This window comes from Amyelois transitella, chromosome 22, assembly GCF_032362555.1.
Source record: "Amyelois transitella isolate CPQ chromosome 22, ilAmyTran1.1, whole genome shotgun sequence".
Classification (NCBI taxonomy): Eukaryota; Metazoa; Arthropoda; class Insecta; order Lepidoptera; family Pyralidae; genus Amyelois; species Amyelois transitella.
Genome location: NC_083525.1, coordinates 2,634,026 through 2,893,863, shown reverse-complemented (window position 1 = coordinate 2,893,863; position 259,838 = coordinate 2,634,026). Strand labels below are relative to the sequence as shown.

General features: G+C 35.3%; 21 protein-coding genes across 27 annotated transcripts; 8 read left to right on the top strand and 13 right to left on the bottom strand.

Moving 5' to 3' along the window:
- The first annotated feature begins 718 nt into the window (after positions 1-718).
- On the top strand, positions 719-2,953 carry LOC106137078 (uncharacterized). Its single transcript, XM_013337831.2, has 2 exons — positions 719-1,040; positions 1,604-2,953. The coding sequence occupies exons 1-2, from the start codon at positions 865-867 to the stop codon at positions 2,871-2,873; spliced, it is 1,446 nt and encodes a 481-aa protein (XP_013193285.2). The 5' UTR covers positions 719-864; the 3' UTR covers positions 2,874-2,953.
- Positions 2,954-4,451: 1,498 nt separating this feature from the next.
- On the bottom strand, positions 4,452-19,311 carry LOC106137096 (histone deacetylase 3). Its single transcript, XM_013337857.2, has 9 exons — positions 18,795-19,311; positions 18,171-18,359; positions 16,518-16,671; positions 15,960-16,080; positions 14,810-14,997; positions 13,916-14,056; positions 7,564-7,673; positions 6,024-6,154; positions 4,452-4,875 (listed from the first exon to the last, which is right to left on the bottom strand). The coding sequence occupies exons 1-9, from the start codon at positions 19,033-19,035 to the stop codon at positions 4,858-4,860; spliced, it is 1,293 nt and encodes a 430-aa protein (XP_013193311.1). The 5' UTR covers positions 19,036-19,311; the 3' UTR covers positions 4,452-4,857.
- Positions 19,312-19,944: 633 nt separating this feature from the next.
- On the top strand, positions 19,945-33,491 carry LOC106137095 (protein D3). 3 transcript variants are annotated; one of them, XM_013337856.2, is made up of 6 exons: positions 19,945-20,091; positions 22,697-22,793; positions 28,508-28,631; positions 30,692-30,822; positions 32,023-32,105; positions 32,706-33,491. In XM_013337856.2, the coding sequence occupies exons 2-6, from the start codon at positions 22,713-22,715 to the stop codon at positions 32,845-32,847; spliced, it is 561 nt and encodes a 186-aa protein (XP_013193310.2). In that variant the 5' UTR covers positions 19,945-20,091; positions 22,697-22,712; the 3' UTR covers positions 32,848-33,491. The 3 variants fall into 3 exon arrangements, with proteins under 3 accessions (XP_013193310.2, XP_013193309.2, XP_013193307.2); XM_013337855.2 differs by having other exon boundaries at positions 22,675-22,793; XM_013337853.2 differs by lacking the exon at positions 19,945-20,091 and having other exon boundaries at positions 22,620-22,793.
- A 1,625-nt stretch (positions 33,492-35,116) lies between these two features.
- LOC106137083 (protein D2) lies at positions 35,117-37,407 on the top strand. Its single transcript, XM_013337837.2, has 4 exons — positions 35,117-35,514; positions 36,050-36,173; positions 36,591-36,798; positions 37,280-37,407. Exons 1-4 carry the CDS (start codon positions 35,347-35,349, stop codon positions 37,389-37,391), a joined length of 612 nt encoding a protein of 203 aa, XP_013193291.2. The 5' UTR covers positions 35,117-35,346; the 3' UTR covers positions 37,392-37,407.
- Positions 37,408-37,821: 414 nt separating this feature from the next.
- LOC106137085 (uncharacterized) lies at positions 37,822-39,711 on the bottom strand. Its single transcript, XM_060950782.1, has 4 exons — positions 39,539-39,711; positions 39,137-39,198; positions 38,555-38,708; positions 37,822-37,939 (listed from the first exon to the last, which is right to left on the bottom strand). The coding sequence occupies exons 1-4, from the start codon at positions 39,630-39,632 to the stop codon at positions 37,860-37,862; spliced, it is 390 nt and encodes a 129-aa protein (XP_060806765.1). The 5' UTR covers positions 39,633-39,711; the 3' UTR covers positions 37,822-37,859.
- A 1,260-nt stretch (positions 39,712-40,971) lies between these two features.
- On the bottom strand, positions 40,972-42,557 carry LOC106137066 (putative uncharacterized protein DDB_G0281733). Its single transcript, XM_013337817.2, has 3 exons — positions 42,523-42,557; positions 41,738-41,939; positions 40,972-41,305 (listed from the first exon to the last, which is right to left on the bottom strand). The coding sequence occupies exons 2-3, from the start codon at positions 41,890-41,892 to the stop codon at positions 40,972-40,974; spliced, it is 489 nt and encodes a 162-aa protein (XP_013193271.2). The 5' UTR covers positions 41,893-41,939; positions 42,523-42,557.
- A 940-nt stretch (positions 42,558-43,497) lies between these two features.
- LOC106137065 (uncharacterized) lies at positions 43,498-55,067 on the bottom strand. Its single transcript, XM_060950841.1, has 11 exons — positions 54,980-55,067; positions 53,819-54,064; positions 50,543-50,728; positions 49,766-49,956; positions 49,198-49,342; positions 48,681-48,836; positions 48,131-48,244; positions 47,229-47,411; positions 46,900-46,997; positions 44,171-44,335; positions 43,498-43,689 (listed from the first exon to the last, which is right to left on the bottom strand). The coding sequence occupies exons 1-11, from the start codon at positions 55,065-55,067 to the stop codon at positions 43,621-43,623; spliced, it is 1,641 nt and encodes a 546-aa protein (XP_060806824.1). The 3' UTR covers positions 43,498-43,620.
- Positions 55,068-105,826: 50,759 nt separating this feature from the next.
- LOC106137064 (gustatory receptor for sugar taste 43a) lies at positions 105,827-111,305 on the bottom strand. Its single transcript, XM_060950840.1, has 9 exons — positions 111,240-111,305; positions 110,734-110,848; positions 110,055-110,248; positions 108,757-108,904; positions 107,807-107,965; positions 107,070-107,252; positions 106,548-106,663; positions 106,061-106,222; positions 105,827-105,889 (listed from the first exon to the last, which is right to left on the bottom strand). Exons 1-9 carry the CDS (start codon positions 111,303-111,305, stop codon positions 105,827-105,829), a joined length of 1,206 nt encoding a protein of 401 aa, XP_060806823.1.
- Positions 111,306-113,240: 1,935 nt separating this feature from the next.
- On the bottom strand, positions 113,241-116,577 carry LOC106137075 (protein D3). Its single transcript, XM_013337829.2, has 5 exons — positions 116,470-116,577; positions 115,874-115,959; positions 115,373-115,496; positions 114,355-114,568; positions 113,241-113,459 (listed from the first exon to the last, which is right to left on the bottom strand). The coding sequence occupies exons 2-5, from the start codon at positions 115,952-115,954 to the stop codon at positions 113,321-113,323; spliced, it is 558 nt and encodes a 185-aa protein (XP_013193283.2). The 5' UTR covers positions 115,955-115,959; positions 116,470-116,577; the 3' UTR covers positions 113,241-113,320.
- Positions 116,578-117,663: 1,086 nt separating this feature from the next.
- Positions 117,664-187,883, bottom strand: LOC106137100 (uncharacterized). 2 transcript variants are annotated; one of them, XM_013337862.2, is made up of 3 exons: positions 187,535-187,883; positions 129,758-130,734; positions 117,664-120,078 (listed from the first exon to the last, which is right to left on the bottom strand). In XM_013337862.2, exons 2-3 carry the CDS (start codon positions 130,725-130,727, stop codon positions 119,483-119,485), a joined length of 1,566 nt encoding a protein of 521 aa, XP_013193316.2. In that variant the 5' UTR covers positions 130,728-130,734; positions 187,535-187,883; the 3' UTR covers positions 117,664-119,482. The 2 variants fall into 2 exon arrangements, with proteins under 2 accessions (XP_013193316.2, XP_060806675.1); XM_060950692.1 differs by lacking the exon at positions 187,535-187,883 and adding an exon at positions 144,875-144,947.
- A 1,718-nt stretch (positions 187,884-189,601) lies between these two features.
- LOC106137074 (solute carrier family 35 member G1) lies at positions 189,602-192,815 on the top strand. The gene is made up of 2 exons (XM_013337828.2): positions 189,602-189,744; positions 189,819-192,815. The coding sequence occupies exon 2, from the start codon at positions 189,837-189,839 to the stop codon at positions 190,875-190,877; it is 1,041 nt and encodes a 346-aa protein (XP_013193282.1). The 5' UTR covers positions 189,602-189,744; positions 189,819-189,836; the 3' UTR covers positions 190,878-192,815.
- A 490-nt stretch (positions 192,816-193,305) lies between these two features.
- On the bottom strand, positions 193,306-197,690 carry LOC106137079 (uncharacterized). Of its 4 annotated transcripts, none has more exons than XM_060950547.1 (5): positions 197,671-197,690; positions 194,841-194,924; positions 194,322-194,564; positions 193,681-194,115; positions 193,306-193,441 (listed from the first exon to the last, which is right to left on the bottom strand). In XM_060950547.1, exons 2-5 carry the CDS (start codon positions 194,895-194,897, stop codon positions 193,397-193,399), a joined length of 780 nt encoding a protein of 259 aa, XP_060806530.1. In that variant the 5' UTR covers positions 194,898-194,924; positions 197,671-197,690; the 3' UTR covers positions 193,306-193,396. The 4 variants fall into 4 exon arrangements, with proteins under 4 accessions (XP_060806530.1, XP_013193287.1, XP_060806529.1 ...); XM_013337833.2 differs by lacking the exon at positions 197,671-197,690 and adding an exon at positions 195,422-195,794; XM_060950546.1 differs by lacking the exon at positions 197,671-197,690 and adding an exon at positions 195,013-195,415.
- On the top strand, positions 195,995-197,604 carry LOC106137081 (mediator of RNA polymerase II transcription subunit 21). Its single transcript, XM_013337835.2, has 3 exons — positions 195,995-196,205; positions 196,356-196,634; positions 197,316-197,604. Exons 1-3 carry the CDS (start codon positions 196,164-196,166, stop codon positions 197,439-197,441), a joined length of 447 nt encoding a protein of 148 aa, XP_013193289.1. The 5' UTR covers positions 195,995-196,163; the 3' UTR covers positions 197,442-197,604.
- A 922-nt stretch (positions 197,691-198,612) lies between the features above and the next one.
- LOC106137087 (cell cycle checkpoint protein RAD1) lies at positions 198,613-202,345 on the top strand. Its single transcript, XM_013337842.2, has 6 exons — positions 198,613-198,839; positions 198,995-199,132; positions 199,681-199,784; positions 200,753-200,984; positions 201,595-201,726; positions 202,110-202,345. The coding sequence occupies exons 1-6, from the start codon at positions 198,747-198,749 to the stop codon at positions 202,224-202,226; spliced, it is 816 nt and encodes a 271-aa protein (XP_013193296.1). The 5' UTR covers positions 198,613-198,746; the 3' UTR covers positions 202,227-202,345.
- Positions 202,346-205,571: 3,226 nt separating this feature from the next.
- LOC106137086 (SH2B adapter protein 1) lies at positions 205,572-213,562 on the bottom strand. Its single transcript, XM_013337841.2, has 5 exons — positions 212,671-213,562; positions 211,129-211,360; positions 210,266-210,456; positions 209,398-209,586; positions 205,572-206,441 (listed from the first exon to the last, which is right to left on the bottom strand). Exons 1-5 carry the CDS (start codon positions 213,358-213,360, stop codon positions 206,322-206,324), a joined length of 1,422 nt encoding a protein of 473 aa, XP_013193295.1. The 5' UTR covers positions 213,361-213,562; the 3' UTR covers positions 205,572-206,321.
- Positions 213,563-215,871: 2,309 nt separating this feature from the next.
- LOC106137094 (asparagine--tRNA ligase, cytoplasmic) lies at positions 215,872-224,102 on the top strand. The gene is made up of 10 exons (XM_013337852.2): positions 215,872-216,027; positions 216,111-216,458; positions 217,862-218,082; positions 219,136-219,254; positions 219,868-220,041; positions 220,627-220,755; positions 221,252-221,396; positions 221,922-222,026; positions 222,370-222,580; positions 223,341-224,102. Exons 1-10 carry the CDS (start codon positions 215,997-215,999, stop codon positions 223,523-223,525), a joined length of 1,668 nt encoding a protein of 555 aa, XP_013193306.2. The 5' UTR covers positions 215,872-215,996; the 3' UTR covers positions 223,526-224,102.
- On the bottom strand, positions 224,092-243,898 carry LOC106137093 (fatty acid synthase). Its single transcript, XM_060950839.1, has 36 exons — positions 243,826-243,898; positions 242,984-243,100; positions 242,518-242,696; positions 242,095-242,237; positions 241,647-241,850; positions 241,106-241,292; positions 240,659-240,818; positions 240,157-240,326; positions 239,201-239,352; positions 238,225-238,408; positions 237,649-237,797; positions 237,242-237,423; positions 236,494-236,613; positions 235,953-236,062; positions 235,168-235,358; positions 234,370-234,527; positions 233,909-234,157; positions 233,716-233,833; positions 233,357-233,596; positions 232,868-233,284; positions 232,627-232,776; positions 232,265-232,365; positions 231,861-232,011; positions 231,122-231,293; positions 230,871-230,983; positions 230,244-230,408; positions 229,779-229,957; positions 229,281-229,430; positions 228,655-228,867; positions 228,183-228,288; positions 227,599-227,770; positions 227,199-227,349; positions 226,521-226,668; positions 225,677-225,853; positions 224,898-225,000; positions 224,092-224,724 (listed from the first exon to the last, which is right to left on the bottom strand). Exons 2-36 carry the CDS (start codon positions 243,094-243,096, stop codon positions 224,153-224,155), a joined length of 6,249 nt encoding a protein of 2,082 aa, XP_060806822.1. The 5' UTR covers positions 243,097-243,100; positions 243,826-243,898; the 3' UTR covers positions 224,092-224,152.
- A 252-nt stretch (positions 243,899-244,150) lies between these two features.
- LOC132903203 (fatty acid synthase-like) lies at positions 244,151-245,885 on the bottom strand. Its single transcript, XM_060950838.1, has 4 exons — positions 245,751-245,885; positions 245,048-245,246; positions 244,607-244,718; positions 244,151-244,157 (listed from the first exon to the last, which is right to left on the bottom strand). Exons 1-4 carry the CDS (start codon positions 245,883-245,885, stop codon positions 244,151-244,153), a joined length of 453 nt encoding a protein of 150 aa, XP_060806821.1.
- A 1,048-nt stretch (positions 245,886-246,933) lies between these two features.
- LOC106141576 (uncharacterized) lies at positions 246,934-250,216 on the bottom strand. The gene is made up of 4 exons (XM_060950837.1): positions 250,184-250,216; positions 249,679-249,729; positions 248,280-248,348; positions 246,934-247,404 (listed from the first exon to the last, which is right to left on the bottom strand). The coding sequence occupies exons 1-4, from the start codon at positions 250,214-250,216 to the stop codon at positions 246,934-246,936; spliced, it is 624 nt and encodes a 207-aa protein (XP_060806820.1).
- Positions 250,217-252,245: 2,029 nt separating this feature from the next.
- LOC106140617 (RNA-binding protein 12-like) lies at positions 252,246-253,293 on the bottom strand. The gene is made up of 2 exons (XM_060950836.1): positions 253,231-253,293; positions 252,246-252,887 (listed from the first exon to the last, which is right to left on the bottom strand). Exons 1-2 carry the CDS (start codon positions 253,291-253,293, stop codon positions 252,246-252,248), a joined length of 705 nt encoding a protein of 234 aa, XP_060806819.1.
- Positions 253,294-255,572: 2,279 nt separating this feature from the next.
- On the top strand, positions 255,573-257,346 carry LOC132903202 (uncharacterized). Its single transcript, XM_060950835.1, has 5 exons — positions 255,573-255,665; positions 256,096-256,145; positions 256,223-256,251; positions 256,415-256,541; positions 256,743-257,346. The coding sequence occupies exons 1-5, from the start codon at positions 255,573-255,575 to the stop codon at positions 257,344-257,346; spliced, it is 903 nt and encodes a 300-aa protein (XP_060806818.1).
- The last annotated feature ends 2,492 nt before the right edge of the window (positions 257,347-259,838 follow it).

Genomic DNA, 259,838 nt, shown 5'->3' with positions numbered 1-259,838 from the left:
ACATAAGAAGATACCTTCTGCAATAACTTAAATAAAAAATAAGCCTACATGCTTTACGATATTCTAATGGCTTCTAAATTTAACCATTATTTTTGACCACTGATTAATTATCTGACACTATCTGATACACTGATTAAATAACCACCCTTCTCCGACGTTTTTAAATGTCTATATATTAATAAACTATAATAAAAAAATATGTCATTTTCATGACATTTTATTTATTTTCTTAAATTTTCACGTTTCAACGAGAATTCATATCTATAACCGAATGGAGCTATTGGCTATTTAGCTAATAAATTATTTTTGTGAAGCGCCATCTTTAAGCGAAAATGGGAAAAACATTTCATTAAATAGTTCCACTATCCACTACCATATGTCACTAGTATCACAAAAGTAGCAATAATAATGTGAAATCCGTTAATAATTAAAATATAGTTTATTTCACTCGTCAATAAATGGCGCTTTACATAATTTTGAATATCTTCATTTTCGGAACCATGATAATTTCATACTGCACTAACTGTTGCTTGAACTGTGCTGCGCCCACTCACTGAAGTAAATTAAATAAAGAGTGGCGGCCCTCATTATGCCAAAAATGCTGTTAGGCCGCTGGCTGGAGGATGTCTATGCGTTCAACAATTTTGTGATTATTTTCTTGTCATTGTCAACATTCGCCACTCGAAGTGTCAATGTCACATTCATTTCATTGATTTTATCAAACAAAACATTCACAACAGTGAGAATAACAAAGAATTTGTCTTATACGAAAAAGATTAGTTAAATTGTCGTCTTAAATACTCCTTATGTATGTATTCGAGTACAAATAAATAAATTAGATACCTATTGGTTCGAATAACGAAGATGTCGCCTCGTAGGCAGCCCTGTAGTTTATACAAATTGTGTGTAAAAAGTTGTATTTGTTTGATAAATTCAGCTTGTTATGTTATTGAAAAGAGTTGTCCCGAGCCTTCGTTTCGAGAATGCGAGAGACAAGCGTTTGAACTTAAGTCGTATCTATCATCGATGCTACCAGTCAGGTAAAAAAATTCCATTCCAACTAATAATTGTGTAATTTTTGTACATTTGTTATAAGTATAAACTAACAAATGTTCGTAACTTCACGCATTATCTAATTAATTTTCTATTTGAAATTTTGCACACAACCCTAATACAATAAATGCTAAAGTAACTCTGTCTGTTACACTTTCACGCCTATATCTTATTTTGAAATTTGGTACAGATAGATTTGATTCTGATGAAGAACAAAGGCTACTTTTTATTGCATAAAAAGGGGTAGAAGGGGTTAAAAGGAAAATTTGTCACAATTTTTTTTGGCGAACGAGGAGGGGGCAAAAGCTAGTTAACTATAAAGGCTATGCAGCAAATCTAGTAATGATAAAAACTTAAATCATGTACATACTGTTTTTTCCTGACATTTTGACTGGGTTGCAGCAACTGTGGTCACTTTAATTTCTGTTTGCATACCATGCAATGCGAAAGTTTAAAAGTATAATATATATATGTATCAAACCCTTTTTCTGGAAATTTTTTTGACAATCAATATTTACAAAATTCTCATCAGATTTAATTTATTTTACAGGTTATTTGATGTCCTCTGTTCAGAACGAACATGCTGCCAATACCCCGGCGACCCCCGTGTCCAGCTCCATGTCTTAACACACCCAAACATGTCAGTTTTTCGCAAATGCGACCTCGATAATGGATTCCCTCAGCTATTCTGGATAGAAACTCTTGCAAACCTTCAACGTTTAGTTGTACTCGACCTAAAATTCATTTGCACCGATGAAATACTTCATGTCATTGGCTTAAATTGCCTGTTACTCGAAGAATTAAACATAGTATCCAGAGTTGATATTCGTAGGTCCCTTTTCAATGCCTCAATGTTGATAAGGAATGTTTCAGATGCTGGTCTTTGCGCAATCTCTAATTTAAAACACTTACGTGTTCTAGCGATGGATCCACCAAGAAATGAAAGGGCAAATAGAGTTGGTCGTTGTGTTTCTCAGGCGGGTATTATTATGTTAGTTGCCAAGCTTCCTTATTTAGAAGAGTTACGAATTGAATCTTGTGATATTGGATCAACTTTGATCGCATCTCCCATGGATATTGGTCCTTTAAGTCTTCGTAAAATTAACTGCCATTTTGCTTCTGCAGATGGTATCAAGAGGTTGATTAAAATTTGTCCATTTCTTAAAGAGTTTTCTGTCACACACGTTTCTGAACACAACAAAGAAGCGATAATAGAACAAATTGCAGCAAGTGATTTAAGACTGAATAAATTAGATCTTTCCTTCTTCTCTTACACAGATACTATGCAACAACTATTAGCAGTTAAGGGTAGGTATTTAACACACTTCTCCCTATGGGAAATTGAGAATCTTTTAACTCTAGACGCAGTTTTAGCTATTGGCAACTATTGTCCTCACCTCAACTCATTGTGTTTGATGACTCAGTCAAGGCATTTCGTAATACCGAGACATTTTCGACGACCTAAGGGCTTGTTTTCTCAACTCAAAACTTTGACAATAGGCAACGAGAACTTCGACATCAATCGAACTCTCACATTCTTTCTGGAATGTTCACAGGATCTTGAACGATTGATGATAAAATACCAATCAAATACTAAAATCGATGAGACTTTAGTGAATTTATTAGAGAAGGGTAGTTTGCAGAATATTAATTATCTGTGGTTGGATTGCACTCTGGAAGTTTCTAAGGATGTTATCAAGAAGATTATAAAGAGTTGTGACAAACTACAAACATTCACAGTTGATTTTACGGGAGATACGAGTGACATACACAAGTTTATCATAGATAATAATTTAGATCTTAGGTTAGGAAGTTACTAATTTATCATTTTTAAATATTTAAGTATGTTAAGTTCTACCTAGTGTATGTATTATTTACGAATAAATATTTTATTCCATTTCCTTTGGCTGTAGTTTTATTGTAACACGTGTTTTCCCTGCAAAATGGAAACTGCCGCGCACACTGGCACCACCAAAAAAATCCCCTATAAATATTTATACAACTTACTACCTGATAACCCGCGAATTCTTTCGCGTTAAATCTCCATAAATTTTAACTTATTATATTATGCCAATGTCGTAGCCAAATTACTAGTTTCATAACAATCTGTTCAGTAGGTAGGTACTTGCGTGAGTAAGTAACAAACACTCATTCATACAAACTTTCACATTTTTAATATAAGTAGTATTAGGGTGTCTCTAATGAACCAATAAGATTGCAAGATTGAATGTTTGTCTGTCATTTTAGCTCAATAACTCTGTTAAAAACAAAAGGCTAATAAAAAATAAATCAAGTATGTAATATCATGTCAATTAACTTTATTCCTTATTCTCGAAATTCATGATCATATGTACAGTTTACAAAAATAGTCATTTTCACTCAATATTACGATATTTTCAAGTTATTATAGCCCAAATTATATAAAGCAGTTTATAAAATACTTTACAAATATTTTCGTTGTGCTAGCAAATTATAAAAAAGCCTTTGTCTATCTTCATGATGTTTATATCTGCTAATAATATAGTAATTGCTCGTTTGTGAATGTTAGCTCATGTATAAGCTATAACTTTCAGACGATTTTACATGTAAGAGAATCTACTCACAACATTTCATATACATAATTACTAGTTACGATAATTAAATAATAATAAACAATACATTCTTGACTTGGATTGTTTATACATTTAACATTATTAACTTTTACATGTGACATAGTGTGGTAACATAGCCCCCAAAAGAAATTGTATATAATAAAAAATACACATTACTAGCTTGATTGTAACTTAAAATCAAAATCAGTTTCAATATAATATGTATTGTATAAAAACAATAAATGCTATGTCAAATTGTAATTTTTTTACAGACACATAGCTCATTATAATTATAAGCAAATTTTTCCTAAACAAAATTATATAATTTACTTAAGTAATATAAAGAGCAATGCTAATAAACGATTCAGAATTTAAGTAAAAACTTATAAAAAACAAATAAATGTCAATAAAAAATTCTAGGTATTTAGGCTACAGTAAGTACATAACCATTTAATCTTACTCGTCAATGTAACTGCACATAAGTAATATTCACATCTTTCTTTGCTTTGAATAACTTACTTTTTACTTAATACAATCAAATTTTATTTAAAAAAATTGCCTACTTATTTAGCAATTAGGTTTCATGAAAACAGAAACTCAGTTGCCGGCTATGTATTGAAACACATTCATAAGTTAGATACCTACGCAGAAAAAAATATTGTATGGCGCGAAAATATTTGAGCTTATCAGAGTCCGCTATTGTATTATTTATGAGAGATATTGCATGAGGCATTTTGTTTCTGGATTTTAAGTGTAATGTACTTGTAATAAGGTAGTTATTTTAATGTCTTTGATGTCAATGAATATTGCCGATGCAACTCATAAAAGTTGTAGTAATGTAACTCTTATTAAGGCCCCTTGTCAAATCGCATTTAATTCCGTCCGATATTCATGCTTTCTTTAACGTCCGGCAAAAAAAACGCATATCAATTAAGTGCCACATAATCTCGAAACTACCAATCAAAGCGCTTCATTCTTTACAATAGTAACGCGATTGGTCAGTTTCTGCACCAACCAAAATCTAATATTATCAGTCTACGATAGTTTTTATATCACTTTTTAAACTCGCGAATCACTTTCACAGTTCACTTGACAACTTGTTCGTCACATTTTAACACCATGATTTAACGTTTTGTTTCTTTTATTTATTTTTTTCAAAATGTCACATTTTCAAGCTTCACACGGCCAAAGGGTCGGCGAGCTCGGTCGTATGCTATGGTTCCTTTATATCCTGGAATGGAAACGGGAATCGTTAACATATAAACATTATAATTGTGTGTCCCGGTACGAATAGAAAAAAAAAAGGACCACTCCATCTCTTTCCCATGGATGTCGTAAAAGGCGACTAAGGGGTAGGCTTATAAACTTGGGATTCTTCTTTTAGGCGATGGCCTAGCAACCTGTCACTATTTGAACCTCAATTCCATCTTAAAGCCAAACAGCTGAACGTGGCCTATTAGTCTTTACAAGACTGTTGGCTCTATCCACCCCGCAAGGGATATAGACGTGATTATATGTATGTATGTATGTAATTGTGTGTCATACGTTTTTCAAGGCTAAAAAAGCGTCAGTGGTCGAATCGGTAAGGTGCCTCGTCAAAACGCGGTTGCGCATAAAGGCACGGATTCGAATCCCACCGCGGCAAAGTACAAATGACTACTTATTTCGAAGTTATGTAAGTACATTAGTTAGATAACTAACCGATGCTCTCACGGTGAGGGAAAACATCGTGAGGAAACCTTTCAGTACATTCAGACAACTGGATAAGTAACATATGATCCAATACGATTGAGGTACATTTACGAACGGCCGGATATTTTGTTTCATTATTTCACCTGGATTGTGAGTCTATAGTGTTTAGTTTAATATACAAGCTCTGCAGTTTACTCTTTCTACAATACCAGTAAAAGCTTGCCAAGTTACAAGTTCCATTCCTAATAGACCAATGCACTTACAATTAGTTGGCACATTTTAAGAATCGGCTAGACAAACTTTAAAAATCTCCAATCATCAACATTAACACGCATCAGCTTAATGAGCTGCTAGTGTGTTTAAAGTATATAATAATAAAAAATAACATACATACATACATACATATGGTCACGTCTATACCCTTGCGGGGTAGACAAAGCCAACAGTCTTGAAAAGACTGAATGGCCACGTTCAGCTATTTGGCTTAATGATAGAATTGAGATTCAAATAGTGACAGGTTGCTAGCCCATCGCCTAAAAAAATAATTCCAAGTTTGTAAGCCTATCCCTTGGTCGCCTTTTACGCCATCCATAGGAAAGAGATGGAGTGGTCCTATTCTTTTTTGTATTGGTGCTGGGAACCACACGGCACGGCACAAAAAATAATAATGATGATATGAACATTTACCTTATCGTTGTCCTTCTCGTCATCATAGAACTCGTTCTTGGGCTCCACCATCATTTCCGCTTCCTCTTTACTGATCCTGACGTCCGGATCCGGTTCGTCTTTTATCTTGTACTCGTCGGGGAAGAAGTCGCCTGTCAATCATAAAATATAAGTATTTATGTATATAACATTGCTGACACATCTAGAATAAAGTAATCCGTGTGTTGCCGGGCGCGATCGCATGCAGTCGATGACGAAGACGACGTCACTCCGTAGCTCCGTAGATCTACCCTACTAATTTTTTTCATATTTAATATTCTATACCCTCTGTGTCGAGGCTATTGGTTTTATATTTATTTTGTATAAAATGCATGCCCATACTTATATATGTAAATATTGTTTTCTCAGTAAGTGATTTATTTTATGTAAATCTTATGAGAATAAAGTTATTCTAAACCTAAACCTAACATACATACATAAAATCACGCCTCTTTCCCGGAGGGGTAGGCAGAGACTACCTCTTTCTACTTGCCACGATCTCTGCATACTTCCTTCGATTCATCCACATTCATTACTCTCTTCATGCAAGCTCGGTGGTTTCGGGTACTTTTGACCTTTTTATGTATATAAAGATGTTTATTATCACTTATTTTGTTCGTAAATTCTTTTGTGTTACATAACAAACTTGTAGAAGAACATAGTATGACAAAAACAATAATGCACAACGGCGGACTTATCCCTAGAAAGGATATTTTCCTTATTTCTTTCTTTTTATGCCGTGTGGTTCCAATACAAAAAAGAATAGGACCACTCCATCTCTTTCCCATGGATGTCGTAAAAGGCGAGTAAGGGATAGGCTTACAAACTTGGCATTCTTTTTTTAAGCGATGGGTTAGCAACCTGTCACTATTTGAATCTCAATTCTATCATTAAGCCAAATAGCTGAACGTGGCCATTCAGTCTTTTCAAGACTATTGGCTCCGTCTACCCCGCAAGGGATATAGACGTGACCATATGTAGGTATGTATGTATGTTCTTTCTTTTTTAATATAACTATCTCTATCCCCCGCGTAGAATAAATAATCCCGCTTCGAAGTGCGGTACGCAGGCACAGCGAATTCCAACGACGAATCCACAGAGACCATACATTCAACTACTTTGTGCACTATTTTTATTAAATTTTATTTTTTTATTTAGTTAGTATCTAGTTTGTTTTATTTTTTTATAAAGTTAAACGTGTTCAAGAATAACTATGTCCTCAAAAATGAAACGGGATTTACCAGACACCCTGTACCTATATAATTTTTTTCTTTAGAATACTAACCTGGCCGTCGCCGTGTGGTTCACGGCACCAATAAAAAAGAATAGGTCACACCATCTCGTTCCCATGGATGTCGTGAAAGGCGACTAAGGGAAACCCTTATAAACTTGGGATTCTCCTTTTACACGATGGGCTAGCAACCTGTCACTATTTGCTAAACGTGGCCTGTCAGTCTTTTGAATACTGTTGGCTCCGTCTACCCCGGAAGGGATATAGACGTGATTATATGTATGTACTGACCCGGCACATGCGTCATCTGAACGGCGGGCGAGTGCTGGCACATCTTGAGATTGTCGTAAACGTGTTTCGCAATTGTTTCCAAGTACTGCTTGCTGTTCGCATTGTTGGTACTGAAAGTTATAAGTGGACATTGTAATATAACAGTCTTGTGTGCCGTGTGGTTCCCGGCAGTGCCGTGCGGTTGGCACCAATAAAATGAAAAGAATAGGACCACTCCATCTCGTTCCCATGGATGTCGTAGAAGGCTACTAAGGGATAGGCTTATAAACTTAGGCTTATAGGCGAGCAACCTGTCAGTCACTATTTGAATCTCAATTCTATTATTAAGCGAAACAGCTGAACGTATCATATCCGTCTTTACAAGACTGTTGGCTCTGTCTACACCCCAGGGGATAGGTATAGACGTTATTCTATGTATATATGTATGTTTGTATGTCTTGTGTTTAGATAACAACAAACTCTTTCTTCATTTTCTAATCATTAGAGTTATATCTAAAACTACGTTTTCGTAGTTGACGTTAAATTCGTAGATTTTCGTCAATGGCGCTAAATTCACACGGACGTATCTGCTAAAACTTAGTCTTGTACATCTACAGTCTTATTTTATTTGGTCAATCTTATTTTGTTTTTTATATATATATATATTTATATATATATATATATATATATATATATATATATATATATATATATATATATATATATATATATATATATATATATATATATATGTAATGAAATGACATTTCATCTTTTCAAATTTGCCGCGCTTCGCGCGTTTAGATAGTTTATCTGTGGCGTGGAGAGAATTGAAGGGGGATGTAATGGCGGATGATGTTAAGATTATTGTGTACATAAATGTTATAAAAAATTAGTTTTGGAAAGATAAACGAAAGGATATAGTTGAGGAATCGATATTAGTGAACTTTAAATGTCGTTTCTTTGTATTTTCAGGTGAGATATAAGTGTAATTGTCATAGGTAAACAATAATTATTGTGATATTATAAAAGCGTGTTAAAATAAAACAAAACTTTGTATTTTCAGAGAAACAATTTGTGGTTTATTTTGAAAATCCTCAATAATATATCTTATAAAACGACATTTTCGTTAACTAAAAGAAAATGGACCGGCTGCAATTTGAGTTTACGATGATAGCCTCCAATGATGGCAAAAGTAATGTATTAGCCATAACCTCAATATCTACGGAAGAGGGAAAATGTTATGTTTTACCTGATGAGCTGCAGCCGGTGATTCATCATACATATATTGTTAAAATGAACATATTTTCAAAAATAAAGAATAGCATAAAGAAAAGGCATCAAAGTAGAAAGATATGGATAAAATTGGATGAAGACCAAAAGAAAGCATACATAGACGAGGAAGGTAATATACAATTTCATGATCAATATTTGGAAGAAATGATTATAAAACAACCAAGAAACAAAGATGATAATTTGCAACAAATCTTGGAAAAATTAATAGAAAGTACAACAAAAAAAGAAAATCAACATAACTTAAAAAATATTTCAGAGAAATTCATTATTGAAAAATTCACAAGCAAGAATTCTAATGCAATGCAATGGATAGAGAAATTTGAAAAAGAGTGTGAACGCTTCAATATTTCAAAAGATGAAACAAAAATAGAAATATTGAGGTTGTTTATGGAAAAGTCTTGTTTGGATTGGTATAGCTCGATGGCCATGAAACTAACAATAAATTCAGAATGGAATGAATGGAAACATACATTTTTAGAAACTTTTAAGAATCAAGGATGGGACATGGTCACATATGCATTTGCATTCCGGTATAAAGAAGGACTGTTAATTGATTATGCTTTAAAAAAAGAACGGCTTATACTAGACATAAACAAATCGATAGACTCCAGAACAATGATAGATCTTATTGCAACAGGCTTACCTGGGTTTATCTTAAATAAGTTAAATAGGGACGAGCTCAACAACACAACTGATTTGTTCAACGAGATAAGAAAATATGAAAGTATGATGTACAAGAAGAACCCAACTACAATACGGAGTGGTACATTCCTTCAAAGAAATAAAACAAATGAAAAAAAGCCATGCAAGACTTGTGAATCTTTAGATAAAGGAATTAGATATCATCCAGAGGAGACATGCTGGTTCAAGAAAAATAAAATTGAATCTGAAAAGATTTTTAAAGCTAGAAATGTAAATAATAACTCGATTATTGAAGTAGATATGAATACTGATAAAAAAAACGAGTAAGTACACCATTAATCAAAATCAAGCTTTTATTAGAAAATAAACTAGAGGTGAGTGGCATTTATGATTCAGGCTCACAGATCTCTTTAATAAATTCAAGGCTGATCAAAGTAAAAGGAAAAAAAGATAACTTGAATATAGCATACATGAAAACGGTTAATGGTGTGAAGAAGACGGATGGCTTGATTACAATAAAAATAAAAATATTTGATTTGGAGGACGATGTGGATGTTTACATAGTAGAGAATGAAGATTTTGATGATTTTATAATCGGATTGGATATGATAAAGAAATTCAAACTTACTCAAAATGAGGACTTACAGATAGAACAAAAGAAAATAACAAATAATATAGACAGAATGTCTAAAGATAGCAAAAATGAAGAAAATAATGTAAAAACGTTTGCAATAAATTTCAATGAACACATAGAAACAGAAGAATTTGTAAGTATGACAGATCATTTGGATAATGAAAAGAAAATTGAAATAGAAAAAATTATACAGGAATATAAAACAATTTTCGCTAAGGACAAGTATGATATAGGGTCAGTTAAAAATTATGAAGCTCATATAGATTTATTAGTAAATAGATACTGTAGCAAAAGGCCATACAGATGCACAGTAAACGATAAATTAGAAATTGAAAAGCAAATATCCATGTTACTAAAGAATAATTTAATAGAAGAATCTTACAGTCCCTTCGCTGCTCCGGTAACGATGGCATTTAAAAGAGACGAAAATAAAAAATCCCGCTTGTGTATAGATTTCAGAGAATTAAACAAATTGGTTGTACCACAAGCTCAACCTTTCCCGTTGATAGATGATTTGATAGTTAAAACCAGAAATTGTAAATATTTTACTACACTGGATATAAATTCAGCATTTTGGGCAATACCACTACGGGTAGAAGATAAAAGTAAAACGGGATTTGTCACACAAGATGGCCACTTCCAGTGGACTTGCCTCCCTTTCGGTTTGAAAACATCACCAGCAATCTTCCAGAGAATTTTAAGTAATATTCTGAGAAAGCACGATCTTACAGGGTACTCTGTGAACTTTATCGATGATATTTTGATATACTCAGCCACTTTTGAGGAACATATAAGACACATAAGAAATGTATTAGAGGCAATAATAAAAGAAGGCTTTAGATTGAAGTTTCAGAAATGTACCTTTGCTTCAGACTCAGTAAAGTACCTAGGCCATGTAATTCAGAGTAATTCAGTAAGACCACTAAAAGATAATTTAATCTCAATAAAACATTTTCCAACTCCTAAGACGCAGAAGAATATAAGACAATTTTTGGGAAAAATTAACTTCTATCATGAATACATACCAAGAAGCGCAATTATATTAGATCCGTTACATAATTTATTAAGAAAAAACGAAAAGTTTGTCTGGTCAGAGAAGTGTGAAGAATCATTTAATGAAATAAAAAGATATTTATGTTCTCAACCTGTGCTGGAAATATTTGACAATAACTTACCAATAAAAATCTTTACAGATGCATCTTTGGAGGGTATCGGTGCAATATTAAAACAGACACAGCTAGACGGTACAGACAAACCGGTGGCATATTTTTCAAAAAAACTAAATGAGTCTCAAAAACGAAAAAAGGCTATATATTTGGAATGTCTTGCTATGAAAGAAGCTGTTAAATATTGGCAACATTGGCTTATTGGAAAAAAATTCACTATTTATTCAGACCACAAACCTCTAGAGAACATGAATATTAAATGCAGGACAGATGAAGAATTGGGTGACCTTACATATTACCTCTCTCAATATGACTTTACAGTAAAATATATACCTGGTAAAGAAAATGTAGAAGCTGACTGTTTGAGCCGCAATCCGGTATTAGAATCAGAAGATAACAAAGAGGAACTATTGAAAATAGTCAATTTGATACAATTAAAAGATATAGTGGAAGACCAAGAAAAAAATGAAAGTATAAAAGAAAAGAAACAAAATCTAATACACAAAAATAAAATCTATTATAAGAAAATAAAGAAAAATGAAAAGATTATCCTCTCAGAAGAATTTAGTAAAAAACTTATAAAAAAGGTGCATGAAGATTTATGCCATATTGGTATCAGACAATTGCAGAAAAAGATAAGTTCAGTATATACAGCTAAAAACCTAACAAAAAATATCTTAAATATTTGTAAAACATGTGAAATATGCATAAAAAATAAATCAAGATGTCAAGGAAAGTTTGGATTAATGTCACAACTAGGACCAGCAACAAAACCATTTGAGATAATGTCAATGGATACCATCGGCGGCTTTGGAGGATCTAGGTCAACAAAAAAGTACCTACACCTTTTAGTAGACCACTACACCAGATATGCATTTATTGCAACCTCAAAAACTCAGAATGCAAATGACTTCATAAAACTTACAAAGAAAGTACTAGAGACAAATGAGATTGGAATAATTCTGACAGATCAATATCCGGGCATCAATTCAAGAGAATTTAAGCAATATCTACAAGAGAATAACATTACGCTAATATTTACAGCTGTGAATACACCATTCTCGAACGGCCTGAATGAAAGATTGAATCAAACAATAGTAAATAAAATAAGATGTAAAATAAATGAAAAAAATAATAAGAGAACATGGACATCAGTAGCAAGAGAATGTATACAGAAATATAATGAAACAGAACACTCTGTTACAGGTTTTGCACCAAAATATTTACTGGATGGTACAAATGTCAGTATTCTACCGAATGAAATTAAAACAATACACAGCGAAGACAAGTGGATTTCTGATAGAAAATTAGCATTAGAAAATACAATCAAATCCCACAAGTACAATAAAAAAATATTTGATAGAAACAGAAAGATACTAGAATTAGAGATAGGAGACAGTGTATTTGTAGAAAATGGAAATAGACTAAATAGAAAAAAATTAGATGAATTAATAATAGGCCCTTTCGAGGTGGTAGAGAAAATATCAAACTCCATTTATAAGATTGACACTGGAAACAGAAAAACCGAATCAACTTTATTCCACATAACAAAATTACAACCTGTAACAACAGAAGCTGAGGAAGATGAAGAGGAGGAGGAAGAAAACGAATATGAAGAAGATTAGAGAACTTATTTATCTACTAGATATATTATTTAGAATTTTCTCTCTTGGGGGGGGAGATGTAATGAAATGACATTTCATCTTTTCAAATTTGCCGCGCTTCGCGCGTTTAGATAGTTTATCTGTGGCGTGGAGAGAATTGAAGGGGGATGTAATGGCGGATGATGTTAAGATTATTGTGTACATAAATGTTATAAAAAATTAGTTTTGGAAAGATAAACGAAAGGATATAGTTGAGGAATCGATATTAGTGAACTTTAAATGTCGTTTCTTTGTATTTTCAGGTGAGATATAAGTGTAATTGTCATAGGTAAACAATAATTATTGTGATATTATAAAAGCGTGTTAAAATAAAACAAAACTTTGTATTTTCAGAGAAACAATTTGTGGTTTATTTTGAAAATCCTCAATAATATATCTTATAAGATAGGTCTATAGGTCCGTCTTTACAAGACTGTTGGCTCTGTCTACACCCCAGGGGATAGGTATAGACGTTATTCTATGTATATATGTATGTTTGTATGTCTTGTGTTTAGATAACAACAAACTCTTTCTTCATTTTCTAATCATTAGAGTTATATCTAAAACTACGTTTTCGTAGTTGACGTTAAATTCGTAGATTTTCGTCAATGGCGCTAAATTCACACGGACGTATCTGCTAAAACTTAGTCTTGTACATCTACAGTCTTATTTTATTTGGTCAATCTTATTTTGTTTTTTATATATATATATATTTATATATATATATATATATATATATATATATATATATATATATATATATATATATATATATATATATATTAAATATATATGTATATATATATTTTTTAATCTTCATTTAAATAAAGGACTTTTGTCTTAAATACATGTCAGTCCCATTGTAAAAGATCTTAAATTTAACACAAGGTGCTAATACAATCGTAAATTACCGTTACATACAGGTTTGATACTTGTGTGGATAATTATCCAAACTCCAAATCGCTTGTATAACTGATCGATGTATTTTTCACCTGCTGATCTCCGGATGGAGCTGAAAGTCTGGCGCGAAGAACTCGAGGTACTCCGTGTAGGGGAGCTCGTTGGAAATGTTCTCGTCCACCAGCAGCGAGGTCTCGTACGTCCAACACCGCGCTACGTTTCTCAGCGTGTAACTGTTAAAGAGAATTTTTTTTTTTTTTTCTATTTTATAGGCAACAATAATGATGGATTTGAAATCTATAGATACTAATAATGTGCCGTGTGGTTGCCAGCACCAATAAAAAAAAAAGAATAGTACCACTCCATCTCGTTTCCATGGATGTCGTAAAAGGCTACTAAAGAATAGGCTTATAAACTTGAGATTCTCCTTTTAGGCGATGGGCTAGCAACCTGTTACTATTTGAATCTCAATTCCATCATAAAGCCAAACAGCTGAACGTGGCCTATCAGTCTTTTCAAGACTGTTGGCTCTGTCTACCCCGCAAGGGATATAGATATTTATGTATGTATGTATGTACTAATAATATAAAGCTGAAGAGTTTGTTTGAACGCGCTAATATCAGGAACTACTGGTTCGGATTGAAAAAATCTTTTTGTGTTGAATAGAACGTTTATCGAGGAGGGCTTTAGGCTATATAACATCACACTGCAACTATTAGGAGCGAAGAAATAATGGAGAATGTGAAAAAAAACGGGGAAAATTATTCATTCTTGAGGGCTTTAATGATGCCCAAAATAACTATTCCACGCGGACGAAGTCGCGGGCATAACTAGTATAAATATATACGGAACAAATAACCCTCCTCCTCCTGCGGTTAAATATGTTTGTACTTCATAATATACAAATGTTTAAAAAAAATATAAAACATTAGTTGTTTTACTTTGTAAAGATCAAATTAAGTATCTAATAATTAAATAGTACGTACCCCCCTCCCCCCACTACCAACGTGGGCACATTGAGGTTCTTGACGAACTTGACGCACTCCCCGTGCCCACGCGTGGACAAAGAGAAGCACCCCAGCCGGTCTCCGGCGAGGGAGTCCGCGCCGCATTGCAGCACTATAGCGGTGGGGCGGTAGAACTCCATCACGTTCGATATGACCGGTTTGAATACCTGGGAATTAATAATATACATACGTACATACATATGGTCACGTCTATATCCCTTGCGGGGTAGACAGAGCCAACAGTCTTGAAAAGAATGAATGGCCACGTTCAGCTATTTGGCTTAGTGATAGAATTGAGATTCAAATGGTGACAGGTTGCTAGCCCATCGCCTAAAAAAGAATCCCAAGTTTGTAAGCCTATCCCTTAGTCGCCTTTTACGACATCTATGGGAAAGAGATTGAGTGGTACTATTCTTTTTTGTATTCGTGCCGGGAACCACATGGCACGAATTAATAATATTATAAAATAAATTATTTTCAGATGTCAAGATCCATATCATGTGAGATTCGAAAAACAATATCGAGTATAAATGAAAGTAAGTATAAAAGAAAGATATGCTTTTAAATTTCGAATTATTTTGGACCATACGCTAGTCATAACTTATCTCTGATTGAAATTCCATAATTGGCCCATTGGCTCTGTGTACCCCGAAATTGTCCCAATAACTAATTTGACTTACACGTAATTAATTATATGTTGATTATAATAACAACACGACATATCTCGTATATCTTTGACGTACGAGAGACAAAGACAGAAATTACAAATGTATAAATTTGACAGTTGTCATTCTAATCAATTTTATTTCCTAGCATTTCGTCCGTCGTAAAACTAAATCTGACAAAAATTTTAACCCCTGTTTTACCCTTACTTGATAGACAAAACACCCCTTAGATGATAGACAAAAAATTATCCCCCCACCCCTCTATCCGTAAAAAACCTTATTCAAATCGGAGCACTAGTTTTTGCGAAAACAAATAAACAGAAAATCTAAAAATCCGAATTTTTGGCTTCTACAAGTCATATAAAGACCACCCATATCGATTTTTTGTCAATATCTTCCATGTACATAAATCGTTCAGTAACAATTTTATGTATGGCTACTAGTGGGGTATAAATGATGATTACCTGAACATAGCTCTGGTCATCTATCCCCTCCTTCAGGGGCACATTGACAGAGTAGTACCTCCCGCTCTCAGCACCGATTTCATACATATCACCAGTTCCGGGGAAAAAGTAGTTACCATACCTATAAACAATTAAAAAAAAAAGTATGTACTTCATTTTAAGAACCATAAATCGAAAAGTTAGGTATACTGATGTATATCTTTCTAGAAACTTGAGACTATAACTCACGCAGTCCACCACCCGTTTGGACTTTTGGATCCACAGGCGCAAAACAATGTACACGAAATAAAATAGAGCTGAATGAAAACTGATGATACCTTTAGGTTGTAACATATCAAAAAACCAGATGTCTAGAGATGATCCAATAATATTGGTGAGAAAGACCTTTTGCCAACAAAAAATTAAAAAGAAAATTACCCAAAAGTAATATGGTCTTTGGTCTTTTAAAGTTTCCTAGGAGACTGGCATATTCGTACCAAGTGATTAAAACCTATTTATTGTTTGAGGACAAAAATTGAGGATATAACCGAGATTAATGATAATTAATAAAATGATTACTTGTGAAAGCTGACAGTCATGACCCGATCGGTGAGGTAGAAAGCCTCTTGCACGCCGTCCCCGTGGTGGACATCGATGTCGATGTACAGCACCCGAGGGTTGTACTTCAGCAGCTCCAGAATAGCAATAACAATGTCGTTGACATAGCAGAAGCCTGGAGAAAAAATAATCCAGTGTCTTTTATTTAAATATTATTTATTTACTAGCTGACCCGCGCAACTTCGTTTGCGTGTATCCCGCTACTTCGACAAATACAGTCAACGCACCAACACATATTGGATACTAATTTTCAATTCACAATAACTTCTCTTTCCCTTAACCGCGTTTAAAATATTAAAATGTTTTTTGGTTTCTGTGACTCTTCTTTGATCGCCCCCCCTATCAGTTTTTGGAAAAAATATTTAAGTAATGTACAGATTTTTTTTTGTCTTATATGTATAGATCAAAGTCGTAGTACCTACTTTTTAATATTATTTATTTTTTATGTACCGTTTTTTTATATTTTTTGTTTTTTTTTTTATGTACTTACCTACTTTTGTTATATACATCTAACTATTATTTTCTTGCTGCCGCCGACGCGCTATTTATAGGGACGCTGCCCCCGCCGCCGCGGCCGGCCCGTACCGTGCCGCAATACTAATATCGTGATATCTCCTAAACTATATGTCTAAATAACACACTGTAAACTGCAAAAATAATCTAAATTAAATGCTCGTGATGATGAACTTACTTATTTTGATAAGGATATATGTATTATTGGTTATATCACCAGTTAAACATCACCCAACGAATTAAATGTTTTTTTAATACAGAAAAGTAGTTTTTGTGACTTAAATAAAAAAGCTGGATATATGTCATCGCGGACTTTTTTGTAGAACTAATAAAGACCAATGTTTTTGCTATACATTGTTCTTACTTGTATCCAACGGTATAAGCGGCGCACGCACAAATGCAATCTTCAATTAGATTTTTTTTCTGACTTCTTGGACATAAATCGCTATAACTCAGCTAATATAGTTTCAATGTATTTCAATTATATATAAAAACCTGTCGGAGAAAATACTCTTTCTATTAGTGAAAACCGCATCGAAATCCGTTGCGTAGTTTTAAAGTTTTATGCATACGAAGGGACTACAGACAAAATGGGCGACTTTGTTTTATACTATGTAGTGATGTAGATCAAAAAAAAAATACAACTAGACTTAGGAGAAACATAGTACAAGGGCACTTCTTATGTCTAAAGAAATTTCTTTCAGTGGCCTACATATTTAAATATGGGAAATCGCAATTTAACTTGGTAGGTTTATAGACTAGATAGTTAATTTGATCTTCTAAATGATGTCACTGCTTGAAAGATCCTGGCAAAAAGTCGATAGATATTGATTCCCCACTATTATATACAACAAAAACAAGTCAAATAAATGGTTCTTATTATTCCTGTATGAATAAATGTTCATATTTAAAAAATAAAAGCGTAGTAAAAAATCTGCCACCACCTCTCGAAAGGGCCATACAGGGGGTCAGCTTTTTTAGTGAACTTTTACGGCTAACAAAGTCAAAGCCAATAGTTAGTCTTCTAATAAAAAAAAAGTGTTGTGCAGTACAGCTTTGTATCAAAAAATTATTCCTACTATGCATCATTTAACCACTTACCGGAAGGTTCAAACTTCTTTGCGTGATGCAAGCCCCCTGACCAGTTGATGGCTATGTCGCACGCATTGTTGTTAAGTTTCATGGCGCCTTCGAGCGACGCACCAGTGTACATCGAACAAAAGTCAAAGAGACCCTCGAAGACTGGACAGTCATCACCAACATTGTAGTGAAGCAGGTCTTTGGAGTAACCTGGTGGAGATATTTTAATAATTAAAAAGTAATTGAAGTTATATGTTTATTCAGACTAATAAATTTGGGATTTAAGGTGATGGGTTAGCAACTTGTCATTATTGGTATATCAAATGTATGTTAAACAGAGAAACCTAGACCTGTATTGGACTATTAGTACACATTCAAATATAACTCTTTATTTAGTCAAATACAATGTAGAAACATTTGTTTTCTTTATTAGGTAAATACATGGTTCTATTTGTTAATAACAAACATTTCTAGTAAGAACTTCAAATATTTTGTAGTGTTACATTCTGCAAGAACTAAATTAATACACCTATTTCTTTATCATATTGTCAAATACTGTTGAGAATATTAATTTAGTTTCATAATATAAGTGGCGCCATTGTAATTAAAAACCAGAACAGTCTATTAAGAAGTAAAATATCTTACTTTGAATATTTTGTGGTGTTACGTTCTGCAAGAACTCAATGTAGTCCTCACTGTGGAATCGACACATGTCATGAGCGCTCGCTCTGTAAGGCTTGTAAATTTGCATCTTTTTATGAAGTCCATAATTTAGGACCAAGCTATGAGTGACCGACAGACGATGCGGCTTCATAGGGTGGCCTGGCCCATAGTGGAAGTTACCCACATCCGCGTTGTAGAAATACGCAACCCTATGTTGAGTCATATTGGATAGACAAACACGTACTCCTTTAAAATGTAAATAATGCTAAGGACCAAAGCTATAACAAGCAAACGCTTGGTGAGCTGGATATCGCCTAACATAATGCTTTAGAATCCATCATTGATGCATCCATTTACAATTTCTTTGATGATTCAGTTTTTAATTGGGTTTTATTTAATATTTCGAAACCACTGCACATGATATGAATACAAAATATAATGAAATTGTATTTTATTCTTGAAGAGCTTGCGTTTTGTATTTGTAGAACAAACTTCAAGCAAGACTGTCTGACAAGCAGTGTCAACGTCAGTCACTGTCAGTCAGTTTTAATTCAATATGGCAAAAGGTTGCGCATAACACAACGAAACGCATCAAACGGTCTCATAACGTTGTCGAAATCGTCTATTTTTAAAACGATCTATTTGACAACCAACGCCGTACTTTAGAATAGGACCTATCTATCTCTTATCCAAGAGAGTCATAAAAGGTGACCAAGGGATAAGTAAAATTACTTGGAATTCTTCTTTTACACGTCTCTTCAATCATTTTAAGACCGTTGACTCTGTTTACCCAGCAAGGTATAAAGACGTTATTATAAATAATCCTTCATATCATACTTTACCCAAGCTTAATGCCCAGCGGCAGCGATAGAGATGTTTATTCCTTTCTTTTGCTGTCGTTGTTTATGTTTTCACTTCTCTGCAAACGATATCACGACGGAAGACAACATTGAATTTGACGTTGTAAAAATAGATCGTTATCAAATTCGGCTACAGCGCTGTCGTTGTCGAGTAGACGCACGTCGTGCAAAAGATCTTATGGTGATTTTACTTTTACGCATTTGCGTAGTTGTAAAAATAAATTGTTGTCGAAGTCGCCCAAATCGTTTGCGTTATCAACAAAGGTTTGCAAACGATCTATGAAATATAACGCCCACTTGATCCAACACTATCTTTGACATTTTATTTGTTTGTGTTGTATGTGTGCCATTAATCTCATTGCTCAATATTTTCAACTTTTAAATACTTATTAAACTCTTTCATTTTGTGGATTATTATCGTAAGTACTAAGATTGATGTATAAATATTTCTGTGCCCATTGTTTTCAAATTGAATCTATAGTTGATAGAATTATCATAAAAATCTATTGCACATTTCCCTTACATGATCACATGTTTTCATTACCTATTCATCGGTAGCCGGCATTTGTTACGTAAGAATTAAAGTTTATTTATCTACATAGGTACCTAAAACTTGAATAAACAAGTCAAAGATGGACGTCTATATCTCACATTTTTACAGCTCTTTATGTAGAGGGTAGATAAAGATAGGTAGGTATTTTTATTCAGTGGTCCACAATATTTGAGAATTTTGAGACTGGATACTTTGGTCATTATGTACTCACGTAGGTATATAAAAGTAAGGCAAAGGTCAACAAACAAACTGATAAACTTTTACTTTTAAACAGATAATTAATTGTTTTTTTTCATAATGTTACTATCAAAATACTATTACTTAGGTAAAAAAATAATTTGCCAATGAATGACCGCAATTTTCCAATCGTTGTATCGATCATTTCATAACTTTATTTGATATGAAAAATATTTAAAGTTTTCTAATATTCTTTAATTTTATGTCTTTGATAAGAGTATTCTTGATTGATTTTACACTATAAAAAGAAAATGAAATTGTTTTTTCAGTCATACAAATTAAAAGTGAGTCACATGTGAAATTACACACATTGCTCTTTTAAGCTGAAATATTTTGATTGATTAATATGAATGTTCATGGTTTTATTAAAACACCAAAATGAGTTACCTACATACATGTGTGTAGATACTAGGTCCCTTATAGTACATTTTTTGGTACTGAATTTAAGATAAACAATCTTGACATGTTTAATTACATACATACATAGACCTAATCATGTCTATTACCATTGTGAAATGAAAAAACAGATGTTGTACATAAAAAATCCTTTTGTTATTGACTATAATTTAATTAAAATGTGTATTTTTTGGATACCAAGACATTTCAAGATTGTTTACCTTTTTTCTAAAGATTTTAGTACCCAATAAAATTGACTATTGTTATGTACTAATACATAACTCAGAAAAGAGTGGTAAGAAAATAGCTTTGGTAGGGTTTGAACCTTTTTATTTTTGTTGCTTCACCTAAACTGTGTGATGACGAATTTCTTCAGGAGGAGTGTAAAATGATAGTATATAGTACAATAACATGCATTATACACATGAAACAGTATGCCTATAGAAACTAGTAGGTTAAATGCCGTAACTACTCAGGCAGTCATATATTTGTGGCTTTGTGATAATGGTGTCAGTCCACAATGGTGTTTATTACAAACTTACTGCTACCCAGACAATGCTTTGAATTGAATTGATACCTAATTCACAGTGTTGGTGCACTAAAGTACAGTCACTGATAAAAAAATATTGTTCATCAATTTCTGTGAGAATATTCCATCACAGTTGAACCATTTCAATGGTTGGCGTACCTTTTGCATCTATCGCTGAAGTTGAATCTCTATAATGAAGGGAATGACGACTGGCATATCGACACAGCGCTTAATCCATTGAAATAACTAATAAGCTGATGCAGCTGAAATACGCAAAGAATTTGAGTTAAACTTTGCGTTGTTATATTTGTCGCTCCCTGTCACCACTACGATTCTGTCTTATCATTTTAATTATTTGTCACTCAGATCTTATTACCAATGAATTAAAAAATAACGAGTAAAATCAACGAGTCTCCCGGCGATTGGGTCCTCGGTCGGCGGAAGACTCATTGTCGATTCACCCACCTTACACCAACAATGTCCGCCAACTTGCACACTAAAATGATACATTAGCGAATAGACTACAACTCTAATATGATATAAGTCGTCCAAGTCGTTCTAGTTTCAATTCAGGGGTATACGGGTTTCTCTTGAGTCGCGAGGGTATTTAATAACTACGAGTATAAGCTTTTTCACTCATTTCGGTAATCGCTGCACCTATTTATTTATGTGTATTGTTTATTTATTGTAGTTTTTATGTATGTATGTTATAATTATTTTATTTTATAGTTATTTTGGGCATCATTGAAGCCCTCAAGGATGAATAATTTACTCCGTTTTTTTTCACATTTTCCATTATTTCTTCGCACCTAATAGTTGAGATTTTGTGTAGGTTAATATACTTATTTAGTTTGACCACACATAAAGTTCTCTGTCAGACCCAATGGTTGACTGGTAGATAATGCTTCCAGCATTAAGTCTGCCAATTGTGCTATACATTTGTATTTTGTGCAATGAAGTTTGAATAAATAAATAATATATGGAGAAAAAAATTAAAGCCGTGTGCCAAGTGCGCAAGTGACGTGTGGTTCACGGCACCAATAAAAAAAAGAATAGGACCACTAAAATTTATATTTGTATAAAAAAATATTCGTCTGACTGTACTCGTATTACATAAAAGGCTTATAACATCTCGCCTCGCGTGAAACCAGTTAGTAGGTATCACGCAAACGGGCAGAACACTCTTATAATTTTTTTTCTTAAAACTTGACACGTGAATAATTTTTTTTTGTCTTTATTGAGCCAATATGGGTGCGTTACTAAAGGTTACGATTGTCTTGTTAACAGTTACCACTATGGTCAATTTTAGGGTGTTCGCAAGGAAGATGTCGAAGGTTGCGCAGTCGTTCGCCTCCCACGGTGTGGTACCTGATGTGGTGCCTGTTGCACCTGCCGCCTTGGCCGAGGTAAGAATTTTTTGTTTTCTTTTTTTTTATTTCTCAGTGGCCATCAATATTTATACTAGTTAAAACTATACTATTTATATTAATTAAAACTCTTCATCTATCTTAAAAGGTTAATAATCTACTCAATTGTTTTTCTCCTAATTATGGATTGGAAAGAATAGGATCACTCCATCTCTTTCCCATGGTTGTTTTAAAAGGCGACTTTAGGCGACAGGCTAGCAACCTGCCACTATAAATGAATCTCAATTCTCACATTAGCCAAACAGCTGAACGTGGCCTATCAGTATTTTCAAGACTGTTCTCTGTCTACCTCACAAGGGATATAAACTTGATTATATGTATGTATGTGTATGGATTGGTTGATTTCAAACTATTATGAAATATCATATCAGAGGTTGCAGATCAAGATTGCTCAATAAACATGTCAATAGACACCGATCTGTAAAACCTGTTACCCGATAACGGTAATACAAGCCGAGATTATATTTTTAATTCAGAATGATCGACCCCAAGATAGACTTCTTTCTCTTAGAATAATGTAAGTCTCAATTTTCATCTTTTGAAGCCGTTTAACCTCGTGGTTCTTACACGTTCCTAACGGGATAGTAAGAAATGCATATTCTGTTACTTTTTTTAATAGGAAACAATTTTTTTTAGTGGATTTCACACAATTTCTTAAGATACTTTTTCCCTCACGGCACCACTTCGGAAACCTGCCTTTTCGGCCTTTATTGATCACCATCAAATACATTTTTTCTCTCAACTGACCCCAGGACCTGAATCATTGATGTGGAGGGTGCAACAGGCAGGGTACACGCAAAGATGAGAGAGAGAGAGAGAGAGAGAGACGGCAATTCCTCTCAGATGCCTGCTCTAAATCGTCACTATCTTTTTCTTGTTTTTTAAGGTATAATCCTTTCGGCACGAAATATTGTTGGCCATGTTATATGTAAAGGCGCGAAGATCAGGTTTGCATAAAAAATGGCCTTCGCTTGATGCGCGTTAACAATTTTTTAGGCTAATTTAGCCGATTTATAAACATTACTCATGTCTTGGCTTGTTTAAAAAAAATACTAGACACAGCGGCACCCATTAAAACACAATAATAAAATCGCTAACAAGCAAAAACTAACGGTTTCTATGCAAGATTTTGAAACCTTGTGCAATTGTAATAAGACTTGCTTTTGTATGCTTGATTACCAAATGAATCATCCTTCTGGCGTTTTGTCTTCACTAGGAAGCGCAATAAAAATAACAAAGACATTTAACCCAATCTTACTCTATCGTTATTATGAAGAAAGTATGCAGAGTTCGGAGTGGAAAGATGAAGTCTACGCCTACCTGTCCGGGAAAGTGGCTTTATTTTATGTATGTAGCATATATCCAGTTAAACATGGTTACTCAATCTGCTGAATGTTCAATTACCTTACGAAGTTTTCTCGTACTGGAAATCAACGTAAGAAATGAATCATTGGCTTTAGTATATCACATTGGATTTCGAACCCGTTCCGAATTTAATATCTAAATCACTCTGGTCTCTTCAAACATTTGTATTTTTAACCGGAGGAGGAACCGAAAAAAGTAGGAGGTTCTCAATTCGACCTTAGCGGTCACCAGCTCCAAATTTGTGCAGATAGGTTAGGTACCAACCCACTAACCACCTAGGATTCTATCTACGAAGTATTATTATTTTAATTTTCAATTAATTATTTTTATCTTTTAAGTGTTTTTCGAAGTCTGTTTGTCGGTTCTCACTCCAGAGTTGATATCACAATTTTCTACTTTATTAAGTAATCAAAATCCACGGTAGTAATTTTATTCCATCATCAAATACCTGATTAAATGTTTGATTATATACCTACAGAAAAAAAATCTACCAAAGGTAGGTACTAATCTAATACGACTGCTCTATCATTAGAGTATAAAGTATCCAATTAGAACCATTCGCGTCATTACTAAAATTGAACCTTTGTTCGTAAGTTTGTTAATACAATAGAACTGAGGATTTACATACATACATACATACATAAAATCACGCCTCTTTCCCGGAGGGGTAGGCAGAGACTACCTCTTTCCACTTGCCACGATCTCTGCATACTTCTTTCGCTTCGTCCACATTCATAACTCTCTTCATACAAGCTCGGCGGTTTCGGGTACTTTTGACCTGACCCTTTACCAGGACGTCCTTAATTTGATCAAGATACGTTCGTCTAGGTCTTCCCACTCCGACCTTTCCCTCCACACTCTCCTTGTATATCTGCTTAGTCAACCTGCTTTCATTCATCCTCTCCACATGACCGAACCATCTTAACATACCCTTTTCTATTCCTGTAACTACATCTTCTTTCACATCACAACATTCCCTTATCACGCTGTTCCTTATCCTGTCACTCAATTTCACACCCATCATACTCCTTAACGCTCTCATTTCCACTGCATTTATTCTGCTTTCATGCTTCTTTTGCCATACCCAACTTTCACTCCCATACATTAATGTCGGGACCAACACGCCCCTGTGCACAGCCAGTCGAGCCTTTTTGGATAGTTTCTGACTGCTCATAAAGGCATGCAAAGCTCCATTCACCATGTTCCCCGCGTTCACTCTCCTTTCAATATCACTATCATACTTGCCATCTGATGTAAACTTTGATCCTAGATATACAAACTCTTTCACTTGCTCCACTTTTTCTCCTCCAATCAAAATATTACATGCTGTCATTTCTTTCTCCATTTCAAAAACCAGTGTTTTAGTTTTACTTACGTTCACTTTCATTCCTTTCTCTTTTAAAGCTTCATGCATACAGTTTACCATCTCCTGTAACTCCTCCGCTGATGACGCCAGTATAACCTGATCGTCGGCATAGAGCAGACATTTGACGAGTAACTCATTCATCCTTAATCCACTTTTAGACTCTTTCAAATCTGTCAAACAGCTATCCATAAATAGGTTGAACAGCCACGGTGACGCAACACATCCTTGCCTAACGCCTTTCTCAATCTTAAACCACTCAGTGTGCGCTCCGTTTATCCTGACACAAGCACTCGAATCCTCATATAAGGATTTCAGTGCTCGTATTAAGAGACTGCTCACCCCATGCATAGAAAGTGCTGACCACAATTCATTCCTCTCAACTCTGTCATAGGCCTTTTCCAGATCTACGAATGTGCAATAGACTTTTTGACTCTTGGCCAAAAACTTTTCGGCTATGCACCGCAAGGAAAAGACCTGATCAGTACATCCCATTCCGACACTTAGACTGAGCAGACTTATACCACGATAATTTTTGCAGTCCAGCTGTGACCCTTTTCCTTTGTAAAGTGGCACGATAACAGCCTTACACCAATCTTTTGGTACTCGGCCGCTTCTCCAACACAAATTGAAAAGGCAGTACAACTGACTAGCTACTACGCCTTTTCCTGCTTTAAGCATCTCGACCGACACTCTATCACACCCAGCAGCCTTTCCCGCTTTCATACTCTTAAGTGCTTCCACAATTTCGAGCATTTCAATTTCGCCTTCCATCTCATTCTCTTTTTCTTCGCTATAGCAGAAATCTTTCTTATTTCCTTCCTTTTTTTCAAATAAACTTTCAAAATAGTCCTTCCATATCTTTAGTACACATTCTTCTCCTTTCACAACGCTACCATCCTGGCATCTGATCCTAGTCAGCTCTCTGGTTATAGTATTTCCTCGGGCTGACCTTACGGATTTCCAGAATACTTTCAGATTTGACTGAAAGTCTTCTGATAGCCTTTTATCAAAATCCTCTTTATACTCTTCTTTCTTTCTAATCACAGCTTTCTTAACCAAATCTTTCATTTTCTTATATTCCTTACGTGCTTCATTCACATCTTCATCTATAACCTCTTGCATTCTTAAGTTAGCTTTTGCTGCTAACAAATCCAGCCATGCTTTCTTCTTTAATCGCACAAGTTCTTGCACATCTTTACTCATCCACGCATTTTTGTGATTTTTTCCTTTCCTTCTTCTACTTACACCACACACTTCAACAGCTACTTTCACAATTCTTTCTTTAAATTCCTTCCATCCATCTTCAATATCGCTCATTTCCTCTAAATCTTCAAATTCATCCTTCAGTCTATTAATATACTTCTTACCTACATCCATATCTTGCAAATTTTCTACTTTTACTCTTTCCAAAGCGCTGGTTTGCTCCCTTACCCTGTGCCGCCAGCGATTGAAGATACCCCTTATCCGGGATATCACCAGTAAATGGTCCGAGTCAATGCCAGCACCGCGATATGCACGGGTATCCAGCACTTTGTTCTTCAATCTTTCATCTACAATCACAAAGTCTATCATACTTTTTAAAATACCTTCCACTCTTGTGTAGGTGTGGATCTCTTTATGTTGAAACATTGAGTTCGACACAAAAAGATCCCACTCTAGACAAATTTCTAATACACTTCTTCCATTATCATTCACCTTTTCGTCACCAAACGCACCAAGCACCTTTTCATATCCATCACGCTTTACACCCACCCATCCATTAAAATCACCTAACATAATAATCTTCTCATTTGGCTTGGTAACTTTCAATACTTCTCTTACACTATTCCAGAACTCCTCGTTTTCGCTTTTTGCTGATGTTGTACCCCTCGAACCCACATCCCAAGGTGCATAAACACCTAGAACGAAGATCCGAGTGATTCCAACTTTCAGCCTAATCCATAGAAGACGAGGGCTGACACACTCATACTCATTCACGCACTCAGCCATTCGTGCAGAAAGAATTAGACCGACCCCTTGACAGCCTCGGCTGGTACTGGAAATTCCAGACCAATACGCCGTGTAAGGGCCGTGCTGCGTCGCGTCGCATCCTTTCCGCTTCGTTTCATTCACGCACAACACATCCAAACGTCTTTCATCCATCATCTGGCATACTTCCTCAATCTTATCCTTCATTCCTCCTCTTACATTCATCGTCGCAAAGCGGCTTTCAGCAGACCGCATACCGCTCCCGCCGGGAACGAGACGTGATGGGGTGCGGACACCATCGCCGCCATTTATATGCTTTTTAAGGTTCATAATGCGATTCCCACGAGACGCTAGGGAAAAATTTTGTCCGCCCCAGCAGAGCCCCGCATGCCAGGGTAAGGCTAGCCATTACCTGGGGGTCGCCCAACCCCATGGCGGAAGTGGCACGCTCGAGACTAGGCTCGCCCCTAGCCATGCATCCATCGGCGCGGCAGACCTTAGATTGGCAGGGATTTACATTAAAGAGGAATCCCAAGTCTATCCCTTAGTCGGCTCTTACGACATCCGTGGGAAAGAGATGGAGTGGTCCTATTCTTTTGTAATGGTGCCGGGAACCACACTTAAATCAGTACTTATTAAAGTTGTGCTCAGTAAATTTACAAGGATTTAACTGACTTTTTTTAATGACTACTCATAATGTGTATGATTTAAACAGGGATAGGATCTCACACATACGACCACGGCTATCCTTAAAACATATCTCTATCAATAGGTATGACTTATAAAAATACGTTAAAATATAAAACGTGTAAATATACTTAAATAATTAAATATAAAACTTACATAATAAATACATTACATAGTAAAAATGATAGAATTGAGATTCTAATAGTGACAGATTGCTAGCCTATCGCCCAAAAACGAATCCCAAGTTTGTAAGCCCTTATCCCTTAATCGCCTTTTACAACATCCATACTGATTACTGAAATTTCAGGTGAAATACCCATCTGGCGTGCAGGCTCAAGAAGGCAATGAGCTGACTCCGACCCAGGTTAAAAACCAGCCCACAGTTTCATGGTTTGCTGATCCCAACTCCTACTACACTCTGGCTATGACTGGTAAGAATACAATAGCATTCAGTCTTCTTTATAGTTTCCTCACGAGCTCCTGTTATCTCTCGCTGTTAGCAGACTGTCTGGCGTATTCTGAAACGTGGTTTCCATACATACGTCACGTCTACATACCTTGACAGTAGACAGAACAAACAGTCCCAATATAACTGAAAAGCCACGCTCTGATGTAAACGGCTAAATGATTTAATTGAGATACAAATAGTAACTGATTGTTAGCCCATCGCTTACTAGAAGAATCCCAAGTTTATGAGTCATTTCCTTAGTCGCATTTTCCCACATTCATTGGAAAGATATGGAATGGTCCTATTATTTTTTATATTGGTGCCGGGAACCACACGGCTTTATTCCTCAGGAGGAATTTATTCCATTAGTTTGCTGGACCTTACAAATACCTTTTACATATATTATAATTATAATTTACCTTCTATACATTTTATATACCTACCTAATTGCAAGATAAGATTGATATTTTTTTGACTGATTTTAATAAACTATCGCCTTAAGAGATCTGCCGGCATCTGCTGTTATATATATATATATACATATATATATAACAGCAGATGCCGGCAGCATATATATATATATATATAATATATAATTCAAGTATTTTATTAAATATACTAGCTTTCCGCCCGCGGCTTCACCCACGTGTAATTCGGTTATATATAGCGTTTTTTAATGATCTTGACAGGGCTTTTTCTTCCACAGGCTGAAATCTTGTTACAACTGGAATTAAATATAGCCTGTGTTACTCAGGGATGATGTAGCTTTCTAATGGTGAATGTTTGAAATCGATTCAGTAGTTTCGGAGTTTATCGATTAGGTACATGTGTAAACAAACAAACATATAAAAAAATAGATTGTTCCTCTTTATAATATTAGTATACATACAAATCTATATAGAAAAAGTAAAGCGAGACAAAATCATCGTCTCAAAAGAAAAAAAAAACAGGATTTATAGGACGAAGAGGCCTTACAGGATTTCCTTCTGTTTAAGTATTTGCGTCTGATAGTCATCATCCCATGTGAATGAGCTGATGATGGAAGGTACAACTCCTCAACGGTTAGGAGTTGAAAGAAAATTCTTACGAAGTTATACGTACATGTGAGGCTATTAGGTTGAGCTGATAATAAAAAGTAAATCTCATTAACGTTAAGAATTTAGGTGAAAATGGATGCGGACAAATTTCGTCAGTGCTGTTTGTATGGGTAGTGTTAACACAAAATAGGGATTTAAAGGCGTGATGTTATTAATGTTATGCATGTATGTACATAATTATGTATGTTATTATGTAGGTATGTTAAAGAGACGACTGAAAGTTGTCATACAAAGTCTTTTTTTTTAAGGATGGGAAATCATCAAATGACCTCTCCCGCTCTGGGTGGAACGGAAGGGAGTGTCAGACTTTTACTGACTAAAACCCACCTCGTTCCTTCAGTTGCCCTTTGCGTTCCGGGGCCACGGTATCTCGTTAGAACTTTCCCGCAGCCCCGGCTCAGTTTATCCCGTTTCCCCCCCTTGGGGGTTGACATTTCAAAAATCCCTTCTTAGTGCTCACTTATGTTACTAAAGGAACCTCTGTTCAAAATCTCAGACTCCTATACCGAGCGGTTTCGGCTGTGCGTTAATAAATCAGTCACCCAATCGCACCCCCTAAATCACGATTGGAGGGTAGTTTGAAAAAACTTATAATGTCAAACATATTTACTCGCCTATGTACGTGTTCATGCCAAGTTTCAAGTTTATAAACCCAAGGAATAAGATTTTTCATAGAAACGTTTTTACCCCTTTTCCCCCCCTTGGGGGTTGAATTTCCAAAAATCCTTTCTTAGTGCTCCCCTACATATCCCAAGGAACCTACATTCCAAATTTCAGCTGTCTACGACCAGTAGTTTCGACTGTGCGTTGTCTGTCAGTCAGTCACTCAGTAACGGAAGAGTTTTATATATATAGATATATATATATATATTATAATTCAATATTAGATTAGGCGTTTGGCACCTGATGGCAAATGTAAAATCATTCCTATACACCTACTTTTCAGATCCCGACGCGCCTTCCCGCGCCGAGCCCACGTTCCGCGAGTGGCACCACTGGCTGGTGGGGAACATCCCCGGGGACAACGTCGCCGCGGGGGACACACTCTCCGCCTACGTCGGCTCTGGACCTCCGCAGGTATACCCGCTGTACCAACCCGTGGGTACTCCAACATTACATTACATATGGTCACGTCTATATCCCTTGCGTGGTAGACAGAGCTAAGAGTCTTGAAAAGACTGATTGGCCACGTTCAGCTGTTTGGTTTAATGATAGAATTGAGATTCAAATAGTGACAGGTTGCTAGCCCATCGCCTATAAAAGAATCCCAAGTTTGTAAGCCTATCCCTTAGTCGCCTTGTACGACATCCATGGGAAAGAGATGGAGTGGTCCTATTCTTTTTTGTATTGGTGCCGGGAACCACACGGCAAACGGGTACTCCAAACGTATGGTTTGTTACGAGCCGGATCCAACACAGGTTTGTTTGTATAGGAGGATTTCGTGGTGAGAGGGGTTCTAGTCAAGGGTGGGGGGAGGAGTACTAATATTCATCCACGTATATACATATAATCACGACTATGTCCCTTGCGGGGTAGACATAGCCAGCAGTCTTGAAAGACTGGTAGGCCACGTTCGGCTGTTAGGCTTACGGTTGGCATTGAGATTCAAACAGCTAATCCATCGCTTAAAAGAAGAATCCCAAGTTTATAAGCCTATCCCTCTCCCCTCCACTCTCCGATTACGGCACTTGGCCCCCCAAAGGTATATCATCCTCTGACGAGCCGAAACTACCACAGGTATAATACAAATATCACGTTTAAATTAATCAGCGTAGTCGGCGGCAGATAATGCTGACTCTGTGGAATTGGTATACCTATACACGGATGGGTGACCGTTGGTTTAGAGATCCATCCAGATGTGACCAGGAAACGTCATAAGCCATGGACATAACCCTGGAATAACTCCCCCTGGACTGGACCCTCTCGGCTGAATCCCCACAGGTATTATTTCTCCGCCAACCTGTTATAAAAGTCTACTTGGTAATAAGAGCCGAATCCACCGCACTTTGACAGTGGTTTATTTGGTTAGGGGATTTCTCATTAAAATTAATTTGAATTTAAATGTAATAGGACTCGAGTGCCGTGTTGTTCCCGGCACCAATAGAAAAATGAATAGGACCACTCCATCTGTCTCCGATGGATTGATACAAGACTGTGTTGGCTCTGTCTACCCCGCAAGGGATATATACGTGATTATATGTATGTATGTAGGACTCGAATGGGAGCCTCGTTAAAATAATAATTTTAACTTTTAACCAGCATTTTCCATCTCCACAGGGCACCGGCCTCCACCGCTACGTGTTTTTGGTGTACAAGCAGCCGAGCAAGCTGAACTTCGATGAGCCCCGGCTAACTAACACGTGAGTTTCTATACGTTATACTAATATTATAAAGCTGAAGAGTTTGTTTGTTTGTTTTAACGCGGTTATCACAGGAACTACTGGTCCGAAATAAAAAATTAGTTTGTGTTGAATATACCATTTATCGAGGAAGGCTTAAGGATATATAACATCACGCTGCATTTATTATAATATAAGCGAAGAAATAATGGAAAATGTGAAAAAAAAAACGGGGAATATTATTCATCCTTGAGGGCTTCAATGGTGCCCAAAATAACTATTCCACGCGGACGAAGTCGTAGGCACATTTTTATATGGCTGATAAATAGTACTTAATGTCTTGACGAAATTTTAGTAACAGGACCATTCCATTTCTATCAAAATAGATGTCTATAATATACTTTTTTTATTGGCTCCAGAGCTTAAAGTTTGCTGAACATATCATTTAAGGAATCATTTGCATGCAATGGTTGACTGTTAGATAATGCTATTAGCATAAATTCCGCCTATTGTACTTTACAAATTGTATTTGTTGCAATAAAAAATACATAAATATATGACCGACTGATATCAAATTAGACTGGTCAATTTCATAGTAATTTTTATTTTTATCTTTTACAGCTCGGACGCCAATCGGGGCAAGTTTTCTATTGCCAAGTTCGCGGCCAAATACAAGTTGGGCGACCCGATCGCGGGCAATTTGTATCAGGCACAATACGACGACTATGTGCCGCTGTTGTACAAGCAATTAGGCGCCGCTTAAATAAAAAAAAAATTAAGAATAATTAGAGGTTCCTGGACTTACTTTAGATCGCTATCTAATGTATTTTATTAACTTTTGTTCAGGAGGTGTATATTGAGCTTGATTTGGATTATAATCTTTCTCTTTCCGTCTCGTTGGTTAACTGTAATGTTAAAGAGGGAGATGATAAGGCATGACTTGTCAATGTTCATGAATGAGGGGATTGAACCTTAGTGAACCAGAATTATCAATATCATCAATTGTACGTAGATAAATAAAAAAAAAAATGGAAATTTATCCACTTAATCTACAAAGGGAACGACTGAATATATTTTTTAATAATTGTTTCCTATAAAGATTTCTCGAACTCCCGCGGGAACGGGAATAAATATATATTGCGCACGAGTTCGTAAGCTATTGATATTTTATATTTCCAAAAAATCTGGAAAAAATGCCTGGAACCTCTAATTTGATATATAAAAGTAATTGCATTTTAAAAATGAAACGTGAGCATTCGCGCTTCCGAAACATTATTAAATTTGTTGTAATTTTTGTAAGACACTTTTGTGTAATGAAACGCAATATGGCCATGTAATGGCATAGTCACCTTGTGGCGATCTTAAGATATAAGTGAAGTTATGTCAAATAAAGACATTTGTAACTGATTTTGTTGTTTTAGTTTTATTCGCAGCTTCGCCCGCGCTAATTGTGAGCTACCTAATATGCGCGAATTAATCGCTACCTACAAAAGATTTACTGGTTTTTTGAGATTCCCACGGGAAATGGTTTTTGCCGGGACGAAAAGTATCCTATATTCTTTTCGAGACTCTTAATTATAAGAGAGTTTGACGTGTGATTCCCGGCACCAATAGAAAAAAGAATTAGGACCACTCCATCTCTTTCCCATGGATGTCGTAAAAGGCAACTAAGGAATAGGCTTATAAACTTGGGATTTTTTTATGCGATGGGCTAGCAACCTATCACTGTTTGAATCTCAATTCTATCTTAAAGCCAAATAGCTGTATGTGACCTATCAGTTTTTTCAAGACTTGGCTCTGTCTACCCCGCAAGGGGTATATATGTGATTATATGTGCTAAATTCGTCGTTTTTGTAGGTGGCGTTTAATTAGATAAATTTTGTATCTTGTGCTAATTTCGCCGTTTTTTTTTTGTAGATAATAAATAAACGCGGGCGAAGCTGCGTGTAGAAGCTAGTTAATTATATGTATCGTAAACTAACGTTAAGTCAGGTCGTTAATCATTAACTGTTATTATCTTGTCACAGGTAATTTAACTTGAAATAATAATACCAATGCTTGTGACATATTTTCGTCACAATTTTTAGGGTTCTGTAAAAAGGATACATTTGCCAATTTAGGTTATAATTTTATCTCCACAACGAAATACCTAGCGTAAAAATAATAGTTTAAAAAAAACTAAAAAACTACGCTTTTATTGCTAATCGAACTAAAAAATAGAAAATAAAAATTAATGACAAAGAATTCTAAAACAGTAGTAGCAAGGTGAACAATCAGTTATAGTCAATTACCTCCGATTTAAATGATAACAAAATTAAATTTATAAACAAAACAATTTAAATCAGAGTAAAAAGCGTGGGGTGCATTTTACTTCATTTTCATAATTCTTGTCATAAATATATGCTAATAGAATGATTTAATATTTACTACATCAAGCACCCCACGCTTTTTACTCTGATTTAAATTGTTTTTTGTTTTTCACTGACACTAAGTTAATAGGTACATTCATACATATACTTCGGTCTATAACCTTTGTGGGGTAGACAGAACCAACAGTCTTGAAAAGACCGATAGGCCACGTTCAGCTATTTAGTTTAATGATGGAATTCAAATATTAACAGGTTACCAGCCCATCACCCAAAAGAATTAACCCAAGTTTATAAGCCTATCCCTTAGTCGCCTTTTACGACATCCACGGGAATGAAGTGGTTCTATTCTTTTTTTTTATTAGTGCCCGGAACCATATGGTATACTAGTGTTTAGTTTTTGGAAAGTGGAACAACTTTTCACCAACTCAAGTAGAAGATACGGAACCTGTTAGTGTAAATCTTATTTGTGCTTGACAAATTTAAACTTCAATAGGATCATGAACATTTATTTTTATATACGATTTATTTTAGATAGATATGTACGTCTGTCTTTATTGTACTGGTTGTGTTACTTTATAACTTCCAATTTTTAATCAGAATCCATAACCAAAGCCCAAGGGGTATTGATTTCTTTATTCAAATGGGACTGTATTTGCAAGTTCGTCACGTCACCGCTAAATTCTACAAAAAAAGTTGTGGTTAAAAATTAATCTCGCAAAGAATTTATCTCACTACAAGCGTAGTGCAAATTTAGACAAGGGTTTTCCAAACAATGCTATACTCTGAAGCACGTTACAGATAATCAAGACATAGGGAGATAATATCGGATAATTTATCTGATAAAATCTTAGCGTTATATATAAACCTATCTAAATTTTGTCATACAATACAAAATGTTACAGAAATCACCTATAGGTGTGTCAAAAATGTTTCTATTAGGAATTTTTTTATTGGTTTCCGTTTGTGGATCTCAAGCTGGATCAGAAAAGAGTTTGGAGTCTTTTTTAGTTCATGAGCTTGTGCCTGATATTCTGTCGCATCCACCGGCGTCGCTCCTCGCTGTAAGTATTTACTCACTTTAATGTAACCTAAGTGTTAAAATAATGCTGTTGGGTGCCGTGTGGTTCTCGTATCTTTAGAATAGACCACTTTATACTTTTAGATTCACTCTGTGGGTGCGTTAAGGGGGTAAGTATAGAATTTTCACCTAGTACAAGAACTGTGAACCAATTTGAGTTAGATTCCCTTAAAAGCAAGGTCTCTGAGGTCTAACTGTCCCTTTGTGTCTCAGTTACCTGAATTACCTATCACTACAGAGTCATGGTCAAAGGCGGTCATAGCGGTCCAAGATAAACGTTAGGAGAACGATGAACGATGACTTCAAAATCTATTATTGAACCTTGATGTTTTAACTGCATTCTTTACAATTTTCTTCAAATGTCAATATCAGCATACATTTGAGTATTTTATAGACTTAGTGTTATGAGATTTGGTAAATCTGACAAAGTTTATTCCCCCAGAATCACACAGCGCCAAATAGCAGTAGGTACCTAAACTAGTAAAGTTTGCATTCTCAATTAATTTACTTTTTTAAAGGTTAGTTTTCCAAGTGGAGTAGACGTATTAGAAGGCAATGAACTGACCATAGAAGAGGTAGAAGGACTTCCTCTGATGAACTGGGGGGCAGAAGAAGGGGTGTGTTATACCATCATAATGTGCGGTAAGTGTAGATAGGAAGATAAATTTAAACTTATTTGTATGATTTCTTTTTTGTCAAATCACAATCTTACCTTTAATTTGGAACTCACTGTGGCGAAATCTATACGCCACAAGTCACAAAAATAACATCACGCGACGCTATCAGTCGAAAACAGCGAAAAACCTAAATCGCGCAAGCAAAGATTTCAGGGATTGGAGCTATATATACAACCTCCACATGATCATCGCTCCCGCTACACTCCCCATAAAATTACTCCATTACCTGATCGCTCACTTTGTATGAAGGGATGTAAGAGGTGTTCTTTGGAAAGCTTTTCAGTTTCATGAACTCAATTCGCTAATAACATGTGGAAGTTTTTATTTGGGAATTGCATGATTCCCTATATTTTATAAAGAATTGCTTACGAAAAATTTACAGATGCCGATGCGCCCTCCCGGGCTGATCCTAGCGGCCGCTCATTCCTCCATTGGTTGGTGACGAACGCTCAACAAGATGACGTCAACAGCGGAGACACCCTGGTGGACATCCTCAACTCGCACCCTGGGCCCGGCACCGGCTTACATCGATATGTCTTTTTAGTGTATCGACAGGCGGGGAAATTGACGATAGAAGATTCTACGCCTAAGTAATAATTATTCATTATTGCCTATATCTAGATGACTCTATGGATCTCTGGACGTGTTTCTGCCATTTCATAACTAATCATCATCTACCTACATATCATCATCTACGGCCTTTATGGCGCAGCGCTCTTGTCTGTGTCACAGTTGGTCCTGGGTTGGAATTTCGGCCAGGGCATGATAAGAAACGAACTTTCTTTGATTGGCTTGGGTCTTGGATGTTTAGTGTTCATAAGTATTTAATATAAAATAAAGTATCGTTGAGTTAGTATCTCGTAACACAAGTTTCGAATATACTTCGAGGCCAACTTAATCGGTGTAATTTGTACCGTTTATATTAATTCGTTATTATTTACCCTGGGTCGTGATCAACTGCGTTACCCAGGGAAGAAATAACGAACAAACGCATTCATTTCATATCAGGTAACTAACCTACACTTTTTTTATTAATATTTTTTCAAGCTTTCTCTTAATTTTATATTCCAGTGCCACGTTCGAGGGTCGAGTCAACTTTTCTCCAGACGTTTTCGGTGCGAAATATAAACTGGGCGATCCCATCGCTGGGAATTTTTATCAGACTCAAAATTATGAGGAATAAAGATGTGAATGAAAAATTCGGTTATTTGTTTCATACCTCTTTTTCTTCCTTGCGTTAGTCCCGGTTATGTCCTTACCTTCCTTGGAGAGGAGCCCGGGATACTCCTTTGGCCATTATCCTGAATTGGTTTGTGACAAAGCGACTACCATTCCATCTGATTTTTCCAACTTTTTGCTCGGGAACCTAACTGATATTGTATCATTGTTACACGTCCAGATGATTGATTGTGCATGTTTACCCACGATGTTTTCCCCTAACCGCAAGAGAATCGGTTAGCACTCAAACTAATGTACATAACTCAGAAAAGTGTTTTTATATATTATTTAAAACATATCCTAAAAGATTTACAGCCAGTATACTTAGATGGTTTACATCTCTGTATTTATTTAAAATATACTAAGTATAAATAGTTCTTGCGTTGCGCAGACGTCGTTTATTTAGTCACTATTATTTTGAAGATCTTCCATTTTAAGCCCCATACTTCTTAATTTGATTTTGCGCTATACATTTCATGTACTGGTAAGCTCTGTCGCATTTGCACGTTTCCTCTGTAAAAATAATTAACAATTACTCAAATAAGTTACTTACTCGTATTGTTTTATTCCCAATTTACCGCAAAATTTCATTTGGTAAGATGATTTCTTTACGAAAAAGGTTTCTTACACATACATACATATAATTACGTCTATATTCCTTGCAGGGTAGACAGAGCCAACAGTCTTGAAAATACTGATAGGCCACGTTCAGCTGTTTGGCTTACTGATAGAATTGAGATTCATATAAAGCGACATGTTGCTAGCGCGTCGCCTAAAAGAGGAATCCCAAGTTTATAAGCCTATCTTATAGTTGCTTTTTACGACATCCATGGGAAAGTGATGGAGTGGTCTTATTCTTTTTTCTATTTGTGTCGGGAACCACACAAAAGATTTCTTGACTTTGATATGTATTCTTAATAAATATGTCCCACACCTGATTTAAGGCAATTTAATTATGTAATACTTAATTTAATTGCCTAAAATCTGGTTTGCGACATATTGGGATCCATAAAGTTTAATAACGTAATCACATTCATCTTTTTGTACATAATCTCGCATATATTGTCGTAATGCGAAAAGATGATAACTTAGTCAGGCACCCTACACAGTGAACAAGAGCTGACTTACTTCTATCATTGCACTGCTCAGCTATATCCTTAAAGCCGCTCTTATCCTGTTGGTTCATCCTGAACAGCTCCATAAATGACATCACCCGGGTGGGGTCGTACACCCCTTCTTCAGTTGCTGCTCCCACTTTCTCCATCACACAGCGGACGTAGCACTGATGATCAGAATTAATGAAAAATAACAAAATGCAAAAAAAATGGATATCCATAATAATAATGTAAAAAAAATGGTAAGTTTTACTTATTTGGTTTCTCAAAAATAATTGGACCGATTTATGTTTATTTGATGGTATTTGTAATAGACAAAACATTGAGTAGGATATTTTTTATAGAAATTCCCAAGAGCGAATCCTGCACAAAAGCAAGTAAGAGTATTTAAGTCGTTTCAAACAAAAAACACTGGTTGCTCATTCATTCTCAATTCTGAGGTTTATTTGACAGTTTTGCAACTGCGTCCGACGACAAATTATTCTTATACATAGTTCAGTTCAAAGTGCATACCAATTTGTATGCTGACGCTAGGAGGATATTATGAAAACTCTTCTCACTTTCTGTATCTTTTAAATAAAGCTACACAACTAACCTTAGGCGTTCGTTCAGTTTCGTCCGGGAAGCTGCCACTTTCATTCAGAGATTGTATGTATGCTGTAGAAAAAGTACTTATAAAAATGTATTGTTTTTTTTTTTTGGAAACTTACTAATTAAGACAAAAAAAAAGGAAACAAAATTCTTACTTAACTTAATAGTTCATCCTGCATATTTTATTTGATACATTATATCTAAACACACAAAAGAAACTCATTTAAGCATCTTTGAATAGGCGACTAAGGGAAAGCCCAATAAACTTGGGATTCCTCATGTAGGCGAACAGAGTTGCAACCTGTTACTATTTGAATGTCATACAGCTGAACGTGGACTCGAAGGCTGGTGACTATACGATTAACTTCAAATGTGTTCTAATTTTTAAAAAATTAAGAAATCTTACAATTATCAATCGGATACGTTTCATTGCACTCCGTCATCGCTTTCATCAATACCATTGCTGTATCTTCACCGTCTTTGCTTGAAGCTGAATCCATTTTATTCCCCTCATTTTGGTCCACGGCCGCTGAGGTAATCAGAGAAAATGTCAATGCCACTAGGGCCGCAATGGATATAGCTCTTGACATTGTATGCTGTTCTGGTAGTGACGGACGACAGTAATGAAGTCGCTTTTATTAGCGCAATGATTGATTATGCGCAGGAGTTGTAAACAATTTAAACTATCGTAAGGTACAGGTATACTCGTTCCTCGGTACACATTTAAATTGTTTGACTTATAAAATCTTTATAAATAAATAAATAATAAAAATATACAGGACAAATTACACAGATTGAGTTAGCCTCGAATTAAGTTCGAGACTTGTGTTACGAGGTTTTAACCTAACGATACTTTATTTAAAATACTAAAATAAATAAACATCCAAGACTCAGGACAAAGAGAAAAAGTTTGTTTCTCATCATACTCTGGTCATGTATCGAACCCGGGACCTTCGGTGTCACAGACAAGTGCACTACCTACGCGCTACGCCACAGAGGCCACCATGGGAAGGAACTGCTTCCCTTTGAAGTAACATGCATACTATGCTGTTGACTTCAAAGCTAGGGTCTTCTAAGAATAATTAAAAACTCACTATTAAATATTTATTTCAGAATAGGAATAAAGAATACCTAATGTTATGTGCGATAATGTTTGCTACGATAATTTAGATAATTTGTACATATGCGGAAAGCAATTATTCGAAATACTATGATTACAGGCTTAATACGATTTTCACATAATTGAACAAAATATCCCATTTAGTCATGATACCACCATGATACTAACGACCTTCGTAAATGCTGTGTAGTTTTCCTAACGCTTATAAAAGCAATTGGTTTATTATTTTCTAATGTGTAACGAACAGGTTGTACCTAAGTCAAGCACGCTATAGGATTTTAAAGAGATTTTTTAGGAGATGGGCTACCTACTTGTCAGTTATTTGAATCTCAATCCCATCATTAGGTAAGTATGTAATCTTGCTGAAGCTAAAGTCTTGTGACGATTAATCTCGAGAAATAAAGATGGGATACCTACCATGTGATAAAACTACATTAAGTACATTTGCCGCATCATTGAGTTGTAAGCCGGTTTTCAAAAAAGTTGAATGTAAGTGACAAAATATTTAGGTTCCCCTGTAATGGTTCACTTTCTTAACAACATCTGTCATAAAACACCGGATTCCTGTCCAAATAGGTAAGGACGCAAGGACGTTGATGATGATATATGTATATATACTTAATTAAAACCATAACTTTCAATTACAATGCTTATTTATTGTGATTGTCAATTTAATAGCATGCCATAATAGTGTTCTAATAATATTATACCATTGTAACTTAATCTCTATCATAGTTGAATGATGGTCCTTTCATTTCGTAATTATCCGCTTGATCTTTTCTGTCATTAGCATATTCAGCTCCCTTATCGCCATATCTATCTCCTTTATCATTAAGATCATTTTGCATATCATCAGCATCATCATTATTCTCAAAATCAGTCCTGTCCGGTTGATTGTTGTAATGTTCCTCGTTTGCTTCGTGGTGTGAGTGCATGTTGTCGGCGTTGTTGTTGTAAGACTCTTTCATTTCGTTGTTGTAAGCATCTTGTTGTTGTTCGTAGTGTTCTGTCTCACTGTCGTATCTGTCATGGGCTTCCTCTCTGTTTTGTTCTCTGCAAAAACAGTTAATGCCTAATTATCAATTCAAACCATCTTAATTTTTTATCTACTTATAAATCTTATACTACTTTCAACTCCATCTCTATCTCGTACTATTTTAGTTATTAGTTCACCTATATACATTATAGCTAAAATTTCTGGGTGTAGGAAGCTGAAATTTGTCTTTTTTGTTTAATATACCTACTTCTATACCGATAATATCACTTTATTTAATTCAAATGTTATTTTGTGTTTGATTCGTCATAACCATTCTAGCATTGGGCCGAGCAGCTCATGTTGGGGATCAAAGCCTGGCTTTGATTAAGATTATGAGGATCGTGTTCTCAATGACAATTAAATTTAAATAGTAAGTACCTACTTTACAAAAAAAAATATAAATCTAAATGGCGCGACTATTTATTGTCTTTGAAAAACCAATTACCTACCGATTTTCTCCAGCGTTTTCATATCTTTCTTCCTCCTTGTCCTTATATTTCTCTCTCTCTCCTTCCCAGTACTGCTCCTCCTCATCCCGCTTGTCGTTGAACTCCTCAGTTCTGTTGCCTCTGTTTGAAGAGTAGTCCGGGGTCTCGATTTCCATTTTGTCGGGTGATCTTGCAATCCGATGGCAAGTGGCCAGTTGGATGGCTAGAATATTAATTAGATTAGATTAAAAGAAAAAATTTGTATGATGACCAATATTTACACTTTTGTTAAAGTTATTGTTTGCGCCATCAAAATATGAACCGTCTATAATAACTATAAACAAAAGTATTATGTCATACCTAGAGGCCGCCCGCGACTTCGTCCGCATGGAAACCCTATCAATCCCGCGGGAACTCTGGGATAAAAAGTAGCCTATGTGTTATTCTGGGTCTTCAGCTACCTACATACCAAATTTCATGGTAATCGGTTCAGTAGTTTTTGCGTGAAAGAGTAACAAACATCCATACATCCATACAAACTTTCGCCTTTATAATAGTAGTAGGATTAAAAATAATAATAAAATAAGTAAGTACATTAACAAATCAGAATAATATGAGTTATGGGAGGGGTAAGTTCTGATGAATGCGACGTCGCAAGAAATCAATTCAATTCTTACTTTACAATTAAGTCGAATCCTAGATTCTCACATTTATATGACAGCTTTGAACTTTATAAATGTCTAATAACTTTATATACTTATTTATTTAATTTTCCAGTTTCTATGATAAATAAGTACAACACTTACCAAAAACTCCAAGGAGCAAAACAGTGCTGACTCTAATGCTGTACATTTTGTGATGTATGCTTTAAGCATTTCAGGTGTTCTTTATATAGGTGTTCTACTATATTATTAAATTAGATAAAAGTAACTCACAACCATTTAAAATGATTACGTGTCACGCAAGCGCAAGTTATTTAATATTTTTTCATGCTACATTTGTATGTATCTTATAATTCGTAATTACTTGTCTAGCTGTACTATTTGCTTACATATCATTAGTTCTGCAGTAAAACTATTGTGCAAAGAGTTACTCGTACATACTTGACTTAACATTGACAGAATATCAAATTAATAAAAGAAAGCGTTTCTTTATATCTAAATAAAATTATGTATTTTTTTCTTTTTAAATACAATACAATACAAATTGTCTTTATTGCCTACAAAAAATACAAACATAAAGAATATGTTGACCATAGGCTGACATATGGCTAAGCAATCCCTTCCAGCCAACCTTTGGGTAGTAGTGAAAGGTAAAACAGAAAGCGTGCGGGCAGCATACCTGACAGAAAAATGTATAATAAATAAACTACTTATGTGTCTATTAATACCCACTACATCTGTGTTTTGTTAATTTTGTTATAGTAAAAGAATTGAGAAATAAAAGCAACACAAGCGAAATTGGTAAGTCTATTGGGAAGAACAATCCCAGTTGTATGGACTACTCGGTAGAACTACTATTAAGGGAAAAATTTCTTAATTATTTTGTAGTGTTCACATCACACAGCAGTTAACTGCTGAGTAAAAAAACCAGAAAACAGGAAGAAGACCAACATATTGAGGTTGAAACTGTAAGCAGTTGCCTATCTCCAAATAATGAATAAACAAAATTTTGGGATGTAGATGTGTATTATTTAGATAAATTAGATATAATGTTCTCATTATTTAAATATGATATGAACGACTATAAAATAATATAAATAATGACTGAAAAGTAATAAAAGAAAAAACGAAAATGTCGCCTGGAAGAGGTCACAATTCCATAAAATTACATTATTATAAAAATATTTTATTTTTTATTTAATATGGTATTTATTTGCCGTCAATTGCAATAAAGTACTTAGCTTATTTCTTGCGAATATCGGTGTTGAACTGAATAAGTATGACTAAATAAGTTATAACAGAACCTATGACCTGAAAAGAAATAGAACTTTAGTTAAACATTTTTTTTTATTTATCTTTGGGAATGAATAGTTTTACAACGAGGGTTAATATTTGTAAATTTTTACAGAAATTACACTGATTAAAAATGTTTACTTTGAGTTATTTTAAATAAAAAGGGACGGGGAGTTTATACTTACATGGAAATAAAACCAACCTGATAACAAAACATATCACAATGAAAAAATTATTCAAAATGCCATTTAACTTTTTATCTGAGTGTTTCAAATTAGACCAATTAAAGAGACACAGATTTTTTTCTCGTTCCGCTTAAAAACACTAATCAGAAAGGGACGGAAGTTTATCGAAAAATTCGAAGGACATATTATCCAAAGTGAGTGCTTTTCACAGGTTGGTAACATTTCCATGGTTGGTACAATTTTTAAGGCTTTATTTTAAATAACTCAGTAAGAACTCATTATCCAAAAGGCGTGACGTATAAAAGTGATCTTACTGAAACGCAAACTGGTCTTGCCAGAGTACAAATTCCTAACGGTGAATACGTAGCTTTGGTCAGTCTGAGGCAGGAGGAAAACTTTCTCAATTCAGCTACCATAGGTCCAATGACTATGGCTCTTTCGGAGCTCAAATGGCTGATCAGAAGACGAGCGCGACCCAACTAGTAATAGAAAAAGATTTTATTAAAAACACTGCTCAATTCGACAGTAAAGGCAAAAAAACCCAAAAACAATATGGTACATTAGTTTGAGCACACATCACATCACCATCACCTCTCTATTTAAGAGGGGCAGGCAAAGACTAAACTTTTTGCATTATAGAGAGGAGGCATATCTACATATGTATTATCTACTCCTTTTATCTTTGGTTATCCGAAATAAAAGAACTCTTCTATGATTTCGGATATGTCTTATTAGCCCAAGAGCCCGTGAACGCCAGACATACCTTATTTTGTAAAAGCTGAAAGTTTCTGTAAATATGCCTCTAGTACAGGTAGGAACGATCCCCACCTATGGTACTCAGGCAGTGGTTGCTTTGGCAGGTAGCAGGTAATAAAGGTATACTTTTTTCAACCTGAAATTCGTTAATTTGTAAAGCTCAATTTTTTGATATTTTATCCGTAATAATACACAAACTCGCGTTACTCATTGCCAGACACGTACTATGGTTGCAACCCCTTGCCAGACACCCCTAAACTATAATATTTTGTAACTCTACTTACGTCATTTTGTAAAATCTGAATTTAATACATATTTTTTGGGGAATTATTCAAACAAAGTTTCTGAAGTAGCCAGACATTTTTGAAGGTTCTATTATCCTGCCAGACGCATTGGAGTGAGCAAAAGATGCAAGAGTGCGGAGTATATGTAGTAACTGGAGCGAGTGGGACAGTTTACTATGCGTATAAAACCGTCCGTTGAACAATACAAAATAAACTAGGGATGGCGATCTAAGATCGATTAATCGAAAAATCGATTATTTGGAGCGAAAAAATCGATCTTTTTAATCGATCGTATACATTGAATCGATCTCGTGAATCGATCTCAGACATTCTAAAATCGAGATACGATTTTTTCTGTTTTGGTTTAAACCATACAATTAATTGAAGGCCCGTATTACAAGAGTGCTGCCGGTTGATTACTCAAAACCTCGCAAGATGGCTGTATGTGTAGTCTCCTTCGCCTCACTTCTCATCAATAAACTTGTTACGTTTATAAATTATAATCATATTCTTTAACCTACCTATATGCGCCACCACCGTAATCTGCTGTGGCGCACATGTGGGCCGACCGTCCGAGACAACTTAAAACTCGATTTTAAGCTTAACATACATATCGTTATGGTTTAAAATTGTTTAATTTACATCCCAAACATACTTAGCAACCACAAACAACAGAAATTAATCTATTACTTTGAATAAAGGAATATGGGATTTCCACAAGTTGCTTGTCAAAAAGCAACTTTCTATGTATAATGCACTTGCACAGGAAACTTAGGGTTTAAATGACGAACTTAAACATTATTTATCACAGGCAGTCGTGGACCTGAAATATGATCCTATACATTACTGGCACGAGCTAAAAAACCATCAATAGCCATGACGTATATGACTATTGTGGCATCATCCGTTCCTTGTGAGCGCCTGTTTTCAGTTGCTGGAAACATAGCAAATGATGAGCGGAACCGCTTGGATCCCGGTAGACTTAACAGATTGTTGTTTTTAAAAAGGTAAGGTATTAATCATTGGGAACTTTAAGTCAAATTATCTTATTGTTTTTGATTAAAAAAGATTTGAAAATAAATGTTTTGTTTTCTACCTGATTTGTTAAAAGAATTTGATAAAAAGATCGTTAATTCTAACATTTGTCTTGTTTTTTATGAATTTGATTTATACTTACAGTGAAAAAAACATTTTGGAAAAATATCGAATTTTTGAGGATTGATTCATCAGGTCACATCCCTAAAATAAACGACAGCTGATGCGCAATGAAACGTCGCAAGAAACCGAACACTCTGTCCCACTCGCTCCAGTTACTACATATACTCCGCACTCTTGCATCTTTTGCTCACTCCAATGCGTCTGGCAGGATAATAGAACCTTCAAAACTGTCTGGCTACTTCAGAATCTTTGTTTGAATAATTCCCCAAAAAATATGTATTAAATTCAGATTTTACAAAATGACGTAAGTAGAGTTACAAAATATTATAGTTTAGGGGTGTCTGGCAAGGGGTTGCAACCATAGTACGTGTCTGGCAATGAGTAACGCTAGTTTGTGTATTATTACGGATAAAATATCAAAAAATTGAGCTTTACAAATTAACGAATTTCAGGTTGAAAAAAGTATACCTTTATTACCTGCTACCTGCCAAAGCAACCACTGCCTGAGTACCATAGGTGGGGATCGTTCCTACCTGTACTAGAGGCATATTTACATAAACTTTCAGCTTTTACAAAATAAGGTATGTCTGGCGTTCACGGGCTCTTGCTCTATATTACCTCTCTAGGTAAAAAAACATACGCTTTCTCAAAGTTAGTAAATGACGTTCGTTCATAACTAGAAACCAATATTATAGAACGCTAAAGAAGCATTATTTATTGTACTAATCTATGGTCGTTCAACAAAGCTATCACATTCCAATTATTTTAATAAACATATAATGCAAATGGTTTCATTTGTTTGTTGATGTTTCCCTAATTATTAGAGTAAATATAAATATAACTACTTCCTGTTGTGTCCAGTGGCACGGTTCCGTCAACAACAGCAGAGTGGCCAGTTGTTTCAAGCACCACGCTATTTGCATCGTTATTTGGGGCTTCGTGACTATAAAATAGAATGAATATGAATGAATATAGCTCTATATTAAGATTAAAAAAAAATTCATTCATTTATTTGTGCAAATTTATCGTTTTGTTTCTAAATTCTCCATAGGGTTTCACATAACACATACAGCACAAACAAAAAGGGGACAACTTATTTCTCCATCATGAGGTGTCCCATCAGTTACACCAATTTTTGCAATACCGAATCTCATAATAAACAAAAAATACCTACATATGGCTATAAATGTGTAGTACCACGTGATGACCAACTGAATAAGGTTGGTTGCAAGTACCATCAACACTATGCCTCCGAAGTATTTGTTAACTTCCTCTATTAAATCACAGATATCCAAGAACTTCAGTGTCAGAGACCGAATTGTATCATGAACAGACGTTTTTGTCGGCAATGAAACATCTGTAAACAATTACAAATTTATATAGATTTAAGAATTAAACACATTATTTTCATCTCAATTTACCTCAAACTGAGATTTACCTCTATTGAAAACAAAACCGATTCTCTACGGGACTAACAAAAGCTGAGAAAACCTGCATAATAAGGCAACTGGACTTATACCATGAAACATTATGGTTTAGTTGGTCCTGTAAGATTGCAAGGTCATATGAGTGTAGCTTCGCTTAAAACCTGACTCACTTCTCGGTCGAAATCTTTCTAGAGAGGTGAGAGACAACCCGTTAGTCCCGGTTCTATCCTCACCTCTCTAGAAAGCCAAGAGAATATTTAAAAGGAACATCATTTCGGACTAATTCACCACATCCCAAGTTTCTACCGGTATACATTCCGGTATACGAGCCAAACCATGGGAGAAGTGCGCTGCTTACGCGTTTGCTCTCAAACAGCGCAGCCTTTCTTTTCTCCCTACAAAATCTCTTATCCGTCCCATTTAGTTTTTTTAATACCTAGAACAAGGACTAGTAGGGCTGATAATACACGTAACGTCTCGCGTACATTTACACCGATAAACAATTGTTTCGCTTTTATGAGATAGGATTTCCCTGAATTGAAATTAGCAATTGTTTGTTTATTTGTATTGTCATGTTATGCGTCCCGTTTATGGAATCTTGTACCAAATCGACAGTCGTTTCACCGGTACGATTATGGAACGTACCTACCTGTGTTATTAGTCAATTGATCAATCTCGATATTCACTGATTTTATAGGCACAACGATGTGAAATAAAATATCATGTGTCGATTTTGTTAATCTATCTTGAATGCTATGGAACCCTGTAAGAACAAGTAACATTTTTGGTAGAAAAACATCATATGCAAGTTTTTTTTTTATCTTATCGTCGTAATCGTTAAGTTAATTAAGTCATGTGTTTGTATGTGACATGTAGCTGTGGCGACATCCCTACGCCACTCGTCACAACATCAAATCAAACAACTACTGTCAATCGTCGCGAAGTAATTGACACGCTCAACCAATAGCAGCGAAGAATCTAAATCGCGATATCAGAGATTTCACGGATTGGAGCTATATATACAACCTCCGACACAACATCGTCGGAGCCGCGGTTCCCCAGGCATAACACTTAGCCTGGCGGAAGATCTTCCCTTTGGTGGCGGTCGAGCCGAATCATCGCTCCCGCTACATAGCAATGTCGATGATTTCAAGCTAATATAAATGCTAAACCAAAAGTGACAATTTTGATATTACTACCTTTATTAATATTTCTATGGCACAAGCTTTCCAGATGGTCATTAATAGTTTTAAGAGCAGTTTGTAAAGAAAGGACATTTAGTCCGAATTGCAATATAATGAAGGCTGGACTCAAGTAAAACCAGTAGTGGCTTATGTAAAGAAAACCAATAATAGCTGAAATAAAAAAAATATATAATCAATAAGATTTAAAAAAAAACTTTTCCTTTGCAAAATAATATAGTTTTAATAAAAATGAATTAAAAAATGCAATCATGGTAAGAGACCGTAGTAATGAATGTTACAATATTTACTGGAAAGGTAAGTAGGTACTAATTAGAAAAACTTTGACGAAACTTGTTGCTGATGATATTGTATGTTATATATTAGACAAAGTTTGTTCTGGATATTAATAAAAATATTTTGACGAAGTCCGTTAGAGATAACCCGAATTTTTAATTTTGACAATATCTTTAATCAAATTTGAACTGATCTTCATATTCTATTTTAGTATAAATTAAATTACAAACAAACTTACTTTTTCTATAGTCGCCTCGAACCAGCATAAGTAATGAATAGCAGTCGTAAGCAGATAGCATTATCGCTAAGATAAGAATTATAAGCATGACTACAATGCATCTTCTTTCTATCCAAATAAAGTTATTGTTGATTTGCAAATTAATCTGTGGAGAACATACTATAAAAATTAAAGGCAAGGCTTACTATTAATATTACTTGCACGTGTAAATTTTATTGGAAGGGAAAATTGGATTTTACAAAATTTGAGGGATGATAAAATTAATTAACAATTATCTCTTTCCCTTATGGGATAGACAGAGCCAACAGCCTTAATTATAGAATTAAGATTTGGATGAATTTGATTAGCTAGCCTATCGCCTAGATAAAGAATCTCAAGTTTATTTCAATATACTTCACGGGAACAGACAATGTTTTTCTTCCCTTCCAGTTATTATAACTTCAAAGGCATACCCTGGCCTCCTCTCCAGAGAGGTAAAGATGCAACTGGGACAAAAAGCCAGGAGGAAGAAGAAGACCAGTTATTATAATTTATTAAAATATTTCATTGAATACTCGAGTCTTCTTACCTTTTGTACACGATTCATAAAGCCAATCATAGCTTTCATAGTAGTTGGTGCTTTTATGGCACTAATGGTAATAGCAAAAGCTGCGACGGAGAAGTTTATGCTCCAAATGATTGCCTTTGTCGAGGAATTTAAAAGGATCGCTCGTTCAGGGAACGTTATGTCCATATATATAGTTATTATTCCCGTTATGTCTAAAACAACACGTGCGTTTGAAGTGGAAAAAGTCGTAGAAGGTTATTAGAAAATTGCGGACGAGGTTTATGGTCAAGAATCTGTTTTTCATATTACGTCTTATTGCATTAAACAACATACAAAACAAATATTGCAACGGCGGATTTATTCCATGAAGAGGTATCTTTTAGAGTCAGCCGGCATACAAGAAAAAGAAAAAGGTAAATACGAAGACGAAATTTGTTGTTTGTGACAATAACAGGCTATTGTTGGAGTTAAGGTATCTTAAATACAGTCATTAGATGTTAACATTATTAAGTGAGTTAAGGTTAGTGAGCTATTTGATTTTATATAAAGACTAAGTCATTGTTGAATGTTTAAAGATTGATAATATTTTTTTATCAGTCTTTTTTATCAATTAGGACCTGTAATTAACCATTTTTTGCTTATATGTGTGGCAATTTTTTGTAAACGGTTGTTCGTCTTCCAAATAAATAAATAAAAATTGGACAAATGTGCAAGTGTACAATGTTTTTAGACATAATGATGTAAGAACATTTGTTTTCCCAAACATTATCTGTTAAATATTTTAAAAAGAAATCTTACTTAATGCGGTGATCAGAAATAAGCTATATAAATATGAAGATCCCGAGACTCGCATGGTCCAGCCTGAACCTTCTCTTTCGAAGGTCAGTGGAGCGAACCCCATTATTCTGCATATTTGGAGGGACCAAGCCCTGAATCCTGAAATTGTACAATGTGGAACAGCAAGCCACTTTGAATGCATGTGATCTGAAAGCAAAAATAAAAACAACTATTTGAAGTAAATATTTGGGAAGATCAGATGGATCAGCAATGGAATTTTTGGTGTTATAGCTGCAGATTTTTTAAACTACACAAAATTCGTTAATGATTTCCCAACGTTAACGAATTTAGAGTATAATATTTTCGTCCTCTCCATATTAATGCCAAAGCAAAAAAATACATATAACTGTTCAAAGCATAATTGTTTTTAAAAAGGGAAGATCACCGAAATACGTAATAAAATAATTATTTTGATGATAGTAAATGAAGTATAAAAGAAAATAAACCTAAATGATAACTATTGGTGAAGGGCATACCGCAAGAATTAACATAGGTATCCAAAGATGAAAATTTAAACATCTTCTTTTGCCTGAATGCTTTGATATTCCTGTTCCCTCTTATCAAAACTTTGAGAATTAAATATTTTGATTTTTCAATTCAACGAATAAACGTGGTCTTTACTAATTATTAATCCAGAGGTTGCATCGAAATTTACTATCAAGAAATGGTTGTCTCAAAACAATCGTTACAGTATCAGCAGGCATACTAGAGCTGTTTCTTCTCATTAATTTAAGTGCATATGTATGAAAATTGACTTCACATAAAACTTCAGCATAAAATAGAGTTATTATAATGTTACCTGTTAATTTGCGATAGTGAATTGTTAATATTGTGCCTTGTAATTTCCGGCACTTTAGAATAGAACCACTCTATATCTTTCCCATGGATGTCGTATAAGGCGGCTAAGGGATAGGATAATAAAATTGAGATTCCTCTAGTATGTAATGGGCTAGTAACGTCACTAATTTGAAACTCAATCCCATCATAAAGCCAAATGGCTGAACGTGACCCTTCAGTCTTTTCAAGAGTCTCTGTCTACCTAATTTAGATGTGACTGTATGTTATGCTGTTGTTGTTGAATGGTGAATTACCCAGACGTAAAGAACGATATCGGGGCATCTTTCAGAACCAAAGCCCGAGACCTATTATGATTGTTATATATCTAAATATTGAAAGGGTACAGTAGAATGGGAAGTTTTAAACGTAGATATCAAGAGTACCCTAAACTGAAGAAATTGCATGAAGAGAATAATGAACGTGGATGTAGCGAATGTGTACAGGAATCGTAGCAAGTAGAATGATGTAGCTATGTCCACCGCTCGATGAAAGAAGTATGGTTTTAATATATAAAAAAATACGAAGGACATTCCCAGACACAACAAATCAACAAACCTTTATGATTTTTATTATGTTTGTGCATATTGTTGTCACTCTCTTTTGTTTTTAAATGCTTATTTTTATTCGTATAATACGAAACTTATTTAACACACAAATAATGTTTTATGTTTATTTTAATAACACGCACTGTAACCAATCACTACTTAGAAAAATATCAAAGCAACTTTCCTTCCGTAAATCGATTAATAAAAGAAAAAATGGTTTTCTTAAACTAAACAAACGGGTCATGTTTATTTAATCGTGAAAAACGATATTTCTTACTATTCTGTTAGGAGTCCTTACAGCTATTCGACGACCTTCGTGGCATAGCGGTTAAAACGTCAGGCTGCTTCACCGGCACAAATGCGTGGAGTTATGATCATCCTGCGCTCGCGTAGCAAGGCACGCGCGACGCCGTTATAATCGCGCGAAAAACTATCGCTGTTTCGCTATTTATTATGACGTGAAAAGGGACAGCGACAGATTTTCGCGTGATATACCTAAACGGCGTCACGTGTGCTTTTCTACGGGGGATGACGTTCAATTTTAACAGAAATTCCCATTGTTCACGTTTCCGTAAGAATTATAAAAAAAAGTAACCTATGTCCTTTTACTAGTTGTTATATCGTCCATATTTATTCTTAATTTTATCAAAGTTGGTTCAGTGGACTGTTGATGCAACAAATGATAGTTGGTCAAACAAAGGCAAATTTCCTTTTAAAAATTTCAACAAGGCAACTCAAACAAAAATAAGTTTTATAAATTGTATGAACACAATCCACGTGCGGAAAAGTCAGGAATCAGAAACGATGGACCTCCGTTAACTTAACAGAGGAACCCTACCTAAAAGATCCATGTAAATTGATGAATAAAGATTTTTTAAATTTTAACATAGGCACAGAATAGACGATTTCTGATTGAAAACTAAGTCGACTCTTACGACATCAACGGCGGAAAGTAGTAAATATATAATATAATCTTACACAGGACAACAGCCAAACAAACTTACGAGTTATAATTTATGTAAATATTTATTTTAGCCGTCTATTTAGCTTAGATGTTTGTTGATAAAAAATAATATTTACAAAGGAGTTGTTTTTATTATTGATGGAATGAAGGTTTCGAAAAAAAGAAGGTAAATAACAATGTTGTGAAAAGTCATTCATTTTACTTACAACTACTGACAAGAGATTTGTCATCCGTCCGTGAAGAGATTTTAAAAGTTACGAGTAGAATAATGGTCGGCAATTTATATCTTGTTAGGATATTAATGGTTTTCTTAGACCAATCTCGGTCTCATACATACTTACATATAATCACGTCTTTATCCCTTACGGGTTAGACAGAACCAACGATCTTGAAAAGACAGATAGGCCATGTTCAACTGTTTGGCTTAATGATGATGAAATTGAAAATAAAATAGTGACAGGTTGCTAGCCTATACCCTCAAAGAAGAATCCTAAGTTAATACCACATAAAAATACCACACTAATAATAAAGAGAAGGATTTGTATTTTTGTATGTTTGTAACGAATAAATTCGAAAACTACTGGTCTGATTTTTACGAAATTTGGCACAGATATAGAGTAGACCTTCGGGAGTAACATAGGCTTTCTGGAATATCCCACGGGAGCGAAGCCGCAGAAGATATAGTATAAAAATAAAAACAAGAAATAATTGTAGACTATAATTTTATTGATATGTCTTTATTAAAAATTCACGTCTGTAAAATGTTGCTGTTTTATTTTATAATTATGTAGATACTTAAATTAAAAAAAAGAAAAACACATAATCATGTAGATAGTTACAATATGTATATTAAATTATAAAAAAAAAATCAATCGTTTTCCTGAATTTTACTTTGATCTTCTTTCTTCTCTTCAGGCACTATTTCAGCGTTGTTTGAAGTTAAACCTCCCAGCGGATTGCTCGCAGTCATTGGTCTTACAATAGCTTGAAATGTCCCAATCATCATCTGTGTATCACTTGAACCAATTTGCCTTTTTTCTCTCCGAAAATCTTGATTCATCAAAACTGAATCAGGCGCAGTTATAAAGTTTTCATTTATTACTGGCTGGTAATATAACAAGGAGTTTTTATCTTCATCTGCCACAAATAAATTTCCAATTTTGAATATCATGATTTCAATTGCGGACTGGTTAGTATCATAGTTTGATTTTAATACACAGTTGTTCGGCACAGGACTGGCACGTAGTTGATGGAAAATAAAAAAGAAAATTAAGTAATAATACATGCTCGACGCGGTTACGAACGAATTATGGGCGTTCTAAAACTGATGTATGAATATTTAAAAAAGCGATAATGGCTTTATCTTTGTAGGTAACAACTAGGATAAAAAAGGGTGCCATGTTCGCATAATATTGTTTCTTATAGCCTTTTTTACAGCTTGTAAAGTTAAGACATCTGGTGTTTATCCATAAATTCCTTGAAGAATAGGGTTCGTCAGCTCATATGTGATGTGTAGTTTTGATATGAACTTAAAAGTATAGTTAAGTGAGATTATATACCTATCTGGTTTTTTCCTCTTTTTAAATTGTATTCAATAGATACACTTTGATTTATTTGTCACCAAAGTTAAGCAGCCAGTCATGTACCTTTACTATATGTACCCGTATTCAGACATTTAAGGTTGTAAAACTGTATTGTGTGCCAATAAATAAATTTAAGGTGACTTAGAGTGAGTAGTATTATCTATCACTAGCTGTGCCCGCGACTCCGCCCGCGTGGAATAGTTATTTTGGGCATCAATAATTTTTCCCCGTTTTTTCACATTTGCCATTATTTCTTCGCTCCTAATAGTTGAAGCGTGATGTTATACTTATAGCCCACAAAAAAAATTTTGCAATTCGAACAAGTAGTTCCTGAGTTTAGCGCGTTCAAACAAAGAAACTCTTCAGCTTTATAATAATTAGATATGTATATAGTAAAGATTATTAACTTTGAATTGGATGCTGGAAAAAAAAGATTTGGTTGGATCTGGCATAATTAGGTATTCTGTACCGCTTACTATTCTTGGCTCCGCTTGATCCAATGAATCATCATCTTTCTGGTGTAAGTCCCTTCCTATCTGCAGAAACCCTATGACCATGATCCTGCCTATATTGCTAAATAATGAGTAAACATACTACTTACATAAACGGCCAATAACTAACATGAGGTATATTAACATAATTATTATGCAGTCTAGTTTTATGTACTAGTCGATAAAGAAGGAAAAATAATGCTGTTCACACTTCGGTATGTAAATAATTTTATTTTAGTTGGCGTAACTCTGGAATTGTAAAAGGATCACCAAGTAAGTGGTCACTGCTCCGAATACCTGAAAAAATAAAACGGAATGTCACCTTGCCGTGCCGTGTGGTTCCCGGCACCAATAAAAAAAAAGAATAGGACCACTCCATCTCGATCCCATGGATGTCGTAAGATGCAACTAAGGAACAGGCTTATAAACTAGGGATTCTTCATTTAGGCGATGGGTTAGCAATCTGTCACCATATGAATCATTGAGATTCATATGCTATTCTATTCTACCTATCTATTCTATCATTAAGCCAAAAAGCTGAACGTGGCCTTCCAGCCTTTTCGAGACTGTTGGCTCTGTCTACCCCGCAAGGGAAAAAGACGTAATTATATGTATGTATATATGGCAAGAGAACACGCCGCCGATCACCAACTCGCTGGACTGACCTGATCAAAAAAGCTACTGAGTCTACCATGGTCCAGTGTACTCGCAACGTCTGTAACCGGCAGAAATGGTAGCACATCACTGAGAGAACAGTCCTCGGGAGAGAACACGACCCGCCGAACACCTCTCCATGTACCTCATATGCGCAACCACGACCACTCTGACAAGAGTGTTTGACTAAGAACATATGTATGTATGTATGTAACTACTTACTGAAACAACGAGCGGCCGATCCAAAGTGCACGTGCCCATGGGTTTGTAAGTGACAGGATATAGCATCAGCTGACGACAAAACAGATCCAGACGAGATGCCAACGGGCCAGCAGTGGTACACTCCGTCATCATACGGCATACTAGCTGCTCGGTTTTCATACCCTGCATTCATTAAAAAAAAAAATAGAAAAAAAAAAAAAGAAATGAGCGGTTTTCATACACTGCATTCATTTAAAAAAAATAGAAAAAAAATTAAAAAAAAAAAATTGAGCTGTTTTCATACCCTGCATTAATAAAAAAAAAATTTTTTTTGAGGTTATCAGCCATATGTTTTTTTTTTTTTTGGTCCACTAGCTGACTGTACAACAGACCAGGTGAATAACATGCAAATTATGGCATGGTGGTTCTCGGAGCGAACACAGCATGCACATGTGATTTATGAGTGCCGTGTGGTGCCAATAGAAAAAAGAATAGGACCGCTCAATCTCGTTCCCATGGATGTCGTTAAAGGTGACTTAGGGATGGGCTTGTACTCGTACTTGGGATGCTTCGATTCAATTGTATCATTAAGCCAAACAGCTGAACGTGGCCTTTGAATTCAGTCAGTCTTTTGAAGACTGTTTGCTCTGTCTGCCCCGCAAGAGATTATAGACTTGATAATAAGTATGCACAGATTTCGAAATCATTAATAAAATCCACTAAGCTAGTTGTTAGGACTAGAGCACGAAGAATATTTCGAACGAAACGAGAGATATATTTCATAAAATTTTAATAAGTATAACCTTAAAAAAAAACAAACAAAAATTAACCACCTAAATTTTTCTCGTATTAAATAAGAAATTTATGAGTATAGATTGTTCACAAGGTTCTCACCATGTAGCGATGAAAGTTGAAGTTGTAGTTTAATAGATATATAATTTTTTTTTTCAGAAATTTTTGGTATTTCTGTGAGATAGTGTAGAGACTACAAATTTCTCAAAATTACCACGGGATTGAGTAAAACGGATTATTACGTGACCTATACTCATAACAATTTTGAACTGAATTTTAAAGTTCACCTCTTCAGCGGTATAATGGCACGGTTCCACCACCATGAATAGCCGGAGCAAGTGAAGTATAAACCACATAATTTCCATGAAATAATAATGGTAAAAACTGCCACCCTTTGTTCTGAAAGCTGGAACAGAGAAATATTCGATGAGTTATCTATACTAATACGAGTATTGTAAAGCTGAAGAGTTTGTTTGTTTGAACGCGCTAATTTCAGGAACTACTGGTACAAATTAAAAAAATATTTTGTTGAATAGACCATTTATCGAGGAAGGCTTTAGGCTATATAACATCACGCTGCAACTATTAGGAGCGGGGAAATAATGGAAAATGTGAAAAAAAAGGGGAAAATCATTCATCCTTGAGGGCTTCAATCATTGAAGCCCTCAAAATAACTATTCCACGCGGACGAAGTCGCGAGCACAGCTAGTGATCCAATATGGAATAGGTTGCTTGCAATGCTGATGGAGGTCAGACGGGATTCACTTCGTTTTAAACATGAACTCACCCGATCTAGGACCATGGACAATGGTGCACGACCTTATGCCTTCACTCCAGAGAAGCGAGTATAGAACCAGGACTAACGCCAGGAGGAACAAGATGGCATATTTTTACTATTTATTTGATTGATTAAAAAAATGGCGGGTATAGAAAAATTAACGCTTAGATGGGCATGTTGAGATGATGAATTATGCGGGTCAACTAAACTTCAGAGGTCCTACGAATTCAGCAGTGCACCCCTCTGTTCGCAGCCTACCATGTTATTATGATATCAGTAATAAAGGTTGTTTCCAAAATAAAATAAAACAGAGTCATCGTCAGGTGGAAGATGGTCATTTTGTAGAAAGTTTGAGTGAATTAACTATTAAAAATATGTGGTTAATTCCACTTGGATATGATCGTGGTTATATCGTCACCTCTCAAGAGATTCCCGGAGTGCGCCTAATACAAAAATTCTAGATTGGGTTAGTCTGGTGTTTAAACGAATCTGCTGGATAGTAAAACCAGATGACTATGCCTATTCCGTTTTCACCTTTTACGACATCAGTATGAAAGAGATGGAGAGATCTTATTCTAAAATGCCGCAGGAACCACCAGTTTACTTGTACAATTCATCTTCTTTCTTTGGACATCAACAACATTTTTCTTATCAACTAGCTGTATGATTACCCGCAGCTTCACCTCCATGACTTTTACCCGTTAAATTTACCGTTAAATGTTACCTAGAAAAAGCGACGAATTTAGTGCCACCTACAAAATAATACAGGTTTTTCGCAAATCTCACGGATTATATAGTACTCTATGCCATTCTGACTCTTAATTATATATATAGGGAGACTGGGGATACTTGATCCCCAGGGAGACTTGATCCCTTGTCAATAAATCGATAAGCACACGGTATTTTTATTTTTAAGACTGGCAATACTGTTGCTTTCACTCATTGTCTATGGCTGAACGTAAATTTGACGGTTCACAAATGACAACTTCAGAGAAGTGGTGCCATTTTGTTTTCGCCAGGTGAAAATATTTTTCTGTGAGTATTTAAATCATTATCTATAGTTATTATTAATTATAAATTAGTAACCACATTCTAAAGACTACAGAAGTTGTTAATTGAAGTTTGTATTGATGGGATTTTCATCTAATTACCGCTATATTTCTTTAACAAAAATTTGGTTTTTGAAAAAAATCAGTTCCGGGTACATTTGATCCCTGCGAGCGCGGGGAGAGTTGATCCCGGGATCAAGTGTTATTTGGTTAGATATAGATAGCTCAGTATTTTTACTTGTTTTAGATGGAAGAAAAATATTAACGTATATTACGTATAAAGAGGGCGCTAAGAAACCATAACCATAGACAAAACAAAACTTGAATTAGCGGTTAGAGATTTTGAAAGGAAATACTATCAAAGGAACTGCAAAACTTTATGATGTGCCTTTGATGACACTAAGAAGATACGCCAGGAAACAACAACGACAGCCAGATGTTAAATTTCCCTATAATGATGTAAATCATTGCGATAATAAAAATAAAACAAAAAGTTTTAGTAGGTACGCATTTAGTAAGGATTGTGATTATTAAGACTCAAATTATCTTTAAGTAAACACATAGAGGTCTAAAATAATATAACCATTGTAAGTGTTGATTTTTGTTATGTTTATATGATTAAATAAACAATTTTTATATTGTAAAATGCATTATTATTATTTTATAATGACGTAGGTACACGTGTTCCTCTATAATCAAATCTAACCTACACAGGGATCAAGTCTCCCAGCATAGGGGACACTTGATCCTTTTGTAATGTCGTAGTAAATTTAAAAAAAAAGTACTAATTATTAATTAATTCCATAATCTGATAATGTACAAAGTTAGATGAATAGTTTTTCTAGGTAGTCACCAAAATTTTTCTGAAAGCCATTACTATAGCCTAAGATATGAGCAATAAACTAAAATGGGGATCAAGTGTCCCCAGTCTCCCTACTTACGTGATATTTGAAGAAAAAAAATCAGTAGATAACCCATGAAGAGTTAACAAACAAACAAATAAATCGCATTTACAATATTAGTTGAGATTGAGATCACTTACAAAAATCCGTTATCGCGAAATACGGAGTGATGATCAGATGGAGCAGTGTAGTGACGAGTATGATCACCAAAGAAATGCTGTAGCTGTTCTCAACATGGCGTACCACCTCACACAAGGTGCCACGAAGAGAAGCTATCAGTTGCACGGCTTCAGTCGGTGATACCAGTAAACGCGGGTCGCCAGTCCCTAGAACACAAAATGCAATACATACATAAAATACCGTGTCTTTCTCAGAGGGGAAGGCTACATCTTTCGAGTTGCCAATAATAGGACCACTCCATCATGTTCCTATTGATGTCATAAAAGACGTCTGAGGGATAGGCTTATATACTTGGTATTCTTTTTTAAGGCTAGCAACCTGTCATTATTTGAATCTCAATTCTATCACTAAGCCAAACAACTAAACGTGGCATATCAGTCTTTTTAAGGCTCTGTCTTTCCCACAAGGTATGCAAACTCGGTTTTCGGTTTCAAATAGGTACGGAAATGGTTCGTAGAAATTTTAGTATCTACGGACTGTTCACCAGAAAGGTGGGGATGCAACAGGGACTAACCTCAACAGGATGAATAAAATATGTACTTTACAATACATATGCAATATTTAAAAACAGCTAGACTAGAATTACCCCAAGATAAATTAACATAATATGAAAACGACCTAGACGAACGTACCTTGATCAAATCAGAGACGTTTTAACAAAGGCTATGGTCAAGAGTACCCGAAACTTGCCTATCAGTCTTTTTAAGACTGTTGGCTCTGTCTAACCTATTTAAATTTACATTTTTCTATGTATATTTTACCTGATCTGGATATGAAGATTCCGTGTGGTTTATCAGCTCGTGACGCAGCTGGGGCCACTCGGATAGTGTAGAGTTTTAATGTGTTTGGGATATTCTTTTGTTGAACTGAAATTAGGAGATTATTAGCTAGTGAAACAAGTCAATCTCAATAATTTGATTAGATTCATTTGATTAAGTTTATAATGAGATAAATTACAGCAATGGAAGACGATAAATTGAAAATTTAACAAGAGCAAGGAAACTATCTTATGACAAACAAATCAAAACAAATAGTCATCATTAGAATAAACACATATAAATAGAAGTGATCAGCCTAGTTTAAGAATAACGAAGACACAGGCAAAAGTATATTCAGAATGATATGTCGTTTTAGTCCTTCATATGGTGAGGGTTAAAAACTTACCGCCCTTTATAGATACATGCTCGGCAATAAATCTTAATGCTTCATTTACAGCTCTGAAGCGCTCATGCACCAGCATAGCAGTGAACGTAAACTGTATCTCCAGAATCATGATCAGGTGCCATATGCTGTAGAACCCGAAGTAATTCACCACTATTGACCCTAAAATGTGACATTAAAAAGAGTAGAGTAATGCATAACATTGTTCATAATTTATTTTATGTGTCACATACACATAAAATAAATTATGAACAATGTTGTTTGTAATGAAGTATAGTCGCAAAGTAAGTTATGCACTACAGAAGTCGGAAGAAGAAAAGAGGAGAGAAATATCAAATTAAATATTCGACAATAAAATATAATCTCTGCCATTTTTTCCAAACTAAGAAACCAAGGTAACCAACCATTGCTATGGCGTACATAAAAAAGGTTGCATACATTGCAAATAAAAAAATTATCTATTATATTATCTATCTATCATAAGAGGGTATGTTAAGATGGTTTGGTTATGTGGAGAGGATAAATGAGAGTAGGTTGACTAAGCAGATATACAAGGTGAGTGTAGAGGGAAAGGTCGGAGTGGGAAGACCTAGACTAGACGAACGTATCTTGATCAAATTAAGGACGTCCTGGCAAGGGGTCAGGTCAAGAGTACCCGAAACCGCCGAGCTTGCATGACAAGAATTATGAATGGTGATGAAGCGAAGGAAATATGCAGAGATCGTGGCAAGTGGAAAGATATAGTCTCTGTCTACCCCTCCGAGAGAGAGGCGTGATTTTATGTATGTAGGTATGTATCATAAGAGTGTGCCTATTTCTGGAGTCACCATTTACGACTTCCGTGGTAAAGAGAGACGTGTGATTCTTGCTAAAGTGGCACAATATGGCATTTCTATTGTCTTATATATATGGAATCCAATAGTCACAACCCAACTCACATTGTCTATTCACAACTGAAGCTTGCGATACAGTGTACCACAAATCGTTGTTGATTACCAAGGTAGAAAGGCAAAACAAAATGACGACACCTATGCGCAGGCGACGTTCCCTTGTGTGCGAATACTGTTTGCCAACCATTTTGTCGACCTGAAAGTCACAAGTAATTTCGACGAAAATTCTCAAATAATTGAAAACTTTCACTAATATCTAAAATCAAGTAAAAATAAAAAAAGGTAAATCTCTTACGAATCGTCTGAGAACTTTGGAATAACAGGAGTTTTGATGAACATGTAAAAAATACATTTAAAGTAGATGGGTATATTAGTTTTTTTATTTAGATTCTTTTTTATTAATATTAAATACTTATGAGTCATTTGATAACCAATCTAGATATAAAACCTGTTACCGCTACCAAAGCGTAACTGAAGCAGAAACGGTGTAACAAACTACATTGCAGTATTTTCGACGAAATCCATTACTAATATAGTTATTTCAATAGGTTTTTATTATTTTACCCCTTAAAAGTTTATGTAACATTCAATAAATTAGATTAACCATGGCCCAATACGTGTTCGGTTGCGTTACGTGCAAGGATGGGAGTCACTTCGTGTAAAACCTGACTTACTCAAGCGAGGATCATGGTAGAAGGTGCACTCCGGGCTCGTCTCCAGAAAGGTTTTACCAGGGTTAACACTAGGAGGAAGAAAAAGATTATAATATCACTCGCAACTTTAAGAAATATGGTGTTACAGTCAAAACTGACTAACTACAATCCAGGCTCCATAGCCAACGGGCTCTTCTCCACTGTAATAAGAACATAACCAAGGCTAAACCCAGGAGGAAGAAGAATGATAACTTACTGAAGCTACTAAACCCAGGAGGAAGAAGAACGAAAAAAAACGAAAACTTACTGAAGCAATGACGTTCATAAATTTGATCATAGTCTTCATCCGAAAAGGGGCTCCGTAGACTCCTGCGCACCCTAAAATGGAGACCATTAAAGTGTCGCAGAATGCCATCGCCTGGGACAGGTGGGAAGTCATGTGGGCCAAAGGGCTGATCCCTAGTTTCAACTCTGATATTAAGCCATAGAAAGCTACCACCACTGTAAAAGAAAACAAAAATTTTACAAACATACATACATACATATAGTCACGTCTATATCCCTTGCGGGGTAGGCAGAGCCAACAATCTTGAAAAGACTGAATGGCCACGTTCAGCTATTTGGCTTAATGATAGAATTGAGATTCAAATAGTGACACGTTGCTAGCCCATCGCCTAAAGAAGAATCCCAAGTTTGTAAGCCTATTCCTTAGTCGCCTTTTACGACATCCATGGGAAAGAGATGGAGTGGTCCTATTCTTTTTTGTATTCGTGCCGGGAACCACACGGCACTACACGGTTGACACGGTAAAAGAAAACAAAAATTTTAACAGACCATTTTCGGTTTGATTCTGTCATTGGTTGGCATCTGACCTGTTCTTTTCTTTGGGTCTAGTCCCGGTTACATCCTCACCTCTCTGGAGACGAGCTCGGGGTATGCTTTTGACCATGGATCCTGGATTGGGTGAGTCAGGTTTTTACACGAAGCGACTCCCATCTGACCTCCGCAGCTTTTGCAGGTAAACCTAATCCGTATTGGATCCATGACCACACATCCAGTTTCCTGAATGTGCAAGTTTCCTCACGATGTTTTCCCTCACTATAAGAGCATCTGACTAGTTCTCATATTATAATTATGTTGGTTTTATTTTTTACTACATTATGTTCATGAAGAGAGTTATGAATGTGAATGAAGCGAAGGCTCGACTGGCTGTGCATAGGGGCGTGTTGGTACCGACATTAATGTATGGGAGTGAAAGTAGGGTATGGCAAAAAAAAGCATGAAAGCAGAATAAATGCCGTGGAAATGAGAGCGTTAAGGAGTATGTTGGGTGTGAAATTGAGTGACCGGATAAGGAACAGCGTGATAAGGGACTTTTGTGATGTGAAAGAGGATGTAGTTACAGGAATAGAAAAGGGTATGTTGAGGTGGTTCGGTCATGTGGAGAGGATGAATGAAAACAGGTTGACTAAGCAGATATACATGGAGGGTGTGGAGGGAAAGGTCGGAGTGGGAAGACCTAGACGAACGTATCTTGATCAAATTAAGGACGTCCTGGTAAAGGGTCAGGTCAAAAGTACCCGAAACCGCCGAGCTTGCATGAAGAGAGTTATGAATGTGGATGAAGCGAATATGCAGAGATCGTGGCAAGTGGAAAGAGGTAGTCTCTGCCTACCCCTCCGGGAAAGAGGCGTGATTTTATGTATGTTTGTACTCGTATGTATGAAGCGAAGGAAGTATGCAGAGATCGTGGCAAGTGGAAAGAGGTAGTCTCTGCCTACCCCTCCGGGAAAGAAGCGTGATTTTATGTATGTATGTATGTATATACATTATGTTCATGGTTTTCTTAGTCCTTTAATATGAAACGCATATAACTAGACATCCTGTATAATGATTTATTATATTGTTTCCTTTTATTTATTTATTTTTATATACACAAATGAACATGCAAATGCGTTTATACATAAATTGTAGTACAAAGGTGCTACTTATTTCAATAGAAATCTCTCTCAGTAGACCCGTGAGGGGAGAAATGAAATTGGATGAATATTGGAACAGTTTGGCTTGTGCAAAAAAATATGAAGAACTAAACGCACTTAAACTTTAGTTATTATAAGTTCCTTACCTAAAGCAGACATCAATAAATAACTGTATATACACATAGGGATAGACAGAGATACGATATAACCGTGTCTGTGTGGCTTGAAATGCAACGGAGCCATGCCAAAGTAACTGGATACCTGAAAAAGTTATAAAGCACCTCATTGTCATGGGGCTTTTGATGAAAATTAATAAGGCATATGTTTTATCTCTTCTCTCTTTTTATATCTTTGGTTTAAGGAATGAAAGAAAGAGATATGAAAAGACATGCCTTGTCAACTGACCTCCCAGAACGATGCTCTCATACAATTTTGAGAAATCCTCTCTGCGAAATTTCAGTTCGTAAACCACCAACTGTTCCTGCTTTGTTATGACAATAAATGAATAAAAATATAAAGAACAAATCACTTGTTTGTAAAATTGAGTTAGGCTCTAAATAGATTCGAGACTTGTGTTAGGTATACTATATTTTAAATACTTTTTTTCCATCATGACCTGGGCGGTGATCGAACCCGAAACCTCTTGGTTCAGAGGCGAGATTCCGACAACTGCGCAAAGCAGGCCGTCAATCAATCAGTCAGTCAGAGCCTTACCTTTAGACACTCTTTGAATGGACGGCCTCTGTGGCGCAGTGTCAGGGGTTCCGGGTTCGAATCCCGGCCAAGGCATGGTGAGAAACGAACTTTTTCAGATTGGCTCGGGTCTTGAATGTTTATCTATATACGTATTTATTAATTAGTAACACAACACATACATACCATCACGCCTGTTTCCCATTGGGGTAGACAGAGACTATGGAACACAAGTCTCGAACTTACTTTGAGGCTAACTTAATCTGTGTAATTCGTGCCTTATATATTTATTTATTACTAGCTGTGCCCGCGACTTCGTCTGCGTGGAATAGTTATTTTGAGCATCATTGAAGCCCTCAAATTTTACATTATTTTCGCTCCTAATAGTTGCAGCGTGATTTTATATAGCCTAAAGCCTTCTTCGATAAATGGTCTATTCAACAGCAAAAAAAATTTTTCAATTCGAAACAGTAGTACCTGAGATAAGCGCGTTCAAACAGACAAACTCTTCAGCTTTATAATATTAGTATAGATTATTTACTCACTCACCCTTAATATAAATGCGTGAACCCCGACAACAACACATTGTTCATCCATCATGGGGTTTTTGATTAATGGTGACATTGGTAGTAAGATACTTGTTAATTGCTTCTGAAAAGAAATTATTAATAAACATTTCATTCATTCATTCATATATTCACGTATATATCCCTTGAGGGGTAGACAGATCCAGCAAATTTGAAAGACTGACAGGCCACGTTCAACTGTTAGGTTGCTAGCCCATCGCCTAAAATAAGAATCCCAAGCTTATAAGCTTATCCCTAAGTCGCCTTATATGACACCCATGGGAAATAGAAGGAATTTTCTTTTTTTTTTATTGGTGCCGTGTGGTACACTATGTTTTTTCTTCGCTACCAGTCTAGCATGGACGCTTGCACTATGTAAATAATGAATATGCTCCTATTTGCATAGTCGCTTTTTACGACATCCGTGGGATAGAGATAAAGTGGTCCTTTTCTAAGAGTGTCGGAAACCATACGGCAATCTTTTTAGAAAACTACTATTCACACGTGCCGTAGTCGTAAATATAAGCATAAAAGTTAACAAAAATTACGTACCAGTATATTAAGAGGTCATGGCTTAATATTTCTTTAAGCTTACGTTTCATCGCCAAAGAAAATATCGTCCTGTTTTGACTGACTTGATCACTCACAAAAAAGGTTGAATCAATAAATCATAATCGAGTACAAAATAGAGACGTTAGCGATAGAATGTAATGCGTAGTTTCGAATTAGGACTTTTTACCGCCATTACGTTCAGACTACGAGTTTACGCCCGCGGCTCCGCCTGAGTGAAAAGAAAAATGATAGTAGGTACCCTTCTCGCGGAAAAATCTATACATATAACTGTAGACTGCTTATGTTGTACGTGGTCATATACATACATACATAAAATCATGCCTCTTTCCCTGAGGGGTAGGCAGGGACTACATCTTTCCACTTGCCACGTTATCTGCATACTTCCTTCGCTTCATCCTCATTCATAACTGTCTTCATGCAAGCTCGGCGGTTTCGGGTACTCTTGACCTGACCCTTTAAGACAGAACGTCCATAATTTGATCAATATACGTTCGTCTAGGTCTTCCCACTCCAACCTTTCCCTCCTCTGACGTGGTCATATTAAAGAAAAATAAGAGCTCTGACGGCATAAATAGAAGAAAAACAGATTATATTTTTAATTTTTGTGTGTCTGTCTGTAATGTATTTAGGTAAAATTTGACCTTAGTTTCTTGTACATCCGATAAGCCGCCTAGAACCTAAGATATTGGATAACAGTCGGTTACGCGCAGAAGAATTTTGCTTAAAACATACATAAGAATCTGCATACCAAATTTCAAATCTCTATTTAATCAGTCACTGCCGCAATTTAGATTTGTTATTAACATGAAACTGAAATATTTATTAAGGTAATCTATTGCCTATGTCTAAGTAGATGTATTCAAAGTTTAAGTAGGTAAATTAATACTACGTGTCCCTGTCATGAAAATTGATGACATTATAATAGAGAAAATTAAGGATAAGTACTTTGTCGATATTGTAATTTGGACACCAGTAGGTTATAGATTTACACCTAAAGTTACTTAGCAAATGATATTCATTCTAAATAAATTGCATTTTCATTCTAATATCCATCCATACATTTAACATAAATGTAACTAACCTATGTCTGTGGAGATCTATCTATGGAGATCTAAGTATATAAAAATCAACAGCATCCAAAAATGTGTGTTTTTTTTATTTCTATCTATCCGTCTGTCTGTTTATTTGTACCTACTCGAGTAATAAGTAAGAACATTTTGTACATACATACATACATACATTACATACTATCACGCCTCTTTGCAATTACTCGGGATAAATGTAGTACACGGGAACCAGGAATAACACACAAGTACTTCTCGGGTTCGATCAAAAAAATTACGAAAAAATACTCCTAGGTTTTGGAAGTTTATCTATTCAAAACAATACAAGTAATTTAATTTACAATAGGGGTTAAATTATAAATAAGACAATAATTATATAATTAAACTACGTAATTATAATAAAAGAAATTCATTAACTGCAAAGTAAAAAAGATATATTTAAACAACCCCATGGTAAGGTTTATCTATTTTAGTATTTATTATAAAATATAGTTTCGTTGAATAAGTATTCCTTAACATAAGGCAATATCAATCTATGTAATTGAATTGAATCTCAATTATATCATTAAGCCAAACAGCCGAGCGTGGCCTATCAGTCTTTTCAAGGCTCTGTCTACCCCGTTAGGGATATAGATGTGATTATTATATATATGTATGATTATGAAAGCGACAAAGAGAGAAAAAGAGAGAGAGAGAGGAAAAGAGATAGCAAGAGCAAGAATCATATCCAAATTTAGTTTAAAAATAATTTAATTTCATTTTTAGCTTACAATTGTTAAGATTCGTAATTTTGAAACTGTATTAGTATCACTAGATAGGTAGTTACTGCTCCAAATATCTGAAACAAAATTAAGTGTTTTAAAACCAAGTGAAGGGAAAATATTATACCTTTTTCAAATACCGTTCGGTTTTAAAACTGATTTTAAACTTTCGCGTTATAATTTATATAACTTTTATCATTTATAAATAATAGAGGCATTAAACGCGCACGTAACGTGCCTTTATTTTATCTCAGACCTTTCGCATCATGTCACAATGACTTGTGGCCACCCAACAACGTTTAATACCTGTATTTATAAAACATTTGGTGTTGTTACATAAAGAGAAAATTTCCACCATTTTGCTTTTGTGAATATAGGATATATAATAATAATAATTTCTTTATTCTGTGCAGTGTGTTTAGATCAAACATTTACAGGATGGATAACTTAGACTTAGTAGACTCTAATCTAAGCGAACAAACTTATATGACACGATTGAATACGGACGAAGTAAACTAAAGATATTTTTTGTAAAAACGAACCGCCTCTAATCGATATCCTCCTTTTTTAAATTCGGATAAATCTCTTAAGCTTTAATCTACTCCTAAGTTTAACAAATAATTTCCTGAAAACCGCATCAAAAAACATAACATATGCCACTTTCAGACTGTTTGGCTTAATGATAGAATTGAGATTACTACTAACTTACTTAATTTCTCTTCTTAACTCAAAGATTGACTGTTAGATAATGCATTTATTATTAACTACACGCATTGTATCAATATTGTTTGCACAATAAAATTTAATTCGTAGATATAATTTCAAGTAAAATTCGGCTTCTTTTTTGTTTAATTATTCCGATTGTCAATATTTCAGTATTTTTACTACTTACTGTAGCTATAAGGGGTCGATCCAAAGTGCAAGTTCCCATGGGCTTATAGGAGATGGGTTGCATCATGAGCTGACGAGAGAAAACCTCCAGACGGGCCGCCAAGGCTCCACTTGTAGGACATATAGCCATCATGCGACAAACAAGACGTTCAGTTTTTGTGCCCTGAATTACAGAAACTTTCTAAAGAGAGGTATGATATAAACAAAGGTTTTTTCAAAGCAATATTTGTACCTACGTGCAACACCTTAAGACTCATTTTTGCTTACCACCAGGCAGATTGAGGTCAAGCGCACTAATATAAACTTAAAAAAAAAACTGTATAAAAAGTCTTAAATTGTCTTCTTTCCTAAGCCGTGTGGTTCCCGGCACCAATAAAAAAAAAAAAAGAATAGGACTACCACTCCATCTCTTTCCCATGGATGTCGTAAAAGGCGACTAAGGGATATGCTTACAAACTTGGGATTCTTTTTTAGGCGATGGGCTAGCAACCTGTCACTATTTGAACCTCAATTCTATCATTAAGCCAAATAGCTGAACGTGGCCATTCAGTCTTTTCAAGACTGTTGGCTCTGTCTACTCCGCAAGGGACATAGACGTGACCATATGTATGTATGTATGTTCCTAATATATACATTAAATCTGTATCGTTTATATGTATCCCTTGCGGGGCAGACAGATCCATCAGTCATGACTAGACTAAAAGGCCACGTTCAGCGGTATGTGTTAATAATGGAATTGAGATTTAAATATTGACAGGTTACAACAAGCCCATCGCCTTAAAAAATAATCCCAAGTTAATTATTTCCCTTGATTGACTTTACAACCTTCTATACTTCTAATTGCAAATTCCCACACCATTATCAAGTTATCTAAAGTATCCTAATTCCGTCCCATCTAATATTATAAATATGATAATGAGTCGGTTTGTGTAATATCTACAACCACTCGACTTTTTTGATGAAGCTTGGGACAAATCACTATGATAAGTATAAACCGCTACTTTTTAGGGAGTACGGAGATAATCTCAATAGTGGGATAGGGTAGGGAAGAAGAGTAATTGAGTGAAGAATTATTAACCTCTTCAGCAGTGTAATGACACGGCTCAACCACAGTGAACAGCCTCAATACGTGCAGTAAGTTCCACATAGATTGCTGGAGCACAAAATGATAAATGTTGCCGGAACCTCTTATATCTGGAAAATAATAAACATACATACATACATATGATCACGTCTATATCCCTAGCAGGGTAGACAGAGCCACCAGTCTTTAAAAGACTGAAAGGCCACGCTCAGCTGTTTGGCTTAGTGATAGAATTGAGATTCAAATAGTGACAGGTTGCTAGCCCATTGCCTAAAAGAGGAATCCCAAGTTTATAAGCCTATCCCTTAGTCGCCTTTTACGACATCCGTGGGAACGAGATGCAGTGGTCCTATTCTTTTTTTTTATTGGTTCCGGGTACCACACGGCACGCCGTATGGTACCCGGCAATTAAAGAGTGGCAACTCTTTGACTTTCCATGAATGTTATGAAAGGCGACTAAAGGAATAGGCACAACATAGTGTGTGCCAGCCTATCATCCCGTGCAGATTGGCATAGCCTGTTGGTTCTGTCTATCCCGTAATGGATACAGATGTGATGCAAAATCGAGAGAGAGGAAGACCGTTAGGTACATACACATACATATAATCTCGTCTTGCGGGGTAGACAGAGCCATCAGTCTGACAAAACTGAAGGCCACGTTCAGCTTAATGATGGAATTAAAATTCAAATAGTGACAGGTTTAGCCTTTTACTATTTTCGGCAAACTCATAATACTCGTATGAATAAGCTTACCCCTCTCCAAAATTACGAAATACGGAGTGACAATGAGATGGAACAGTGTGGAAACTAGTATGATGACCAGGGAGATGCCGTAGCTACTTTCCAGGTCGTGGACCACATCGTACAAGGTGCCGCGAACCGAAGCTATGAGGTGCAAGCTATCACTGGCAGATGACAGCTGATGTGGGGCTGTCACTGGAATATGAACGAATTCCTGCTAAGATACGAATGATGATGATCATAATGTACTTACACTACTTACATACATACATATGGTCGCGTCTATATCCCTTACGGGGTAGACAGAGCCAACAGTCCTGAAAAGACTGAATGGCCACGTTCAGCTTCTCGGCTTAATGATGGAATTGATATCCAAACAGTGAAAGGTTACTAGCCCATCCCCTTAAAAAAGGATCGCAATTTTTAAAGCCTATCCTCTAGTCGCCTTTTACGACATCCATGGTAAAGTGATGGAGTGATCCTATTCTTTTTTTTATTGGTACCGAGAACCACACGGCACTACGCTATTATGTAAGTATATAAGTACATACATATAATCACGTCTCTATTCCCTGTGGAGTAGACTCACATAGTGACAGGTTGTCATCCTATCAACTAAAAGAAGCATTCTTGACTATCACTATTTGAATCTCAATTCTATCATTAAGCCAAACAGCTGAACGTCGTGGTCTATTTTCAAAATCATTGGCTCTGTCTACACCGCAAGGCATGTACTTGGATGGCCTTTTTGTCAACGTAATTAATAATTTTGTCATACCAGGTTTCTTTGCGAGAAATGTCTGTGGACTTCTTCCTGGTACATCAGTTGGTACCGCTCCATTGTTGATGACATTCAGTATGTCGGAGTTCGTTTCCTTTTGCACTAAAATAAAAAGATAGAAGTGTCATTGATACATCAACACGTTGTTATCATCTCATATGGATAAATCCGTAATTGTGTTGCTTCAAAAAGAATAGGACCACTCCATCTCTTTCCCATGGATGTCGTAAAAGGCGACTAAGGGATAGGCTTACAAACTTGAGAATATTTTTTTTAGGCGATGGGCTAGCAACCTGTCACTATTTGTATCTCAATTCTATTATTAAGCCAAATAGCTGAACGTGGCCTATCAGTCTTTTTAAGACTGTTGGCTCTGTCTAACCCGCAAGGGACATAGACGTGATTATATGTATGTGTTGCTTTAGAAGCCAGGGTCCTCCACCTAACCTTCAAGATATTACTGTACTGTCGTGTGACCACTGCAAACCAAGGAAAGAAAGAAAGAAAGAAAGAAAGAAAAATATTATTGCCATCCTATCAACTAAAAGAAGAATTCTTGACTGTCTCTATTGGAATCTCAATTCTATCATCAAGCCAAACAGCTGAACGTCGTGTGCCAAGGCTGGACCATAAGTTAGCAGTTCACATCACTTTCGTTTGTATTTCTTTCCATTTCAACTAAAACGGTTGTGGAGGTCAGAAAGCTTCTTGTAATAAAGATGACTTAATCCAGGATCATGCTTAAAGGCGCGGATTTATCCGCTCGGGTTCTCTAGGGTGATGAAGTTACTAATGCTTGGAAGAACAAGTATTTCTTTCGATATGTTCAAGTATTGTTTATACTAGTACATACATTCATATAATTACGTCTTTTCCTAACAGGGCAGACAGAGCTAACAGACACGAGAAGACTGAAAGGTCACGTTCAGCTGTATGTATGTATTTACAGTCATAGATGTAGTCTCTGCCTACTCCTCCGGGAAAAAGGGCGTGATTTCATATATGTATGTAATATGTATATCAAGTTACTTTGCATGGAACTGTATGCGGTAATAGAGACACATTTGTAGTGAATTTGGGTAGTTTGATGTGCTGTTGAATGTACTAGTAAAATATTATCTAATAAACGTGAAAAACTTACTGTAAATTTCGGACAATTGTTTGACAATAACAGTTAAATTGTCATTGATTGTCTTGAATCGCGAGTGAACAGTTATCGCAGTATATGCAAACTGCACTTCAAAGATCGTTATGAAATACCAGAGAAGGTAGAAACCAAAGTAATGGAGTAATATATTCCCTGTAACAATCATTGAGAGAGGTAGAGAGTGTAAAATAGAAAGAAGCTTTAACGCGCGGTTTTGTGCGCGTAAAAGCGCTATCAACTAATAGCAACGAATTAAACGCCATTTAAAAAAGAAAGTAATTAAGCTCCACCAACAGAGAGCAACGAATTTAGCGCTACCTTTAAAAGAATACAGTTTTACGCAAATTTGTTTTGTTGCTACCATTCACGTATTATCATCTGAATTAATCTTCTTGAAATGTCATGTATATAATAATTAAGAGTATGGATAAGGACATAAAGTACTTTCATCCCGGTAAATACGAAATTTCCAGTGGGATTTACAAAAATCAGCATTATTTTGTAGGTGGCGCTAAATTTGCTCGTGTCGGTCGTGTCTTAGAGTATTTACTTAATTCCAAATAAATGTTGTAAGTGGCGATAATAAATCATGTAAATTCGCGCGTGTAGATGTCGCTTAATTCATTAAAGCTGCAGGTAAAGGCTCGTTATAAATATACTTAAGTTCTATGAGTTACTTACATTCTTTATGCGCAGTGCTAGCTTGGCGCATGCAAAACTGAATATCATCTATCAACATTGCAGATAGGATGCAAACAAAAATGAGAAAGCCAGCGCACAGCCTGCGTTCCCTCGTGTGATTGTATTTAGTATCGATGCTTTTGTCCACCTAGAAATTGTCATAAGAACTATTTAAATAACATACATACGTATAACCACGTCAAAAATCACTTACGGGGTGGACAGAGCCCGCAGTCTTGAAATAACTGATAGGCCACGTTCAGCTGTTTGTCTTAATGATATAATTGAGATTCAAGTAGTGACAGGTTGATAGCATATCGCCTAAAAGAAGAATCCCAAGTTTATAAACTTATCCCTTAGACACCTTTTACGACATCCGTGGTAACGGCGGTGGAGTGATCCAATTTCTTTTTATTGGGGGCAAGAACCACACAGCACATTTAATTTAAAATCCAGGCACATAATTTACAGGAATTTTAAACTAGTGAAAGCTTACATGTTGGTTTTTATTAGCGAATAAAAACATGTTGTTTGCCATCATATCTTGCCGTGCAGATGCAGATATAGGAGTAAAAATTCATTCAAGGGAAAGGTTACTTATTACTTCACTTGGGATTTTTCTTTTAAACGATGTGCTAGCAATCTGTTACCATGTGAATCGCAATTCCATCACTAAGCCAGCTGAACGTGGCGTCTCAGTCTTATGGAGACTGTTGACCCCGTAACAGATAAAGACGGACATAATATATTTTGTGGTTCCCGGCACCAATACAAAAAAGAATAGAACCACTCCATCTCTTTCCCATGGATATCGTAAAAGCCGACTAAGGGATAGGCTTACAAACTTGGGATTCTTTTTTAGGCGATGGGCTAGCAACCTGTCATTATTTGAATCTCAATTCTTTCATTAAGCCAAATAGCTGAACGTGGCCATTCAGTCTTTTCCAGACTGTTGGCTCTGTCTACCCCGCAAGGGATATAGACGTGACCATATGTACGTAAAATATATTTTTTACTTACTGAAGCAATGGTGCACATTAATTTTATCATGCTTCTCATGCGTTTCGGAGCTCCGTAGACTCCAGCGCTTGCCAATATTAGCAAAACTGTGATGTCACAGCAAGACATCACCTGAGACAGGTAGGATGTCATGTGGCGATACGGACTTATGCCCTGTTTCAGTTCTGATATTGTGCCAAATAAAGTTAACACTACTGTAAAGGAAAACAATGATATAAATAAGGTCAGTGGGAAATAAAATTGCGCGAATCTAAGTTGCGAACTTATTATTGTAGCAAATTTTGCCTTTGATTATCATAGAACTTTCTTGTTTCACATACATACACATCCTACAGCAATTAAAACATATAAATCCAATGATAAAGAAAAACCGCCGAGCTTGCATGAAGACAGTTATGAATGTGGATGAAGCGAAGGAAGTATGCAGAGATCGTGGCAAGTGGAAAGAGGTAGTCTCTGCCTACCCCTCCGAGAAAAGAGGCGTGATTTTATGTATGTATATCAACAATCTTCGAAGCTTTTTCTGTCGCGCCAATTGTTGTTATACCGGCTAATATAGACCTACTCTGGGAGAAACAAGAGAGGATGTCACAAAACATACATACATTCATATGGTCACGTCTATATCCCTTGTGGGGTAGACAGAACCAACAGTCTTGAAAAGACTGATAGGCCATGCTCAGCTATTTGGCTTAATGATAGAATTGAGACTCAAATAGTGACAGGTGAACAAAACATTTCTTGCGAAATTCCCACCAAAGTGAAAGTTCAGAGGTATCAAAGTTACTGAATAAAATTGCAAAAATTTATTTAAATTTATGCTTACTTATAAAACTCATAAGCAGATAACTGTATATGCACATTGGAATTGACACTGATACGAAGTAGCCATTGGCGTGTGATTTAAATCGCAAAGGAGCTAAGCCAAAGATGCTTGACACCTGAAACAGTAACAAAAAAATGGACAAACATACATACAAGTTAGCCAAAGTACTTAGATTAGGAATACGAATATGGAAAGTGACATAGCAACTATAGTTAGAATTGAAAAATCTACGCCAAGAAGTGTTTCTGACATATTTTGATGAAGACTCTTCACTTGCTCTCTGAAATCAGCTTTCCAAAACTTCTCTCTCTTCTTCGTACGGTCTTCAGCATTCTCAAGTTCAATTAAGTCTTATGGAAATCATTTTTTTGTCCGCCACTTCTTTTCATAAAGTTTCCGCTAATCCAGCACAGATTTTGGCCCATCAAATACAGCTACTAACTGATCTTTGGAACTCAAGTCGTTATAGGAGATTTATTTTGTTTTGCTTTTTTCTTTTTCTTCTTAAAGCCAAGAGGCTGAGCGTGGCTTTTTGGTTTTTTGATGACTGTTGGCTCTGTCTACCCGCAAGGGATATAGACGTGATTAAATGTTATGTTATGTAGTATAAACATAAAAAGACATCAAATGTAATGTGTAATTTCACTTAATGTCTTTTTTTCTAGGAATCAATTGAAAGACTTACTTTTAAAACAAACGCATGAGCACCAACTACATTACACTGTTCGATTTTCTCACGATAATTTAACGGCTTCACTTTTGACCCCTTTCCTTTCAAGGTATTCATATTCGGTCCTTAAAATCACAATCTTAGAATGATAGTTTTAGAGACGAACACCATTAGCACCTGTAAAACTCATTTTTATAATATGTATAATGAAATATTTTGTGTAGGAAAAAAGCAAAAGTTTCATTTTAATTGAGTAACCAGCAAACCAAACTCAATTCTATACGTCTTCAAATTATTTGTGAGATTAAAGTTGAGTTTAATGAAATTATCATTCTACTTTAGTTAAATTTCATGCCACTTTTCCAATCGTATTAGAAGCGTTAATTTAGTTAATGTATGTAGCTGACTTGTGGTATCGAAAATTTATGGTTTTATGTCTATCTTGTAAAATACTGGGCAGTATAAATCAAACGATAGCATCAAATCGGTGTGGCGTGGATTAATTTGTTTATTATTTTTATATTGTCTTCGTCAGTCCTTCCGACCTTCTTGCTTGACCATGTAAATTGAAAGACTATTAATCAATAATCATTTATGTCATCGTATGTTTTGATTCTTACCGTCGGACAAACAAGTAGGTATTTATTCAGTTCTAAGGACATGTTGTTTACATTTCGTTTATCGTCATACTCGACCGAAGCTTCGTGAAATTTGTTAGTAGATAGTAGAAACTCGTTTTCCACGTGGACCAACTGATATGCACAACTAGTTGTGTCATAAAGTATTTTTCAATAAATTTTTCCTATAGACACAATTACATTCTTGTCATAAATTTATAGTTCTATATAATTAGTTTATAAATATTAGGGTAAGCATTTGTTATTCATTACTTTCTTATATATGGACTTAATAGGAATATGTGTCTAACATTCTTATTTTTCTATCTTTCCTGGTTTGTTATAGTTTAAGTAATTTACGATTTTAAATACAGTTGAAATAGATAGGTATTACTATTCATTTAATTTTCTCTGCCCTGAGTATCATGGCACTTATAAATTTTTTATAGCAACATGGAGGGGTCGGACCACTCTCCACACATACATAAAAGGCTCTTAAAAATTAGATATCTCTTTCTCTCATCAATTACACGTGTGCTGGAGATTGCAAACCTGTGAAGAAGTCAATCAAGTGCAGATTGATTGATTTGTATGTAGTATGTACTTATGATATAGGTATAGATTCAGTGATAAAAATATTTTATGTTAATAACAATAATATAATGAAACAAAAACTTGTCTGTAAATATTTATTACTACAAGACACAAGTTTTATGAATTGAATAATTCAGCGTAGAAGCAATAATAACAAGCAATCCTTTTGTTGATTGAGCCAGTAAGCATTCATTACATAGTTCATTGCTTTTGTTATCAAATGACTAGAATTGTAGCAATATAACTAAGAAAGAAGTCACAGTTCCAAGTATCTGTAAAAAAAAACGGAGAGACATGTAATAAAAATTTTATTTCACTTTTGTCTTCTTCAATATTAAGTTGCTGTTTTATCACAATCATTTGCATCTTTCACATACATCCTAATCTGAGTAAGTAGTTAGGTAAAGGTGTCCCTCCGCATTTGTAAAATCTATTCTTCCACGCTTCTCTGTCCACATACAAACAACATAAAGAGACTTTCAAGGCAATAGTGAATCGGTACTATCTGAACTTGAGTATAATAGATTAGACCTCATCGTGATCACCATCAGGCAGATTGACGTCAAAAGCATTCAAATTTCAAGTAGAAAAGAATAACTCAACTTACTGAAACAATCAGACTTCGTTTCAGAGTGAAAACCCCCATTGGCTTAAAACAGGGAGACTGCATCATCAGTTGACGAGAGAGCAGCTCCAGGCGGGAGGCCACTCTGAGGGTACTCGATGATACCGTCATCATGCGGCATATCAGACGTTCGGCCTTTTTACCCTGGGGATTAAGTACAGAAGTAAATGATGATGACCATCATCTTCCTGGCTTCCCGGTTGATTCCTCATCTCTGGAGACGAACTCAGAGTGCATCTAGGACCATGATCCTGAGACGTTTTAGTTTTAATAAGAATGGACTCCCATCTGCCTGCTGCAGCCATACTAGTTGCCAAAATGTGCAGTTTTCCTCATCACGTTTTCACTGACTGCACCAAAGTAAAATATCTAAGTGAATTTAAATTAATACATTTAAATAGTATTAATTAAATAGTAGTAGAGAGATGAAGATAAAGAAACATATAAAACTATAGACAAAGCTTAAAATTTCATATTTATACGAGTAGTGTTTTACTTTAGTGCCACTACAGTAGGTTGTAGTGTAGTGGTCGTCCCTCACCACGAGATCATCGGTGAGCATCACGTAACTGAACATTATAAACGTAACTTACTAAGTTAATTGAACCAAAGGAAAACGTAAAGGTATCAATGAAGACATCACCTCTTGCATGACGTAATGACACGGCTCTACCAACACAAACAATATCATCAAATTCATGCCGGACCAGGAAAGACATCGAGCGATTGAAAAATAAAAGCATATATCGAAAACAGCTTGACCTGAAACTGAACAAAATGTTATTCAAGTCGCCCACCACATGAACGTTCGTCTAATTTTGTTATTTGTTATCAACATAAATAAAGACGAACGTCTTGATCAAATAGTACATGATCTAGTGAAAATCTTGCTCATGTGATGGTCCCCTACAGGCTAATCTTGACTTGGCAAGTGGAAACATGTATTTTCATTATTATTACTTCTCTGGAAAATAGACTTATTAATGTAGTACCTACATCTGTTAGCATTTGAAGTTGCAATTATGCATGTTGCTTCAAATTTTTTTTTTTTTATAGAAAGCATAGAAATTAATTTATAGCAACTAATTACACAATAAAAAAGTTGACAACATTTCAATTTCTAACATATTCTTTTATAATTACAACTTTAACTATAATTAAGACACCCATATTTTTTATTTGAGGTCGTTAACATATCAAGTTTCATTGAAATTTGAATCATTCTTAAAGGACGACCGTTTATATTTGTATGGGGTACTGAAAAATATAAAATGTTATCAATTACAGTAAATTTCTGTCAAAATTTAGAAGTAATAACAATAACAGAACTAACAAATCTCTGACAAGATGTAGTATGGTCCTGCTATCAACTGGTACGGAACTGAGATCAGCATGAACATGATAAGAATACCGTAGCTGTTGTTTATCCGATACACAATATTACACAACATCACATGAATATTAGTAACACAGCGAATGGCTTCAGCAAGATGTAGTACTTCACCAGATTCTCCAGTCACTATAAAATAATTTAAAAAAACGAATTAAAAATGATGGTCGCAAGGCTGAATAAATATATGTATAAAGGAAAAATTACACACATAAAGCTAGTCCCGAAGTAAGCTAGCCCCAAATATAGGCTTAACTAATTTCCGTGAATGTACAAAGTAAGGTAGGTATATCAATAAGGTACTGTGACGTCGTGCCGCTTCGGTCTCCCGGCGCCCCTCTTCACAGCCGGGGCCCTATAAAAGCGCGCGCACGCGCACCTTTGGACTAACTGCTCTGAGACCAACAGAAGAAGACTCAGAGCGCAAGAGAACCTCAGTCTCAGAGCAGTCGTCGGCGCCCCGCGGTACGTGAGGAATTCGACGATCCTCAGGGACCTGAAGTGGGAGGGCCTTGACGACTTTGTGGCCAGGCTGGCCACGAAGATGTTCGAGAGGGCGGACGCATCAGCACATGAACACCTGCGCGGCATCGCGCCACTCCACGCCCGCCCTCCGGACCGTCGCGTGAAGCCCTCACCTCTATCAGCATTCACTAAGTTAAATAGCTCGCTATCTTCTAGCGGCTACTTGCTAAATCTCGTGTCTGTAGCTAAATCTATGACCTCTTTTAAATTGTAAAACTAGTCCAAATAAATTTTGTCTTCATTCTATCAATTTTTTTAATTGTCTCTCATTTCTTTTTTTACTCGTTTTACTTTTAAAACGCCACAATGGCGTTCAACATGGGGACGCTATACGACGCTACATGACTACAAAATCACTCAAATCTATTTCTATTATACAATCCACATAATTGATCAGACGCGAGATTCTTACCACACAATCCACATAATTGATCAGACGCGAGATTCAAAATGTTGTTGGCCGCTTCAAAGCGTGCGTGCACTGTTATCACAGTAAATGCATATTGCCATACTGGGATCAAGTTTATGATCAATAACAAATAGCATACGATAAAGTAGATCACTGCAAAATAAGAATAATTGGTATATTTAGTTGTGTTTATTTATTCAAACTTTATTGTACAAACAATGTTTATACAATAGGGCGGGCTACTGTCCAGGGAGGTGAGAATATAACCGGGATCAAAATGTAGGAGGGAGATGAAGGATGATTATAAAATGACCGCATTTAGCCTTTGGGCTAAGCAGCATAGTAGTAAACTCTGAGGAACCCAAATAAAGTGCGGAGGTTTCACGATTCAAAAACTTACATCATTCGAGGAAGAAAATAGTTTTAAAAACTAGGATTAGCATGCTGAATATCTGCACGGAATTCAGCATACATGGAAGCGTTAGAAAAATTAATGTTAAGTAATTTATTTAACGTCAACCAATGTTGTGAAACCAAAGTATAATATGACAATTATTAAGTGATGTTGAAATGTCCCATATAAATGAATAAAAAAATTTAATTTTAATTTAAATTAAATATTATAGAAGAGAAATAGGTGTGATTTTATTAATATAAGGTTCGATGAACTAACCACTTTAATCTTAGTAGGTACATATGTAATGTAATTATTACCATTGAACAATAAAATCCACTGTTCTGTTTTATCCCATTCGAGTTGCTGTATGCTGTAGACGCAATCGTTAAATATGGCCGCGATGACGAGGAATATGAAAAACATACAACTTGCCCATGGTCTGTATTCTTTTGCGTAGAAATGTTGAGCAGTGCTACTTGCATCTATCTAAAATATATCATTTTTTCTTTTTTATTATGGTTTTCCTGATTTTTTTTGGTGGTTTCTTTTATGTTTTTATTTTTATTTAACTTCTTTGTATGGTTTCTCTGACAACCCTCCCTCCATCCCTCAACTTTAAGCAAACTCAACATAAAATAATATAGACTCGCTCCTCGACTATTAAAAATAAAAGTAAATATGTTGCAGTTTTTCAAATCTGGAATACTTACCTCTGCAATTTTTTTCATATATACCAGCATGCTTTTCATTCGTTTAGGAGCTCCATAGACACCAATCATTGCCAGAATGACTACGATACACATCTCAAAGTACATGACTGCTATAAATTTGTACGAGGTTTCAATTCCTGGTATGTTCAAAATTAAAAGAGCCGCTGCAAGTTAAAATTGAAAATGGAACAGGTTAATTAATTTTTGAAACAAACAAGTAGGGGGGCTAGTTGAGCAATTTTTTACTCAAGTGATTATAGCTCCTCGACAATAAGTCTCAATAGCTTGTGTGGCATACCGATAGATTCCTTAGTTATACTCCTACAAAAAAGCCCATAGTAATTTATTTCTGACTGATCAAAAGTTACAGCTGTATAAACGAAGAAAGTCAAGTATGCTCAACTTACCCCATAGGTGAGGTACATTTACAAATATATAATCACGCTTCTATCCCTTATGGAACAGATATGGCCAATCAGAGATCTTGTGACCTGCTCTACACTATCAGTGGTATAAGCTTTTTGCTGAAGATGGTATGTTGCAACTGAGGATGAACTAGTCCGCCACGCGAAAAAAAAACATACGTGGCCGATTCGGATGCCCATCCGTTGAAGAGAGGACAAAACACGATCTTCATTTGTTTATTTGTAGATTTATGTAATTTTTTTAAGTTTCAAAGAATTTTTGTTATGTATATATGTTTTTAAATTAACATCTTGTCTATAAACTTTTTACGCAATGAGAGATGTGTCTGATAAGTGATCAAAATTAATTATTTGCGAATCCGTTGCGTAATATAACTTACCCATTACCGTCACTAGTACACAGCTACATATACTCTTAGGGGTAGAAACAGAAAAGATATAGCCATTTCCATGCAACTTGAAATACAATGGAGCCGTGCCGAGGAAACTCGATACCTGAAATAATATTTATTACTTTCTAAAGCGATTTTAAGTAAAAGTGACATTTGACGAGTGGGAAAGGTCGGAGTGGGAAGACCTAGACGAACGTATCTTGATCAAATTAAGGACGTCCTGGTAAAGGGTCAGGTCAAAAGTACCCGAAACCGCCGAGCTTGCATGAAGAGAGTTATGAATGTGGATGAAGCGAAGCAAGTATGCAGAGATCGTGGTAAGTGGAAAGTGGTAGTCTCTGCCTACCCCTCCGGGAAAGAGGCGTGATTTTATGTATGTATGTATGTGACATTTGACAAGTAAGTTTATACTTCTTTCTGGTTGTGACATCGTGTCGCTGCGGTCTCCCCTGCGCCCCTCTTCACAACCCTGGGAGCCCTACAGCTCTCTCCACAGCCGGACATTCACCTCTGGACTATTTTCAGTAGGTACTCACCAAGTTAAGCTCGTTATCCTCTGGCGTCTACTTGCTGAATCTCGCCCTCTTAATAATTGTAAAACTGGTCCTTATAAAGATTGTAGTTATTAAATGGATCTTAAAATTATCTGTCATTTCCATGCGATGGTTTAACTAAACGTCACATGGGTGCCGTGTGGTTCCCGGCAGTGGCCATGTGGTTCCCGGCACAAATAAAAAAAGAATAGGACCACTCCATCTCGTTCCCATGGATGTCGTAAAAGGCGACTAAGGGATAAGCTTATAAACTTGGGATTCTTCTTTTAGGCGATGGGCTAGCAACCTGTCACTATTTGAATCTCAATTCCATCATAAAGCTAAACAGCTGAACGTGGGCAGTCAGTCTTTTCAAGACAAAAAGTTGCCCTATTTTACTCTTTTGAAAAATACTTATGTGCCGTGTTGTATCCGGCATTTAGGAATAGGACCACTTCCTCTTTTTCCCATGGATATCGTAAAAGGGGACTAAGATATAAGCTAATACATTTGGGATCTTAAAGGCGATGGGCAAGCAACCTGTCTCTATTTGGATCTTAATAACCATCATCCATATTTGCGAGACTGTCAGCTCTGTCTACCTACTCCGTAAGGGATAGAGACGTGATTATCTTATCATAGATATTAATTTGATCGCTACAAGATTTCCTTGGGAAAATTCATTAATACATGGTGGTTTCTGTAGAATCCCAAACCTTTTCAATGATGTACTTACTCTTAGTAGAAAGGTGAAGACTCCACCTTCAATGAATATTTCGTTACTTAGATCCTCTGGTTCTGATGATATAGGCTTTATGATAACCATTTCTTAAAAAAAAGAAAGTCCTGTTTGTATTAATTAACTAGCTGTTGTAGTTTTACATCGCTTTTCGCGTAACTTATAAAAACTTAATTCTATATTATACTATTCCGGTGCTAATTTTGTATAGCCATTACTTGCTTAAGATATCTAACTGAAAATACTATCAAATCTTTTGTCCCTGACTGTGTGGTCATTAGGACCTATAAGCCACTCCGAAAGTTGTAGGCGAAAAAGAAAAACTTGTGGAATTAAACTACAATTATCCAGAGTCTGGATAATTCCCACAATATTATCAAAATTACATGCAACTAACTACAAAATATCGAAAGTTTCTTAACCTTAAAGTTTCTTAACTTTTTAACTGTACCTTTATTAAAAAAGGCAAAAAGATATATAATGAACAATATTATACTTATTATTGTGAAAGAACATTGGTTTAACGTACCCGTATAGTGATACAATAAAAATAGTACGTCTAATACTGAATTATGTGATATTACTCCCACTCCAGTGGAATTAACAAACCACCTGAATATTTTACAAATATAGGTAAACTTCTAGCTCATGATATGTAATCCTCTATAATGGTACCAAAATATCTTTAAGATCTACCTACTCAATGTTAAAACTAGCCTTTGCAAGGGGCTTCGCTACCTTAGGAAATTCCTGACAAAAAAGTAAGAATTAGAATTATTTAGGTAATTCCTGACAAAAATGTGAATATATAAATCAGAATTTATATTATTATACTTTAAAACGTAAAAATATATCTTAAATAGGTACATTGAAATTGTACTGTTATACACATACACATGTTCACAAATACTTTGGATATTAACCAATTCAGCTACCTCGGCGCTGTTATTAAATACTGCCACTGAACTTCATAACTGCTCATCAAAAGCTCTATGTGGGTAAACAAATTTGAAATCAAACCACTACATAATTAGATGATATCTTTATTACTCGTACTTAATTAATCATGTAAGGGATCCTAGGGTTCGTCACACACCTGTATAAAACCTTACAAATTAAATTTAAACGTTTAAAAGAAATGTTTGAATACGAGTATAATGAGTTCGTGCGTATTTTACTACAAATATGTGAAATCCATTTTGTGCGGTAAAAACTTAAGTTAACGCTGTGATAGGAATGGCATTAAAGATGTCGCTTTAGGTTTTAATTAACTAGTATTGAAGTCATTTAAAATTGTATCAATATTACTAAATATGTCGTTACAGTTCCGAGTATCTGTGAAAAAAAAGTTCAGTTTATTTTATTGTTTGAAATTTAAATATGCTTAACATCTATTTGTCAAAGAATGAATTATGTAACCTCAATCTGCCTGATAGTAAGCGAGACAATGTCTAAGACCCTACAAGGAAATTTAAACAATACTGTTTCACTCTTAGCTTAAATCCCCAAGTTGTATATGGGAACAGAACTTGTACTAATCTCAACTATGTTCATTATTATGACTCTATGGACTACTTACTGAAACAATCAGACGTCTATCCAAAGTGCAAAACCCCATCGGCTTCAAACAGGCAGATTGCATCAGCAACTGACGAGAAAACAGTTCCAGACGAGTAGCCAGCGTGCCTGTAGTTTGAGATAATGACATCATACGGCAAACTAGCCACTCGGTATTTTTGCCCTGAAAAACAAAAGGGTTATTAGACCACGAAAAGTTTAATTTGTACGGACAAAAACAAAATATTGTGCTCGAGACAGGAAAGATTTATTTATCCATGTAGGTATGTAGATTCACGCGTATTGTGCAGCAGTATACTTCCTTTGTTAAACAATTGTTTTGAATGATATAGAAGGTGATGGGTGTAAAACAGACTTGTAACAGAATTGAACTGCTTGGTATTATAAAAGAAACAATAAAAAGTAAGAAAGGACTGACTGTCTGGTCAAAGACGAAAACTCAAGTCAATATATACTAAAAACATTATCACCTCCTGGAGGATACGATGACATGGCTCCAACAATATGAACAAGGCCAGAAAATGCATAAAAGTAAAAAATATACACCGAGAGATATAAAAGATTACGTTGAACCCGGTTTGAACTGCAACTGAAATGTAATATTGCTAATTTATGACACAAGACATGCAAATATTCTTATATTTGCAAATATTGATAGTCTCTAAAAGAAAGAAACTTTTCCACTAAACTCTCAATTGTTCAAAATTAAACAAGGCAACGTAAGTAATAAATTAATAACTGAAACACTTACGAATGCCCGATAAGATGTAATACGACCCAATGATTACTTGAAATAGTGCAGAGATTAGAATGAACACTAGAAGAAGGCCGTAGCTATTGTTGATGAGTTGCACAACATCATACAGCATGATGTATAGAGAAGCAACACGTTGCACAGCTTCCGCAAGAGTCAGTTCTGAATAAGGTTCACAATTTGCTTATATTATTAATTAAGAAACGTAATGTTCTTTCTGGATTGATCTTAGTAATTAATAATAATATTGCTACGAAAATACAAACTGGACAAAAAAAATGTAAACAATTTATTAACAGCTCTAACATACACGATTAAGATTTACCATCGGATGCAGTGTAGTGATCGATTGTAGAACTCAAAATATTATTGACCGCCTTGAAGCGCGAATGTATGAATACCACGGTGATAGCAAATTGCAATTTTACAATTATAGCCACGATTGTTACCAAATAGCAGCTGACAATGAAAATCACTGAAAAGGAAAATTGAATTAATTATATTTTATAAGTTATGATATTTGTTAGGACGAACAAGAAATGAGGTGTTATACAAGGTAGTATGAACGAATATTACCACAACGCCACATATGATAATGATCTACTCCTTCCCATTGAAGATGCAGTATGTAGAAGCAAAGAGCGTAAGTGATCACCACGACGATGTAGATCATGAAAAATATGCAACTTGCCCACAGTTTGCGGTCTTTGCCATGAAAATGCTGGTTACTGATAATTTTATCCATCTGAAAATATGTAGTATTGATTATGAAAAAAATTTGCCAAATGAATTTAATGCACGTACCATAGCTCCCTAATGTGAAACAACCATAGAATTCTATATATTGTTCTAATTTTTATTAAAACAAATTTATACGGTAAGAGAGATGCCGATATTTTCTATGGTGTTAAGTTTTATATAACTTTTCTGCCTATCGACATTTTTTTTTTAAATTGGGTAAACGTGGAACTGTTAGTCATAAACTTTTCAAGTTTTGTATTTTTATTTCACGCAGGTGTTTTAAATTAATGGTAAAATTAAACTATCCACTGGACCACTTACCAAAGCCATTTCTTTCATATACTCTCTCATAGTTCTCATACGTCTCGGTGCTCCATAGACCCCAATGATTGTCACAATAACTTCCATTGCCATCTCCAAGTAGGTCACTGCTATTACTAAATTGGATGAAAACTGTTCCACCTCTATATATGAAGGAAAGCCGAAGAATACTGTTATTGCTGTAACATAAAATTAAGAACTTTCTTTTATGCTTGATATATTTCTCGTTCTTGGTCAGCTTTTAGCTCAAGCTAATGAGCAGTAGAGCAGATGATCAGAGCAGCTTGAGCAGATGAATTGTAACAAATGTGAGGATGAGATAAAATTTGGGATTCGGTTTGGACAATTAAATAGTACTGGAATATGCCCGCGGCTTTACCCGAGTAAAAAAAAATCTCCTAGATTTCCGCATACGAGGAGAATTAAAAAAAAATCCTCTCTTAGTGTACCCCTGACCACATAAGGAAACTAAATTTCAAGTTTGTACACTAACCACTACTGTGGTACGTAAATCGATTTTAAATCGGTTTTATAATATTGCTTACCCAAAACTGTCACTAGTATACAACCACATATAGACTTAGGGGTGGAATCAGATAAAATATAGCCATCACCATGAAACTTGAAGGACAATGGAGCCATGCCGAAAAAACTTGATACCTGAAACATTTATTGGAAGAATTAAATTGTTTTTACTGTGTTGTGTTTTCCGCAATTGTTGTTGTGCCGTGTGGTTCCCGGCACCATTACAAAAAAGAATTGGACCGCTCCGTTTCTTTCCCACGGATGTCGTAAAAGACAACTAAGGGATAGGCTAATAAACTTGGGATTCCTCTTTAAGGCGATGGGCTAGCAACCTGTCACTATTTGCATCTCAATTCTATCTTAAAGCCAATTGCACGTGGCCTATCAGTCTTTACAAGACTGTTGGCTCTGTCTACCCCGCAAGGGATATAGACGTGATTATATGTATGTATGTATGTTTTCAACAAATCATTACAGTTAATCACTTACTCTTAATATGAAGGTGAAAATTCCGCTCTTGATAAATACATCATTGTCAGCAGTGTTAGTGATTTGGGCTGGTTTTGTGGCATCCATTCCTTAAAGTCGAGCCTTACCCTAGGGCCCCAAAATTTATCTTCTACGGCTTAAATCTTAGGGCTATAAACAGTAAGTCGAGAAGAAAAATCAGGAATAAAGAAGAAAAAATTTATGTTGCTCATACAAATGTGGTTGACTGATTAAATGTTTTGAAGTTTTCAGAAAGACCTTATGGAAATGATTTTCAGTTAAATTTTGCCAAGATAAGACTATGACTTCTGGAAGAGCTCGTACCTATTTTATATTAAAGACACAAAACTACAGTATTAATGAAGGCTATGAAAATGATAAAATAAAAAAACGATTTGAAAGTACCTACCACATAAAGTTGGATATTACGACTGACATTGAGCATCGTTTGTCCTATTATTACTGTGACTAATTAACTAACTAATGATCAAAGGCTACTGTATAATAAGCCAGTAATGATAAAAATAAAACGAATAACTATGTAGATGTTAACTTTATTACACAAAATGATGAAATGATATAAATAACACGTGATTAAGAAATCGAAGTAAAAGTTTATCCCAACTGACTTGATTGACATTTGAAATTTTGCATGAAGGTTCCATATGTGAGAAAATTAGCGGGTTATTTTTTGTTTCATTCTGGTGAAGCCGATATAAGTGCTGTTGTTAAATTATAAAAATGTTATTAAGAATCTAGACACTTAGATGTATTAACTTAATAAGGTAATTGCTACAATCAAAGAGAAAGCAAAAGTGAAGTGTAAACAGAGCTGCAAGTATATACATACATACATACATACATAAAATCACGCCTCTTTCCCGGAGGGGTAGGCAGAGACTACCTCTTTCCACTTGCCACGATCTCTGCATACTTCTTTCGCTTCGTCCACATTCATAACTCTCTTCATACAAGCTCGGCGGTTTCGGGTACTTTTGACCTGACCCTTTACCAGGACGTCCTTAATTTGATCAAGATACGTTCGTCTAGGTCTTCCCACTCCGACCTTTCCCTCCACACTCTCCTTGTATATCTGCTTAGTCAACCTGCTTTCATTCATCCTCTCCACATGACCGAACCATCTTAACATACCCTTTTCTATTCCTGTAACTACATCTTCTTTCACATCACAACATTCCCTTATCACGCTGTTCCTTATCCTGTCACTCAATTTCACACCCATCATACTCCTTAACGCTCTCATTTCCACTGCATTTATTCTGCTTTCATGCTTCTTTTGCCATACCCAACTTTCACTCCCATACATTAATGTCGGGACCAACACGCCCCTGTGCACAGCCAGTCGAGCCTTTTTGGATAGTTTCTGACTGCTCATAAAGGCATGCAAAGCTCCATTCACCATGTTCCCCGCGTTCACTCTCCTTTCAATATCACTATCATACTTGCCATCTGATGTAAACTTTGATCCTAGATATACAAACTCTTTCACTTGCTCCACTTTTTCTCCTCCAATCAAAATATTACATGCTGTCATTTCTTTCTCCATTTCAAAAACCAGTGTTTTAGTTTTACTTACGTTCACTTTCATTCCTTTCTCTTTTAAAGCTTCATGCATACAGTTTACCATCTCCTGTAACTCCTCCGCTGATGACGCCAGTATAACCTGATCGTCGGCATAGAGCAGACATTTGACGAGTAACTCATTCATCCTTAATCCACTTTTAGACTCTTTCAAATCTGTCAAACAGCTATCCATAAATAGGTTGAACAGCCACGGTGACGCAACACATCCTTGCCTAACGCCTTTCTCAATCTTAAACCACTCAGTGTGCGCTCCGTTTATCCTGACACAAGCACTCGAATCCTCATATAAGGATTTCAGTGCTCGTATTAAGAGACTGCTCACCCCATGCATAGAAAGTGCTGACCACAATTCATTCCTCTCAACTCTGTCATAGGCCTTTTCCAGATCTACGAATGTGCAATAGACTTTTTGACTCTTGGCCAAAAACTTTTCGGCTATGCACCGCAAGGAAAAGACCTGATCAGTACATCCCATTCCCTTTCGAAATCCCGCTTGAGCATCCCATATTTTGTCATCAGTTTCATTCCTGACTCTATTAATCAATGCCTTAGCATACAATTTGCCGACGACGCTAAGCAGGCTTATACCACGATAATTTTTGCAGTCCAGCTGTGACCCTTTTCCTTTGTAAAGTGGCACGATAACAGCCTTACACCAATCTTTTGGTACTCGGCCGCTTCTCCAACACAAATTGAAAAGGCAGTACAACTGACTAGCTACTACGCCTTTTCCTGCTTTAAGCATCTCGACCGACACTCTATCACACCCAGCAGCCTTTCCCGCTTTCATACTCTTAAGTGCTTCCACAATTTCGAACATTTCAATTTCGCCTTCCATCTCATTCTCTTTTTCTTCGCTATAGCAGAAATCTTTCTTATTTCCTTCCTTTTTTTCAAATAAACTTTCAAAATAGTCCTTCCATATCTTTAGTACACATTCTTCTCCTTTCACAACGCTACCATCCTGGCATCTGATCCTAGTCAGCTCTCTGGTTATAGTATTTCCTCGGGCTGACCTTACGGATTTCCAGAATACTTTCAGATTTGACTGAAAGTCTTCTGATAGCCTTTTATCAAAATCCTCTTTATACTCTTCTTTCTTTCTAATCACAGCTTTCTTAACCAAATCTTTCATTTTCTTATATTCCTTACGTGCTTCATTCACATCTTCATCTATAACCTCTTGCATTCTTAAGTTAGCTTTTGCTGCTAACAAATCCAGCCATGCTTTCTTCTTTAATCGCACAAGTTCTTGCACATCTTTACTCATCCACGCATTTTTGTGATTTTTTCCTTTCCTTCTTCTACTTACACCACACACTTCAACAGCTACTTTCACAATTCTTTCTTTAAATTCCTTCCATCCATCTTCAATATCGCTCATTTCATCTAAATCTTCAAATTCATCCTTCAGTCTATTAATATACTTCTTACCTACATCCATATCTTGCAAATTTTCTACTTTTACTCTTTCCAAAGCGCTGGTTTGCTCCCTTACCCTGTGCCGCCAGCGATTGAAGATACCCCTTATCCGGGATATCACCAGTAAATGGTCCGAGTCAATGCCAGCACCGCGATATGCACGGGTATCCAGCACTTTGTTCTTCAATCTTTCATCTACAATCACAAAGTCTATCATACTTTTTAAAATACCTTCCACTCTTGTGTAGGTGTGGATCTCTTTATGTTGAAACATTGAGTTCGACACAAAAAGATCCCACTCTAGACAAATTTCTAATACACTTCTTCCATTATCATTCACCTTTTCGTCACCAAACGCACCAAGCACCTTTTCATATCCATCACGCTTTACACCCACCCATCCATTAAAATCACCTAACATAATAATCTTCTCATTTGGCTTGGTAACTTTCAATACTTCTCTTACACTATTCCAGAACTCCTCGTTTTCGCTTTTTGCTGATGTTGTACCCCTCGAACCCACATCCCAAGGTGCATAAACACCTAGAACGAAGATCCGAGTGATTCCAACTTTCAGCCTAATCCATAGAAGACGAGGGCTGACACACTCATACTCATTCACGCACTCAGCCATTCGTGCAGAAAGAATTAGACCGACCCCTTGACAGCCTCGGCTGGTACTGGAAATTCCAGACCAATACGCCGTGTAAGGGCCGTGCTGCGTCGCGTCGCATCCTTTCCGCTTCGTTTCATTCACGCACAACACAAGCAAGCAAGTATATGATTAGTTTTATTAAATATTCAAGCCATATCGAATTGTAGCAAAATGACCAAATACGTAGTCACTGTCCCGAATACCTGTGAAATTGAAATTATAGCATATTGTTAAATGTTACATACATACATACATAAACTCACGCCTCTTTCCCGGAGATAGGCAGAGACTACCTCTTTCCACTTGCCACGATCCCTGCATACTTCCTTTGCTTCATCCACATTCATAACTCTCTTCATGCAAGCTAAAAAAGAAAAGTTAAATGTTATAACAAAGTAATTTAATTCAAGAACTTGTACTAATGGCAACTTATGTATAAAATTGCTTCAAAGAGAAGTTATGTTGAATTAAATTTAATATTTTGTTTCTTTACTTTACTACACACATATGTACATTTATATGTATGGCATTATGTATATAATGCTAAGCATACATAACACACATACATATAGATAATCCTAAGGTTGGGGAGGTCATATAAGAGAATGAAACTGGGATTAATGCTAAGAGGAAGAAGAAGCTCTTTTATGAAAGGTTCACCGGCGACTGTAAGCTAGTCTATTTTCTGCCCAATGTGTTTTGGAAATTTAACAAGCACAGCAAATATTTTGTGACATACTCTTGATCATAACGTTATTAAACATTTTATACAGCCTACGGTGTACTTGAAAATATGGGAAACATTTAATTTCTTATACTTAATTGAAGCTGGAACTCTACTTACTGAAACAATCAGACGTCTATCTAAAGTGCAGAATCCCATTGGCCTTAAACAGGCAGATTGCATCAGCAGCTGACGAGAGAGCAGTTCAAGGCGGGAAGCCAGAGCGCCTGTGCTTGGAGGCACCGTCATCATGCGACAGATAAGGATCTCAGCTTTTTTGCCCTGAAAGTATTATCAAAGTCCATTTAAATATCAGCAATTCTCATAATGTAATTAATGTAATTATCAGATTTTGAATACCATTTCACCTATCAGTAGACATATATTTCGAATGATAATACATTTAATTAATAATTTATTATTGTTCTTTTCTTAAGTTGTAAAGTATATAAGTAATAAAAAACATGACACAATCAATTGAAATTGAAAGTAAAGGAAAATTATCTAAACAAATGTATATCGGCACCAATGTCATCTGTTTATGCCTATGCATAAAGGAACGGATGCTTAAAACATTCCCACCTCTTGCGAAATACGATGACAAGGCTCCACCAGCCTAAACAAAATCATCAAATGCATACTGATCCACAATAACCATCGGATGATTGTAAAATAAAAACTTAAATTGGACTCAGCCTGATCTGAAACTACAAATAAACTGATGAGATTAATGATGAGATGACAAATATAACCGACAACAAATAATAAACGTACGGTGACAGTGTCTAATGGAGTGGAACTAGATATAAGTAGGTCAAATTTTACAAGAGTATGTAGTAACAGAAATACTCACGAATACCCGATATCAAGTAATATGACCCAGAAATTAGTTGGAACAAATCAGAGACCAATATACACATCGTGAGAATTCCAAACCTCTTGTTGATTTTATTAATCACATCTGTTAGCATTCCGTGAAGAGAAGTAATGCGAAAAAGTGCTTCGATAACACCAACTTCTGAACAGGAATCAACAGTCACTAAAATAATATTAAAATCGAAAAGCTATAAAAAGCTGAACATTAATGTATATGAACCTTTAAAACTATACGTAAAACGTGCATAATGGTAATACTTTTATCTAGCTTAATAGTTTTAAAACAAAATATGGAGTATTGAAATTATTACTTAAATAAATATGTATCGAAATTATTTTTATCGTAAAGTGTCTTTTTTACTTTCTCTCTTTTAACAAGTTAAAATCTCTCATAATTCATTTTCAGAATCTTACTAATTATTTGTGCAATAAATTCAAACTTGACAATTATAACAACATTAGTTATTACATCTCCGATGACTGTTGATAATGACTCACCGTACAATGAGAAGTAGTGATCAACTGTTAAACTCAAAATATTATTTACAGCTTTGTAATGTATATGCACTAATATCAGGGTGACCGTAAATTGTAATTCCGCTATGATAATTGCCACTGTGAGGGAATAGCTAAAAGTGAAATATGTCACTGAAATATAAAAAGCTGTCTTGTTATGGTCGTCTTGTCATTTGTCCCATTCATAATATTTAAGATGATATGATAAAAACTTTGAGGTATCAAGGTTCTTGAGTGCTATAATACTTTTATAATTTTAAAACTTCTGATATTTCCATTTGGAAGTCTAATCTTGAGTAGGATAAACAAAAAGTAGTCGTTCGCCACGAATGTAGACTTCGCGATTATTTTTAACGCAACCTATTTAGAAAATTCTGTTCTATACAATCATATACATATTTTAACATACATAAAATCACGCCTCTTTCCTGGATTGATTTTAAAATCATCATTATTATCTTGCAAACTCTCGAACTGATCCACCAAATTCTTTCAAAAAATTTTAAGTTTAAGAAAAGCTTATCCTTAATGACATTGGCATTAAAAAAATAAATAAAAAAAGCAAAAATACCACAACGCAAGGGAAGGTACCAATCCGTATTAGTCCGTTTAAGAAGCAAAACGTAGAAGGTGTAATCGTAACCGATCACCAATACGACAAAGAGTAAATAAAATATGAAACTTGGCCAGAGTCTGCGTTCCTTTGTGTGATAGCAATAAGAACTGATGTTTTCATTTCATCTGAAAATAAGATTTTTTTACGCAAATTTACATATTTTGATGAACCATGTCATTCCAATGGATGTCGTAAAAGGCGACTGAGGGATAGGCTTATAAACTTGAGATTCGTCTTGTAAGCGAAGCGGCTAGCAACCTGTTACTATTTAAATCTCGATTCCTTCACTAAGACATACAGCTAAACGTGGTGTTTTAGTCTTTTCAATATTGGTGCGTCTGTCTAGCCCGTCAGGGATATGGACGTGATTATACGTATGTAAATATGTGATGAAAAAAAGCGAATTGTTAGTTTTACACTTGGAATTTTGAATAAAATGTAGATTACAAAGAATTATATATAGTGAGTTACGCCTGAATTACGGAATGTAATTATGTAATAAAACATGTTAATAATGACCGCTCACTTAATAAATATACCTATACAAATATACACTCACATCTTTATTTCTTACGGGGTAGTAAGAGCCAACAGTCTTGCAAAGACTGAAAAGCCACGTTCAGCTGTATGGCTTGATGAAAGAATTGTGATTCAAATAGCACAGGACAGCCCATCGCATAGTATAGAATCCCACGTTTATTAGCTTTTCCCTTAATCACCTTTTACAACATCTATGAGAAAGAGATGGCGTCCTATTCTAAAAGTGTCACATAGCACTAAATAAATAAGCAATAATAAAAACTCAGAAGGTTTTAAAGCTACTTTTATTGCTCTTAATAATTCTAAAAAGATGCCAAGAACACATTATACACCTAAATCTTCACAAATCAAATTGATGAAATCACGCAGAGTTTAAGTTAAAGTACATATTTATCAAAATCCGTGTAAAGACGTTCTTGTGAGAACTACAAACGTTTTGAAAACAGTGCAGCAACGGCTTTACAAATTGTAGCAAAAGATTGTATTCTATCTTATCAAACGACTAGAATTGTAGCAATATAACCAGATGCGAAATTACAACTCCAAGTATCTGTAAAAAGAATTATTCGTTTAGTTTTGTTATAAAATAAATTGAATTGAATTTTATCAAAGAGCTTGAGCTCAAATCACACCGAGATGGAAGTGTCTAGAAGCCGCGCGCAGCGACCGACTTAAAAATGAAGACATGGTGTTGAAGAACGGCGAAGAGCGGGTGGTAGGATACTTTCTCGCGCCTTCCGGGGCAGTTGTGCGCCGAAGCTGCGTGGACGCCGTTGGAATAATCGCGAAGCCACGAAAATTCACGCGCTGTCTTAAAATTTTTTAAGCGATTCTATGTGTAAAAGTATTATCCCTATGACTTTTATACATAGAATCGCTTATATCGAATCATAAATTATATGACATTCAAGCAACTCTCCTCCTAGCTTCCAGCCATCTTAGTGTTAATTGAGCATAATTCTACTAATTAATGTTTTTTATTTGATACTGCATTAAAAGTATAAAAGTCTTTAGCTTTACGTTCTTTCCTTATTCTACTTACTGAAACAATCAAACGTCTATCTAAAGCAGAAAATCCCAACGGCTTCAAACTGCTGGACTGCATCATCAGCTGACGAGAAAACAGCTCCAGACGGTACGCTAAAGTTCCAGTGATTTGGGGCAACGTCAGCATGCGGCATACTATGGTCTCAGTAATTTTCGTCTGGTGATATTGTAGAAGAAATAATAAAAATTAAAGTGAGATGTGAATGTTTAGATTGGATAAAATAATAACGAGTGTTTAAGAGGAAGAATAAAAGTGCTACCAATTAGTGGAAAGCTGAATAGAAAAAGGTTGGGTCGGTACGGACACATCATAGGAAAGGGAGGAAGTTACTATCGCTAAGACAGTCTTAAATGGAAAGGAAGATTTAATGGAGATGCCGAAATAGAGCTGAATAGCGTGAAGGAAAGTATGAGTAGAATAGAAGTGACAAGTGAGATGGATAGGCTTATAAGGATTTTTTTTTAGGCGATGGGCTTGCAACCTGTCACTATTTGAATCTCAATTCTATCATTAGGCCAAACAACTGAACGTGGCCTTTCAGACTTTCAAGATTGCTGGCTCTGTCTACCCCGCAAGGTATATAGATGTGATTATATGGATATGGAAAGTGCAGAATAAGTTGAAAAAACGAACATACAGTGCAGTCCCACGTAAAGAGTGGAAAAAGGTATCTTCGAAAAATATTATAGAAAAAATGTTATTTGCACAAAATTGTGCACCTGGAGACTATTTATTGCAAATACGGAGTTAATAAGGTGTTACACCAATCCATCAGTTGCCTTGTTGTATTTTTAATTCAATGTCAGGAAATGGAGCGAAGTTTCACAATTAGCAAATACATTTTTCACTTCAAGGTTTTTTATCTTTGTCTCTGATATCTTTTATTTTTATCTTTTATTCTTATCATCTTTGATTTAAAAGCATAAAGGTACAAAGGTACTTAAATAACCTCTTCAATGATACGATGACACGGTTCCACTAACAAAAACAAGTTCAGCAAATGCATAAAAGTCCACGTTATACATCGAGAAATCGAATAATAAAAGTAGATGGTAGACCCAGTAACTGAAATCAAATTGTATAATGAACATTTTTAAATGTTGCCAATTACAAATTGTTATGGGACACTAAAGTCTGTCATATGTTGTATTGAAATGTGCATTGTTTTATCTGGTTTAAATTTCTACTTAGATGACCTCAAAAATATTGAGTGAAAAAAGGCTATTTTGAAAGTCAAGATAACATTAGTGGTAACTTAAAAGCATAGCAAAAGAATGGGTGGGTTTTCATAAATACAGTGTTCCTGAACAATTTTGGTCACTTGATAATGATTTTTTTTGAAGGTGGTAGTAACTTATTATGAGGTAGCAATCGACTACTTTACTTTACTCGTTATTCACTTATTGGGATTTTTTAGATTATTTAGATTATAAATAATTGTAACACTTACAAATGTCGGACACGGTGTAGTATGGTCCCGTAATTAGTTCGAGCAGCAAAGAAATCATCATGAACATTATAAGAACGCCGTAACTGTTATTAATTTGTTGCACCACATCAGAAAGCATGCCGTGAAGCCAAGCAATACGATGAACAGTTTCAGTAAGACTTACTACTGAACGAGATTCAACGGTCACTACAATCAATTATTATAAAACCCTTTATTGACTGACGGAAAACCTAAATTTCGGGTTATAGGAAGTTAAAACTTTGACAGATTCTGTGAGTTGTATCTTACCAACATTAATACTTCAATAATGAAGAATTTCATTATATTTGTTGTTATCTTTATTAACTTAGTAAATTGTAAGATATTGTAATAGTAAAGCGACTACGTCTGACTTGATTTTTAAACACAATGGATTTACTTATTCTTAGAATACAATTATGCTTACCATGCAGCGCAGAGATCTGATCGGCTGTTAAACTCAAACTGTTGTTTACAGCTCTAAAGCGGGCTTCTACTAATACCAAACTGAATGCAAATAGCAATTCCGGAATCGTAATCACGATTGTAAATAAATAGCTACCAAAAAACGAAATGACTGAAATATAATAATGTCCCTAATTATAATCATTACTTTTAACGTCAATATATACATTAATTTATAAATCATCTGTTGCTTTAGAACCAGTGTCTTCTATACATTACTTAGATGATTTTTCAAGGATACTGACTATGGTTTAATCCGCAAAGCAAATACGGTGATTACCGTAGTATCTTTTAGGAAACTTTATTATGGTACTTAAGTTGATTTAGAGTCAGCAAAAACAGCATCAATTAACAAAAACAGTTGAATATGAATCTAATAAAGTAATGAATATGAATTCTTTCTGGCAGAGGAGAACTATTACTTTCTTTTCACTATTTGACGGTGGGATATGAGATGTAGAAACAACAATATTACCAGTCAGCCATAAAAGAGAGGGATCTGCTTCATCCCAGGCAAGCTGCAATAGGTAGAAGCAATAATCGTAAATGTTCACCATGACCATGAAGACTAAAAAAAATATCAAACTTGCCCAAAGTTTACGTTCTTTTAGGTGAAAGTCTTGGCCACTGATATTTTCATCACACTGAAAATTTAATTCTTTGTATAACAAGGGTTAATAAAATAGAATATAGATATATATATTTATAACAAGTTTTTTGTTCTAGTCTGTTATTAGTTCAGCTTTACAATATCAAAGGAATTCGACTTTATAGGATTAGATTTAGTTTCTGCTGAGTATTGATATTTGAGTGCTTATATCTTAGGAAGTTACTAAGATGTCTTACAATACTGGGTCAAAACATTATCTTATTTGTCGGAAGATATTGATTAAGTTTTATTCATAAACTTGGGATTCTCCCTTCAGATTATGGGCTGACAATCTATCACTAACTCAATTAGAAAATTTAACTATCCAGCTAAAACTTATCCTTCGAGTCTTTACACCATCAATGAAAGACAACCATATAAATTACCACGATATTATCTAAAGTGAAGTACATTTTTATAAATCGAATAAATAATTTACTGATGTGGCTGTATTTATTAGTTTCAAATAAATATTTATCTTTATTTATTTCAAGGCGACGTGTATAAATTATCAGCAAATTTCAATAACACTCACCGAGGCCATTTTTTTCATATACTCTAGCATGCATTTCATACGTTTCGGGGCTCCATACACAGCAACGATTGCCAAAACTACAAGGATAGTCATCTCCATATATGTCACAGCTATTCTAAGATTAGAGGACGTGGATTCAAGTTCTATATATATTTGTACACCAACAACTACTAGCAATGCTGCAAATTTAAATTTACAACTCGTTATATCTGCTTTATTATATTCCTCGTTAGAAGCTGTAGAAATACAATTTGATATTACAGAATATGTTGAGTAGGTTGGACCTAACTTTGAAAACCCTCTCTTAAATTTTTGCACGTTTTCAATTACATGTTAGCGGCTAAATTTCTGGGCCAAGAGTTAACTTTAAGACATTTATCTCTTAAATTTTTTGGTAGTTCGGCATGCTCAGCCTCGTATTCACCATTTTCAAAACTATGTGGTTAATATCTTCTACATTTATTATTAGTATTTATTAGCTTATCGCAAAATTTTTATTTTTTAATACCTTATCTACGGTTGCGGCTTCTTTTATTGTTTCCTTTTTTGTTAGAGCGTTACGCTATGTCTCTCTAATAACTATATAGATATTATACAAGGGAAGGCCTAGAAGCAAATTTTTGTCAAGATCTGAATTGCTAAATAAACATAAACCCAAACATGGAGACATTCCAACCCTTATGATGCGCAAATATGGTAAATATTTTTGTATAAATACTACTAATGTGGTAAATGCGAAAGTTTGCCAGGATGGATTTATTTATGTTTTTTTCTCTTTCATGCAAAAATTACTTGAGGGTTTTGATGAAATTTACGGTTGGATATAATCTGGAAGATATAGAGTAGTACTATTTAATCCAAAAGTACCACGGGAGCGATATCCCTGACGCAGCTAGTGCGTTATATTGCTTACCCACAACTGTAACTAGTATGTTACCATATATGGACATAGATGTAGAAACAGATAAAATGTAGCCATTGCCATGCGACTTGAAATTCAATGGGGCTGTGCCGAAGAAACTTGACAGCTGAAACATTTATTTATAAAAAATGCTTTGTAAAGTGGTCCTTATAAGTTAAATTAATGTTATACAACATTGGTAGTATTATTCTTTGAAATATTAAATTGTTTTTGTTGATATTTCGCTCGTAGACATGAAGGACATAATTCAGGACGCGTGAAACTAAGCATTTTGCCATTTATGTGATGACGTAGGAATTGTTTGATATTTTCGCTGTTTAGACCGATGTATTTATATATATCTCATGAAAATTTTACAATGTGAAAGATTTATACAAACATACATAAAATCACTCCTTTTTCCAAGCAACTTGATATGTAACCGTGATCCAATAAGGGTGAGGTTCCCCTGCAAAGGTTGCGGAGATCAGATGGGATGAGATTCGCTTCGTGTAAAAACCTTACCCACCCAATCCATGATCCAAGGTCAAGGGCTTAACTCGGGCGGGGTGCTCAGTGCGGGAAATCTCCTCAAGTACCCTGTCTCTTGAAGGTTGTGCTTCTGTTGCTTCTTTCAAATGAATCCTGTGTCAGCGATGGACCGAAAAGGGGCCCGAGACGTTGCACCCCGGGCAACAGTAAATAACTGTACAGTAGTCGGGCAAAAAGATCAATATCACAAAATTCATCATTGTAAATCTTACAGGGTATAGGTAAGCTTACGTAAGGTTACACCGCGTGCGTAGTTAGTAGTTGACAATGCTTATAATACGTACCCTAAGTAGGAAAGTGAAGACTCCACTCTCAATAAACAGATCATTGTCAGTGGCTTTTATGGGCGATGTCAAGTGAATGGGCTCAATGGCATCCATTTCTGGAATGGCAAGCGGTATTTCCTGTGGTGTTTCAAAATGTATAAGTAATCCTTTTAGTGATGTTGCAATACTCATCTGCTAAATCACGCGCTACTAATAGTGATGTTGTCGTTTTAGCTCATATTGTGCAAATGAAGTAAATAAATCGATTATTCAGAAATAAGAGCTTTCATGTGCACACAAAATGTTTAATCCTATAGAATTTTTAGATAAGTTTTTACGATTAGATTTGTAGTAAGATAGTATTGAACAGTAGTGTTAATAATTACTACAAAATAACCTATCATTAAAAGTGACTGTATTATTACTGTCCATCGAAAGAATAAGCAATAATAAAAGAAATTATGGTCCAAAAGATATGTTTATTACTTATTATTATGAGGATTGCAAGAAAATCATACACACAAAAAATTACATGACACTGATAAGAAGTATTAAAAGTAAGGTTCATAAACATCAAAACCAGTGTTGTCTTGAGTGAAACATTTACAAACGCATTGAAAACTGACTGTATGCTCCTTGCATTAGATTTTATATTTATATCTAGTTATCAAATTGTAGCAATATAACAAGATACGTAATCACAACTCCGAATATCTGCGAAAGGAGATTTTTGGTTAGTCGGTAATTGATAGTCATCTTTTGAAAATATCCATAAATTTAAAATTTATTGAAATGCTTATTATTAATGTGATACGCACTTCTATAATAACGTTCTTCACTCTACTTACTGAAACAATCAGACGTCTATCTAATGTCAAAAATCCCATCGGGTTCAAACTGGTAGACCGCATCATCAGCTGACGAGAGAACGATTCCAGACTATAAGCCAGCGCACCAGTAATTGGAGGCACCGTCAGCATACGGAATACCAGGTTCTCAGTCTTTTTGATCTAGTGATGATTCAAAAGAAATATCATAATTACACTCAACAGATTTCTCTACAGACTATGCCAATCAAGCAGAAATTATTAAGTATCTAAATATTATGTTCTGAAATGAAGTTTTCCAAAACTCATACAATCTGCTTAACAAAAAGTCAACACACTTTTTTGCCCAAAATATAGATGTTACCTCTGAGATACGAATAAATACTAAAGACATATCACCTCTTGGATGATGAGATGAAACGGTTCCACTAACAAGAACAACTTCAGCAAATGCACGCTACTCCATGTTACATATCGAGAGATTATAAATAATAAGTGGACAGCAGACCCGCTATTGTCAGCAACTGAAATCAAATCGTCCTTAATAAAAAGCAGTAGTTTTTTAAATAGTCTTAATCTATCGTGTCAAACACAACATGATTTCGTAGCTTTAGTTAGAAAATGTATGAAATAGTTGTAATTAATATATCTTGAAATCAATGAAAACCACTTAAAAATAAGTTACATTTTTAATTTTACTAGGTGTCTTTTATATTTTTTGATAATTGCAACGTACACTCCACATAATAGTATTGAAACTTTAAGTTAGACCTATGAAAAGAGTTCAATTGAGGATTTACTCCAACGCACACAAGAATAAACTGAATCACTTACAGATTTCTAAAAAGATGTAGTATGGTCTCGAAATTAGTGCGAGCAGCGAAGAAATCAGTGTGAACATTACAATAATGCCGTAGCTAGTATTGATTTGCTGCACCACATCAGATAGTGTGCTGTGGAGGAAAGCTGCACGATGAACGTCTTTAGTAATTTGCACTACTAGACGAGAGTCACCAATCACTGCAAGTAATAATACTTACATAAGACCCTTTACTTGTATTTTATATTCTTTTTTCTATTGGTGACGGGAACCACACCGCATTTAAATGGTAAAAAATTCTAAATCAAACTTAAAGATTGTAATATAATTTTACTTACTATACAGCGATAATATGTGATCGGCTGTTAAACTCAAAGAATTGTTAAGAGCTTTAAAGCGTATCAGAGCTAATATCAAAGTGAAAGCAAACAGCAATACCGGGATCATGGTCATCGTCGAAAATAAATAGCCCCCAACAAAAAAGGTCACTGAAAAAAGGAGTCTGGCTATACTATTAATAATTTGAATCATCATCACCTGCGTGTTTTGTCATCTTCAAGTAATCAATCACTAGGAGATTGACTGGAAAACTGGTTACTATGTAAAAAACAATTTCATCTTGGCCCTTTTTTTTATTTTCTATCGAAGGGGAAATACTTTTTATGTCGTAAAAGGTTACTAGGACTAAACGTGCCTATTAATCAAGTGCAGCTTTTACTATGATCTAATTTTAGTTAGGTTTCCTCACAAAGGTTGCGTAGGTGAATCGGGAGTCGTAGTCATGTAAAAACCTGACTTACCTAAACTTGGATCACGATGAAAGGGCGAACTTCAAGCTCCTTTAGAAAGAGATGAAGATATAACCGAGATTAACGCAAGGACACGAAGATAAATCTCAATTTAGAATCAACAATATTACCATTGAGCCATCGAAAATAAAGCTCTGTTTTATCCCATTCAAGCAACCGAAACTGCATTTTAAAGTCATAAATGGTTACTGCAACGACGTAGATAATAATAAATATCAAACTGGTCCATAGTCCGCGTTCTTTTAAATTAAAATATTGGACACTAATATTTTCATCACACTGAAAATTCAATTGTTTGTTTATAAATATTTGTAGTTTTACAAGATGATTCGTTGCATTGTGCATTTTGACGATTATAAGTTGAGATCGTTAGTATTACGGAAAAATATGAGATTTTCAGACTTCCGATTGTTGCACGAATGATTTAGCTGTAATGCACTTACATACATACATATCACACATGTTTTTGTCATGTAATGCCCCCTAAACTTTTCTTCTGTGTAAAGTGGACCTAATGATTTGATATTGTTGTGTATTTGACGGTTTGGTACCACGACCATCCTGGTTTTTTATTCAATTTCTTTTAAGATGCATCCATCTTTGATGGCAAATTTTAGGACACTTACCAAGGCCATTTTTTTCATATGCTCTATCATGCTTTTCATACGTTTCGGGGCTTCATAGACCGCAATAACTACCAGAATAATTAAGATAGCTTCCTCAAAGTATGTAACCGCTATTTTGAGATAAGAGGATGACCCGTTCTCTAATAATAATGATCGTAAGCCGATGAATACTAGTATTGCTGTAAAATAAATTGACTTCTGGATTATATGATCCTTGTTTGAAGTAACAGGGGTAAAATTCACGAAATAGGATACAATCGGTCGTAATACTTTTGTTGTAGAGATTAGAATTAATTTTGAAAACCGTTGCCGTGACGCCTATTGCATGCGAACTCTCTTTAATTTGGCTTACTAACTATTATCCTTAGCGATACTTCAGAATCCAGAGTACGTTTAGTTTAGTTCCATTTCTCTATAAAATTTTCTGGGTTTTTGGCATCCTTAGTTTTGGGTTGATGTATTAGTATGCAATAATTTTAGAGTCACCCAGCCAATTTTCAATCAATTTTTCACCATAGCCTATTAGTGGCCGCATGGCCCGGATTGTGTTTCTCGGGTACTTGAAAAATATAACCAAATCTTACGTATTCGGCTTATTATTTGTCTTATTGCATATTATAAAGATGAGGATAATCTTCTCATAATAAAGAAGAAAATGGAAGCAAAGGCTTTGGCTACACTCCAATTCAAAGACCTAGATAAAACATCTTTTAAAACCGACATGATACGTGCATGAGTTAAAACTAGTGTGTAATATTGTAATGTGTAATTGCTTACCCGAAACGGTGACTAGTACGCAACCATATATATTTTTAGGGGTAGAAATAGATAATATATAGCCATTGCCATGCGGCTTGAAGCACAGCGGAGCCATGCCGAAGAAACTCGATACCTAGAACATTTACCTAGCTTTAAACGAAATGTTTATAAAAGGTATTTCACAAAATCTGTGGAAAGATTTGGAAACTGTTACATTCGGAATTGTTTAGGTTCTTATTATTACTAGTGTTTTGAGTCATTTTCCAATGGTTCCACGCTACGGTTTAAAGCGTTAAAGGGGTCCTAGAGTTTATTTATAGTATTCTGCCGGTAAATATAATTGTTCTTGTTTACCGAAATTTTAAAGATTCGTTTTCGTCACCGGAAGAGGCCCTTATCGCGTTGAGAACTTTTGATTTTGAATTAAAGCAAGTGTTTTTTAAAAATGCAAAAAGGTACATATACTTACTCTAAGTAGAAATGTAAAAACACCGTCTACAATGAACAGTGCATCGTCAGTTCTCTCGTGAGGTGGTCTTATCGACTCAATGGGCTTTATGCTATCCATTCCTGGAGAAAGATTAGGTGTGGGGTTATGTGCGAAAAATTTTATTATTTAAAGTTAATAATTTTTAAAAGATTTAATCTATATATATAAAAAAATACCTAAGTAGTAAATAAGACTATTAGCCCCTGTAGCCAGCTGTCAATCGACTAACTAATTATCTCTAGATGAGTATCTATACCACATAATCATTGCTTATTGAAAACATTTTTATTCTAACTTCTACGTGTTATCTAGTTTTATAGTAAATTATAAGGCGTTCGTGGCTCGTCAAACTGACTGAAGAAAGACTCTTGGAAAGGGGTCTTTACCTAGTTCTTCGACGCATGGCGGAGATAAACGCATTTGCGAGGCATTGTTGTTAGCCATTTGACCTTTAAAAACTTCGTTTTGGTTATTTTATGAGATAGATACACGATCACACTAAATGACCATTGGTTGTAAATGCTTCTGTTTTTATAATTTTGAAATTGATGATGTAGTTAAATTTTTACAGATTTCTTTTTGAATTACGAAACATAAGTGCCTATCATCATGGCTTAACGATATTAGAACTGTTATTAATTCTGTAACTGAGCTATGATATTACAGTACAATAGGTTCCATAGTAAACATGGTATTAGGTAATAAACAAACCTGTTCATTACATCCGTCTAGGAAATAAACAAGCAAATAAAGAACAATCGCCAATACCTATATTTTTTTTAATATGTTTATTCGAAAAAGGAACACCAACATTATACATACAATACATTGCTTTAAAAGATTAAATCTAAATAATTATCTTATAATGCAGCCTTTGTTAAATGCAACACTATTTTGTTAAATATCTATACAACATTACAATTTTGGGGAACTGGGAAGCAACTGGATGATATTAGCTTTGAACTTAAACAATGAGTAATGGAAAATATCTACACTTGATACAATTATTCTACAGACTGCCTTAAATGTTTGGTTGTGACCAGTTATCGCGGAAAATAAGTAGAAATTATGCCAGGATCACCTAATTGTTCCGAATAAGTGGTCACGAAGCAAAAAGAGACACATTTCATACGGAGTTTATAATAGACCAATCTTCTAAGATTCATATTTTTGAAATTGCACCAACATTACCAAGTAGGTGGTTACTGATCCAAGTACCTGTAAAAATAAAATGATCAGTCGGAAAAATTAGGTATTGTGGCGTAGATATGTCGCCATAGTAGTATTTTTTGCTATCTTTCTAAACAAAGAATTAAGGATACTCATTCTATTCTGCAAGAAACAATGCGTTAAAAGTTCAAAGCTGATCTCTACCTTCAATCAACTTACTGAAACTATAAGTGGCCTATCCAATGTGCAGGCACCCATGGGCTTGTAGCAGACAGATTGCAGCATCAGCTGGCGTGAGAACAGCTCTAGACGAGACGCCAAAGTGCCTGTAGTTGGTGTCACTGTCATCATGCGACACACTATACGTTCGGTCTTATAACCCTGTGTGCAAGAAATATAATTGACACGAAGAGTTAGACAACGAATTGAGAAACTTCACCTTTTTTGAATCTCATGATCAAATATACATACATACATACATAAACTCACGCCTCTTTCCCGGAGGGGTAGGCAGAGACTACCTCTTTCCACTTGCCACGATCCCTGCATACATGATCAAATATACTCACATATATAATGTTTCAAAACCTAACCTCATTCAGACAAATGTAATATTCTATTATATCCAGATAAGGGATCGTATCCACCGGTTTTAGGCTGAATGAACAGATTTTCAGGCAGCAGAAACTGCGGTAAAAAAAATTACCTCAACCGTGGTATATCGACAGGGTTCCACCACCACTATAAGCCTCAGCAAGTGCAGAATGTACCACATACTCTCCAGTATTATGAAATGAGACAGGTTGCCAAACACCCGAACATCTGTAATGCAAATATTTATTGGAAATATGAAAATGAACTTGGGAAATGGAAAAGTAAGCAACTTTTTTCCACGCAAAAGAAAGAAGGGTTACCCTCTTTCTTTTGCGTTTTCGAAATTCTGATTATTAAGTCATGTTTCACCAGTACTGGTGAAACATGACTTAATTATCAGAATTTCGTACATCGGAACTGAAACCCACATGAAATATAAGTATATTAGATACTTAACAACTGCAAAAGCCGTGTGGTTCTCGATAATTTAATAAAGGACTATATAGAACCACACTATATCTTCCCAATTGATGTCGTTAAAGACGTCCTATTTAATTAGATTTTTTCATAAATGAATAATCAAAGAAGTACAAGATTATTTGATCTGATAACACTCAACAAACAACCAACTTACTTATTTCAAAAATAGCATAATACGGGGTGATAACGAGATGAAATAGCGTGGAGACCAGTATGATGACAAGACAGATACTATAACTATCTTCCAGATGATGTATAACGTCGCAGAGCTTGCTATGGATCATAGCAACACGTTGCAAGGCGTCACTTGGCGACAACTGGTGTATTGAACCAGATCCTAGAATACAAAGAATCATGTGTCAATAATTTTATAGATGATACAAATTAAGAATACAATAATATACATTTCGTTATTAAAAGAGACTTCAATTTCATTGCACACTATGTCGTACTTTGCATGGTCTATGAATAAATAACCCACGATGCTTTTATGTCGCGAAAAACTATCACTTTTTCGCTTTTTATTATATGTAAAACGAGTAAAAGATAGTTTTTGGCGCGATAAAAACGGCGTCGCGCGTGCCATTCTACGGGGGGAGGGTTACATTTTCATCATCTTACCTCTCTGATGAGGAGCCCCTATGGCTAGCCTTAGACAACAATCGTAAGATGTAAGTAAAAATAACATATATTTAACGTGTCTTCAAAATTTTCCTTACAGGGATAACAGAGCTGCTTTTCAGATGTATCTTACTTCCTGCATTTATCACTCTTACATTCTCTACACTGACTTATACAACCCAGGATCAATGTCACTCCGACCTCTTCTCCAAAGAGATGAAGATGTAACCGGGTCTAGTGTTAGAAGTAAGAAGATGAGAATACACTTACTGAAAGGTTCAGACAGTTTCTTGGCAGTGAGATATAGAACTCTGTTCACGGCCTTGAAGCGAGCATGAACCATCATTGCAGTAAAAGCGAACTGCACTTCTAAGATCGTAGCGAAGTACCAGAGGAGATAGAATCCAAGATAGTGAAATATTAAATTCCCTGAAATATCGAGACAGATTGAATTAAATCCGACTCTCAGACTAATGGTAATCAGGTAGTGTATCATGAAAACAGCAAGTCACACGTTCAATAATGAGAAAGCGACCAACAAGAGTTAAAGGGTTTTTCGTTATGATTTAAAAGATATTTCTTTTGAAATAAGCACAACCTTTGTAATTTTGTTTCTTGTTTATATCAGTTTCGATGTTTTCTGCGTAAATAAATAAATAAAATAGCCTGGAATAGATTATTTAATGCGAAAGTGGCACCGATTTGCGTTTAATTTATTTTATGCTAGAGGCCGCCCGCGACTTCGTCCGCATGGAAACGCTATCAATCCCGGGGGAACTCCGGAATAAGAAAAGTAGCCTATATGTTATTCTGGGTCTTCAGCTACCTACATACCAATTTTATCGTTATCGGTTCAGTATTTTTTGCATGAAAGAGTAACAAACATCCATACTGACATCCTGATATACTCACAAACTTTCGCATTTATAATATATAGGACTAGAAAAAGCCGGCGATAACGAAAAATCACCTTGAATCTCGTTTTCGAGGGAATTACGGAAAATCCTCTCTTAGTGCACCTCTAAACCACATAAAGAACCTACACACAAAATGTCATGTCTCTTGACCCAGCGGTTTGGGTTTTATGTTCATATGTCAGTAAGTCATTCGCTTTCTTCTTTCATATATTTAGATGTTTAACTGTCTGTAATTGTTTTCTTATATTTTAACAGCAAAATCTTTACTCAGCCTTTACATTTACGTTACATACGTTTTCTTACATTCTCTATCCGTGCTCCCAGCTTGGTGCGTGGAGAAGAATATGTCGTCAAGAACCATAGCAGTAAGTACGATCATAAAGAAGATGAATCCTGCGCAGAGGTTACGTTCCCTCCTGTAGGAGTACTGGGTGCCAATTTCTTTATCGATCTGAAACTTCCAACTTCTTGTACACTTAAATTTCAGGGTAAATAGGTTTTTCTATTGAATCTCAATTCTATCATTAAGCTAAACTGCTGAACGTGGCCTATTGATCTTTTCGAAACTGTTGGCTCTGTCTACCTCGCAAAGGAAATAGACGTGATTATGTGTATGTATGTAAATAGGTATCATTTTAGCTTGTGTGCCTTTGACCTTACAGGCAGATTTAGACCAAAGGCCCTTAATATTTTAATTGTTTTTTTATGTCAACAACCGCTTGTGTACAATGGCATCAGATTCAGTTTAAAGTAAGTTATTAATGTCAGAATGATGATGAAAGATGATTGATGATCACTAACAAGGGTTATAATTTTCTCCATTAACTGTACCTACTATCAATTCGTCAAACTCTTAAATATTTTATTAGATATATTTTCCTGCTAATGTTACGTTATTTATTGTTCTATAATCATTGCTAGCCTGCATCTAGTATATAAGGTTTTACTGTGCTTTCTGAAAACCCCCTCAGATGCACTTGAAGGGTTTCGATTTTTCACTTTACGGGCTTCATAACTGTAGTTTAGTAGAGAGGCCAAGAAGAGCCTAAAATTGGAGACTCGAACTAAAGACTCGCTAGATTAACGTAAATTAATTAATTATTAAAAAGAATGTGGTGTGTATTGGTGCCGTGTGGTTCCCGGCACCAATACAAAAAAGAATAGGACCACTCCATCTCTTTCCCATGAATGTCGTAAAAGGCGACGATTTTTAGGCGATGGGCTAGCAACCTGTCACTAGTTGAATCTCAATTCTATCGTTAAGCCAAATAGCTGAACGTGGCCATTCAGTCTTTTCAAGACTGTTGGCTCTGTCTACCCCGCAAGGGATATAGACGTGACGGTATGTATGTATGTATGTATTAAAAAGAATTTATCAATTACTAGCGACCCGCCCCGCCTTCGCACGGGTGCAAAATTATAAATGTTATTATACATAAAAACCTTCCTCTTGAATCACTCTACCTGTTACAAGAAACCGCATCAAAATCCGTTGCGTAATTTTAAAGATTTAAGCATACAGACAAACAGACTAAAATAGCGACTTTGTTTTATACTATGTAGTGAAGTAATTAATCTATCAAGAATATCTGTGTATGTACCGAAGCAATCGTGGTCATGAATTTAATCATATTCCTCATTCGTCTAGGAGCTCCATAGACACCAGAACATCCCAAAATTAGTAGAATTGAAATGTCACAGCAAGACATCGCTCTAGATAGGTGAGAAGACATGTGGAGGAAAGGTGTGATGCCAAGATTCATCTCTGATATTATACCGTAGAAAGTGATTATGACTGTAATGAAACATAAAGAAAGCAAGTGGAATTAAATAACTTAAAATTATGACGAAGAATTTGATAAAATCGCACTTCAAGTGAAGACTTCTCGGGGCGTTAAGGATTGGTTTGGTGTAGAAGTGAAAGAATTTAAGATATTTAAAAGACATTTTGAGATATCTTCACCTCCACAAGCAAGCGAACAAATGCCGTGTGGTTCCCGGCACCAATTCAATAAAGAATAGGACTACTCCATCTCTTTCCCATGGATGTCGTAAAAGGCGACTAAGGGACAGGCTTATGAACTTGGGATACTTTTTTTAGGCGATGGGCTGGCAACCTGTCACCATTTACTTTATTCTATTTATAAGGAAATCAAAAAGGCACTATGCAATAGACTATATTTTGAAATTTTGAAAGTCTGTAAGTATCAACGATAGTGAGAATGGAACAGAACAATATAGGTATGATGCTCTCAAAGAGATCCAAGTCACTTAACTTACCCAAAGTGGTGACCATTATGTAGCTGTAAATGCACATGTGGATAGATAAAGACACAATATAACCATTTTGGTGCGGCTTGAAACGCAGAGGAGCCATGCCAAACAAACTTGATACCTGAAACATTTTTATTTATAAAAATATAATGAGGACAATATACGAGTATCTATAATCTTTTATATTATTTTTCTATTTTATTATTATTTATTTTAAGTCGCTGTCTTTTTGGCGTTAAATCTAGTTACATTCAGGGCATGATGAGAAAAGAACTTTTTCTGATAGGCCTGGGTCTTGGATATTTATCTATACAAGTATTTATTATCGTTGTGTTAGTATCTCGTAACGGAAGTCTCGAACTTACTTTGAGGCTAACTCACTCATCTGTGTAATTTGTCAAAAAAAAAAAATTCCCACCTTTATTTAAAGGACCTTAAGGTACAGTTATACTGTTTTACTAAACTCAAATCTTGAATTGACCTACCCGTAATAAAAAAGCGTGTGCACCAACCACAAAGCACTGCTCATTGTCAGTCCATTCCTTCATTGGTAACCGTAGATTGAAGGGCAATGTCATTTTACTTGCCTAAAATTATTCATTCCATTAATTCAATTTATGAACAATTTATTTTATTTATTTATTGATTCAATTTATTTATTGAACCAAATTGTAAATGCATTGAAATATGCACAGACGGGTCTTCGTCAAGTTAATTTACAAATGTCAAATGAAATGTAAAGTTTAACTTACCATGAGCTTGAAAGCAGAAGTCGAGTGTACAATCGATATTGATCGATTGATATCGATATGATGGGGAGCAAAAAAAATGAGAAGGCATTAAAATACTAAAACGTACCTGTTATTTTCTATTTTTTTTTAAAGAACGGATAACTGATTATGTATATGATTTTTTTTATTACTGCTACTTGAGACAGAAATAAAGTTTGTATTCAACAAACATTAAAAAATAAAAGATAAAATGGAACCCGCGTGGTAGGATTGAGCAGTCGGATCTTATACTAATGTTTCGAACGGATAAAGATCAAACAAATTGTAATAGATTGACAGATTATTATTTCCTTTTAAAAATATAAGCTCCAAGCGTTTATAAATAACTGGGTGGAAATATTGATTTAAGTTCCAATGGTTTTATTAAATCGTCAGCTTGCCATGTTTGTGGTTTGCGAGTGACTCCTAAAAGTATATTTACACAAGGTAAAATAACAGAAACTGTTTAACATGACATGACTGAAGCTTTTAATATGGATCGAATAAGTAACATGCATACTTACATATAATCACGTCTATATCTCTTGCAGGGTAGACAGAGCCAACAGTCTTGGAAAGACTGGTAGCTCACGTTTAGCTGTTTGGCTTATTGAGATTCATATAGTGACAGGTTGCTTGCCCATCGCCTTAAAGGATAATCCCGTTTTTAAGGCTTAGTCGCCTTTTACGACATCCATGGGAACGAGATGGAGTGGTCCTGTCCATTTTTTGATTGATGCCGGTAACCACACGGCATGAATACTTAGTTTTTGACGGGTTTTGATCAAACCCCGATAATAAACATTTTTGCCTACCACTGTAAAATATCGACAAATAATCTCTCGTACAAAATTTTGCCTTATTAAAAAGCTAGTGAGTAGTGATTTTCACCTGCGTGAAAAGAAAGAGTTTCAGGAGTCGGTTTTTATAAAACCCTGACCCAAGATCGCGGTCACATGCAAACCCGGGGTTCTAAAAAGAGGAACCAAGACGATAATTAAAGTTACTATTATGTTCTACTCACAAAAGAATCCTACGTTCTTCATATAAGTAACTCTTGTTACCCCTTTTCACCGTACAGGTTTTGCCTCCAATTCTTTAGCCATTATGGCTGTTAGAAAGAAAGAAAGAAAGAAAGAAAGAAAGAAAGAAAAATCTTTATTTGGCGCAAGATGTAACATAACATTTTCATTCATAAACAGAGATAAAAATAAAAAAAAAATACATGATGCGACCAAAAGGGTTTCCACTCAGCATATGCATGTGTATGATGAGGTTACACAATGCTTACACAATGTTAGGCTCTGGAATTCGCTTCCCGAGTGCATTAGGACATCCCCAAGTTGTTCTACCTCCAAATCACGGGTATCTATACGAGTTTATCTTGAGTCGCGAGGGTATTTATTACCTATAAGCCTTTTCACTCTTTTCGGTAATCGCTGCACCTATTTATTTCTGTATTTTGTTTATTTATTCTAGTTTTTATGTCTGTATATTATAATTACTTTATGTAATATTTAGGTAGATATAAATATACTTATTTAGTTTGACCCCACATAAAGTTCTCTGTCAGACCCAAAGGTTGACTTGACTGGTAGATAATGCTTCCAGCATTAAGTCTGCCAATTGTGCTATACATTTGTATTTTGTGCAATGAAGTTTAAATAAATAAATAAATAAAAAATAAAAATGATTTGAACTGTTTTTGGGAATGATCTATGAGATCTTATATAAGTGAAAAACTGGTGTTCAAACCTTTTATTTACAAACATGACAAAATTACTAACAAATCAATGTTTAAATGAAATAACAGTACTTATAAACTATGCTCCTAAACTCTTGTACAAAAGTGGAACGAAGGAGTCAAATTGGGCTCTGTAGAAGTTTCCTCCGACAGGTGCTCCAAGGTTATGCTTCTTGGCGAATTCGTTGGTGGAGAAGGCAGCTCGTCCTTCGATTGATCTGAGGGATGTAACATTAATTATTTAAAACTCACTATTGTTTCATCTGCCTCTATATAATCTCATCTTCGTCATTCTGATCTTCGTTGAATCTTCAACTGTCTTAATAGAATAATGTTTTATGGTTCCAAAAAAGACATGATACGAGAACAATCATAAATGGGATATGTCCTATTATACATACATAAAATCACGCCTCTTTCTCGGAGGGGTAGGCAGAGACTACCTCTTTCCACTTGCCACGATCTCTGCATACTTCCTTCGGTCCATCCAAATTCATAACTCTCATTCATATCACATTCATTCCTATTATTGAAGACTAAAATCAAACCCCTTATTCTAGATGTGTAAGGATTTGTTTGTTTTTCATACAACTGATCTTTACTATATATGTAATTATTTTCAATTTTATCATCAAGCCAAATAGCTGAACGTTGTCTATCAATTTTTTCAAACTGTTGGCCATATCTATCCCGCAAGGAATGTAGACGTGACTAAATATATGTAATTATATGTATATATGTATTATTTCTATAAAAACTGTGAAAGTAACCTTACAGAATACCCTAAGAATGGAAACTAAAGACTCCTCAACCGATAATTTTCCGTGTGGTTTGTAACATTTATACGAGTAGGTATAAGTAGCCGAGTTATATCGGGGGGCCCAACACGACCTTCCGTAACAGGATCAACAGGATCATCCCTTCAAAAGCTTTGTTTAAATCTAGCACAATTAACGAAGCCTTAAAAAATATCTCGGGTATTGATCTTTTATCTTCCGAAAACACGGTATAACAGAGAGATGAGAGATAAATATGATAAATCTCACCGCAGTCATCAAACCATAGTAATAAATTATTAAACACGCAAGATAAGAATGAAATATTTCAACTCGCCTGTTAGTAAGTCTCCGCTCATCAAACGACAGCTTCCCGGGTTGTTTATAGAGAATGTAGACGTATCTATGTATGCCAGTGCCTTCAGGGGGTCCAGACCCGATGTACCCTGACAGAGTCTCGCCATCAGATACGTTGTTACCCGGGATGTTCACTACCAACCAGTGATGCCATTCGCGGTATAATTTCTTTGGGCCGTCGTAGTTGTCTGGGTCTGAAATTGAATACATGCATACATATGGGCACGTCTATATCCCTTGTGGGTTGGACAGAGCCAACAGTCTTGGAAAGACTGATAGGCCACGTTCAGCTATTTAGCTTGATGATAGAATTGAGATTTAAATAGTGACAAGTTGATAGCCCATCGCCTAAAAAAGAATCCCAAGTTTGTAAGCCTATCCTTTAGTCGCCTTTTACGACATTCATGGGAAAGAGATGGAGTGGTCCTATTCTTTTTTGTATTGGTGCTGGGAACACACACACGGAAAATAAATAGCTTAATATTAAACAAGTCAAATCTCCTTTACTGAGTTGAAATCGTGGTGTTTTACAAAAATCAACGACGTGTATTCCCGCCAAAAAAGTCTGTTCTTTAACTTTGCTCTCACCGTACAGATTATCATTGACATTAACATCATGTAGCATTATTTCGGCTTTAGTGCTTTTGATAGAGAAAAATAAAGTGCATATAATTCAATTCTTTTTTTATTGGTGCCGTGTGGCTACCGACACAAATAAAAAAAGAATTGGACCACTCCATCTCGTTCCCATGGATGTCGTAAAAGGCGACTAAGGGATAGGCTCATAAACTTGGGATTCTTCTTTTAGGCGATGGGCTAGCAACCTGTCACTATTTGAATCTCAATTCCATCATAAAGCCAAACAGCTGAACGTGGCCTATCAGTCTTTTCAAGACTGCTGGCTCTGTCTACCCCGCAAGGGATAAAGACGTGATTATATGTATGTATAATTCAGCTAAACAGATAAAACTAAATAACTACCATGTGAATGACTTTACCAGTAAAAACTAGAGTGTAGTACGAGTTGGGATCAGCATCATAGGTGACTGAGGGTTGGTCCTTCACTTGAGTGGGAGTCAGCTCGTTGCCCAGAGAAGCCACGGCGCCGCTTGGGTAGCTCAGCTAATAAATAGGTAAAAACCAATAAAATAAAATTGAACAAGGTGTGGCTGAAAGAGATCCCATAAGCGATAAATCATAAGTCTGTATTACAAAAATAATTATACCACTTGATACAAATATCAAGTGGTATAATATTTTTGTAGATAATTCAAAACAGAATTCTGAACATTTACGTTACATAGACAATTTTATAATTTTACAGATACAATGTCAAACACTGAATAAATTTTGTTGAAAATCAAAAATGCAGTTGTAGTTCAATTCACTTAAGTAATAAGTTGTAAGTGGAAAAATGTGGTCTCTGCATACCCCTCCGGGAAAGAAGCGTGATTTATATATGTATGTTTGTATGTATGTATGTAATTCAATTCACTCACCTTGACTAATATAGATGGTGCACTGGGGATGACATCAGGCACTATTTTGCTAGCCACAAAAGCCTTCGATACCTCAGTCATAGTAGCTATAAAGATATAGTCAAATTTAATCCTTATTCAGGTAAAAAACGTGGAATAACTCTCAATTTTTCAGGTGGAAGACAAAATACCTAATTTATGTGATTTTCGTATTTTTGTATCAGAACTAAATGTCTCTGATTCGAAACACCGTTCACGTCATTATGAACCAACTTCTTTTCTGATTTGCCTAGATCAAGCATGTTTATCTAATCAAAAATATAATGAACATAAACAGAAAACATTTGAATTTTTGTTCGTAATGAATAAACTTCAAAAATATTGAAAAATATTGAATGAGGGTACAGGGACAATAAAAGAAGACTTTCAGGAGTAACATAGGCTACATATGCATAAATTGTATGGAGCTAGCCCGATCTGTGTACACAATTAGAGCCGTGGAAAACTTTATTCGAAAGAATATTCAGACCTTAATTCTAAGCGAATAAAGTCGAAAATAATTACAGTTAAGAGAGCAAATCCAAAATTGGATTTAAAATAATTTAGGATAACCATACCTGTATGTGGTCTTTCACGTCCGATCTCTAAAACGACACTGAGTTGCGAAAAATTGCAATAAACCAAGCATTGTGCGATAACAGATAACCCTATATAACATTCGAATCGTGAATTACGTATTGAGCTACCTACAATAAGTGTGTATTGTTTTGTCACATGAGATAAATCCATAGAATTCGAAATAAAATGTTATGTAATGGAATGGTATGTACTGTTAAAAAAATACTTTATTCTCATAATCATACTTTGTAGTAACAAAGTATGATTTTTCTGCGGCCTCTAGTTACATATATACATACATACATACGGTCACGTCTATATCCCTTGTGGAGTAGACAGAGCCAACAGTCTTGAAAAGACTGAATGGCCACATTCAGCTATTTAGCTTAATGATAGAATGGAGATTCAAATAGTGACAGGTTGCTTACCCATCGCCTAAAAAAAAATCCCAAGTTTATAAGTCTATCCCTTAGTCGCCTTTTACGACATCCATGGGAAAGAGATGGAGTGGTCCTTTTCTTTTTTGTATTGGTGCCACGAACCACACGGCCTCTGGTTATGCGGTGAATTTATATAGTTTGAAGCTATTGACTAGACAGGAGAAGCCTGGTGCAATTGACTACACTCCCTCACTAAGTACTACCTTATTCTTCCTCACGTCTTTAGTCCTGGTTGCATCCTCACTACTCTAGAGAGTAGCCCGGGGTAGGCCTTTGACCATGGATCCTGGATTGGGTTAATCAGGTTTTTACACGAAGCGACTACCGTCTGACCTCTGCAACCTTTGCAGTCACCATAACGTTTCATTTCGTCTTTTTGACAACTTTACAGGCATACAGATTTCAGACAAAAGTGTTTTTACTATTAACTTGACATAGATCTAATGAGTTGTGGTTTTGTGGTCCCATTTTTGCCATAGCGATGTCAAGGACAAAATAAGAGATGGCTTCCTTGTTCATAAACTCAAACTCAAAATTTATTGAATTATACAGCGGTCACATGAGAATAGCTTCGTTTTATTATTGTCCCATTCACAAAGTCTACTGAAAATTAATACAGAATCAGAATTACTTGTGCAACGGATAAGTATTTCTCAATTTTCTTATTATAAATAATATTTTATATGGCATATGTATAAATTATCAAATTACCTATAACAATTAACAGATGAAAATCAATAAAAAAAAAACAAATGTTATTAACATTTTTATTTTTCAAACAAACTTAGATTAAAAAAACAACGAACAATCTATAACATAGGTACACGTTAATTCTATTTTGTTAGATATTTATATTAAAATTTTGACACAAAATTAAAACCATATGACTTTTCATGTTATTTACAGTACAGGGAAAGTGCATAGGAATATAAACCTTCATGATAAAAGTCAAATATTGCTAATTTCATAACTTCGACAATGTCCGGTTACATGTTTTATGTAAAGATGAATGAAACTCCCAAAGGTCAAATTCTTATAAAAAAAGCTGGTGAAAAATTATGAGCAGAAACAAGAACCTTAATTTTTAATGTGAATTATATACAAATTGAATTATATATAGTTTAAGAAAGCAAAGTAACACACCTTATTAATTTATTTGACTAAACGAGTAAAGAAGTTGATGTGATAAGCAGACAGACAGAAAGGCGACTAGAAATTTTTAGAAGTCAATACAAATTGTCTTAACAAAATTATGCATTTTATTTACAATTTAAAGTTTCTCCGTGAAACTGACCGACAACAATCTTCTAACATAAGATTGGTGGCATTTCAATATTGCAAGTCGTAAAACTATAACAAAAATTTCTACAGAGCGTCCCTTTCAGAGGTTTTAATATTAAGGATTAGATCATCAACAAGAAGAAGAATTTCAAAAAGTTTCTAAACTCAGACTATTTTATAAAGGTCCTCTCTCCATTTTTATTCATGGATATCAGATTATTTAGATTTCTGTAGTCACGTTCAATATGAATTTACTTAATTGGAGATTTTAACTGATTATAAAAGGGAAGAATGGTTTTAAAATTATTTTCACCCTACTTATACTCATACAAGAAATTGGCGCTTGTTGTGGGTGATAGGAAATTTATAATCTTCAAATACCTATGTAACAAAGAAAAGTTGCTCCGCAGAAAATCGGCTAAAGTAAAACTTGTTTTTTTAGTACAAAATACGCCTGTCAGTTCAGAATCAAACAACAAAACAGTCTCTAAAGTTGAAAGTTGACAAAGTCATGATAATGATATTAGTAATTATACCAACCATTCTATTCCTGTTCTATAACTGTTGGCTATGTCTTCCCCGTAAGGGATAAAGACATGACCATATGTACATATGTATGTATTCTATTCCTGGTTTTATACAAATCAAATATGAAGACAATGAATAGAGTGTGCAATTATTTTTAAACTATGACATAAGAAATTAAGTAAGTGTCATATTCAAATCAATCTTATCATTACTATTTACACAATTCCCGGCCATATCAATCCATTACATAAAATTACAAAGCGTATTTGAATAAGAACAAATGAATTTGATAAAAACTGGGCGACTTAGGTACTTAAGTATTTTATCACATTCATGATGCAAAAGTATTGGATAATAATAAAACTATATCTTATCTACAGATGGAAATATCATCCATCATTATAGATATAACAGCAACATTCCGTAATTTGTGTGATAAATTTATTATATCATTAGTAATTAGTATCTCGGACTGAAAATATTAAGATGATTTATTTCATTATTGTATAATTTCTATCCTGTCATAAAATTCAGATACTTAACTCATCTTATACTTAAATTTACAGCTATTAAGTCCATCCATCATAATCTAGATTATACTCTATGTATCGATACATTTTATAAGTTACTTATGTCCAGGTGATACCATTTGTCTTTAAAAACAATTGTATACAAATATCTGCTGCTGATTAAGTTAACAAAGAATAAATACATTGTGTGGTATCCACTCGACTCCAAACTCAGCTGATGTCAAGGCATTTGTTTATACCACTTGAACAGTAGCAAATGCACTAAACGTAACTTTCTTTGGTGGCTCTGCACTACAAGTCCTCACAACTGGACGTTTGTTCCCATCTTGTGCATTAGTCTTCAAAACTGGCTTCAAGTTAGCCACGTCTCCATGGGATTGTGCTTTGAATCTGCCAAGTGTATTACTAGGATTACCCAAATCTCTTAGCTTATTCGTCAATCCAGTAATTTTATTAGAAATATTGGAGTAATTCCTCTTTGTATCATTTTGCTTTTTAGACTCACTTAGTTTCATAGGTATTTCTAAATTCTGCAGTGATGTAAATTTCCTGTGATCTGTACTTAGAAAATTTCTTTTTATCTCTGGTATTGGTCTGGGAAGTCTTGGTGGTCTCTGTAGATAATTGTTTGGTCTGAATGATAAGGGTGCAAGTTGTGCTTTAGGCTCGCTGAGTCTGTAGTATTGCACAGGTTCTAATCTTGGGGGTTTTCTCAGAGTGAGAGCGACGGCCATCTTGGTTGGTCGTGCTAGACTGTCAAAAGCTGTAGTGGAGAATTGAGAGCGGCTTGTCTTCCATTCTTCACGATCAGACTCGTAGCCGGTGGTCACTGAAATTAGAGATAAATAACAAATTAGAATCATCGTCGTAAAACTCCTATTTTATTTTGAGTGCGTTTGACTTAAATCTGCTTGATGGCAAGCTAAATAAGTTGTGCGGTGGTAGATACAAGAGTCTATAGGGGAACAAAGAATAGCGGATGGAATCTCGAATTTTGACGGTTCTAGTAATAAAAGTATTGTTGAATCATGAAGTGCTTTTGCTAATAGTGATGACAACCACGTGAAGGTCCTTGCCCACGTCTACGATTTTAATCAGAGAATATTTTAAGATATCGCGCTATTAGATTTCGATCTATTGAATGGATTTCGTTGCAATGACATGAACTTTTTTCCATAGGTACACAAATAAATTGATCAGTAACAGCAAATTTTAAGTATTTGAAATAAAATAAGCAAACAAGAAGTTAACAAATTTGTCAAGTTCTAAACGAATCGTTACATCAGAGATTACTCATGTAATCACGTATGCAATTTGCATACTTCCGCGACTCCTTGCATGCTAACAAGAATCTGGTGACCCAGTCGATACTGCAAGGATGACAACACGAGTTTAACGATTAAGACATTTGAGGAAGTTGTATTGGAAGAAATAAAGGCACATTTGTTAATTCAACATGTATAAAAAACTCAGATTTTTAAAATTTACATATAAAAGATACGTAAACTTTAAAAACTGGGTTGTTTTCCTAAAATTGCTAACATTTAAGACGTGGTAACTAAATATTTTCGCATTAAAACGCGAACGAATCTTATTAATATTCATATTCGTCCAAATAAAAATTTAATGAAGACACCGGTCAAAGGTTCTTTTCGAAATTGACCTTGGTTTCTTTCTGATACCATTCCATATTAATTAAAAGACTAGACGCGGTTACATAACTGTGACCTTTGATGTACCTATACTTAATTTAACCTTTTTTAGCTTATCTATATTATATACCTAGTCAATTATTTGTTTGAAGCAGATAAGGGTGCTTTATGTTATGTTACTCGCATTCATGTTCAAACTATATAACAAAACAAATACTTTACTATGATGATAATAATAATATTACTTCTGAAATCCTTAATCTAGAAATCATATGAAGGGAAGGAAGGGTCTGAGAAAAGAAATAATGATGATTGTAAAACAACAGAAAAGATTTGCCAAAAGGAATATGAAAGAATAGAAAAATTGATATTACAGACATTTTCAATTGGAGAAGAAAGGATGACATAATATTTGTAAGTAAATAAAGCTGGGAACAAAAGTGAGCGATAACGCCAAACTTTATCAACTAAAAAAAAACATACAAAGATTGTTATTGTACTTAATGTACCAGCAGACGTTGATATAATTTTTGTCGATTGAGATAAAATAATGAATTATTATTGTACCTACGATATTAAAGACTGATTAAAATTATATTGACAGAAAACAGGCGTTAATATCTTATTTGTAGTAGTACTTCAGTGTATAAGCATGGAAGCTAATCATTATTAACAATAATTCAGAAATACACCCGGCATATTCCCAAATAACAGTACCTTCAGCAAAAACAAACAAATTTATTTGAAGTACACATTAAGAAAACCGTTAGACGATCTAGGAAGCCATCACAAAACGAGACTTATTGTCTGTCAACAGTCCAGGATGTTAGTTTAGGAGCTAACTGTTCAAATGTCGTTGAAAACAGGAAGGGACTCCTCAAGAGTTCACATCTTTGAAGTGATCTCGTGTTAGTATTTAACATATTACTACACGAAGTAAGCATAGGGAATAAGTTATTCTTAACTTTAATGTTATTTTAAAGTGAAATTGAATTAAAAAGGGTGGTAGTTAAGCTATAACCATACGTATCACATCTTTATCTCAAACGTGGTGGCAACAGAGCTTATAGTTACAAGAAAAATAGTCATGTTTACCCGGTTGGATTAATGACGAAATAAAGATTGGGAGATAGTGACAGATTGCTAACCTAATCTCTAGTTCTAAAATGGCGGACCTCAGGCCCGAAACACTGCTATAAATGTGCAACCGGGAACACGCAAAGGTGAGAGAGACAGAGAGCCTAAAAATAGTCCAATGATACTTCATACATACGAAAACAAGCACCTGGTGTGTACTAGGTATATTCTTCGCTACAAATGATTGCTTTAAAGAAGAATCACAAGTTTATATGCCATATTGTAATTAAGCTTGTTAATAATATATTGGATTGCGGTGACGTTATCTATAGAAATTATAATACTCTCATTTACTTATTGATACTTCATACATACGAAAACAAGTACCTGGTGTGTACTAGGTATATTCTTCGCTACAAATGATTGCCAAAAAGAAGAATCACAAGTTTATATGTATGTCATATTGTAATTCAGCTTGTAAATAATATATTGGATTGGAGTGACGTTATCTATAGAAATTATAATACTCTGCTTTATTTATACACACGTGTGAAGCAGCCGTTACCATATTAGCCAAAGGCCTATCAATATCAGCCACATAATCCAACCGTGAAGGCCAGGGTGCGATTCCCGCGCCACTCGCTTACAGTCGCTTCCGTATTACACCTGACACTACGCATTCCATGTCATTAGGTTTTCAATGTGGATTATAAATATTATATTTAGTCACACGGTATAGTATGTGAAACCAGTTGACTTCATACATATGATCACGTCTATATCCCTTGCGGGGTAGACAAAGTCAACAGTCTTGAAGACAGAAAGGCCGCGCTCAGCTGTTTGTGTGGTACGCAAAGGAAAAATAGATAGTGAAAAAAATATGACAAAAGAAGAATACCAAGTTTATACGCATATCCCTTAGTCGCCTTTTACGATATTCAGAGCAAAGAACTAGAGTGGTTCTTTTCTAATTTCTATTAGTGCCGGGAACCACACGGCACACAGTAATTACAAGTAAACAAACCTAAAATAGTATGCGTAGTTGACTGCGCAGTAAAGGTATATACATATATCAAACGTTGCAATTCTGAAAGCAATACGTTTTACGACTGAACGTGTGGTCGGGGTTCGCATAAAGTACCTTACTTATATGTTCAGGGCTGACGCCAAGGAAATTCAAATTCCAAACTTTTCACTTATTTTTATGGGGCACTTCAATCACCTAATAATTGTCATATCTTTTGGTTTCACAACATAGGTTGACGTCAAATAAATTACTTAAAGTTTACTGCCGCTTCCAAAGCGTCAGTGAAGAAGAAGCGGTAACAAATTGTACTGCAGCATTTGCCTGCCACATTCAGCTGTATGGCTTAATGATGAAACTGAGATTTAAATAGTGACAGATTGCTAGCCCATCGCCTACAAGAGGAATCTCAAGTTTATAACCCTATCCCTAAGTCGCCTTTTACGATGTCCTTGTCCTATTCCTTTTTTCTATTGATGCCGGAAACCAGGCGGCAAATATATATATATAATATTATACATACATACATAAAATCACGCCTCTTTCCCGGAGGGGTAGGCAGAGACTACATCTTTCCACTTGCCACGAATTCTGCATACTTCCTTCGCTTCATACACATTCATAACTCTCTTCATGCAAGATCGGCGGTTTCGGGTACTTTTGACCTGACCCTTTACCAGGACGTTACGTTCATCTAGGTCTTTCCACTCCGTCCTTTCCCTCCACACTCTCCCTACAAAATATATATTATACTTCATTGCAAATTGTAACACAGCCCTACGCTAAACAGAAATGCATTAAAGTTTAGGTTAACTGACACACATGAGCTGCGGTTAGCGATTACGAAAGTAAGAAAAGACCTACTTGTAAGAAAATTGAGTTTACAAAGTATTATAGATGTCCAAAAAAAATCCGAAAAGCTGCTGTTTGTCACTCAGTTACTCAGTAACAGAAGAGATCACATACTTATATGTATGTCACGTCTTTGTCCCTTGCAGGTTAGACAGAGCCAACAGTCTCACAGTCTGGAAAGCCACGTTCAGCTGTATGGCTTAAAGATGGAATTTAGATACAAATAGTGACAGTTTGCTAGCCCATCGCCATAGTAGAACAGAAGAGTATTATAAATATCTAAACACACATATATTTACATAGTCACGTCTATATCCCTTGCGGAGTAGACAGAGCCAACAATCTTGAAGACACTGAAATGCCACGTTCAGCTTACCGATGGAATTGAGATTTAAATATTGACAGGTTGCTTGCCCATCGCCTAAAGGAAGGATCTGAAGTTTGTTATATCAACAAGAAAGTGATTCTATTCTAAAGTGACGGAAATTTTGGAACACGGCAGATTTTTGTAGTGAGAATGTTTTGTTCCGGAAATAATTCCAGGAATATAATAAACAAATTTACCATTTCGAAAGAATTTTTGATTGATCTTCTTTAGGGTAGATAATAATGCGAGCTTAAAAGTATAATTTTTTTTTAGCGCCTTCAGTAACACGATAAGCAATAACTCATCTCTTTCAACTTTCTTAATTTTACAAGCCGTGGTCGCCAATCTGAGAAACATCGAAAGTATTTGTTTAACTAAAAAGTGCAAACATCTTTTAAGAGGAAATAAATATTAACTTCCTCCTTGTTGTTTCGAGATGATATTGACATGGCGGAAAGATAGAGAGAAATCAGTTAAGAGCTATCGAAGCATACCGTTTTCCCTTTTTTATCCTGATGACTTGACGACCATCGACTTCATGTCCAGCGATGTCGTAAACTTAAATCAGTTTGTCCGTTACATGCATACATAGGGTCCTAACAAATTAGACAGAGCCAATAATCACAAGATTAAGATTCAGAGGTAGCGACATCACGCTTGCTAGACCATTATACCTTACTCTTCTATTAATAAATATATACGGGACAAATTAGCCTCGAAGTAAGTTCCAAACTTGTGTTACGAGATCAGAAGAAGTTCGTTGTGGCGATAACGATGATTCGGCTCGACCGCCACCAAAGGGAAGATCCGCCAGGCTAAATGTTATGCCTGGGAAACTGCGACTCCAACGATGTTGTGTCGGAGGTTGTATATATGCTCCAATCCGTGAAATCTTTGCTTGCTCGATTAAGGTTTTCCGCTGTTTTGACTGATAGCGTCGCGTGAATTTATTTTTTATTTTTGTGACATGTGGCGTATAGATGTCGCCACATTTATTTCTCATCATGCCCTGGCCGGGTTCGAATCTGGGACCTCCGGCGTCACAGACAAGCATACTACCATTGCACCACACAAGCCCTCCGTACCGTATTTACAACACAATCGTGACTCTCCCCATGGAAGCTCGTCGATTTCGTTCCGGACCCAAAGCTCCCTTAAGGACACCCCTGGGGGTTAGTGACCCGACCTTTTGTAATCATTCAAACCCTCTTTGTACATTTTCTAAGAAAACCATCTTTCATTCATTCGCTCTACTTAACTAAACCAATTTTAGCATTCCTCTTTCTGTTCTTGTTAATATATCTTCTTTCACATCGCAGCTTCCAATTAAAATAACAATTTAATAACAACAGCTTGACTAATCGACTACTTCATAAAAACCAAACGTTTAATTAGCAAAACAAACGAGGTTTCACAGTTTTATCTCGCAATAGCCGAATCAGAGTAAGTTTGTCTATGCGCGAGAGCGCGCATATGAATAAGTTCTATAACAAAAAAATAAGTAATAAGAATTAATATTGTACTTCTTCTGTTAAGGTAAGTGTTAAGGTGAATTAAAAAGCTTTATGGACAGGTTAAAATCCTACAATGTTACCAATGACTTTTTCTGGAGTTATGTACATCAGTTTCATTACCAACTGACGTCTAGTCCGATGTATAAAGATAAATTCTCATCATTTATTAAAATCCGTCAGTTGTTCCTGAGATGAGCTTACAGGCAAAGAGATGGACAGTTTTTTTTTGTCATATACTGAGCCCGGAGTGAATTTGAAAATATGTACACCAAAGATAATTTCTCGTTCATTGATTGATATTGATGATGAGCACTCTATGGTTAGTGACACTATGGTCACGCAAGCTTCTAACTCTGGCCTTCTGCATCGCTAAGTGGAGTCTATGTAAATATTGCTTCATTTTCACACTCTTCACACATTGTGACGTTAACGCGTGACAGACAGATTTACATACATTTTGAGAATCGCTTTTAGTTATAAACTAACTAGATTTTGCTCGGGGCTTCGCTGCCATAGGAATTATCATACAATTCAGTAATTATACAATTTTTCATCAAATAGACTTAGGGGTAATGTTTAGTATTCATCATCATGGTTTTAACGCGGGTATAATAATATTTTTTTTATTATTAAATCCCGTGGGCTTCTGTGATTTCTCTGTTAATTAGACACTCCATCACTTTCACATCACATCTTTTTGCCTTACGAGGTGGATAGAGCCAAGTCACAGATTAAAAGACCACGTTCAACTGCATGCCTTAATGATGTAATTGAGATTCAGATATTGCTAGCCCATTATTTTGTAAACGCAAAGCACAATAGCAAATTGCGTGTTATTTTCAGATGAATTGGAAATAAATCTTTTCAATAGATTTTTACTATGAGCAGTCCCTTTATGCAACAAGAAATATAATTGTTTCGAGGCACTATTCACTAGTTTTCAATAATCTCAGTAGTTCTTAGTCGTGATCATTTGTTGATGATGTAACTTTGATTTTTTCTGTTATTTTTAGGGTTCCGTACACAAAGGGTGAAACAAGACAATTTTATTGAGATTTCGCTGCATGTCTGTCATCAGGCTGTCATGAACCGTGGTAGCTAGACAGTTGAAATGGTGTTCTTCTGTCACCGCTACTACAAGAAATACTAGAATAATATAAAAATTTTAACTCGCATGGATACATACATATAAAATCACGCCTTTTTCTCGGAGGGGTAGGCAGAGACTACATCTTTCCACTTGCCACAATCTCTGCATACTTCTTTCGTTTAATCCACATTCATAACTCTCTTCATGCAAGCTCGGCAGTTTCGGGTACTCTTGATCTGGCCCTTTGAAAGGACGTCCTTAATTTGATCAAGATACGTTCGTCTAGGCCTTCCCACGCCGATCTTTCCCTCCACACTCTCTTATAGAAAACAGATTATTTTTGTTTATTTTTGATAACGGCAACAGCTAACGCTTGAAATATTCACCAAATTGTGGTACGAAACCCTTCGTGCGCGAGTCCATCTCGCATTTGGCCATATTTTTTATTTTGTGATGTGACTCTAATCATTGTTGTGTCTATTCATACTGGCTTTTTCCCGAAGACCATGCATGTAATGAAAGCTTCCCATGCTGATGATTCCATGATACCCATGGTTCATTCTATATTGACAAAATAATGGCGTAATATTACGTATGTACATACATGTACCTATCTAATACATAGTGTGTAAGTATAATTACTTTTGTCATATTATGTTTTCTGTTATCATTTAAGAATAAAGAAAGAAAAATGAGAAACAAACTACTTCTGTGTAGTTCTCCACTCTTACTCTTTAAACTTTCATGGTGCATTATACTATTTGTAAAAACAACAGTATTAAACACTGATTTCCAGTCGCTCAGTGACCACGGATCATTGTAACATGATTCGAAACGTCCAATAGAAAATAAAGTTAAGTTACATACATACATATAGTCACGTCTATATCCCTTGCGGGGTAGACAGAGCCAACAGTCTTGAAAAGACTGATAGGCCACGTTCAGCTGTTAAAGTTAAGTTACGTGCGCGTTTTACTATATACCTGTTTCATAGAAATTTCTTAATACAGTTATAGTAACTTTTTAAAATCATGCAAATAACATTCAGAAGATCAAACACGCTCAATTAGGTTTCTGTAAAATTCTGTTGCTCATCTTCGCAATCGGGACTATTAGCACATAATAGAACTAATCTATTCAGATACTGTCTGTCTGTCTGTGTTAGGACATAGTTGCAACTGTGTGACGTAAAGTACCGTCTTGAAGCGCCTAATTAGTTACACTAACTTTAGATGAGGTGTCGATATATTTTTTAAACTAGACGTTTGTTCGGGATTATCCTGAGAAATTATATTGATGATTTAGTAGTTCTCTACTAAAATAAATTTATTACTGGTTTTAAAAAATATTATTGGTGCCGTGTGGTTTCCACCACCAATACAAAAAAAGAATAGGACCACTCCATCTCTTTCCCATGGATGTCGTAAAAGGCGACTAAGGGATAGGCTTACAAACTTGGGATTCTATATACATATATATGACTATTTGTATCTCAATTCTATCATTAAGCCAAATAGCTCAATGTGGCCTATCAGTCTTTTCAAGACTGTTGCCTCTGTCTACCCCGCAAGGGATATAGACGTGACCATATATATGTATATTGCAAAAACACTAATCAGGATTGGGGTTTGCTAACTAACTTGCTGAAGAAGTTTAGAAATTTTGAGAGAGTAAAATTCACGTTTTATGTATCTAACGTAAATTCTTTGCATTATTTAAAAGGACCATTCTCTTTTCGATAGATTTTGTAAAAGGCGACTAAGTAAGGCTCATTCATCTGGTGCAAATTTATTCTGATAACGAAAAAACAACATATTGTGTTCTTCATAATATATATTCATATGTTTTATAAATCCGGTTGAACGTAGCCTTTAAGCTTTTGCAAGATTGTTGGCTCTATCTACTCCGCAACTATACGTAACGTGTAGGTAGGTATGTAAAACTTCAAAACGACAATATAGCTAGAAAAAAACGATAACACAATGGAGTCAAGGTTAAACCATCGCTTGCATAATGCCGGTCATTCACTCGTGAGTCACTCCATAATGCATTAACTGTGTCAACGAGAAACAATGACCAAACAAACATACAAAGATCAGCCGGGTCTTGGACGCTGCTAGGGTCCTGGGCACGTTAGATATAGTTTGTACAGTGTCGTGTGGTTCCCGGCACCAATAAAAAAGAATAGGACCACTCGATCGCTTTCCCAAGGATGTCGTAAAAGGCGACTAAGGGATAGGCTTATAAACTTGGGATTCTTCTTTTAGGCGACGGGCTAGCAACCTGTCACTATTTGAATCTCAATTACATCATTAAGCCAAATAGCTGAGCGTGGCCTATCAGTCTCTTCAAGACTGTTGACTGTCTACCCCGCAAGGCATATAGACGTGATTTTATGTGTGATGTTGTACATTGTCCTCCTTTTCCTCCTGGCGCTAGTCAAGGTTGCATTTTTACCTTTCTGGAAAGTTCAGATGCACTTTTTGACCATAAACCTCGATTAGATGAGTCAGGCTTAAACGAAGCAACTCTTGTCTGACTTCTGCAACCATTGCGGGGACAACTTACTCGAAAAGGATCATGGATACAAATCCAGTTGCCTGCTTGTACAGGTTTCCTCACGATACGTTCCTTCATAGCAAGAGAATCGATGGAGTGCTAGGTCATATAAGTTAAGCCAACATTTTAATACCTTTACTTGTTCCAAGAATTTTACAACATCAGCAAATATTTTGTAAACGCAAACCTTCAATTAACCTAACCGATAGTTAACAAAGGCTGCAATTATAAATGTAAGAAGATGTTCATAATAAAATAATTTACCGTGATCCAAGTCTTACGACACGAGTAATCGTTGCCTAGCCTTTCCGTATTACGTTCGATTCTACTAAATTACGCAACGATATCAATAATAACACCTTTGATAACTCACCTTTGTTGCTCACCGACCATAGATTGCTTTTCGTATTCTTTTTTGGTTTATTGTCTCTAAACATAAGAATATCTGGAACCTTATTCACTTTAGTTTCTCTAGGAATTACGTCTGGAGTTCTATCAACGTTAACTCTAACAAATTCTCCTTTTAATACCTTAGGCTGTTCCTTTGGTGTAATTATGGGGGGTGGAGGAGCCTTAGCTTTCTTATGGAACAGTCTTTTCCTCTCAGGTTTTGTAGGTATGTCTGCATCTGTGTAAATAATGCTGTCTATTTCACCAACATCAACTACATCACTTCTGACTCCAATAAGGCTCATCGGTTGATCGAAACGTGAATTCAATCCTTTATGTTGTACTGATATGTGCGTGACACCATCATTGTCCGTCGTCTGCATTAAATCGAATTCTCTACCTTTATCGAGAAGATTGTAATCATCGATACTATTCTTTCTAGTTTTAAATAAATCATAGGTTTTCTTTTTTGAAAACAGGTTATCACTGCTCGAGTAATTATTCGTGTTTTTCGTCAATCGATTTCGCATTTTAAAATACTTGTACGTGAAGTATATTCTTTTGAAGTCTTGTTCGTTTTCGAATTTGAGCGCTATTGCTTCTTTGTTGTGGTTTTTGGTTACATAAAAGACTAGAGTGCTGTCGCAATTTGGGTAGTTCTCAATGTTTGCACATTTGGTGATGTCGTCAATGGATATGTTTTCGTATTTACTTGTTTTTAATTCTGTGTAGTCTTTAATGAGTTTTTGTTTTTCGTCGTCACTAGAGTTTTCTTTAGTGAGAAGTTGCAGTTGATCTTTTTCATTGAATCTGACGATGATGTTGTAGTTCTGAAGAGAAGATGGTTTGGTGATAGTTGTTATGTCTAGCTGTTGATTGATACTGTGCAGTTTCTGCCTGGCGACGATGGCTGCTAGACCTCCTCCGCACCGCGTGGCCTTTTTGACGGTCATTTTTGATCTGTAACAATAATAAAACAAGGTTGAAAACATGTTTTCCCTTTAGTGAGTTGTCATTTAAAAAGGAATAAGTAAAGTTGGAATCAATGTATTTTAAAGTAATTCAAAAGAATAAGCGAAAGTTAGACGTAAAGCTAAAAAAACAAAGGTTTTGGTTGCAACCGTGAGACATTCTTGATAAAAACTATGAACTTCCTACTAACTGGTGGTTAATTTACCTAATTACTGCTTTAAGTTACAAACAGTGAGCGATTTGAGGAAGACGATATATTCTAGGATAAAATTGGTCATACATATAACGTCATCGTCATCACAACGAAATCGGAGAGATGCAACATAAAAATGTAATGACATTGTTTGTGAATCTGTAAAACAAAAATCGCAATTGAGAATAAAAATATGTATGTCTATCATTTTTATTTTATAGTAGCAGACTGTCTTTTTTAACATTTAAATTGGTTTGATTATTCTTGATTATATTATTTTTCACCACTTTATCCCATTTAAATGTAAAGTATAAGCTAACTGCACATTTCCAAGTTTCAGCAGATACACACATCCATAGAACACGCTTTTCTACAGATTGATACCGACAGTTCCCGAGGCATTACACCTAATCTAACGGAAGATAGTCGCTTTGGTGGCGTTTCAACACCAGACTTTGCTCTCGCTACACTACGCTCGCTATTCACTTCTCACTTATACCAACCGCAAACCAGATGTTTCTAAAACAATGGAAGCGTGCGTGAGACGTTTTACATAATATTTAGTGCATTTCCGAGCGAAGCGAGCGGGGCGGTGACAAAACTAATTTGCGCATCAGATTAGCTAAATTTAATTCGTTATAGTTAGAGATTTCATAGCAGTGATTGTTTAGGGAGTTTAATAATGTTTTCTTTTCAATAGATCTACGATGTAAACTGTAACATAGCATGAATATTTTTAAGCTGTGATCTTACATACATACATAAAATCTTTCCATTTACCACGATCTTTGCATACTTCTTTTGCTTTCATCCACATTCATAACTCTCTTCATGCAAGCTCGGCAGTTTCGGGTACTCTTGACCTGACCTTTTTCTTTTTTTTTTAAGTTTGTTTGTTGTTTTTGTCGTCCAAGAGGGGCAAAGAGTTGCTGTCAGATTTTTTTAGCCGCCTAATGATAGATGTAGATAAAGTGAAACAATTATATAAGCAACGTGATCATAATGTATGTATGTCTCTTACATAAGCGGCCAAACTTAATGGTATACATGCAGTGTTATGTCAATATGATAAATCTCGAGCACAAGGTCCAGTAATTATAAACACTTTTATGAGATACACTAATTGTGCGAACACAGCGGCTGTGACTCTTACTATAGAGTGAGAATCTTCGTTAGAGCATTCAATAAAGATAATAGTTTTATTATTAATAGTAAGTTTAATATTTTAAAAATAAAAGTGTTCGTGTTTAATATTTTAAAAGTAATTTATTATTTTTATTTCCAATTTTAAGATGCATCACGAAATTTGAAAAGCAGAATTTACTTTTTTTATTTATAGTAGAATTTATTTATGCGTATTAAACAATAGTAAAAAAGTAATTTTACTATTATTTTTATGTTTTGTTTAGATTCAAGTCTTCTGAAAAAAAATATTTTATAGGTATCTAACATCTATAAATGTATACAAACCTTATTTATTTAATTTTATTCTGTAGGTATTATGCATGTGTCTGACACAATAAAGTCAGTCTTTGTTGACCTTTTCATCAGTAATTAGTGCTAATAAACAATATGATCGAAAACCGAACTTCTGATAAACCTGATTGACATGATACCCTAGGGAACAAAATTTAAATTATAATATTTGTAATTTGTAATTTAGAATAGTTTTTTTTTAATATTAAATAATTAATATTAGTTTATATTAATTTTAGTTTCAATTTGAATTATCTATACTTTAGTAAATAATTTATTTGTATTATCAATATGTATCCAATATCAATTGTCATGAACTTTGGAGGGTAGCTCGGCTATTATTTATTTGAACCTATACATTAACGTTTTATATATTTTATTTAAAACATAATTGTAAATTTTCGGTAATTTATTGTGGTGCAACAAAAAGACTATTATATTTTATGTTATTATTTTTTCTGTGTAAACTGAACGCGCTCTACAACTATACTGTCACTCTAACACTATGACAGAGAACGCTTACAGTTGGGACATTGTGAGAAACGATTCATAGATAAATACTAGCGTTTCCGTGTCTGCCCCGTTACCTACAATTAAGTTTAACATGTCGGAATTGTCCTTTGCTCTGTGCAACGGTAACAGCTCATTGTTAAGTTCAAAGAACATTATTTTAATCTCTGGAAGGGAATCGTACTACATATACTTATATTATAAAATTCTCGTGTCACAATGTTCGTTTCGTTCCCGTACTCCTCCAAAACGGCTTGACCGATTCTCATGAAATTTTGTGGGCATATTGAGTAGGTCTGAGAATCGAACAACATCTATTTTTATACCCCTTAGTGATAAGAGTTGTCCACCCTTAACATTTTATTTTAACTAGAAATTACTTAAAAAATATTTATATGGCAAAATAACGTTTGCCGGGTCAGCTAGTATTATTATAAATGTGAAAACTTGTGAGTATGGGTTAATGTATGTTTATTTTTTTACTGTTTGAGTGGGATAGCCTAAACCAACATATCTTGGTTAAATCGGAGACGTCCTAGCAAAAGGTCTGGTCATGAGTACCTACCCGAAACCGATGAGCTTGCATGAAGAGAATTATGAATGTGGATGAAGCTAAAGAAGTTTGCGGGGAACTTGGCAGGTGAAAGATGTGGTCTCCGCTTACCCCTCCGGGAAAGTTTTTAATGCCGAATCTACTAAGGAGATTTAGATGAAACTTCACAGTAATATAGCGCAGGGAATAGTAGACGTCATTATTTGTTTGTATTTTTTGCTATTTAACAGCCGTTAAAACATTACGGTTAAAAAAAACAATTAACAAAAACTATTTTGTCACGCCGTAAAATCTTATCTTAATCATGACCCTCGATCATATTTCTGATGATCGAAGTTTTCCTTTCAAACATAAAACGTAGGTAATCATCTAAATTGTATAAAAACATATAGCAGTAGTTATCCTAAGGCTTACTCCATAAACCTTGTTAAGTCGAGGTGATTGCCGATTAAGGAAAGCCGGGACATTGACAAGACGGCCTTAGACTCTTCCGAGTGATAAAAATGTGAGTCAGTTTCCGTTCTTCTGTATTTGGCTTTAAAAATGAGGAAAATAAATAAATAAATATATATATATATATATATATATATATATATACGGGACGAATTACACTGATTAAGTTAGCCTCGAAGTAAGTTCAGAGTTAAAATCAGAGTAAAATAATAATAAGTGAGGATCTGCCCAACCTGTGTGGGATAAAGACATCATATATCACTACAAATTACTGTCTGTATTATATGAGCCAATCTCGGAAAGTTGTGGATGGATTTTTTCCCGTTTGAAATATTAGGTTTCTGAAGAAGGTATATATGTAGGTATATCTTTAATTGCTACCGAGTGGGTCGCTGGTGTATGCATAAATAAATAGGAGACACCTAAGAACGTGCAGACAACACTCTTCCTACTACTATTATAAAGGCGAAAGTTTGTATGGATGTATGGATGTTTGTTACTCTTTCACGCAAAAACAACTGAACCGATTACGTTGAAATTTGGTATGTAGGTAGCTGAAGACCCAAAATAACATATAGGCTACTTTTTATCCCGGAGTTACCGCGGGATTGATTCCATGCGGCCGCAGTCGCGGGCGGTCTTTAGTGGAACATAATAATAAATATATCCGGGTGTTACTTGAAAAGAGATAATTATTTTAACCCACCGCAGATGGAGTTGCGTTTATTGATGAAACGCATAATCACCAGATCTAATTTGTCAAACCTTATATAATTTGAAAGCTCAAATCGAAGGAGCTCTCCTCAAAAATTTACTCTTTTGTATTGTTCTTTTTTTCAGTTTTACCGGAATCTATTTCAAAATAAATCTCTAAGAATAGATCATGATCATGATAACATTCCGTATTCAATTACAATAGATCATGTAACTGAATTACGTCACAATGCAAAGAATGGAAGAAAGGTGTAATTTGTTATATGTATGGTAGATACGTTCGTTTTGTTAGCACAGATATCCACATTGAAGATTAATGGACCATGTGGAGGGTTATTGACCAGCGAATAACAAAAGCTGGTTATCTAAATGTGCATATGATTATAACCAGTTTTGGCAATTTAAGGAATACTTTCTTAATACCGCAGTCATAATTATTTATTCAATAGGTAATGTTAATTTATGAACAATCGATTTGTCTTTAAGATTCAAAGCACTTCATAGATTTGGATCATCTTTAAAGGAGCAACTAGGAAGCCATTTAAATGAATCATTCTCTAAATCAGCCGTTGTTTTCTATTAGTCGAGGAAAAACATTAAAAAAACGTATTACAAATAATTGAAAACTTCCTTTTTTTAAATTGGTTAAAACCCTCACAAGCTACAGTCTCGGAAAAGGGCACGCATAAGGTCAATTACAAAGGACAAAATTTTAAATGACCTGGTCTATAGGTACGTGGTTTATATATCTTCCGTCACCATCTTTGGAGGCAAGGTCAGACAAGGTCAAGGAATATGTTTTTCCTGACTTGACGTTTACAAGTATGTTACAGAAATAAATAAGACCTATTAATAACCTCGTCCAGTTTGTATGTTTTGCGATTTATTTTTACCGCACACTGTAAACATGTTTTTTGATCTTACGGTACGGGAAAACATCGTGAGGAAACCTTCACATTCAAGCGACGGGATGTGTAACCATGATCTAGTAAAGATATAGGTTACCCTGCAAACATTGCTGAGGTCAGATGGGAGTCGTGTAAAAACCTGACTCACCCTATACATGATCCATGGTCAAGAATGTATGAGTGAAGGTCCCAAGAACCCAAGTCTCCTCTCCGAATTGGAAGAAGGATGTTGGACCCAGGACTGCAGCAGAAGTTTAATATTATTGTAAAGCTTAATTACTTAAATTAACTTAAGTTTGTTTGTTTGTTTGTAATATATTAATTGCATAGAAATTTACACAGTAACAAGAAAATAGTACCTACATAGAAACAAATTTAATTGCAACTCTTTTAGGGAACTTAACACGCGGACTGAGTCGCGGGTGAAACCTAGTTTATTTATATACTGACACCGAAAATGTAACTGTTAATAAGGTAAATTTAATTAAGAGGGCACTAAAAATAATCTGTTCAGAAATCTCTAGAAAGGTGGCTTTCGCGACATCGTCTGGAAACTAAAGAGATATTCCTGGGAAACATATACAATTCTTATTGTATGTTCTACCAACTTAGTTTTGCTGTTAGCGAGAATAGTTTGAACTCTAACACGAATTAAATAAGGTCGTATTTGTAAGACGGAACTTAGTAAGTTTGTAACGCAAGTGTGTCTGTGTCGCGCTTAGGTTATGTGTGATTAAGTTGACACGCTTTCGATTGACTCTTTAGATAAATTTGTGATAATTTATGTCGTTTTTTTTTCCTCTTAATCTACTACTGAGCTACAAAGATAAGATCTTACCTCTCGATTTGACGTCCTGAGTTCCAATGCCCGGTCAAGCTTTAAAAATTTTATTAATTAAACGTATTTTCTGGAAAAGTATACTAAATTCTCTCTACTACTAATACTACTAATATATGTATATTCCGAATGACAGCTAGCTCAATAATATACACATGTATTAATGATGATGTACTCTTAATGATTCTGTCGTCAGAAGAAAGAAAATATAGTTACGTTAATTTTTAAAATATGATAGATATCATAAAAAATACAAAAATAGAAAGTGATTTTTTAAATTAGAAATAATAAGCCAGCCTCGTTTTGGCGATACGCGGGAGTGCGACTGCGCATTTGTCTTATTAGCACTCAATAAATAGGGACGCCTATCACACCGAACTGTAACAAAGCATATAACTTTTAGTATGTTCTCTATACTAAGCTAAATTTTGACTTAAGAACGTACTGCCTTAGGTAAGAATAGTTACTACGATTACGTACGATTGCCTTTTATCAAGCCAAATGTTTGTCTTATGCTGAGTGCCGTGTAGTTCCAATACAAAAAAGAATAGAACCACTCCATCTCTTTTCCATGGATGTCATAAAAGGCGACTCAGGGCTTACAAACTTGAGACTCTTTTTTAGGCGATGGGCTAGCAACCTGTCACTATTTGAATCTCAATTCTATCACTAAGCCAAATAGCTGAAAGTGGCCATTCAGCCTTTTCAAGACTGTTGGCTCTGTCTACCCCGCAAAGGATATAGACGTAACCATATGTGTGTAAGGTTTGTCCTATGCTTTATTAAAATTTATACAAATTCTAAGGGAATAAGAAATGCTGTGATTTATTTTAATTTAGTAGGTAGTTACGATAGAATTTTTATAGAATGACAGGAATAGGAAATGGAATGTTTAAATGGTTTCGTAACATTCGAAAAGGCATAAGTTGACTTAAAAAATATACAACGGGAGTTTCGATGTATTCTCTGCCTACTCCTCTGGGAAAGAGGCGTTTTTTAAATACATACATACATAAAATCACGCCTCTTTCCCGGAGGGGTAGGCAGAGACTACCTCTTTCCACTTGCCACGATCTCTGCATATTTCCTTTAGAAATATATTTTCTTAAGTTTTTTTAATAAACGTACGTAATACAAATTCAAAAGATATACTTAAACAATCTGTGTGACATACAGCCGGCGCGGACGCACCGCCGGGCTCTTCCACTTTTACTTATATCGAGAAAGTTTTCATATGATACTCACATAATATTATCTACTTTATCATCTTATAGTTAGGGTTGAAAATAAATGGTTAAATAATTATTGCGGTGTTATTAGCGCCTTCTATAGATAGTTATATTGTTCAGGTTGGTGCATAAGTATTTTTTTTTTGTATTTTATTGACATTCCCATGGATGTCCTAAAAGGCTACTAAGGAATAGGCTTTTACACTTGGGATTCTTCTTTTAGGCGATGGGCTAGCAACCTGTCAATATTTCAATCTCAATTCTTTCATTAAGCCAAACAGCTGAACTAGTCTACCCCGCAAAGGATATAGACGTGATTATATTTATGAATGTATGTATAGAACACAGGTTAATATTTTGCAGAGAATGCCCCGAACGATTCACAAAACATATTAAAGAATAGATTCATGGAGATAGGTTTAGTGGTTTTGTCATGAAAAACAGCAAACAAACACGCCATAATATATGTCATGGAATTAAAATTATCAACTGAAACTTACAGGAACCAGGAAGGGCCTGAGAATTGCCTAAGCTTGCGTGAGATTACGAAATCCAACTCTCCCACGGGGCCCGAAGTCTGCCGTTAAGCTATTATTTACGAAGACCCCGTATTTATTGCATTTTCTCAGCAGGAATTTGGCTCTGTAATTTTGCCAGATTATCATCATGATTTAGACGGGTTTTGAAGCAGAAACTAAATAAAATGTGATCTAGTTGAATTGGGATTTGGCTGATAACAATAATATATGCCTTATGGTTCTCGGCACTTTAGGACCACTCCGTCGCTTTCTTATAGATGTCGTAAAAGGCGAATAAGCTTCCGCAATGGTCTGCCAGCGATAATAAATCATTGATCTTGTTATTATATGCACCTTGATCAAATCGGAGACGTTCTAGCAAAAGGTCTCGTCAAGAGTACCAGGAACCGACGAGCTTTCATTAAAAGAGTTATGAATGTGGATTAAGTGAATGAACTAGGTATGCAGGGATCGTGGAAAGATATGGTCTCTGCCTACCCCTCCAAGAAACAGGCGTGATTTATGTATGTTCAGTAAGCTTTTCCCTACTCTTTTGACTCGACGATCCTCTACTTAACTGAAAATGTACTAGTGTTTTAAATAGGAAATTTGAGTTTCAGTTATCTTAACCCGCCTGAAGGGAAGCAATCAAGTCTAAGGTTGTGCACGCAAGCTTATAATGCCTATATCACACAACCGAAATACGAATAACAGCTCAAAATACACAATTCAATCCAGGAAACATCAGTTAAATCTATACAAATCGCTCCCACAGTAGTCATGTATATTACAGCGTTTTGCCACACGAGGCTCGCCGAGCTTCGTATATGCCTAATGCGCATGAATGAATCTGATATTTGACGCATTACCAACGGGAAGTGTATGTGGGAACTGAAATGGTGATTTGTGGGATAAGGAAATAGATTTGTTACGTGTGGTCCCTCTATTTTATTGCCTTTTCTGAGATATATAACTGTCTGAAAGTCGTAATTTGTTTATTTTTGCATCCTTAATATTTTTTTCAACTAGATATATCACTTTTTCCTTGTGTGTGTGGTATTACCAGAAGAATGAAATTATTTAATCTAACACTTATACACAATCTTAATCTCAATTAGATTTTATGTCATTCGGCATAGCGTTGTCATCGAGTCTTTTCGTGACTATAGGCTCTGTTTACCTCGTTAAAGATGCCTCACGTTAAACATGTATGAATAAATACAAAAGAAGGAGGTAAAGATGTAGCTGTGTTTAATGTTGTATTACACGACGACGAATCCACGATTAAATACAATGTTAGTTATTCATTTACATCAATCAGCATACAATGCTAGGAAGGACGATGTAAAATAAATCATTAATTAATTAATTATTAATCTTCCCATCAATAACTTGCCATAAATAACTTGAAGACCCTGCGAAAACACACCTATTATGCATATCGATGAAAAATATAGTTTTTTTTTTTTTACAAACTAAAATTGAATTACTAAAATTACAGTCACTGCATAGCATCAACATGCGGGAGTGTGCCCAGAAGGCAGGCAGCATTGCCAATTTGAATGGCAATGCTGCCAAATAAAATATAGTGAAATGCAATCTCTTATATTTTTTATCGTCTTTCTCCAGGTTTTTAGTCCCGGCTTAAAAGATTCCTTCATCACTGTATTAAATTGTACTTAAAAACACAGAAGCCACGATCATAAGCTTGCATTTATGTACTTAAGAAAGATAACCTTATCCATACTAATCCCTACTAGTATTTTATATGCGAAAGTAAGTTTATTTGTTTGTTTAAAGTTAGTTTGTTACCTCTTCACGCGTTATCTACTGAATCCATTTTCTTGAAATTTTGCCTACATATATTTCGGAGTCTGGAGAAGGACATACTTATTAATACGTGCTTTTCTTCATGGTAATATTCAAAGTACCTGCATTCCAAAAACCTGCATTCTTTTGTAGGTGGCGTTAAATTCGCGCGGGCGATATTGCGAGATAGTACATCTATGAATTCCTTAGTTTACATCTGACAATATAATGTCTCGGTCAGCGACTTTAAGACAAAAAGTGATGACTTAACAATAGTACTGCAAAAACGTTTGATTGTGTTGATGGGAATGAATCAATTGGAAATTAAAATTACCCATACTCTCAAGTTGGTCAAGGAACGCTGATTGGCGGTTGAAACTCCCCACTATTAGTAATTCTATGGTTTAAAAAACTATAATGATTAATCCGTGACGATAAATGTCATTAATTATTTAAGTGCCAATACGGGACAGATAGATTTAGATACATACGTTATAATCACGTCTTATGGGGTAGACCGAGCCAACAGTCTCGCAAAGACTGAAAGGGAAAAGACGTTTAGCTGTATGATTTAATGATGGTTTCAAATAGTGACAGGTTGCTAGCCCACCGCTCAAAATAATCTCAAGTTTATTAGCCTCCTAGGTCGCCTTTTACGACAACCATAGGAAAGACATTGAGTTCTATTCTAAAGTGCCGGAAACCACAAAAGTAGTTTCATAGAAAAAACATAATTTATTACGCCTTCAGTTTAATTATACGTCTCACTTCGATATTTATATCTAACATATAAAAAAAATTATTTCCACATTCATTTCGATTTAACATGGGCCAATCATCATTACACAGCAATGATCGATCCTATTGATCGAATAAAAAAAAAAGCCGTGGTACAATGAGCCGATTTCTTTCGCCTACTGTGTTAGATAAAGATTAGTTTTTCTCTATGGCTTCGACAAAGAGTGAAAATGAAAGTGTAACTTTTTGCCACACTTCACTTTCTTAGGTGCGATGCCAATACTGTGTTGATATAGAGCTTGTAGCCTTTGTGACGATTTAATAGCGATTTTAACCAGCAAAAAGTCAGGCAAGAGTGGAGAGCTAAGGAGGAGAGAAGATAAGAAGGGAGAGAAAAGAAGTTGTTCTTATAAATATGTGTACCTACAAGAGTAACTAAGAGTAAACCAACGAGCATTTGTATCGTGGAAAGTAGAAGAGATTATCATTCAATTTTACTTACTTAGTGCCATGCAAACTTTCTTAAAAGTAGGGCAAAGAAACTAATAAATTATTTTTTATGGTTTTGTCACATTATATGCTTTTTTGAAAACCCAACGGCTGAGAATTGGTGATTTGATTTTAACGTGAACTGATAAGGTTCTAATTTGCTCGTCTGTTGAAAACCTAGGAGTCCCGTTTACCCGCCCCGCTGGCTCTTGTTACCATAACTCTTGGATAAATTATTTAAAATATCAATGGGATTTTAATAGACGTGGTAGTGATTTCTTTTTGATAATTTGTGATAATTTCCCATCATCCACTATCCTAAACAGACCATCAAACAATGGAACAGCAAACATAACTTCCGTCAGGATCCGATTTAGTCGTACAATAAGTTACTGCGCATCGTTCGGAATATTAAATATATTTACTGCACAATGGTGCATCATCTGGCCTTGCAATAAAATATGATTCATGTAGCATTGTCTGTTTGATGATCATCAATGACCGATGATGACGCGATGGTAATTTCGTACGTTTATAATAGGACAGGTCAAAACAAGATCCAATATGGTTTAGGTTCCACTGCAAAGGTTAGTCCGGAGATGCTTCGTGTAAAAACCTGACTTATTCAAAACAGTATACTTGTCATGTGAGCACCTAGAATTCCTCTCCAGAGTGGACTAGACAAAGTAGCAGGAGAAAAAGTGGAAAGCGGGCCAGGATCCAGGCACGAAATTATAGTGGTGAACGGCGCAACTGGGACACGCAAAGATGAGATGAAATAAGAGAGAGAGAGAAACAATTAAGACATTAGGACAAAAAAGAGGTAAGATTATTATCACGTAGGTATTAATAGCGCTAAGAAGGTGGACTTATTTTTCCTGATAGCTCTCAAGTGACGTTTATAAAACGTAAATTACAAGCTCAACAGTTAATGTTTTTGTACATCATTTGTACGTGTCATACAAATTTTTCATTGTAAACAATGTTTCCGCTTGAAGATTTGTAGAAATAATCGTGTACTCGTGCGGTGTCTCGTGCGACACGCGAACTTTTCACAAATACTCCATTAATAGAAGTGCTATCAAGCAAACAATTCATTTTCTTTTCAAATTTAATACTTTTATCACACTCAAAAGCCTAAATTTGAATTTGTAAAATGTCTTTTTTTAATATATAAAGCTAAGATTTTGATTGGTTATTTATTGAAAAGAAACCAAATAGATTAGTCAGGATTTTGCACGAAGAGACTCAGACAACTTTGTTTGTAGAGGAACGTATCTCACATTGGATCATGGTTACACAAGCAATTGCCTGAATGAGCAGGTTTTCTAAAGGTACATACACACATACATACCATCACGCCTGTTTCCCATTGGGGTAGGCAGAGACTATGGAATTCCAATTGCTACGATCCTAACAGACCTCTCTCGCTTCCTCTACACTCATTACTCTTTTAATGCATATTCGACGATTACGAGTACTCCTAACATCTCCCTTTTTCAAGACATTCTCAAGATATTTACTCACATCGTAAAAGCATCAAGTTAGCAGGCAAACTATTGTAGGTATATAACTCTGAAAAGATTTTGTACTTTTGTCACACTTTTCTGACTACCACCTTAAGCGTTCGACCACTGACGGTCATTTCGTCAGTTCGCTGTTGTTCTTCACATGTTTGTTTACTCACATGCTAAGAACGAGTAAAACCAGTCTTTTAATACAATTCCTACTTTCATTTCATCATTTACAAAATTTATTAACAACAGATTGAAAAATTATTCTGTTTCTTTTAGTCTAAGGGCTATTTTCATCAATTTATTTCTAGACCTATTAAACAAATATGATGGTTATTTTATAAATACATACCTAAAATCACGCCTATTTCTCGGAGGGGTAGGTAGAGACCACATCTTGCCACAATCCCTACATACATCTTTCTCTTCATCCACATTCTTAACTCTCATAATACAGGCTCCGATTATTCGTATAATAATCTCTAAGTAAATAATCTCTATTTCATATTAAATCATATTTTTTTAAGTTTAATGGATATAGAAAGAGTCTGCAATACTGTCAAGAGTCCCGACAAAACGCCTATTAAGGAAATCTTAATTTTTTCATTAATAAGTACACTTAAAGTCTTCTCGTTGGGTTTGGGGTTTAAAAGAAGTTTTAATACAATTAGACATGACTCTAGAGTAGTCTAATCCCACACTTTCATCTCATTAATTGCGATTAAGTCGCCTGTAAACTTAACCATTGTTTTTATACAAATTGAGGGAACCTTTCATAATTTAACATTGAGTAATTTTATTTTTCTTTTTTGTTTATTGTTTATATAAACACACTTTCTCGCATGTTTACTTTTACGATTTTTTTGTTTAAGTTGAAAGTAAATAATTAAGTAAAGTAGAACTTGATGGAATGTTATACGAATGATGAAAAAAAAGCACATTTTACTCAAAACCATTGGTTTAAACCTGTTACCAGCATAAAGTACAAATAAACAAAGATAAAAAAAATGTGCATTATGAAATCCTTATACATATTATATCGACAAAGTAATCAAATAAAAAACGTGCTGATTACTTTTGAATAAAGAATCACGCACAGATTGGGCGATTATGTTCGATTATCGAAAATCGATTATTAGTCGATTTCGACACACCATTGTACATAATGATAATCGCGAAATACACCGTAATTGACAACTACATATGACCTGTATGCATTGCAATATCATAAGCAAATTTATGTGTACGCTTTTATGTGTAATTACTATACTCTATGCTAATTTCGTCGTAATATTGTCTTAAGAGTCACGATCACGAGTCACGCCATAATATATATTCATATAATCTTACTTGTATAATTACTATTGTTAAACTGGTAAATGAAATAATGAAATATATAAATTTGACTAAAGCGTGATAAGTATATAAGAACATAGTATATATTTTTATATAAATTCGAATTTATCATTTTAATTCCGTGTCTATTTAAAAAAAATATTAACTTCATATTGTAACCATATTCTATATTTCAGCTATCTCGAACATTATGATGTAACGATGATGATATTACAATGACTATAGATATAGATAATAGGATTGAAGTTATTTATTCTAACTATGGTTCTGTTTACTTTATTAACAGTATCACTTAGATACTGTTAAGAAAGAATTACACCACTGGATTCAGTTATCTAGGTTTATTTACATACTTACTAATCTTATTGGAATAATTTCAAATGAATATGGAACGATACATATGTGTCGATCAATCTTATTTCAAAACATACTCTATATTTATTTCAACAAATAATAGAACGACGTAATGTGATACTACAAACCGAATATCGAATAACAGCTGTAACATTAAACTCAACAGAACTATTTCACCACATCACTTATGTGTTTGAGTAACGGACAATGATATTTTTCTAAATATGAAAAAAAAACGGTTATTCCAAGTGCAGGTCGCATACTCGTATCTAGATAGACGCAGATCTAGAATAACTACATTAATACTAACTTTTAACCAACCAAGAAGCATCAAAATTGGCCGAGAAATCGTGTTACAAACACAAAAATACTCATTTACTCAAGTCGGCTAAAAAAGAACTCTTCTTTGTCTCATTATTTTTAAATCAAAAATTAATTCGTATATTGTTGAAAAACACATGAAGATAGCTACTTACATAACAGTGTATAATGTTCATGTAATGATTAACGTTCTCGTCTTCACGTCTGTTTTGTGGATCTTACAATCTCATACCTGAAACAAATACAAAATAAACTTTATTGCGTTTGTCTTTTTAACCGAGACGTGGTAATAACACAATCATTTGGGCTTGCTGTTTATCAAAAGTGTGGTAACACTAACAGAGCACTGCAGGTACTAGGGCGCGGAAGTCTGCGCCTTGATTAAAAAAAAATTTAAAAGTATTTAGAGGGAATCGGCCATCTTCTTAGACACCGTTCTTTTTTGAAAATTTCGTTTTGGCCAAGGATACAAGCGCTTTTAGGCTACCTATTCATAATTCAACAATTATTAAAAGAGTATGTAACATAGAGCTTTGGTTGTTTGTGTTATGGAAGTTTATAATTATTTATCTCCAACAGTCATTTGTCTACGAACATTATTTTTTAAAGTAATGTACTGGCCATGTACTGTCATTGTTTGCGTACCAACTCGTAAGTGAGTATGTTTTAAAAACAAAAATATGACCGAATTGAAATTACATAATTAGTGAGAGGTTTCTGTAACAGAATTCTAATTACCAATCGCAATAAAATAAAACAAGAATATATCTAGGTCTACTCAAGATGTTGATCACCTAAATGTCTAAATGAAATTGCTTTTATGAAAGTTATTGGTTCCAGATTTTTCGCGGTAGTTAGATCTGTCTGCTCCATCTACCCCATATGGGATAAAGTCGTGAGTAATAAATGTACATGTACGCCACGTCGAGCAGGTTTAGCGGATTTGGCGGATTTTCTGATAAGTATAAAAAAAATATTTTACATGCAAAATACAAATACGTTAAAATTTCATCAGAAATGAAGTTAAAAAGTTATTTTTTGTCTGTTCTTGGTTTTAATTATGTACCTTATTTAAAGAATTCAGGCCAGTATCCGTTCAAAATGAAATGTAACACAGTTTCATAAAAAGGCGTAACCAACAACTATTATCTTACCTAATAATAAACTAGCTCTCAACAACATTATACTAGTTCTTTTCCGGGAATCTGTTCCTATGTAATTTTTTTAAATCTTTGAATAATCTGAGTAGTGTCATATGCTTCTCATCCCGCGCAAGAGGGAAAGGCTAATGAAATTGGAAATCTTCTTTAAATCGCTTTAAAGAAGATAAGAATTCCATCAGTAAGCCATTCAACTAAAGCCTTTGACTTTACAGATTCTGTCCAATTGAAAAATGACAAAAACATAACACAGCAAGTATACAAGGCTTGTCAACACTTAACCTCTATGGTTACGTTTAAAACCACGTATCTACAAAAGTGCAAGTGTTATCGTAATATTATCGGAAGTGAATACTTGTATAATAACTAGGCAATTTTCCACACAAACGACTGTGCTGTTTCCGTACACAATTTCTGTTTGCACACCATTGGCTGCCAATTATATAGAGAAACGATTAGTTTTAATTATTGGGGAAATGCATATCTGTAGGATTGTGTAACATTTCTTGCATATGTTAATCTATATCTGCTATACTGACTGAATGGTACAGTATATATCTATATATACTGCACCATTCAGTCTTCAAGGCTGAATGCTCTGTCTACCCCGCAAGGGTAGATGTCACTGATACATATGTGTATACATAATAATAATGCGGGGTCTTTCTATTTCCAAGTTGTCAAACTTATCCTACAGTCTTACAGCACCCTACCCTTAGCCGACTTTGCATGAAGAAAGTAATGAATGTGGATGAAGCGATAGCATGCTTGTAATTTTGACCGTGGCAAATAGAAAGATGTAGTCTCTGCCTCCAAAGAGGCTTGATTTGTGTTCGTGTATGTACATACAGCCATCAAAAAGTAAACACAACACTTCATATGAACGCCCCATCAACTTGCTTTCACTAGTATGATAGATGAGCAGCACCTTGGTTTCCTTTGTTCTTATGTAATGTAATTATGTTGGTATGTCTATAACGTGTGATAACGCGTTTGTTACGTATTATTTTCTTAATATTATTATAAACCCTTTAAGTAATAAGGTCGCCTTTTTCTGCTATGTTTTTAATAAGCACATGATTGTGAATTTAATGTTATTTATTGCGGTGCAGTAATGAGTTATAGTATTGTTTTGTATAAACCGGAAAGAGGATCTAATTGAGGTAAAAGATGGCGTGATTTACTTAGTAATTTTCTTTTAAGCTACACGCATATACATATAATCATGTCATTATCCCTTACGGAGTAGACAGAGCCAACTGTGTGAACTGAAAGGACGCGTTTACCTGTATGGCTTAAAGATGGAATTGACATGCATAAAGTAACAGATTGCATCGTCCAAAAGAAAAATCCCAAGTTTATTAGCCTTTCCTACACAAATCGGATGAAATAATGAGTTATTTAGACTCGAAAGAAATTGAATGATCCTCAATAAATATAATACATGCAAAAGTAAATCCTACGCAGGGATCGTGGCAATTGGAAGATAGTCTCTGCCTACCCCTCCGGGAAAGAGGTCATATGTATTTATAGACATTTTACAAGTCCGGCACCCAGTCCCAAGAATGTCGCTCAAAATTGTATAACAAATTTTATGTAACGCGGCTTTCATATTGAAAGTTCACTTGTTATGGGTGTGCGTTTTAATTAATCGAAGAAAAATGGTCAGTAATTACATACCGTTAACTGAATCAATAAATCATGATCTTAGCTTTGTAAAAGTCTCGTTGTATGCATATTTAGAACAAGCCATTGTACGCGATTTTGTACGCGTGGAAGAGAAGTTCACCATTTTTTTTCCTGGCCAATATCTTATCTCTACACCCAGCAATTAGTGATGTTTGTTAATTGACAATAATTCTCATGTTATTTATGATTCAATTAGTCTCCTTGTTTATATAAGAGTATTTTTTACTTCAATAGATTTATTGGGTTTACGGTCGTTTTGTCAAAGAAACTATAAAAATAAACACGGCCCTTTAGAATATCGAGTGTTGCCCGTTATATAATTTAATAAACGCTATATCTCAACGAACCTAGACATGCTGACATCGATGGAAAAAGCGAAATAATTACTTTAGTAGAGGCGACAACAGGTTCTGCGCTAATCGCCTTTCAATAAAACATTGGATTTAATGTATAGAATAAACTTGTCATAATATTTTACCAACATTGAGACATAATTAAATGATAAAGTTAAATTGATGTAGGCGAAATTGGAAGCTTTATTAATTTAAGTTGAAATAAATGAAGATTGTCCAAAAATATTGTAATTAATCATGCTTTCCAGGCATTTATATTTTGTAAAGTAAAAATCGCAGTTATTGGAATGATGTAGCCGCCAACCAACATGGCACAGACAACTGGATTTTTAACCATGATACAATATGTTTTATAGGTTCCCATGCAAAGGTTTTAAACGGGTCAGACGGACTTGCTTACAGATAAGAAGTTGGATACAGTAGAGAAACCTCACTTAATCCTGGATCAAGATCAAAGTCCTGTAGGACCTCACGCTTCTCTCCAGAGAGATTACGCAGCCGATACTATAAGCTTCCGGCCTATGTACCCATTTATATTAAAAAGTAAGCTTCCTATAACAAACAAAGGTTATCTATCAAAAAAAAATACACAGGCTCCCAAAATTTTAACATTTCTACATCAACTATTTTCACGTAATGACAACTCCATTCACTAAACTCCATGTTCATAGTTATAACTAGAATTTAATAACGATGAAAGTTAGTGAACATCAATACCGATAGTCAGGCTTTCATTTTGTCTTTTGCTTTAATTTAATTATTTATAAGGTTTAATTATTTATCAATTGAAGACAAACTCTGAATTCGAGATCAGAAAATAAGGGGATGTAGAATTTATCTAGGTATTATTCCATACTAAAATTATAGATGTACCTACACTGAACCAAGGAGATAGTTTTAACATTGATTAATAGAAGGTTAGAAGTTATCTAAATACAGATAAGGCCAGTAAACCTTGATCTTTAATGGAAAACGCATCCATTACTCGTTTATGAATTGATTCAAAGCTGACAATCTCTAGTATGTCATCATTTTGACCAATCATCAGACGCAGATGACCACCAGCATAATTTTCAATATAATTTCAATTAAATTAAACTTTAAAACATAGTCTAGTCAAGCTGATTCAACTAAATACTCTATACTAACCATAAGTATCATAATTAAAACCTCCGATTGGAAACTTATAACTATGATCAATATATTTTTAAAACCTAAAGTTGATTTGTATTATGAGTAAATTATTTTCGATTACAACTTTTTTACTATAGTATAAAATGAAATAAGTAATAAAAGTTTTTCTATTATATCAGCAATAATCATCGATATTGTAATAATTGATACATATATGGTATCATGACAATTAAATTCGTATAATAAAAACACATACATAATGTGTATGCTGTACCAGCGCACGTGTGGAAGTTTCCACAGCTTTCGTTCCAGGAACTTTAGCAAAAAGCTCAATCAAGCCATACTTGTAACAGCCAACTATCACTTGATTAGAAATCAGGATCGGTTGAGATACTGCCCTTAAATTTTATATCTGTAAAAAATATACCGTGAGTAAAAGATACAAGTATTCTTTTGGTTTTTTTAAAGTTTTGCAATTTTGGAACCATAAGAGTGAAGCATACAAAACAGACAGAGATGGTACAAATACGGACTTATCGCTAATGCAATCTCTTCCAAAAATGCCATAATTCTTTAAAATTAATCATAAAAATATGTGCCGTGTGGTTCCCGGCACTATTACAAAAAAGAATAGGACCACTCCATCTCATTCCCATGGATGTCGTAAAAGGCGACTAAGGGATAGGCTTATTAACTTAGGATTCCTCTTTTAGGCGATGGGCTAGCAACCTGTCACTATTTGAATCTCGGTTCTATCATTAAGCCAAATAGCTGAACGTGGCCATTCAGTCTTTTCAAGACTGTTGGCTCTGTCTACCCCGCAAGGGATATAGACGTGATCATATGTATGTATGTATGTAATCATAAAAATATCTCTTAGAATCTCTTCAGTTCGGCAGGCCTAAAATACATACGAATATATGAATACATAAAATCAAGCGTCTTTCCCAGAAAGGTAGGCAGAGACTACATATTTCCACTTGCTACGATCTTCAAATAGGTATATTCCTTTCGCTTCATCCATATTCATAATTCTCTTCATGCAAGCTCGTCGGTTTCGGGTACTCTTGAAGCAAATGCGTAACCGAATTTCAGCTTTAAAAAAACAAAAGCTTTAAAGAACATAGGAATATCGATGATTTAAATTTAATTTATTTAGTCCTTTTTTGACTCCCTACAAAATCTTTTAAGCTTGTGTAAGTAACTTTGGTTCTATACACCTTCTTATTTAATTGATGGTTGATGATACAAGATTCTTTGACAAATCACATACCTGATTTGTCAAAGCATCACAAAATGTAACAAATAGTATGTATACAGAGTCGGAAGCGGCGAAGTCCCATCAGCTTTCATTTCCACGAACGGCCGCCGGCAAAAACCCGCGCGACGAGACGTCGTGGCGGGTCGGGTGATCTTACTGGGTTTGTTTCCATTACACACGGGTGGAAGGATTTGAAGAGCGTCGCTCGAACTGTGAAGTGAAGCGGTTTTAGGGAGTTGGGGATGTAAACGGGACTAATGCTAAATGAGGGCACACAATGGGAGAGAGGTGACGATTTTTTCCAAATTAACGCCATCGCTTATTAAAGCTAACGGATAAGCTGATATAATGTGATAAGAGAGGGTTTAGCTTAGCCGTGAGATAGCACCGTAACTATTTGAGGTAAGGTGAGTTAGTTTCTTCCATTTTTTCCGTTAATTTGTCCCATCATTAAACGCAATGTAGCCTTGCAGTCTTTTCGTGATTGTTGGCTCTGTATAAAGAAAAAAGACTAGACATTCCTATCCTATTAATGCTTTCCTTTGCGCTATTTATCCTCATCTTTGTTTCAGTAAATATTATAACTGGTTACTCGTTCCGCGTAACAACGGAAACGTACATAAGAAAGTGAAAGGGCGTACAGGTTACCGGCTGTCTTTGATCGCCTGAGGATGCGCGTGCGGTGTGAAGATGCCCTTTTTGTCTGCATAGCTGACGTATTTGCTTGCAGGTTATTCGCAAATCAACATGTTTCTAACTTTAATTTTTCAGGAGTGTGAGTTTGATGTGGTCTCGGAAGCTGGACAGTAAAGACCAATAAACCTGTTCAATAATTTGGCTCTTATGAAAAGTACTGGAAAGTTGGTAGAGCTATGGATTGTAGTGGGATAGTCCTTCTTCTTACTACTACTACTTTACTTTTGCTGAGGAATTTGACCCTTTAAAAGCTGCACTAGACGAATATGCCTATTACCTTTGACGCCTTTTACGACATCCTTGGGAAAGAGATGAAATGGATGGGAACTATCCAGAACGTATTTGTATTTAAAAAAAGAAAATATGTAGATAAGAGAAAATCAAAGAGATCTCTTTGACAAAGCGAACAATTAAGTTTATTCTGACACATATTTTTCTATAAATAACATACATATGTAGATGGGAACTTCTCATAAAAAACTCAAATAGATCAGCAATATTATAGTTATTAGAGAGATAGTAATAATAAGATAATTAATGAAAAAAACCATTATCCATTGATTTAAAAAAAAACAACTAATATCGAAACAGTCTTAAATCCACGAGTACGGAATCGAGTATTAACCAGCAAAAAATAGACCGTCCGTACTAAATACACACCCTGACCATTTTCTATCCGGAATTGACAAAGAATGTCATGTATATGGATGTTATGCATGAGGATCCACCTGCGGGAAAGAGTTAAGTTAGTCATAGGCCAGGTCGCAATTGAAATTGGTACTTTGCATAAGGAACTAAGAAATCTCTGTGCATATGTATGTACCGATGTCTTTAGTCTCCACTGTAACTGACCTTGATTTTCTGGAAGATAAGGTCTCCGAATATATCTCCGGGAAAGAGGCGTGATAAAGTTCCCATTTCTGGTACAGAAAAGGTTTATTTATAGTATTATCCGTAGTTTTAACAACATTTAATGTTTATAAGACTAAGGAGTTATAACCTGCTTCTAGATCTCGTTATCTCAATTCCATCACTAATCCATTCAGCTTGGAGATTTGTGACAGGGCCACCTTGTCAAGCCTATAAAGGACGAAGATGTTATTTGTGAGTTTGTATCTGATTAACTTCAATTTTAATTATATTCTTAAATAAACTATACAAATGATATCGACAAATAAGACTAAAACTGAAAATATACTGCACAATTTACATAACAATTTTCTAAACATCTCGGAGTCAACTACCAATAGTAGTCTTTACAAATATGAAATCTAATTGTTTGTACACAGATAGATTTAGCAAACACCAAGTCACGACCCCACGATTGAACTTTCTCAAATTGGTACTTACAACCTTATGACTTTCGTATCGATTGTAACTAATTCTATTACTTCTGCTTACTACGGCATAACGAGAAAGTGTTATCGTGGTAACAAAGTATTGTGGTGACATCACATCACTAACGACACACATCATCTGTCAATCACAGCGAAGAGTGTGACGCGCTCGGCCAATAGCAGCGAAGAGTCTAAATCGCGATTAAAAAGATTTCCCGGATTGGAGCATAAATACAACTTCCGACTGAACGTTGACGAAGCCGCGGTTCCCCAGGATTAGACCTAGCCTGGCGGAAGATCTTTCCTTTCTTCTAATTTTTTCTACCAATTTTTTCCATCAGCAAGCTCAATGTGGCCTAGTCTTTTCGAGATTGTTGTCGTAAAAAGCGTATAAGGGGCTTATAAAATTGGGATTCCTCTGGTAGGCATGGGCTAGCAACCTGACACTATTTGAATCTCAATTCCATCATGAAGCCATACAGCTGAAAGTTGCCTTTCAGTGTATTCGAGACTGTTAGCTCTGTCTACCCCACAAAGGATATAGACGTGAACGTATGTATGTAAAATGAAGGCCAAAACCATGTTATCCCAAGATACAACTCAACGCAACTGTAAAAGTAACACGAATCTTGCGTGCTCTCAAACTATTACATAAATGCAATCAAAAACTGTTATTCCATTTGTAACATCACCTTAGATGTGGTTATACGACTTATTTAATCTGATTTGATTAAATAAAAAAAATGGCAAAAATAACCCCAAAGTATGTACTAGACTTATGTCATGAGATACTAATTTAGACTCAGGTCAATTTTAAAAAGTTCGTACTTTTTCATTATGCCCTTTCCAGAACTCCAACCTGGAACATTGTATCTCAAAGGCAAGAATACTATTTCCACAGAGGCCGACGATATATAATTCATTCATAAAAATCAAAACATTGTTTTTGACCTCGTTGATTCGCGATATTGACCTAACCTCCTAATTTCCGCTCAAAATGTTGTAACAAGGGTTACAGTCCATTGTCTTATATCCAATTATAAAACTATTATGGCTCGGAACAATTTATATTACGTGTCTATAATAGGTGGTGTCAAGGCAGTGCCGGCGCCTACCCTTATCTAGCACGAAAGCCGTAACTGCTAATTTAGAGTAGATGTGTGTTACATAACTTTGTTGCTCCTGATATAGGCCTAAGCTTGTATTGTACGAGAATGAATGAATACATACCTACATAAAATCACGCCTCTTTCCCGAAAGGGTAGGCAGAGAAATCATCTTTCTACTTGCCACGATCCACGACCCGAAATCAAATAGCTTGTATGAAGTATGCAGGAATGCATTCATGCAAGCTATTTGATTTCGGGTTCTCTCTGACCGTTTGCCAGATTTTCCAGATTTGATCAATTTACGTTCGTCTAGGTCTTTCCACACCAATATTCACTATCCCCTTTTAAATTTCCTTAGTCAACCTGTTTCCATTTATTCTCTCTTTTAAAGGGTTTTTATCCTAACTTCCAGAAAGACATACGTAAAAATCTCATCTGCTTACAGCTTTAACATATATACATACAAAGTCACATCTACATCCCTTGCGGGGAAGACAGAGGCAAAAGTCTTAAAAGGGCCGGAAGGCTGGAATTGAGATTCTAATAGTGACAGGTTGCTAACCCATATCATACGAGAGGAATCAAAAGTTTATAAACCAACCCCTTAGTCGCTTTTTACGACATCCATGAGAAAGATACATTATGGTGTAGTTCTATTCTAAAGTACCGCAAACCACACGACACTGGCAGCTTATGGCTCTTTCAGATATTTCAAAAGCTTTTAAGTGTTCATATGAACTTCGAGCGATTACATGACTTTAAAAAACGTAAAAGATTTTCAAAATGATAAAGGTAGCGTGTGGAAGAAACTTATATCAATAAAACTTGGCAGACGCTCAGGAAAGCCACTCAAAAGTTTTGCTATAACCGTCATACCAACACTTTAGATACTATCTGTCCATAAAAGGTATAAAACACGATATAAACGATTGTATCATGGGGAATAGTTATTAATGCCTATGCTTTTATAGAAGCGTTTCGCACGCAAGCTTATAAGCTGATATATCATTAACTATTAAGAATTAATTCTAAGAAAATTACCTCAACACCGTTCGCAAAAACTATCAGTTAATTCTTATTATGTGCCGTGTGGTTCCCGGCACCAATACAAAAAAGAAAAGGTCCACTCCATCTCTTTCCCATGAATGTTGTAAAAGGCGACTAAGGGATAGGCTTACAAACTTGGGATTCTTTTTTAGGCGATGGCTTAGCAACCTGTCACTATTTGAGTCTCAATTGTATCATTAAGCTAAATAGCTGAACGTGATCATTCAGTCTTTTCAAGACTGTTGGCTATATCTTTCCCGCAAGGGATATAGACTTGACCATATGTATGTATGTATGTAATTCTTATTATGGTTGAACACTCAAAGCCTTAACTCATCGTGCTTGTACATGTTAAAAATCGTTAAATTCTAGTAGACAACTCAATCAAAACTGCATAGCTGAGGTAGACGTAACTATAGCAATACCGATAGGTCATTGACCCGCTTTACGTGCAGTCATGCACTTTAATGGACTATAGACGCACATACATATGTTTTCATAACGAACTTACTTCGAGGCTAACTCAATCTGTGTTATTTGTCCCATAAGTATATATTTATTTATTTGTTCTTTTCTTTCTTCCACTCATTCTTACGAGTATCTAGTCTTCGTCTTTATGAATATTTTGAACTTATAATTTAATTAACGAGCCAACCTTCCCTTTCCAATTTTCTATCATTAGTAAGAATGACATTCAATTAAACGTTAAAATAAAACAGTGTAAGAAATGCAGTTAAGTTTTCATTACATAATCTTACGCCGGATAAGAAAGCGTCATTTAAAAAAAAAAAACAAACTTATTAATCGTTCAAAAAAGATCCAAATTAAATGAATTATCTAATAAATTAATTAGTTATACCAACATTTTCGTTTCCTGCACTATTTGAGTACCGGTTGTGTTTCTACAAACAAATAAAAAAAATAAAAAGTAATAATCTATGATCGCTTTCTCTTTGGTGGACATAGAATATAAATAAATCAGAAATACTTCTCATTCTTGTTCCTTTGGGGTCAAGGGTCCACTTTTGTACATATATCACGTCCGTAATACCTTACGAGGTAGACATATTTTATTCGTATTTTATAATCTTTTTTTTAACATTGTAGGTACCTAGATGTAGCTACTATCCCTTACCTAGAGATATGATCCTTTTAGATGGTTGACTTGATAAAATCTCTCCTAAGGTAAAGTCCGCTGATGTATTACAGTAAAGATAATTTATTAATTTAAGAATTCGATATCAACGATAGGTACCTATTTATGAGTGTCTATTCTGTTCCTTACATGATCATTGCCATAAGGAAACCTGCTGGCGTCTGGAGGGTACTGTAATTTGTCCCACGGGATGTTACGGCAGGTTATGTGGGTCACGGGAACCCACAAACTTGTTATACAACCTATGACTTACGAGCTCTCTCGTAAGGAATGCGTTTTGTCATGTTTGTATTTTAATTGGAGTTTATGAATTAGTTTCGAAGTGCTAGGTAGTTACAGGTCAAATTGGCGTTTAGTACCTGGGCGACCGGTTTGCTGTTTCAAATGACATCAGAAAAACCACAAACAAAATGTTAAATTAAAAGATAAAACAATATTTACGAATGCTGACCACTACTACAAACAGTTCCATATTATTGAAAAATTATACTACCCATCTTATATGGAAAAATCATTTTGGATAAAAATATAAAAAGCCAAAAAGCCCAGATGGACACGGCTAGATCGATTTTTTCAAATTTCAACGAAATGGTTTATGTTACTCGTAACTGTTTCAAACTAAGAGTATACATACATACATATAATCACGTCTATATCCCTTGCGGTAGATAGAGCTTTTTTTGAGATGTTCAGCTGTTTGGCTTACTGATAAAATTAAGATTCATATAAAGTGACAGGTTGCTAGCCCGTCGCCCAAAAGAGGAATCCCAAGTTTATGAGCCTATTCCTAAGTCACCTTTTACGACATGGGAAAGAGATACTATCCTTTCGGGAAAAAAGTCTCTGCCATCACCAGCACATAAGGAAGTATTGTTAACGTTCAAATCTGTTTCACTTGTCTCAATTAGGAGCTCTGCTTTAGTCAAGTTTAACACGAACTTTTAGATATCTACGTATTGAGCAAAAAAAGGTATCTTCTCGGTCAAGGCCATACTACTTACATGTCAACTCATAAATAAATGTAAATAATGTGTTGAAAACATAAAGAGAAATTGCAAAAATGCATACATTGCGATCTTACGAGTATATTTACATATAGGTAAGCACGCTGTTGTGAACTATTTTTTATTACCTTTTTAAGTAGGTACCTATATGTTTTCTTTTGTATTTTGTCTGCCACTAACTTCAAATAAAAATTACCAATTCGACCGTTCACGAGTTATATTATTTCAAAATAATATCTAACCAATTTTATTTCATCTAATTAACCAGCCCACCTTTTCATAACACACAACTCTCTGAAGAGTAGGCAGAGATTAGTTTTCTTGCGTACTTTAGCTTCATACACATTCATCAATCTCTTCATGCAAACTTGTCGGTCTGGGTATTTTTTACTTGATCTTTCACCAGGGTGTCTGGTCCTCGATTTGATCAATGCCTGACCCTTCCAAAGTTCTATTCCTTTGTATGGGATTCTATTCTATTTATTTAATACTTGCTGTGCTCGCGACTTCGTCCGCGTGGTATAGTTATTTTAAGCATCATTGAAGCCCTCAAGGATGAATAATTTCCCCCGTGATTTTTTTTTCACCTTTTCCATTAGGTATTTCTTCGCTCCTAAAAGCTGCAACGTGTTGTTATATAGCCAAAAGCCTTCCTCGATAAATGGTCTGGTCAACACAAACAGAATTTTTCAATTCGAACCAAGTAGTTCCTAAGATTGGCGCGTTCAAACTCTTCAGCTTTAAAATATTAGAATAGATGGAATATGGCAACTGGAAAAACAGTTTTTAACTATACCAACTGGGAAAGAGGTATGATGTCTTAATAAACAGTTGCTCTACAGTTGCTTTGAATGTATTGTAAGTATATATTTGTTACGCTTTAAAAATATATACGGGACAAATTACACAGATTGAGTTAGCTTTGAAGTAAGTTCGAGACTTGTGTTACGAGATACTAACTCAACGATATTATATTTTAGAAAACTTATATAGATAAACATCCAAGACCCAAACCAGTCAGTGAAAGTCCGTTTCTCATCATGCCCTGGCCGGGATTCGAACCCGGGACCTCCGGTGAGACAGACAAGCGCACTACCGCTGCGCCACAGAGGCCGTCTTTACAGATAAGGGGTCAGATTTCTATATTCTGCCATACACATACAAACAGGTGTTTTCTTTAATCTGGCACATGTATTATTCCTATTGTCTTTGGATCTCACATGCGTGGTGAAAGCTATGGGATGAGTTCGTATGGGAAACACCATCTGAGAGTAAAGTCTTACAGTCTGGTTAACAATGATTTTGTTTTCGTATTTTTTATATAGGTAACTAGACATGCCTGAGGCTTCGTTTCTAAAATTATTGGAAACTAGATTTAGCCCGCGATTTCGGCCGCGTGGTTATTTTTTTCGCAATAAAAAGTAACTTATGTTCTTCCTCGGTGTCAACTCTATTTCTGTACTGAATTTCATTAAAATCGGTTCAGTGGTAGGTGTAACAAAAAGCTTAACAAACAGAGATACTTTCGCATTTAAAATATTTGAAAGCATTTCAGAAATTTTATATGCCTGAGTCTTCGTTTCTAAAATTATTAGGATCTAGATTTAGCCCGTTACTTCGTCCGCGTGATTATTTTTCGCAATAAAAAGTAACTTATGTTCTTCCTTCCTTCTTCAAAATCGGTTCAGTGGTATCTAGGTATAATAAAAAGCTTAACAGACAGAGATACTTTCGCATTTATAATATTTGAAAGGATTTCAAAAAATGTAAGAGAAATTTATAATTCCCTGGGAACGAATGAAAAGACTGGGATAAAGACGTGATTATTATGTATGTATGTAGGTATTTACAAATACAACTTAAGTCAACTTAGCGTATTGCATAGATATTTAAGAAATACTTTGACCTTTTGTTTGTATGGTGTTTTTGTACGCAATAACGTCGAGCAAGCAATATTATGTCTGTCGGTCATCGACATTACGGCAAACAATAGCTGTCATTGAAATCTGTAAAAATAATACCTACTAAGGTATCCCAACATATGTTAAGTTAAGGCATCTATAACATCACTTAAATATTTTTATTATATTTATGCGTCCACATACAATTTTACTTTTATATTATAAAATAAAAAAAATAAATAATTAACCCATCGCCCATCGCGTAAAAAATAATATATAAATTCTCTTTTACGCGATGGTTTAATTATCTTAAAAATTAATAAATATATTCTTTTTTAAGCGATGTTGAAAATAGTCATTGGTACATGGCCGAAGTGGGATTCGTACCGATGCTTATACGAAACACGCGTTTTAACCGGGCACCTTGCAGATTCAACCACCAACACCCTTTTTTACCACATAGAAAAGTAATGGTGCCGTGTGGTTCCCGGCACCATTCCAAAAAAGAATAGGTCCACTCCATCTCTTTCCCACGGATGACGTAAAAGGCGACTAAGGGATAGGCTTATAAACTTGAGATTCCTCTTTTAGGCGATGGGCTAGCAACCTGTCACTATTTGAATCTCAATTCTATCACTAAGCCAAGCAGCTGAGCGTGGCCTGTCAGTCTTTTCAAGACTGGTGGCTCTGTCTACCCTGCTAGGGATGGAGACGTGATCATATGTATGTATGTATGTAGAAAAGTAACTTAAACGAATCTTAACGTGGTATACTTTTCACTGTGGCCCACTGTACAGTGTATTGCACAAAGAATGCCCAGTAGGGAGTGCTGTTTGGTTTTGTCGGCGGAGTTTTGCCGGAATGCGGCCAGCCAGTGCAAATAGTCAATGGCACTTGCTACTACAGGGCTGAACATCTTTACTTTTCAGAAAACCTAACAACTTTTCCGTTCCCAAAGAAAATTTAATACTTCTCTACACGTTTCAAGGAAGAAACATGAAAAATTTCAGCTCAGTGGTTTTGGCTGTATGTTATTGATTGATAGAAATCAATTAATTAAAAAAAGAACGTACCCTGATTAAGTCCTGACAAATGGTCCAATATCCTTATAAAAGACAGAGTCAACAGTCTCGAAAATACCAATAGGCTACGTTCAGCTGTTTGGCTTAATGAAAGAATTGAGATTCTTGACAGGTTGCTATCCCATCGCCTAAAATCAGGTTGTAATTAGAGCAAATAATATTTTGTACAAAACTCTGATGTTGAATAGTAGCTAACCCTATAAATGGAATGGCTAATTAGCGGTTGATGACCCTAATGAGTATTGGTGCTCAGGTTAAGCTAAACCCGTAAATGGTACAAATATTTGTACGATCCAACTAGGATTACATCCGCCTTCCAGTGCATATCCCAAATTGATTTTATTTAAAGCCATCCTAATTACAATCTCAGTTTCTTCTAATGTTTCGAATGCCGCCGGTGCAATCAAATTTAAATATATAAAAATAGAATATTTTTTTTTTTTAATTTGAGGGAATTTTCGCACACAAACAAAACAAAAATAACTAAGGCCGAGTTACTTCACAACATTATGTCATGGGTCGTCATCCTCCGTGCGTTAATCCTGGTTACATCCTCACCTATCTGGAGAGAAGCCTGCAGTGCGTCTATGACCATGATCTTGGATTGAGTAAGTCAGGTGTTTACACGAAGCGACCGCCGTCTAACCTCCGCAACCTTTGCAGAGAATCCGAAATGGATCATGGTTATTCATCCAGTTACCTGAATGTGCAGATTTTCCCTCAACATATGTGCTTGATGGATACCTACTCCTTATTCGTTTTTGTATAAAGTCAAGCCCAGACGCAGGCAGTATCATAATCTCAAGAAAGTTTTCGAAACAAAACTGTAACAATTAATCAGTATATGCCTAACCCAATTGAAAACATTTGTTATAATTATTTGTTATAAGCTTTTTTTTGTGTGTTATGAATTTCAATCTCATGGGAAAATATCACATGATTTTACTTTCAAAACTAACTTAAATTAAAATGTGTAACCTAAAAACTTCATAAAACAATGCAAGAAAATTCTTAAAACACTTTCGCACAAAAACAATGCCTAATTACATGGATTACGTCTAAATGATGAATTAATTAGGTAGGAGAGAATAATTTTTAACACATTTTTGTCCATTCCATACAAAAATTTTAAAGAGAAAGGATTTTTCATCGATAATAAGTACTTATTGCGCAAAAAACAGGTTTCTTCACTTTAAATATTTTTGCAATACTTTTTGATTATTCTATATTAAAATGCAGTGGAATAACTTTTAGCCATTAACCTTTTAATATCACACTACCACAGCCACAAGGAGCTAAGTTTTGCATATATTTACTTATAAATAGCAAGAAAATGTTTTTGTTATTTTTTAACGCATTTTAACTTTGTTAATTGAATAAATTAAAGATAAATGTATGGTTGATAAGCTTAGTAATGTCCATTAAACGATGGGTATGTAATTTAAAAAAAAATATTTTATCTTATCCTTGCCCTAAGTTTAACAAACATACATACGTCTATATCCCTTGCGGGATAAACAAAGTCAACAGTCTCGAAAATACTGAAAGGACACGTTCAGTTGCATCGCCCAATGATTCAAATTCAAAATTCAAATTCAAATTAAATTTTTTTTTAATTTGATTAATTGTATATGTTAATTTAATTGCTTTTCATTCTTTTCAGTAAAATCAACTTTAACTTTCTGTACATAGTTAGTATCCCATAACTCAAGTCTCGAACTCTTTATTCGATTTATATATATTTTAAAACCATTATTTTCTTTATAGTCAAAACTTGAAAAAAAAATACTGTTAAATCAAAAATTAAGTCTGTGTTTTCACTTTAAAGTATTTTTTCTATTATATTTTGGTAATTTCGTAACGAAAACAAATACTAGGTAAATGCAATGACGTAAATTTCCAAACCAAAGTACACACGTCTTAAAGTTCAGAACACCTAAACAAATGTTAGCTGATTGTACCACCATTCACTTGTTTACAGATTAAACTAGGCGTCTGTCTGTAACTTCATCTGCTTTTTGTGGGTCTTACATACATACTACATACGAACGTATAGTCACGTCTATTTCCCTTGCGGGGTAGACAGAGCCAACAGCCTTGAAAAGACTGAATTGGCCACGTTCATCTATTTAGCTTAATGATACTCGTAGAATTGAGATTCAAATAGTGACAAGTTGCTAACCCATCGCCTAAAAAAGAATCACAAGTTTGTAAGCCTATCCCTTAGTCGCCTTTTACGACATCCATGGAAAAGAGATGGAGTGGTCCTATTATTTTTTGTTTTGGTGTCGGGAACCACACGGCACTCATAATGGGTCTTAGCTTTTATTTTTCTAAAATATACCTAGCTAGTAGACTGGTAGAGATGCTGTTCCATCTCATTGTTTACCGTGAATTTACAATAGTTACCTGAAATAAAACAATATAAATAATTAGATGATATTTTTATAAACACAATGAAAGGACAATAATTTTCTTTGAATATAACGTAATGTACTTTTTTTTAATTTGCTAAAACTTTTTTTTCTTAGCCAATTAGAACAAGTATTCTGTTCATTTAAAACATTCGATTTAAAAATGTACACTACAATGAATCCATTGAATAAAATACTATACACTTACTCGACAGAAACAAGACTTAATAAATCTACGCACAAATCTGAAAGTGTGCAAACTCTGACAAAAGGAGGGGTGTTATGTCTGGTCATCGTGGGTGGTAAAATAAAGTCTCGTTTCTATCATGAATAAAAAGCCACCATAATGGTCTTAAATACGTGAAAATCTAAGTTTCAATTAACATACATACATTTATCAAGTCATTATCCCTGAAGGAATGTGCAGTGGACTATATAGAAAAGTATGCTAGTTTCCTAAAGTAGAAGTAGATATAAAAATAACCATCTCATATATATATGAGATGGTTATTTTTCTATGTGGCCCACTGTACAAAGGGCGTAACAAAAGCAAGAGTTCCATACGACAATGTCGCAATTTGGTAATTGTGCGTTGTTAATGTCTGATTGTCTTTGAAGAGTATTGGCTCATAGACAATCCTACTTGTTTTTTTTTTTTCAATAACAAGTGACAATGACATGAGGCTATTATATGTTTGCTTGTTATGAACGACAATATTATAGCTTTCACTATTCTGTATTTACATTATAAACAGGTTTTTTTAAGGCATAGTGTTCATCGTATCATAAAATTTATCCTTTACGGGGTAGACAGAGAACTATCGAAGGACATTTAAATTAAAAAAAAATCTATAAAAACCGCCAAAACCTAAGTAGTTCTTGCAATGAAAATATTTTTTCATGCTGGTTTGGTAGCGTGAAAATAAACATGTTTGCCAGCTGTTTCTCTTGCCGCGCAGTTTGTAGACGTCAATCAAGGGAAACGCTTATAAACTTGGGATTTTTCTTTTAGACGATGTTCTAGCATATGCCACTTTCTGAATTTCAATTCCATCATTGGGCTATCCAGCTGAACGTGACGTTCCAGTCTTTACGAAACTGATGGCTCTGTCTACCACGTTAAGATAAAGACGTGATAAATATGTGTATATGTTCGTATGTTCTTTATATTGACTTAGTAAATTTTGTAGTAATATCTGAGGTTTCGAAATCACACGTGTTTTAGTTATGCAACCCGGTGCATGCGAAAGTGCATACTTGCAATATAATTTTATTGCATTTCGTAATAATAAGTAATCAGTATTAATATTAAGACATATTTGTTTTTCTTTTTGCTAGATATTTCTTATGAGGTAATAGAGTAGTATAGTTATCTGTTTGAATGTCTATCTTACATACTGTTGCTCGCGGCTTCGTCCACCTCTATAATCTCTATGAATTTTAACTTATTAGTTATGTTGTGTTGTTATTCAAAATTACTGCAAATTTTCCATGAAAATCCGTTTAGTAGTTTATGTGTGAAAGAGTAACAAACTCACATCCACCAACACATCCTTACACACTTTCGCATTCATAATAATAGCCGCGCCCCAGGGCTTCGCTCCCGTTTGGTTTTCAAGATCAAAAGTACTTATTGTATCTTTTCAGATTATAATTAACCCTTGTACCAAATTTCATTAAAGTCTTTAATTCAAATTCAAAATTTTTATTTATTATTAGAGGAATACATATCGCTCAATAATTGTCAAACGTTTGGTTACACAACATTGGTTGACGTCAAATAAATTACTTAAAAATAAGTTTACTGCCGCTTCCAAGGCGTCAGTGCAGAAGAAGGGGTAACAATTACTTAGCCTAACCCGTATTGGATCAAACATGGTTACACATCCAGTAGCCTGAATATGCAAGGTTTGCTCACGATGTTTTTCCTCAGACCGTAATAGTCTAAGATCCGGCTGCAAAATCACTACGTTCATCGCGTAGTTAATCAAACTCACATTTTAACATACATTTATGAATATTATAATACATAGATAATAGGGTGCCAGTCAATAAGTGGCCGCAAGTAATTTTAATTAAATTAATGTTAATTAATTTTCCAAAAAAAATTTCGTTCACTTGTTTTTTAAATAAAATATCATCCACATCATAGAAATGTATGTAAAGAATTCGAAAATCAATGGGTGCCGTTACAACTCGGCCGCAACTACTACGCAGCCAGGTGTAAACAGGTAATATTTTGGTCTATTTATACGTTCATGTCGTACACGCATGTTTTTTATATCAAATTAAAGCTAATTTTTTTTTTAATATGATGATATATCGCTGCCTGTGAATAAATGGCCGCAAATTAGGGTTGCTAGCTGTTAAAAACTCGAGGTATCCGAGATAAAGTGAAAGAGAGTTAGCGCGTAACGCCACTTCTTAGACAAGGATGGCGAGTACCAGCTGTGCGAGTATTTGAAGCCATTGCGCACGCGTCATTAGATTGGGTTCTCAGCCAGCGATGCAAACAGTAATACGAACGACTTTACATTTACTCCAAAATTATAATTAAGTAATTAATATTCTGCAAAAAAAAATGAAAATAAGAAAATATTTATTTCATAATAAAACATTGTTTATTGATCAAGTAAAAATGAAAAAAGCGTACTTATAAAGAATAGAATTTTTATTGCACTGTTGAGGACCCTATCTTTACGCGTGCGCAATGGCTTCAAATACTCGCACAGCTGGTACTCGCCATCCTTGTCTAACAAGTGGCGTTACGCGCTAACTCTCTTTCACTTTATCTCGGATACCTCGAGTTTTTAACAGCTAGCAACCCTAATTTGCGGCCATTTATTCACAGGCAGCGATATATCATCATATTAAAAAAAAAATTAGCTTTAATTTGATATAAAAAACATGCGTGTACGACATGAACGTATAAATAGACCAAAATATTACCTGTTTACACCTGGCTGCGTAGTAGTTGCGGCCGAGTGTGTAACGGCACCCATTGATTTTCGAATTCTTTACATACATTTCTATGATGTGGATGATATTTTATTTAAAAAACAAGTGAACGAAATTTTTTTTGGAAAATTAATTAACATTAATTTAATTAAAATTACTTGCGGCCACTTATTGACTGGCACCCTATTATCTATGTATTATCCTATTCATAAATGTATGTTAAAATGTGAGTTTGATTAACTACGCGATGAACGTAGTGATTTTGCAGCTGGATCTCGTACTAATAGATTCGGTTAATATTCAAATTAATTCTGCAGCGCACACCTGCTTAGAGTTGAATTCTTTTTTATTTATTTTACTAGCTGTGCCCGCTACTCCGTCCGCATGGAATTTTTATTTTGGGCATCATTAAAGCACTCAAAGGTGAATAATTTTCCCAGTTTTTTCACATTTTCTATTATTTCTTCGCTCCTAAAAATGGAAGCGTGATGTAATATAGCCTAAAGCCTTCCTCGATAAATGGTCTATTAAACACAAAAGTATTTTTTCAATCCGTACCAGTAGATAAGTCCTGAGATTAGCGCATTCAAACAAACAAACTCTTCAGCTTTATAATATTAGTATAGATATTATGTATTTGGGAAGCTTGTGTACGTTATTTCAAATAAATCTTTCATTTATTCATTCATCCAAATAGAAATAAATGACCGAGGTGGCATTTGAATCTGTAGGTATCTATATGCGCATTACGCATTTTAAAATGGCACCTTTCCACTTCGACCACCGACTCTCTTGACGCTACGAGTATCTGAATCTCACATATTAAACAGCTGGACGTGGCCATTCAGTCTTTTCGAGAACGCTGGCTTTGTTCTGAGACGTCATACATGTCATACATGTATGTGCCGTGTGGTTCCCGGCGCCAATACAAAAAAGGATAGGACCACTCCATCTCATTCCCATGGATGTCGTAAAAGGCGACTAAGGGATAGGCTTATAAACTTGGGATTCTTTTGTAGGCGACGGGCTAGCAACCTGTCACTATTTGAATGTCAATTCTATCATTAAGCCAAATAGCTGAACGTGGCCAGTCAGTCTATTCGAGACTGTTGGCTCTGTCTACCCTGCAAGGGATATAGACGTGACCATATGTATGTACATGTATGTGAGTAGTGATATGAAGTCCACACTACGTTATTGAGGTCAGTGCACTGACCACACTAACCCATCCAGTTACTTATAACTCTGTCTTAATCATATATCACACAAAAAGTTACGTAGAGTGAAGCAGGTACCACTGGTTGTATAACCTAGTGATCTGGCTTTTATTTCACGCTCTGATGTCTTACTGCCTCTATAGTCTAGTGGTTAAAGGGTCTGCTTGGTGGCTAAGAGGTCGGGTTCAAATCCCGGGAAGAGACAAATAACAGGAAACATCCTTATTCAAGTTTGGGAGGAAGTACAAAACGGGTAAGCTGGCACACTTTTGGAGTCATATACAACAAGAGGTTAAATTAAAAAAAAAAACACAAAAAATTCCAAAATTCAGCAACAAGCAAATTATCTTCTTAGTTGCTGTTAATGAACTTCCTCGTGAATTAATTTGCAATTATTTTAATTTAATTAAAACACCTAGTTGGCTAATAAACATCTCAATTTCAAAGCTCAACAAAAATTCAGGAGCTTGATATGACTAATATCAAAAAATTTATAATTTGCAAAAACAAACTTCGTATCCATACATAGGTATGTACTTGTATTATGGTAACGCCTTATTCTTGGAGGTGACAAATATATCTTAGCCATTGCCACGATCCTTGACAACTATATAAGTATTTATTATAAATCGTTGACTTAGTATCTCGTAACACAAGTCTCAAACTTACTTCGAGGCTAACTCAATCTGTGTTATTTGTCCCGTATATATTTATTTATTGTATATATTTATATTTCTTTCTATCTTTCAGGTAAACTCCAGATAAAGAGTGAGAGGTAAGATTCTTACGTTGTGTCTTGTCTTATGAAAATTCGTTAATCGACATCATGGTCATCTTCTCCTATACCTAACCCAGTCACGAAGGTCAGAGTGGAAGAGACTCCATCTGTCTTACTAGATAAATATAGATCGAGATAAGTGGCCGCTTTTTCCATTTTTCCGATCAATTAAAATCATTAAAACTTCATGAGAACGCGTAAGAAGCTAGTAACCCACATCCACTGTCATTACAATCATGTTTATTCATTCGCTAATTAACTAACCATTCGATTATTCGATGCAACTACTCGATTCGTTTCCAATGCATCGGACATGCAATCGATTGATAGATAAGACTTGCAATTTTATTGCCATTCGGAATATGTGAAGAAATTGAAATTCAAATTTTAAATTGTTTGAAAATTGGCCAATTATTAACTACATACCTATTTAAGTAGTTTTTCATTCATTCATATAACCACTTCTACATTGCGGGGTAGACAGAGCCGACTGTCTTGAAAGACTGACGTTCAGATGGTAGGCTTTGGGTGGGTGGGTAGGCTGGATCATTAGGTGCCAGGATTCCCACACTTTCCCTTCGATAACAAAAAAAAAGACTTAATGATAGAATTGAGATTCAAACATACCTACTTATGGTGAATATCGTTTCAAAAACGTCATAGTTTCGCTTAAACCCGTCGCTATAACTATAGTGTAAGTGTTATTGTAGTGTGGTTGGTAACTTTTCTACACTATTGCTACATCATACATATATTCAAGTCTATATCCCTTGCGGGGTAGACAGAGCCAACAGTCTTGAAAAGACTGTATGGCTTTATGATGGAATCGAAATTCAAATAGTGACAAGTAGCCCATCGCCTACAGGAGCAATCCCAATTATTATTAAGCCTGTCCTTTGTTGCTTTTAACGACATCCATGGGGAAAATATGAAATGGTTCTATTCTTAAGTGCCGGAAACCACAAGGCACAAATTAATAGTTAATTTATCAGAGGAAATTACACTAAGATAAATTACGAGGTAATTCAGGATACACCTTCTTCGTTTGAAATTTTAATGAATGGGCATATAATTATAGTTAGGAAGTATTTATTGTTCAAAACATTTTTTATTTTCTTTCATTTATAATTTATTGAAAGAAAAATATTGTAGAAAAATATCACAACGGTTATAGAGATCACCGGTGGGCTAATGATCAGGTAGGATTCGAACCTTTTACCTTTTTTAAGTCGATAATAAAACAAAGCCGACTCTCTAAATGAAATTATCATGCCAATTGAACCAAAATTACATGGTCGAGTGCTATTTATAAACCGATGTTCACATAATTCGATACATTCGACTTTTTTATTTGTATCGATTCGGTGATCGAATTCAAGGGCGTGTCAGTTCCCATGAAAGATTCTCTCATTTCCGGATGGCCACACTTCCGGTCGTAAAAATCCTTTTTGAATTGGATTACAAATACGCTTTTAATAATACACAATAGTCTGTAAGTATTTGTATATACGTAGATACATTTTATCACGTCTATATCCCTTGCGGCGTAGACAGAGCCAACAGTCTTATCAGTCAGCTGTTTGGCATAATGATATTATTGAAATTTAAATAGTGACAGTTTGCCAGCCAGGAATGAGATGGAGTTGTACAATTCTATTTTCTTTTTAGTGTGCGGGGAACCACACGCCACCTATGTTATTTTTTTTAAAAACGTGATCAATGATGGAATAGAAATTAAAAAGAAACATATTAATTAAGATTATAAACTTCTGACTTTGCTATAAGTTAGAAGTAAAACATGTTTAAAGTAGCCATTTTGTTATTTATTATGCTGAAGTAAGGTCGAACCAAATATTTAGTTAATTATGTATGAAACTTGTTTTAAAATTATCATTGCCTTAAGTTTTCAAATTGCATGAATTTGTTAGCTTTTAAGATCAAATTACGTTAAAAACAGCATGTTAGTGTTTTTTACATGCCCCAAAATTACAATATTTCAACTGCTTCTTCAACAAATTTGTGAATTCAAAATCTACCTCTTAAAAATTTTTGCACATTTTACGTATTACTAAAACTGCAGGCATTAACTTTACCATGGAATGGGTAAAATGTTTTTAAAAGTCCTTGAGTCGCCGAAAAATGGCCGAAATAGGATTTGAACCTGTGTCACTGTGCATATTTGTCCGTTCGATCACCGACGCTCAAATTCAAGTCTAAGTATAATTTTTGTAATTGTAAAAAAAATCTTGGCTTTTCCATTACTACGTAATGCGTGAGTACGCATCATTCACGCACCTAATTCATACGACCACTAAGGTTGTAGTTCAAATCTTAGTATAAACTTGAGGTCGCGTATAATGGGTTGTCTATCTATTAGCATAAAATTTTGTGTCATAATTTTACGTGGCATACCTTTGTTTAGCCTAATAATTGTTACGCTTAATATTATTTGGCATAACTTTAGTAAGCATACCTACTATTAGCATACCCTAACCTAACCTAAGAAGTACTCGCCTTATAGCGTTTTATACTACATCTGCTCCGCGCAAAAAATAAATTAGTCTAAATTATATTTATGCCTATTGAAATAGTATGCCAAAACCAATTATGTCAAAAAACTATTATGACAAAAAATAGTATGCGTAACTCATTATGCCAAACCTAAATAGGACAAAAAAAAATTAGTCGAATGAAAGGGATCCCAGTATAATGAAACTTACCATTAATTTCGGGAAATTTTTCTCAGTGCATCCTTGACCATATTACGGAACCTACATGCTAAACAAGTCTATACATCCAGTGGTGTAGACTGTACTTTGTCCGTCATCACTCAGTAATGGAAGAGTTTTATTTGAATAGATTTAAACAAAAAATCTTGGTAATTCCATTACTAACTCGAATCTCACGTGTTTTCGCCACACGACGAAATGAGATAATCAAACCAATGATACTTCTAGCAATGATATAACACGTGCTTACTGTCATCCATAATAAAATTATGAATGCGAAAGTGAGTTTGTTTGTTACCTCGTCACAGGAAAACCTTTAACTAATCGTCTAGAAATATTGGGTATTCTTTTTGGCCCATTGAAATCTATCTATACTTTCCCCGAATAAATTCCCGTGTGGGATTTTTTGCACATAATACCTACGCGCGGGCGAAGCTGGGTTTAAAAGCTATAGTATTACAAAATTTGTTTTTTTGTTACCTCTTCACAGCTAAACTGAACCAGTGTTCTTAAAATTACTCCTATATATTAGTAACAGTCTGGAGGACAGGACATACCTTTTAATACCGGTGAAAATAGAACAGGATTTAATCCCGGTGAAAATTAAAGTTCCGTTTGGATTGCGAAAAACCCGTGTTCTTTTATAGGAAACGCTAAATTCGGGCAAGCGCAGCTGCGAGTAGAACCTAGTTAATGATATTTCTAACAATGATATAACACGTGCCACCTGTCATCATACTATAAACGCAACCGGTTCGTCTTGGCAAATTCGGCAAGATTTTACAAGAGATTTTGTAAGGCTTTGAGAATAGTCACACGTCGGGAATTCGTAACTTGATTGTAGATGTAAGTATTTTAGGTGAACTAGATTTTAACTTACGTTCCGTATTCTTATGTTACTTATGTACGTAATCCAATTTTCTTTTGAAGAAAGTGCATCAAGTTAATTCTATCCAATTCTAAGTTATAATAAAGTTATTTTTGCTAACTGAACTTCAAATTAATATTTTACTTATAAATGTGATAGGTAATCATAACAAAAAAGGTAACTTATGTATATCTTTGCATAACCATTGATTAGTTACTAAATTATGATTATCTCATCAAACTTCTGACACTATGTTAACTCACACCTACGCTCACATATTACGTCTTTATTCACTACGGGTTAGATAGAGCCAATTGGTTTAATCAAATTAAGAATATCATAATCAAAATAATAAAAAGATTCAGTGATAGTGAAAGGTTATTTATTTATTTATGTACACAAAAATATATACAGAAGCATTTAATAAAGTAATTCTAGTACAAAGGTGCTACTTATTTCAATATAAATCTCTTCCAGTAGACCCATGAGAGGAAGGTTGTTAGCCCAAAGAATGATTAAGTTTATCTGTCTTCCCCTTATTTGACTTTTACAATTTGCACGGAAAGAGAAGCAATGGCCTTACAATTTTTCACGTCATAATAATAAGCGAATCAGCTATAGTTTTTCGTGCGATAAGAACGGCGTCGCGCGTGCTACGCTATGGGGACTGACCAGCATGTAAACTCATATGTTAATGTAATACACATGAGCTGACCATAGAGAATAACAAAATATTTCCACTCGTCACAATCTCTGCGCACTTATTTCGCTTCATCTACATTCATGTAACGATTTTTATGATAGACACTCTCGATTTAAAAAAAACTTAAAAAATACCGTGAATAGAACTTAAAAAATATAGACTTATAAAAAACTTATGCGAAAACATCGAAATGGTCTAAAGTAACTAAATGAGATTTTGTAAAAGATAAATGACAGTATGTTTTCCAAATAAACTAAAATAGCACATAGCGGAATTGAATAAATGATCATTTCTTATTTATTTATTACAATCATTGTGCTTAACACGGATTACAAAATGACTTGTCAATTGTTTCTAGTCTAACTCAATCATTTCTCAGTTACTGATTATATTTTCTACTTATAGGGTAACGCAGCTGTTATCGCCTATCTTCGTATCAGGGCCGTGAAATTCGGAGCAAAAATCTAGATTTAAAACATCAACTCGCACGTGAGGCGTACCGTTACATGTGTGCGGTGGTACCGTCTGCAGAACAGACAATTATAATTTTAAGATAAAATACTATTGGGAGCACAAGCTTCTACAATAGTTTTGCTATGGAAGAAAGTGTGTACCAGATACTTCTATTTTTGTGTAAAGTCAATCTTAGCGATGGGTTCCAAATTTAGGATTCTTTTAGGCGATGGGCCGGCAACCTCTTACTATCTTACCACAATTCTGTCATTAAGCTGAACCTGAACTTTAAGCGTTCCCGAAATTATTAACTTTGTTTACCCCGTTAGAAATAAATACGTGAATAATATTAGGTATGTAGGAAATATTCATTAATCATATTAAATTTGTATTTAATTATATAACAAAATATCCATGATATTCACGAAGCGCTTCTCAATTAATAACGATCATTCATAAAAGGGTTTTAAATACATACATACAAATGCAACGCATATGTTATGCAAGACGTACTCGTAACAATAATGTTGTAATTTAGACATAAGTTTAAGTTCCTTCGTTCTTTGACCTATGTGTTAGCTCGGTGTTGGTAAACAAGTACAAATTATAAGTACGTACATTACATAATTACAGATGGAAAACACATGAACATTCAAATACAAAGAAAAGGCGTTTCTTCTTGAAATGATAAATATTTTTTAAATTATAAGTTAAGACAATTATGAAATTTAAATGTCATAGAATTTACTTAAAATTTTTGAATTTATTTTGTTAAATGGTTGGTTTTTCTTTTAATAAATAAAATCTGTATTCTGTATTGCCGAAACTTATCCAAGAAAATGCAAAACAAGATGACATTGCGAAAACTGTTTATTTAAAATTGGAACACATCATACATAACCTAACACGAACAATTACATATAACCACAGATTTAAAAACTAATGTAAAGCATTTCACCCACAAATACACCAGCCTTTTTTCTTCATAAAATTGATGTTACAATTTTTTTTGCTCTCCGTACCTGTGTATCGTGTAATTTTGTTAGTAAGAATTGTGACGATAGTAGGTATTGTCTTATAAGATCTTAGTAAGTTGTTATCTTGTCATAGGAATGGTATTCAAAAGATGATCTTATGAATAAAATGCCGTGAGGTTTCCTGAAAAGAAGGATGGGACCGCTCCAAACTCTATCCCTTTTTGTAAAATTTATCTCTCTAGTTACCTATCTTTTTGCTTGTCGTGTAAGGCGACCAAAGAAGAAACTCTGTTTAAATTTTCTGACTAATTATGATTAATTTTGTATATGAATTAAATCGGTACTATTAAAGAAAATTTTTATTAATTAATTATTAACACAGTTACTGCAAAAACAAAACCGCAAACTCTTTCTTATCTCGATCAAGTTAGATTCATTGCCTTTATGTACTCTGTGGTCGCATTTACTGTAAGGGCACGGTCACAGATGATTTGAACAATTAGAACTGACAATTAAAAATATACAAATTAATTTGTTTGTGGTTATAAATTTGCGGCATAAAAATATAATGCCCATTCTAAATTTAAAAGTAGCGGTACACTACAAATTTTCTAATTACCTAACAACCACATCTATAAGCGCCACAGATTAAAACATTTAAACCGAAGATTAAGTTTCTTTTTTTTTCATACATTTAATCATGTCTTTATCCCTTACCTTTCAAGGAATATAGATATGATAATTTTTTTATATGTATGTATGTAATTTTTTTATATATACATATGTATGTTATCCTTTACGAGGTAAGAAACAGGCAAACAGCCAAGAGTCTTGAAAAGACTGTAAGTTCACATAACCACCTTCAGCTGTATGGCTTTATAATGGAATTTGGATTCAAATAGTGACCGGTTGCTAGCGTATCGCCTAAAAGAGGAATCTCGAGTTTATTAGCCTACCTTTTACAATCACGGAAAAAAAGCGGCAGGCTCACACTATATTTTCTTCTTCGATACCAAACCAGTATTTAAGCTTACAATTTATAAAAAATGGCATATCATTCATTTCTTGATCAATTGCTCACTAAATCGTGTCTCTTAAAATATACAAATATACACAAATTCTACTTTCACTGTAGAGTTATTCGCGTCCGGTCTGAGGTGTCTGTCTGTATGTCCTGTTACTTTCATTAGCTGGGATATAATAATTCGAATAGCGGTGTATAATTTTCGTAATATTTGTTACTATGTAGCGGGAGTGAAGTTTCGGCCTCGTCTGCCACGACATATTCCACTTATTAAAATCTTAGGCACTTATAATTTTTTTCAATCCAACTGAACGTGGCTTTTTAGTCTTTTTGTAACTAAGGGCTCTGTCTACGGGGGTAAGTGATAAAAGATGAGATACTGACTGTTGTTCTTTAAAATGCAGGTGCCATTTTAATCATAATTTCAATTAATTTACATCCTTTACATGAAGGAAAGATTCGTCGCCTACTCTAACTAAGAATAGAAAAGATAAAAATTAATTTAAAAAGTTCTTAAAATAAATACATATATAGCTGTCTCAAAAATCTATGTGTTGTAAAAATCTCTTGTAGACAGGCCTTAATAAACCGTGTTCGAGCACGTGGCTCTAACCACTATGCACAACAAGGCAACACCACAAATAATGAGGTTACACTACACTTGCTCCGAAAGTGAAATGGGCACGGACTTTTTGGCGGGAACCCGAACGTCCCAAAAAGTCTTGAGAAAGGGCGAAGTAATCCACAGCTATAACCGGACCATTTCAATAAATTTAAATTAAAATGAATATTATAACGAAAACTGACTAAAACTCGACACTGATAAAAGTAAGCTCATGAAGAAGTTTGATTACTACAACGAAGAAAAGAAAAACCAATCGCAATGAGCACAACTTTTGGCGGGAATACGCACATCATTAAATTTGTAATATAAATTTGACTGAGATATACACTAGACCTTTAAGAGACGTTAAGGCAGGTAAAAGCTTGTGTATTCTACGAGTTATTAGGCAGCGTGACTCTTCGTCCTTCACGTGTACGATGATATGAAAAAAAAAGTGAAATGAATACTAAATTCCTTCAACATTTTTGCCACCAAAACGGTCCGAGCGTTCACCTTGTGCTCTACATTACGATATGACCATATTTGGATCGTTATAAGTTGCAGTTTCCGTATTGAATTTAAGGTTTTAATATTTCGCTCGCTCGGCCAGAAAATCTGATATTCCGAACAGGGGCTGTTGTCAGACAAACAATATAAGTTAATTTTTACTGCAAGAAATGTGTCGTCTAAGCTACTATATCTTCCCGAATTTTAATTTTTAAAGTCGTCTGGGAATTGCGGGATTGCGCTATAAAGAAAAGATCCCTTCCTGCTCATATGCCTAAGAATGCAAAGCCGTTAGTTGCAGACTGAAAATCAAGAGTATCTTCACATCGTTACGACATCGTCACAAATCTCTCACTCACTAAAGCAAATATTAAGAGCACAGAAGATTATCTTAGGATACATCCAAACGAGTGGAATTTATTTATGAGTCGCAGAAATTGAGCAAAAACTGATATCATTGCGCGCGTGTTTAAAAAAACAGTTCTGCGGGAAACCGAACTGAATGAAACAAAAATTCTGCAAATGATTCGCGACTCAAACAAAAAAAAGAAAAAACTAAATAATGATTTGGCTCTTATATTAAACAAAACCTATTATTGCAAATAAATACTACAAGAATTTTCAATAGAATTTCATTCATTAGAATATTTGAATGTAATAAGTAGGTATTAAGAATTTTACATGATTTAATTGACATCGAAATAACATTTACTCATTTGGGTTCATTGCATTTGTATTTTTTTTACCATCAGGCGTAAAAGACTACAGAAAAACAAAAACGCATTCTAATAAACCGCAAAACAAAAATTTAAAACACTATGGCAACACTGGGCCCACCTTAAAACTAACATACAAATGCGTATGTGAGGGTTATTCTGTGCTCTCTATATATGGCGCTCTACTAAATCTCGTTTAAGAATTGCTCAACTATTTACTTATTCGGCCGGCAAACGTAAATCTAGGAACGCTTGGGCAATATAATCCGTTAAACTTTACCATTTGATGTGCATTGTGAAGCAAATGGGTTTACAATTTTGGTAATGTCCAAACTGAGATTTGCAAATGGGTTAACTTATCAACATATGTATCTACATAGTTTGTTTTAAAATATCTATACTAATTTATGCATGTGTATATCTAAATGTCGGAAAGCCATGTGTGATGAAAGAAGATACGCCTGATGACAAGAATAGAAAATAAATGCTTAGATGGTTTGGTCATGTGCAAAGGATGAACGAAAGCTGGTTGATTAAACAAATATATACCTATTAAGTAACGATAAATGGCAAAGTTGGAAGGGGAAGGCCTAGAAGAACGTAGATAGCCCTTTATTGCACATAAATTTATAACAATAAATTTATTCTTAGCTTAGGTTAAATTAACATACCCCGATTAAATATGGGGAGTTACAAATTTTATTGAAGCGTAATAAGTATGCCGGCATGATGGCAAATAGAAGGATGTTGCCTCTGTCCCTTCGGAAAAAGGGCGTGACTTTAAATGCATTGCAAATACTTTAATTTTTAAAACGAAAATTGACTAAGCTACTAAGCTTGCACAAGATTAATTGATCTATTTCCCCAGTCACCTTTTACGACATCCAAAGGAAAGATATGGAGTGATTAGAGTGACCTTATTCTTAAATACCGAGAACATAAAACACACTTGAACCATATACATAAAGTACCATTAGTAGTACAAAATAATAAGTTGTAGTTATACCATTACTTGTAAAGTAGAAAGATAAGTTATGATATTATGATAATGAAATTCAAACTATAAAGTACCGGGTGAAAATAAACGTGTGTTTATTTATATGAGACGAGGTTTTGTCTTACTCGTAGTTAAAACTTTCCAAAATCACATTGTGTTTTAATCATTTGAAACCAAGAGGATTATTTGGTACATGATTGATACGAAATATGTGCCCCTCGTATTGTTTTAGAGCATTTTTGTCATTTTTGTCGCGCGAAAAACTATCGCTTGTTCGCTTATTATTAGGACGTAAAACGGGACAGCAATAGTTTGTCGCACGATAAAAACGGCGTCGCGTGTGCGATGTTAAGGGCGTACAGTACAGCTGCTTCTCTTCTCGCTCAAAATGTAAAAGTCCATTAAGGCATAACTTATCGTAAGATTCTTCTTTTAGACGATAGGATTACGATCTGAAGCTCAAAGCCATCATTAGGCCATACAGTTACACTTGACGTGACTATTGACTCCACCCTGTATGGAATAAAGACATTATGATGTGTGTAGTTTAGGTTTAAAAGATAACTTTATGGACTTATGTCAGAATTTCTTAGATACAAAAAAACCTGCGAGCCAATATACAAAACTATGAAAATTGCTGATAAAAGCCTGAAATATGGAAATTTCGATAGCTCGCCAACACCTGGCAATGATTCTTACCCCGCAAAGCAGTCTGCACGCGACCTTAGTAAAAGACGAAAGGGACAATTCTAATACCATACGACTGATAGTCGTTCGAAATCATACCTAAAGGTACTACTGGGGTAAGCAGTACTCACTAAAAATGCAATAAAACCTCTTTGGTCTGTACATATTTTAAATTAATTAAATTGCACAATTTTATAGCCGTGTGGTTGCCGGCACCAATATAAAAAAAAGTATAGAACCACTCCATTTCGTTCCCATGAATGTCGTAAAAGGCGACTAAGGAATATCAGATATAAATAATAATTATAAACTTGGGATTCTTCTTTTATGCGATGGGCTAGCAACCTGTCACTATTTGAATATCAATTCTATCATCAAGCTGAAAGCTGAACGTGGTCTATCAGTCTTGTCAAGACTGTTGGCTCTGTCTATTCCCGCAAGGAATATAGACGTGACTATATGTTTATAGTCAACTTCTAGTTTTAAGTGCTTTCATAATTCCAGATTTATTTTTATTTTTAAAACGAGGACCGAATCACAAACTCTTTCGTTCCTTCCATCAAATCGATTAACCTTAGGCAGCATTACATCGCTAATCTTTTGTTTAAGTAGGCAATTTCGTTGAGCAACGCATCTTCACATGTTTTATTTCACTAATGATCTAAACCTTTGAACATCACGATAATTTAATTAAGACTAAACACGTCTGTGTGGGAATATTATTATGAAATATTTCGTATCACTAATTCATAAAAACTAAGTTACAGTTACAAAACCTCGCAGTAAAAAAAGTGAACCATATTAAAGTTTTGTAGATACATTCCTCAAAAAACCCTCTTCCCGACCAACAGAGAACAAAATCCATCTAGGGTAAGTCCGGGGTAGATGGCCATAGGGGAGAGATGGCCTATGGAAATATTTCAGGGACTCGTTGACTAGATGTCACTGTTAACCGTTTAGTTCGCCGCGCGTCGTCCGTGAGAGCAACGGTACGGCAAAAGATTTGGCAAAAAAAAAAGAAAAAGTAAGTAAATCCTTTGTTTTTTCTTTCGACTACTGTGAATATTATTTTGATGTCAATTGTTTTATACAACTGTGGTCTCAGTTTCTGAAAATAATGGTGATATTTGTATTTGTTGCAAAGTATACAAACAATGCTAAGTTATTACCTCAAAATTATTTGTTTCGTGTCATGAATTGTTTTAGTTTTAGTTGTGGCCATCTTGCACGGAAAAGAAGGAGAGATGGCCAATTGTAATCGGTGTATGATAGCCATATGGCCATCGTATACCGACTGCAATTAGCACTATTGCCATGGTACAGAAATGATGTTTATCAACTGGAGTGTATCCTCTCAACCCAGAAACGGTGCCAGATTACGCATTTATTCAATAATCTAGTGACTCAACGAATACTTCTGCTACACAAGAGCTTTCCCAATGTGCATCTGTTGTGGACAATGAAAAGGAACCTGCACCAGGGTGTTCTCATGAATCAAGAAGTGAAACATACCATAGCCCCGTAATCAGTTCTAAAAGATCAAAAATTTCCGTAAGAACTGCCAAGACGTCTAATCTTTCACATCCGAGCACTCCGAAAGAGGTTTCATCCAGTAAAGATCCAGATTACACCCCATCTCGAATTTTACAGGATATATCACCTATTCCACAAAAATTGATTGAAGTGCGTAAACGAGCAAAGCAAGTTGGAACACTATTGACATCGGAAGAACACATCAAAACTAGAAAAAATGCTGCAGAAAAAAGTAAAAAAAGGAAAACGTAAGAAAATGTGTCAAAATAAAGAAGGAAAAGGAGGAGACAAGAAAAGGTACTGTTCAATATGTAAAAAGAAAAGCCATTCGAATATTATCTGATAATAGTGACGATATTCCATTAAAAATATTGTCAGATAAGAATAAAAACAGAAAGTTAGACAAAAAAGACAACTGTCGTGGATGTGGTGAGAACTACTACGAAACACTTCTCATCGAAGACTGGCTTCAATGTACAGTGTACCAGTTTTGGGTTCACGAACACTGTACTGCATTTGAAACCGCCACAACTGAAGTGCTCCAGATGTGGCGAAGAGAAAAGAAGACTTAAAAGTAAAAATGAGACCAAAAAGTAATTATAAGCCTAGAATTAAGTTATGGCCATCTTACCTCTAATGCCTTGGCCATCACACCCGGACACCTCGGGAGAGATGGCCACTTGTGATTTTAAAAAAACCTTAATAAGTAAGGTGTTCTCATTAGAAGTTGTTACTTTTATGTTTGTAATATCAAAGTTGATTCTTTAAAGTTTAATAAAAAATAAATATAATTATAAAAATATTAGTATTTGATTTCTAGTAAAGCTAAGAAAAAACTATGGCCAACTACCCCGGACTTACCCTACAACTTTTCGAGATGACGGCAAATAGACAGAGGGTACATTTTAATATGAGTACTGATGATAGCGATATCATAACTCTCTTTTAATTCTTACTGGTTGCTTCAAAATTTAAACATTATAATTTGAATTGGAACTGCTTTTTATTCTACAACTTATTGTTAAAATTTTCCAGGCAACCGATTTTCATAATTTGTTCTATTTAGATTGTTTATAATAAGTAGCTATTTCGATAATAAACTGAAAAGGAGATTCGAAATTTACAGTCTATTTTCTCAATAGGAACAGACTATTAAACACACATACATGATACTAAACCTTTCTATTAGCCACGATTCTTGCATACTTCTTCCATTTTATTATGGTAAATAAATTAATTATAGTATACATAATTCATAAGTATTTTCTAGATCCAAAGTTTGAAAAATAAAGATTAATTTGAGTGCGACGACATCTTGACAATGTCTCATTGTTATCATCTATTTTGCAAAAAAGAGTCACTTTGAACTAGAGAAATGACAGGGTTCCATTGTTTGATAAAGTGTTGAATTGTAGATACAGGTGTCAAAGCTACGTTTATTTTTGGCAATGACGCATTTACGATTTCTATTGTTCTGGAACTACGCATCAGACCAGCAAAAGTTTCTTCTTATTTACGTTTTTACTTAACATTATAAAAATATATACACTGTAGTCATGGTTTCTAGTTTTTTTTTAAAAAGCCTGACCGTAAACGTCACTTCATCCAACCAGAAAACAAAAAGTTGAAATCAAAGAAGTTTTGCCGATGACAGTTGACTGGTGTCTTGAATAACAATATCCAAATTATAATATCAATCATCTTTCAATCAATATTATAAATCGTTTACACTTTCCGCTGAGTAAGTTTCTTTTTACCCGCGGACCCCGGATTAACCGGACCTAAGAAAAATGTTATTTTCCATACTACATACCAAAGAAAAGGAATGACCTAATTTTCATATGTAACTGAACTTAGAATTCTCGGGAACTGTGGGAGTGCACTGAAGGAGGCTATCTTTAAATGCCAAACTTCGTTTGCTTCAGCCGTTCGCTCCAAACTCCGAACAAAAACTCCATAATACATTCAAGCATGCTTTGCAATAATTGTCGACTTTACGAGACGCAAATAATTCTATACGAAATAATTTCGCACACTATTTTAATACACCTGCTATCGTGTTATGGTTGTTGGATAGATTTGGCAAGCATTTATTTATTGTTTACTCCATTTGTGATGCAACCTTGCACCTTGAACTTTGTGCTGATGTTAGCACAAAATAAACAATGGCCTGAAAGGTATTGCTTCGACGATAGTTACGATTGAAATCTAACCGTACGTTTGCCTGTCTTCGAATGGCGCAACTCTGCCACTAGGTACATCAATTTTTATATTTTCAGAAAATATAAAAATTGATGTACCTAGTGGCTTTCAAATAACTTTGTTAGAAAATAATTTTCTAACAAAGTTATTTGAAAGCTCATTAACAATGTTACACATTTTTGGCTTTGACTCTTCCAAAGATATTAAAAGTCTTTATTTTGATCTGGATTTAATTGACAAATAGAATATCAGAATTTCAATAATTTAGAAAGGGAGATACATTTACTTTGCACATCTTGTGTTAAAAAAAAATAACTGTTAATGGTAAGATACATACATATAAATATGGTCACGTCTACATCCCTTGCGGGGTAGACAGAACCAACAGTCTTGAAAAGGCTGAATGGCCACGTTCAGCTATTTGGCTTAATGATAAAATTGAGATTCAAATAGAGACAGGTTGCTAGCCCATCGCCTAAAAAAGAATCCCATGTTTGTAAGCCTATCCCTTAGTCGCCTTTTACGACATCCATGGGAAAGAGATGGAGTGGTCCTATTCATTTTTGTATTGGTGCCGGGAACCACACGGCACAAGGTTAATATCTACCTATAAGTACTTTTAAAGTTTATTTTACGATACCAAAAATAAAATAAACTTTTAGAATGTCGCTAAACTATTTAAAATGGTAATCAGAATGCGCGAACGCAAATTAAATAAAAGAGGATTCACACCGGTCTCGGATATACAAAATGTCAAGGTGAGCTGCAAGATGGCGTTAAAATTAAAATAGCCAATCGCTATAGCCAACTACTTTAAATTCATTCACACTAAACAAGAATGCAAGACGTGGTCAGATACTTAATTATGTTGCCTTTTAAGCGTGGGTCATTATCAAAATCTTTATAATGACAATTGGTAAGATAAGCATTTACAATTGTAATCAAGTTAAGCCTTTCATTTATTAACCCCTGGCCAGTACTGTATGAATTATACATACCTATATATTATTATACTAAATTTCGCTCGCAATTTTGAACATGAAAATCCCTTGAAAATTTTGTGGAATTTTCTCTTTACCACCTTACACTACACATGTCAAAAGCATTCTATGGCCGTAGAAAAAGCAGGTGGACCGCGTCCACCTTCAATATTTTTAATTTTACTAACAAATAGTTTTGAAAGCAACCCCTAAACATTTGGTGGGCAACCTCTGGCGTAGGCCCCCTGGAATGATAAACCGGTATTTTCAGCTGTAGTCTTCTTGAAACATTGATAAAATCGGGGAAGTCTTGACGAAAGGTCGAATTTTGCATAAAGAGAGGAATGTGGTAGAAGCAGAAGAAATATGCAGGGATTGTAGCAAATTGTGCCGTGTGGTTCCCGGCACCAATACAAAAAAGAATAGGACCACTCCATCTCTTTCCCATGGATGTCGTAAAAGGCGATAGGCTTACAAACTTGAGATTCTTTTTTTAGGCGATAGGCTAGCAACTTGTCACTATTCGAATCTCAATTCTATCTTAAAGCCAAATAGCTGAACGTGGCCTATCAGTCCGCTCAGGACTGTTGGCTCTGTCTACCCCACAAGGGATATAGACGTGATTATATGTATGTATGTATGTATTGTAGCAAATGGAAAGACGTAGTATCTGCCTACTTATCGAAGAAAGAGGCTTGATTTTACCCTGAATATTTCTTAATCAAAATCTTTTCTGGCAATTTCGCTTAAGTTTAAGAATTGCAATTCTATGTTATGTCACGTAGGTGTTTGTATGTAGATACACTTGTCGCAAAACTTGTTTACGACCTTCAGCCGACATATTGAACTTACCTACGACAAATAATTGCCAATAGGTGCAGCATATAGCGTGCAATTATTAGTTTATATGACATATAGTTCATATTTAATAAGAACCACATATTTATAACCAAACAATTGTTACAGATTCGATTTTCAAAATTCAAGTCATCATTATCCTGGTGCCGTGTGGTTTCCGGCACCAATACAAAAAAGAATAGGACCGCTCCATCTCTTTCCCATGGATGTCGTAAAAGGCGACTAAGGGATTGGCTTACAAACTTGGGATTCTTCTTTTAAGCGATGGGCTAGCAACCTGTCACTATTTGAATCTCAATTCTATCATTAAGCCAAATAGCTGAACGTGGCCATTCAGTCTTTTCAAGACTATTGGCTCTGTCTACCCCGCAAGGGATATAGACGTGACCATATGTATGTATGTATGCATTATCCTGATGTTAGTTCCGGTTGCGTCCAACACCTCTCTGGAAACTTCGCCTTTGACATGAGTAGGTAAGTCAGGTGTTACGATGCGACCCTGTCTAACCTCCGTAACCTTGCAGAGCACACATACCTACCTACACAAAATCCTCACTATAGAGACTATATCTCTCAAACAAGAATAGAAAAGAATAGATTTATTTTCAAAATTGGATACAAGGTATCACTTATTGACGTCACATAACTTAAATCTAATTATAACTAGTACCGCTTCCAAAGCGCATGTGTAGAAGAAGCGGCGGAACAAACTACACAAGCATTTTCATCGGACGTCAATTTACAAATATAGATCTCTTAAATCTAAATCGTGGACGACGTAAGGACAACAAACCTGCTTACCTGTTTAAACGTTTATCAAAACCATTGCAATTGATCTATTTAGATAAAATATTAGCACCAGTCCAAAAGAAGGACGAATTTTCGCGTGGGAAGCCATTTTAGATATTTGAATAAGTTAGCAATAGTAATAAAATGGCAGATATAATCCGATGAAATGCATAGGTTATTGCACATTTGAAATCCTATTGTATGTTCAGTTTTATGACAAGTCTAGGCTAGACTCGTTGTTGGTATGGAAATAAAAATTTCAATGAAACTGTAGATTATTTCGTGATAAGTGCCGTGTGGTTCCCGGCACCAATTAAAAAAAAGAATAGGACCACTCCATCTCGTTCCCATGGATGTCGTAAAAGGCGACTTAAGGATAGGCTTATAAACTTGGGATTCTTCATTTAGGCGATGGGGTAGCAACCTGTCACTATTTGAATCTCAATTCCATCATAAAGCCAAACAGCTGAACGTGGCCTATCAGTCTTTTCAAGATTGTTGGCTCTGTCTACCTCGAAAGGGATATAGACGTGATTATATGTATCTATGTATGTATGTACTTTGATATAAATGTTGGACGGTTTGACAAATGAAATTGATAAAAGAACATGAAAATCTCTTTTCCCTCAGCTTTTCGAATGTTTCCTTAATTGTTTTCTATAATATTAGCTCGACTCTTACAAACTGACGCAAATCAACTAGGTATTTAAATAAATACCTACATATATTCACGTCTATATCTCTTGCGGGGTAGACAGAGCCAATAGTCTTGAAAAGACTGATGATAGGCCACTCGGTCATTCAGCTTTTAGGCTTGATGATAGAATTAAGAATCAAATAGTGACAGGTAGCATCCGTGGGAGAGAGGAGTATATATAAAAAAAAAAAAAAACTATATGTACGTACGTATGTAAAAACTACTTTTTGGTTTTTCTATTTTAAAGTTCCTCTTCACGACAGTTCTCTTTTCTACGAAAACATCCTCGAATCAAGTAGGCAATTTCTTTAGGAAATGGTTATAAAACTTAATTGCAAAATTGCCAATGTCACCAAATATAATCATATTACAAAACACAATCGCGGCATATCGATTAATCTTCATTGTAAACATAATGACTTGCATGTATAGAGTTATGGCTACTAAATTTATGTTAGTTTACACATCAATAGAAATCGGTTAGAAATGGAATGATCGATTCTCTGCAGACTTTTAAACAGTAAAATCTATTTTAAACAGATAATGATGTCCTAGGAATGTAAGCTTAGAGAGTGCAATCTTTATTCTTTACAGGGTAGACAGAGCCAACAATCTCGAAAAGGCTGAAAGGCCACGTTCAGCTGTATGGCTTTAATAATGGAATTATACATACATACAATATTATCACGTCTTTATCCCTTGTGGGGTAGACAGAACCAACTGTTTGTCTGTTTGATCAGCTGTTTGCCTTAATGATACAATTGAGATGCATATGTATAGTTACAGATTGCTAGCCCATCACCTAAGACGAATCCCAAGTTGCCCAAGCCATTCCCTTGATTAACAATTACAATTTGCACGGGCAGAGGAACTGCTGACACACACTTTGTTTTTCTTCGTATCAGACCAACACTAGATCAATGTGATCTTTTCCCGAAGTCACCTTTTTGGGCATACCTCCTATTCTCGTCCTATTCTTAAGTTCCGGAACCATGATGTAAATCATCTTTCTGAAGGTTGCATCCTAAACCTCTTTGATGAGATGTGTGACCACGCTGGTTTGAGTAGGTGTGTCAGATTTTTACAGGTGTATTTTTTTTAAACTTGTATCCTTAACGCAGCAGCTAAGATAATCTTTAGATTGAGTCGAACAATAATGATATAAGCAGCATTAAAATTAAAAAAAATATATAATTCTCGTTTCAGTTCATAGTTAAGTAGGTACCCGTTTATTTGCGTACATAAATTAATTCACACAATAATAATTATTTTTTTAATATGAACCACACGCATGCACATAGGAAGGTACATGTGTTTTTGTAGCAGCATCTAATTACTTACAAATAAGTCTGTTTTTCCTAAAATCGCCTTCTACTGGCCTCCGAAATATGGAAATGTGATCGAGCCTCGAAAAATCAAGTTATTAGACGTAACAGAATGAGGAATGGCCGAATCACGATTACCTCCAAAATAATGTGTTGAATCCATAAACAAGTTTGATTTTTATTTGTCTGTCTCAAAAATACGCACCTTAGTACCTACCTGTTTGGAACAGAAAAAAGAAAAGCCAAAACGAAGGAAGATAAAAAGCCAAGGTAAAAAAATACTTTGGTCTATGGTGCTGGCAGAATCATCAGCGTTGCAGTGTCTACACCTACGACCCTATGCTGAAGTCAGTACCTTTTCACTGTCCATCTTTATTTGTGGTACATACACACATTGCATTATATTTATTATTACTGTTAATTATGTATTTAACCAACATATGTTATGTGATAGTGAATAAAGCGTTTATCTATCAAATAAAGGGGCACATAAAAAAAAATAAAAAAATCAAATAAGTATTTTCAATTAGTCTTGATAGGCTAGACCTGACTCTATAACTGAATCTCAATTCCACCACTAAGCATGGACTACAAGAAGTACCTTGTCTAGGTTCTGTCTATTCTATAATTAAGACAAAATAGTCGTGTGTTATCTGTAGTTATAACGTACCCCAGACTTCATGGCAAGTAGGTATTTTGATGATATGATAATAAGAGAAAACTTAGATAATAAGAAACCTTAGTTATAAACAGCTAATAGATTACAAAAAGTACATAATATAAATAAGTGATCGCTATCCACAGAGCTAGTAATGCCTCTCTGTTCAAGGTAGCCTTCAGTGCTCTGTGTTTCTAACCGATGTTTCAACGTTATTAAATCCAATATGATAGAGATTTAACACGTCCGCATTGCAAAGCCGGTTTTGTGGGGTCAACACTTTCACGACGCATCGCTTTTTACTATTTCGATGATATGTATACGTAATATACAAGATTGTTGACAGTCAAAATTATATGATCGATCAGATGAACTGGTTGTAAACAGAAATCATGGTATTTTTAGATACAATCATCATCATCATCCGACTAGCGTCAAGGAGCGCGGGGTGTGCCTGTGACCAAGAATCGGAATCGAGTAAGAAACGACTCGCGTCTGATCTCCGCAACTTTTGCTAGTAATCCTAGCCCATATTGGATTATATTTACACATCCAGTTGCCTGAAAGTGCAGGTCTCCTCACGATGTTTTCCCTCGCCGTAAGAGCATCGATAATAAATGTAACTAATCGATATAACAAAGACAAAATGTCTGGCCGCGGTAGTATTTGAATCTATAATCACACTGTTTTATACGAATGTCTTAATCGTTCGGCCACTGGGTATTTTCCCTGTATCCCGATTGCATCCTATACCTTATACATCAGAGCCTATGACTCGATTAAGTAGTAGATATTGATAAATATTAAATATATAAAGTAGTATAATTATAGTGGCCAAGAAGAAAAAGAAAAATAAATATTTCGGTATCTTTAGTTATAATTTCCTTAGTAGGTATCAAATTAGATTTAAGTATTTATAAGGTTAATTTTAACAAACACCAAGAGGAAGAATTATTAAGATTAAGTTAATTTCATTAGTATACTAACTTACATCGGAAATAATAATAAAAAATGCATAACTCAGACAAAGTTTGAAAGAAAGAAATAAAAATCTTTATTTTTGAAATCGTGATCTGTCAGGACATTCGTATTACTTACTTACCTATCTAGTTAAATCAATCTGTCACAAAAATATTAACGGCTACAGGTAACATAAAATAACCGGCTCTTAGTTCACAATTTCACCAGAATATAGGTAGATTAAGCAAATACCTGTTAGAGAGATCCAGAAGAAGGGCTGACCTATCTTCCGATTTATTATATTCATCCAATTCCTTCGGCAAAGTTCCAAATAATTATTTAAAAAAAAGCACTCAAATTAAAAACTATCATTCATCAAAAAGTTTCTATGTCCTTCATTGCGTTCACTTCACGTTAGTTTTTACAATTTAAAATTCGAATGTTTTAACCTGAAAAATGATGGTCCGTATTCAGGAAATTCGAATTTTAAAAGGAAATACGTCACTGAAAAGTTGCGTCCGTGAGTGGAGCATAGACAAGCGCGGCACGGCGTGTTCGCGCCAAAGAGGTCGATTATCAACTGGCGGTAAGCGAGAGGCTGGGTTGGGTGTGTTTTCCGTGTGAATGTAATACCTAGGTTTTGATTGCTACTACTTGCCTGATCACCGGATCGATGCCATCTCCGGATACTAGCCGCAAAGGTGAACAAAGACTTTCAGGAAGTCAAGAAAAAAAACCAGCCAGTACTTCGGAAATTATCACACAAGTGAATTACGCGTGTATTTAAAAAAATATATCAGTAGGTACCTATTTTATAGCGGTCTGTAGAATAATAAAATGGCTGGGTTAATGAATCCTTAGTTTTACTTCAGGAAGAGAATCGTATCAAAAACTAGATAGGTATTATTTAAATGTAACTGGGTATGTACAATTCCTATCAAACAATCATTTTAATTTGACTAAATTCATGTCACTGCTCGTATAACCAACCCTCGAACGTGGCATTTTATGTCTACCCTGTAAGGTGTAAAGACATGATTATATGTATGAATATAATTAATGTAATTTAATTAAGTAGGTAGTAACTTAGTGGAGAGACACCACAAGGAGATTGGGTCATAGCTGGCCTCAGTGATGCAGCGGTAACGCGCTTTTCTGTGTCACAATAGGTCCTAGGTTGGAATCCTGGCCGGGACATGATGAGAAACTAACTTATATATAACTAAATTATTATAAAATACAGTCTCGTTGAGTAAGTATCTCGTAACACAACTCGCAGAACACAGTCTTGACCTTATTTTTAGGCTTCAGTTAAATCTTGAAGTAAGTAAGTTAGAGACTTGTTGTTACTATCTGTGTAATATCCCGTATATATATTTATTTATTTATATCTGTGCAATGAAAACAACTTCTTCTTTGCAACAGCCAATTTTAGTACGGAGTTTTTAAGACTTCATTGGGTGATGCTGTAAGGCTCCTTGATTTAATCAGAGGCGCCACTTTGTCATGCTGTGTGAAACGGTCATTTATAGCCAGCCAAATAAAACCCCCCGAAGTCTGGAACGGCGATATCAGCAGTGGACACAGCTTTTTTACTCATGCGGAACGGACTTGTAGGTTGTACGAGGTTTATGTCAGGCTACTAAAAAACTAATTTTACGTTTCAAATTAAGAGGTAATACAAAAATACATTATTTGTAATGGTCTGATTTTGATGAAATTTGAAAATTTTGAAAGGTATATTGGATACGTTAATAGAATTTTTAAGTTCATGGGGCAATAAAATCGGTTAAGACATTTTTGATATATTCACTAAAGAAACTTTGCAACTTGAATATTGTATAACAAGCACTCAAATAAACGCGTTGAAAGAGCACCATTTATACATACATACATAAAATCACGCCTCTTTCCCGAAGGGGTAGGCAGAGACTACCTCTCACTTGCCACGATCTCTGCATACTTCCTTCGCTTCATCCACATTCATAACTCTCTTCATGCAAGCTCGGCGGTTTCGGGAACTTTTGACCTGTGACCTGACCCTTTACCAGGACGTCCGTAATTTGATCAAGATACGTTCGGCTAGGTCTTCCCACTCCGACCTTTCCCGCATCACTCTCCTTGTATATCTGCTTAGTCAACCTGCTTTCATTCATCCTCTTCACATGACCAAACCATCTTAACTCTAATCTTTCGAGGAAAATTAGACTGACCACTGTCATCATAGCCGTAAAAACTTAACCGTGAAAAAACTATTGTCAAATCGTGACGGATGTTGTCAGTGTCACAAAAGAATAATTATTTTGTCAAACACTGTCTGTCATTCATCATAAAAATTGGAACCTCACTCAATAAATAAAAAATAATCAAGAAAAAATATTACCATTTTTTGTCTTTAAAATAATGGCATAAATTAATAACACAAAATAAAAGATATAAACTCTTGTGTAAAGAGACCAGTGGTAAGTACTTACATTGAAAATACTGTATTGTTTTTGCGCCCTACAAAGAGATTTTATTTACTGTGCCATTTCAGGTAAACTTGTGTAGGACAATGCCAGAGCACGTAGAGCTACAACATCTCGTGGACCTGTCAGCGGGAAGTGGAGATGAGACAATACCAAACTTACTGGAAAACAAAAGGCCACTTCTAAAACGATGCCCATACTTAGGGCTAATACTCGCGACATTATCATCTCTATTCTTTTCTCTTTGCTCAGTGATCGTCAAAAGCCTCGTCAACATCGACCCAATGCAACTTGCGATGTTTAGATTCATAGGAGTTCTACTGCCAACAATACCTATAGTCATTTATACAGAACAGCCTGTATTTCCTTCAGGTAAACGTGTTTTATTGGTTTTAAGGTCAATAGTAGGCACTGTAGGGTTGATGTTAAGTTTTTATGCCTTTCGGAACATGCCACTAGCAGATGCATCTGTTATTGTATTCTCAGTACCTGTATTTGTGGCATTATTTGCCAGGGTATTTTTAAAAGAACCATGCGGTATTTGGAATACAATTTCCATAATACTGACGCTTATAGGAGTGGTTTTGATTACTCACCCGCCATTTCTTTTTGGAAGTGATGCTATTGCTGATCACAATCAGAATTATAACAGTTTAAGAGGTGCTGTGGCAGCATTTATTTCTACAATCTTTGGAGCGAATGCTTATGTTTTATTACGGGTACTCAAAGGGCTGCATTTCTCTGTAATCATGACTAACTTTGGTGCTATAGCCATATTGCAGACCTTGTTTTACTCTTTCGTATTTGGAATACTGTGTATGCCAAACTGTGGTACGGAGAGATTTCTTGTTGTGTGCTTGGCATTGTTCAGCTATTTAGGTCAGATTTTGTTGACAATGTCTCTGCAAATGGAACAGGCTGGTCCTGTAGCCATTGCGAGATCTGCAGACATTGTTTTTGCGTTTCTCTGGCAGGTGATGTTCTTCAATGAGATACCGAGCAAGTTTTCTGTGTGCGGAGCTGTGTTAGTTCTAAGTTCGGTACTACTCGTAGGTCTACGGAAATGGGCCTTGGCTTTACCAGCCGAATCCCAGTTAAGAAGTAAGCTTGGCGTGTTAGCTCAATAAGTTATGTGTAAGACGTAATTACTTCACACAGTGTACCTTACCATTATAAGAGTAATATTTTTGTGTGCTCTTAAACCCCAGTTTGTGATTTTCATTTTGCTTGCAGCCTAGTCATCAATTATAGTATTCAAAGCCAATGCTTGCAGTATTTATTGTGGAGTTTAAGAGCCAAATAGGCCAGTTAACACTAATTTCTGTGATTTAATTTAAAAAAAAATACATCTTTTCAAATTTGGCCCTAATGTTTAAAAAATCATGTATTGTATTATTTCATAATATGGTTAGTGTTACCTGGCCTCTGACCTAAGGTCCAAACTAGATTCACTTTGTAGTATAGGACAACAGACACAATAATTAATTATTATAGATAATTAAGATACCTTTCACACTAAAAGACTGTTAAATAAGTCCTCATGTGTTGTCATATTGGCCTCTTGTTTCTTGTGTTCCTCATTTTAGCTTTAATTTTATTCGTGTACTTATATTTTATTATATAAGTATGTCTAGGTTTACACATGCATTGCACGTGCTTGTATGTGGGTGAATATAGAGCTTCATTTTTGTATTAGTTTATAAAAATTTTATAAAGGTCTACCAAAGTCTCAAAATGTGGTGCATTACCCAGAGATGTTACTGGGAGCCGGCTGTCATACGAAACGACCTCTGCCCCGCCACTTTGTTTTCGTACCGGGAGTATGTTCCGATTTCGCTCCACAGTTCCGGACTAAATCCTTCGTTCAAAATCATCTAGCACTGGCTCACCAAAGCTACCTCAGTGGGTAGTACCGCTGTGGAGGACACAGCTCTAGTGCTAGAAAAGTCCATAAACCGAACACAGATGTTTAATATTTTGAACCGCGTAGCAGTGGTTGCATTATTTCGAATTAATTTATAATGAAGAAGACATCCGACCACGCGCGCTCCAGCGCCGTAATCAAGTCTACGTTCATCTTTATTTACCCAGCATAAAGATTTTTGTAGGAATAAGTGAAATTTGTACATTTTAAGTCTTTGTTGTTACTTAGATCTCAATTAATACTCAGTAACTACCTACACTCTATTTATAAGTGTTTATTTTTCGTTTATAATCAGTGATATTTATTGTTGAATTCTTTGTTATAATAATTGTTCTCACCATGTTAAGTTTTTGTCTTTTCAAAATATTTTGTGTATATCTTCATACACCTAGGAGTCTGTTCACGAACATAGGCATATTCTTATTTTCTCTCCTTCTTAATAACTTTACTATTATATATTTCGGTCTGAAATACCACAATAAACCAAAGTGTGTTGCTTGCCTATTGTATTTAGTTATAAATAAGTCTGTTTTAAAGCATTTTTGTACCTAGCCACTAACATATCATCGAAAATGTAAATATCTTTGTCTATGTTGAAAATTTTCTAGTCATAGGCATTAAACTAGCTCTATTTTAAGTACTTACCTTAAATTTTATCAGTTTTGAATGCTATTTTAATCAAATAACTGCATTTTATTTTACATGAGCAATTTATAATATAGATCTGCTGTATAATTTTGATTGTAAATAGTCACATAATGATGTTATGAATTGTGATATTTTTACTTCTAGTCAAGTCTAATGACTGTATGCTAAAATAAAAGTATGTTAAATTTACTTGAAATGTTTATCAATCCATGAGGGCCTATTATTTTTATTAATTTCCGCGGGAATGTTAGTTCATGGGATTTTAATATTTCAGCGAGCGGAGATGAGCCTAAAACATTGCCTTATCAGCGGTCGTAAATATTATTAATTACTTACACATTGCTTGGTCGTTATGTGTAGGTAGTGTAAATAACACAGGTCCAAGCAGAGTTCCTTGTTGAGCTCCAAATGTGTTAGTTCTATATTCAGACTAATTTATTAACTTTATCGTCGTATTACTTTTTCTTTTTTAAGTGTTATTGAAAATAGAAAAAATAAAACCCTTATCAGTTGAGTGTTTAATTGGATCAACCACATCGAAGGCTTTTCTCAAATCGAAGTTAATTATTGGAATAACGGTTGGCTTAAATTCACTGAGGTAAAAATATACATATTACATACTATGACCTTTCATGATCGTCTTGTAGAAAAAAAAACATTTGCTGCTTCTCTTCCCGCGCAGATTTTAAGTCAATATTGGGAAAGGCTTTTAAACTTGTATTTCTCCTTTTAGGTGGTAAATTAGTAACCTGTCACTATCTCTTAATCTCGATTTGTTATTAAGTACATTTACCTAAAGATGTGATAAACGTGTGTTCGAATTTTTTTTCTGAGTCCAAACACTAAACACATGTTCGAAAATGCATGACTATGTCACCTCCGACGGGTTCAGGTAAAAGAGTAGGCTGAAGAAATCTTGGCATAAAAATCGTCACATAGCATTATTTCCTGAAACGTGAATTGTCTAAAATGAAAGACCATACTAATATTCTCCTCATCCTCTTTTATTTGGACACAAAGATATTTAACAAATGTTTTTCTAAAAAAGTATTATTACGTAGGTATATTTTATATTCAAGCGTTCTTCACAGGCACGTAGTATTCCCCACCCCAAATTCCCTAAAATAAAGTAAATTAACAGTCAATAATATTCATTATTTTTGCGCTTTACTATGCACTAGGGCGTCGAAGCTCGACGAATAAAAATATGTAATGTGCAAATATGATGCTCTCGCAACGAACGAACGAAATCGAATCTTGCAGATTCAGGAACCTGAATGTGTAACCATAGTCCAATAAGGGTTAGTTATAGATATCATTAGAATGGGATTAGGTAACTTAGGCAGTCATGTACTTACATCATGCAAAACGCTAAACGGAATATTGAACTTAAGCCTCTGTTTAACTTCCGCTTCGGTTACTTCAGTATCAGTAAACACCACGAACAAATTAATCTCTTCTCTTTCTACCTCTTGAACCATCTCTTTCAATCCGAACACATCCGGATACTTTGCTATTAGTATAACTTTCTTGAACTTCGTTGCATTTTTCAAAGCTTTGCGCACTTCATCTAAATCAGCCACCGATTTGACTAGAACCAAAGATACATGCGTTCTTAAAGATATTTGTTTCCATATGTCTACGATCTTCCATTGTGACATTTCGAGTCTATCTTTTCCTTTACCGGCTACATACATAGGGACATAGTAGTCATCAGTGAATCCTTCCACTTTTATTCCCCGACTTATAATGAAAGAGGATGGTGGGATTGTGCTTACCACAGCATCTCTGTTCTGAAAAAAAATAGAATTGAGAAATGTCTGGTATCAGACAAAATCAAAATTTTATGTGTAGGTACATAGCTAAATCCGACGTTAATTCTACAAATTATAATATCTGAATCAGAATATGCTACATCTTGGATTATTTCCATACCTATGTGCTGCAGATAAAGCTTCCTGTAAATGGTGTTCTTATAATAATATTACATTCTACTTACAACAGGATCCTCAAGAATGTTATCCAAATAAATAATGTGAGGCCGATCAAACATTAAAGAAACATTGAAAAAATCTTCTAGGCCCACGAATGTGATACTCAATTCTATTGATAGCTTCTTGAGTAACTCTTTAACTTCATCGAAGATGCATTCGTCATCTTGCTTAAAGTAATATATCGATAATTTCTTAGTTCCAACATTTTCGGATACGATTTGTGAAAATATTATAAGTGCTGTTTTGATCTGTGAACAGAATAAGTTGGATTTAAATTAAATATTTAACAATCTCTCAATAGTGTTAGTTAAGTCTATAATCAACAGCAGCTCAAAAATAGAACCCTGTGGCACACCTCTACTCGCAAGACAAAGCTTAGATTTTGATAGGTTGGTATCATACCTGCGGAGCCTTTGGAGATTCGGATTCGCATGTGTTACTGAGGTAACAGTTAACTACCTAGTTAGCTCTCCGTTTAGTCATACTCAGTTTAAAGTTTAGCTACTGACTATATTATTACTCACATCAACGTTTTCATCTTGTATTTGTGGTATAAACTGTGGCTTTGAACTGATGTCCATTTTTCTGTTCCAAAATTTAGATCACCGCTAAAACAAACTGTTATTCAATCCCAAAACAATGCACAAATGACTGTTAATTATTCCCGAATTGATTTTATAGGTACAAGTTACCTACATAAATTAACTATGAGTAGGTTCGCCTAGCATAAAGTTACCGTGAAACAATAGAAAATGAAACGAAATGAATAAGTAAACATCATTCACCCAAAAATCTTCAAATTCGTAATCATCACACAGGCAGTCTCTGCCTACCCCTCCGGGAAAGAGGCGTGATTTTATGTATGTATGACACAGGATATTATGTGAAATTGATGAATGGGAATCAGTTTTGGAGAAAAGATGATAAGTAAATAATTTAAATTAATGAGCACAGGAAAAGCCAAAGACTCTCATATGAATACACCAATTAAATTCATAGTATCTGTGGAACTTAAGGCCATGGGAAACAGAAATGACATGTATGTTGGATTAAAATTTGAGTGCTTTTTGATCTAAATTTTTGCTGCCATTGATTTTTGTTGTACCTAATTTGCACGATGATCACTCAAGCACCAATAATGCCTATTCACTCTTGCCTTGTAACTCATAAATTATAGGTAGGTATCAGGGAATAGGTATAGCCATGCAAATAGGGAAATCTACATCTTGACGATTTTCGCTTTTAGCATTTAAAAACATCCGACACTAAACCGTTTGTTTTTTTTATTACTAGTAGGTAGTAGATATATTATGTAGATGATTTATCATTGTCTCGTTTGCCCTTCAATATAAGAATTAATTCGTTTACGTAATACGTCCATTCTAAGGTCTTTAGGTCAGATTACAATCCAACTCTGTTAGGGTTCTATATCTCCTAACACAAACCTTCAAACGGTAAGTTTGTAAGAGTGTTAACAGACATCGGTCGATTAAAATTTTATTATTATGGATTATGCTTCCCGTAGAATTTGAGTAAATGACAATGAATGCCTTTTCTTTATTTTCTATATTATGGCTTCCACCAGAATTTTGATCATGCTTTGCGTTCATTCCTAAAAAAGTTGATGGGGTGATTTGTCAATGTCATTGTCAAAAGTTCGTGTTAGTTGTCATTTTATCTTGTTATAATTTCATTAGTTTCCCGTTCCTCTAATTACAATTTCACCTGTGTTACACTAAATACTTTTTTACTTTCTTTCTTTCGTTGCAAATTGAATTGGTATATAGACCCTTAAAATTCATTTCCAGATTTTATCAGAATCAATAAATTTATCTCATTAAACAGAAATGGCGGATCGTCTTACTCAGCTCCAGGATACAATAAATCAAGTAAGTCCACTCTTATTCACTCAAGCCGTATATAAGCAATTTTTCTATATAAAATATTCCTTTTCTTCAACATAATGTATTCCTCTCGCTAGAGCGATGTACGCAATTTAAGCATTAAAAAACAAAACTGAAATTCACATCGTTTCACAGCAAGCTGAACACTTTTGCAACAGCATTGGTATACTGCAACAGTTCTCAACGCCCAGTAAATTCCATGGCTTGGACCGAAGCGGATCCCAAACGCCGCAGCAGCAGCAGAATCAGGAGGATTATGCTATGCTTTTTGCGACTTTGATATCAAGATGTGCGAAAGACATTGACACTTTGATTGAATCTTTACCGAGTGAAGAGAGCTCGGCGGAGCTCCAGGTGCAGAGTTTGAGGCGATTGGAAGCGGAAAATAAGGAGGCAGCTGAACAACTGGAAGAGGTAACATAATAAACAAGCACATTATAATCTTTTGTTGTTAGCTTGTACCTTAGTTTTGAGGATCTTTTGTATCATATGTATATATATATGTATATCATATGTATATATGTATATAGTATTTATGAGTTATGAATGTGGACGAAGCGAAAGAAGTATGCAGAGATCGTGGCAAGTGGAAAGAGGTAGTCTCTGCCTACCCCTCCGGGAAAGAGGCGTGATTTTATGTATGTATGTATGTATATATATATATATAAGATATATAGTGCAGATCAAACAAAACAATACACATATGAGAAAATATATAGTTAGCAAAAACTTACACCATGAAATGTGAACAACGACATTTGAAGTCTGTATATAAAACTAATATTTCACCTACATATTTATTTTTTCTTTCGAGATCTTACTCAATATTTATACATATATTTTATATGGTTGTCAGTCTTTCAAATAAAATGTGTTGTAAACTATAAGGTAAGCAAGTCAGAGTGTGTCAGAGCATTATATATTGACCTCACCAAGTATCATTTATTTATAGGCGTAGTTAAGACAAAATAATGACTTATAATTATCATGCTATTTATTACACTTGTGTTCTCATTCCTTAGGACAGAATAGACAACTATATTTGCTTGTATCATCATAATACCCATTTTTGGCTAAATAATAATTTAATTACAGGTGGTCCGGCAAGGTGAAATATTACTGGAAAAAATACAAGGAGCTCTGAGCGATATTGCCCAATGCCAACTTGATATGCAAAACCCCGCCTTAATTCTCAACAAAGATGTGAAACCTCAATTATAGAATTTAAAAAAGTTAGGTGGATCTGGATACCACCATAGGCGATAATGTGAATGGACCTTTATAACTGATCTGTGAAAGTGTTAAATAGATTTAATGTTAGTTTTTATCTTAATTATTGTAATGTTTATAAGTAAAAGAAAGATATTATAATTCTTAGCACCAACAGTATTTTATATTTATTATTAGTATTAACATTCTCAGATACATTAGTATAAACTTTTAAAGGCACCTGAATAAATAGTTGTACATACTACTAACTAGAGTGGCACAGGTTAAAATTCTACTGCAGCTAGGCATTTACCAGTGAATTTATGTGTACATAATGACTAAACTAGAGCTAAGATTGTTACCGGGCGGGAGTAACGCTTTGACGCTGATGTTTAGTTTCCACGGATATTAGTATATAATGTCTAAGAATTAGTACCTATTAATCACAATTATAATGATAAGTTTATGATTAGCACCATTGAGTGGGTCAATTTGCGGATAGCAAATTGTGGGCGTCAGTAAAGCTGCCTAGATGGTCAAATATAATAAGAAAATGAAAAGGAACTTTAATTTAATTCTGTATATTAAAAAGAGGCTATATCATGGCTGTATCGTAGTATCAAGTGCACTAAAAAAGTATTTTAATTGTCACTGTCATTGTCATTGCAATTATTATTGTCAGTCAGATTTCCCGTTCCCGCGATTTTATGGTTTTGAAATATTTTGTGGAAATGCTACATAACATGTGAAAATTTGTGATTATTTGAAAGAACAACGAAATTTATGACTTTTTTGGTATTATGAGTAGCGTTCCATCAATAATACCCTCAGTTGCGAATAAAATATTAAATGACATTGAGATTCGTGTGAACTCAACTGAAAACAAGCAATGTTTGTATCATTCACTTCTCTGTTTAGCAGAATTATTGAGCAAATCCGCAAATAATTTACTAAATAATTCAGTTTCAGACGAAGACTTATTAACACTTCACTCTGTTTTTGGTGTCGTCTTGCAACGGGCTTTTGATGTATTAGAAAAACATCCTTTCCTAGTTGCATACCAAACGGCGAAGAAAACAAGGACTTTGATCGAAATACAGGGAGAAAACGATCACTGCTATCGTGTTTTTCCACGAATAAACTTTTGTCCTTGTCTTGCTTTTAAGCATCAAGTTTTAGAGCGAAAGAGTCAGATTTTCTGTAAACATGTGTTGGCAGCTAGAATTGCCCAGATTTTAGATAAATTAACCTACCATGAGGTGACCCATGATCAATATTTAATGTTACTCAATTCTATGTTCGATTTGGAAGATAACAATGGATGAAGGGACATCAGAATATTATTTTACGGCCTCTATGGACTCTGGGAAAAATTTATGCAATTTATTAAAGGCAATACAGTTTCAAGAGGTAACTCTAGATATTATTATTATTTTCTAAAGATACCAAATGTTGTTATAGACTGCAGTAGAGCCTGAAGTAAAAAAAAAAATTCAGGCTCTGATTTCATTTATATTTATGGACTATTATTATCCTAATGAATACATTAAATTAATTTCTTTCAGTCTGCTGTTTTCTGTGCATTGCCTGAGGGTCTAAAACTAACAGTAGAGGAAGGGAAATGTGTGCAAGCCTCAGCTTATGTGCCTTGTGATAACTTCACAGAGTATCGTGTGAGGGATGATGTAGATGTTATGTTCAAGGTAAGAAATCAAAGCATTCTTTTATTATAACTTAATTGTTTACCAAGGCAAAGGAGGCGACTGAATGATAGACAATCGGTTTGAGATTTGTTATTTATTATAATCACACAGCCATGTATCAATGACTATTTTAGAAAGTTATGTACATGAGTTTGAATACTTACCAATGCTCTTAAGTACTCAGTGACAACATCAATTTTAAGCAGGTAAGGTTTACCTGCATAAGTTGCGGAGGTCAGATGGGAGTCGTGTAAAAAATGATGCATCGAATCCAGGGTCCATTATCAATACCCGAGGCTTCTCTCTGGAATGGTGAGGATGCAACTGGAACTAAAAGCCAGGAGGAAGAAGAGAAGAATTCATGGGGGATTGATTCATTGGTTTTGTCATGGAAGACTATTAGTATGGAAATACTTTGATCCATCATTAAGCCATACAGCCAAATGTGACCCTGCAGTGATTTCAAGAACCAAAAATATTTATTCTTATGTGTAAAACGTCATACAATCCATCAAAAAATTTCACAAAAACCTTTTTAAACTTTCTAGATCAGTATAGCAGTGCTAGCCGAATGTCTCAATATATTTGGGTCTGGTGAAGAATCCAGTTTGAAAATGTACTACAGATGTGAAGGATCGCCTCTTTTGCTTGTGTAAGTAAGGCATTTTATAACATTAATCATATTACTAAAAGATCAGGTCAAGTTTACTCTTAACCAACCAGCTTGTATAAAGAGGGAAATTAATGTAGATGATCATGTTGGCTGATAATAGAATAAGGTTAATATTCTCTTTCTTCTCTTTACTAGTTGTTGCACAAGGCTTTGCACCCGTGGGGAATTTCCATAAAAATATACTTAATTACTCAATTCAATTTCAAGTAGTCACTTGAAGGTATACATATATCTCTGCCAACTCGCGTCGAAAGCTATTTTGAGTTTATTTCTTACAAACCAAAACATAAATATTTTCTGAATATAATAATAATATGATTTGTATGTCTTGAAGCTAAACTATCTGTCTACTTTTAGCCTTCCCTGGAAGATCGTAAATAGTTATGAAAATTTTAATTTTATTTGAATAAAGGTTTATATTATTCATCCGCACGTGATACAATTAATGCAAATCCTGTCTTAGAGGACTCAGAGACCACATAAGGAACCTAGTGAACCTACATGCCAAATCTTAAGACCCAGTGATTAAGGGCTGTGCGTGCATTACCTATCAGTCACTCAGTAACAGAGATTCATATATAAGTATAATAGACTAGCCCTATTGCCGCGGCTTTGTCCGCGTGTCAGTCTCTTTTTGTGGAAAGTATTTTAGGAGTTGATTATTTAAAAATGTAAACCCAGGTACGCTTGCTTTACCTATATGCATACCATATTTCATTGGAATCGGTCCAGCGGTTAAGCTATGAAAGCGGAACAGTCAGACTTTTGCATTTATAATATTAGCAAAGGATTAAACATACATACATAAAATCACGCCTCTTTCCCGGAGGGGTAGACAGAGACTACCTCTTTCCACTTGCCACGATCTCTGCATACTTCCTTCGCTTCATACACATTCATAACTCTGTTCATGCAAGCTCGGCGGTTTATAGGATTAAACATTCCAGATTACAGCCCCAATCCGTCAACAACGTGATGACTGACTGCGAAATCTTCACCCAAACAGCGGACTCTGTCCTGGAACTTCGAGATGAGGACACCCCAGAAGTAGCCAAGCTGGTGCTCAAGGCACCGGCTTTCCTCGGCCTGTTGGCAGATATAGAGCGGTCCTGTGATATAATCGAGTTGAACCTGTCACCGGAACACCCTAACGTCAGTATTGTTACCTATGGCATGCAGGTTGGTATTTTTGTTTTTTTTTAAGATACTACATACGCGAGTGAAATTTGGATGTATCAAAAAAAACCACAAAGGCAGGAAAAGCGCGGTGGAAATGAGAGCGTCATGGAGTATAATCGGTGTAAAATTGAGTGAGAGAACAAAGATGTAGTGACAGGAATAGAAAATTGAATGCTTAGATGGTTTGGTCATGTGAATGAAAACCTTGAATAACAAAATATATAAGGAGAGTGAATGGAAACCGTGGTGTGTGAAGGCCTGGGCGAAGGTATCTCGTTGAAATGCTTAGAACGCCTATGGTTTATCTTCTCTCTCCAGTTCCAGTTCCCATGGAGAGCACGCTCAGATGAGACTGAGTTATCAATAAGCCCCTTAGACGGACATACCTTGATCAAATCGGACGTTCTAGCAAAAGGTCAGGTCACGAAAATACTCGAAACCGACGAGCTTGCATAAGGAGACTTATGAATGTGGATGAAGCGAGAGAAGTATGAAGGCAATCCTTTCATACTTCTCTCGCTTCATTTCTTTTTACTGTGTAAATTTCTATGCAATAAAGATAGGCGACATTCAGCTGGATTTGAGCAACTTCATTTTTATGTTATTTCAGGACAGATCATGCATCGACGTTCCCAAGTCGTCAGAGATGGTGCAAAGCTTCAGTTGTGACCAGCCCATCACTTTGAAATACCAGTTGCATCACATTAGACTCATCATGAAGGCCTTAGGCATATCTACTAAGGTAAATAACTTTTATATAAAGAAAATCAAAATGTGGATGAAGCGAAAGAAATATGCATAGGTATTCTAACAAGTGGAAAGATTTAGGCTCTGCTTTTCCCCTCCGGGGAAGAGGCGTAATTTTTATGCATTAAAAGAATTATAAGTATTTTAGTTTGTTATCAACTCAAAAACGAATGGAAAAATTTTGATGAAACGTGTCATATAGATAAACGACACCTTTTTCTACCCAGTAAGAAAGGAAGAAAAGTGTGATACAAAGAAACATAGTTTATATCCCTTGCGGAGTAGACAGAGCCTTGAATAGACTGAAAGGCCGCGTTCAGCTGCACCGCTCAATTTGTGTGCGGTTTCTTGTAATAAAACTAGACATTTTATTTGCAGGTAGTTTTAAGGTGCAGTTCCAACGGCTTGCTCTTGCTGCAGCTGAAGCTAGAAGACCAGAGGGATCAGAGGCAAATGTTTTCAGAGTTCTACATTGTTCCATTGCTTGACGATTGAAGTAATGGACTAAAAAAATTTAGTTTTCTGAAAAGTATTAGATATTTTTACATTAATAAATACACAACTTTCAAAGTAGTATGTTGAAATAAAGGCTGTGAAAAATAAACGAGATGTTTACAAAATATAAGTTTTATTTCATTCAAAAATTACATAACATTGTATCTAAGGAATGTTTCTTCTAACGCTGGTTTTGCTATAAACACGGACCGCCATGGACAACCGATTTTTTTTTACTGGCAGAGTGAGGCATACAGATAATTTTAATAGATATTTACGTTCAGATGCAGGCTTTGTAAACCTTTGCAAGAATTTTAGTTATTACGGGAGTAAATGACGGCCATAAGGTGAAATGAACTAAAATCTCAGAAATAATAGAGGATAGTTAACATTACTTACTAGGGATTCCGAACACATATTACAGTAAATACCAATTTTAAATTACCATGGCATGAAAAATATCTTTAGCCTGTGAAGATAATAATACAAAGTATGAAATATGCGATTAAACATATTCGTAAAATATCTGAAAGCAAATACAAATTCACTCGATATGGCTTCAAGAACAATCTAGACAAATTCTCCAAACTAGACGCACCACGCATCAGCTATAGAAGCTGCTAGTGTATTCAAGAATTAATAATAATAATATGGTGTTGTGCAGTAAAGCGTTTGCAAAAAGTACATTTCCGTATAAAAACCTATTTTATATATTTGGCTACACATCACTATTGAAATACAATGAATTATCTTACACATCGTAGATAATCACTTATGTTTTTGTAATGGCCCTTGATTGGATACAGAAATATAACACAGCAGCCATTCAATAGGTGGCGCTACAGAGAATTTTGCCCATACAAATTGTAGACCAATCGCAAGATAAAAGTTTCTATGGTTATTCAAAGTTTTTTTTTGGTTCCGATAAAATAATTCAGACTGCCATCGCCCAACGCATCTCTCAACACACCTTAACTGTCTTTATTTCAATTCCAACAATATTGAGTTCGACTATAAGTACGTATTAATTTTCCTCGCCAAAAGTATCTAATTATATCTAAAATTGATATTTTTTAAATTTCAATATTTAAACACTTTAAACAATTTTTGACCAAATTTTTACAACTACTTATACTAGGCTTACAATGAAGCATATATATCCTTACCTTTTCCTTCTCATTCAATTTTAGTCTAAAATTTAAGTCGAAATGCACCCGAATATTCAAACACAAAAATATCACTAATTGATTCTGTCTCTGAATCAATTTTAGGGATGTCTGGATAATAATTGTTGATTTGCTCCATAAGATTTCTTATGTTCATAAATTCTTAAAAGTATTTCGGTGCCTGTAGAAGGTTTTGGATGACCAGTATAACAAGTCACCAGTGCTCACACTCAGTAGTTTGGAGAGAATAAATTATACTTTGAATATTCAGGTGTTATGATGCAACTAATTTTAAGCTAAATTCCCAAGAACATAAAAAAAATCGGTCTTTAAAGTATTTGATTACCAAACTCCACTACCAAAAATGTTATTGAGATAAGATTTGAGCATTTTCATTTCCTAGAAGAACATCAAAATACCTGTTTCATTTTAAAATCTCGCTGTAAATATCTTCTAAAACTTACAAGAAGTAGTAAAAGGATGTTATTTTTTCATTGGAGTTTTTGACTCTTTTTTTTCTGTCGACGAAACGACAATTAGATTTGTCTAACGAAGTTACCGATGATGAAAGATTATGTCGTCGAACCGCCAATAGGCCAAACGGCCTTGGAATTCATTATTTTTTTGCTGCCAGAAGTGCTAGCGTATGTTATTAGTTTAACATTATCTAGCTTTAAATAAAGAAGTATTTAGATACTAAATTAACTTGGGAATTACAACGCTCTCATTTCTATTCTGCTAACTATGTTTGACTAGACACAAAATAACCCTATCAGAGCACTAGTAGCACGAAACTTAGTTTCTTTTATTATTTCTCTAATGTTTTCCATGTAATACTGTATACCTGTTTAATATAATATTGGTGAATCTCAGTACCATCTTAAAAGTAACGGAATAATTAAAACTGTTCGCTTTAGGGTCAAAACACACGTAAGTGGATAAGTGAGAGTCGGCGAAAGATCTGGAACTATTTAGATCAAAAATAAAATTTACCAATCATTCTCGCAAGTTCCAGATCTTATTTTGAAGAAGCCAAGCTCTGTTCGACTTACTTTATTAGCCTTAAACCAATTATCACGGCGGTGATAAGAACAGTTGATGCTCTCAAGTGTGAATCAACCCTATATGTAACATACCGGTACCGGTACCAATTGAGGTAGATACACATCGCGCCGTATAAAAGGGCGTATTGACGTAGTCATTTCGTGAAAATACCCCCTCGTACCGGTCCATTTTGTAATTTATACGACCGGTACCAACCAAGGCCAGAGCAGTACCGGTCGCCAAACATATACATTGCAATATAACCTATATTGCCTGAACTTTTATAACTTCGATCAACTAATGATACAAACAAACGTAAGTACATCTTGTTTCCCAAACCTTACAGGATCTACACAAGATTTTTAGCATAATAAACTAGGTACGTACGAAGCTTAACATTACAATTTGGCTATGCCTTTACCCATAATGATTTTACGATATTAATTAATACTAGACACAATTTATTGCACTACAAACAATTTCCTAAGCAAAAAATTAAATGTAAGAATGCCATAGGGCCCAGCAAAGGCAAGATTTCACTTAACTTAATTCCAAGGGCTGCAAGCCGGCTTCCTAAATTCTCCAATTTCTTCTGGTTCTAATAAAATATTTTTTTCCCAAACCGAATCACCAAATCAATATGTATTTTACAGTCTCCAATTAAAATCATTAATTTTTTTAATATACTATATTGTGACTTATCTAACATAGCAGTTAATTACAAGATGAGTACAGGTATTGCGTCTGCTCACACGAAATCAGGTCTCAAATAATTAGTATTTTTGGGAACAAGTTCAACGATTAGTACTTTCATGCATAAATATCACGCCAAAAATTCGTTCCGAAAACTACCAGTACTTCAGAACCTGATTCGCAGAATAACCTAACCTTACTATCGAGCCCAGTTTGATTACCAATAAAACAGATAAATAATATAACACTAACCCACCTTAGAAATGATATTACGATCTTCAATTAGCATATAAACATACTTCCTATAATCATAATGTTGCTAAATTCTACTTTTTGCAATAAATACAAATCATAACCTAGCTCTTACAGTAAATTAAGGAATACCTATAGACATTAAACATTCAATTCAACATAACACACTTACAATACTTGAAAAGAAATCGGCATCGGTGAAGAGCTCGGATGAAATGACGTATCTGTTTGTGATAGGTGACTATTTCATTCCACCAATCAGGGTAATAAGCATTCGTGTTACGATATCACTGGCCGAATGAATCAAGTCACTTGGTTTCCAGGTATACCTTCTTTTAAGTAGCTCAAAAACTAACTATAATAATTATGTATTTAAACACAAATTACAGATGAATGAACACGGTCATTCGATGGAACAGTATATAGACAAAGTAGGAAAGATATTTTGGAGGTTAATATCACTTTTTAATTATTGTTTGTTATATATTTGAACACTTATTTCTTATATATTTACTGCAGTGCGCTAAAAAAGCATCGGGACAAGGCATTTCATAAACTTATTCGCGTGGTGAAAATCTGTCACGTAAAACTCTTTCACTTTAAGTTTATTCATCATGGTGAGGTTACCGTATTTTTCTTCATTTCGTTAAAAATTAATCGAGACCCTTTCACATGATATAGTATTCAAAACATTATGATTCCTTATTAAATACTTAAGCCTATATTTTGGTATATATTTTTAACCCAATGCACAATTTTATGATATTCCTAACTACTTCAAACGACCCATTTACACCTTTTCTTGACATTTAAGTAAACAGATACAATACACCGTGCATAATCGACCAATCACGTTACTTCCGGAAAGAACGCAACATTGTGATTGGTCGACGCAGCTTCCCTGAACTATCAACGACTTTGCTTTACCTTTCAGTAGGTATTAGACGAAACTGTACTGATTATCCACTGCTCGTATGTCGTGATGGGCGCCACTCGCGACCAATAGGGCTTCTAGTTCAGCTCTGCGCATACGCACGTCGCTCCCATGGGTTACACCAAGCTGAAAAAAAAGTATTAAAATTAGTGTATTTTTACATAAAATGACAAGGCAAGCCAATAGCTATTTCATTTATTTTTTAACTAACTCATCGATATTGTATGGGCTTTAAAATTAGTCTCATATTTATTGTAATTTACATGTAAAAATCCGAAACGTACTTTTTATTAGTTCTAATAACACTACTCAATGTAAAATGAAAGCTTATAACACTAAAAAGCAAACAAATAAGTGATACAAAAACTTACCAAAAATGAAGGTGCATACAAAAGACAGGCACAAACGAAGAAAAAAAAAACATACAGAGCAAATAAAAAAAACACAAAGCCATTCCACAGAATAAATTTAATAAAGTAATAAAATTTACAACCAATATTACTTTTAAAGCTCGGAAGAACATGGTGTCACTTCAAAACGTGAACAATATACTAAAATCAATACTCGGCCGTTTATTTTACACATGAAAAAGACTGACATTTTTGTAGAGCGTTATCTCAGTCTTACATATAAGCCCAACAAAAAAGAAGCATATGATCACGATGTGCAAAATAAAAAACCGGGCATTAAGAAACGTTAGTACCTATTACATTAACAGTCCGTATCAATGACTAAATAACTAATAAATAGTTCCTTAAAATATATTTAGACATGGCATTATTAAATGTATCAACATTTTTACTTCAGTGTTGCCATGTTTCAAATAAAGCCTGTTTTACACTTGATACCACTTACATATAGCTCCCACCGTGGTTAAAGAGTTTGTTTATCGATCCGAAAGCAAACCCGGGTTCAAATCATGAGCATTCTACATTGTTTATTTTTAATAAATGACAGTTTCAGGCTCACATCACTTTTCAGTTAGAAAAACGACTCGGTACTTCGAAAGGCTCGTTAATCCGTAAGTACCGGTCGCCATTTTCTGATCGAGGTTTAAACTTTACCACTTGGGTATACATTATAGGTAAATCTGATACCGAATCGATGTAAACTTTATACCAAATATAATTGGTAATCTAAGTAAACATACCAAAATATCTAGAAATATATAAATACATATACAATCAAATGCAATGGATTGGGACTAATGATTAACACAAACTACATTAAAATGTGCTATTTCTAATAACATGATAAAATCTTTACTTGAAGTAACCTCTAAATTGCGGTGTACTCTTTTTAGTTCGAATAAGAACTAATTTCAAATTTGATGGTGGGGAAATGATAAAAAAATAATGATCCGACAGAAAGATTTTTGTTATTTTTTTTTATATGTACTGTTAATAATTTACACTTGTCATAAATAAAACTGATAGCCAATTATAATTAATGATATATTTTATGAAAATAATTGGCAAAACACACAAAACATGACCCAATATAATATTGTCTTAATAATATATTTATGGCCTTTATATTTACAAATTAGTATTTATTACATGCTTCATAAGAACATATAAATTAATAATAAACGCTTTCAAGATTCAATGTGATTAAAAATTAATCAGATCTAAATAATGTTTAAAAACAAGGCCATATATACAGTTATATAGACATTAACTGTACAATATTTTATATGGCAGTTGATTAAATAATAGCTTCTTAAACGGTCAATAATGACAGGCAAGGTAGACTTGACCATCCTAGAAATTTGCAGACACTCTACTCCGCAAGTATGAGATGATTATTGCATACATCAAATGTATGCTACAAGATGATAGGCCTAATTATAATTAGGCCATTAAAATAATTATTCTAGGTCCACTTGTGACCTAATTATATATAATGACACCAATAGACCTCCTTTCGTCTTATCTGATAGACATAAAATTCATGGTTAATGGTGGAATTCAAAAATTCAAATACATAGTGAACCGGCCTTTTAGTCCTTTCAAGACTTGGCTGACTTTGGCTGTGCCTACCTTGAAGGGGATATATATAAAATTCATTTATGTGGACAATAAGCTAGTAAAATGACTATAATTAAGGTTAGCAGCTCACTGGCTTCTTATTTTCATCCTGACAGGCGAAAGAGCCCGAGAAAGCAGCCCGTTTTCTGATCAATAAAATTAAATATAGAATAGAATGAGACTATAGTTACGGACACTAAATGCATAATGACAACAAAAACTTGTAAAATGACTTTTTAATTAATGCTTGCCTCACTTGAGAGTTATTTTCATCCACCACTTATTTAGAATAACTTTGTAGCCCCTTTGCTGTTCGTGAGTATAAAGTGCGACTTTGTTAACAGACACTAAATGCATCAAGTGTTGACAACAAAAAATTAACTATTTAACTGTTGATAGGCTAACTTGGGTTTATTTCCGTCCTAGCAGACCATGTTTTTGATGAATTTAAGATTTTAACCTCTTTTAACGTGAGTACAGTATGAAACTATGATTACGGACACTAAATGCCTCATGTATTGACAACAGAAGCTTGCAAAACTATGTAACTGTTGATAGGCTCACTTATGTTCTATTCTTGTACAGGCAAACCAAATATTTCCGCCGTGACAGACAATGTTTTTTGCTGTCCAAAAGTTATAGAATGAGACTATGTTTTCATACACTTAATTTAACGTGTTGACAACCAAAGCTTGTAAAACTATGCGACTGTTGAAAGGCTCATTTAAGTCTTATTTCCATCTTAGAAAACCATGAATTCCGTGAGTTATAACATTTACAACTCTTCTATAGTTTGAGAGTATAGAATGATACTGTGTTTACGGACACTAAATGCATGTATATTGACAACCAAAGCTTGTAAAACTATGCAACTGTTGATAGGCTCATTTAAGTCTTATTTCCATCTTAGAAAACCATGAATTCCGTGAGTTATAACATTTACAACTCTTCTGTAGTTTTAAAGTATAGAGTGAGACTGTGTTTACGAACACTAAATGCATGTATATTGACAACCAAAGCTTGTAAAACTATGCAACTGTTGATAGGCTCACTTGCGTCCTATTCCCGTCTTGGCAGACGACGTATTCGGTGAGTGTGACGTCGGCCGCCCCTCCACTCTCCAACGGTATGGGGTGAGCCCGGAAGTGCTCCAACATGTCGTGAACGTTCGGAAACCAAAGATGTTGCACTCGACATTGGCCGGTCTCGCTTAGCGTCATACGGAGGTGTTTCGCTCGGCCCTGGAAAGAACATTATTCTTTAGAATTCTTTTTCTCTTTTGAGTTTCTTGAATTTTAGAGGTTGGTAATCATCAATAATTAACTCTATTTTGGAGAAAGTTGTACAGGTAGAATTTTTTGTAGAATTCTGTATTGCATATTCGTAAAACTTAAATAAAGCTTAGCATTTCAAATTATACAAATATACTGAGTGTAGCCCGATACAATCTTAAATAATAAAACATTAGCATCATCCCTGCTATATCATAACTGCAATCACAAATATTGTACATGTCAAAATGTGCAAAATAATAATTACATTTATGAAAAGAGAACCATATTCAATCAATATCTTACTCTTTTGAAGTCAGTTAAATTTCTATAACCTTCTCCAAAGTGTAACAAACACATTCCTATAAAACGCATCAAAATCAGTTCAGCGAAAGGCGAGACAATCACGCATAAACAAACAGAGAACCTCCCTTATTTTCGAAGGCGGTAAAAAAGTGTCTCATACATACACACATACATAAAATCACGCCTCTTTCCCGGAGGGGTAAGCAGAGACTACCTCTTTCCACTTACCACGATTTCTGCATACTTCCTTCGCTCCATCCACATTCATAACTCTCCTCATACAAGCTCAGCGGTTTCGGGGTGTATCATAATCTGTGTTTGTATAAAAAAAAAAGTGTCTCACTTGGAAATTGAAAGTCAGCACGTATTCCCCTCGCCTGGTCTCGCTCTGGCGCACCAGGTAGCAGCCGTGCGCCGCCGCGCCGCCCGCCAGCACGCTCGCCGTGGCCGCCGAGCGCGCCAGCGTGCCGTGGAACCACGGCCACTCGGCGAGCGACACGCGGGACGACTCGCACGACTCCTCAGCTATTGAGCCTGGAAGTGTTGAGTGTGTTGAAACAATGTTGTTGTAATGACATATTACAAATTAGACTTAAATTTTGATTAAATTTTGCAGTATGTCAGAATAATAAGAATAAAAGAATAGGACCATTTTATCTTTTTCCCATGAAATTTGGGATTCCTCTTTTAGGCGATAGGCAAGCAACCTATCATTATTTGAATCTCAATGCTATCACTGAGCCAAACAGCTGAACATGGCCAATCACCCTTTTAAAGACTGCTCTGTCTAACCTGCAAGGGGTATAGACGAGATTATATGTATATTTATATGTCCGAATAATTATCTGACATGGGATGCATGACTAGATGTTCCTTGATGCATATGCGCTATAATGTTTTTATTTCATACCATCTCCTTTTATCATCGTTTTTCTTTTCAGCTTATTATCTGTGCTTAAATTAAGGTTCAGGTCAAGAGTACTCGACGAAACCGCCGAGCTTGCATGAAGAGAGTTATGAATGTGGATGAAGTGAAGGAAGTATGCAGAGATTGTGGCAAGTGGAAAGATGTAGTCTCTGCCTACCCCTCGGGAAAGAGGCTTGATTTTATGTATGTATGTATCTGTGCTTCTCCTTCTAAATGTTAGCTCTGCTTTGTGTTTATAAAAATATCAGTACAAAACTTTAAAAATATAAAAATTATACCTAATTCAGCCTCCTCTGGCGTATCAGTTGCTAAATCAAGATTACTAGAGCTTGCAGGTAGGTCCCGTCTCGGAGGCAGGTCCGGGGGTGCAGGGTCTGGCATCCCCGGGAGCGCATCGGGCGGGGGCTGCGTGGTGGGAGGCGACCGCATGCAGTACTTGATCGTGGCCAGCCAAGACTTCATATCATCAACATCTTCTGCCTCTATTACGTATTCCATGTTGTTGTCAGCCTGTGAAAAGACAGTTAAGATAGAAAAAGCATTGACAGTGTATTTCACGTGCCATTATTTGTTAAAATTACAAAAATCAATTACAACTGGGTGCATACCCAACAAGCTTCCTACGAGTGTCCGTCAGTCAATTATTTTAAGAATCAGCTAGACAAACCTTAAAAATCTCCAAGCATCAAAATTCACACGCATCAGCTTAATGAGCTGCTAGTGTGTTTAAAGTATATAATATAATATCTTATATATAAAATTCTCGTGTCACAATGTTTGTCTCCATACTCCTCCGAAACGGCTTTACCGATTTTAACCAAATTTTGCATGCATATTCAGTAAGTCTGAGAATCGGCTAACATCTATTTTTCATACCCCTAAGTGTTAAGGGTTGTCCTCCCTAAACATAGAAATTACTTAAAAAATATTATGGCAAAACAACGTTTGCCGGAACAGCTAGTATAATAATAATAATACCCATTAGGCAGATAGTATACGACACACGGCAGGTGCCTTATGGATGAGGCTGACAAGGGACTGGAAAAAGTGGAAAGATCTAAATGAGGCCTTTGTGTATAAAGGATATGCTGATGGAGACTGATGTGTTTTTATTATAACTGCTGTATATGTGTTATTATAAATTATAAATCTGTAAGTCAGCAATATAGGCTTTTGAAATTGAAATTGTTTACCCACCCATTAAGGTTTATGTGATATAGCCTAGTAATTAACAGTTTTGGTTAAATATGTTAAGCTGTTGGTTCTGCCCCTGTAGCATTGTTTAATCACAAAAAACTATCACTGTTTTGCTTTTTGTTATTACGTGAAACTGTACAGTGATAGTTTTTCGTGCGATAAAAAAGGTGTTGCGCTTGCCAGGGGCTGATCCTCACCAATAGTAGATGTCATATAAACTGAATCGTCCATCCTTTGATACTTACATCAATACATAAATATCAGTAATCTCTGGGTGCATGCCCATTGCTTTCAGTCAATTTGGCATAAATATTATAAAATATTTTTTTATTTAGACATTACAGATTATGACAACACTAGAGGCCGCCCGCGACTTCGTCCAAATGAAAACCCTATCAATCCCGTGAGAACTCCAGGATAAAAAGTAGCCTATATATTAATTCTGGGTCTTCAGCTACCTACATACTAAATTTCATCATAATCGATTCAGTAGTTTTTGCATTCATAATATAGTAGGATTGGCAACAATATATTTTCCTTGAGCAATGAAAAGCTTGTTACTCTAAATGTAATGAATATAAATATAAATAGAAAACACAAAAGAAATATTTAATTTGCTTTACCTTCAATACAAAAGTATTTTCATGATCAGGCATCTCTAAATCGGTGGTTTCCCGAGCCTCTGATATTAAGAAACAAAACACTCCACTTCTCGGTTTCTGTGACTTTGGAGGCGAGTAGAATTCCAACATGTACCCGCCGACAGTCTTCACTAGCGCTAATCTACATTTCTCCCACTTCTGTGGGCTCCCTGGCTGCTCCAAACTCTCGGGTGTTAAATAATTCACCAAACCTTCTTTCCTACATTCTACCACAATTTTAGCTAATTTAGTCTTGTTGTGTTTGTTCAAGTTCGATGATAGTTCCACTTCATCTGAATGCTGCTTTTGGAACAACCCTTTCCCTCTTCTGAGACCCTTGAACGATAACCTCCTGAAAAAGGGTTTGTGTTGCGTTTTCGGCGAATCATTATCCTCTGAATAATCACTCTCGTCGTGACCCGTGTGTGTTCCGTTTGGCACTTTATGTAGGGTCTTCAGTTTTACCATTTCAAACTCAAAATGCTCGGAAAAACATTCACAGAATTTCTTCATAAATTCTTTGTTTGTGACCGGTGGGCGTACGACGTGGTCATTTGTGTTGTTTTGTAAGTATTGTAAGCATGCCTTGGCGAAGTCCTGAGCGGCGGTTCTGGCTTGACGCTCGCAGAAATCCACCCAGCCATCAGGCTCGCCGTCCGAAGGACCCGCCATGGCAAGCAGTCTCTTTAACAGCTCCACTTGTGATATTTCCTTGTGCACAACATTAAAATCTTAACTTCACACAACTGTTCAATATATTAGAAAAACAATAAGAAACGCTTCACATTATAATTTTTCAATCAAAAATCAAAATATAATCACGATGCTCGTCAAAGGTTTTCTCGCGAAAACAAGTATTGTTGCCATTGTAAAAAGATTTCAATTCAACAACAAGCATTTTAGTGTGTTGCTATTATAATAATAAATGGAAATATTTAGTATTTTGGCCTAAAACTAATATGTAAAATAACATTTTTATATACCTACATACATAAGTCCCAAAAAAATTATCTAAAATCATACTTTTCAAAAACGAGAGAAAACCAAAGATAAAGAATAACTATACAAATTCTTCGTAGGTACCATGTGACCCATGGACGTAATATAAATGGACGGAGGTAACTGAAGAACTATCCTACGGAAGTAGCCTAAGCATGTAAGTACTTTTCCTGCATATCTAATTAAACAAACCGGGTGACTAACATGGCGGTCTAGACCGCACTTCGCTTTGCAATCATATACATATTGCAATATATTGCAATCATTAAATTTGGCGTGAAAGACGTACTATAAAGTAAAATTGTGTCATATTTTACAGTATCTTGTTCATTCAAACAAAAATTTAAATTATATAGAACTTGATGCAACTATTGACCCGAAAGAACAATGTAGAAATCAAGCTTAAATTAATATACAAAAATCGAATTTTTTTAGCGTATTAATGCATGGGAATGATTCCCTAAGTGGCCAGAAATAAAATATATGTTTTATTTCCACCCATTAAAGCCTTATCGATATCGATATTAATTTTAGCTTACACTGAGTCACGCACTCTTATACATTTCAAAACTGCACACAGCAAGAAACGGACACGCATATACCTACATAGTCTGTCTATAGACACTTAGATTCCACTAAAAACCAGCGTGAAAAAAAGCCGAGTGGTATCTTTTTGGTGACCAAAACAAGCTACAGAGCTTAGTACGGAGCACGGAGTCTAGAGTATCCACTTCATATGGCACGACGGCTTTTGGCTTCGGCTTCAGGGCTTGTGGGTGCCGGATCTCGTTAACGTCAATCAACTGGTTGTCTGTCATTTGGTTATGTCAGTCCTTAGGTGTAGGGATGTGACATTGCTGATAAAAAATCGATTTTTATATAATCGATTTATTTTTTAAGTATGAAAAATCGATTAACAAATAATCGATTTTTCTTAAGAAAATAATCGATTTTATTATATTGATAGATTTTTTCCTAATTTTTCAATTTATGTCAAAATAAACGCCATTTACATTATATTAGGGATGTGACATTGCTGATAAAAAATCGATTTTTATATAATCGATTTATTTTTTAAGTATGAAAAATCGATTAACAAATAATCGATTTTTCTTAAGAAAATAATCGATTTTATTATATTGATAGATTTTTTCCTAATTTTTCAATTTATGTCAAAATAAACGCCATTTACATTATATCAATAGATTTATTCATTAAAAATAAACAACAGAAACAGAAAGTTCTTATAAAATCAACACAAATTAAAGTTTTTAACAATCAAGTTTGAAAAATGAAGTTTCAGCAACGAATAATGAATAAAATATCAACCGAATGTCGGTAAAATACTGTTCATCGACTAATTCCATCTCGAGAATGTTTGATTAAATTAATCATCTAAACTGTTTTAAGAGCACAGAAAGAATGCACAGATGGCGTTGATGTAATATTATGGAGCTATGATAGTATTCTTTGGCAGTTCGCGTTCCGGGCTCCAAGCCAGAAGACAAAAACGTAATGTTGGAGTGCATTTATTGTATGATTATAAAAATCGATTTTTAATCGATTATTAATTTAAAAAAAATCATGAGTAAAAATCGATTTTTCCTTTAAAAAAATCGATTTTTAATCGATTTTTTCCATAATCGATTTTTTTTTCACATTCCTACATTATATCAATAGATTTATTCATTAAAAATAAACAACAGAAACAGAAAGTTCTTATAAAATCAACACAAATTAAAGTTTTTAACAATCAAGTTTGAAAAATGAAGTTTCAGCAACGAATAATGAATAAAATATCAACCGAATGTCGGTAAAATACTGTTCATCGACTAATTCCATCTCGAGAATGTTTGATTAAATTAATCATCTAAACTGTTTTAAGAGCACAGAAAGAATGCACAGATGGCGTTGATGTAATATTATGGAGCTATGATAGTATTCTTTGGCAGTTCGCGTTCCGGGCTCCAAGCCAGAAGACAAAAACGTAATGTTGGAGTGCATTTATTGTATGATTATAAAAATCGATTTTTAATCGATTATTAATTTAAAAAAAATCATGAGTAAAAATCGATTTTTCCTTTAAAAAAATCGATTTTTAATCGATTTTTTCCATAATCGATTTTTTTTTCACATTCCTACTTAGGTGAGTCAGCCTGTCAAAACTGTCAATCGTAATATCGTAAGACGTCAAGTCAAGACGTGGTCGTCTCATCGCTAAAGAAGCTGCATTGCTGCAAAGTTTTCTAAATTTCCACTGTTGAGAAAATAAGTAGCAGAATATCTTAACCTTTATATATTGATACTGCATGATGGCAGATATAGAGAAACTCACTCTCAGTAAGTTGTTGCATTTGCTTTTCTAACCTTACTATAAACATATGCTTAAATATAAATAAAAATATTTTAATTTTATTTTCCAGAAGAGATATACACATCAGATAAGAATGGTGATGATACCACTGGCAATGGGACTGAAGAGAAACCATTTAAGACCGTTTTACAAGCGATGCGCTTCGCCGGTAAAGAGCCCTTCCCTACGATCTACGTGGACGCAAAAGATACCACTCAGAAATATGAAGTCGTGGCTAAGTCCCAGTTGAAGAAAATCCAGAAGATTTGGGTGAGAGAGTGCCATAAAGCCGCTGACAAGGCAAAAGCTGAGGAGGAAAGTCATGAAAAGAGGTCCCAAAATTTAGAAGAAGCAAAAAAAATTGTTCTTAAATTGGACCCGAAACTTCCTAAAGCTAAAGTTTTGAAAATATCTGAGGGTAAGTTTGTTCAAAATAATGTTAAGTTAAGCATTTCACAGAGACAAGGTGCAACAACAATGCAATATTATTTTTTTATGTGGCAACTGTTAATAAGTTGCATCATCTTGTTTGTAATGCAACTACATGTAATACAGTGTGTGTTGTTACTTTGTAATGCAATTACAATAAAATATTGCTGGCATAGACAAATATAATGAATTAGCATCAAAATAAACTTTTAAATGACCAAAAGCATCCCTTAAGGCAAAAAATAAAGCATTAGAGTAAAAGCATTCCTTAAGGTCATATCAACTTTTTTGCTGCATGTGATATTTTCAGAGTTTTTCGTCAATGATTCTCAGGAATAAGTAATTTTTTTAAGGCGGCTGTGATGTCATGAAAACCCCCAATTTTATGCATAGACACACTCTTGCCAAGAGCAACGTTTGTATGGGACACTTTTTTGTAAACCTTCACCACCTAAATACAGATTATATAAGAGAAGTGTTGATATCTCTGGAACTATAATATGCAGCGAAAAAGTTCATATCACCTTAAGGAATGCTTTTACTCTAATACTTTATCTAAGCCCTGGCATCATAAAAAATAGGGCATAAAAATATGCCAAAAATAAGTCCTTACAAAAAGTGATCTATCACTCTATCCAACACTGACCTTTTTTTCCTTGAATTTTCCAAGGGAATGGAACCCTGTACAAAACTTAGTACATATAGTAATTTGTATACACACCACATATAAATAGATATCTTATATTCATAATGGTTTAACAGCTGAGCAAATACACAGGTCTTAAGAAATCTTTCATCAGTAAAGAAAAAATTGGAATAGATGTGATTTTAAAATGAGAATCAGCAAAATTATTCAGTTGATCTAACATAAACCAAGTTACGTCTACATAGTCAATACCGAATTGGTGAATATGAATGGAAACAATATTTATACATTTTAATATACAGGTTTATAGCACAACTAGCTTTTACCCGTGACTTCACTTTCTTCTTCGCATCTTCAAAAAGCGAATTTAAATTTAATGCCATTTAACAAAAAAGCAACTAAATAAACACACTACCTATACAAACAGAATTAAATTAAATGTCACCTACAAAAAGCGACGAAATTGGCTCCACTTATAAAAAAATACATTTTCGGAATTTCGCAAATCCCATGGGCACTATAGTTTCTACCGGGATGTACAGTACCCTACCTTCTTCAGACTCTTTATTATATATATACCTATGTGATATTTCAAGAAAAATTCAATAACCTGTGAAGAGGTACCAAACAAAAAGAGAACGTGTACCTACTACCAGTGAACTATTACATTTTAATGAAAGTACAAACAATAAATTTTTTTTTTAATAAATAATTTTGCGTTTTATATATTCAGTTTACCTCCACAGCTGGCGAATACCGGGGCAAGCGTATATGCGTCCGCGGTTGGGTGCACCGCCTGCGCAGACAAGGGCGCGGGCTCACGTTCATGACCCTGCGAGACGGCACGGGCTTCCTGCAGTGCGTGCTGCACGGTCAGCTCTGTCAGACGTACAACGCGCTGGTGCTGTCCACAGAGTCCTCCGTCAAGCTGTGGGGCACCCTGGAAGCGGTGCCTGAGGGCAAGATGGTGAGTATGAGTGCTTACTGATTTTATTGTTATGAAAATGTTATTTTTGATAATGGCCCATTTTAAATTGAATGCTAGATTGACGTAGAAAATATGGTAGTCAGATAGGTTGATCTTCATGAATACCCGAAATTGGCGAGCTTGCATGAAGAGAGTTATGAATGTGGATGAAGCGGAAAGAAAAAAAGCAAGTAGTCTGCCTACCCCCCCCGAGAAAGAGGTGTGATTTTATGTATGTATGTATCTTCATGAATATGGATGAATTGGTTGTTAGGGATGTGGATGAAGTGAAAGAATTATGAAAGAAGTATGCAAAGATTGGTAAGTGGAAAGTGATTTTATGGGTGTGATTTTATCTTCATTTGATCTTTAAAATCCTTCTTGCATAAGTCTGAGGCAAGTTGGTGCATGAAAAGAAGTGTTTTTTTTTGTATATTGGTTAACACAGTCCCCAAAGTCAGTTGTCAGTTGCTTTTTGGTATTATTCAGATTTGGCCTATGAGAGCTGTGACTATGAATTATGTCTACACACATATAATGTAGTTGTTATGTGTATATGTACTTACTTCAGCTACCAATGATTTTAAACTAGTTGAACCAGTTCAATCATTAAATGGCCAATTATGTTACTTTAATTATATAATATTTAATTTAAAATGAATTGTTACTAAACCTAGAATAAGTTAAAATAAATTTTTACTAACACAATATGGATACAAATCTGAAATAAATTATTATTATATGTGCCGTGTGGTTCCCGGCACCAATACAAAAAAGAATAGGACCACTCCATCTCTTTCCCATGGATGTCGTAAAAGGCGACTAAGGGATAGGCTTACAAACTTGGGATTCTTTTTTAGGCGATGGGCTAGCAACCTGTCACTATTTGAATCTCAATTCTATCATTAAGCCAAATAGCTGAACGTGGCCATTCAGTCCTTTCAAGACTGTTATCTCTGTCTACCCCGCAAGGGATATAGACGTGAACATATGTATGTATGTATGTATGTATTTATTATTATTTTATTATTAAGCATCATCTTTTTCCCACAGGCACCAGGCGGCCATGAGTTGACAGCAGACTACTGGGAGCTGGTCGGGCTCGCGCCGCCAGGTGGCGCTGACGCCATACTGAACGAAGAAGCTCATCCCGACGTGCAGCTAGATAACAGGTGAGGGGTAGGCAGTACAATTCCTGGCTTGAAGTTGTACTCCCGTGGGAATTTCCATTGTAACTTATGTTACTCCTGAATGTTTCGTCTGTCGCTGTGAAATACATACATGTAATCACGTTTTATCCCTTACGGGGTAGACGGAGCCAATAGTTTGAAAAAGACTGAAAGGTCACATTCAGCCGTATGGCCAACTGATAGAATTAAGTAGAATTCTTAAGTCGCCTTTTAAGACTTCCATTGGAAAGATATGGAGTGGTAACATCCTATTCTTAAGTGCCGTGAACCACACATTGTGCCAAATAACATAAAAATCGGAGAAGTCTGTATAAATGTATTTGTTTATTAAACAAAATATTTATATTTACTTAGGACATTCTTCTTTAAAACTCAAGACGCTACTTATTTTTCTGGAAGTGGATCCCAGACCGTGTTGTAGAGAAGCGTTGTTTAATTTAATTCCCCATTTAAATATTCATTGTAATCAACAATGCATACATACATACATACATATAGTCACGTCTATATCCCTTGCGGGGTAGACAGAGCCAACAGTAATCAACAAAGAGGATATAATCACTACGTGGTGATCATTTTTTAATCTTCATTCCAGGCACATCATGATCCGCGGTGAGAACACGTCAAAGGTGCTGCGCGCACGCGCCGCCGCGGTGGCCGCTTTCCGCGATCACTTCGCTGCGAGGAAGTACACCGAAGTGCACCCGCCTACCTTGGTGCAGACTCAGTGTGAAGGCGGCAGTACTTTATTCAAATTTGATTATTTTGGGTGAGTAATCGCACTTGTTATTTTGTTTTGTTAATCGACTTGACGAAAAAAAAGGAGTAGGTTCGCCAATCGACCGTATTTTTTATGAAGGTAGGTGGGATTTTTGTATTGCGATTGTGAGTGAACTTTTTCCGACTTTGTATACTTTATCTTTCTAATTTACTGTATTTTTGGGTTCTATCGTATGTACACTACAGATATTACAAAAAAAAAACAAACAAAACAAAGAGCTAGTATAAACTAAATTAAATTGATTGGTTTTGATTTTTAATCTTTATTTTACCTTTTGACATTTTTAAATTTAAAATGTAAGTATATTTTGTATCACCCGTGTTTAGTTATAAGTAAGTACTTCAATTCAAACACAATGTAATTGTCAAAAGTACCCGAAACCGCCGAGTTTGCATGAAGAGAGTTATGAATGTGGATGAAGCAAAGGAAGTATGCAGGGATCGTGACAAGTGGGAAGAGGTAGTCTCTGCCTACCCCTCCGGGAAAGAGGCGTGATTTTATTTATGTATGTATGTATGTATGTAATTGTTGTTAGTGAATAAATAAATAAAATGTTTCCTTTGTCCTCCACAGAGCAAACGCGTACCTAACACAGAGCTCGCAGCTGTACCTGGAGACGTGCCTGCCCGCGCTGGGCGACGTGTACTGCATTGCGCAGTCCTACCGCGCAGAACAATCGCGCACGCGCCGCCATCTTGCTGAGTGAGTGTTCATTTACATACATATGTACATACGGTCACGTCTATATCCCTTGCGGGGTAGACAGAGCCAACACAGTCTTTAAAAGACTGAATGGCCACGTTCAACTATTTGGCTTAACGATAGAATTGAGATTCAAATAGTGATAGGTTGCTAGCCCATTGCCTAAAAAATAATCCCAAGTTTGTAAGCCTATACCTTAGTCGCCTTTTACGACATCCATGGGAAAGAGATGGAGTGGTCCTTTTCTTTTTTGTATTGGTGCCGGGAACCACACGGCACATTATTTCTTCTAACTAACCAAATTTGGAGCAATAATTACATACATACATACATAAAATCACGCCTCTTTCCCGGAGGGGTAGGCAGAGACTACATCTTTCCACTTGCCACGATCTATGCATACTTCCTTCGCTTCATCCACATTCATAACTCTCTTCATGCAAGCTCGGCGGTTTCGGAAATTACTTTAATTGAAATTTATTCTTGTTATTTACAGATACAGCCACGTGGAAGCGGAATGTCCGTTCATAACGTTCAACGACCTTCTCGATAGGATCGAGGACCTGGTCGTGGACGTGGTCAACAGAGTGCTGAACTCCCCCGCCGCTGAGCTGGTCTATGACCTCAACCCCAACTTTGTGGTAAGGGAACTGTTTGATTCCAACACGGAAGTATTTATATAAAATAAGGAATATATAGAAAAACATTATATATAATCACGTCTATATGTCTTGGTGGAAGAATGAGGCAGCAGTCTTGAAAAACTAAAAGGTCACGTTCAGTTGTTTGGCTTTATGTTCGAATTGAGATTCAAATAGTGAAAGGTTGCTAGCGGAATAATCGTAAGTGTACCTACCCCTTAGTCGCCTTTTAAGAGAAACATTCGAGATGAATTATTGACCTCGATTGCCTATTTTCGTTAAATTTCAATCATCGGAGATCAATAGAAACCTAAGAATATATGGATTACGTCTTTATTCCATACCGGATGGACTGCACCAGCAGTCTTAAAAATACTGTAAGGCCGCGATCACCTTTATGGTGAAATCGAGACTTAATTTCAAAATTATCTATCTAAATTTATTTTATGTATAGGTACTAATTTATTTTATGTATTTGTACTTATTTTATGTATTTGTACAAATTATTTTTGGTTTTATTTTTAGGCGCCCAAGAAACCGTTCAAGCGGATGACGTACGCCGAAGCTATCGATTATTTGCGCGCCAATGAAATTACAAAAGATGACGGGACATATTACAAATTTGGAGAGGTAGGTTTTCAGATTCAGATAAAAAAAAGAAATTCCCTTTTTTTGGGAAAACCACTCAGAATGCTAGTTTTAGTCCAGGTTCGTAAAATATATGTCCTTTCAAGGTCTAACTTGTGTTTAAAATTTTAACATAATCGGTTTTCTTTAAGTTAATCTTGTGTTAGTGTCTCGACAAGGATTCCCATCGAGTTTGAGAGAATGAGCAATTTTTTTTTTGTCTCGTGAAAAAATTATCTGGGAAAGAGGCATGAATTTATGTTTGAGCCAAAATAATATTAGAGCAATCTGACACAATAATTTTGTCCCTGTGTATTTAATACAATATATTCATTTATTATTCCAGGACATACCGGAAATGCCCGAACGCAAGATGACTGACCAAATTGGGGAACCGATACTTTTATGCAAATTTCCAGCTGAAATCAAATCCTTCTACATGCCGAGGTGCAAGGAAGATAATCGGTTGACTGAATCTGTGGATCTGCTGATGCCAGGAGTGGGAGAAATGGTCGGTGGATCCATGAGGATTTGGGACTACGAGGAGCTGCTGGAAGGTAAGACTTGCTAAGCAATTATGCGTGCCTAGTACTTTGGATCGTATGAAATCAGTGTCGGATATTATTCCTTTGAAAATTTGAACCGCCGATTAATGGAGTTTGTTTGTGAGACTGGTTTAGAATTTATGCGCGCCTAGTACTATCGTTTGGAATCCTACAAGTTGTAATGCAAGCAAGACAGGCCGAGCCTGAAAATTTGGTCCTACGAAGAGTTTTTCGACGGAAAATAAGTGATATGATTTATTTGGCATTTCTGTGTGCTTTAGTACTTTCATTTCGGACTTGGCCAGTGACTCCTTTGCAGTTGACTAGCCAACGTTATCATGAGTACCGTTATTGGTCACAACACTATAACCGTGTTCTGGAAAATGGTAAGGCTCGGGAGATAGCTGCGTCACCTCGTTTTGATTGGTGAAAGAGAGATGCCCTAGGTATCTCCAAGCCGTGTGTGCCTCTAAATATGCAACATACATACATACATACATATGGTCACGTCTATATCCCTTGCTGGGTAGACAGAGCCAACAGTCTTGGAAAAGACTGAATGGCCACGTTCAGCTATTTGGCTTAGTGATAGAATTGAGATTCAAATAGTGACAGGTTGCTAGCCCATCGCCTAGAAAAGAATCCCAAGTTTGTAAGCCTATCCTTTTACGACATCCATGGGAAAGAGATGGAGTGGTCCTATTCTTTTTTGTATTGGTGCCGGGAACGACACGGCATCTAATATGCAACTAAGAAATAATTTTCTTTATAGGTTACAAGCGCGAGGGTATCGACCCAGCTCCGTACTACTGGTACACCGACCAGCGCAAGTTCGGCTCTGTTCCCCACGGCGGCTACGGACTTGGACTCGAACGATTCCTCTGCTGGCTCCTTGACAGATACCACATCCGCGACGTTTGCCTCTACCCGCGCTTTTTGGAACGTTGCACGCCATAGAAATATTCAAATTTGGAATCTATTTCTATTTATTTCGCGTTTTTTGTATTGAGCGGCCAGTGTTTTGTTTTTTTTTTCTTTGGCAAGTTATGATTCTAAAGACGATATGGTTTTAATCATATTCCATTTTTAAATTAGATTACGTTGTGTAACTATTTATTTGCATTATTATGCGACGAATTTGTTATCTGTAAGAGCATTAATTTATATTTTAATTTAAATATTTCAAGACTTGTTGCATTTTAAATATAATCTATGCATTTCAAATATAATTTGATAATTTAAAAGAGACTATGGCTTTATAGGTACTGGACATAATATATAAAGGAATGTCATTCCAAACTGTATTCCAGTTTTATCGTTCAATAAACAGCTTGTTCAAAGAATTGTCTTATTGATGTGTTTTTTTGCATTCCAAAATGTAAGGAGGTACCTGATATTTTTAAAATCTATAGGTTGCTGATAGTACATATAGTGTCATATTGTGCGTCAAAGCTTTAAAGATTTTTGCGGCCTTATTTTCTTTCTGTCATCATAGTTTTATTACTTAAATAAAACTCATAAACAACGTAATAAATATTATTTATTGCCCAAATACCAAATGAATATAAAAATATAAATAATTTTTTACATATCTACCACCTTCACCTGAAGTATTTCTTCTGTTGAAAGGCTGGTTTCACACTTATTTCTTATTCTATACTCTTCCAAAATATGTGGACTCAAATTATTATTAATAATTGCCGAACATTTCAAGTCCAGCGCAGCATCAGTCAAAGCAGAAGACAGCTCAAAAACTTCGACATCGATATTAGAAAGGAGTTTTAACTCCTTCGCTGATATTTCAGTTGGCAACATTGCTCTTAGAACAATGACTTTGGAATCCAACGGTTTGATTTTCAAATTCCAATTTCTAAGCATTATTATTCTTTCGCGCGTTGCATCCAATTGTTTTTTTAAATACTCCGTAGATAATGTTACTAATGGCCTTAGTTTTTTGATGCATGCTTCTACCTTTTTATTCCAGGATTCGATGTATTGTAGATTATCGATATTGCATTTGGTGCCTTTTATAAGAGAAGACATGTGATTGAGTAATGCGTTCTCCCAGTTCGAATCCATATGGGTTATTCGTGATTCTAGAGAATTCTGAATGTCACTTGGAGTCCCACCGATGAGATAGACTGTACTCTTGATGCCTGTAAACATTAAAAGGTATATTTTTTGTTTCAATAAATAATAAAAATATACATATATCCATTTGTCTTTTGCCTATCAGTGAGACAGTATTGATTAACAAAAGCATACATACATATACAATTTTTGTTGCTTATTAGTGTGGTGTAATTTGATTTTAATAAAAATAACTTACCAAGCTTTTCCAAAATGGCCGCCATTTCCAGAACTATTATTGCCCCGAACTCGTAGCCTACAAGATAGTAGTGGTCTTTTACTGCCAGCTTTTTTCTTATAATCTGTAATAGAAATATAGTTATTAGATGAGAAACAGTTTAATTTACTGGTGTCGTGAAATAATTCTAGACTTTGTAACAGATTCAGTTGGACTTTTATCAGGGATCTTTGTTCTATATGTGTCATTTTTTTGTAACTAGATTATTAAATAAAATACAGCCCAGAAATCTCCTAAACAGATGGACGATAGATTTTTTTTTGTACGTATCGTCTTACCGTACGGAACTGCGTCTGAGCAGTCTGTACACTATGAATATTAAATGAATTCAGATAATTTTGGCCAACCAAACGGACCTATGAAACGGGAGCAAACGAAGTTTAATTTTTATGTACGGATAAGTTGACGGCCTCTGGCCGCAGCGGTAGTACACTTGTCTGTGACACCGGAGGTCTCGGGTTTGGATCCCGGCCAGGGCATGATGAGAAAAGAACTTTCTCTGATTCGCCTGGGTCTTGGATGTTTATCTATATAAGTATTTATTATAAAATATAGTATCGTTGAGTAAGTATCTCGTAACACAAGTCTCGAACTTACTTCAAGGCTAACTCAATCAGTGCAATTGGTCCCGTATATATTTATTTATATTTAAAAATATTTTTAGTCCTCACAGTCCTGACTGATTTAACTTTATAGTTAATCTGTAATGGACATTGTTTTTCTTGCAAATTGACACTTACGTCAACAAATCGTCTGGCCAATTCTTCAATCCTCTCTCCTCGAATGTCGATTCCTGGCTGAATTACTACAGCAGGTAACTTCAGTCTCTCACAGAGTAGCTCGAAGCGACCATGGTGACCTTCCAACCCTGGCACCACGCAAACGTAGTCCAGATCCTTGTTAAGTTCATCTGATCGCTAAAACAAATATATCTTGCAAGACTCTGATAGCTTGTAACTAAATATTATTTGGGAAAGTTTTAAACGATCGATTTATTGATGATGATCGATTTACCATGACCCAAAATTCATACGAGTATCAATCAATCAATCAAATTTCGATTAATTGATCATCAAACATCGATCGTTAAAACTTTGCTAGTAGGATATAAATACTGTCAAAAGGTCTATTTCTGGCACAGAAGTTAGAACCGCTTACATCTTCACCTCTCTGGATTACTTTGATCATGATCCTGGATTGGGTAATTCACGTTTTTTTTCACGAAACCACTCTTGTCTGACCTCCGAAACCTTTGCTGGTAAATCTAACTCATATTGATTAATGGTTATACATTTACAATTGTTTCAAATTAAGGACGTCCTGGTAAAGGGTCAGGTCAAGAGTACCTACCCGAAACCGCCAAGCTTGCATGAAGAGAGTAATGAATGTGGATGAAGCGAAGGAAGTGTGTACAGATCGTGGCAAGTGGAAAGAGGTAGTCTCTGTCTACCCCTCCGAGAAAGAGGCGTGGTGTTATGTATTATGTATGTATGTATGTATGTATGTTATAAAGTGTGCAGGTTCGTCTGTCAATTTGTTGTATATTTTCCTTTCCAGGTGTATATGGTAAAATATGAAACTCACAGTGCCATTAGGATAGATAAGAGTGCGCATTTGTATTATATCAGCAGTTGACATCAGCTCGTCTTCTCCTAACGTGTTCAAATATCCGCTGAAGCCTTCTGAACTTTTTGGATCAGCCACTTTGGACTCCCTTTGGAGTTTTTTTAGACTGTAAAAATATATTTTGTATAATAAATAAAAACTCATTCATTAATTCAATTAATCACGTCTATATCCCTTGCGGGGTAGACAAAGCCAGCCGTCTTGAAAGACTGATAGGCGTTAGCAGCCAGCTGTTAAGGCTTATGATAAAATTGAGATTAAAATAGTGACAGCCTATGAAGAAGAATCTCAAGTTTATAAGCCTATCCCTTAGTCGCCTTTTACAACATTCATGGAAAAGAGATGGAGTGGCCCTATTCTTTTTAAATTAGTACCGGACTATTCGTTTTATATTAAAAAAACTTCATTAATAAATCAAAGAAAAAGCATAATAAAACCAGCATTCTTCTTTTAATGTCAATGGGTTAGCAACTGTCACCATCGTCGGAGTCTTAATCATTACCTTTACCCCTTAAGTCATTATACGAGTAGTATTTCATTCAGTATGTCATTAGTTACACGACGTGTGGATAAGTCTTTTCAAGACTATAAGTATTTTATACCCCGTGATTGACGAAGATGTATTCAGGCACTTACTCGGTCATAGTCATGCCAAGAACGTCTTCTTCAAAAACAGTGATGTTAAACTTATCTCTCAACATGTTGCACAGTTCCTTCACCTTGCCGCCATCAACACCCATTTGTTCTAGTGTAGGTTCATTTACACCATTCCTATCTACAGAAATCCCTGAAATAATTCAATTATTTCATTTAGTTGTAAACTGTTGGCCTAGAATATATATACCTTAGTTAGATAATAACTTCTAACTAAATGATCGATCAACTACAGTCGAGAAAAGTACTGAAATTTGTTAGTTATGGGTAAATGCCAAGGATTCTAAGTAAGAGAGTATTTCTCAAATTTTCTTTGGAAATAAATTACCCAGAACAATATTACAATCCAGACAAAAGTTTGTTAGTTTTAGTAGAAACTCACCAAGTATTTTACCGATTTCCTCCACCAGCGACAAGGGTGGCGACGGTTGCGTATGCGCAAAAACAATGGAGTCTCCACTCTGCATTGCCTTCTCGACTGCGTCCAAGACTAAACGCCATCTTCCTACACCTACAGACGAGTTTGCTTGTTCCGGATATTCTAATGTTCCAAGCTTAAAATATTGTTTTTTTTTTTTTAAAGTTTGTATTGTATAATGCCACCACCACCTTAGGTACCGTTCTTTCGATGACATGAGCCGAATTCGACTTGCTACAAAATCTGTTTAGTGTCCTTTGCTACTTTAAGGCGTGCTGACGATCTCCATATAAATAAGGCTACATTTTTTCAGTTTTTAACCGTCTTCAAACAAAACAGCTGGCGATTATCTCGCGTTTCGCTGAACCGATTTTGATGCGGTTGTCAGGAAAGTGTTTGTTACACTTAGGAGAAGATTTTGGAACTTTAACAAATTTCAAAAGCGGGGTATATAGATTTGAGGCGGTTCCCTTTTTAAAAAAGTTATCCTGTTTTATGTATAAATAAATAAATATATCTAGTAGTACGAGTAGTGCGCTAGTAGATACCTGTTTCAAATCCTGCAGAAGTAATAGTAACACTGGTAGACCACCTTGAGACCTATTTTCGACTACATCTCGTTCTCTGTCATTGTCACTTATTATAATAAAGTTTCTGTAAAAAATAATTAATGTTTTTGTTAAGTGGACAGGCTTTTTCGGGTTACTGTGCCACTCAACTATGTTTAATAGTCTAAGATAATTATAATTAATATTTCAAGAAAAGATATGGAACTATTTATCAGGATCAGCATTAGAAGTTGCAGAGTTTCAAATCGAAATCACCTTACTCTAGAATCTTCCTAAAAGCGAATAGGCTACCGGCAAGTAGGTAAAATCTGGTGGGATAAATAAATAATTGATAACTTCTTAGAAAAAATTTTAGGGAGACTCTTTGCTCCCAGATTTCTTGTACACATAGCTGGTATAAGAATATACCTCAGTCCTTCAAAATTAAACTTTAACGTCCCATTCTTCGTACCTTAAATTTGGACACATCCTCCTCGATTCTAAATCCAAATTCACCAGCATCGATCTATTAGTCTTCAAATATTCCGGAGCTCCACAATTCATGACGAAAATACCCTCAATACTTCCAAGAAGACTGCTCTTCTTGAGCATCGATTCGACTTGACTTTTTGTATTAAGTTCAAACTTGGTCACCTCAACTTTCACGCCTTGGTTTTGCCACAAACTGAAATAAGAAAGAAAGACATGTGCCAACTGACAAAGCCAACAGTCTTGAAAAGTTTAAAAGGCCACGTTCAGCTGTATGGTTTCATGATGAAATTGAGTTTCAAATAGTGGCAGGTTACTTGCGCATCGCCTACAACTTTATTAGTCTTTCCTTTAGTCGCTTTTTACGACATCCATAAATATATAAGGTGACTTTTAATTCAACTGCATAAATTTAACTGTTAAGTGTACTCATCTAAAAGATATTTAAAAACGTTAAAAGAAAAATATCGGTAATATTTAATTTAAAAAAAAATAGACTCAAACAGCTCAGAAGCATGGGTATAGTCTATGTTTAAAAGGATGCAGTTGTTTTAAATGTCACCCTGTATAATCCAGTGGAAAATTGAGACATATAACAAAACAACTTACAGTTGCTTGTATTTCAAGTAAGAGGTTGGTCTGATGTGGTGGAGATGAATCTTCTTCGCACCACGAGCTATCAGACGATCGGCTAGTTGTATCGCGAAGTCCTCCCTTTCAGACACTATTAGTTGACAGAAATCTGGCGAACAGGTTATCCTGAATAGAAAATATAAGTATTGTTAGTATGTTTTTGACATGTAGGTACCTACTGGAAATTTGAGGTTGCCGTTACAGCGAATTTATGTTCCACGAAATGTTAAAGTTAAAAAAAGTATTTAACGGCCGATATTTTTCATATAGTATTTATATATAGCGCCAGATAGTCTTTTTATTATGAAGTCATTAATTCTAGATAAGTATTGAACTATAGATATACTATACTAGACAAGTGATGTTATCGAAAACACAATTTTATATCATTCGAGTCCAACTCTAGATAAAGTAAAGAAACGTAAAGATCAATAATATGGTTATTATTCAGATTTCAATGAATAACCAACTAACCTTGGCTCAATTCTAGGCAAAGCATGTAGATCCTGTAAGTTCAACAGTACTCGACCTCTATGCCTGCTCGCTGCGAGTAATTTGAAAGCCCTCGCTACTTCAGTTGGTGCATATGTTACTCGTGAGAGTGGACGAACATGCCCCAGAGCGATCCCTTCGCTGATGAGGTGGCGTAGTCTCTGAAGATAAATAAAAAGATAGAAAAGAAAGAATTTCAGAAATGTAATAAAATAGTTATATAATCTAGTGCGACTGGCTCATTAAATTTTGATGATATGTCGCGATAATCATATTTTTTATCATCAACCAAAACAACTCCTTAATATTTTTTATAGGTTGGTTGGTGGTAATGTTGGTTGATCTCAAAATAAAGAGAAAACAAAATAAATCAAATAAAAATTAAACAAAGAAATCAAAAAATGTAACTTTAAAAACGAAAAGAACTTGAAACAAGGAGGTGATTACCATAATGTCTTCAATATTTTCATTCTTGAAGATAGAAGAGAAGTCGACGAGCATGAACGACCTGTTTCTGAACATGTGGAAGAGGCCGTAGTTACAGTTTTCTGGACTCGATAGTTGCACTGTGTCGATGGCGACTCCTCCAGATGCCACGCATTTCAGTGTTGTCTAAAATATTCCAAGTAGTAGGCAAGTTAGTGATTGTTTAGTTAACATCTACATAATTATGATGAATATGACCTTCAAGCTTTTGCGCCGCGGCTTGGCCCCCTCGATTTAAAGCGCCATTAACAGCAGAAAACAGGTATTTCGCTAATTTCACGGGAACTATAGTTTTTACTAGAACAAAAGGTCCTTATGTCCTTCTCTTTATTATAAATACGCGAAATTTCAAGAAGATTGTTTTATTAGATAACTGATATTTCGCATTTATAATTATTAGTACGGATTTGTTATATTGTAAAGATGAACAAACGTAGATGTCAATAATATATTATCAAAGCTCAATAAAGTTCGGAACGGAACAAAAGTGAGAATGAAATTACTACTAATGATGATGCAGCCCTATAATCTAGAAGAGTAAGTCTCGTTATCGTTTAAAGATAGAAGAATTGTAACATTGTAACATACATTTTTGAGATTTCCTCGTACACAACTGATCACGATATCGCAGCCCTCATTCTTGGTGTTAGTTATGATCATATCTCCAAATGTTTCGTCACGGGAATTCCCAATATTTTCCTCTGAAATGACATAAAAGAGCGATAGCAAATTTGCTATTTCATCTAGAACTTTCGCACCATCTACTATACCCCACAAATTGTAATAAAATGTTCAAAGAACCACTTTTGTTTAAATTCATGCGGTGTTTTCCGTGTTACCTTTGAGTTCCGGGAAGAGTTTCCTCAAAAAGTGCTTCTTCTTCACATCGGAGACGGTGGTGAATACGAGACAGCCGTAAGCCAGAGCTATAGATATGGCCGCCTGGCCCAGGGCTCCGGCGCCTCCGTGAATCAGCACGCTCACACCGGGACATAACTTTCCTCTGATCACCTGTTTTTAAATGTTTCTTTATATGTGAAAATGAAATGAAATGAAAAGTTTATTTATTTTAACTTCTTTACAGTATCTCGTTTAGAATGGGATCTCCATTTAAGTATAAATACTTGTGTTTGGAGAACCTAGGATTAGACAAGATGTGTCACACCACAAAACACATACCACCAATATAAGAGTAGGTATTAGAACAATATTATCAGCCCAGCCTAGAGTCTAGTCTGGGTTATTTTAAAGCTATTTCTAAAAGTTTAAAGGATAATTATGACCAAGTAAGTCGCGTTAATAATATTTTTTATCATCAACCAAAACAACCCTTTAATATTTTTTAAGGTGGTTATGTTGGTTTATCTCAAAATAAAGAGAGCTATCAAATAAAAATTAAACAAACAAAGAAATCAAAAAATATAATACAATACAATATTAATATTGTTGTACAATACAATATTTCAGAATAATAAACCTGATGCGTATAATACAACGTACAACATAAAGTATAAACAGATAGTTGCAAAAGACGAATGCATAATTCCCCCTCTGTCTTAAAATTATTTATTCACTTACCAAGCAGTAAAATGCATGAGCATACGCCAGAGGAACAGTAGCAGCGTCTTCTAAACTCCACTGCTCAGGTACCGGCCATAGTAACCTTGGATCAGCACTCACTTTGTTGCGAGCTGAGCCACATTCTATTAGTCCCATGACGCGTTCTCCCCTATAAGAATTGAATATTTAAAACTTCCCGTAGAATAAAATATCCTATGTCCAACCAATCCAATCTGAGTGCCGGAAACCATGCAGTAATTAAGGATTGAACTGCTTTGACATGTGAATATACTTTTTAGTTCACAGTTTAAAAACTGACAGTTCTTGCTTGAGCTATGAAGCAAAGTGCTGAAAATCTAGCTGGTAATTCGTTATGATGAAGTAATCAGGATGAGAGTATGAATGGTTAAATGAATGCTCACCTCTCTGTTAATCCACTGAAGTCCATTCCAAAGCCTTTTTCAATTTTAGGCGAACTTTGAGTTCGGTAAACGTCGGTAACATTCAAACCAGCATAGTGTACCTGTCAAATAGACTAAGTTGAGTCATAAATTGAATAATTAAAGACGAAACTAATTTAAAGCCTAGACAAAGTTACTGAATATCTGCTAAGATATATTCCACGCATTTATTTTTCTTCAGTCGATTGCTCACTGCTGAGATTTGTAATGTACCCGATATAATTTCATGATCTCCACAAGTAAGGCAAAAACAGTCAGAAAATAGAATACTCGATTTATATATTGAAGGAAATTGAGTCTAGCTAACTATAAAAAAATATTACCGTCACTGGTATATTTTGGTTAGAATCATTTGAGGCTTGCACCCAAGTCAGTGAGTTAAAGTCTCCCGGATGCATTATTTTTAGAGCTACGTTATCGATCTCAGCGCATGTTGATTTTACCGGTATGTAATATTCACCACCCCAGGTACCCTAAAAGAAGAAAAAAAATAAGAAGTTTTATTCCAATTAAAATACATAGGTACATTACAACATAATTATGCAGAACAATAAGGATACATACTTCGTGTAAAACGTTGAAAACAAAGTCCAAGTTTGATATAGGTTTCAAATCATGATCTTTATGATTATCGGGCAACATGGCTACAGATATGTTGATATCATCCTTCCATTTGTTAACTAGAGCCTTCAGTTCTTTCGGTGCTGGATATGTGGTCAGAATCAGTAGCTTTTGGTTTCTGCTCAAATTATTATGTACTGTCTGAAGATTTTTCATATCCGACGACGATTTTATAGTTATAACTGTAGTAGTTTTCGCGGTTTCTTTAGGTCTCCATCGAGCTAGTTCAATTTTGGTGTTGCCTTTTTCAGAACAGCAAATGACACGGTATAAGGTGGTAGGATATAATCCTTTTGTGTCTATACCTTGGCTTAAAATATATGTGTTTCTTGGTAAGGTGTGAAAAAGAGCTTCGAATGTCTGAAAAATAAGAATAATTTTGACTATCATCCGTTTAGTTTAAACGTAAAATGAAACGAACTAGATACTCACAGCCTTGTTCAAAAGATCATCCATAAATACAACGTCGGGTACTCTACTAATCTTTTTAGGTCCAAAAAATTCCTCTTTAGTAATATAAATTATTTCCATTTCGATAAATGGAGGTGTCTTCAATAGTTCTTTAACATTTTCCAGAGCACAGTACTCACTATTAACACAGTATACAGTTATTTTATTTTTGTACAAATTTTCAGCGATTATTTGTGTGTATACGTACATCATGGTATTTACCTAAAAGAGGAGTAGCATTTTATATGAAATCAAGAATTAATTACCTACGTGTGCAATTGTAAATTTCAAGTCGACTATGAATAAATATGTCAAGAATTTTATAAAATACATGATCTTACATCATAATCTCCGTGTTGTATGAAGGGTATAAATTTCAATGTCTTCAAAGAAACTGATTGTACAATTGGTGATGATTGGTCTTTTAATCTGATACTTTCCATGGCTACACCGCCGCATCTTTAAAAAATAATAATTATGTAATCGCAAACATAAAAACCTAATTTAAGTCAAATGATATGATGTAATACTAACTTCGTAGTTTGTCTAAGCTCATCAAAAGTAGCATCAAGTAAATTATCGCAATTAAGAGATTCTCGAACATGCTTTTTGAAGTCTATAGCGATGCGTTTTATGCAATCTAATTGGGAAATACCATTGGATGTACTTCTTAAAATTTGCATTTGTATAATAGCATCAAGTAAAGTGACCCAATTATTATTCCATTTCACTTGAGCATGAGTTAGCTGTAAATTAGCCTTGAAGATAACTTGGAACTGACCACTGAAAAAAGCATACATTTTAGAATATCACAAATTAAGATTCATAAGCAAATAAACTAGTGAAAAGAACAAATAAGGAGATTAAGAAATTAGAACAACTACACGAATTCCATTATTTAGTAGATAATGTTATATATAGTACCTACATACATAAATTATGTAAAATCTACAGATAAATTATTCATAAAAAGTTAGCAGCCTACATTATATTACCTGTACTCATGCCCTCTTTCATAAAACAAGTTATAAACATCTTCAGAGACCAACTCGTAGGGACCTTGTTGGTGTTGGATCATTATGTCACTAGCCGTGAATGGCACTGCTAGTGGGGTTATTATACCATCGGCTATCATGCCTTCATCACATGTTACCTTAAAAGTTAAAATTGTTTCGATTATTTAACCATGTTGTTCTTTTTGACGTATCAAAATGGCTACATCTTTTTCGGTTTCAGATTTAGCATGTTCTTAGATTAAATTAAAGTACCAGATTTTGCTAATTGGGTAGCTCTTGTTGGTATATTTGAGCGTACTTTTAAAGGATGTAAGACGTATATAGGTTTTGGACCGCCTGGTATTTCTGGCAGACTATTTACATGCGTAAGAAATGTTGAAAAAATCCAGTTCTTCAGCTTGTGAGTGGTGCCACTACGGTCTCCCGTGAGCCCATCTTCACAGCCCGGAAGCACCATATCAGAGCCGCGCATTCCGGGCCTTCGCCTTTGGACAACTATGGAGTTCACCAAGTTTAGTAGCTCGCTAGCCTCTGGCGGCTACTTTCTGGATTTCGTCTCTACAGCTTAACCCACGCCCTTTAAAATAATTTCAAACAAGTCCGCTAATAAAGGTTGTAGTAATTCTATGGATCTTTAAATTATCTCTCATCTCTCTTATAGTATGAGTCCATTAGAGTACAATCTTGTATCTCTTATCCAACTCTTAACATTAATATAGTCACTATCTTGTAGTAGTAAATCTTACTCTTAACAAGTTCAAAGATTTATTAACTCACCTCAAAACGGCCGCAGCCTCTCTGTATAGTGACAGTGACGTGCAAAGGCCTGTCTTTCCGCAAGACCGGCTGGAGATACAGCATCACATCATGGAAGGTCACGGATACTTCCCCACGCCTCGAGTTGATCGTCATAGCTAGCGTGTCCCAGACGGAGATCAGGGCCGCCGCGAACGGGTACACGTTTTTGCCTGTAATCAAGAATTGAAAAGTAAAAGTAATAATAATTTATGTGTTATTCACACTGTGCCACATTTGTGTGTGATTCCCGGCAGTGCCGTGTGGTTCCCGGCACCAATACAAAAAAAGAATAGGACCACTCCATCTTTTTCCTATGGATGTCGTAAAAGGCGACTAAGGGATAGGCTTACAAACTTGGGATTCTTCTTTAGGCGATGGGCTAGCAACCTGTCACTATTTGAATCTCAATTCTATCATTAAGCCAAATAGCTGAACGTGGCCATTCAGTATTTTCAAGATTGTTGGCTCTGTCTACCCCGCAAGGGATATAGACGTGACTATATGTATGTATGTTATTCACTAAAAGTCATCGTTTATGAGATCTAAATAAATTTAAAGGAAAATATTAAAGTCAAATTGGTAATTAATACTTTGTAATCAGATTTGCAAATACGTTTATGTTATCAGAGGCAGAAATAACGTTTAGATACTTATCTGTTTTCCAATGCAGAGACGTTGTTAAGTTAAAATTAACTTGTCGGTTCTGAAGCATAACAGCTAAGAACAAAAACAAGTTAACGTAAAGATGAGGAAGAAAGTTTAACCTTCAATTAAGTGTCCAGCTAAGAATGAATAGTCATCATCGTAGACGGTGATTACTTGTCTGTAAACAGCATTGTGCGTTCTATGTGGAGTTTTGTATACGGTAAATGGCCTGAAATAAATCGTATTAGCTATGTTAGTATTATTTAAACCAGCAAAGTAATCTTGCCATTTTATTTTTATACATTTTTCATGGCATTTTCTTAGCCTCCGTCTATCATTACGATACTAGCTACTAATCTTGTTGGTATAAGGTGCGAAAATCTACAAATATTAACTATTAAACATTGGAAAGGATAAAAAAAAGGCTGTAAATATATTAGAACAATTAATATTAGGCTATGTAATTACACCTATATAGTCCATTAAAGTCTCTCTCTCACCTTGGCGTCTATCCAGTTGCAACCTCCGCCACCAAGCTTCGGGGCGTGGGGTCAGCTTAATAATACGTATAAGTAATTATTTAGTCAATTAAAATGTGTTACATAAGGCTATGTATCCACTTAGCTTATAAAGAGAGATATAGATGAAAAAAAGTCTCACCAAGCTACATCATGAACCAGTTCTACTAGATGTGACAACGGCCGCGTTTCGGTCGCCACTGGAAACTCTACTTTTGGATATAAACTGCTAGGATCCACATCATAGCCGGCCATGTATAATCTGGAAATTAAAAAATTATGTTATAATTGTGAAGTGTGCGTTTATTTGTATCTCCATGTCAAAACCACTGAACAGGTATCCATGAAATTTTGGATATAGGTACATAGTGTGTACGGCGCCGGATATAGCGTACTTTTCACGTGGGCGAAAGCTAACAAAACAAGCAGCGTCATTATTCCATATACTAATTATTATTACAAGTTCAATGTGAATGTTACACAATACATACTATTTTGGAAAACTGAAGAACATATAAAAGTTGAACTTGTATAGTTTATAATTGTATAGTGTAAACTTGTTATAAATTCTATGCAAAATAATAAAATAGGAGTAGGTAATGTAAAAATATCTTAGCTTGCTCTAGATAATGACTTGTTTTTTTGGCGCTACATATTTTTCCTTTTTTGAATCAATATTTTTATTTGTGGACAGTGTTTCCACAGTAGGTACTATAGAAAACAATTCAATCTGATTTGAAAATAGTAACTAATTAAAAATATAAACGAGTCCCTAATTACGAGAGTAACATTTTTCTTCAAGACGATAAAGGTTATCAAAACAAAGTCTATCAGACTCTCACACTTCTTTTTGATAAAACTTAATAAAATACTTCTCAGATATTACTCACTTTCCTAAAGCTGCCAGCACATTTACAGCATTATCATCGTCCCGTTTAGTCAGAACTATATGTTGGCAATCAGGCGATAGGGACCTCTTCAGAATAGCCTGAAGTAATCCATAGGGAGCTATTTCCACCAGCACGGCGTCAGTAGGTATAAAGCGGAGTACGTCTTCAAAGAGAACTGGGTTCTGTAGAAAGTTAATTTGAAATTGAGGGCTTTAATGATAAGTGACGTTGTCATTATCACACAAATCAAAGGTCCCAGGTTTAAATCCTATGTAAGGTAACATTGAAAATGTGGAGGGACGGGGGACTCTGAGAGTCCTAGGAATATAACTGTCCATTTCCTGGGAATATAACCCATATTGAATCATGGCTATTAATATGTGTGACAATAGTATTTCTAATCTTACCAACAAATTGTTGGTGTGGTATTCGGCAGAGGAGTAGGTAGCAGCGGGTTCGTTCCACTTGTTTTGCGGTACAGAAGCTGAAATCCAACGGTCGCTTCGCAGTTTTGGCGTTTTCACGACTCCCTTCATGTATTGCAACAGTTTAGGACCTAAAAATATAAGTAATACAAAATGATCTCTAAGTCCTAAGTAACATTCATCTGATGTTTAAATTATGATAAGGTAGAAATACTCGTAGCAGAAAATGCATCTCAATATGGCAATAGAGATACGACTACAGCCTCGCTATATCCCAGAGATAAACTGGCCTTAGCATATAGTCTAACATACATATATACATATAATCACGTCTATATTCCTTGCGGGGTAGACAGAGCCAACAGTCTTGAAAAGACTGATAGGCCACTTTCAGCTATTTTGCTTAAAGATAGAATAGAGATTCAAATAGTGACAGGTTGCTAGCCCATCGCCTAAAAGAAGAATCCCAAGTTTATAAGCCCATCCCTTAGTAGCCTTTTACGACGAGAAAGAGGCGTGATTGTATGTATGTATGTATGTAAAATAGTCTTCACTTACCAGCTTTAGCTATATATCGTGAATGAAACGCAATGTTGGAGCATTTGACTTCTTTAGCGAAGATCCCTTGGTCTTCAAGGGTCTTCACGAAACCTGACACAATGTCCTTTGGTCCTGAAATAGTACACGAGTTGGGACCATTACGGCAAGCGACGTCGATCTCTGGTGGACATATTGTCGATATCTGTAAAAAAGTAAGATAATTCTTTACATATTTAATTTCCATATTGACAACCATCCACTAGTAATAGTTTTGAGAATCCTTACAGAAACATTTCGAACTGGTTTTTGATATTGTAGCGGGTATAAGGTTAAATTAAAAATTTGTATAATAATTAATATTTAAAGATTTTTATTATTTGTAAATTATATCGTATTTAAGTTTCTGCTGAGTTGGTCCTGTCTCTTAATGGAAGACCGAGCGCCCGGCAATTTGAAATCGCGGAGTCTTCTCTAAATTTCGTTGCGTTTTTGTTTGATAGTTTTTTGTTTCATTTCACAATTTTTCATTCGATTATTTTTTAAGTTAGTGTCTTGTATAAATAGCATCCAATATATATGTATTTATTTTGTTAATCGTTCTTTTCTTTACATAATTCGCAAGTTGTTATAATACGTTTGGAAGTGACTCTGATAACTTTCTGCAAACTGCAAGAATCAACATACATACATATGGTCACGTCTATATCCCTTGCGGGGTAGACAAAGCCAGTCTTGAAGAGACTGAATGGCCACGTTCAGCTATTTGGCTTAATGATGGAATTAAGATTCAAATAGGTTGCTAGCCCATCGCCCAAAAAAGAATCCCAAGTTTATAAGCCTATCCCTTAGTCGCCTTTTACGACATTCATGGGAAAGAGATGGAGTGGTCCTATTCTTTTTTGTACCACCGCCGGGAACCACACGGATGTGCCGGGAAGAATCAACATATTGATTTCAATAGTTGATGTTGACATGCGAGTTCTAAGTTAGTTACCTTTTTATAACCCATGCCAACGGCCGCCATTGATCCCACAATGAATTCAGTTTCGACCGACACGAGTCCACGGTAATACGACATCAGAATCATCTCTTCAGCAGTGAAAGAACCGTCCGCATACGCACAACCCAGCTCTCCGACACTATGGCCTGAAACAGTACATAATAGGGGTTTTCTCAACTAATTGTCGTGTTTACCGACATTAAAATAGTCCATTATGACAAAAGCACTAACCAAAACAAGAAAAGTGACTTAAGCTGAGTTAGGTATACATACATATAATCACGTCTATATACCTCGCGGGGTAGGCATTTTCAAGAGTCTTAAAAAGACTGATAGGCCATTTTCTGATGTTGGGTTAGGTTTACAGGGATATGAAAATCAGATTCCCGTCTCAACTCGCAATTTCCCACTCCTGGATCGAGTCATTCCTCAGGCCTATTTCTAGATGACTAGCTGTGCCCGCGACTTCGTCCGCGTGGAAAAGTTATTTTGGGCATCATTGAAGCACTCAAGGATGAATAATTTCCCCCGTTTTTTTTTTCACATTTTCCATTATTTCTTCGCTCCTAATAGTTGCTCCGTGATGTTATATTATAGCCTAAAGCCTTTCTCGATAAATGGTCTATTCAACTCAAAAATAATTTTTCAATTCGAACCAGTAGTTCCTGAGATTAGCGCGTTCAAACAAACAAACTCTTCAGCTTTATAATATTAGTATACTTAGATGTAAATGGAACAATCGTCAGGATGAAGTAGGTTTTTTGTCCCGGAAGATGAGGTTTCGCCACATTATTCGAAGAGGCGAAGGGTAACTTTGTGTTCTATTACACAAAGTAATCCTTCGACTCTATTCAACACCACAAAATTGATCCTCGAGGGTTTTCCGTACCCATAAAAGACCTGGCAAGGTCTCAAGTATGGTAAAAGGCTTCTTCAGCAGCGTAACATACCAATAATATTATCCGGGACTAGCCCCACTTGATTCAAGATGTCAGTGAGACCTATTTGGATCGCAGCTATTCCCACAAAAGCGTGGAGTATGTAGTCGAAGGTCTTCTCGTCAGGGCTCGTAATGATGTTGATGAGGTCCAAGCCTTTCGGCTCTAACACTTTGTGGCAGCTTAAAATAACAGAGAAGTATATAAGGGTATATGTAAGAACGATGTTTTTTATTCAATTTATCAATTAAATATTTCTCCTATATTCTTGTACTAGAAGCAAAAAGATATATTTAATATTGCAGACGGGACTGCTCAGCTTGGCTGCTTCTTATGTACCAGCTGGTAAATTTATTTGGGAGTGTAGGGATATATGAGATGATTTTAATTGCCAATTACCACGTGAACGAGTGCACGGGTTGAGAGACTCAAGGAAATGCTAGTTTCCATCTACTTTACTATCTGTAAAACAAATTAAAAATAATTATATAAATTAAAATATTCTTATACTTACCGATAAATAGCATTAGCAAAGGTCGGTATTCTCATCAGATGCACCCCCATGCCCGCCCACTGCGAGCCCATCCCGCTGTAAACGAACCACAGCGGTCTGACCTTCTGGTCGTAGTAGTCTTTGCTTTCTCGAAGCACTTTTGTTTTGTCCTGTTTCGCTGCTGAAAGAAAAACAAACAGAAGATACAGATAAGAGAACATAATTGGTAAAAAAATAATTATTACAAGAACTAAATTGTTAGATCCTTTAAATAAACGACGCAAAACATGTAGTTCCATGAACAGGATGAATAAGAAAAATAACTGACACAGAATATTAGGATAGGATAAAAATGAGACGGTAGTCACTTCGTGTAAATATCTGGCTTGCTCACTCACTCCTTGATCGTAGTAGGTACACTTAAAATCGAAAAATATGCAACTGTTACTTTAAACTCAAGAAACTTACCATAAATTCCATAACCTCTAGACATGTGTTTTGATACGCGCGATTTAAAAACGTTATGCAGTAATCCTATTTCTTCTGGATCAATGGGACGAGAGCCCACATCTTCCAGTATTTTTTGAACCCCAGAATCTTGGCGTCCAGATACCAACAACAAGTATGGTAGGTCTGTGTTGCTGTGCTGAGATTTCTAAAATACAAAAATTTAATTTTATTAATGCCTGCCAATGGAAACTCATCTCTATAAAGAGAAATATTGCAGCATAGAACAAGATCGACCATCTCTTGGAGTTGGAGGAGTTGGTGGCGACTAATAAATAAAAGTACTAACTGCTAGTGTATTCGTTCATAAAAATCTTGATACATGTTTGCACAGCATGATATCAGTTGCTATTGGGAATAGTATTTAATAACTCGCTACGTTTTTTGTTGAAATTAAAAAAATATTATAAAAATGAATTAAGAGTGTGTTGCTGCAAAAACAAAACCAAAGGGGAAAATAGACATAAATAAAAATTAACATGCAGCGATTATTATACCTTACCTTCGGTTTGTAATGTCCTTTCAGCAAAGCATGGCCGTTCAGTCCAAACAAGGAGAAACCGTTAACAGCCGAGAAGGATCTTTGAAAAGGCATCTTTTTGCTAGCTATCTGCATCAACCCTTGTTGGATAGCTAGCACGTCTTCCCTTGGGTTGTCACAGTCTAAATTAGGTGGTACTTCTCCTCTTTGGTATGCGATTAACATCTGTAATATGAATAGTACTACCAAGTCTTAATCGAATTTAGGTAATAAAATAGAAAATTTAAATTTTCACATTTTCACAATTTCATTATAATCGGCAAAGAGAAAAGAACAGTAGGGAACATCGAATAAAGGAGGACTCAGAATTTTCAGTAAGAAGGGAAGTATTTGGTGAGGACGAAGCAAAGCTAAGGAAGTTTTAATTAATGAAAATTAATGAACTTAAGCTGTTAAGTGGTAACTTTACCTTCACAATCCCACATAATCCAGACGCAGCTTCGGTATAGCCCACGTTAGAAGCCACACTCCCTACCGTTAGAGGAAGTTCGCGAGCCTTACAGAACACTTTGGCCAAAGCTTCTAATTCAGTTTTATCGAATTCTTTGACCGCTGTGAATTAAGAAAACAAATATTTTCTAAAGGACATCATGGACATTTCGAAAATAGCCAACCCAAATAAAAGTAACCCCATTTTCATTTCCCTTAATTGAGTTCTTCAATCTACGCAGAAGTAGCTCTAACAGACCGCCCTACCATCCTAGTGTACTAGTTTATTGCCTTAGTCATTTTTCAAGATACCCATGAAATACAGATGCGAGTAGTTTTATTATAATGTGCCTGGAATCATAACAAATGCCAATAAACTAAATTAATTAACATATTAACCAACCTGCGCCGAAACCATCAACGTACTCAACCAAATATGGGGGTATGCCGGCTTCGTCGTAGAACTTGCTGAAAAACTTCGCCAAAGTCTCCACATCCCGGTGCAGCCTACAGTTCTCATCTTCGCCGAATATCTGGCCCATCGTGAATTCGCTTTTGACGTGACGCAGTTCGGCATAAACTCTGGAATATGATGTGATATTGTTAAATGTGGTAAAGGATAAGGGTTAGGTTAAAATCTGACGTTACCCAAACCAGGATCATGATGGCTTTAGTAGGTTGCTTTCATGAACTACTGACAATAAAGGTTTCATTAGCCAAGAAGCTTCGTATAACTGACTAAGTTTCAAATTTACATGATCTAAGGTAGTGGTAAGGTAGGTAAATTAATTAATATGCGGATATTAAAATAAAGCACCGAGTGATAGACTATAGTAAAAGTTTTCAGTTATAATAATTTATATGAATACCTTTTAGCATCTTTATATTTCTGCAGATATATAACGCTCACGGATTCGGACAGGAACTGTCCATTGGCTTCGATGTCATAAGACTTCATTTTACCATCGGGACTGGCAGGCATATTCCTACAGGAAAAATAAAAAGTAAAATAATAAGGAGTAAATATATTTTTAAAGACTGAAATATTTGCTCCGTTAAATTGGTGACGTCTGAATATGCTTCATAACTAAACCGGGTTATCAAAGTTCATACGGATTGGAGAAATGCAACTTGCAACCCGTTGGAGCTCTGCAGTTCTTTAGGCATTACATTTAATCTAGCGTAAGATCTTCTCTTTGCTAATATCGAAGCCGAATCCGAAACTTCCCATCATGATCTTTACAAAAGGATCAAGAAGAAACTCCTTTTGGTTGTTATAAAATTGCCTTCATTCTCGTTATTCATCATTCTTGTTGTACATTAACCATTTAGTTACACAACCTTCAATCATTTCATCTTCAATTATTTAATACTAACGTATCGTTAATTTGGCATGTTTGTTTCTTAGCTATAGTGACAGTATTAGAAAAGGGAATGCTTAGATGCTTTGGACATGTCGAGAGGATGGATGAAAGCAGGTTGACTAAGCAAATATACAAGGGGAGTGTGAATGAGACTCTTGGAGTGGAAAGGCCAAGACGAACGTACCTTGATCGAATTGAAGACGTTCAGCCAAAGGTCTGATCAAGAGTACCCGAAACCGATGAGCTTGCATAAGAGTCATGAATGTGGATGAAGCGAAAGGAATATGCTGAGATAATGTCATTGCATGACACGTATTCAATATGACCGATATTAAAAAAGAACTCACCTATGGTATGCAATAGAAGTAGGTGACTGTCGCACTATCTTGATGGATCCCACGATGGCAGAGTCACACACTCCTGACCTGATTGCTTGCTGGGCCAGTTCCAATACCGTGAAAGAGCTGCAGCTATCCGCGTCGATAGTCGTCGAAGGACCAGTGAGGTTCATGTAGTATGATATGCGGTTAGCTATCATGGTTCTGTTTGCCCTGTTATGGAGATAATAAGTAGCAACAATGTATGTTAAATACCCAGAGATTTACAGGTGCTTAAATACGGGTAATTAAGGTTGTCAGCTTCAGCTACAGTTATTTATTTTTAAAATTGAAGCTAGGACCTATAAATGTGCGTTAAATGTTGATTAATTTGTCATCATTAAATTTATAACTTATATCAACGCAGCAAATTTCGTCATACATAAGTACTTTCTCGAAATTTTAACATATAAGAAGTACTAGTAAGTGCCGTGTGGTTCCCGGCACCAATACAAAAAAGAATAGGACCACTCCATTTCTTTCCCATGGATGTCTTAAAAGACGACTAAGGGATAGGCTTACATACTTGTGATTCTTTTTTTAGGCGATGGGCTAGCAACCTGTCACTATTTGGATCTCAATTCCATCATTAAGCCGAGCAGCTGAACGTGGCCATTCAGTCTTTTCGGGACTATGGGCTCTGTCTACCCCGTAAGGGATATAGACGTGACTATATGTATGTATGCATGTATGTAAGAAGTATTACTTACTTGAAAATTGGTGAATAAAGAAGTCGTCCTCACAAACTTACCCCAAAAGCCCTCTCTTGACTGTGGAGAAGAACAAAGTCTTGTCGTTTTCATCATACCCTACGCCAGCGAACACCGCGACAGGTTTTCCGTAAAGCTCAGATGGAGATATTCCTAAAATGAAATGTTTAACATAGTTATAAGAAAATTGGGCTTAAGAAAATTGACCATAAAAAACCTGTGAATTCATTTTCGTTGGTGTCTCTTTTATTCATCTCAAAAAAGAACTCAATTATCAATAGGTGGAAGGTGAGTAAATACCATTGAAAATAATGAGAAACATCTATATTTTGTTGCGAATAAAGCGAAGCTACAATTGTTGATTACGTTTAAGGGAAGAATAATCCCCTTATTTTAATAAATTCAGATATGATTTTGGTCCAGACGTAAAAGTTCATAAGCGGTATTGTTTCTATTTGTTTTAATTTATACGACCACCTTACCTGCATCAAACACTGCCCTATAAGCCTGTTCAGATATCTTCTTGGTTAACACAGACAAAGTTGGTGCTAGAGCATTATGGACCATGAAGAACTGGGCATCGAATTTACACAGCTTCTCAGATAGTTTTCCCACGAATGGGTTCAGTTCGGGATGATTGTGGTCGTTCCAGAAAGCTGGGTCGTAGTTCACCAGGCGCTCCTGAAAGATGCGCCGATTTTTTATTTATAAAAAACAGGATAAAAAGAAGATAGGAGTCACAGAAAACTCTACAAAATATTTATAAAGAAAGAGCGTCGGTAGTCTAATCGGTGGGTAAGGTTATAATTCGTTATTTGTTTGTTTGCAATATTTTTATTGCATAGAAATTTACACAGTTACCTTTCTATTATTTTTTAAAAATCATGATTCAATAACTTAGTCTAGCGAATAAGCTCTATGAAGTAGTAGTGTTCGAGGCAGATTATCATTGGTGCATGGAAGTTTGTCAATTCCATCGTCATCAACAGCCCGAGAACTTCTACCTTATGAATACCTACTTGAATGAATTTATTTTTTTAACATTTATATTTTTTACTAAATCATCCGTTTTGTGTTCAGTTCGAATGAAATATTTTTGTATCAGTAAGTTGTTGTTACAATATAAATTCTAAAACCAAGGTGTGCAATACTCTCACGATCAGCAAATATCTGAGTTCCACTTACCTTTTTATATAATTTTTCTGCAAAGTCCAAAAAATTGTCACAGCTCGGCATTAGAGTGGATACCCCTGATATAACGATGCTGTCTCCATGAGGTTCCTCCACGTCTCCAACGTGTTCTTGGGGTACAGGCGTCATAATGATATTAAGTTAATAATAATACCCTACCAAGTAACAGAAGACTGCAATATTTGTGAATACAAAAAGGTTATTTATACTTTTGCCGAAAAATGCAATTTGCAATTCGGGGTTCCTCGTGTTGCGTTTGTTTTTTGTTTTCATTTTTTACTTCAGCTTGATGTTAATTGAATACATGATAGGAATGCTAAAGAAACTCGATTTTATAAATCGAATTTTATTTATTGTAGTAGCTGTTGACCGTACTTTGTCATCGTATTAGTTATTTGTAGTATAAAAGTATATGCCAACAGCTTTTAGATTATTTTTTTCCCTTATACCAATAGGGGATGTAGAAAATTGGTTTAAGATAGTTACCTCAGTCGTTTATTAGATGAAGCAGTATCGAGACATTATTTTTGCCTATATCTCTCAGGGTTCTAATTTATAAGTTTTTCGTAAGCAAGTTTGACGTATGATAGTAAGAAAGTAGGAAAAATAATCGCGAATATATGTATATATCGAACCCATCACAATTATGACCAACCAAAGTACTTGACAAATCAAGGTCATGAACATAATGGAAGGTCACGCCGAATTATAATCGTACCTTTTGTTTATTGTTATACTTATTGAGTTTTCATAAAATGCAGTGCAAGTGATCATTCATCATATAATTATAATCGAAAATTTTGACAGCAATACACAATACTTACTAATCATTATGAAGAGTGTTAAAAAACATACGCCCTTATGGGGTAGACAGAGAGACAGAGAGATAATCAAACGAATCAGTCTTAAAATAAATTATTGCTAAATTGATTAATGTTAAGTAAGTACTATACGATGAATGTATTTTAAATGCTGACTTCAATTAAATTTGTTTTAAGTAATTGATATCTTTTATTTATTCATTATAATTTTATATGAACTCTTTTTGTATTCACTTTTGCGGAGCGGGCCTGAACTTTGAGGGCAACATAGACACAGGGGAAGATAGAAATAAAAGTAAGACCATTATTTTACAAAAATATAATAACCAAATAAAAAGTAAAAAAAAATCTCGCAATCATTCAGCAAAAGTCTTAGACAATTTATCGACAATAATTCTAGTCCTTTCCGACAAGTACTGGTCAATTTGACCCAACACTTTCACCACATGAAGCAGCTTCCTCACTCCTTTCTTAAATTTCTCCATTCTCTCAGCACTAGTTACTTCTTCTTCTTCTCTAAAACTTGGGAATCTCATAGCAGATCCAACAATAGGCGCTTTCATAGTAGAATGTTGTTTCAATTTTGGGACTTTCATCGTTGGCACTTTTAATTTTGGAACTCTGAATTTTGGTAGCTCAAGTTTTGGTACGAAGCCTTTTGGTGGCGGCATGGATATAGGTACATGGGTGTTTGCAAAGCCATCTTGGTCGTCGTCTAGAAGGATGACTCTTCCGTCGTGGATTGCTTTGGGTATGGAATTGTGGATGAGATTGCAGAAAGAATTCACTGTGAATGTGCCGTCAGACAGAGCTGCGCCAAGGGAATCCTGTAAATTTTTGGATTTATTTAAAAAACTACTCGGACATTTCAATAAAATGCTATTGGTTATTGGATAGGTATTACTTATTCACAACATTTGACGGCCTCTGTGGCGCAGCGGTAGTTCGCTTGTCTGTGACACCGGAGGTCCCGGGTTCGAATCCCGGCCAGGGCATGATGAGAAAAGAACTTTTTCTGATGGACCTGGGTCTTGTATATTTATCTTTATAAGTATTTATTATAAAATATATTATCGTTGAGTTAGTATCTCATAAGACACACAACACAAGTCATAGTCACAAGTCTCGAACTTTCTTCGAGGCTAACTCAATATGTGTCCTGTTTTTTTATATATTTATAGTTACATTTTCTAAGCTAACACCATGGTCGAGTTTGTAACAGTTGCGTTTTCCTTATGAAGGAAATGATGGACGTCCTCGGACGTCATCGGAGGACGTAAGTTTTCCTGTTAAGAGTAAGTGTAGGTTTCCTTTAACAGAACCCAGTTTGAATTTTTCTTGTTATATTTGGTGAAAGTGGCCATAACCTCCTACAACTTTTACGGGAAAGAGAAGTATTCTATTATTTATTTGAATTAAACTTTTTTTTATTTTATAAAGTTAAATATAGCATAATGCGAACGTAAAGTTTCAGTAAATTGATTTATTCATTGTACAGTCAACAGCAAATTAATTTATCCAAGTTCACTGCAAATTCTCTTATTTTACCGCGGCATAACATACAGAGATCCATGCTGTGTCAATTGACATGCGGTTGCCTGTACATACAACTTGACATAACAAACTGGTCAAGGCATAGATTTCCAAGCTGGATAACTTGACACGTGACTGGACAAGTTGACATCAAAACCTGGTTACTCACCCTTTCTTTAGATCCGCAGTCTATGGTCACTCTTATAGGTGGTGGAGCTTTAACACGTTTTAACACCACCTGGAATGAACAAATTTCTTTTTACACCAATAATCATAAAATATCACGACTAAGGGATAGGCTTCTCAACTAGCGATTCTTTTTTTAGGCGATGGGCTAGTAACCTGTCACTATTTGAATGTAAATTCTAGCATTAACTGTAGTACTGTTGACTCTGTCTACTCCGCAAGTGATATAGACGTGACTGTATGTATGTATCATAAAACACATTATCCTTTAATTTCAGAGACTGTTGGCTCTGATACCCGTGAGGTGGGCATATTTTTATCAGTTAAAATGTCAAGCAGTTAACACTAATTAGGGCTTATTATTAAGTAGTACCAGGTCTACTAGAGATGGCGCTGATATAGTTACTTAAAACGCGGTTTTTAAAATGTTAATATATCTTGGGAACCGAGCTTTTCTCGAACCTAGGACCTTGATAAATCGATTCCTTGAGCCGAAAAGCCCCTAATCTGTAACTTTCATGAAAATCGTTGGAGCCGTTTCCGAGATCCTGATTATATATATACAAGAATTGCTTGTTTAAATATATTAGATTATAATCTAAGGTCTATTAGTAAGGTCAGATCAAGGGTTACCTTAACTGACGAGATTGCATGAGTTATGAATGTGGATGAAGCGGAAGAAGTTGTTGCAAGTGAAGACATGTGTACTTTGTCAATGCCTATGGGAAAGACGCATGATTTTATGAGTGAAATACTTGTATTATAAATCATCGTCATACTTCCCCCTTATATCGTTTCTCGTCAAGATGAGGGTATATTGGTCAAAGGAATGAACTTCGTTATAAGCATTTAACGAAATATTACAATCCTACTTCTATTATTGAAGATTACTATTTAATTTTTATTTATGACTACCTAATTTTTCACTTCCATAGGAGTTTGTACCTACGTATGTTTCTACGTAGAAATAATCACGCATTTACTCCTTGCGGGGTAGACAAAGCCAACAGTCTTGAACAGACTGATATGCCACATTCAGCTGTTTGGCTTAATGATAGGATTGAGATTCAAATAGTGACAGATTGCTTGCCCATCGCATAAAAAAAGAATCCAAAGTTTACAAGCCCATCCCTTAGTCGCCTTTTACAACATCCATGGGAAAGAGATGGAATGGTTCAATGGAAATCTTTTTTATGGACGACTAGGTCCCTTTAACCGGGAGTGTGGGACTTCTGGCACCTAGTGCCCCAGCCTGCAACCTCTGCTCCCCACCAACCTACTAAAACCCCTCAGTGCGCCCTTTTTGCCATTTAAGGGCATCATGGGGTCACACCGCATTCCACCACGATAAGTTATCGTCCTCCTTGCATTTGCGGTCTCACTTCTCTGGGGAAGAGTCCAGGGTCCAGTCCAGTTCGCCTGTGACCACGTTCCTGGAATGGTTAAGTCAATAACACGAACTCTCGATTGCCATTCACAGATTTGCAGAGGAATATTAGTTATCTTGGATGATGTTTTAACACGATGTTTTTTTTTGAGAATCTGTTAGCAATCAAATTTAACTTGAGACTAATAAGTATGTTTCACTTGCTCACTGTGTATCAAAACGCAATTTAATACACATAGTTAAGTTGTTCTTAGCATAGCTGAAATCATCAGGCATATTACTTCCTGTCCAATGGTTAGACTTTCCCTCTGAAGAACCCTGGGCCCTTTTACCGATAGGAAAAGGTCACACACGCACATTGAACTTATTAATACGAGTATTATCGCCTCTTTTCTTTCAATCAATATTAATATCACTTCTCACTAACGATTTCACCATTTCATTTTCAACACAACTTGAAGAAAAAACATTCGATTCTTACAATTACAATCGATACGAACCACGATTAGCAGGATGACCACGTATCGGCCCATATCAGGTCACAGACATGGCTCCCCGTCGGCCACAGATCACGTATTGATGTCGATATGGTTGCTACGATGATCGGATGTGCCCAAAGCAGCGTCAGCAGTTTTGTTCGAAAATCGGAGAGCGGCTTACACTACACGTGTTTTAAGTCATTAGGTTTGTTAAGCAGGTTAATTAATATAAATGTTTTTAATAATGTTAATGGTGTTTGTTTGTCCGTCTTTCACGTCAACATCACCGAACCGATCTTCATGGAATTTGGCGTAAATAATGTGCTGAGAGAGAGGAGATCAAATAAAAGTGCGGTCTTGTGTAAGACGTGATGCACTCAATCAGTTTTAGATGAGTAGAGGTGGATTTGGTCAACATTAGAGCGAGTAAAACCAAAATGAATTTGGAATATCAATTAACGTTAAATTACTTTCACTTACATCTGATGCATATTTTGCTATAATTATAATGCAATTATCTAATGACTTTTACAATTTCATTAAATCGATACTTATAAATGTTGGGAATCGCCAGTTTTCCTTTGTCTTTGCTTGGGACAACATGTGCTGGCTATAAGAATATATAGAGAAAAGAGCCCGCTAAGGCTCTAAAAGTTTCAAAGTAGAAAAATTAAAAAAAACAGCCAGCTGCATTATTTTTCGCACGCGTCGATAATCGTAGAGTGTAAAGCGCCCTAAAACAATTGAGTTAAAACTGTTTTATCGTAATATCTTTCGTTTATTTCGTAATTTGATCTCTAAGTGTATGTATATCTGAATTTTCACCATGCATTGGCTAGTCAACACTTGCTATGCTGGGAGCGTAATATTGTACCTTATTTTAAAGGCATATTTCGAGAATGAAGTCAGGCAAGGCGCTTCTTTGGATCATCGTTTTTGTGGCTGTCGCGTCTGTCGCTCAGGTTTGTTTGTTATGTGACTACTTAATAGCTATATTCCACATCACTCCCTTCATTTAAAATGCCAGTCAATGTGTATTCCTGAAGCAATTTTGAGAAATGCTCTGATTGTTCTGACGTAAATCCCATTACAACTCTGGAGAGAAGTCTGTGTCTAGAGTGAGAAAGTTAAGATGTGCATTGTCTACCTATAACTAAAAAAAGCTTAAGTAAATTCATTTAATCTCGTGCAAACCTAAATAGCCATAGCCATAGCCAAACCTCATAGGATCTTTTGATATCTCTAGACCCATCGGTTTGCGTCGTGCGTTTATATGTCACTTAATCAGATAGCACTTTCCTTTTCCATCAGTATTTTCAAGACTGTTATCCCTGTCTATCCCGCAAGGGTCATAGACGTGATTATATGTATGTATGTTTGTATTTTTCTTTTCTCAACTCCATCATTAAATCCTACAGCTGAACGTGGCCTTTCAGTCTTTTCAGGACTGTTGGCGTTGTCAAATTTTAAAAGATAAATACGTCATTATGTACCTTTTTTTAAATATCAGTATGACATTTTCCAAAATTTCTATTACTTTTTCCAGGCAAGTCTTTTGCTCAAGAACTCCTTGCTGCGCCCCCGTTCAGAAGATACGTGTTTCACTTGTCGGGCAGAAGACCGGCCATTTGCTTACCCCCTAATATCGTTCTTCGTGAAGATGAAGGATATATTGGTCAAAGGAATAAACGTCGTCATGGCTAGCGCTAAGGATTTTAAACTGGATAAATCTTAAAAAAGGTTTTGATGTTTGGCTGTTGGTGAAGATCGGACCACGCAAGGAGAGAAAGAAGTTTTGAATTTAAGAGAAATCACAATGTAGTTAGGTATTTTTGTAAGAATTTGTTTGTAAATTAAAAACAATAGAAATTTTCAACTTGTTTTATTTAATACTCATACCCAAATAGGACAGTTTATTCATTCATTCAGTACTTATAGCAATGCTACTCAATTCTATGTAGGTAGACAAGCTTTTCTCATCAAAATTTTCTCTGCGACAATAGTCTGACCAAAAACCACTTCGCAACGAAGTGTGCCAATCTTGCAAGCCGTGTTTAAGATAACTTGAAGTAGCTAGTTTAACTTACAACAGAAGTTTCTTAAATCGAAGATATTCTCCTGTAGTCAGTGAACCTTTCTTCCTTAAATCAGCAAGTTTATCCATAATATTACCCTTTCTTTTACAACTTGGAGATGGTAATATTAAAGGCTTAAGTTCGGAACTTAATGCTTTCTGCAAAGGTGACTTTCCTAAAATTGGAACTTTCAAAGGACCGAAAGGACTACTTAGTGGCAACATTGGTATTCTTGGTAAAATAGGAGGTAAAAGTGTTAACGGTGGTATAATAGGGGGTAATATAGGTAAAAGAGGTAATTTTGGTATTAATGGAAATAAAGGTGGAATTATAGGGGGTAGAAAAGGGACAGGAGGCATTAAAGGCCATAATGGGGTTCCCAGTTTAGGTAATTTTGAAGAAGATAGTAATTTTGATATTTTCGAACCGTAAGATAAAGGTAGCCTTGGTAGATTAGGTAAGGAAGGTAAAGGAGGAGGTTTTGAAGGCAGCTTGGGAAGTGGTGGCAAGTCTGGGAGTAAATTATGCCTGGAGTTGATATTGACGAAGATAGGAGAGTGGCGAGAGTATTTGGTGATTGATAAAGGTTTTGTTGGTAACTTCAGATCACCCGCTATTAGTCCCAGGTTGATGCCTTGCGATGAGTTAACCTGTGAAATAAATAAGCTATTAGTAAATGACTTACTACTAACTATTAAAAGCGAGGTTGGTCCTAATTATGACGGAGTGAGAATTGGAAAACGAAACTTTAAAGAAACGAAACAAAAAAAAATAAAGATCTTAATAGGTAATACTATCCACCAACGACAAAGGTACATATATAATATACACTTAATCAGCGTCAACCTGAGTTCTTTTTGATACGTCTTGGATTTGTGACTAGAAGAAAATGAATTGACCATGTAAACAGAGAATGGTGCGACCTCATTATTGACCATATCGTAAAAATAAGACTATATTTATCAAGATTCTTAAAGTAACAAAGATACTTACAGCTGCAGTTAAAATTATTAACACTTTTACGACTTTTAGCAAACTAAGCGTGTTCACTGCCATTTTGTTTTGTTGTTCAATTGTTGTAAACTTGATTGTTGATTTCGTCGGCCTTATATAATGTACAATCAATTGTTTAAAAGATAATACCTTTTTATGTCCAACATACGAAGATTGATCACGTAGTATTTAAAATATTGGCAATAAAATTGGTTACGCCGAATGAAGAATTTTTGACAGAACTAACCCATTTTATCTGTTCTTGTTGTTGTATTTCAATGCTGTTCTAAGCGGTCGTACGAGTATATCTTTCGTATATGACTCGTAGGGTACCTACTTTTTTCTGGAATTTCCCACGGAAGCGAAACCACGCGAGAATACATACATACATATAATCACGTCTATATGCCTTGCGGGGTAGACAGAACCGGTCTTGAAAAGACTGATAGGCCACCACGTTCAGCTATTTGGCTTTAAGACAGATATGAGATATGAGTGACAGGTTGCTAGCCCATCGCCTAAAAGAAGAATCCTCAGTTTATAAGCCTATCCCTTAGTCGCCTTTTACGACATCCATGGGAAAGAGATGGAGTGGTCCTATTCTTTTTCTATTGATGCCGGGAACCACACGGCTATGCTGGGAACCACATGGCCCCGCGCGAAAGCTAGTTTATTATAAATGTAAGTAGTAACTAATAAGACAACTCGAACATTATTGCACTTGTAAGTAAGTAAGTACTTACTAAGTACTTAGTGGTAATTCTCTGTAAGTTATAATGAATAATTGCAATTCTCGACGGTTGCGAGGCAATTGTACGATAAAATTTCGTATTTGCCTTGAGAAATGTCACGTACAGATTTTTCAATAGTTAATTACATAAAGGTTTTTGCACACCGTCACAGCTGCTTCGTAATTGTTATAAATAAATCAATATTGTAAAAAATTCTTCCGTTATTTATTTTCTGTCGGTCAGTTAAGTAACTCAGAGCGTAAAGAGCATATCAATTTAGCATGTAGATATTATTTCTAAGTCCGAAAAATACTTTCTTTGCAAAAATTGCTAAGCTAAAATTGGCATGTAAGTTCTTTATGAGGTATAGATAGGTATAGGGTATATGCCAATAGGGTATATGTGCCAATTTTTAAATGCCTAAAGTTTTAAAACCGTTGATATATCAGCCACGCAGTTTCTTCTTTTATAAAATAAACATGTGAAATGGAATATCAGATAATCTTTTCGCAATCATGAGATGATTAAGACTGAAATACCTCCTTGGCTTGGAATATAAATGCCCTGCGCAAAATTATGACTTAAGTCCTTGATGATGCTATTACGAGTAATATTGGAATAGGTATTAATGACATAAGTCTTAATTTTGCGCGACATGGATGTCATAAGTATTCCACAGGATTTAGGTAAGTACCTACGTTAGTGTAAGGTTTTGCGTTCGGTCAGGTCCAAATGAATAACAAACATTTTACTTTGAAATGAGCTGAGTTTGTGTGATTTTTGCGACTACTTTTTCTTTTAAGCATTTGAAAATCTCATACATACATATTATCACAGGCCACGTTCAGCTGTTTAGCTCAATGATAGAATTAAGATTCAAATAGTGACAGGTAATCATCTCCTAAAAGTAGATTCCCAAGTTTATAAGCCTATCCCTTAGTCGCCTTTTACGACGTACACGGGAACTAGATGGAGTGGTCCTACTTTTTTTTTATTGGTGCCACATGGTATATTTATGCTTTTGAGTACAATGAACGGATTAGTCTGCATAAAGAGAGTTATGAATGTGGATGAATCGAAAAAAGTAAACAGGGATCGTGGTGAGTGGAAAAATGTAGTATCTTCCTCTCCTCATAATACATATAATCACGTCTATATCCCTTGCGGGGTAGACAGTGCCAACAGTTTTAAAAAGAAAGGCCAAGTTCAGCTGTTTGGCTTATTGATAGAATTGAGATTCTAATAGTGGCAGGTAGCTAGCCCATCGCCTAAAAAAAGAATCCCGAGTATATGAGGGGTAGCCCTTAGTTGCCTTTGACGACATCCATGTGCCGTGTGGTTAGCGGCACCAATAGAAAAAACAATTATGCTTTTGAAATAAATTGTTTAGTTTATTACTAAACTTTGATTATCAAAATATCACAATAGCTGTCGAAGAAATTTATCAACACGTTCCATCTAATCCACAGTTTTAAAGGAAATTTAACGAAATAGTTACGTAATGTGATAGATATACATTATAAAATCACGTAGAAACAATAAAAAATAATCATTCCTATTCTTTATATACAAGACGAAGGTTTTAACATTCAGAATAGTTGAGGGTACAAAATGGGGACCCACAAGGTCTTGTGGTCCTCATTAGGACTTATATTATTTACGTCCACTCTAGTTTTAGCCTGTGATGAGAAAGGATTATGTTTGGTAAGTCAAGTTGATATCCTAAACCATCCACACTAAAAATACAGAGCAAAAGAAATTGCGTTTTTGTTTTTAAAAATTTTTTACTTAAAATAATTTTAAATTTAAAAAGATCGTAGGCTACTATTTTTCTGGAAATCACACGGGAGCGAAGCCCCGCGCAAAAGCTAGTATTACTTATAAGTGACGAATAGACTCGTACATTAATTTTGGTGAATTTTATCATAGATATAGTCAAAACCTCGAAAAGAAGAATATGCTACTTTTATCTGGAAATTCTCACGGAAACGAAACTTCTCGCAAACTAGTTTTATTATCTAATAGACCTCATTCGAGGGAAATTAAAATTTGTGAAAAATCTTTTTCCATTTAGCAAATGTAGGGTTATCAACTTACTCGACTTCATTTAAAATCATTATTTTTCACCTTACAGTTGGAGGCGTTGAAGGAAATGAAAGAATGCAAGAAAACAGTACTCTCTTCGTACGTATGAAATTTTATGACAGTTGAATTTGCTGATTGTACTTAATTGTTAATGTGATATTTATTTCAAATTACAGACTGCTGAAACCATTACTCATCAAGAAAGGTATTAAAAACGTTTTTTTAATTTTTACATTACTTACTTTTAAAATTAAAGTGACATCATTTGCCTGACAATTATTGGAAAAAAGCAATTGTTCATCATTAGATCTTTTCGGTTACATATTAGAATAATCTTATAATAAAATAATCTTTGAAATAATTTTCAGAAGAGAAACTCGAGTTACCATGTGGGAAACTTCTGCCACCGATCCCACCGCTGCCACCACTGCTGCCCCCAGCGTCCACTCTCGTACTGATGCCGGCTGGCGCACCCCCACCGCCTCCAGCCTTACCCCCACCACCGTTACTCTACCCACCACCGCCACCGCCGCTATTGCTACCAGCGCCAGCGCCCCCACAATACCTATTACCACCGCCACCACAGCCATTACTCTTACCAGCGCCCCAGCCATTGTACCTACCACCGCCGCCAGCACCAGTCTGCCTACCCCCACCCCCTCCTTCACCAGTATTTCTACCCCCACCACCGCCACAACCTTTACTACTACCAGCGCCGGCGCCAGCACCGTGTCCTTTACCAGTGCCTCCACCATCTCCACTATTCCTTCCCCCACCACCTCCGCAACCATTGTTCTTACCTGCCCCGCCACCACAACCCTTATTCCTACCCGCTCCACCTCCGCAACCATTATTCCTCCCCGCTCCACCTCCACAGCCACTATTCCTCCCAGCGCCCCCGCCACCACAATTAATGCTCCCACCACCACCCCCACCAGTATTTCTTCCACCACTACTACCAGCTCCAGCCCCCGCACCAGTATACTTACCACCACCGCCCCCACCTTTAGTCCTCCCAGCACCTCCTCCACCCCCTGTCTACCTTCCACCAGCCCCCGCGCCGCCTCCACCAGCTCCCATTGTGATATCTCTAGTTCCTCCCTCGCCGCCACCGGCGCCGCTATACGAGTCCTGCTACGGCCACCCTCCCCTGCCCCCACCCGCAGGTATACCAATGACAGCATACATGGTACCCCCACCAGTTCCCTGTGCTATAGAACCTAAACCTTTACTGGAGCTACCCCCTCCAAAACCGTCATGTGGTTGCGGGGCCCCTCCACCCGCATATCCATATTATTAGGTGTAAGAAAAAAATGTACTTAGTTTAATGTTATTTATTTTATTGTTTGAATAAATTTATGCATAATATAAATGTGTATTCTTTGTGATTATTAATTTAATTAGGAGCCTCCTTGCCGCTGAGTAAAGGTATTCTCACTTGTCAGTATTCAGTTATGGCTTTGGGGTACTACAGCGAGCTGAAATCCGCAATGATTTTATATAAGACTAGTATTTTCTTTTTGTTCAACCTTCACACAATCGCATTATAAAAATACAAATTATATTACCTATAACGTTAATTGTTTACTATTTTTCTACAAAATTGACCTTATGTCACAGTATGCCTTTTAATTATTCAAAAACTTTTAACTTTTAAAAGTAAAGACGAAAAGTAAACGGCTTAAATAATAGCCAGACGCACATACATTCTTATACAAACATATAATCACGTCTAGATCCCTTGCAGGGTAGACAGAGCCAACAGTTTTCAAAAGACTGAAAGGCGACGTTCAGCTGTAGGTACGGCTTGATTTGATGGAATTAAAAATCAAAAAGTTAATGACAGATTGCTAGCCCATCGCAAGTATATTTGTATTCTCATAATATAAAAAAAAATAACAGAAAACGGAACAAATTTCAAGTAATCGTATAAAATGCATTCTGCAGTAGCTCAAAGAGAGATGTAGATACATAGATCCGCAATAAATTACTCTGAAGACAGAGTAATAACAGATTTTTAAGTTATAGCCCAAAAAAGGTGTCAGTGCGTATCTAAATAAATGGAGAAAATAAAGAAGAGAGGGTGTTAAAATGTTACTAACTAGCTTTTACGCGGGGCTTCGCTCCCGTGGGACATTCCAGAAAAAAGTATTATTATCTCAGGTTTATGTACCAAATTTTATCAAAATCGGTTCAGTAGTTACATAGAAAAATGCAAATCTTTTTTTCTTTATTAGGATGTGGATAGGCTTTGTAAACAACTGGCCAGTGCAAGTCGCACGAAGGATTCCGTACCATCATCACGTTACGTAAATATTTATTTTTATATTCAGGTTTCTTACCTTAGTGGAAATCCATAGTCTGCCTGCCCCAATGGGAGACAAAAGTGATGGTATAATGTATGTATGTTTCCACCTGTTTATTTAAATCGAGCAAAAATTGCCTAAAAATTACGTTTGTTTGAATAATTTATTACATTAGATAATTTTATAGTTATTATTATTATCTATACATATAATAAATCTGTAGAAGGGTCAATTCTGTACATTGAAAATATCGAAAAAATAAATAGCAGGGGGTGTTACTGGATCGATACCAAACACAAAAATGTGATTTAAAATTTTTTTGTCTGTCTGTCTGTATGTTCAAGCATCACGAGAAAACTAACGGTTCGATTTTGATGAAACTTGGTATAACTATACCTTATTATCCTGGGCATAAAATAGGATACTTCTTATCCTGAAAAAATACGAAGAAAAAAAAATCTTAATTTTTCAGTTTATCCATAGACGTTGTTCTGTAGAACCGCGAACACACGTTACGTTACCCGCAGGTGATTCAGCGCCGTAACTTATAGCGCCGAAAGTCGGATTTAGCTTGAATCGTTTGCGGCACACGCGGGCCGCTACTAATTACTATGAAAAAAATACTTTAGTCCGGTCAATCTAGACATTCGAAGCCACATTAATTCCCATCAAGCTGAAAATGAGTATAATTGTTTAAAACACAATCAAAAGCATTATTTAAAAATTCCCCATGATTCCGGTTTAAGGAAAAATTACCCAAGGTCAAAGGTAAAAAATGGGTGTTTCGCGATTTTCTTCAAAACGGTAAGTTTTTCAAATCGGAAAATTACCTCAGACATAAATTGTAGTTCATAAAGTTATCTATAAAAAATGTATCAATAATTTTTTTCAATAAAGCTACCGTTTCTGAGATATAACGATGCAAAAAGTTGCAAGCGTCATAATATGCACACGTTTCCACGCCACCTCTGAGGTAGTGTACTATTAGCACGTTTTTTTTAACATTTTTATTATCAAACTTGAAATAGGTTAGAATAAACACGTGTTTTCACTACGCAGTGGTACTCAAGACTAACTTTCGCATTTATTATTTAAAAAAAATTAGAATAACCCTAAGTGAAGAAAATCATCTTAGGACAATAATAGAGATAACAATTAAATCAAATTAAAACTAAAACTACTTATAAAAAGAAAGAAAAAAGATGACTACAAACTACAATTTAATTTATAAATTGTACAGTCCCTGCATAGTATCAACATGCGGGAGTGTGCCCAGAAGGCTGGCAGCATTGCCAATTTTAATGGCAATGCTGATTCTCTGAGCCAGATAATTTCCAGCCCTCCGGTCAAGAGATACCTCAATCAGCTTTTTCGACAATTGTCAGAAAAGCTGATGGGCAGATAGGCCCCCCGGTCCCAGAGTTTCTACCCCAAAACGTTCAAAAGTATAGGTATTACCGATACCTACATATTTGCGCCTTTTGAG

Coding starts and splice junctions, on each gene's coding strand:
- LOC106137078 (XM_013337831.2), top strand. CDS start 865: ATGTCGCCTCGTAGGCAGCCCTGTAGTTTATACAAATTGTGTGTAAAA. Junction 1,041..1,603: donor TCATCGATGCTACCAGTCAG/GTAAAAAAATTC, acceptor TTTATTTTACAG/GTTATTTGATGTCCTCTGTT.
- LOC106137096 (XM_013337857.2), bottom strand. CDS start 19,035: ATGACTCAACATAGGGTTGCGTATTTCTACAACGCGGATGTGGGTAAC. Junction 16,081..16,517: donor ATGACTGTCAGCTTTCACAA/GTAATCATTTTA, acceptor AATTGTTTATAG/GTATGGTAACTACTTTTTCC. Junction 7,674..13,915: donor CTCCATCCGGAGATCAGCAG/GTGAAAAATACA, acceptor TATAACTTTCAG/TACCAACAATGCGAACAGCA.
- LOC106137095 (XM_013337853.2), top strand. CDS start 22,635: ATGGGTGCGTTACTAAAGGTTACGATTGTCTTGTTAACAGTTACCACT. Junction 28,632..30,691: donor CTACACTCTGGCTATGACTG/GTAAGAATACAA, acceptor CCTACTTTTCAG/ATCCCGACGCGCCTTCCCGC. Junction 30,823..32,022: donor TCGGCTCTGGACCTCCGCAG/GTATACCCGCTG, acceptor CCATCTCCACAG/GGCACCGGCCTCCACCGCTA.
- LOC106137083 (XM_013337837.2), top strand. CDS start 35,347: ATGTTACAGAAATCACCTATAGGTGTGTCAAAAATGTTTCTATTAGGA. Junction 35,515..36,049: donor CACCGGCGTCGCTCCTCGCT/GTAAGTATTTAC, acceptor ACTTTTTTAAAG/GTTAGTTTTCCAAGTGGAGT. Junction 36,174..36,590: donor TTATACCATCATAATGTGCG/GTAAGTGTAGAT, acceptor AAAAATTTACAG/ATGCCGATGCGCCCTCCCGG.
- LOC106137085 (XM_060950782.1), bottom strand. CDS start 39,632: ATGGATTCAGCTTCAAGCAAAGACGGTGAAGATACAGCAATGGTATTG. Junction 38,709..39,136: donor AAACTGAACGAACGCCTAAG/GTTAGTTGTGTA, acceptor TCTGATCATCAG/TGCTACGTCCGCTGTGTGAT. Junction 37,940..38,554: donor TGAGCAGTGCAATGATAGAA/GTAAGTCAGCTC, acceptor TTATTTTTACAG/AGGAAACGTGCAAATGCGAC.
- LOC106137066 (XM_013337817.2), bottom strand. CDS start 41,892: ATGGAAATCGAGACCCCGGACTACTCTTCAAACAGAGGCAACAGAACT. Junction 41,306..41,737: donor GAAAACGCTGGAGAAAATCG/GTAGGTAATTGG, acceptor CTGTTTTTGCAG/AGAACAAAACAGAGAGGAAG.
- LOC106137065 (XM_060950841.1), bottom strand. CDS start 55,067: ATGGTCATAGGGTTTCTGCAGATAGGAAGGGACTTACACCAGAAAGAT. Junction 50,729..53,818: donor AGAGAAGAAAGAAGATCAAA/GTAAAATTCAGG, acceptor TTTTGCTTTCAG/ATCACATGCATTCAAAGTGG. Junction 48,245..48,680: donor CCATAGAAATATTAATAAAG/GTAGTAATATCA, acceptor TTGTTCTTACAG/GGTTCCATAGCATTCAAGAT.
- LOC106137064 (XM_060950840.1), bottom strand. CDS start 111,305: ATGACATTGCCCTTCAATCTACGGTTACCAATGAAGGAATGGACTGAC. Junction 106,223..106,547: donor GTCGATATACCACGGTTGAG/GTAATTTTTTTT, acceptor TCTTGCACACAG/GGTTATAAGACCGAACGTAT. Junction 105,890..106,060: donor ATAGGCCACTTATAGTTTCA/GTAAGTTGATTG, acceptor TTATTTTTACAG/GTACTTGGATCAGTAACCAC.
- LOC106137075 (XM_013337829.2), bottom strand. CDS start 115,954: ATGACTGAGGTATCGAAGGCTTTTGTGGCTAGCAAAATAGTGCCTGAT. Junction 115,497..115,873: donor CACCATCTATATTAGTCAAG/GTGAGTGAATTG, acceptor CCTATTTATTAG/CTGAGCTACCCAAGCGGCGC. Junction 113,460..114,354: donor GAGCGGAGACTTACTAACAG/GCGAGTTGAAAT, acceptor TACATCCCTCAG/ATCAATCGAAGGACGAGCTG.
- LOC106137100 (XM_013337862.2), bottom strand. CDS start 130,727: ATGACCGTCAAAAAGGCCACGCGGTGCGGAGGAGGTCTAGCAGCCATC. Junction 120,079..129,757: donor ATGGTCGGTGAGCAACAAAG/GTGAGTTATCAA, acceptor CTCTAATTTCAG/TGACCACCGGCTACGAGTCT.
- LOC106137074 (XM_013337828.2), top strand. CDS start 189,837: ATGCCAGAGCACGTAGAGCTACAACATCTCGTGGACCTGTCAGCGGGA.
- LOC106137079 (XM_060950547.1), bottom strand. CDS start 194,897: ATGGACATCAGTTCAAAGCCACAGTTTATACCACAAATACAAGATGAA. Junction 194,565..194,840: donor TACAAGATGAAAACGTTGAT/GTGAGTAATAAT, acceptor TTCTGTTCACAG/ATCAAAACAGCACTTATAAT. Junction 194,116..194,321: donor ACATTCTTGAGGATCCTGTT/GTAAGTAGAATG, acceptor ATTTTTTTTCAG/AACAGAGATGCTGTGGTAAG.
- LOC106137081 (XM_013337835.2), top strand. CDS start 196,164: ATGGCGGATCGTCTTACTCAGCTCCAGGATACAATAAATCAA. Junction 196,206..196,355: donor TCCAGGATACAATAAATCAA/GTAAGTCCACTC, acceptor ATCGTTTCACAG/CAAGCTGAACACTTTTGCAA. Junction 196,635..197,315: donor CAGCTGAACAACTGGAAGAG/GTAACATAATAA, acceptor ATTTAATTACAG/GTGGTCCGGCAAGGTGAAAT.
- LOC106137087 (XM_013337842.2), top strand. CDS start 198,747: ATGGATGAAGGGACATCAGAATATTATTTTACGGCCTCTATGGACTCT. Junction 199,133..199,680: donor ATGTAGATGTTATGTTCAAG/GTAAGAAATCAA, acceptor TAAACTTTCTAG/ATCAGTATAGCAGTGCTAGC. Junction 200,985..201,594: donor TTGTTACCTATGGCATGCAG/GTTGGTATTTTT, acceptor ATGTTATTTCAG/GACAGATCATGCATCGACGT.
- LOC106137086 (XM_013337841.2), bottom strand. CDS start 213,360: ATGGCGGGTCCTTCGGACGGCGAGCCTGATGGCTGGGTGGATTTCTGC. Junction 211,361..212,670: donor AAAATACTTTTGTATTGAAG/GTAAAGCAAATT, acceptor GTCTTTTCACAG/GCTGACAACAACATGGAATA. Junction 206,442..209,397: donor AAGACGGGAATAGGACGCAA/GTGAGCCTATCA, acceptor CTTTTTTTTCAG/CTTGGTGTAACCCATGGGAG.
- LOC106137094 (XM_013337852.2), top strand. CDS start 215,997: ATGATGGCAGATATAGAGAAACTCACTCTCA. Junction 216,459..217,861: donor AGTTTTGAAAATATCTGAGG/GTAAGTTTGTTC, acceptor TTACCTCCACAG/CTGGCGAATACCGGGGCAAG. Junction 218,083..219,135: donor CGGTGCCTGAGGGCAAGATG/GTGAGTATGAGT, acceptor TTTTTCCCACAG/GCACCAGGCGGCCATGAGTT.
- LOC106137093 (XM_060950839.1), bottom strand. CDS start 243,096: ATGCCTGCCAGTCCCGATGGTAAAATGAAGTCTTATGACATCGAAGCC. Junction 237,798..238,224: donor ACGATATATAGCTAAAGCTG/GTAAGTGAAGAC, acceptor TTATATTTTTAG/GTCCTAAACTGTTGCAATAC. Junction 234,158..234,369: donor GAAAGAGGGCATGAGTACAG/GTAATATAATGT, acceptor TGCTTTTTTCAG/TGGTCAGTTCCAAGTTATCT.
- LOC132903203 (XM_060950838.1), bottom strand. CDS start 245,885: ATGACGCCTGTACCCCAAGAACACGTTGGAGACGTGGAGGAACCTCAT. Junction 245,247..245,750: donor CAGAAAAATTATATAAAAAG/GTAAGTGGAACT, acceptor CGCATCTTTCAG/GAGCGCCTGGTGAACTACGA. Junction 244,719..245,047: donor TAGGGCAGTGTTTGATGCAG/GTAAGGTGGTCG, acceptor ATTTCATTTTAG/GAATATCTCCATCTGAGCTT.
- LOC106141576 (XM_060950837.1), bottom strand. CDS start 250,216: ATGGGCCGATACGTGGTCATCCTGCTAATCGTG. Junction 249,730..250,183: donor TGGTCATCCTGCTAATCGTG/GTTCGTATCGAT, acceptor TAACCATTCCAG/GAACGTGGTCACAGGCGAAC. Junction 248,349..249,678: donor CTGGACTCTTCCCCAGAGAA/GTGAGACCGCAA, acceptor TGTTCATTCCAG/GTGGTGTTAAAACGTGTTAA.
- LOC106140617 (XM_060950836.1), bottom strand. CDS start 253,293: ATGGCAGTGAACACGCTTAGTTTGCTAAAAGTCGTAAAAGTGTTAATA. Junction 252,888..253,230: donor TAATAATTTTAACTGCAGCT/GTAAGTATCTTT, acceptor TTTATTTCACAG/GTTAACTCATCGCAAGGCAT.
- LOC132903202 (XM_060950835.1), top strand. CDS start 255,573: ATGGGGACCCACAAGGTCTTGTGGTCCTCATTAGGACTTATATTATTT. Junction 256,146..256,222: donor AAGAAAACAGTACTCTCTTC/GTACGTATGAAA, acceptor TTCAAATTACAG/ACTGCTGAAACCATTACTCA. Junction 256,252..256,414: donor ACCATTACTCATCAAGAAAG/GTATTAAAAACG, acceptor AATAATTTTCAG/AAGAGAAACTCGAGTTACCA.